Raw genomic sequence first — 262,712 nt, 5'->3', positions numbered from 1 at the left:
GGATTACCTCAGCATGGATGAATCTGGAAAATACAATCTTGAGAAAGCAAGCATCAAAAGGTTAGCATTTCATTCTGCCAATTCTCTTCCATGATACACTGTTTAAGGATAAAAGCCAAGGCAATAAACACCAGAAAGAAGAACAAGGAAATAAATAACAACTTTCAGGGAAAAGGCCTGTAATCCCAGCCCTTGGGAGGAAAGATGAAAAATCAAGGGTTCAAGAACAGCCTCAGCTACGCTGTGAATTTGAGGTCAGCCTGGTCTACATGAGACCGTGTCTCAACCAACAAACATAAATAAATAAATTTCAAGAAAGGACTGCCTGAGAAACAGAGGTTGTCGAAATCTCAGAGGGGCACACAGAGTACCTCTGTACCAGTCATGTGCTACTGCTTACACTGTGCAGTATTGCATATTTATTTCACAATAAAAATTTAGGATAATTGAAAGACAGAAAAACAAATTAAATCAGTACATCTCTATTTGTTAAGTTATTGTGTACTTATAAGCTTTGCTAGTATCACTTAAGACAAAATCAGATTATTTAAGAATTTCCCTAACACCTTGCAAGAAATGACTTCTTTTTTAACAGGGTGTTATACAATTTGTTTTGTAAGAAACCCTTCTAAATGATGAGGAAAGAGTTGTGTAAAATGGGTCAGACATGCAAAAAAGAGATAGCTGAAGCACGGGAGCTCTTTTAACAGGTCACCCAGAATTGACACTGCATATCTCCAGGGCATTGCATGTAGGTCTCTCTCGTTTGTTTCTCCATGCTCGGAGAGCAGAACCCCACAGCATCAGTTATGCTAGTCAAGTGCATTACTACTGAGCTACGTTTTCCGCTCCCTTAGTTTTCTTTCATTTTACTTGTGTATTTTTTATTATTATTATTATTATTATTATTATTATTATTATTATTATTTGGTTTTTCAAGACAGGGTTTCTCTGTGTAGTTTTGGTGCCTGTCCTGGAGCTCGCTTTGTAGACCAGGCTGGCCTTGAACTCACAGAGATCCGCCTGGCTCTGCCTCCCGAGTGCTGGGATTAAAGGCGTGTGCTACCACCGCCCGGCTTTACTTACTTATTTTTAAATTATTTTATTTTATGTGTTTGGTTGTTTTGTCTAAATGCATGTCTGTTCATCATGTGTAATGCCTGATACTCATGGAGGTCAGAAGAGGGCATTAGATTCCCCGGAACTGGAGTTACAAAGGATTGTAAGCCACTATGTATGTGCTGCGAATCAAACCCAGGTCCTTTGGAAGAGTGGTAAATGCTCTTAACCACTGAGCCATCTCTCTAGCTCTACCTATTTGTTTTTGAGATAGGGTTTCCTATGTAGCCCAGGCTGGCCTTGAAGCCACTGTATTGTCCTGGAACTCGATCTTCCTGCCTCAGCCTCTAACTGCTGGATTTAGACCTTGCTTCGCTTGCTTTCTTTTAGAATGATGGTTATAATTCTTTGTCCTGGAAACTTCCACCCTTCTGGTTATTCCATGAGCTTTCTTATTTTCATTGGCATCTTCCACCAGCTCATAAAATTGCAGCCCCCCGGAGACCAATGTGTTAGAACCATTGCTGGCTTGGAAATCTCTACGGCCCGGCCATCTTGTCTAGCTGAATCCCTGGGGGGGCATGTCTGAGGCAATTTACACCATAACCAGCAGTTAGGACTGCTGCCCTATCCAGTAGACAAATCTATCTATGGAAGGCTGAGCTGGAATCTCTCAAAAAACCACTATTCGGAGTACCCACTGCCTCCCACAATTTTCAACTAGCTAGTTTAGAGAAAAAAAAAAAAAAAAAAAACGTGTGCTAGCAATTTTGTCTAAGAAGGATTTGGGCATCAGAGCCGCGGTGACTAATCTGGGCCCTGTTCTAAGTTACTTCATACTACATATAACAGTATCTTTCATGTTGTCCCTTGCCCTGGGTGACTCCATTTTGGGTATAAATGCTGAGGTAGAATGACTCAGCATCTCATTGTGACGCTGCCAGGAACCAGCCACTATCTGCCCAGAATAGACCATTAGGTCCAGACTGATAACTTATTTACATAAATAAAATATTACTGCCAGTGGCTTTATGAAATTAAGTCAGGAAGACATGGATATATGGGCTTATCAGAATCATATCACAAAAGACAGGCCCATAAGCTTATCAAGTGTACCAGAAATAACTCCTTCACCTAGGGCTATAAAAGAAGGAGTACCCCAGAGCTGAGTCATGGCAGCATATTGACCCGTCACCCAGTCACTCATCATAAGTCTTGTCCAGGAAAATTGCTGCAACCAAGGACCTCTGCCTCCGTTCCTGGGCTCCAGCTCAAGTTCAGTTTCCCCTCCTCAAGACATTTAGCCCACTTCATATTGCCTACTACCTGGACGTCACAACCTTGTGCCCTGAACAGTTCTGTGTCTATGGTTCTTCAAGCTTCCTAGCTGGTCCTATTCAGAGGCTTTTCCTTGTGAATGTCATTAATTCATCCCTATAACTAACCACCCCACCCCACCCCACCCCACCCCGCTCTGTGTGTGTATGTGTGTGTGTGTGCGTGCGTGTGTGTGTGTGTGTGTGTGTGTGTGTGTGTGTGAATAGTGTAAATATACTGCTCACTGAAAAAATAATTCAAACTCTGTATTTTTTCAAATGAATTAACTACTTGGTAATATAGATAATATTTAGCCCTTGTTAATAGAAACTGACACTTGCTCATGAGGAGCCCTGTGTGGTTTTTCTGCTCCTTGGCAGTTAAATGTTTGTGTTTACATAATCCAACGATTGATAACAAAAATCATTTTATCAGCTAAAGAGGAATGGGCATTTTGAACCGCACTCACCTCAGAAAGAGTCTGCCCACAGCATGCGTGGAGGCTTCCAGGGATCCAGCTGTAGCGCAGCCATGATTCTGAGGGTGGCTAGAAAACTCTGATACGTGAGTCTTAACTGTCCTGCCCTTCCAGACGGCCTGTATCAGTGGCTAATGTCTTCATTTCTTTTCAAAACAGCTCCTAATTTGAATGGAATGCCTGGGCTGTTGCAAATTGTTTTTAAGAATGTGCTGTGAGAAGATGGACATCTGGTCTCTTAAACTCTCCTTAAGAAACCTCCAGAACCTCCCTTTCCTCCTCCACAGAGCTGAGGTGCACACTGACCAGGAGAGAGGCCGTGTTGTCTCAGGGTTCCTCTTTGGCACTTGAGTGGTTCCCTCGTCTTCTGCCTGCCTCTCCCTCCTCACTTCTGTCTCATGAACATCCTTCTTACCCATGACTCTCCCCTCTCTCTCCCTTATATTTCTCTAAATGGCTTATTAATGTTAGACAGATGTCTCCAGACAGAGGAGGGGCAGAGATGGCTTTGGAGGTGATTTTCTACTCCGTTGGCTTTTACCTCCCTTGCTAAGAGACACTTTTATTGTTACTATCCCCTGGAGTTCACGAGATAACTTTGTAGCCATTTTACAGTCCTGTGTGAGTAGTACCGGATTAGTGAATCTACGGGACACCCCCTGAGCTAATTAATTAGCTGTTCACCACCCACAAACTTTTATGAGGAAAGAGACCACTTTTGAGCCCAGGGATGGCCCACTTGCTTGGTTAGCATTGACATCTAGGCAGAGAATTAGTCCAGATTCGTCCCAGAGAGCTTGGAAAGAAGGACAGGGGCCAGCTGGATGGGGGGGATCCCAAGTGAGTCCTCGTTGAACAGCTGCTGTCCCCAGCTCTGTACCAGCAAACAGCATCTCCCGCTCCCACAGCATCCTCCCCTCCAAGGCTCGGTTCACAAGATATGCAAGCTTTGTTCTTGCCTAGAAAGGAAAAGTACAAACGGGAGGGGCAAGGAGGACCGGGATAAGAAAGCCCAGGCTGGCTGGCTATGAACAAGAAAAAAATATTCTTAGATTTAGGCAGAGGAGGAGGACCTTCCCCAAGGCTGAAGGTATCTCCATCCAATAAGCACCTTCTTTCCCAAACTTTGTGTGTCGAGCATTTTCTTTATATCTCTGGAATTTTTCTGTGATCTGGTGCCAGAAAACACAGCTCTGTCTATCAACAGAAACAGATGAAGCCTGGGAAGGAAGCTTCTGGAACGATCATACAAAAGACTCAGAAGGCCATGTGGAATTTGCAGAGGAAGGGCTCCTCATTTTGTCCTCTGGTTAGAGTCTAAACTTAGGTCCCATATAAACAAGTGTGCAAGGCATGAAAAGCTCTTTGTGCTGGGCCAGCATCTCCTCCCTCCTCCATTTTTAGCGTCCCTGAGGACATTTTCTGTTGCTCCTGTTTGAGGTTTGGAGTAGAGCTCCTGAGCAGACAGGCCCTGCCTTCAGAGTGGCTTGTCAACTTACTCCTGGGTTGTGCTCAGTGAAAACTCCTGATGATGTCTGCTGAAATGGATTTGAAGGCATTTGGGATAAATGATCTAGCGTTAGGAGCCAAGCATTCACACCAACACTTACACTCTCAATGACTGTTAGTCTGCCCTAGTTTGGAACTTCTAGAACAAAAAGTGTTAGCACCATCCATTTGGTACCAAACCTATGTGGATTTTCAATTTCAGTTGTTCTTCCGCATACATGGCTGCTTTATCCAACTTATTTGAAACTTTCTCATGAACCAAAATGTGTCCTTCAATTATTTCCAGCTCTGTATAAGTTTAGGAAATAATGACAACAGTGATTATAAGTGCCTGTCCTTTCTGCTACTGCCTCTGCCACAAATATCTGTTGTATTTCTGGAATGTTGTCAGTCGTGGAAGGGTAACTACTGAGACACACACATACACTACACACATACACTCACATGCACACACACATACACCACATACACACACCACACACATACACCACATACACACCACACACATATGCACACACACACCACACACACACACACACACACACACACACACACACGTATACCAAACTCACACATACACATATACACACACATACACATGCACACACACATACACCACACACACACCACACACATATACCACATACACACCACACACATATGCACACACACTACACCACACACACATATACCACACTCACACATACACATATACACACACCACACACGTATACACACTTATACCACACATACACACACACACACACACACACACACACACACACACACACACACACGTCAGTCTCCACCCTTTTCCCTGTGTGTACCTGACAAACTCAGGGCTAACAGGAGCCTTCCCTGGGCCCTCACTCAGATCTGAAAGATCGTCCCAGCCTGCATATGCTGATTTGTGCTCGGCCTTCAGGCTGCACTGCTTAGAAAGCCTGGCCCTTGCTTATTTTCTCCTACAATCACCACCTCGCCTTGTGGGTCTCTCCTGCAAGGCTGCGCACGTCATTAAGACAGCATCTTGTCTCTTTTGCTCACCACTGTTCCTCCAGCACCCAGTGCAGTATCTGGCATTTACCACTCAGTGAACATTTATTAGTTCAATAACCCAAAACCTAAAATCTCAGTGTGCTTTCACTTCTGAGCTAAAATCAATGCCGATTATACAGAATAAATCAGTAGCTTGTTGCTAAGGGCCTTACGTTTTACAAAAGGACTCAAGACAGGTTTCAAAAATAATGGTTTCCCTTGCAAAGATTTCTTTTGTATCTCAGATGTTGCTCAGGAACATGGCCACAGTATCACCTGAGGTGAAGAACATCTTATTTACACATACAGTATTTAATTTACAGCAACTGATAATGACAACACTATGTCTTCTAAATTGTGGGCACTTCTAATTAAAGCTTTTCTTGTCTCATTTCATTGAAATCAGCCATAAAACGGCAAGGCGGATCAATAAACAGCAGTGGTCTTTCTTGTAAGCCTGGCCTCGAGTCATAAATCACGTTGGGCCTTTAGTCTGCTGTGGTTAGTGGTTGTGCGTCTACATCAGTCTGAAGAAGGAGGCAGGGAAGAGGGAGAGGAACTCATGTACCTGTTCTGGATGGGCTGAGAGCTCATATATGAAAAAGAAAAATGAACTTACTCGGCCTTACATCTGTGTGTGTAGGAGGGCTGGAATGAAGCATTTAGAGGAGACAGAATTAACACCCACAGGAGTATTCACTACTAAGGGGGTAATGGGGTATGGAGGTAATTTCCAACCCACATTTCTCAAGGGGTGGTGTATCTATTACAGAAATGGGAACTATGGAAATCAGCATGAATTCTTTTTAAAAATTTTTAAATTTATTGTTATTTTATGTGCAGTGGTGTTTTGCCTACATGTATGTCTGTGTGAGGGTGTCAGAACCCCTGGAACTGGAGTTACAGACAGTTGTGAGCTGCCATGTGGGTGCTGGGAATTGAACCCAGGTCCTCTGGAAGATCAGCCAGTGCTCTTAACCACTGAGCCATCTCTCCAGCCCTAGCAGGAAGGATTCTTTTGTTTTTTTGTTTTGTTTTGTTTGGGGGGAGGGATTTTTTTTTTTTTTCGAGACAGTGTTTCACTGTGTAGCCCTAGCTGTCCTGGTACTCACTCTGTAGACCAGGCTAGCCTCGAACTCACAGAAATTCACCTGCCTCTGCCTCCTGAGTGATGGGATTAAGGATGTGAGCCACCAATACCAATTGTGAAGGCTTCTTAAGAAAAACAAAACAAAAAAACAAAAACCCCCAAACAAACAAACAAACCAAGAAAGTAAGCTGCCCTAGACCCACCTATATCTCTCCGGGGCATATATATATATATATGTGTGTGTGTGTGTGTGTGTGTGTGTGTGTATGTATATGTGTGTGTGTGTATATATAATATATATATATATATATATATATATATATATATATATATATATCTCCAGTGGTTCCATATTCTACCACAGAGATACTTGCACATTCATTGCTGTTATACTCATAATGGCTAGGGAATGGACCTAGCTTGGATGCTCATCAACAGGTGAATGGGTAATAAAAATGTGTTACATATATGAATGGAGTTGTACTATCTGCAAGAAAAAGGAAAGCACAACATCTGAAAGACAAAGTCCTCATGTTCTCCCATGTATATTTATGTGGGTGGAGCCTAAAGATCGAGACCAAAAGACGGTGAAGAGCGATGCAGAAGAGCTAGGAGAGACGGCTCAGCAGTTAAGAGAACCAGCTGCCCCTCCAGATGACCTGGGTGGGTTTTTTCCCCAGCATCCACATGCGGGCTCAACTGTCTGGAGCTCCGGTCCCAGAGGCTACAGTCCTCTCTTTTAGCCTCATGGGGAACCAGGTATGCACCTGATACCTAAAACATACATGTGGGCAAAACACCCATCCATGTAAAATAAGTTACAAAATAAAATAAAAAGAGAGATGCTGAGGAAGAGGCGGTGGGGGGCGGGGCAGGGGAGGCACAAGGACACAAATGGCCTGAAAGCAGGAAAAAGATGAGGAGAGGATGGGGTTGGGGGGAATGAGATGGGGGAGGGGCAAAGCAGCACCTAAAACAAAACACACTTGAAAATGATGTGATGATACCCAAGACTTTGTATGCTAATAACTTTAAAATACGGGAGTGGAATTAATAGAAGCCCCTAAAAGGAAGAAAGAATAAGTAACATGGAATACTAAAAATAGGAACTACAAAGGTTTCCTTGAAAAGATTTACTTTTATTATTCTAAATCATGTCTCTGTGTGGGCGAGTGCACATGAGTGCAGTGCTGGGGGAAGCCAGAAGCGTTGTATCCTGAGGAGCTTGAGTTACAGGGGGCTATGAGCCATCAGATGTGGGTCCTGGGGAGCTCAGGACATCTGCAAGAGCAGTCTATGCTCTTCACTTCCAAGCCATCTCCCCAGCTGGAACTATGCAATTTAATTAAATTAAAATAGTGGCAATTGGTCCATAAACTCCCAATTAAATAAAAGAGATTGTTGAGGAAGTTTTTCCTAAATATAAAAAAAAACCTGAAATTTTGGAATTGGGGCATATGTCAAAATTTTTATTTTACTTTATAATTCTGATAAGGATAAAATTAATTGATAGTTATAATAATAAATAGTATAGAATTTTCTAGGAATGCAACTAACCCAGGTTAAAAATCCTTATTTGTAAGGTAAACATCTCTTACAGTTTTAGTCTGTAATGTAAGTAAAGTTGTATTTCCGGTTATTTCTCACTCACTCATTAATCTTTATGTTGGATCTGGTTAAGTCACCAGGTTCGTTTCCTTTTGATACCCGCTGATGCAGACAGCAGCAGCTGAGTGTGTGGTATGACTCGTTCAGATTATCCAGTTAACCATGTGGAGCCGGCTGGGAATGGAGCAGAAAGACCTGACTCACTGTTGTCTTTCCAAGTTGTGAAATCTTCCTTCTTCCTGTTGACATGTCTGGCTTACCAGCACATCTTCTGTACCTAGAAGAGTACTAAATATGGCACCAGACTGAAAGAAATACAGCATGGGCTCCTATTAGCTTTCCCCCATAAAACTCATACAGAAGTATGGTCTTACCTGAACACAAGTAAGTTAGACCCTCACCAAAAGGCCATGCCTACTACAAGACCGAAACAGTAACAGTTGTTGGAAGGTGAAGAAGAATTTTCTTTGCTTCTTACAAATGCTGTTTACTAGTAGTATATACCTGCAAGTAACTTAGAAAAGAAATAAATTTTTCTTGTTTGTGTGTGTGTGTGTGTGTGTGTGTGTGTGTGTGCCGTGGTACACATATGTGCGGATGTTTGGACATGTGTACATGAATTGCTGAGCATGTGCATGTGTGTGCAGAGGCTAGAGGTTAGTGTCTGTGTCTTCGTTGACTGATCTCCATCTCATATATTTTTTTTTATTTTTTATTTATTTTTTTAATTTTTATTTTGCAATACAATTCAGTTCTACATATCAGCCACAGATTCCCTTGTTCTCCCCCCTCCTGCCCCCCATATATTGATCCAGGGTCTCTCACTTGAATCCAGAGCCCACCAATGCGACTAACCTGGCTAGCCAGGATCCCCCAGTCTCTGCCTCCCAAGTACCGTGAAGACAGGTGGACCACCACATCTACCTGGCGCTGTGTGGGTGCTGGGGATTTGAATTCTGTATTTAACATCTCACAATACAGTTCTGTAAGAAACGAACTGGCTGAGTGTGGTGGCTCCTGCCTGTAAGGCCAGCACTTGGAAGGCTCAGCAGGAGGCAGTACAAATTCTAGGCCTCTCGGAACTTCAGAATGGGACCTTGTCTAAAAAGCAAATAAATACACAAACTAACAAAAACAAATAAATAAGAAAATTGGCACTCCAAAAAAGAACCCAAAGGAGCTTTCCAAATCTAAATTTAAAATAAGAACTCCCTCCTCCCCAAGAAACATAGATTTTTTTTTTCCCCAAAGGCTAAACACTAATTAGATTACACCTGAGCATCTGTTGCCCCCTGGTGTAAATCAGAAAAGCCAAAGGGGCAATCGGGTCAACTTACGCTGATCACCCCATAGATACACTGTTGTGAACAATCTTTTTATTTCCTTCTTGCTCCTGACCTTTGCTGTCTGAAACCTGCCACTAACTATATTCTTTACGGCATATGCTACCTAAATTATATATAATATATAACTATATTTCCATACAGCCTCGTCTTGATACTTGCTCTTGGATTTCACATCCTTTTTCTCAATCTTTCACTGACTCTGTGCTTCCCTGGCTGAATTTCAGCCATTTGTGACATGTGTCACACCAGCCCCGAAGGGTATGGTCCAAGATGTAAAAAGATCATCTTTCTCGAGAGCTGGCAGTGAGGTGATATTTCTATCAGATTATTTGCTATTTCCGTAGGCAATCAGTTGGGCTCAGCCAGATCAGCATGGCTAGAATTCTGAAATATCCTGCTCCACTAAGATGTCATCCCTACTAGGGATTTTAAATTTGAGCATTAGACCCTTTGATAAAATTAAATGGAGGAGATGGCTCAATTGGTACCCAGCAAACCTAGCGTCATCAGCAAGCTCTGTGAGAGACCCTGATTCAAAAAACTTAAAGTGGAGAGTGACTGAGGAGGACACTTGATGTAAAACTCTGGTCTCCACATATACCTGCACACACACACACACACACACACACACACACACACACACACACACCATATACACACATACAATAAAAATAAAATGTATTTTCAAAGGGTATTAATATCTTTGTTTTGTTTTGTTTTTTGAGATAGGTCCTTACTATGAAGTCCTTGCTGGCCTGAAGACTAGGCTGGCCCCGAACTCACAGAGATATGCTGGCCTCTGCCTCCCGAGTGATGTGATTCGTGGGCCATCACGCCTGCCTGGGATTATTATTTTACACTGGTGACCCACAGCACAGTTTAGAGGTTAGTGAGGTAGCGGAGCTGAGTATAGGACTGTCTAGAGCTGGGGCTGGTTCTTGGGTCAGAAGGGCTGTTATGGCAGACAAGCCCCAAGTGTACCTGAAGTCTATAAAAGCCTACAGGGCCAGAGGTTTGGTCAGCCAGAACCTGCCTCAGGCTAGTGATACCCAGGTGAACCACACTAAAAGACAGTGTGTGATACACAGTGGGAGAAAAATAAAATAACTCCCCTGCTTCATGAACTGCTATGGAGCCAACACTGATTTTATCTTTAGTAGAAGCTATTTGCATTGGAGATACACCAATATTTGTACTTCTCCATGTGCCTCACCATGAAACCCAGATGCACTTTGGTGGTATCAGCTCCAAAGGGTACCTTATTTCCCCCCTGAAGGGCAGGCCCACTGACTTGATTCAAAACTGAGTCTAGCTGGACTATAGAAAGATTTCTGGCAGCTAGCATTGCTCAGAAACTTATGAAATGGGTTCCCTTCTGCCAAAAGGAGTAATTTTCCTTGCCTCTGGCAGAAGAAACATGTTTCTCCATATACCTGTGGTTGCATATAAAAGCCCAGGCTGGCCTCCAGGCTCCTACAGTCCCTATTCACAAATACCTGGTATATTTTTCAAAGCTCTCATGCTAGCATCCTGGCCCTTCTCACTCCTCCTCTACCTTAAACTCCCAGGCTGATCTAGTTCACAGCCTTCTCTCCCCGAAGCTACTCATCTTCCCTATAACCCAAACGATTTTCCCACTCTCCACCTCCCTAGCCCTGGCCACATCCAGTGTGCTTCCTTTTTCTCTCTGCTCTGGACTCTTCCAGATGCTCTGCATGTTCTCTCTGATCCACACCACCCCCCACTGTGGAGCCATCTTGGTGGCTTTTTTACTGCGCCCCTGTACACGGGTTGTTAGGACTCATTAGCTCGTTTGATTGTTACACACTGTATACAGGGAGTGCGTTATTATACGATGTACAAACATCATGTCTCAATTTTAAAAAGAAGCCCAGAGGCAAAGTAAAACTCATGTCACAGAGAGACGCTTCTTACATAAAAGGGATGGAGAAATCCACTGCTTTAATTATCCCAATACTCAGGGTAAATTATGATCCAATATATTTATTTGCCTAAAAACTTCACTTGTCACAACAAGTCAAAATGAAGAAAAAAAAATCAGCCTTGAGAACATATTTTGTACATATCTGCCATCTGTCCTAGTGGACCATGAAAAGCCTGCCTCATCCCTCCCTGCTTTTCATGTGTCTTTTTGGGGCAAAGCCTTCTCCCTTAGTGGGCGACGGTGCCTTCTGAAAGTTAGAAGAGGGTCAGAGGAACCTGAGGTTTTTTTTTTTTAACAAAATACAGGAAGTTCTTAGATGTTGGTTAGAGCGGTTACTCCCTCTACTCATTGTAATCAAGACCTGTGTTTATACCACTCCCTCGTGTGTGTGTGTGTGTGTGTGTGTGTGTGTGTGTGTGTGTGTGTGCATGTCTATATGTTGTGTGCTCTGTGTGTGTGTGTGTGCTGTGTATGTGCATGTCTATGTGTTGTATGCTGTGTGTGTGGTGTGTGTGTGTGTATGCATGTCTATGTGTTGTGTGCTATGTATGTATGTGTGTATATGCATATCTGTGTATTGTATGCTGCATGTGTACTGTGTGTGTATGTGTGTGTGGTGTGTGCATGTGTGTGTAATGTGTGTGTATATGTATATATGCATGTCTATGTGTTGTATGCTCTGTGTGTGCTGTGTGTGTGTGTGTGGTGTGTGTATGTGCATGTCTATGTGTTGTGTGCTCTGTGTGTGTGTGTGGTGTGTGTATATATGTGTGTATGTACATGTCTATATGTTGTGTGCTGTGTGTATGTGTATATATGCATGTCTGTGTTGTATGCTCTGTATGTGCTGTGTGTGTGTTTGTGTGTGTGTGTGTGTGTGTGTGTGTGTGTGTGTGTGTGTGCATGCTTCAACTCAGGATCTCATGCATTGGAGGCAAGCATTCTACTCCTGAGCTACACCCACGGCCTTTGTTTGCTCCCTTACACTTAGAAGAAGCCAGAGTCATCCAATGCAGCGAGGTGCCACCTTCCAGCTCCCTGGCTTCAAAAGCCCAGTACCTCAGTGCAGCTGGAAGAGGAAACAGCTTGTGTGGCGGTGTGGAGAGACATTCCCATCCTCTCTAATGACCGTTGACTCTACTTCCTACAGTCTTCCTTGGTTCATCCACACTCTGTCAATATGGCATGTACAAGAAATGCTGTCCCCACCAGGAAGCATTAAAAACGTGTTTGATTTGACAATAATAAGATAATTGCTGTAAAATTTTGAGGCAATGCAAACTAGTGGAAATGCATAAACTGTGGACCAATAGCTGAGGAGCCTCCATGGAACTGGACTAGGCCCTCTGGATGGGTGAGACAGTCATTTAGCTTGAACTGTTTAAGGGGCCCCCACACAGGGGGATCGGGACTGTCCCTGGTGCATGAGCCGGCTTTTTGGAGACTAGTGCCTATGGTGAGATACTTTGTGCAGCCTTGGTACAGGGAGGAGGGGCTTGGACCTGCCTCAACTGAATGTACCAGGCTCTGCTGACTCCCCATGGAAGACCTTGCCTTGGAGGAGGTAGGAATTGGGGGTGGGTTGAGGGGAGGAAGGCTGGGGGGGCGGGAGGAGGGAGGAAAGGGGAATCTGTGGTAGGTATGTAAAATGAATAGAAAATCTCTTAATAATAATAAAAAAAATTTTAAAAATGGGGGGCAAGGTAAGTAAAAATATTACACAAATATAAATTCCTTATTTCAGATGCTTCGAAAGATTTCTTTGGGGGAACAAAGCTCTCCCTATGTCTTTACTATGTTTTGGTTGCCCTTTGAAAAGGACACCCCCAGAAAGTGAGACAGGAAGTAAAGGGGGGCAAAATGGGAGAGAACCCCCTTACTATTCAACTAAGTCACATGACGCTATTAAGCACATTTTCCTGCTTATTCAAGTTCATTCATTGATTTCTTCCTATATAGACCAGGCTGGCCTGGAATTGACAGTGATCCTCCTGTATCTATTTCCTGAAATGACAAACAAGAGCTGCCATGCTTGCTGAGTGAACTTTTTTTTTTAACCTGACCCATAAAAGCGCAGAAATCTTACATACATTTATGGGATACTATGTGATATTTTGATACATATGTGTATTATATAATGTTTATGTCAGGTTAAGCACACGTTTCTCCTCTGCCTCATTTCTTTACAGTGATAACATTTGAAAGTCTGCCTTCTAATTCTGTTATGCAGGATTGGGCTCTTTTCTGTAGTTACCCTGTTTTGCAATCCCATGCCAGTTCTTTTCTTTTTTAATTTGCACTTATTTGTTTAGTAGATGTGTGTGCGTGCACACACCTGCACATACCACAGCATGTACGTGGAGGTCAGAAGACGACGTGTAGTAGTCAGTTCTTCCCCTTCCACTGTGTGGGTCCCAGGAATCCAGCTGAGGTTGTGAGATGTAATGACCAAGCACCTTTACCTGTCGAGCAATCTCACAGGCCCCAGAACTTCTGTCCGTTACTTGGTAGATGGTGATCACCTTTCTCTAGTCCTCTCTCCCATAGATACTTATACAATGAACAATCTCATTTAATCCTTGCTCAGTCTCCATGAGTGAGAGCCAACAGCGTCCTTACTTCCATTTACAGGCGGCGTAAGGTCAGAAAGAGGTAGCTCAGTGATTCTGCTACTGTACAGTGCTGAAGTTGCTCCCTGACCCACAAAGGAGCATCAGTAACAGAGTCAATAGGGAGCAACGCTGACTCTCACCAAAGAGGTGTTTGTCCCAAATGGCTTTCAAGCATGTGCAATTAGCACAAGATCGAGAACTTTTGATGGGGTGTAGCAAGACTCACAGATAGGCTCAGCTCTGTGATGTGCTTAAGTTTCTGCCTACATTGCCATGTTCAATAAGATAGGAACGTTCTGGTGCAAGAGGCCCGTGGGTCACCTCCTGTCACAGTCAGGAGCTTTGGGTCTGGATCTTTGGTCCAGCCTGGTGACTACTCTGTAAATGATCTTCTGTGCTGATTTTCTCATTTGCAAGCTGGAACCCTTGCACAATAAAAGGGGAAAGCATGGCACTGTTCATTCCTGTTGAAAAGTTCTGTGACATGCCTGGGGTAGAGAGGCCCTCACGTCTGCCCTCACTGCTTTTGCTGTAACTCACCGATTTGCCTGGAGTTGTTCATGTCCCCAAACTAGCCCCTTCACAAAGCCTCCATTGTGTACATGTAGTCAATGAATTCCAGAGTTAACAGATTTCAAAGGTTTGGGGATTAGCAGCAGGTCTGGTCTAGTTTCTGCTTGCTGAATGGGTGAACTGTGCAGATGGGCCACCCACTGACTGCCTGGGGTTGGATTCAGCAGGGGTAAGGTAAGTATTTATTCAAGGTTGTCTGAGCAAGGACTCTGGCCTGTGGAATGTAGCCAAGATCTAAACGGCTACACTAAGCACCCTAGAAAGTCTCAACGAGGACCAGTCTATGAACAGACAGGAAGGAAAATACCAGACCAGGTGCGACTGGGCTGCCCTGTGGTGCTTATCACAAGGCCCACGAAGGTGGGAGGATCAGAGGCTAATATAGCCTCACGGAGGTTGCTCGGGGAACTAGAAAATGGCCAAATCAGATTGCATGATGAAGGCCAGCTGGGGGAGGGAGAGAAAAGGAAGTGAAAAGCAAAGTTTCTATATGCAGAAGACGTTAACCTGATGCACAAACAGGCAAATAAAAAGCCAGACATCTACTGGTCACTCCTCTACGGCCTGGACTAAGGTACCAAAAGTCTGCTTTTCACAGGACACTATGCTAGATGCAAAGAGAAGGGCTTTAATAAACCTAATAAAATAAGCAAAGAAAGTACAGGAAAACAGCACTCCTGCAGGAAATAAACCAAGAGGAAGTCTCTGCCCAGTGTCTCCTCAATTGACCTGACAGCCCACCCTGAGGTAACCTGTCTGCCCTGTGCCTGTCTATTACCCACCAGTAGGTACCATCTGGGTATTTTCTACCTTATGTCATAGTCCCACACCCCCACTACCCTTTTACCCAGATTCCATTTTCCAAGGTTTCAGTAAACAGATAGCCAACAGAGTTCCAAAAGTACTAAATGGAAAATTCCAGAGATAAACAACTTGTAAGTTTTAAATCATTTTTATCCTAGTATATGATTGTATTTTTTTCCTGTTTTACTAGCGGCTACTGTTGTTACTCTCTTAGTGTGTCTACTCTGTAAATTAAATTTCATCATGGCCCTGAATGTATAGAGAAGAACATAACTACGTAGAACTATATCTATATATAGTATAGAGTCTATACTATCTGAGGCCTCAGGCATCCATTGGAGGTGGTCTTAGAACATACTCTCCAAAGATAAGAGGAGGGCTAATGTACTCTGTCCTTCCACCTTAATGAAATGAAGCTACTATGAGTTGGAGCATTGGAAGGGTAATGAGGCATTCGATGTAGGGCTGTTGTTAGGAACTTGGCTGTTCTTCAGTATCTCTTCTCCTCTCTGGCTCCACTGGTGCCTCTGCATGGCCTGGAGCTTTCTGTTGTACCTTTCAGCTAAGCTTTTATACGTGTGAGACTTCCTGAGCCAAGGCCACGTTCTACATTGGGACAGCAGGCTTACAAAAACTGGGTCCCTGGGAATTTCATGGGATTGTGTCACTGTTCCAGGCCTGAAGTACATCTCCACCTTGGAATTGCTATAAAAAGGAAAGTCTGCTTCTGTGTGGTTTAAGCCACTGCCATTTGGAGATTTAAATCCCCAGCGCCTGTGATGGTTAGCTTTACGTGTCAAGTGGACGCAACCCAGAATCATCTGGGAATTGATGTGGGAAGACTCAGCCCACTGTGGTGGCGCCACTCCCCAGACGGGGGTTCTGAACTACGTAAGCGTGGAGGAATGGAGCTGAGCACAAACAGGCAAACAAGTGAGTTTGCACGTATTTCTCTGTTCTTGACCATGGGTGTGATGTGACTTCCTGCTAGCTCTGCCTCTGTGATGCCCCTGCAGGAATGCGGTAAAATGAACCTGTTCTCTTAGTTGCTTTTTGCCAGAATATTTTATCACAGCAACAGATACGAAACTAGAACAGAACCCCAACTTTTTCTAACGAAGACTCAGTTTTATAATATCATTTCTTCTTTCAATTATATTTAAACATAAATATTATAATATGTAAACATATCTATACGGAGGTGTTTCTTTTCCTTGGCTCACCTTCCTGCCTCTCTCAGATTGTGGACACCGTAACAATATGAGCTGGAGAGAGGTTCCTTAGCTGTGCAGACGGCTCCATCTGAAGAACATGAATGGCCAAGTCTGGCACACACTCCTAATGCTCTGGCACAAAGAAGGCAGACAGAGTCTATGGAAGAGGACAGAGAGGTAGAGAAGACCCACAGACTCATCAAGGAAGAAGAGACCTGGGAGGAAGGAACTGTAAGTCATTATGGTAAACATCTGATTGCCAGAGACTCCGGGCTGTGTGAGAACTTCAGAGTAGCTGACAGGAACTCAAAACTCATTTGGATGTTCTCTAGACCAGGTGTGTTCAAGCTGAGTTCCTGCCTAGACTGTGTTATCTCTGGTCATGGGTGAAATCTCTACAGCCTTCCAGATCCTGTGTCTTCCTCTATTGCTCTCCATCTTTTTTTTTTTTTTTTTTTTGAGGCAGGGTCTCTTACTAAATCTGGATGTCTTAGTTTGGGTTTCTGTTGCTGTGAAGAGACACTATGACCATGGCAACTCTTATAAGAAAAACATTTAATTGAGGGGCCTCACTTACAGTTTCAGAGGTTCAGTCCACTATCATCATGGCAGGGAACATGGTGGCATGCAGGCAGATGTGGTGCTGGAGGAGTAGCTGAGAGTCCTACATCCTGCAGGCAACAGAAAGTTGACTGAGACACTGGGCGGTATCCTGAGCATAGAAAACCTCAAAGCCTGCCCCCACAGTGACACACCTACTCCAACAAAGCTATACTTCCTAACAGTGCTACTCCTTTGAGATTATGGGGGCCAATTACATTCAAACTACCACAGCAGAGCTTGCTGATTTAGCTAGACTCGATGGCCACCCAGCCCCCAGGATCTCTGCTCTCCTCAGCACTGGGTTTCAGAAATGTGCCTCTGACTGGATTTTTATATGAGTTGGGGATCAAAACTCAGGTCTTCATGCCTGTACAGCAAGCGCTTGACTCCCCCCAGCCATCTTCCCAGCTGTAACTAATGAAGACTTGAGTAGAATTTTGAGACTGGTTGATGGATACATTTCGCACAGTTAGGAAACAAAATAAAACTGGCGATTTTCCTTGGTGGTGATGTGTACTTAGGCTAGCTAATTCCTGATACCCTTGAACTTTGCATGAATCCTAGGTGGTCCTCAAAGATACGGTCTTCCTGACTGTGCTTCTGGAGTTCTGGGATACAGGCATGCATCATGTCCAGATTTTAAAACAAAACCCCCAACTTAGTAAAGCACAAAGGATCAAAGTAAACTTAAAAAAATGCCATAGTTCCATCCTATAACAGTTATTAATATATCCATGCCTCTTTTGTCCTCTGCATTGATTTATGTACTTGTGAGTTGAAAACAAAGCAAAGGAGACAGGCGTGGTGACATACCTCTGTAATCTCAGCGCTTGGAAGTCCCAGGCCGGAGGATCAGGAGTTCAAGGTCACCCTTAACTACACAGTAAAGCTGAAACCTCATCTCAAAAAAAAAAAACAAAAAAACCAAACCAAACCAAACCAAACAATACCAACAGCAGCAAGGGCAGAGGCCATAACAAAAACAAGCCAAACAATCTTTACTGACTAGGTAAGATCTCAGTCGGTATTCAATGACTGCATTGCGTTTCCCTAGTGGCTTCTTAAGGTTTTCCTTCATGAGCTTCCTATCCCTTACTATCAAAAAAGCCCTTTGTGTGGGGGTGGTGTAATAAAATTGTGATGAGCATACTTATTCAAACATCTTCCGCTGCGTTATACTAAATTGATTAATGTAGAATTTTCTGTGTCAAAAGTAGAGTCGTAAATATTTTTTGATACACATTTCTCTTTTTTTTCTTCCTTTTTACAAGCTTTGTTTTCTTCTACTAGTAGGCTCATTTATTTTTTGAAGAGTCATTATATCAGCTATCCTGCAGACATCTGGATCTGTTTCCTAAGGGAGAGAGTCTAACATTCTTCTAGCAGATTCCTTTGTGTAAGAACAATTCAACAGGAAGTTCCAAAATAGATACATTTGCTTTCTTGGAGGGCTGTGTGCCACAGTAGTCACTACGGAAGTGGAGCGAGTAAAATAGTTAAAATTAGTGGCCAACAGTTAGCCATCCACGTGTATTTGGTTCAAGCAAAATCCATTTTTCTTTGGGCAAACTAAAACTGTTGCTCCATACAGTCTTGGTTCCTTTCGTTCCTCTCTTTCCCTTCTTTGAGACAGGGTCCCACTGTCTACTGCTGACTGACCTAGAACTCATTATGTAGACTATGCTGGTCTTGAACTCACAGAGGTCTGCCTGCCTCTATCTCTCCAGTACTGGGATTACAGGCGTGCCTCCTGTGGTGGTTTGAGTAGGTATGCGCCCCCTCAAAGACTGTGTGTTTGAATGCTTGGCCCATAGGGAGTGCACTGTTAGGAGGTGGGGCCTTGTTAAGAGTTGGTGTGTCCCTGGGGGTGGGCTTTGGGGTCTTTCTTTTCTTCTTTATATTTTTTATTTTTTGTTTTTTTGAGACAGGGTTTCTCTGTGTAACAGCCCTGGCTGTCCCGGAACTCGCTCTACAGTCCAGGCTGGCCTTGAACTCACAGAGATCCACCTGCCTCTGCCTCCTGAATGCTGGTATTAAAGGTATGCGCCACCACTGCCCAGCTAGGGCTTTGAGGTTTCAGATGCTCAAGCCAGGCCCAGTGTCTCTCCCTTCCTGCTGCCTGAGGATTTGGATGTAGAACTCTCAGCTCCTTCTCTAGCACCATGTCTGCCTGCATGCCACCATGCTTCCTGCCATGATGACAATGGACTAAAACTCTAAGCCAGCTCCAATTAAATGTTTTCCTTTATATGAGTTGCCATGGTTGTGGTCTCTTCACAGGAATAAAACCCTAAGACACCACCTCACCAGCTTTATAGAGATTTTAATAGAAAATCACTAGATGGTAAAACAATGTGATTTCAGCCAACCATGCAAAATTACAGGGATCTATTTGGGGTGGTGATGCCTCATTCTTGCCATTTCTTTTAAAACATTTTTTAATATTATGGTCATTATTCTGTGTGGGCACATGCAGAGGTCAGAGGGATCTTGCAGGAGTCAGTTCTCTCCTCCCACATTTGTGTGGTTCTGTCGAAGGAGCTCAGATTGTCAAGTTTTGCAGCAAGCACCTGTACCCATGGTGCCACGTTGCTGGCTCCTGTCTTGCATTTCTGAATCTCATCCTTTGGACTTTTTTGTTGTTGTTGTTGTTGTTGTTGTTTCCTAGACAGTGTTGCCCTTTGTATCCATGGCTGGTCTGGAGCTCAGTATCTAGATCAGGCTGGCCTCAAACTCACAATGATCCTCCTGCCTCCCAAGAGTTGGGATTACAGGTGTGTGCCACCATGTCCTGCTTCATCCTGTAGATTATCACCTATCCTGCAGACACGTACGTAGACGTTAAGGAGGAGATGTCTCTGAAATTTCACACCCAGGTATTCCACACTCTGATCAGGATTATGCTATGTGTGTATCTAGATTAGGCAGAAGTTAGAAGACTCACTGTAAATGTGGGAGGTACCATTCTGCATACTAGAGTCTTGAATTGAATTTAAAAAGGAGAAGGTAAGCTGAGCACAGGGCTTCCTGGCTCTGTTTCCTGACCGTGGATGTAGTGGACAGCCACTTCCTGCTCCTGCTGCCCTGTCTTCCTGTGTGACGGACTGTATTCCCTGGAACTGTAAGCCAAGGTGAACGCTCCCTTCCTTAAGTTGCTCTTGTCGGGCACTTTGCAGCAGCGACACAAGGAAGTAATACCCCCAACCTGGAACTCCGAGGCCCAACACGACACTCACTTCCTTGTGGTCCTCCCCGAATTCGGCGTCCCCATTCTCTCTACGTACTCACCTGCCATGGTCTGTCTTCATCATAATCACACTTGTGCAACCGGATATTTAACAGCTGTGCATACCCCTGCCCAACTGTGTTCAGGCATCTCCTCTGAAACACTGGCTGCAGAACTTCCTAGGAGCCCCACCCCTCCTAGAAACCCTGCTATGTTTCCTGTTCTCTAAGATCCTTATGCCAAACCCTTTCCTCTTTTTAATACCTAAAACAAGTCCTCTATATTCTCTGTGGTCCCTCGCTTTAGACTGATGGCTTAGCCTCATGATTCCCTAAGAAAATGCCTGGTGGGACATGCCTAGAATCTCAGCATTCAGGAGGCTGGGACTGGAGTTCAAGGCCAACCTTGTACCAGTTTGAGTTTGAGGCCAGACTGGGTTACATAGACAGATTCTATCTGAAAAATAAATAAATAAATAAATGCAATTAGCTAGAAGCGTCCTTCTTGTCTCATCGTTAACCACCTGCCTCTCTGTCACGTAAAGGACAGGACGTGGTCCCTGTCCAAGCACAGTGTAGCTGCTGCCTGCTCTCTGACTGTCGCCTTTCCCTGCTGTCTGCTCAGGTTTTTGATCGGCATCTACACTGTCAACACTCAGGCAAGTCTCACTACCGTCTTTCAGTTTATTGTCTATTCCCCTAAAGAAACGCCTCCACCCCCAGTCCCCGGCCCCTCGGCTTCCACCTCATCTCCACTCTCCACGCAGGCTATGAACGGACAATGGTCCCTAACTTTGGATCTCCAGGATTTCAACCTCGATGCTTTAAAGTCCTCACTGAGGCTCCTGTTACAAAAACTAAGTTCAAGGCTAGCTACCATCTCCTGGGACCCAGCTGGCCACTCTGTTTGGGGGTGGGGTGGGCAGACGCAAACATTTTTTCTCTTTGGCCTCCTTGATACTCCTGGCCCTTCTCCTTCCTCCCAGATTGTTTCAGGAGCCTTTGCACCCTCCTCATCTAGAACCCTAAACACCAGTGTGGACTGAGGCTCTCCTCTTGATTCCCTGTTCCCTTCTCTCTACACATGGTCTTTTCTTAAAAGCCTGTAACTCTCCGGAACATCTGTGTTTCAGCGATCTTTTACATTAGTTAACTAACCAATTGTGTGTTAGAGGCAGGCATGCGTGTGCTGTGGTGCATGTGTGGATGTCAAAGGAAAATTTGCAGGAGTCAGTTTCCCCTTTCTACCATGCGGGTTCCAGGGGTTGGGGGTCATCAGGAATGTTGGCAAGCATGCATACCTACTGAGCCCTTGACGACTTTGGGGAAAAATTTGAGACGCGGTCTCACTAGGCCTAGCCTCGAACTTGTGCCCCTCTTGTCTCTGCCTCTGAAGCATGAGATCACAGCAGTGCTCCACAAGGCAGGGTCAATGACTGCTAAAATCTCGCTGTCTCCGATCGCTCTCCTCAACCACAGCTGTGCCCACCTAACTCTTACCCACACGTCTGATAAGCATCTCAAGTTCAACACGCTCAACAGAGAATGTTAGAGTGTCTCCATCCCCGAAATTGTTTCCTCTCTGGTATTTTTTCTATCTCAGGTAGTGGAGCCACCTTCCTTCCAGGGAGCAGATCAAAAGACTTGAAGTTCACAGAGTTCTGCCCTTTTCCCTCACGCCTATATCCAGTGCATCATCAAATCTGTGAGTGGGTGCACACTAGTGTGTGAGGGAGCATGTGGAGGTCTTGGACACTTTTCCTCAGGAGTTGTCCACCTTATCTTTTTGTTTCATGATCCCTCATCACTCTGGATCTCATTAAGCACCCCAGGCTTGCTGGCCAGTGAGCCCCGGGGATCTGCCTGTCTCCACCTTCCCAGAGTTAGGATTACAGGTGAATGCTACTCGGCCTGGCATTTTTCATATGGGTTCTATGGATCAAACTCGGGTTCTCATGCATGCAATGTTAGCACTTTCCTGACTGAATTATCTCCCCAGCCCCGCACTGACAAATCTGTAACCTCAAATTGTATTTCAAATTTGCCTATTTTTTCCATCTCTCTTGCTAACAATAGTCTAAAGTGTCATCAAATCACCTGAATGTTGATGCAGGACCAACTTTACTCTCTTCTCTCTTTCCTTTGAATTCCTTTTCAATCCGGTTTTCTCCACTAAGCACCTGGACTAGAGCCGTGTTCTCTTGGCCCGCTGTTGCTGTGGCTGGTGAAGAAGGAGCCAAGAGGGAGAGCAGGCCATACACCTGCTTCCCACACGAGCTTCGGTGTGCTCTCAAGTGTGCCTTAGCCACACGTGTGGTGCTAACACTTTCTTTCCCCTTTGTTATCCTGCTCATGGAATAGAATCACATTATTTAATAAACAACCCCCTTCTCCTGATTGTGATGTGTGTGTGTGTGTGTGTGTGTATGATGTGTGTGTGTGTATATATATATATATGATGTGTGTGTGTATATGTATATGATGTGTGTGTGTGTATATATGATGTATGTGTGTGTATATATATGATGTGTGTGTTGTATATATATATGATGTGTGTGTGTATATATATATGATGTGTGTGTGTATATATGATGTGTGTGTATATATATATATGATGTGTGTGTGTATATATGATGTGTGTGTATATATATATATGATGTGTGTGTATATATATATATGATGTGTGTGTATATATATATGATGTGTGTGTATATATATATGATGTGTGTGTATATATATGATGTGTGTGTATATATATATGATGTGTGTGTATATATATGATGTGTGTATATATATATATGATGTGTGTGTATATATATGATGTGTGTGTATATATATGATGTGTGTGTATATATATATATGATGTGTGTGTATATATATATATGATGTGTGTGTGTGTATATATGATGTGTGTGTGTATATATATGATGTGTGTGTGTATATATGATGTGTGTGTTGTATATATATATGATGTGTGTGTGTATATATAATATATATATTATATATATATGATGTGTGTGTGTGTATTTAAGGGCATGAAAGAGAGAAGAGAACCACAGAAACACTTTGTTGGCAGAATGTTGCCATGGGGGCTAGAGAGACGGTTCAGCAGTTACGGGCGCTTCATGCTTTTCCAGAGACCCTTACTTTAGTTCCCAGCACCCACGTCAGGTTGTCTCACCACCATCTGTGTCCTAGCTCACTTCTGATCGCTGTGATAAAGATCAGGACCGAAAACAGCCTGGGGGAGGCGAAGGGTTATTTGACTTCCAGGTCACCGTCCATCTTTGAGGGACACCAAGACTGCAACTCCAGGTGGGAAGAAGAAGGCAGCAGCCTCTGAAGCGGAGACCATGGAGGAAAGCTGCTTGCTCAGCCTGCCTCCGCATACACCCCCGGACCGCCTTCCCAGTAGTGGCACCACCTACAGTGGGTTGGGCTCTTCCACATCAATCACTAATCAAGAAAATGCCCCACAGACTTTGCTGCAGGGAAATCTGATGGAGGCATTTTCTCAGCTGACATTCCTTCTTCCCAGGTGGTGGCTTGTGACAAGTTGACAAAAACAAAAGGAACAACACCCCCCCCACACACACACCTCCTCCATCACTACTCCCCATCCCCACCCCCAGACTAAGCAGCATAGCCTGGAACTCCAGCTCCAGGGAACCCAACACCCTCCCCGCACCTCCTCAGACATCTCCATACACGGCATTCATTCACAGATACACATGCATTTTAAAAGAAATGTATCAGAAATCCAGAATATGCATGTGTGAAAATGTCATGAAACCATTAAAATAGCATAATGGCATCGAACATATGCTGATTTAAAAAATTTAAACATAAAATATAATAATTTTGCATCCTTCTTACTCTCTCTCATCTCTGGAATCCTGCTTGAGTTTATATTGGCATGTCTCATTAGTATTATTATTATTGTTGTTTTTGTGTTTTGGAGACATGGTCTCACTGTATGGCTTTGGCTGGCCTGGAACTTGCTATTGAAAGGGAAAAACCAGTAGCCATCTTGAGAGACGCTTCCCCCTCCCCTCCTCCAAAGGTATTTGCTGACCAGCAGTTTTGGAAGTGACCAGAGGTTGAACTTATAAGGCTGGGACAATAAATCTATGTATCCTGGACTTGGGAAAACAAGATATGGGGAGTAATGGGCTCAACTGACCAGAAGTTGAACTTGGAGGAGAGTAGGACTGGAACAATAAATCTGAATGTATATATCCTGGGTTCAACAAAAGCAGGACATAGGGAGTAAAAATTTATGTCTCTGTAGATACCCTGAATCCTGTTAGCCATCAGTAACCTCATGCTTATAGTTCAGTCAGTAACTTCAAAGAACTGCCTCACCCCTAGCCCCCTCGTCCAATCCCAAACTGCTTGTAAACCTTTCCTATAGAAACCCCTTCAACTGAGTGCTCAGGGCTGTCCTCCTCCACCCGCTGTGTTGGATGTTGGACATGGACCAAGCTTGCTTGTTTTGTAATTAAAAACCTCTGTGTGCTTGCATCAGATATTGGCTCTGTGGTGGTCTTGCTTGGAGGTCTTGCGACCTGGGCACAACACTGTATAGAACAGTGCTGGGAGCTGCAGGAAAATGTGATGGAATTCGGTTACTATCACAAAAGCTATTACTTGGAAAGGTCAAGGACTTCCAAACCATGGCTTAAGATATTTTAGCTTTTGTATATATATATTAGCTGATACCTGCAATGATTTTCTTGTATGCTATGTATGCTTCCAGGAACTCATAGCAGTGTATTTTATCTGAAATACCTATCAAACATCCAAGGCCAAATGATCTCCTGAATTAAGCTTGGACCCTCCTTTCTTATACAGCCTTTGTGGTATTTAAACTAACATTATAGACTCCTAACATTTACCTAACCACCTCTAGGAATGTAGTCTGAGCACATAAATTCCCTTTTTCTGATATATTAACCGATTTTTAGCTCTCAGTTGACCTCCTCCTTTACCACTCCCCTTTTGGGTTGTAAAGGAAAGCCTGACGGTCACTGCCTGAGGAAAACTCTTGTCTGCCTTTATGACCTTGTAAGAATTCAAGCCTGGTGACCTTGCTTTACCTAGAACACTGCTATCGCATGGGTATATAACTGTAAACCTCAGAGATTGAGAGAGGATTTTGACTGGAAAACTAGATGGAGACCTAGAAGAATGAGATGGACGATGAGGAAGAGCCAGATGGGGAAGAATGAGATGAGAAAGACCAAGAAGGGGCAGAACTAAGATGAGAGAATTAAGATAGAACTTAGCGGGGACAGCAGATAAATGTAGAGAGAAACCAGACAAGAAAGGAGCTAGGCATGAAAACAGAACTGAAGCTGTGTAGACAGAATTTTATCCCAGAGGAATAAAGTAGACAGATGAAAGAGCTCGGTGTACTTAGATTCTTTTCCCTGAAAATAATTCATGCCGTTAGTAGCTTCTCTTCTGGGCCCCTGGGAAGAAGATTATTAAGGCTGGACCATAATAATTTTCAAGAGACCAGGTTGGCCTCCAACTTATAGAAATCCACCTGCCTCTGCCTCCTGAGTATTGGGATCAAAGGTGTGCACCATCACACCTAGCCTAATAGGTCTCACTTGAAAACATTTATTTTTTTCTTCTGTGTATGGATGTTTTGCCCGCATGTATGTCTGTACACCTTTTGCTTTCCTGGTACTTGAGCAGGACCCAAGAGGACATCAGATCCCCTGGAACTGGAGTTACAGATGGCTATGACTCACCATGTAGGTGCTGGGAATTGAACCTTCTTCCTCTAGAGGAATAGCCAGTGCTATTAGCCTCTAAGCCACTCCAGGTCTGTCGGATGATCTTCTCGGGTTTCCTTTTTTATATATCTAATCTGATTCAAGAGCTATTTCCTCCAATGTACTCTCTAATTCACTAATTAGTTCTCTGGTCAGCTCTCTATTAAGGTTTTCTTTCATTTCAGTAAGTATATTTTTGATGTTCCTTTCCAAATACATTCGTTTGTTTCTATAGCAACTGGTTCCTACCGCACCGGCTCCAATTCTTTGCTCTTTCCGTATTTAAACACAGCACTACCTTAAGAATTCTCTTCTGTTATTTCATTCATTCTTGTTCTTACGGGAAGACTCTCCTCTGGGGTGCTTCCTCATGAGACAGCTTTCCCTGCGTGGTGTCTGAGTTTTCCTTCATGAACTCATCTGTAGATCTTGTTTTCTCTCTATGCCCCACATTCCTTGGGCTGTGTAGGCAAACTTCCAGAACAGGTCCACTTGCTGTGGGGTCTCAGAGCTGGCTGCTTGTCCAGTTAGAATGTCCAAGTTTCTGTGTTACAGAGGAGGTGATTCCTTGTTTTTACATGGATCTCTTCTCATGCAGTGTGTGTGTGTGTGTGTGTGTGTGTGTGTGTGTGTGAGAGAGAGAGAGAGAGAGAGAGAGAGAGAGAGAGAGAGAGAGAGAGAGTCAGAGGACACTTTTGTGGAATCAGTTCTCTCCTTCCCCTTTACATGGGTTTTATTGGGGACCAAAACTGGGTCATCGGGCTTACATGCTGTTGTGTACCAGTTTTCTCCTAAATTGAAACACCCACTCTGACAGGGAAGCTCTTTAAACAGGAAGGTGAACAACTCAAAATATCTTCAGGAAGTCCCTGAAATTGACAAGATTCTCAAGACTCCTCCCTGCCAGAGAAAGCAATAAAAGCTTGGAAGGCTCAGCCCATACCAGTTGCCTGAAAGGAGCAGAAACCAGCCAAGCTACCTGGAAGGTTCGGGCCAACTGAGGCACCTGGAAAGGACACTCTCCAACCTGTTGAGCTGCCTGCAGGCTGTGCAGTGGGCTCTAGGTCCCCAGCTCTGTGAGCTGTAACCCATGCTGGAGTGGGCTTTGGTGATGTAGCCCTCTTTGAGTCATTTCTGCTCTTGTAAGTGACCCCTCACCCATATTCCTATAAGTAATCTCAGTAAAACTCATTGGGCCACCAAGTTGGACTTGGTATCTGTGCTTTGGTCTGCCATGGGTTTCCTGTCCTGTGGTGAGTAGACCTGTATGCTGCAACTCCCCCAGGAAAAGTTCGTGTCACAACGCAAGCCAAGCACTTTTACCCACTGAACCATCCCTCTGGTCTCTACATAAGGTCTTTTAAAGCTAACAGAAATAAATGCATTCTGATTTTGTTCTTCCTATTTCCTTTAAAGGAAGTTCCCAGAGTTTGACTCTTGCCCTGAATGATGTCTTTATAACCAACTTCCTCTGTTGACAAGGAACACAGTGCATTTCCGCAGCTGTGGGTACTGTAGAAGTGAGAAGAGGTTTCAAATGTCTTGTTATTTAAGTTCTTAATGCAATACTTTTAAAGTTCAAGACCCTTAGTTTTACCTTATTTATAGCTCTATAGTAAATAACTATATTACAAAAAACAATATGCAATTATATCCATATACTATCTCCACATAACAAAAAGCACAGCTCTATGTAATAAATACAGAAATAATAATATATACATTTTATATTACATACACTCTACAACATACCACTGTAGAAATTGTTTAACTAATGAGTAGATTTTGTTTATTTTATCTTCTACTCTTTTGTCTTATTTTGCTTTAAAGTACTTATCAGCAAAGGCCTGATCATTTACTGGATAGGTCTGGCCTTTGGATGATGCATTTTCCTAGTTTAGTTTTGAATTAACAGTCAGAGTGGATGGAATGGCCCTGCACCCTGCCTTGCCGGCGAGCCAACTGCTTGTACTTCATAAATGTTGCTTTCTGCTGGCCACTCAGATCCTACCAGATGCCCCAAAATGTCCTTCATAGGCTGAAGTGACCCCTTCCTTGCATGATTGTATTTTAATATGTTTTCATTATCTTTATTTTTAACTTGGGGAGGGGGCACCTGTGTGTGCAAGTACTTCAGAGGCCAGAAGAGGGTGTCAGACCCCCTGGTGTTGGAGTTCCAGACAATTGTGAGCCTCCTGACATGGGTGCTGGGACCTGAACTTGAGTCCTCTGGAAAAGCAGTGAATGCTCTTCTTAACCAATGAGCCATCTCTATAAAATGTCTTGATTCCTCCAGATGAAGTTGCTTATCATTAGAGCCTTGCTTACAGCTTTTCTGACTTTGGACACTTATAGTCAAAGGCATAACCTCTATTAAAACATAGTTTTTAAAAATGCTAATGATCATAATGTGACCTGGACAAGAAACTACCTTAACTGCAATGAACCTCAGGAAATATGACTGCGTGCCTTCAATCCCAGCACTCAGGAGGCAGAGGCAGGTGGATCTCTTGAGTTTGAGGCCAGCCTAGTCTACAGAGTGAGGTCCAGGACAGCCAGAGCTACACAGAGAAACTCTGTGTCAAAAAAAAAAAAAAAAAGAAAAAGAAAGAAAGAAAAACAAAGTAAATATAAAAAATAAGGAACATTCTAATGGAAAAGTGTTTAAATGCAGTAGTCTAGTTCTTTTTTTTTTTTTTTTTTTTTTTTTTTGGTTTTTTGAGACAGGGTTTCTCTGTGTAGCTTTGGAGCCTGTCCTGGAACTCACTCAGTAGCCCAGGCTGGCCTCAAACTCAGAGATCCATCTGCCTCTGTCTCCCGAGTGCTGGGATTAAAGGCATGAGCCACCACCGCCCGGCTGGTCTAGTTCTTTATAGGCATGATGTTTATATGAGCAGGTCATACCTATGTTCTGTCTTCTCTCCCTTTTTTTGGTCGGCTCCCAGAGCTGGACACTCCTGAGGAACCCTGTCCTGACACACTGGAGAGAACAGTTCTTCACCCGTGCACTTCCTTGGCCTCCGGCGGCATGTGTGCAGAGGTCAAAGCCATTAGTAACTTTCCACTTGGACGTGAGTCTTGCTGGCAGTCAGGGGTTTTAAGGGCTGAGGGTTTTCAGCTGTCATGCTGAGGGCTCTTTGAAGACTAGAGCCAACCTACACTGTGAATTCTGCAAATACTTACTAAATATGTGGGTGATGAAGACAGGAGATCTATAATCACACGGCAGAGAGGCAATTGCGTTTTTCTCCAGTTGGGTGGAAATCAAGAGTTGGATTTCACTTGCACCATTGTCTCCCCTTCCTTTTCGTGCTTCAGAAACTCTCAGCCTCTGGAGAGGAGTGTTTCAGCTCTGCTGATTCCGGGGTCTCCCTCTGCAGATAGATTTCTGTTCCGCGAAATAAAATAATGAAACCTCCTCTTGGCATCGTGGCCCTTGGTTTGGGCTGTGTAAAGGGACACTTGCCATGTGACTTTCTGGGAATGGAGCTGTACTGTGTAGGAAGTAAAGGAACGGGAAGTGCCTGTGTTGGCAGGTGTCGGTGAGCGTAGATGCTTCCCAGGTCTGGGGAGCCAGCAGAGAAGGCTAAACCGTGGAGAGCAGGGAGTGGGAGGGCTGCACACATGGGCTACAGGTCTGGGCTGCGGCTGGCATGAAGGGCTGCCTGAAGGAGTTTTCCGTGGGCAGGCTCTGAGCACTGTCTAGATGGCCGCCAACATTAGCCCCAGAGCCTTCAGATAAAGGACACAGAACAATACAAGGGACACAGCTGGCTCTGGAAGGAAGTCCTTGAGTTCTGTTTGTCCAGTGACATGGAACTCTTATTCCTGGCTTATCGTTTTCCAGAGCCGGTCGGTTTTCGTGCTGCTGGGGCTCAAACCCAGGGTCTGGCACACACAGGGCCAATAAATACTCTTCAGTGACATCCCTGGTCCTTTCAAACCTTTAAAAATGTAGTTCTCTCCTCGTCAAAATGCAAATCCCTGCCCTGAGAGGTGAGTCTGGGGACTAGAGAGATGGCTGAGTGGGTAAGAAAAGCACGGGGGCCTGAGTGTGGATTCCTAGCACCCAGGTAAAAGGCCACGCTTGCCTGTGTGCACTAGTAACCCGTCACGGGGTGGGGAAGCAGAGATGGGAGGGTCACTGGGGCTGGCTGTGGGTTCAGTGGCACACCCTGTTTCAAAGGACTAACACAGGAAGTGACAGTGGAGGGCATTCCACACCCTTCTTCTGCCTCCATGTGAATACAGGCATAGACACCCTCACACGTGTGCCTACGCCACACACACACACACACACACATACACACACACACACACACGCACACGCACACGCACACGCACACACACAATGGAGTCTGTATGATCCCTGGGTACCAAGAGCGTATGTGTCAGCAAGTGAGAAACATCACATCGCTTCCTGGCACTAGACTGTGATAGTATTTTTTTAAGGTATTGGAAATTACTTCATTGTTAATGACAGTGAGTGTAGTAATTTTGGAAGCTTTCATGTATGTTTTAGAGATTGAGAGTACAGTATATATATATCTTGACTCATTCATTAGAAGTTATTTCAATAACTTAAACTTTTCTTGTGTGATTTTATCTTCAAAGCATTGAAGTCAAAGTCAAAATGCAAGTACCTGTAGCCGTGATGGTCATTGTGTGTCAGGATACTAACTGTCCCCAGAAGCTGTGTATTTTTAAAAGCCTCACAGGCTGACCTAGGTAGAATATAATGGACACCTTTGAGTCTGTACCAGCTTTGTTAGAAAGCCAAAGATCTCTTCCTCAGATGATCGCAGTAGATACTGGGAAGTAACCAGAACATGCAGTTTGTGCTAATAACAGTGCAGTGTTATTAGTTATTAGCCTGTTCCGCAAATGTCACGTGGTACCTGAAACATTACAATAACTGCTAAAGCAGCATAGAAAATTCCAGATTCACAGCTGGGGAACTTAACTTTTAACACAGCTACTGTTCTAAAACCAAACAATCAAATTAAAAACAAAACAAAAACTTGCCGTGTTATGCGGATTTCATGAGCCATGAACCCACCACAAGGATGAGAGGCTTTGCCCTGGGGATGTACAGTAACAGAATTCAGAGTTCCTGGTGTTTCAACTCACATTTTCTCTGTCTGTTCTTAGACCTCAACCTCAATCATCACGTAAGCACCATCGACCATTGCTTTCCACTCACGTCTCCCATCACCTGCTCTGGCCATTTAGGGCTCTTTATAGGGGTTATCTGCTAAAACTGTAATTCATCTTTTCCATTTTCACATGTGTGCATACGCATGCATGTTTTCATATGTGTAGGCACACACGTGTAACTGCATGTGCCCATGCTCTAGCTAGCTTGCTTTGGAGCTGTCTTGTCTCTGCCTTCTGAGGATGGAATTGCAGACAGGCAGCTACAGCCACATAGCATTCACGTGGGTTCTGGAGATGCAGTCCTCAACCACTTTACTCCTGGCTTAGACACACCAAGGCTTATTAGTTCCAGTCCTCAACCACGGAGCCATCTCGCCAGCCCCAAAGCCACCATTTCTTACTCTGAGTTTTTAGTAAACTTGTTATGTTTGCTGTTATGCTCCATTTCACACTATCTCCCCTTCTGTCTCTAAATGGCCTCTTTTGTTTTAGCTGCAAAACCGTCTATCTACCCAGTTGCTCTCACATACAGGTAGGCGAGTCCTCCTGATCAGTTCTCTGTTTTATCACTCTGCAACCCCCAGCCAAGACTTACTCATTTTATTCCTAATTATCTTTCCAGCCTGGGCATCACCCTCTTCTCCTGGGCCGCCACAGTCAGGCACTGCAGGAGCCTCTGAAGTGGCCTAGCCCAAGATAAAATTGGGGGGTAGAGGGGTGGTAGAGCTGTCTGGGCAGGCCGACATCTTTCCCCATGTGACACCTTTGATGAAACTGTCCCTGAGACTGGAGAAGCCTGGCACTGATACAGGTTGGTAGACTTGTGTGCTGGTGCTCAATGTTGGGCTAGATGAGGCGCACCAGGAGCAGGGGAAGACACAGGAAATGGGAAAATCTGTTCCACCATTAGCCCTGTATTTACATCTCTATCCCTTCTACATGGATCTGAATTCCCACCTGGTGCCCACATCTGCCTCTGTTGGAGGAACTTTAACATTTCCTGCAGCCTGGGTCCGTGGGCAGTAGATTTCTTGGCTTTAGTTTGCCAGAGAAAGTTCATTTTACTGATGAGTATGGCGTGTTGAAAATGTTGCATGTCCTTTTCACAATATAATCTCCGTCCCTCCTCAGACAGCAGGGAAAACAGTCAACTAAGATTCTCTTGATCATCTTTCAGCTGTGCTCCTTCTTATCAACAACTTTCTCATCTAGATTTTTTTAAACAATTTCTTAATTTCTAAAACTTTTGCTTATAAAATTGTAAAATATTTAATTTTAAAAATATGCTTTCTAATTTGTTAACCATTGCCTGTGTAAAAATCCCTTCCTGAATGTAAACAGTAAATGTATGGTTGAAAAAAAAGTCCATTTTACTTTAGTTTTTGTATAATATTTTCAGCAAGTGTGGGTGTATGTGGTGGTTTGAATGAAAATGGTCCCCATAGGCTCATAGGGAGGGGCACTGTTGGGAGGTGTGGCCTTGTTGTTGGAGGAAGTGTGTCACTGGGTGTGGGCTTTGGGGTTTCAGATGCTCAAGCCAGGCCCAGTAGCACCCTCTCTTCCTGCTGCCTGCCAATCTGAATGTAGAATTCTCAGCTGCTTCTCCAGCACCATGTCTGCCTGCATGCCACCATACTTCCCACCATGAAGATAATGGACTGAACCTCTGAACTGTAAGCCAGCCCCAATGAAATGTTTTCCTTTATAACAGTTGCCATGGTCATGGTGTCTCTTCACAGCAATAAAAGCCCTAAATAAGACTCTGTGTGTGTGTAGGGGTGGGGTGGGGGGGTTCCATAGGTGCCCCAGCATGTTTGTGAAGACAATCCATGGGAGTTGGTCCTCTCCTTCCACATTGTGAGTCATGGGGACTGAACTCAGGTCATCAGGCTTGGTGACAAGTGCCTTCACCCCAGTCATGGTACTTTAAAGCTCTAGCTTCACTGTCCCCTGGTTTCTAAAGCCCATAAAGCAGAGTCTTCTGATAGTCTACCTTTGTTCCTCTGGAGTATAATTCGTGGTTTTCTGACTGCTTCAAAGATTTTTATGAGTATTTTTCTTTTGCAAATTCACGATATTTTAGTCTTCCATGTCCTATTGAATGTATTTATTCTTCCCTCCTGTTTCCTGGATGTATGGACGGTGTTCTTTTTGCAGTACTGGGGACTGAATTTAGCTTTCACTTGCTCTACACAAGGGGTAGATGAATGAGCGACATTCTCAGCCCTCCTATTTTTTCATCTTGAGACAAGGTCTCACAAGGCTGCCCAGGCAGACTTTGAATTCATGATCCTCCTGCCACAGCCTCCCTATTAGCTGGTATTACAGGCCAGCTGTAGCCAGTACTATATTTATAATGACTGCTTTAAGTTATTTATTTGCATACTTAACATGTGCTCTGTCGTGAGTTCCATATGCATGTCATTTCCGGGCTTCTTTTTATAACTATTTTTCTTCTACTCATCAGCCATTTCCTTCCTACTTCTTTGCAGGTATACTAATGTGTTATTTGTATTTATTTTGGGTGCTGGAAACTGAATATTGGGCCTGCCCATCATGCTCTCACAGGAGCAACTCCCCCGGTGTACAAGCCTGATAAATTTGGATTGGATACTTGTGACTGTCATTGTTCAGTGCTGTGTTCATCTGAAGTGTGTGCATGTTATCCTGACACACAGTCCCACTCTTACAGAGATTCCATCCTTTTGAAGCTTCCTTACATGTGTGTGTGTGTAGGGGGGGTATATGTATGTGTTGCATGTACACACATGTGTGCCTGTGTGTGTGTCTGTGTGCATGCATACATGTGTGCCTGCATGTGCACATGCAGAGACCAGGAAAAGATGCGAGCTGTCTTTCTCTATTACTTTCTGACTTACTGCACTGAGGCAGGTCTCTCAAGGAACCAGAAGCTCTCTCATTTTGGCAGTGAGCACTCTTGTCTCTGCCCTCCCCGTGAATTATCGGCACCTGAAGCCATAGCTGATTTCTTAGGTGAATGCTGAGGATTTGAACTCATATCCTATGCTTTCAAGGCAAGCACACGTAACCACTGAGCCATCTCTCCACATGCTTGCAGATTCTGTTTTAGCTTTGGGATCTGGAGCAGCTTTCAGTCTGGGACTGTTTGCCTCTAGGCAAACAAAGTGAGAAGCTTCTGGGGAGCCTGCCCAGTGCCCCAGGTATCACACTGTTCGTGTGTGCTGGTGGCAACGAGAACTATTTCCAGCCTGAGTGAGCTTCAAGAATGTTTTGTCTGCTCCCCTCCAGTGGCTCCTTCCAGAACTCATCCCGGCCATCTGCATCACTCCAGCCCTCTGGCCTCTGTGCAGTTCTTCTCTCTAATGAGCTTCCCAGGCAGTCTTGACACCTCAACCTTTTTGAAGTTCCAGCTTCCTCTCTTCAGTTCAGTGAGACTGAACTGTAGCTTGAGCTCTCCATCCAAGCAGGCAGCTGGAGAAGTCACAGCTGTTGCTGTAACTCATGCCCAGCCCCCTTAGGAATCACAGTCCTGTGTGTGTGTGCTAGCCCAGGCCCCAGGCATTTTGTGCTTTATATTTAGCCAGGTTTTCTGGCTGTTCATGCAAGGACAGTCCTCCTAACAGTGATCCTTTGTGGCTAGACACAGACGTCCCTTGTAGTATAGTTTAACATTTGCTTCTATGGACTCCAGGCATTGTTTCCATTTTCAGGGGTGTTCTTGGCTTGGGACTCCTACACCATGCCAAGCTGTAAATGTGGACCCCACATGTAGCCATTATGGACTTGAAAAATCTGTTAATTTTTTTTCTCCCCAGAACCACCTCCAGGCAGATGGCAAGCTCACACGGCTTTTCTGTGTCAGTTGGTATTTTTACTATTACCATTTTTGTTTAGTCTAAGCTGCCTTTGCACAGTCTACCTTGAACAAGTTGAGTCCACATCTCTTGTTCTGGCATTAGTGTTAAACACCAGTCCTTGTTGTGAAGGCCTCTATCTATATAAGATTAGTATTACTGCTTTCTAGAGTCTATATATTTTGTGTGTTTATGTGTGGAAGGGTGTGTGTGTGTGTGTGTGTGTGTGTGTGTGTGTGTGTGTGTGTGGTCAACCTCGGGTGACATTCCTTAGGAGCTGTCTACCTTGCTCTGGCCAGGCTGGCTGCCAGAAAGCCCCAGGATCCTTCAGTCTCTGCCTCTCAGTGCTGGGATTACAAGTGCACCACCACCCCTGACTTCTTATGTGATCAAACGCTGCTCTTCACACCTGCGGCCAGTACTTTACTGACTGAACCGTCTTTCCAGTCCGTACATTTTATTTTTATGGACTTGGAATGTTTTTAGATAATTTAGCCTAGGAGCAGCTTAGGTTTCTGATTCTAAACTTAAAATGTTTGGCTATCATTTTAAATCTATATAACATGAGAACCTTTAAGAGAACTCAAATTTTCCATATTTATATACTTTGTTTAATGGGCAATTAAAGTTAATTTCTTGGTAATGTTTTAAGTCAGATAACAGCAATGATTAAAATGGAAAAAATATCAATTGATAAATATAATTTAACAAATTAAAGAGAATTTTTAATATTATAAAGAATAGCCCTAAGACTATTTTTTAATGACTAAATTTTTGAGACTTTTTAAAATAAAAAAATTTTATGTGCATTGTTGTTTTACTTACATATATGTCTGTGTGAGGATGTTGGATCCCTTGGAACTGGAGTTACAGACAGTTGTGAGCTGCCATGTGAGTGCTGAGATTCAACCAGGGTCCTCTGGAGGAGCAGTCAGTGCTCTTAACCACTGAGCCATCTCTCCAGCCCTCAATGACTAAATTTTAAACAGAAAAAAAAATGTAAGGATGCACTTCAAGGACTTAGAAATGTTTCAGAACTTGTCAGTTGCCCTTAGTATATATTAATTTTATAAGAACAGATTTTTCTGTGTTCTAATAGGACTATACCAATAGCCTACCTGTAGCAGGTCACAGATTCATGAATTATATGTTAGGAGGAAATTTCAGCACTGTTACACAGACATGGCTATGGTTTTAGTTGTGTTTTTCCACTTAGAAATAGATTTAAGGCTGGGCGGTGGTGGCGCACGCCTTTAATTCCAGCACTTGGGAGGCAGAGCCAGGTGGATCTCTGTGAGTTCGAGGCCAGCCTGGTCTACAAAGTGAGTTCCAGGAAAGGCACAAAGCTACACAGAGAAACTCTGTCTTGAAAACAAACAAACAAACAAAAACAACAACAACAAAAACAGATTTAAAAGTTACTGGATTGTGTTGTGGATAGTATAGTTTCGTCACTATGATGGCTGGAATAATTCTTAGAATCAGTTTGTTGAGGAATCTCAGCAAATATTGCCCTGAATATAACATTCCTCTCTCCCTCCCTGCTTCCCTGTCCCATCATGTCCTTCTGTCCCATGGTGGGAGCAACATGTTGGCTTCATGTTCTCATACAATTTCAGAAATCAGAACGTGGTATCTTGATTTTGTTTTCATGTGATTCAACGTGCCTTCTTCTTGAGCCTGGGTAGTCCCAGGGCAGGGTGCTGGGCGCTGCTCCCCCCCCCCCCCACCCTTTGTCCCCTAACACTGGAATTCTGCCTCTGGCTCTTGCTTATGTGTGCTGTATTGTGGGTTCTGTGGAGGGTGCCTGGGAGACTGCCACTGCTGGACTCTCCTTTGTGCTGAGGCAGAATTTAGACTTTGTCTGGACAGCCACCTTCCTCGGGGTTCGCTTGCTTTCCAGAAGCACATCTACCAGCCGTGCTCGAATGTATGTAGTTTTCTGTACTGAAGAACTGGAAGCCTGCTGGCTTTGCAAAGACACGGAATGTCTTTGGTTTAGAAGCAGAGCAGCCAAGACCAGGCCGTCCCGCTGGCTTTGGTGAGGGCCTCATGATGAGAATCCACGTGGAAGTGAGGCCTGCCATCACCGAAGAGGGAGCCAGAGTGAGAGCCAGGAAACACCTCCTTCTCATGAAATGAGCTCCAAGTTACAGCGAGAAGTCGGTACCCTGCTCCTGCCTGTGTCCCGTGCGCAGCAGCAGACACTCGGGTGGGCAGTGAATGTCCAACAATCAGTCAGAGCCAACTTCAGCCCGGAACTTTTTAAAGCTCTATGTGCATAGGAGCCATTTCTCCTGAATAGGGATGTCTCTGCTTCATTCTTTTTTTTTTTTTTTTTTTTTTGGTTTTTTGAATCAGGGTTTCTCTGTGTAGCTGTGCGCTTTTCCTGGAACTCATTCTGTAGTCCAGGCTGGCCTCGAACTCACAGAGATCCTCCTGCCTCTGCCTCCCGAGTGCTGGGATTAAAGGCGTGCACCGCCACCACCGCCCGGCCACTTCATTCTTACCATCACAGTTGGAACGTGCCCCCAATGTTCACAACTAGAAACTTATCTCTGACAGTGTTCAGATGCAGTTAGGGTACACCGTAGATGGTTTAGTCGCCTCTGGAGAGGGTTCCTGGGAAAAGGCTGAGTTTGGATCTAACTCCCTGTCCTCTGAGAGTTCACTCTCTTGCTGTCCCTCCTTCTGTCACCAGATGGGACACAAAAAGGTCCCCGACAAGATTCCAGCCTTTTGATCTTGGACTCTGGAGCCTCTAGAAAATCAAAAAATTAATCTCGCCGGGCGGTGGTGGCGCACACACCTTTAATCCCAGCACTTGGGAGGCAGAGCCAGGCGGATCTTTGTGAGTTTGAGGCCAGCCTGATCTACAGAGCAAGATCCAGGAAAGGCACCAAGCTACACAGAGAAACCCTGTCTCGAAAAAACCAAAAACAACAACAACAAAAAACAGCCCCCCCCAAAAAAAAACCCAGAAAAAATTAATCTCTTTCCATTATAAGTTATTCAGTTTCCGGTGTTCTGTTATAGCAGCATTACATAGACTAAGATACCCACCTTTGACAGGAGAAAGGAGGTGTGAACTCTTCAGCATTTTGCCATCTTGTCATAATTAATTGGCACATTTTAATCAGTGACTATTCCATCTTAATGGTGGAGTGTCGGCTAAGTGATCAGATGTGCAGTGTCGGTGTGATTTTGAACTCTGAGCCTCAGTTGACTGATAGGCCTCCCTCAGGTTTATCTAACTATGTCCAGAAGGTATTGCTTTTGCCCCAAGGCTATAAATCGGGAGATGAGCTACCACAGGTGGGAGAGCCCCACCCAAGCAGCCACGTGGTGAGGATCAGAGACACGAGGGGGAAGAGGAAAGGCAGGAGACTCTTTATTCATACGGAGGGAGGCCACATCATCACGAGGCTGCCGTCAGAAATGCACCATCACTACAGCAGCGGTGACCAGCCGCACTCACGGCCTCAACAGTGTGCTTCTGTTTTCACTGAATGGCAAGTGCAGACACCGCCCCCAAGAACTTACAGGTAAACTTCATCCGCTTCCAACTCTGCCCTGTTTCTTCTGCTCTCACTCAACATCTCTCCAACATTTCCTGGCCTTCTTCCTTCAAACCATTCCTTAAGTGTTTCACCATATAAACTGCAGATACAAATCCTTACAGTGTCACTAATCGGTGCCTCATATGTATGAATAAGAGATCTGATAACTTCCTCACAAGCCAGCAGAAAACGGGGAGACACCAGGAGCACTTCCCCATCTGTAACCCAAATCATTTTCTCAACAGCAGCATGGTGGGTGGGTAGCTCAGCAGGTCCTGGCTCTCCTCAGCTCCAGCCCGTCTCCATTCACTTGGACTTGTGGTTGCCTTTCTGGGGCTCGGAGGCGCCCTTGCGTGCTTCCTCCTCCGGGATGAACACGCTGACCGTGAAGTCGCTGGTCTCTGAGCCGTACTTGTTCTTCACCACCAGCCCGTACTTGCCAGAATCTGCAGTGCTCACCCCCGAGATGGTGAAGAAGGCCGTCTTCCCGGCCTCGAACTTGAGGCTGCAGTGGTCATCGGAGGCCAGTGGCTTCTCATTTTTCAGCCAGGACACCTCAGGGGTTGGGTCGCCCCACACGTTACAAGTGAGATTAAGGGCCTGCAAGACAGGTTCATGGGAAGGAAGGTGATAAAGCTGACCCAACTTCATATAAAGGGTGATTATAAGGCTCCCAGGCCGGGGTTTAAAGCAGTTATGTGCTGGCACCTGTGGTCACACTCTGAGGTAACGTGTGGGTAGCGTCTGTAAGGGCTGGCAGGGCTTTGGGGAGTCTAGAGTGCTCATTGTCAGCGCACTCGGAGGAACCTTCTTCCCGTTCTCCATCTCCACTTGGCTTCAAAAACACCCAGATGCCTTTTGCTCTGGTGTGGCCTCTGGGCTGTATCAGCAGAGAAATCTCACTCCATACTCACCACCGGCTCCCTTCTGCGGTTCATTTGCGTCACCGAGCCCAGCGGTGGAACGGCAGCAGCTGCTCTGCATAATTAACTCATTTTCCCATTCCATCTTGCTCATTTTCTTTAGCTCCCTGAACCCCTGCTGATCTGCGTTGTTCCAAAGGTGCTTGCTTGGCCTCAATGCATCCCCAATAAAACCCTCTTCTAAAACGCTGACATTTAGGCTGCAGCTTTACTTTGCCTTGCTGAGAAAATGGCAAGATTCCCATGCGACTCTCAGAAGCACTACAGAGGCCTGTGTGTAAGACTGTTCTAGTCAATGTGTAACGTTCTGTACGCACAACAGTCGATATGTTTCCATCATCACACGTCCCCTTTGTGCTGTCCTTCAAAGGCTGCATGGCCCACCTCAACTTTTCAACCCTGTTCTTTTTTTTAATTACCTTTTATTTTTTGATATTATAATACAGTTTCTGAGACTATAATTTCATCATTTCCCCCCCTTCTCTTTCCTCCTTCCCAAACCTCCCATATACCCTTCCTTGCTCTCTTTCAAATTCATGGCCTCTTGTTTCATTAATTGTTGTTACATTCATATATGTATATGTGTATATGTATGTATGTATATATTCCTAAATATAACCTGCTCAGTCTGTATAGTGTTCCTTGCATGTGTGTTTTTCAGGGCTGACCATTTGGTATTGAATAACCAATTGATTTTCTCTTCCCTAGGGCAGACTTTTTCTCTGGCTCTCAGCATTCCTTAGCTGCCTGTAGATCTTTGTATAGGGTTGAGGTTTCTTGGTCTCTTTCCCATCCACTTTAGCGTGTCCATTGATGTCGTCCTTGTTCAGCTCATGTTTAGGAAGTCATGTTGGTGAGACTTTATGGGTGTAGCTTCTGATGCTAGTAGGAGACACAGTCTCACAGTGATTCTCTGATCCTCTGGCTCTTACCATCATTCTGCTCCCCACCCCTTCTGCAGTGATTCCCAAGCCTAAGGTGTGGGAGTTGCATTATAGATGTATCCATTGAGACCGTGCTCCATATCTTTGCATTTTGATTGTCAACTCTGTTCTCAGTCTCCAGCAACTGCTACTGATTTTTCCATTTATAAAACATCATTTCAAAAATGTTACATGGACACCATCTACAGTATGCAAACTTTCCATGCTGCTTCTTTGTGTCAGCATGATTCCTTGCTGTCCTTCATGGCTGACTAGTGATGTGCATGTCCCTAACAGTCATATATACCATTTCCAGTTTGGGGCTATTATGAAGAGAGAGTACAGGCTCTTATGTTAACGTTGCCATATCTCTGGGCTAAATGCCCAGGTGCAGTTGCTGGGATGTATGATAAATAGGTGATTCACTTTTCTCCCTAGAAATTGCCAAGCTCTTTTGCTAAGTTGATATGATTTTGGCTGACATCCTACCAACAATGTATAAGTAGTTCAGTTTCCCCACATCTTTGCCTGCATTTGCCACTGTTTGCATTTTTGATGCATGTCACTTACTACTGCAGTTCAGGTAGGTATGTTATATTTCACTGTGTCTTTTGTACCCCTTGCCATAGCTATAGATGCTAAATTACATGATCTTGACTAGGGACAGAGTTGGCATTGCTAGGAAAGGAATGTAGATCTTATGTTATCATTTATAGCCTCTTCTACGGGAGCAAAGTTGGGTAAATCGGGGCTGGAGAGATGGCTCAGAGGTTAAGAACACTGGCTGTTCTTCCAGAGGTCTTGAGTTCAATTCCCAGCAACCACATGGTGGCTCACAACCATCTATAATGAGATCTGGTGCCCTCTTCTGGCCTGCAGGCATACATGCAGACAGAACACTGTATACATAATAAATCTTAAAAAAATAAAAAATAAAAAAATGGGCAAATATTGTAGAATATTATTTAAAAAAAAAGTTGGGTAAATCACAAAGCCTGCTTACACCTCATCATTAGTTAGCAAGTTTTTGAGACAGGCTGTGTAGCTCAGGCTTGACCTGTGATCTTCTTGCCTATATCTCCCAAGTGCTGGGCTTTATAAGCAGGTGCCACCATGCCAGTTTTAATTAACATTTTTACTGAATTACTCTACGGGTACATTTCAGAAAGGAAAGTACAAGCCAGAGAGGTGGCTCAGTGGGTAAAGACACTTGCTGCCAAACCGAGTGGCCCAAGTTCAGTCCCCCAGTGCCACACTGTAGAAGGAGAACACTGATACTAGCAAGTTGTACCCTGACTTCTACATACATGTTATGGCATGTCCTCCAATAAATAAATACATACATGTAATGATTTTTAAATGAGCCTAACCATTGTCATTAAATGTATCTGAACAGACCAAGTAAATACTTTTGGAAATCAGTGATTACTTGGGGTAAAATGTAACTAAATCAAACAGAAATCCCAAACACTGTGAGCACTGTGGAAAACTAGCACCCATCCCTCAGATCTGAGTTGTGGATTCGAGAGCTTTCTCATACTTTCTCTCCTAATTTTTACGGCTGCCCAGTGACTTCAACCTCGTTAAGTGAGGAAAGCAGAAAAGACAGTTTAAGAACAGAAGCTGCTCTCAAAGGCTGAGCTTAAAGTTGACTGTGATATGTTCCACCTACAGAGAAATATGCTGAATGGAATCCACAGCCTTGCTTTGCTACGGTCATCTCCCCACCCCCACCATCGCAGACAGTAATGCCCTTTCAGTGGGAGAAGGTTTTACTTCACTACCGGCCTCTCCGGACTTGTAAGAGTTTTATTAAACTTATTTTTATTGATATGGGGTCTGGCTATGTAGCCAAAGGTGACCTTGAACTCTAAACTCCCCTGCTGAGTTCTTTGATTACAGGCAAGTACCACTCTGCCTGGTTTACAGGTTAGAAATCATGTTCATTTCATCTCAGATTATATGAACCCAGGAAACACCAGTTTAATGCCAAGTGGAGAGAAGTTGGTTTTCATTGGAGATGGAGCTAATAGAAACTTATGAGGCAGAGTGTTCCCTGTAGCCATGAGACTCTTAATAACATAGGCCACCTTCCAGTGTGTGCTGGAATAATTTCTTCTTTTGTTACAGGGTTATGAGCAAATGTTTTCAGGTTCATTTTCATACAACCTAATGGCTGCTGTTGGTTTTTAAATGTGCCTCTGGAGAAATGGCCTAAATATAGCACCACAAGACAGACTTTCATCCTGATGCTGGGCTGACCAGACATCACGACTGGAACGCTGAACTTTTCACCCTGTATCTGGCTATTCTGGTGAAGTGCAGATGCCAGGAAAAAGACACAGGAAGGAGGATACAAAAGAAAAGACCACAGTGTAGCTGTTGGGACCTGTTCCCCAGGTGGAGGCAGGGACAACGGTACCCTCAACTCACCTTGCCTTCCTGGATGGTGACAACATCAGGGAGGCCACCCAAGACTCGGGCCCGATCTGCAAGCACAGGAATTTCTGGTTAAACACTGCAATCAGGAGGGCCAATGATCATACCCTCAAAACCATTTTGTGACACAAATCTCTCAAGTCAGTTCTTCCTGTCCTGATGGTTAGTTCAATACTGCTTTCAACATGCAGAGTAAGAAATGACTCAGTGACCCTGGCTTTAACTCTTCTTTACTCACTTACTGCACACACACACAGGGGCCTGTACCTCAAGCACCAGCTTCGGACTACTGTATCTCTTAGACACCCGCTGTCTAATTCTCATGGCTCTATCCAGCCCCAGCCCTCGTGTAGCTCAGCAGGTCAAAGGTCAAGGGAGCAGAACAAATGGTACTGTAGAGACTCGGAGTTGGGTGTGGCCTCTATGGTTTCTCTGTGACGAGCACCAGTTGGACAGTTGGAGGGCTGTACTCTGGGGGCTCCAGAGGCTTGTGCAGTTGTGGGCTTCCTTTGAGGCTTTCCTTAGATAGCTTCCTTGTCTTGGTGCTGTGCAGGCCTGTCTGTGGCTGAGTATATAGATGAAGGTGATAGGTATGAGAGGTGCTGAAATCTAGGGCTGGTGCTGTTGGCCAGGACGTATGCTCTGGGTCTGACTGTCTGAGCACGTGATGAAGGAGCCCTTCTGCAGCACACCCTGAGGACTCCTGACTGGCATGGGCACTGTGGTTACCAGCCTCACATTCTATGGCCCATTTCACTCAACTTGTGACTCTCCAACCTTGCTTCTATGAATTTACCCAATGTTAAAATGACAGTGTTTCAGACTCCTGTTTCCTTTACTGGGTTTAATTATCTTCTGATACATTGTGCCTACAAGTGACTAATACCTATCACATGGTTGTAACCAAGAGATTTCTTAGGATGGCTTCAGAGGACAAGAGTTAGATGTCATAATTGAGACCTTCCTGCAGACATAAGACTAAAGTGGAAACATATGTAGAGCACCTACAATTTATAAAAGAAAGAAAGAAGAGAAAAAAAAATCCATTTTCTGTTTTGAGATAGGGTCTCACTCTGTAGTCCTGGCTGTCCTGGAACTCCCTATGTAGACCAGGCTGGCCTTGAACTCACAGAGACCCACCTCCCTCTGCCTCCCAAGTGCTGTGATTAAAGGCTTGTGTCACCAAGCCCAACAAGAAAAAAAAACAAAAAACAAAAACCATTATCATCTGTAGATACGCTGGGAAAATGAAGTTTTGACTTTGAGTCTGCCTCTGTGCTAAATGTGAAAGGCAGTTACTTACTTTTTTCCGCAATGGCAGCTTGTCTGTGGTTGAGAGAGACAGAGACAGACAAAAAAAGATTCATTAGTGCCACTTCAAGTAGTGTCTCTCTGTTTCTCTGTCTCTCTGTCCTTCTCTGTCTCTGTCTCTGTCTCTGTCTCTGTCTCTCTCTCTCTCTCTCTCTCACACACACACACACACACACACACACACACACACACACACCCTCAGTGTAGGCTTAGAAAGCTGCTCTCGCAGTTATAAATCTTCTCTGAGTAATACAAAGGACTGCAACAAGCTGGGACTACATTTAACACACGGATTGGGGAGGAAAGTCAGTCCACAGCCCACTTCAGAGCTCTTTGGCAGTTCAGCTAAGTGTCAAGTGGGGCTTTTCCTGTGCTTGCTGAAACAAAACACTCTTTCTGATACTCAGATAGGCAAGTGGTACACAGGGTTCCAGGAACGTAACTGAGTAGAAGCGGTAGTTGCCAGGAAGGGGAACTTACTTTAACCTCTGGAATTCAGCAAAGGCTTCATCAAATGCTTTAAAAGAAAAAGAAAAAAAAGAAAGTTAAAAATTTCTCCGTCAGAATTGATGATATACAGGGCTGATTAAAGTCCCAAGGCTAGGTCACTGCCGACCTTTCCAGGAGACTGCCTATGGCTGCACCTTACAGTGAAATGCTCTCAACAAGACAAGCACCCTCTAGGTAGAAAATATGAGGTGGTAGATTCTAGAAGCTCTCATCTCAGCAAGGGCCCTTCAACTGTAAGCAAAAAAGTTAGCTATCAGTCCCACCCAAGAAAAAAATGGGGATAAAAGTCTTTCAAATAAAGGTGTGTTGTCTAAGCATCCTGAGAAAAAAAGAAGAGAAAAGAAAAGGGAAGAAAAGCTTTTTCTTATTAAGTTATCCCTGGTGGGCTCCTGGGCTAGACAGTTGAACCGTCTTCATGACAGGTTTTTTTGGCCCATTTGGGCAGGAGAACACACTGAGTAGTGGGCATCACACTGATGCTAAGGCTGGCCTGAAGTCCAGTGTGCTGTCCATTACAGAACAGAGCCCTGAGACTGTACTTTTTTTCTTTTTGATTTTTAAATACATTTTTTTGTTAGCATACAAAATAATGGGTTTCGTTATGACATTTCATGATATGAATCATTGGTCTTTGCTCATATTCTCCCGCACCTTCTGTCCCTCCTCTCTCCTCTCACTGGCACAGAGGTGGGGCAAGTGAGATAAGAAGATGAAAATTACACTGTTCTAAAATAATCTTATCCCTGTGACGTCAGGGTAAGACCCGTGACCGAGATCATGAAAAAAGGCAGCTCTGTTTTAAAATCCTTCTATCTCATCTTTCATTTCCTTTGGGGCTCAAGAAATACACACACACACACACACACACGCACGCACGCACGCACGCACGCATGCACACACACAGACACACAGCCTCAACCTAAGTGTCCACAACCTATGTGTGGGTTGAGAGTATGCGTTGGCTTGTGTGGAGGGGTTGGAACACAACTTTCAGGAGTCAGTTCTCGCCAGCTGTGCTCAGTAAGATCGGGTCTCTTGTCTCTGCTGCTGCTCAGCTGGGCTGGCTGGCCTTCGAGTTTCCCGACTCACACCCACATCTCAGGGCAGACATACTGAGATTATAGATGTGTACTATGACATCCAGCTTCTCCTGTGGGTTCTGGGGACTGAACTCAGGCCATCGGACTTCCACAGGGGGTGCTTAAACCCATGATGCCATCTCCCCAGCCAAGACCCATATTTTAAGTCTAAAGAATATTTAGACAATACTAGTCTATATGCATATTTTATATATGGAAGAATAGGCATCAAGTCAACTTCAAGTTGCTGGGTCTTATTTTTCCTCATCTGAAAAATGAGTGAGATTCAGGCTGAACCAGGATGGTAGCACAGAAATCCTCCTGGTCCCTACACTGAACTCAGAAAAAGGAGTGTGGTCAAGCTAACCTGTGATCGGTGGCTATGGCAACCCTGGTGAGAGGATCCACACCCTTTGTCTTAAAGGGGGTTAGAAGTGGGATAGCTGCATAAGCTGTGTGGTTAAAACTAATTTTTGAGATGTTTTAAGCCTCTCCACCCCCTCACTGCTTTCTTCGCTTTCTCCTGTGTTTCCCACAGTCAGATGAACGGTGGGGGAAACCCACAGCGCGGCTGGGACAAGGTGGCTCAGAAGACCCTTGCCTCTTTGCTGCAGTTTCTCCCGTGACTACAAATCCTTCAGTGAGTCTTTCAGGCAAAATAGGTAGCGGTGGCATGAGAGTAGGGTATTCAGACAACACCATGTGTGCATGCCTGTACACACACACACACACACACACACACACACACACACACACACACACGCCTCAGTGCATGCTTGGAAAGTGGTTCTCTACATACATTGTGAATCTATTCTGAGGTTGAAAACCATGAAGAGTTATGATACACTAAGACTGCATCTTAATGCACCAAGGAGTGGAGGAAATCCAGTCTAGCCTCCCTTGGTGACTTTTATCTAGATTTTATTCTTTAGGAAAGCATGGGGGCGGGGGGCAGAGAATATAGTCAGAGGATGGGGAGAAACGGCCTGGTGATTTTAGCTGTTGACTCAACTTTTAAGTTTTAGTCAGTAATTGTGCACCACCTTTGATCTGTGAGGGCTGCAAGTCATTTGTTCGCTTCTCTTGATGCTTTCTTTCCTTCCTCAATGATCTACAGAAACCCCAATCCCTCAACAGATGACTAAGACATCTGGGACCTTCTGACTTAGACCCCCCAGCCTCCTCTGTTCTGCTCAGCATTTTCCTCTGGTTCTTCTCATCCACTGCTCTCTAGCTTTGGACAGAGGAGCCCTGTATGATGGTTATTTTCAGAATCAACTCTTTCCCCTCTGCTCCTGGTCACACCCTCCACCTTCGGGAGCTCCGATAGGTCAGTGAGTCCCCTTTGCAGTCAGTCTTTCTAGTCCCATCAACTGCTTTCTTGGACTGGATGATTTCAGTCCCCACACACAATTACTTTTCACACTTTGCTCTTAAGGAGGTGATCATGAGTCAACGGACCTCTCTTCCTGTGAGAGTTGTGCTTTTCTCTCCAGCTTGCTTTTTATGGTTGTTTGCCCACTAAACTCTTGATAGTTAAGACTATCTTGCCAAAACCATTATTAATAAAATGCAGTGGAGGCTGTTATTTTAGCCTAGTTCCTACACTAGTCCTCAGCCAACCAAATCTAACCAGGATGATGTCATTCATATAAGGTGACACATAATCAAATTGAACCTAAAAACAAGTCAGGTTTCCAAAAACATTGGGACTCAGAGTAACCAATCAGAACAGGTCCACTCAACACAAGTGTCACCAACGCCAACTTCTTTGGCGTCACTGTGTAATAACCTCACTTCCCTCTGGTTCACTCTACAGTGAATTGTAATGAGTACATTTACCTTGTCCAGAAAGATCCACTGTCTTCTGGTGTCCAGTCTTGCCATCAAAGAGCTCCATTACGTACTTCCCTTTGTCATTTGGAGTGGGCTCATTGATCTGCAGCCAGATCTGCTCCCCAGTGACTCCGCTCTTAACTCTGTCTGTGTACTTTATGCCAGTCCCACTGTGAAGGCAAAAGAAAGTGTCATTCCTGATGAGCTTTCCTCTGTTTCTTATCAGGTGATACACCGTAAACCTTCACAGACTCCCAGAAAACAGGAGGCCTGCTTATGCTGTTCTGCTTCAGGGTCATTATGGGCCATGAAGCCCCGCACTTGGATTCCAAGGACCTGGGACTGATAGCCTGAACATCTACTTAACTGACCGCTGTAGCCTGGGCCCCAGGATAGATCTCAAGACCAGTACTTCTCAGTGGCACTTATTATCTTTGGGTTTGCTTGGGTTCATTTCTAGGATTAAGGAGATATTCAAAGGTGAAAGGCCAAACTACATACTGTTTTGCTGCATATTTAGCACAAATGTCCTGTGGCCAAACTGGATAAGTAAAGACACAATGACGGGGACTATCTGGGCATGACATCTGTTGACATGTGTGGCTCCAAAGCTACTTCAAACACATAAATACACACTTGGTAGTAGAGTCAGAAGTGAATACAAAGCAGAGTGGCTGTCAAGACCCGTGCGGCGTGTGCTGTGATCCTGTGTGAGAACAAGTGAGATACAGCCCTTGCCGTTGTGATCCGACTGTGTAGAAACACTACTGTTACAGACCAAAGGAGGCCGCGGCAGAGTGATGTTCTCATATTGTCAAAAGATACTTCATGAAGATTTTGTGAAGCTGTGAGGAAATCTAAAAATGCAGTGTAGGGCCAGTGGATGGAGCAGGGGCTAAAGGTGCTTGTTGTCGAGCTTGGCAACTGGAGTGATTCCCTGAAGCTCACATGTTAGGAAAGAATTGACTCCTGCAAACTGTCCTCTGACCTCCGTGTGTGCTGTGGCATGTGCGCATGTACACACACGAAACAAATGCAATCCATTCTTTAAAAAAGCAGTATGTAAAATTACCATATATACATACAGAGTTATAAAAAATTAGAAAGAAAGTTCTTTAAATGTGCATAAAGGGGCAAACAAAACTGTTGAGGATATCATATTATAAATCTATTTTTTAATATCTATAAATGTATTTTCCAAAAAACCATGTGCAAAGTTTATAGCTTAAATAAAATTTCAAAGCAAACTTATTTTTTCCAAAAAAATTTAGCTTCCAATAAATATTTAATATTTTTCTTATAACACTACATACTATAAGATTATTTATTAATATATCTGTAAATATCCTAGCAATTCAATGCCATAAAACTAAAGTAAAGAAACACGTTTGTCCCCTGCAGGTTTTAGCCTGAATAATAGCAGTCAGACAGGAAGACAGTTAGTTCTCTGCTTTGCATGAGTTATTTAGTCTCTGTCTGGTTCGCACAATGGTGCTTTCTATATGTTAAGTACTTCAGATAGAATGGATTCCATTGTTCTGATTTTACACGAGAAAAATAAAATCCACAGAATAAAGTGACTTGCTAAGGAAGATAAAGACAGAGTCAAGGCTAATGCCCACTTTAAGGTGTGTTTTTTTTCTTCTCACTTTGCCTCAGACTTACGAAAAATAATGGTACAATTCTCGGTCTCTGAACTTCGTGTCGGCAAATAAATATTGGAGAAACTCATGTAGACGAGACCAAAGCTATAGGAAGTTCCGGCCTTGCTATTCCAACAGCAAGTTTCTAAAACTCTATTTTCAATGCTCTCATTTTAAAAAATAATTATGTTTTAAAAAGACTTATTTTTAATTATGTGTATATGTATTGCAGAGGCCAGATACACATGAGTGCAGGTGCCCACAGAGGCCAGAGGAGTCAGATCCTCTGTAGCTGGAGTTAAAGGTGGTTATGAACCACCTGACATGTTGCTAAGAATTGAACTCAGGTCCTCTGGAAGGTAAGTCTGTGCTCTTAACCACTGAGCTCCCTCTCCAGCCCTTGAATAAATGATTCTTTAACAAAGGACACAACTTAAAAATACTGCATTTACCTATTTGATTATTTCTCTCTCTCTCTCTCTCTCTCTCTCTCTCTCTCTCTCTCTCTCTCTCTCTCTGTGTGTGTGTGTGTGTGTGTGTGTGTGTGTGTACGTACATGCTACAGTGCATGTGTGGAGGTCAGAGATCAATTTGTTGGAGTCAGTTAGGTCCTGGGGACAGAACTCAGGCCCAAGTGCCTTTTCCCACGGAGCCATCTCACTGGCTCTAAGACACTAAGACACAGAGTTCTGATTGATGATCCAGCTAATTTTACTCCCTCATTCTTCAGACTGATATAATGTCCTGGGTGTCACAGAGGAATTTCCTAGAACTAAATTTTAATCACTTCCCTGCAACGTTTTCTGAAAAAAGAGAACAAAGGACCAAAAGCCCAAGCATTCCACACTGGCATTTTGCTTCCTACTTTTAGAACTCAGAAAATGCCTAACAGCCCAATCAAATACCAGCCTGTATATGAGTCAACACTAACAAACGCTCTGTGGGACCCAGATCTGGTTACCTGTTCAGCTTACCTTTTTCTCTTTTCTTTTTTTCTTCTTTCTTCTTGGTGGTGCTGGGGATTGAACTCAGGGCCTAGTGCACACTAGGCAAGTGCTTTAACATTGAGCTACACCACTAGCCTTAGGCTCTTTTTTAAATTAATTTTTTTTTAAATTTTTTTTTAAAGATTTATTTATTCATTATGTATACAGAAGAGGGCGCCAAATCTCATTACAGATGGTTGTGAGCCACCATGTGGTTGCTGGGAATTGAACTCAGGACCTCTGGAAGAACAGTCAGTGCTCTTAGCCTCTGAGCTATCTCTCCAGCCCCTTAAATTAATTTTTAACTGATACGTGTTTTAATGGGGTAATGTCAGGTCTGCTGTTTTGGTTTTATTTGCTTGTTTTGAGACAGGTTTCGCTCCATAGCACAAGTTGCTCTCAAATGTTTAATCCTCCTGCCTCTGTAGTACTGGAATTACAGGCATGCATCTATAATCCACCATCCTCGGCATCACGTGACTTTGACATTGTTTTCTGAGGCAAGATCTTGCTATGCAGCCCAGATGGCTGGAAGCTCTCTATGTAGCCCATGTTGCCCTTGAACTTAAAATTCTTCTGCCTCAACTTTCCAAATACCGTTATTATGGCTGTGTGCCACCATCCCTCCTTTCCTTACTCCTCCCCTCCCTTCCTCCCTTCCTTTTATTTTTATGTAGCCCTGACTGGCCTGGAACTCACTATGTAGATCAGTCTGGCCTCAAACTCACAAGGTTCTGCTTTCCTCTGCCTCCAACTATTGGGATTAAAGATGAGCACCACCACACCTGGCCTGATTATAATTTCTTTACGATGAAAGCTTTCAAAATCCTTTCCTAGGGTTCGGGATTTAGCTCAGTGGTAAAGCGCTTGCCTAGCAAGTGCAAGGCCCTAGGTTCAGTCCTCAGCTCCGGGGAAAACAAAAAACCACAAAAACAAAAACAAAATCCTTTCCTATAGCTTTTTGAAATATACAATGAATTATAGCTAGTCACTGCTGAGGGTGGACAAGCAAGATGCAAGATGCTAACACCTGATTATGCCAGCTGCTGTAACCAACAGTGATAAGCCAGGGATCTTCTCAGGATGAGACTTCTATGGGAAACGGCTACGAACACAGATGACAGGATACTTGGGGTCTCCTAGTGCACATTGCTTCAGTTTTGTTTCAGATCACATGAGCTGAGTGAATGTATACAGGGCTGCAAGCACAGCTCTGGATGGTTGGCAGAATGGAGGTAGCTTATACATGGCTGTCTCAGGTGGAGGCTACAGTACAGAGATGTCTATGAATAATGATACTTCTTCTATCACAAGAAAGACATACTGTAGCTGCTATGGAATAATCCTTCTGTGAATAATCACAATGAATACACTGAATATGTAGGTGGCTGCCACTGCAAGGCCATAAGAGTTCATCTGTAGTCGGCAAGGAGGATACAGGATGGAGCCCCTGGGAGATCAGTTTTTTCTGATTGTTAAATGAGAGGATGACTGCTCACAAGGAATCACCAGCCAGTTGGGAACATGTTGGACACACAAAATGAGATAGAGGTAAAAGCCAGGGGCCTCAGGGAAGCACACAGATGAATAGAAATGGGTTAAGTTGTAAGAGCTAGTTAGTAACAAGCCTGAGCTATTGGCCAAGCATTTATAACTAATCTTAAGTCTCCATGTTGTTATTTGGGAGCAGGCGGTTGGGACAGGAAAACTCCACCTACATATGATACCCAAATGTTTGGCCAGAATTTCCACATAAAATCTGATAAAACTTAAAAAAGGGTTCTAGGGCTGGAGAGATGGCTCAGAGGTTAAGAGCACTGACTGCTCTTCCAGAGGTCCTGAGTTCAATTCCCAGCAACCACATGGTGGCTCACGACCACCTGTAATGAGATCTGGTGCCCTCTTCTGGCCTGCAGACTTACAGGCAGACATTACACTGTATACATTAATAAATAAATAAATCTTTAAAAAAAAAAAAAAATTAAAAAAAAAAAAAAAAGGGTTCTAAACATATAAGAATGGAGTCAAGTATGGTTTCTTGGTAGCCAGATTTTCCGACTGGGCTCTGTTGACTGGCAGCGAGCAGAGGCACAGATCCTTTAAGAGCCAGCTTTCTGGCTCACTGCTAGTGGCAAAAACTGCACAGCTCTTTTCAGAGGCCCTTCTACCAAACACTTAAATGGTGTTTCTGAGCAGCAGGTGGCACACTATTCAGTGGTGGCATGGACCCAGAAACTTCCCAGAGTTGGGGCAGTAAAACTAGACTCTCAGGGAACTGAGGGGGAGGAGCCAGCCACCAACACACCATGATTGAAGTTATGCTGCAGTTTTGTTGCTCATGCAGACAGAAAAGATGGAGATATGCAGTGAGGGCAGATTTAGACAAAAAGATCCTCTAAATGGTTTACATGTATTTAAAAATATACATAGGCTTGGGAGAAAGAAAAGAAAGAATATATATAGTCATGGACTAAAAATATAGTTTTAAAATAATAAAATAAAGTCCTTTAAAATAATAAAATAAAGGAGAACAAAGGAATTTAAAAGAAAAAAGTCATGTAAAGATGGAATATACACAGAGAGTCTGCATACTGTATGTTATTGTGTTGTCTGAATTTTTTGACTGCTGAGGAAGGAGTAATAGCTGCTAAGAGACATTTGATTATAAATGCTCCTGGATTAAACCAACCTATATATTTTAAAAATTCTTGACTTCAAAATGGAAGTCAAAAGATACATTACTTTAGAAAAGAGGTTCTGCTTTTATTTCCATAGAAAATAAAATACTATAGATTTGTTCAAAGTTAAAGAAAATCAGATTTGATAGAGGAAGACCCCCCTGAAATCCTGACTACAGATATAAAAAAAAAATAAGCCTAGAAGAACTACAAGACATGTGATATATATTTTACCTGCTTAAACACATAACAAAAAATCATCTTTGGCTGACTTGTGCACAATGCCTAGTCTACACTTGTATTAATGCAGACTTGTATGTTACTTTTAAAAGTTTATGTATTTTTAGAGCAAGGGGACCAGACACCAAGGAAAACAGATGGCCCAGGTGATACAGCATTTTAAAATGCCTCTATGACAGTATCCTCAGAATTCTGCATTCAGAACAGCTTTAGGCTACTGACTGAGATAGTCCAGCCTCACAGAATACTACAGCTAAGACAATTATCCTAAATTTTCTCAGAGTCCCCCAAAGATTACCAGTGCCCCCAGTGAGCAGGAAGTACTCTGGAAAACTATGCCCACATTACCAAAAAAATAAGTTATGGATATTTATTATCATTTAAGGGGGTTGGTTACAAGTTGTTATGGATAATGGTCAGGGAAAGAACTAACCAAAGGAGATTAGAGTCAGGGATCTTGTTCTGAAAAGAAAAAGTGGGGATATAGAAATGATAGGATAAAAGGGTAGATTGTTGAATCTATTCTTTAACCAAAAAAGTAACTATTAGTCTTACATATTTTATATTGGTATAGATTTTTATATATTGATACAAATTTAAAGTTAATTTTGTTATACTGTATGTATGTTTCTATTCTTGTTTAAGGTATCATGTTTATGCAGCTTATTCAAAAATGTAATATATGCCGGGTGGTGGTGGCGCATGCCTTTAATCCCAGCACTCAGGAGGCAGAGCCAGGTGGATCTCTGTGAGTTCGAGGTCAGCCTGGACTACCAAGTGAGTTCCACGAAAGGCACAAAGCTACACAGAGAAACCCTGTCTCAAAAAAAAAATGTAATATATAATTAAGAAATACAGATTAATAGTCATCTATAATAGTCAAACTTATAGTCATGTTAAGTATGTTTTCTAGGTCATAAGCAGATATATTTAGATAGATGGTCTTCAAACACTTCAAAGACCTACAGAATATGTCATTTAATATGTTTAATAACCTAAGGCTTTTCATGACAGTGAGACATGTCTGCTCCTGGCAGCACAAATCTACTTCAGAGAAGATAATGGGCATCAAAGAAACTCCATATGGAGTTTGCTTCCTTTATGGCAAAAGGTAGCCATTTGGGCAAAGAAACTGCCCTTGCCTCAATTACTGACAGTTACTGTCTAAACCAGACCAGCAGGACACAAAAGAAGGAGACTGCAAAACTTTGCCAAGACAAGATAGGACAGTCCTTCAAAATTCCCTGCTTCACAGAAATGTCTGTCAGATATACCAGGCCATAGTTGGATGCTCCAACATTACAGAATCTAGGGTGACTGTCCAGGCAGCCAGATGTCCCTGTCATTAGGTAACATTTCATCCCTCTGGAGTCTTTGATGGAACTGAAGACTAGATAGTCATAGTTACAGTTTTTCTTAGTTATAATAAAAGATAAATTAAATGTGTAACTTTAGACTCACCAAGATAGGATATATAATTGAGTATTTTCTCTAATTTTGTCAAATACAAATGGACTGTATATTGTAACTATAATTCTTTTTTTTTTTTTTTTTTTTTTTTAAGACAGGGTTTCTCTGTGTAGCTTTGGAGCCTATCCTGGAACTCACTCTGTAGATTAGGTTGGCCTTGAACTCATGGAGATCCACCTTCCTCTGCCTCCCAAGTGCTGGGATTAAAGGTGTGTACCACCATGCCCAGAAACTGTAATTCTTAATAACTATTTTTGTTTCATAAAATCTTACTATGATAAAGTTAAAGCCTTCCTTTTTAATTAAACAAAAAGGGGGAAATGCTGGGAATAATCTTTCTGTACACTATGAATATGTATTACTCTTATTGGTTAATAAAAAACTGACAGGTTGATAGCTGGGCAGGAAGTTAGGTGGGAAAGCCAAACAGCATGATGGGAAAAAGGGCAGAGTCAGATGAGGGGCCAGCCAGATGGAGAACAAGTTGGACACACAAAATGGGATAGAGTTAAAAGCCACGAGCTTCAGGGCAGCACACAGATGAATAAAAATGGGTTAAGTTGTAAGAGCTAGTTAGTAACAAGCCTGAGCTATTGGCCAAGCATTTATAAATAATCTTAAGTCTCCATGTTCGTTATTTGGGAGCAGGTGGGTGGGACAGGAAAATTCTGCCTAATGTAGCCATTATTGGTACCTCACTATGCATGCATTGAGGGAAAGGCCTAACCTGAAGTAAGGGAGGGATTATGTCCTGTGCTCCTCAATATGAACCCTCTTACTTGAAAGGGGTTTTTGTTTTCATTCCTATTGGCCAGTGGGGAAATGTCTACCAAGCAAGTCAGTTTGCATTACTTACTTGTGGGACCAGTTAACTTTCAAATCATCCAGGTAGTAAGTGACAAAGGAGTACAGCCGGATGCCCTCCGCTGTGCTCTGGATTTTCAGGTCTGTAGCCGACAAAGCTGAGGAGGAAAACGGCACAGTTCAAGCAGCTGTAAGCTCACCCTGGCAGGAGCATACTCAAGCATGGTCAGGAAATGGTAACTTACCTATCTTCCTGCATACTTCAGTCATTAATTCTTGGAAGGCTGTAGAGAGTCATAGACAAAATGTGAGCATGAACATACTCCGTATAAGGTCAAATTTCAAGCCATTACCTCTCAAAAAGTCCCTGTCTAGTGAAAGTCAATCGACAGCCAGTAAATGTGTTGACCATTGATAATTAGTGTTTTTTTGGTGAAATAACTTAATTTTTATAAGATTTTTTTAAAGTTTCTGCTTGTTTTGACTTATTTTCTTGGATTGTTTGTATGAACAGTCTAGGAAAGGCCTCACTTGGAATTTCCAGGAAGCCTGTTGGCTTTGGAACACTCTTTCTTCTGAAGTCTGGGGAAGCCTGAGTTTGAATAACAGGAGTTTTCTTATCTGTGATATCAGTTTCTAATGAATTTACTGTCTAGCTGCTTGGCCCTCCATGGCCCCAGCTCTTCTGAGAGCTGGAAGGCAAACTCTAAAGCATCTGCTGGTTGACTGCAATCCTGCCCTACTGAGGGAGAGAACTGGAGGTTGGAGGTGGGGTTATAAGTAGCTGCTTATTATCATGATATGTTTGTCCTTAGTAAGTCTGAAAAATGGAAACCGCTGCTTTGCTTTGCTAATAACTGCAAGGCTTCAAATTTCATACTTAAATCTTCCTTACCATCCTTAACAATGGGCTCTTTTTTAGTATGTTCCTCATAGAAGGTTTTGATCCTAGAACATTTTTGTAGAGTTGAGAGAAAAATGATGATATAAATTGGAAACAGACTTCTAGAGGTGTGTGGGCTATAAATTCTCTAAGGATCAAAAGTATACTTTTGATTTCTAGGAAGTCCAAAAGAGAAAATATTTTTGAAAAAGAACAGTAGTTTGCTCTGCTGGAATTTCAATTAAACCCAAATCATTGGACACAAATCAGCATGACTTCCGTGGCTAGCCCAGCCCCAGTCATCATTCTGGTAGCTGTAGAACCCATGAGACAGATCCCAGAAGCTGGGAGAGTCACCTTCATCCACAAGTTTCAGTCTGCTCTTGTCTTTTCCTCGGTCATCTTTCAGGATAACTTCATAAAATCCAGCATCTTTCTTGGAAAACTGAGGAGAAAATGAACATTACAGTTTATCACAGCTCAGATTTGGTTGTTGCATTTGTGTGTATAAGTGTGTCTCTGTGTGTGCATATATGCATGTGTGTGTGAGTGTATATTGTGTGGGTATGCATGGATGTGCATATAAGATGCATGTGCTTAGAGGCCAGAGATCAACCTTGGGTATTACTCTTCAGGAGCCATATACCTTCTTTGTTTGTTTTCAACCTTTTATTTTTATTTTATGTGTATGGGTGTTCTGACAGCCATATGTATGTCTCTACACCATATGTATGTTGGGACTGAGTACAGTGACACAGATTTCTAAAGAAATCAGGCCCAAACTATTTTAGTTGAGAAAGGATTACAATAAAGTGAATAGAAGAGAACATTGGATCCCCTAGGACTGGAGTTACAGGTGGTTATGAGTCACCATGTGCATGCTGGAACTCAGATCCAGGTCCTCTGGAAGAGCAACTAGTACTCTTACCAGCTGAGCCATCTCTCCAGCTCCAACCTTGTTTTCTGAGATAGAGTCTCTTACTAGGACCTGGTGTTCTACAATTTGGCTGGAGTGACCACAAAGCCCCCGGGACCCCCCTGTCTCTTTGTCTCCACCACTGGGATTGTAAGTATGTTCCTATAGCATTCAGATGTAAGCTGTTGTGAGTCCTTTGGGCATGGAATGACTGATGAATCTAGTTTCTGTTGGGAGAATTGTAATCCATAGCCAGCAGCTCTCATGTCTGTAGCCACCCACCTCTGTGATGAGCAGAGTACAAATGCCATCCTTAAAGTCATGCTTCTCATCCACTGATATCTCCCGCTCGTCTTTGTACCACACAATGTGAGTCTCTTTTTTAATATTTGCCACCTGTAAGAAGAATCATAATTGCCCTCCTTGAAAGAAAGAAATGTTATTTTTATGATGGTAAGCAGTTTTTAATACATTGGGATATTAAAGAAAAAACCCTGAACCAGAGTCAGAAGACACAGATTTATAAAGAAATCAGTACCAAACTACTGTAGTAGAGAAAGGGTTACAATAAGGTGAACACCAGTGAACAAACCTAAATCAATAGGATCTCTATTTCCAGTGGGAAAAGTTGACTTAATATCTTATATTTCCAAGACAAATTCAATAATGCTGCATTGGGTAGTGGAACTGCTTTTTGCATGGATATACAGGACCGATTGGAATAGAATGGGAACTATCCCATTGCCAGGCTCATTCTCAAAGCAGTGGAGGGATCAGTAATCAGGACAGCTTGTACAATACCAAATTGCTTCAAAACCAGCATAAAACTGATGCCAAGGAGAAGTACTGTGTACCAATTAAAGCAAGGGATATGCTGTGGGATGTCTTGTATGCTATAAATGTATATTTCTATGATTGATTGATAAATAAAATGCTGGTTGGCCAGTAGCGAGGCAGGAAGGATAGTGTAGGCCGGACAAGGAGGAGGAGAATGCTGGGAGGTGGAAGGCTGAGGCAGGGAGACCTGCCAGGCTCTGTAATGAGAAGAAACATGTTAAGATACCGGTAAGCCAGGAGCCACGTGGCAACTTATAGACTAATAGAAATGGGTTAATTTAAGATAGAAGAACAGTTAGCAAGAAGCCTGAGCCATTAAGCCATACAGTTTGTAAGTAATATAAGTCTCAGTGTGTTTACTTGGGGGACGTGAGTGGGAGAGATTTGTCCTGACCATGGGCCAGGCAGGACCAAGAAAACTTCAGCTACAGGGATATCAAAGAAGGAAAGTACTCTCCAACTTAAATAAAAAGTCATTGGATCAGTGTGGCATAGTGGTATAGTATAATAGTCCCACTGATAATCAGAGGATTCCATGGACCCAAGAGTTTGTAAGCAGCCTGGCTAACTTGTGAGACCCTGCCTCCAGTTCAAAGTTCTTAAGTAGATATGAAAAGAAGGGATGCCATATATACTAACATAAATGCTTAAATAAAAATAAAAATCACAAATCCAAAGAAAGACAATTCCTACAGCATTAAAATAGTCTTCCAGCAGAATGAACAGGATAAACTCCAATATATATCTAAAAATTTATAAAAGAGATAAAGGGAGATTACAAATATACATATAAAGGAAGTAAGGTTTAATAAGTTACTTAGCAATTTTGAGAAGATGCATTTAGATCCTAACCCATACATACATCATAATATAAATCTCAGATGGATAAAACCATTGCATATTCTTAGAGGGATCCTAAGCTTTTTCTACAACATTTTTCACAAAGAAGAATATATTCATGTATTTCTTGAAAATTGAAATTGTATGAAAGAGTAAAGACTTCATACATATCAGGAAAACAAAACAAAAAGTCCTAAAGACCCCACTGGACAACTCATAAGAGGATATATGACTGCAAGAGAAACATGGAGAGATGTGTACTTGTGGTGGTTTGAATGAGGATGACCTCCATGAGCTCATATATTTGAATACTTGGTCCCCAGTTAGTGGAACTGTTAGGGAAGGATTAGGAAGTGTGGCCTTGTTGGTGGAGGTGTGTCAGTGGGGGTGGGCTTTGAGGTTCCAAAGGACTCCATGCCATTCTCAGTGTGCTCTCTCTGTTTTTTGCTTGCAGCTGGACATGTGCACTCTCAGCTGTTTCTATCACCATGCCTTTGCTCTGCCATTATGGACTCTAACCCTCAGGAACCATAAGCTCAATTAAACACTTTCTTTTATAAGATGCCTTGGTCATGGTACTTTATCACAGCAACAGAAAAGTAATTAATATGTTCATTATAAACAAAAGTATGTATGTTTTGCTACATTGAAAGAATTTCAGCTGGGTTGTGGATGTAGCTCAATGGTAGAGTGCAAAGCCCTGCAAAACACACACACACACACACACACACACACACACACACACACACACACACGTTCATTTAGTAAATGAACATAAGAAGCAATATTATTTAAACAATAGTGAAGTTAGTAAACAAAAGGCTATTAACTGGTTTCTAAATTATAGAAATCCATTGTGTTACTAGGAAACATTGATAACAAACTTGAAAAATCTGCATCTGGACTGGGAAAATGAATGCTCTGAACTTGCTGAGTACACCAGTATTTAAAAAAAATTATTTAGATTGTGTGTGTGTATGTGTGTGTGTGTGTGGTCTGCATGTATGTATGTGTACCACATGTGCGTCTTGTGCCCACAGAGCCCAGAAGAGGATGTTGGATCCCTTAGAACTGAGCTACAGACAGTTATGAGCTACCATGTGTGTGCTGGGAACTGAGCCTGGGTCTTCTATAGGAGCAACCACTGCTCCTTTTTTTTTTTTTTTTTTTTTTGAGCAGGGTCTCACTATGTAGCCTTAGCTGGTCTAGACCTCATACAGATCCACTCTGCCTCCAAGTGCTAGGATTAAAGGCATGGGCCATCACACCCACCTTGGCCCGTGCTCAAATCCATTGAGCCATCCCTGCAGCCCCATCTCTCTGGGGTTTCTTGAAGCCAGAGTGCCTCCAGCTCCTGCCCTAGGTGGACTTTGTCTCCTGGGCTGTCACCTTGGGTAGCAATGGGAATATTTGTCTATGTAGACTTCTGTAGTGGACTAGTGTCCAACGTTGTTTTGTGGGCAAGCTGAGGCTCTTCCTCGATTCTTTGGGGTAAAGCACCTGGGGTTCATGTGAGTTTCATGAGTCTAAACGTTTAGCTCACATACTCCATGGACTATAAAGTATACCAGTAAGTTGCTAAATTTGCATAAGTTGCCCCAGTGATGAAACAAAGAGTTATGATAGAAGGTTTGTTCAAATCGGACAGAGATGACTGAGGTGGGCCTTGAAATGAGTTGAAGGCCATTTTGGGCCTTGGAACAGCAGCCCAGATAGGTGATGTGTGAACAGCCATTACTGCTTTTAGGCTCCCTTCGATGTTCAGAACATGGGAAAGGGTCTGGTTCTGGGGATGAAAAGTCATGGAAGAGGACACCAGAGCTCACCTCCTAGAGAGCCACAGGTAGCACAAAAGGAGAAGGACCAGACACATGGCTTCAGGGAAGGTGTGGTTTATAGAGACCCCATGCCGAGGAGATGCTGAGTGAGAGTGTGGCAGGCCAAGTGCTCAGAGGGTGACGGGAAGCTGAAGGTTCTAGCGGCTGCCGAGAATGAGTTTTCCAAGAAGCTTATTCTTTCCCAAGAGGCAGAAACCTAGACTTGATTTTTCTTGCATAGTTCTGCTAGGTTCCTGCTTCTTTGACTTTGTCAGTCCTGGCAGGGGCCAGGTACTTTGGCTCCCTGACTATGCCAGATCCATGGTCCTTGTCTGGAGTCACTAGCAATCATGACCCCACTCTAATTAACCTAACAATTCCTTCTCTAAAATTTCTTTTTAATTAGGGGAAACTTCTTTTCTGAGTTGGGCAGTCTTGCTATACAACCCCTAGGCTGTCCTCTAATTTCTAGTCCTAAATGATCCTCCTGAGTAGAAATGATGCTGCCACCATGCTCACCTTCCCCAAACTCTTAATTCAGGGTTAGGGACTAAATTCAGGGCCTTGTACGTGCTAGACAAGTGCTCTGCCGCTGAGCTACATCCCCAAACCCTCTAAACCTTTCATGATTTTCTCAGCTAAAAATGATACGCTAAGATGTACGACAGCTTAGAATGCTATTTTGAATCCCCTCCTCACCAGTCTTCCCAGTGGCTTTCTTTATAAGACCACTGATGATTCCTCTATTGACTCCAGTCTGTAGTAGAAGATTTTAAGGTGTATTACTTTTGTTTATGTTGCATTTGTTTAACTCTGTGACGCTGTGTTACTGTGCCTGTCTAAAACACCTGATGGTCTAATAAAGAGCTGAACGGCCAATAGTGAGGCAGGAGAAAGGACAGGCGAGGCTGGCATGCAGAGAGGATATATAGAGGGAGAAATCTGGGAGGAGGGATCCAGCAGCCAGAGAAAGAGGAGGACTCCAGGGGCCAGCCACCCAGCTACACAGCAAGCCATAGAGTAAGAGTAAGATTTACAGAGGTAAGAAAACAGGAAAAGCCCAGAGGCAAAAGGTAGATGGGATAAGTTAAGGAAAACTGGCAAGAAACTACGCCAAGCTAAGGCTGGACATTCATAATTAAGAATAAGCCTCTATGAGTGATTTATTTGGGAGCTGGGTGTCAGGCTCCCACCAAAGAGTAAAATACCAATAACACCACCAGTCCCCAAAGGCGGCACAGAGGTGAGACTGAGAAGCACAGCTGGACACACTCTGCTATGTTTCTGTGCAAATCTCATGACTTAGAGAAGTTCACCAAATAAGGCAGGAGTTGGGGTGGGCCAGGAATAGTCTACCCCTTAGAAAGCAGGTTTAGCCTAAAGCAAAAGCAATGTGTGGCATTCTGAGATTGACAGAGGTGGCCATCCCTAACCCAAAGTCCAAACCAAGCACTCCACAATCTACAGGTTTCTGAGCATGTGTGTCTTAGTTAGGGTTTCTATTGCTGTGATGAAACACCATGACCAAGAAGTAAACTGGGGAGGAAAGGGTTTATCTGGCTTACACTTCTACATTGCTTTTCTTCACTGAAGGAAGTCAGGACAGGAACTCAAACAGGGCAGGATACTAGAGGCAGGAGCTGATGTAGAGGTCATGGAGGGGTGCTGCTTACTGGTTTGCTTCCCATGGCTTGTCAGCCTGCTTTCTTATAGAACCCAGGACCAGCAGCCCAGGGATGGCTTAGCCCACTGTGGGTGATGCCCTGTATGAGTGTCGATCACTAATTGAGAAAATGCCTTATAGCTGGATCTCATGGAGGTATTTCCTCAACTGAAGCTCCTTACTCTGCAGTGACTTTAGCTTGTGTCAAGTTGACACATAAAATCAGCCAGTAGAACATGGACCCACAAGTGGAACATCCCACACCACAGAGCCTTGCTTCATGTGCCAAATTATTCTAAATAGTGCATGAAATGCCTTCAGGCTATGTCTAAAATATATGTGAAACATAAATGAATTTTCTATTTGGATTTGAGTTCTCTCAGACATTTCATTATGCAAACAAAATAAAAAATATTCCAAAATCCAAAATAAAACAAAATTTGCGCTAAACCCCAAGTACTTCAGATCCAATTCATTTTGGAGAAGGGACCCTCAAGTTATGGCTTAAAGAGTCCATGTCATTCTGTAGCTCGGGGTGACAACAGGCCAGTCACCCTCCTCATCATATGTTCACGTTATTTTACTCTGTTTCTTACAACTAAAGGTTCCACAACATTAAAGGGTAAAGTACCTGCTGCCCATCACTTTATATTAAATAAAGGAAGTGGGAAAATGGATCCTTGTTCCACATTCAGTTTTATCTTTATTTCTCCTGAATAAAATATTAAAAGTGCATCCATCTCTTACCTTGCATTTCAATAGTACGTTACATTCACCAGTCACTTCCCAGCTCAAATACTCAGCAAAATGTGGGCCTACGGAATTTTAATGACATAAGCAATCTTTTAATCAGCTGCAAACGCAAGATCAAAGCTCATCTTTGAATCTCGAGGCGACGTATGTCTGAAGTCAGATTTTCTTAAAATGATGGATTTAGTTTTTAATTTTTTAATGTCTACATATTTAATAATAGCTATTTAAAAATTTTTTTACCAAGCATTAACATAACCAGTGCTGTTCATTTAAATTTGCTATAGAAATAGCCTTGGAATACTTTTTTACAAAAAAAGAAATCTGTTTTTACCTTGTTTCCTGATCCATTCTTGTCGCTGGAATTCAGCCTCTTTCTGGAGCTTCTTGTAAACTAGAAATTGACAAACAAAGAAGTGTGGAGTTGAGTTGAGCAGCACAAATGCACACGATGCACATGAGGATGAAACACACATGACGGCCACTGTCCTAAGTCGGCTATTTTCATTACTGTGGTACTCAAGATTGTGATGGCCTGCTTGTTCTGATTTTTATAGATAGACAGCCTTTGAAGACTAAATAACTGTGTGTATGTGAGTCTGTGAGTGAGTGTGTGTGTGTGTGTGTGTGTGTGTGTGTGTGTGTGTGCCAGAAGGCCAGAAGGCCAAGACAGGGTCTTACTATGTAGCCTTGACTGTCCTGGAACTTAAGAGCAGGTTGGCCTTGAATTCAGAGAAATCTGCCTGCCTCTGCTTCCCAAGTGCTGAGATTAAAGCCATGTACCACCACACCCAGCTCTCCACCTTATTTTTTAAGACCGGGTTTTTGGGGTGGAGAGATGGCTCAGTGATTAAGAGCATATATTGCTCTTGCATAGGACCTGAGTTCAAGTCCCAGCACCCAAAACTGGGCAGCTGATAACCGCCCATAACTCCAACCTACTTCTCTGCATACCAACACAAAAACACACACATACTTGAAAATAATTTAAAGAAAATCTTTCTAACGAAACCTGGAGCTCACTGATTTGGTGAGACTTGCTGACCAGCAAGCCCCAGGGATTCTCCTGTCTGTTTCCCCAGCACTGGGAGAAGTATATGCTGCTATGCTGGGCTTCTGATGTGGGTCCTGGTGGTCTGAACTCAGGTCTTACTTTTTGCACGGCAGGCACTTTACTGATGAAAGCATCTTCCAGGCCCAAGACTAAATAACTTCTCCAAGGTCATAAAGCTAGGACATGAGGAAACCACACTGGCTGTTACAAATATAGACATCTATCCGTCTTTTGCAGCTTGTGAAGCCCCACTTTTTAAACCATGGTGGTTTTCACAGACGTTTACTACAGCTGACCTCTACTGTCTAGTTATAATATTTGATTGACAGATTTGGCACACATTCTGTACTTTTACATTTTTTTCCCAAAGTTTAATAATTTAGAGCAATCACAGATTGTTAATATATATATATATATATATATATATATATATATATATATATATAGAGAGAGAGAGAGAGAGAGAGAGAGAGAGAGAGAGAGAGAGAGAGAGAGAGAGTGTGAGTGAGTTCTGGCCGTAGTGCAACCTCCTAGGTTGGAGAATTTAGTAATGCATACTTGTTTACAAATGAAACTGTTTAAGTCCAGCCATGTCTGAAAGTCAGGAACAATTTTGGGTGTTCTTTTAAAGTTATGTTCATTTTGAGGCAATGGGATACCATGGAAAATATTGACTAGATTTTGTAATTTGATGCAGGAATTCATTAAACAGTTCCAGACACTAGTCACGGGACCTCTTTTAAGCCATGAGGTATTTGCCCTGAAGTAAGCAGCCAAGTGTCCGTTGAGTGTCCCTCAGAATTCTTACCGTCTCCAATGAGAACAAGAGTAGAATGGCCAGTTGCTTTCCCATCTTGGATCTGGAATGTGTACGTTCCCTCGTCCTCATCCTGCAACTTCTCCATAAACATTTCAATCACGCCAGTGTTTCGGTCAATGTGCATCTTGTATTTCTTCAACGTAAAAAGATAAAAACAGGGAAATCAGAGAGGCGAACATTTGAAGACAATAACCCCGATGAAATCAATACAAACCACAAAGAATCAGAATTTTAATATTTCTAAACAACTAAGGAAATTGTTCAAAGATCTTACTCCTGGAAAAAGGAGCACTATGTGGGTGTATGAATTAAACAGGAATTGACTATGAAGAGACTGAAATCTCAACAATAGGGTCACCCAAACAAGACCTTCACAGTTGATATGCTGTGAAGATGGGGGAAGCCTCACAAGGCCTCATCCCTAAATGAGAGTTGTAGGCAATGGCTGCCAGGAAAGGGAGGAACCGTCCTTTCCTAGGACAAGCCCCATAGGTTACCCAGTCCCAGGCCGTCATCCCTAAACACATATCTATACAAGCCACACTAAAGGGACTCAGCAGGTTGTTTAAGAGGTCATGGATCTAAATGGGAGTAGCAGGGCGTGGAGGAGGTAGAGACCGGGTTAGAGAGGTAGAAATGGTGTCTAAATAGTACAATGGATGAAATTTAAAAAAAAATTAAACTATTAAAAATAAATAAGTATTTTTAATTATAAAAAGTAGGAGGGAAGCCTACCGGCCCTTCAAAAATTTCCTTCTCATTAAATATATAGTTGACTTTGGCATTGCCAGACAGCTTCTCAGCCTGCATCCAAAACCGGACCTGACCTTTCTCCAAAATTTCAACTGCCAACTCTGACTTAGTTGGGACAGCTAGGAAAAATAAAAATAGACATAGTAAGTCATCATACTGGCAAACAACAATATTGATACAGACATTCTAACAAGTGAAAAAGAAAAGTCAATACCAATAGCAATGTAGATCCCTGATTCCTGCAAGACCCAGAGACAGCAAGCTTGTTACAGGGAGACCTCAGAATAAGGGACAGAGGCCTTGGCTATCATCCTTGGGATGTTACCCCTTTTGAATCATAGTTGTCCCAATTGTCAAAACAGGGAAGATGAAGTGGTCTATTGGGGGACGTCTGGTTAATGTCTGTGACTCTTCTGCAGCTTTAGTCAAGGTTACTCAAGGGCATACACAAGGACAAATGAAAAAAGTTCTCAGCTGACCCAGAATGGCGAGCACCTAACCCCAAGTCTGCTAGGAACAAGCTGTGCAGCAGGCAAACTGCAGAGATGTCTTTCTTTGCATTTTCCTCTATCCACTCCACAGAACCAGCTACATTTGCTCTGCTTGGACATTCTGCACTTGGAGAGAGAAGACAGGATCTGGAGCTGAAACATGACCTTGAACAGTTGCTCCCCTCCTTAAGCCTTATGGTCCTCACCTGTCAACACAGACATTGTATGCCTCACTTGGCTATCAGACCGTTAACCATGGTACAACAGGATACATTAAAATTGTAGATAATGATCAGTAATTGGAAGTAAGTTCTCTGTCCCCCACCAAGTTTACTGATGAGAAAGCTGAATGCTAAGTAAGAGTCATGACATCTAGGCCACAGAGCTAAGCCCATGATGATCCCTGTTATCCTGTGCTGTTCTTCGTCCCAGTTCCATTTCTCTGATGAACACTGTGGTTTTCCAGTGTGAATAAACATGAGTGGAGCGATAAAAGACAGTTCCCAAGACCAGAGTCTAACCCTTGCTACAAATAAGTCTTGAGACTAGAAAGCATCTTTTAGAAAAGTCTGGAGATCCCATCATGGAGGTCCTAATACATGGGTGATGTGACTTGGAGTGGCAATGTGAAGGAAGGGATTGCCCTTCTTGAGAGCCTTTGATGCTCTGTCTGCCCTGAGTCACAAGAATATCATCTAGAGGAGAACAGACCCCGATGAACGGCCACTGAGGGCCCAGAGCAAACACGGCATGTGCATACATGGAGGCGGACTCTGGCATGGTTACCGGAACAGCGCTAGAGTCAGCCCCTTGGCTTCATCAGCTATATGCGACTGGTCTAGTTACTAGCTCCCTGGCCTCATGTTCTTAACCTCTAAAATCAAACCACCACAGTACGAACTGTTTCCAGGTCAGTGTGTGTCCCAATGACACATTCTATCTAAACGCCATAGAAAGGGCCTGGCATGTAATAAATGCTCTATGCATGTTGGCTATTAATATTTTGGTATCTGTTTTTTCCTCCAGTTGCTTCAACAATACCCTATAATTACAAAATATAGTGTGTTGACAACTAGGAGACACATAGCACTCTATCTATGTTTATGGATACATGCTTATGTGTGTGTACACAATACATTGTTTGTGTGGGTGGGACACGAGCAAATGTCTACAAATGGAGAGCTGTGAGGCAGGATGTTAATGATACTACATATTCTACCCTCCGACTCACCACACTGCAGTTTCATATTGTTACTGGCAAAGCAGGCCATATTATTTTCAGTTTTTACATCTATACTTTTTACTTATCTTTTCCTTTTCTCAGATCCAAATTACCTTCTCTGGCAGTTTATTTGTTCTAGAAAACATATTATTTGTAGATTGAAGGCATATGCCTAATGGCTTTCAAAGTAGTCTTGAAAATGGCCTTACAGAAGAAAGTTTGCTATATTAAAGGATAAAGGAACAGAATATTTAAAATTTTACATTCAATGAGAAATGAGATACTTAAAACCTTATAACAATAAAAATGACTTAATGTTTTCCTTGACCAGGAGGAAGTGGGTGTGACTTAAGGAATTAGATATGCTGCTTTGACCCTGGTGGCGGATCTCTGAAAATGGCCTTTTAGTGACACATCACTGTGACTGGGGGAAGAAAACACTGGAACTGTCCTATTTAAAACGCGGTTTCAAGGCTCTAAGAAAAGCTTCACTGGACTGGGGACCTGATATTCATACTCAGAGTTTAAGACATGTCCTTGCGCTGGGCTCTCCCTGGGTGCCAACCTTGTTGTCACAGCTGGTCTCTAACAAGGAAGCCAGAGTTTGCTGTCACCCTGTCTCCAAGCAGCAACAATTATGATCTTGGGCTTACACAAGATCAAACATCTCAGTGGAGCTGAGAACAACGTGAGTCGGTTATGACTTCCTTAATTATACTGTCTCCAGGTCTATATGATCGTCAAACCGCAGGAGGCCCAGGTAATGTGAACCTGACAGTGACGCCCTGTCTTGACTTCTTCACCACCATCTTTTAACCTAAATGGAAATGTTGTTGGGGAAACGGTTGCCTGGATACGTGAACAGTGTTTACTAACTAGATTAGTGCTTCTTTCCATTTCTACCAGGCTTGAGTAGAGGATGTAAACATGTACCTTAGAAACAGCTGCTTATTAGGTCCTAAGAACTGTCACAATAGCCAAGCCTAGAAAAAGAAACCAAAGCCTGGGCAAATGGAGATAATTTGCTCAGGGTCACAGAGCAAAGAATGTCCAGGGAGGCCTCCACTGTCCCTATAGTTTTCAAAATTAACTTTTCAAACATCATCCACAATAATATTTTCCAGTTTTATGGCTAATAAACACACAGATGAAATTAATGCCATGCGCTAAGATCTCCTGAAACTCCATAGTTACAAAGGAAAAAATATGTGTAAGCATTGAGGAATCTGTTAGATTCTTAGTTTACAAGAGGGAGCATATCTGACCACTTTTTAACCTGCTTTCTCAAACACTGGAGTGTGTTTCTCTGGAGGCGTCTCTACTTTGGCCAATGGGTAAGAGATCGTTTCAGGCCAGTGAGCTTTTCGGTGTTATTTTCTTTCTCTTCTCTTAGGTGTCAGCTGTGGAGTTTAATCTTTTATATGGAAGGTTCCTTATTTAGGGGCTTGTAAATAGTTCAGAAGGGCTCTTCTTCTGAACGAGGCCCTTTAACCTATTTTCCAAGAGTATAAGAGTCTTTAGATTGCCTTTGTTTAGAGTTTTGAGTATTCTATTACAAGCCAACATTATAGACTTGCCTAAAACATATCAACAAGTATGTTTAGAAGATACAAATGTGAATAATAGAACTACAGACCCTCACACTGCCCTGTAGAATGAAGCAGGAGATGTGTTTCTTTCTCTTCCTTTTCCTTTCTCTTTCCTCCCGTCTTTCTTTGCGCGCTCTCTCTCTCTCTCTCTCTCTCTCTCTCTCTCTCTCTCTCTCTCTCTCTCTCTCTCTCTCTCTCTCTCTCTGTCTCTGCTTTCTTTATAGACAGGGTCCCAGGTAGCTCAGACTGGCCTCTAACTTCCTATTTTTCTGTATAGCCACAGATGTCCTTGAACTTCTGATACTCCTGCTTCTACCTTTCAAGTGTTGGTATAACAGATGTGTGCCACCACATCTGGTTCAAATCCAGGCATCTGTGGGCACTAGGAAAGCACTCTACCAACCACAACCCCATGGAGTATTTTTTTCTATGTTAGTATCTTGGCATTTCTGGAGAAAAATGGCAAAGAAAAGTGCCATTTCTAGAAAGTGCTTCTGTGGATACTGGCTTAAGATGGATATCCTAAGGCCATTCCTTATCTCCCTCTTCACTCCCTTCCTCCTCCCACACCTCCTTTTCCCCCACTTTCCTCTCTTGTAGCTCAGACCAGACCATGAACTCAGGACTCCCCTGCCTCCATCCCCAGCTTCTTTTTTAAACTCTCAGGGTCAAGACAGGGTTCATTGTTAAATTGTCTAGTCTGGCCTTGAACTTGAACTCTGTAGCCCAGGCAGGCTTTGAACTTGCCTTCTTCCTGTCTCCGCCTCCAGAGTGACTAAAATCACAAGACCGTGCCATCAGGGAAGGCTCTGAACTGCTCTTAATCTCCTCTGAGCTGTCACTTGTTCTACTGCTGAAGCTGACCTCTGGGAAAACTGCTAAAACCTGCGACTGTGCTGAGGACACTTACTTGGGAACTTGTGTTCCTGGCTGAGGGCAAGCAGGCGCTTCATTTCTGTGTGGAGAATCAGAAGACAAAGCTTTACCAACTAAAACAAGTGTCACTGGATGATGACTGGAAAATTAAAGCCACATTAGACTTGGCAGTGAACGGGTTTTAAATGGATTTTACCTTCTTCGTCTATCAAGTAGCTTGATGCTATCCCATCGGTGTCTGTCACATCACAAGAATAGGTGCCCAGGTCATCCATCCCGAGGTCTTTGAAGGTCATTTTTGTCCTTCAAAACAAAATACTTTTCTTAGAAATGAGACTGTGCATGGTCTGTGGGACTGTCAACTCATCCTGTCTCTGATCCCCTCCACATGATACTCCCCTCGTGTGGAAGACTCGTCATGTCCCGCCCACCTCCTCACCCCCACTGAGCTAAAGCTTGCTAGCTCTTGGTGTCTTGGGTTGAATGTCATTGCCACTAGGAAGACTTTCTTGACCTCTTGTAGGATGATGGGGCACGGGTAGAATGACTCATCTCCACGCTATGCTGCAGATATATAATACACATCCTACAAAAGGACATTTTCCTGATTAGCTGGCTTTTCTCCTACAGGGCAGACCGCAGGCGACTCTGGGTGTTCCTGTACTTCTGCCATTCCTGTACTTCTCTTTTTGGAACTGACACTACACTGGATTGTCCCGTGTAATGCCTGTGCCTTCAGAGTTAGGCTTCTGTTTGCCTTCTGTTGTGTTCCCGGCACCCAGCACCTTGTCTGGAACACAACATAGGAATTCATGAACAGATCAATACTCTATATTGCTGTGTTTTCTCTCTTAGGCAAGCTCCATTACCAGTCGTGGTACCATCTAAGATCAACTAAACATTTAAATGTTAAGTGAATAAACCAAAAGAAAAGTTGATTGTTTTTTCTTAAACCAAATGTGTCTACTCCAAGAACTGTACATTAGAAAAATCATTTTAAGGCTTAACTGGCTATATAGTTTTATAATGCCATATATAAAATAGTTGTGACTTTATCTTCTCAGTCCAAGGAAGTTAGATAGGGGGCAAGGAGCATATTTCATGTTCTTACAGTGAAAATGGAATGTGTTATTAGATAGAAATATTCCTTACTTATTGCCTTTGCTTTCAACTTCCAATCGTGGAGAGTCTTCAGTAGGTACATAATCTTTGGACCAGACGAATTCTGACTTGGGAGTCATCTGATCACATTCATAGTTCAAGGAAATGACTCCATCATCGTCCACATTTACAACCACCTCTTTGGTACCTAAAAGGTCATAAAGAAGGCATTTGGGACTTGTGGTAGAAACAGTCACAGAAGAATTCTTGTGTCAAGATGACTTCCTTTATTTAACCTTAGACCAAGGCACTGTCTCTGGGCCAGGGATAGGTCCCCAGTGTTCACTGCAATTCATCTTCATACTGTATACATGGAATTAAATGAATATGTCATGTTTCCTATGTAAAGTAAACACCACAGCCCACCTTGTCTGTCCAGAACTGAGGAAAAGTTGATTGAAATGGAGGTCACAGTGAGGGAATGGATTAGATTGTCATTATGAACAAAGTCTTGGGCAAAAGAAAAGTAGATTCATGACTTTTGCTTCAGTAAATCTCCCAAATAAAATAACTCTAAATTATTTTAAAATCCAGAAATCTTGATCCTCATTGTATCTCTTAAACGTTATGTCCATTTAAATTTTAATATGGTTCAGTAATAATCTTCTCTAGCTTGCTGTCATTTCTAATGTAGGGAGACATCTTCAAATTGATGAGGTTGTGGGGTGAGTAGAGAAAGCTCCCACACACATTCTTCCTTTGAAAATAACATAACGTTGGATGAGAGAATGTAGGCAATACTTATTCTTTCTAGTTTCTCCTAGAAATTTCTCTCTAGGTTTTTTTTTTTTTAATGTCTTTCTATCCTTTCCTGGTGACCCACTAGATACAGAATTTATTAAAGCACTGGCATCCAATATACCAACATAGCAATTTAAAGTTTGTACAGCAGCATATCTATTGCCAAATCCAGTTTGAAAGAAGCAAAATGTGCTGAATTTATACAAATGCAGTCATCAGCTCAACTTGGTTTGTTTTAATATATTAGGGAAATTGTATTTAGTCTCAGGAAGATATAGTTTTATTCTTTTGCTTTCTTTCTTTTTTTTTTTTTCAAGACAGGGTTTCGCCGGGCGGTGGTGGTGGTGGTGCACGCCTTTAATCTCAGCACTCGGGAGGCAGAGCCAGGTGGATCTCTGTGAGTTCGAGGCCAGCCTGGGCTACCAAGTGAGTCCCAGGAAAGGCGCAAAGCTACACAGAGAAACCTTGTCTCAAAAAACCAAAAAAAAAAAAAAAAAAAAAAAAAAAAAAAAAGACAGGGTTTCTCTGTGTAGCTTTGGAGCCTGTCCTGGAACTCACTCTGTAGCCCAGGCTGGCCTTGAACTCACAGAGATCCACCTGCCTCTGTCTCCCGAGTGCTGGGATTAAAGGCGTGCGCCACCACCGCCTGGCTTTTTTTTTTTTTTTTCCGTTATTCTTTTTCAAAGTACTAGAAAACTTTCCTATAGATTTGTCTCTAGATACTATCATTAAAGTCTGTCATCCTGGGCACTGTCCAATATAATCATCAGTGTGGGTGGGTGGGGTGTCAAAGTCCTGCTTTGACGTTCAAGAGGAAACTGAGTCCATCCAGACAGTGAGTAACTCAGGATCTTGGATCCTGATTCTGATAGTTCATAGAATTTGTGTTCTTACTGATGGCAATGCACACTTTAACTTCCACATCTGTATAAAGATCCACAAAGTGATGGTTAACACATGTAAAGGGTAGAAAGAACACTAGTTCTAGCAGATTCCTAAAGTCTTATTTTTAACAAATGCTCATCATCATATTTGACTCATAGGTGACCTAAAATAACAATAATTAAATGCTTAATTGTTCCTTAAGTGAAGCATGTGCCATGTGGTCCTTGTAAAGTTGCAGGCCTTGTCTTATTTCCGTTGCTGACAGCACATGACTAATCCTCACACCCATGTTATAAGTCCTGGACCAATGTACGTATCGGAACTTAGGCAAAGGCTGGGGCTGAAGAGTGTTTGGGCCCAGGTAGTATTACAAGAGTTTGCAAGAGTCGCTGTGAGAGTACTAAGTCAACATATTTGTATTTCAGTATTACTATAATGAGGACAGAAATGATGGGCGTTGACTAAATCTGTTTCCCTTTTTGCATAGTGTCTACTTTGGAAGCATTACCAATTATTCATACTAATTATTTTCTTACCTGTAATCCTTTTCCAGAGAAAATAAATCACCCTGCTTACTGTTTATTATAGTAAAGACATGACTTAAGTTTATAAAAGTAGTACTTGGGCTAAAATCTTGATTTATTTTTTTTTCCTAAAGCCCAAATACTAGACTTTTATGCAAAGACATTGCAAAACTGAAAGCACAGAAGGAGTTCCAGTAGCTTCACCTTTCTCTCAGTTCTGTAGATGACCTCTGGACTCTGAGCCTCACCCCAGTGGGAAGCTGGCCCCAAACCAAGAAATAAAAACACACAGCTCTCTAGGAGCCAGTGCTCACGGACCAAAGTCCACTTTTGAGGTTCCTGCTCACACTGGGGAGTTCCAGACTGTCACGTGGAATCTATTTATGCCTCACGAGTGGCAGTTCTGACAAGCCTAACTGGTTACTTACAGGTTAAGCTTAATAAACAGAGGACGCCCCCACTCCTGGCAAGCACGTTAAGAACAGAAAACAACCAAAAGGAAGACAGAAAAAAACAAATACCTTCTTACAGGAAAGATATCACTACATTGCAACTCTGTGCCACAAATAAGGTTGGTACTCATGGCTCTGAGCTGTGTACAAAAAGTAAATAAGGCGCAGTACATTGCATCTGAAAGTATTTGTTGAAACATACAATCTTTTCAAATGGGATTTGATGGTCTTAAAATGGAAATTAAAGAACAGGTGACTTGGCGGTGAACTCTCAGATAAATAGAACAGTTGGGTACTTAAAACCAAACGCTATTTATTTATTTCCTTATTTGGTGGTGCTGAGGATCAAACTCAGGCCAGGTTTAATGGCCAAATTTGGTTCCAAATACAAGTGTCAGGATAAGATGGCCATGCCTAGTTGATGTCCGAATTGCCTCAATAGTGTAGAGAGGAGAAGCCAGAACTAACTCATTGAAGTATGTGGAAATTAATTGTTGTAATGTAACTGGTGACCTTTTATGAAATATGAAGTGAAACAAAAGATGCTGCTTCCCTTTTTATATTTCCTTTCAAATATACTATTTTAAACCTCAAGTGATGTGTTCTTTTTACCTCCCATGTGTGAACCTTACTTCATTACCTTATAACTGATGTCTAACCTAAGAAATATGATGTTTTGTAATTTTGGAAAAGAACACAGTTGTTCTTTGTTTTAAATTTAATTTTAATTAAACAAAACCCTAGTATCTAGGATAGACAGTGATGTAGAAACTAACTGCAGATTCAGCTAGTATCTAAGTATCCTCCTTGTCTGTGAGGCTTTGGTCAATTATGTCAGACTGGCACATGGTAACACTGTAGGAAGTAGAAAAGAGTGGTGTGAACCTTTCTTCAATTTATGCAAATTTATTTATACCTATGATGGATGACGGTAGTAAATTTATTTCAATAAATGGACAAGAACAAGAACAAATAAAAACAGCTGGAACTATTTGGGTCTTAAGGCTTAAAAATAAAAGCTTACTAAGATGACTGTTTATTTAGTTGCATTTTCATTTTTCAAAAAGTTGCTCTGGTTCTTTAATTATTGAGAATAGGGTTAAATTCTATAAAGGTAGAAACTCCATCTTTCATATTTTCTATACATATTTACATGTTCCAGGCACTGGACTGAAAACCCAACTTTAAAAAGCATAGTTTAAAATTGTAGTATACATTTTATTGGAATATGTTATATTAAAGCTTCTGCCTGGCCTCCATATTTTGATACCATCAAGTGAAATACAGGTACTGCCCTAGTGGCCATAGCTTTCCTACTTCATTTTACACTTACAGTCTGAAGCAAGACCCAAGTCTGTATACAGTTCTGCAGTCAAGACAGGACTCCCTGGGAATAGTCTTATCTAGGGAAAGGCCAACCCACTTTCTCACAAAGTTAGTTTGAAAAAGGGAACCAAAGTTTTCAGTGTCTCAGGATCTTTCAGGAGCAATTTGTGAATCTGTTTAAAGACATGAAAATTCACTTGGCACATTTCAGTAGAGAAAATGAAAGATTCTTTTTGCCTGACAGGGTTTTAAAAGTTGTCCTGGGTTGCAGAGATGGCTCAGTGACTACGAGGAGTGTTCTACCCTTATTAGAGGTCCCGAGTTTGGTACCCAGCATCCACAACAGCTCACAACTGTCTGTAACTCCAGCTCCAAGAGATCCACCCCCTTCTCTGGACTTCACAGGCACCTGCACTCATGTGCACATATGCCCCACCCCACCCCCACCCCCACAAACACATACTTAGAAATAAACCTTGAAACAGAAAAGTTGTCCCTAGTCAGTGCCTCAACCTATAAAATTCCTAATGTAGACACAGGGACATCTGATCTCAGAGGTGGTATTGAAATGGTCCTCCAGACATCAGGAACTCCCAGTATGAGAATGAGCTAAGAAGTGATCAGGGATAGCATAAACTACTTGAAATTTAACTGATTCTACTCCACTTTTCTCTTTTCTAAAAATAAATAAGTAAATAGCTGGATAACTCAAAAGATTATATCTCAGTGAGCTGTTTGCTTTGCTGCCCATCTCATAACCAGATATAATTTTCCAGTCTTTTACATGAACACTAATGAGCTTCATTTGTTCTGCTCCGTGTGTATATGTGCACAAGTATGACATATGTGCCTTTAAAAAACTTGAAAGAGGAACAGATAACTCAAATGGAGATGAGTTACTGTGATCAGTGACATGCATCACTGGGCTGTCTTGTTATTTATCACACTTGAGTGACATATCATTTTGGTGCCTACCCTGTGGCCTCCACTGAACCTGCCTTTCCCATCTCATCCTTCACAACCAGGCATGAATTACAAGATGCCAAGGATGGAGGGCACATATTCTGATGCTACGAGAACCACACTGCTCAAAACATGGTGGTTGTTATTGTTTAGATATGAAATGTCCCCCATAGGCTCGTGTGGTGATGCATGGTTGTGGTGGTGCTCGTGGTACTACTTTGGGAAGCCCAGAGCCCTTAGGAGGTGGGGCCCATGGGAAATGGAAGTCACTGGAGATGGTCTCCTGTCTTTTCCTCACTCTCTGCTTCCTGTTATGATGTTAGTTGCTCCATCATGCCCTCCTAGCCACATGAACTCAAATCTCTCAAACATGAGGCGAGTGAATCTTCCCTCCTTTGAAGTTTATGTCAGATAGTTGTCACGGTGACGAGAAAGCGTCACACGGCAGCACCTTGTTTCATCTGATAGACTACCTGCTGTCTAATATAGCAGGCTCTGTGCTAAGCCCTCAGGGTACATGAAGAAAAGATACAACTCATCTTCTGAAGAAGCCTGAGTCTAACACGCAGTCAAGCCTGGTTAGTTTAGTTTTTACCTAATTTCTCTGGGTGGAGTGGGTATCGGTATTTTCAGAGTTCCTGGCAGGACTCTCAAGCACAGTCACCACTGAGAACTGCTATGGTGGGAGTCAGAGGGGCAGTTAGGGAGCAGGTACACGTGCAGTTTCCTGAATTAGCCAGTAAAGCTCATCTTTCAGAATCAGCCAGCCTCCTGCCTCGGAATCCCTTAAGTCTCCACCATGAGGCCCCCTGCCCACATTTGCCTTCTCAACGTCGGACCAGGTCCTGGTCAACCACTTTTTAGACACTAAAACTCCAAGACACACTTGAATGCTAACTGAATCCCAACTCACTGTCCTCTGGGTAAGTGCATTCTCCAAACCTGCACCCTGCCTGTGTCCCACTCCTAGGTGAGGCCCTGCTTGCTGTCGGGGTTCTCCTACCCATCACTTGATGCCCCGACTGCTGCTCTGTTTCTCTGGTAAGAACACCCACAAGCTGCTGTGCCAACCCGCTGACCTCCGGATCACCTCTGGCCAGGTCTCTCTTGTCTCACATCTGATCTGGCTCACCTGGCCTCTACCTCCGTTGTTGGTGGGATGCCATCAACAGCAGATACTGTTTAAAAGGATCAGACATTAGGAAGAAAATGTCTTTGTAGGCACCACCAAATTTACTAAATAGTTCTAACCTGTTCTGTCTGTAGGTGTCTTTAGCTAACAGCCGTCTTGGGAAAGCACCACAGGCACACTTAGGCTGTTGTCTGGGTTCTCATTACCAACACAATTAGACTTTGTAGCCCTGGCTGGGCAGCATCTCCTTGGAGCTTCTTTGACTTCAAAGGGAGGCCAGTGATCCTGCTGAGTCCAGTGGATTAAGTGAACCTTTAACTGAAACCCAATCGCACTCGAAGTATCTTGTTAGGTATATTTGTGGTGTGATGTTGCTTGATAAGCTTTATTTTCTACCCAGGAATTTAATAATGTATCACAAATGAAGGTGTTTTTCTCAAACCAAAAAGGCAAAGAATCTCTGTGATCTGAAGAGAAACCAGAGTATTTTCTGAACTAAGTTTGCAAGTTTAACACCCCAAATCATGAAACTGATAACATTTCTCCCCCTTCTCCCTCCTATTTTTTCTAACATAAAGTGGGCAAAATAATACACTTAAGCGTAGTAAAGGTAACAAATATAGTCAATTTTAGACTATATTTAAGTTTTGTTAGTCAGCAACTTGTAAAACCTTGAGTCCTAGTTTCTAGCCTATTTGGCTGTGCAGATTTTTATGTCTGTCCTAGCTCTCATTCTACCAAGCTGTAAACTCTAGTGTTCCTACATGATCATAAACTAAATGAGCAGTACAGTCCTCCCAGGGCACATACAGGACCTGCCATGTAGGAGCAGCTCGAGAAATTCATGTTGCAAGAGCGAACATGCCTGCTGACTATAAACAAACCCAGAATGTCACAGGGAAGCATTTTGACTTTCTGTGCCCAAGGATTCTTTCTAAGTTGTGAGAAGCTTAAGTGTGTATTCATGTCTACAGCTGTTGACTAGAGTTCTAGTCCAAGAACTGAACGGCCATAGATGCAACTTTTGGTGCTTATTCCAAATCAGTAACACAATACTTTCACACAGGAGGTCAATAGTCAACCCCGCAGAGATGGCTATGCTAATGCTATTTATTCCTGGCACCCTGCCATTCTGAAGGCACTGATTGTGGAAACACGTTGATTTGAGTTTTCTTTAATCAAGTTGGGAACCCTACAGCTTAAAAGGTGCTTTTGATCTTCTAGACAGAGAATTCCCTTATACAGTAATACAAATGCTCTCTGAGGGTCGATGTTACATGTGAGCCCTTACAAATGTCTATTTGGTACCATTGATGGTCACACATTTGACAGCTGAGGGGTTGGATCCCTCTAAAATGCATGTATATGTACACATGTCGTGGTGTCTCTGTATGTCTGTTCCTAGCATTTTTCTGCTTTCTTTGGAATTTTGCAAAGGTTACTCTGAGGTGTGACATTCCCTGCCTCACTTTGTAAAGATCACTTTTGTCAAACACCTGTCTACAAACGAGTTTAGGAGTAGCTGAAAGCAGTCATGAAGAAATGGGATGCAGTGGGCAGACTGTTGATATTTTTCAAGTAATAGGCATTTCAAGGAGAAGTTTCCTATGTTTACATTTTCCTCACAGGAAAATAACTATGACATTATCTACTTGCCCTGTGTTTGTTTCACTTTTGAAAACAGGGGCTCACTAAAACAAAATCCCTTACACTAGAATAAATAAAAACAAAAGGTTACTGGATGACAATTTCTACTCTTTATGTTACTAGTGCTTTCTTTTATGAAACTTCAGTGAACAGAAATAAAAATTTTATAACAGAACAAATTGAACAAGAATGGAAATTATCATCATCATCGTGTAGTGATTAGGAACTAACTAAGCAATGGGCACTGTGAACTTTGTTTTCATAATACAGGTGACACTGTCTTCTGTGGGCCCACCATGACTGTGCTAGCTCAGCCAACCATGCAAACAGGACCATTGTTAGTTTTAATTTAACCCACGGGTCAGCAAACCATGGCTGATGGGCTAAATCTGGCCTGTTGCCTCTTTGTGTATGGCCCACAAAGCAATAATGATTTTCATATTTTCAAATGCAAAATTGGGTGGCACACACCTTTAGTCCCACCACTTGGAAGGCATATCTTTGAGGCCAGCTTGGTCTACATAGCAAGTTTCAGACCAGCCTGGGCTACATAATGAGACCTTGTCTCAAACAAACAAACAAAAACCCAGAAGAAAAAAATAATAGCTGAGAGAACATCAAAAGAAGATTAATATTTCAAGATATGGGACTATAATGTGGAATTCAAATTTTATAGTGTGCATAATGCATGGTATTATTTATATAATGTGCAGAATGCACGATATTATATGATGCATTTATGTAATACACATGAAAAGGTTTTACTGGAGCACAAGTGCTCGTGCACTTGTCTGTGGTTGCCTTCATGCCCTGGCAGGCCAGGTTGTAACAAAAACCATATGGCTGTAAAGCTGAAAATACTGCCTTGCCCTTAAGAAAAAGCATGCTGGCCTCTGTTTTAACTTTGGAGCTAAAATTCTATACGATCTACATCTGTGTATGGGGCATGCCCATGCCCTGGGCTATTGCAGCTCCCTCTGTGACTGGAAAATACCTTATCAGGGCTAAAGGCCAGGTTCTAATAGGAACAGCCTTCTAGGGTGCTTGCTTAGGGTGGGTCCAGGAAGAATACCCTGTGGTTAGGTTCGAGCCACAGTAGCCCATAGACTACTTCAAGCCTGGCTCATCCCTGTTCTGAGGTTCCTGTGAAGGAATACATGATTGTCACATGCTAAGGGTATAGTTATTGATTACTTAGATGGTACCTACTGTTGGCTGAGAGTGAAAAATAGGCATTAAACATTACAGGGACAATGTTCATTTATGTTTTAGTCCTACAATATACTTTTAATTTTGATTTTATTTTATGTGAATGAGTGTTTTACTACATGTATGTCTGTGCACCATGTGTGTGCCTAGTGCCCATGGAGGCCAGAGGAGTGTGTCAGATCCCCTGGAACTGTTACAGACAGTTGAGGGCTGCTATGTGGGTGCTTGGAATTGAACTGGGTTCCACTGGAAGAGCAGATCTTTTCTCCCCTTTGGCACTTGGATTAAACTCTGGCTCCTGTGGATGATAGTTGCTCCACTGCTGAGTGACACCCTACGCTGGGGATGAGTACTAATGAAAAAGTAAAGACCCACCTGGACGTGTTTCTGCCACGACAGGGCCAGCAAGCTCAGAAGGCTTCCCAACGCCCGCCTGGTTGATGGCACGTACACGGAACACGTAGCTGACACCCTCTTTGAGGCCTTGCACCTGGAATAAGCAGGTTTGGAAGTAATGCGTGTCTTACGTCACATAAACAGGTGTGTTCTTCCTCTGCAGGTATCATTAATCACACAACACCAAGGAAATAGGGCTTGTGCCCTAGAGCTGACCTATGTCATTCAGGTGGCTTTGACTTTGGTGTCGCCTCTCTGTGGACCAGCTGTCAAAGTTGCTAAAATCCCTGCCCGCCCTGTCCTTCTCACATTCTCTCTCAAATAATTTAAGCACCTCTGAAATCATGTAACATGTTTCTGAAATGTATGTATACTTTGGATGAGTTAGCTGCCTTCTTCTTTGGTCCAAAAGGTAAAATACAGAGAGTTCAAAATAAGCATTTATGTTACACACCTTGCAGTTATTCCCTTGGCAAAAAGACATTTTGTATTTGCTCAAAAGTACATTACAGATGCTGGAGAGATGGCTCAGAGCACTGGCTGCTCTTCTAGAGGACCCGGGTTCAATTCCAAGCACCCACATAGCAGCCCTCAACTGTCTGTAACAGTTCCAGGGGATCTGACACACTCCATGGGCACTAGGCACACACATGGTGCACATACATACATGCAGTAAAACACTCATTTACATAAAATAAAATTAAAATTAAAAGTATATTACAGGACTAAAACATAAATGAACATTGTCCCTGTAAATTTAATGCCTATTTCTCACTAAATAGACAGGACACTAATATAATTGTGAATTTAAAAAACTTGTGAATAATCAAAGTGTATTAAAATGCTACACTCTCTTAGGGAACCAGCCCATATGTCCATCAACAGTTGAATTGATAAAGGAAATTTGATACATTTATATAATGGAATTTTATTTAGCTGGAAAGAATGAAATTATAAAATTTGTATGAAAATGGGGGTGGAACTGGAGCTCACTGGGCTAATGAAATATGCAAGTCTCAGAAAGACAAGGGCCTTGCTTCATCTCACATGGGACACAAATTTAAATGTTTACATACGGAGAACATAAGAGTAGAAGAGGAACTATGAAGGAGAGGGGAAAACCTCAAGGGAAGGAGAAGGGGAGAAGAGAGGCTAATGGAATTCATGGGATATGAAAGTGGAAGCGGGGACTTCACAGGAAGAGGCAGGAGGCCAGCAATAGGGCACGGGGAGAGAGGAAGCAGAGGGAGCTGGGAGGCTAAGAACAAAGGAGAATGATACATGTGTTTTAAAATGTTACAGTGAAACCCATTACTTTGCATGCTAACAAAAATAATTTAAAATATTCTACATCCGGGCTGGAGCGATGGCTCAGAGGTTAAGAGCACTGGCTGCTCTTCCAAAGGACCCGGGTTCAGTTCCCAGCACCCACATGGTAGTTCACAACTGTCTGTAACTCCAGTTCCAGGGAATCTGGCATTCTCACACAGACATACATGCAGGTAAAAACCCCAATGTACATAATAAGTAAATAAATCTTTAAAAAAAATTCTACATCCTTGATTTTAAAAATTATTTATTATTGTTGTCTATGCACAATGGGGCAGGGATACCGGCCATGCCATGGCACACATGTAGAAGTCAGAGGACAACCTGTGAGTGCCAGCTCCCTCCTTCCACCATGTGGGGTCTGGGGACTGAACTTGGGCTGCCAAGCCTGGCAGCAAGTGCTTTAACTTGCTGAGCTTGGCAAAGTATCAGCCCCAAGACTAAGGGTTTTTTGTTCCTTAGTTCTTAAACTTTTATGTGTGTGAGTATGTCTGTGCACTATATGCTTGCCTGTGAAGGCCAGAAGAGGACACCAGGTCCCTGGGATCTGGAGTTACAAATGGCCAAGAGTGGCCATGTAAATGCTGGGAACTGAACCTGGGTCCCCGGCATGGCAGCGAGTTTCCCCAGCCCTCTCAGTTTTAAATAATCAAGATGGTTGCTAAGAACATGTTTCATAAATGTGTGAGTTGGTTTGGGCTCTGTGCTGTTTTTGTTCCTAGTATTAACAACACTGTTAATATTATTTATCAAAATCTTTTATTTTTAAAACATATAATTTAAAAGAGTTGTTTTAGGCAGGAATTTATTATACCCAGGAGGTGTAATTTCTCCCCTGATGCTGTGGCAGAGACCAGCACTTTAAATTTGATTCAAACCCAACAGTGCTCAGGAATATATGTAGTCAATAAATAAAGCCTTTGTGACTATGAATGTAGACTAGCCATGCTTTTCCTGTGAGGTTTTAAAGCTAACTGTTGGATTGGGTTCTGATGGCAGCAGAATATTATTATATAGTGATAGCTCTCACTGGAGCTAATGAACTTTGCTTCTTCATTTTGTTTATGAAACAAGGTCTTGTATAGACCAGGCTGGCCTGGAACTTACTGCTTAGTGGAGGCTGACCTTGAACTCATGGTTTTCTTGCTTGTCTACCAAGTACTAGGATTACAGGCTTGCCACTACACCTAGTTGAGATAATGAATTTTCAGAAATAATTTCAAAATTGAAATAAGTTCAGACTGTAAGTGAACTTGAACAAGGGCACAGGCTAAATGCAGAGTTCAATATATTTCAAATTCTATATTGAGAAATCATGCCAAGAAAGGGACAGGAACATTTTCTTGTGATAAAAACAGACCAGTCACCAGGTGCCTGTCACATCTGTACCTGGCACGTAGCTGATGAGTGGTTGTGAGTTGGGTTTCTGTGACACAAGGAAGTAACCTACATTCCAGAGTCTAGTCAGTGTTGAGACAGAAATACATCTGCACTCTTCCATTACTCCAGCACAGGGACAACCCCATGACTAACTCATAATCTATGCATACATACCCTTAGACTTCCTTTCCTTTCCTCTAATCTAAACAGGAATTATGTTCTGTCTTCTTCCATCCACTCCTGTCTCACACTCTCTAATTAGCAACACAGTTATGAACTGTTTGCTATGAATGCAGTATGCACATTGAGTGCTTGTGGTTTAGTCACCCTAATAAAGCTACAGGCTACAGAATCATAATCCTTGCCCTGCTACGGATTTAGGGTCTTCAGGCACTCTGTCTGTCCCCACCCCAAGGGAAAACATTCTTTTGTGGCTCCCAGCCAACACAACTGAGAGGACCTGTTGCTTCCAAACAGCATCTGTGTGTCAGCGAGGCCCAGGTTCAGCAAGCACGCGCAGGAAGACTGGAGGCAGTGGTATGGAAAGGGTGAGGTGAAGGTCAAGAGTTGAGTGAACCCATTCCAGTAAGCTCCGAGTGTTCATGCAAGCGCAGGCATGCCTGAGGAAGCCAAGTGAGACAGGGCATGACTCCAGAGAGCCTGCAGTTACAGCAGGTACCAGTGTGGATCTGTGAAAAGAGCACCCTCCAGGAAAAGGCCACTGTCAAAAATGGTTAGAGGAGAATGAGAATCACCTTTGGGGGGTAGCAATGAGCAGTAATGTTGTAAGATTGTGCAGAACAAAAACTGTGAGAGGGAAATGTCAAAGCAAAGAGGGGAAGAAGAGGGAGGAGGGAGCTGGTGGACGCCTTTCAAAGCCAGATTAAGGAATTCAGGTGAAATGTCACCAAACAATTTCAAGCATCAAAAAATTCCCCAGCCTTAATTACTGCCAAGTAGATGGAATCTTACCAGGAGCCCAATCTATGAAGTTGATTCTGATTATGTTTGCTTAGTATTAGTAGTTTTCCTTTTTAGAGAGAAAAGGCATGCTGTAAATCCTAGGGCATCCTCTTACCCTCAGATACGTGTTCCCAAGGGCTGCCTCATTGAGACCTCGCCATTGGTCATCTTTGGCACTGGCTTCCTTCAGGTCCACAAAGTAACCAGTGACTGGAGTCCGCCCTGAGTAGACTGGAGGCTTCCACTGGAGAACCAGGGAGTTCTTCCTGACTTCGCTGAGCTTCAGGCTGTGTGGTGGTCCTGAGTCAGGGAGAGAGAGCAGTAGAAGTCAGTGTGCATGAGGAGACTCACTACGATTACATTCACACCCACATCTAGGGTGTCTCAGCTGACTCGCCTGCTGGTATTCTCTATAGAAATCCACCGGTCTCCTGAAAGCAGGCATGTTGTAGCCACTGCAACTATATCTACAGCTGCTGTGCAACAACTGATTGAGCACAGGTGGTCAAGGCCATGCCCAGATGCTGCTTGGAGCTGGATCGAGCATCCCTCAGGCTGTTCTTGGGTGGACAAGTCATCACTGATGTCAATCCCTCTTAGGGCAGTTAGCAGACAGTCCACAGAAGCCAAATAACTTGATAACGCTATGAAGAAAAGACACTATGATGTGTGCTGTGCCCATGGCTGCATTTCTAAGCAGTCTAAACTATGATGTACCTTTGTGTGGTCACTGGCTGCTATTAAAGTGATATACACATTTTTTTCCCAAATAACAACTTCTGTCTAAATAGCCAATCACAATCACCTGAAGTGACTCACAGTGACTTGACATCAACTGCACACACTGGCGCTGCCATGCTGTGCTTCAGCATTTCACAACTGGTAGTTCAATATTTGCCTCACTATTTACCCAGCTTAGGAATTTCAAATATGCACCATTCTTATTTTTCAATGTCATCTCTGGAAATATACTTAAATATTGGCCTCAAATAGTGTGGTACATTCTGCTTAGCAAAGGTCTTTAGTGACCATGAACTTGGGCATCCAAGCAGGCAGTCCCTCTTTGCAGAGGTGAGCCAAGGTTCTGCTGCCACTCCTTAGGGAAGAGGAAGGCCACATTTCCAGCCCTGAATCTGTCACTTGCTACGCATGTGACTTTCCATGTGACATTTAACTTGTACCTCAGTTTAGTCACCTTCACAATGAAAGGAAGGAAATATATTCTTACTTCTACCTTCTAGAACAGCTTCCCAATGCCTGCTTGGTCAACACTACTCACTAAGTCAAGGATGGATCAAGGTGGTCAGTGGGGTGTTTCTCGTCTGAGCCCACCCTGCAACTCTTTTCTCAGCTTGATCACTTTCTGTGGGTGCCTTTAGTGCAGGCCTGCTCATAATTGCTAAGTCTGTAGACAGTCACATTTTACTTTAAGAACTATGAGAATTTGGAAACAGATCCATGCTGTGGAACAATCTTTTTGTACACTGTGAATATGTGTTGCTCTCATTGTTTTAATAAAGGGCTAAATGGTCAATAGCTCAGCAGGTAGAGGTTAGGTGGGACTTGTGAACAAAAAGGGAGCACAAGGATGAAGAAGGGTGGGGTCACCAGGAGACACAGAGAAAGCAGGAAATGAAAACGCCATACTGAGATAAGGTACCAAGCCACGTGGTAGAACATAGATTAAAAATATGGGTTATAATAATCAAACTTGTAGTCATATTAGGTATGTTTTCAAGGTTAAACAGATATATTTAAATAGATAGATGGTCTTCAAACACTTCAAAATCCTACAAAATACCCTGAGGCTTTTCATGACAGTAAGATATTGTAACTGTAATTCTTACTTGATAACTGTTTTTATTGTATATAACTTTACTATGTTAAAGTTAAAACCTTCCTTTTTAATTAGACAAAAGGAGGAAATGCTGTGGAATAATCCTTTCGTACACTGTAAAGATGTGTTGCTCTCATTGGTTTAATAAGGTTAGGTGGGACAGCCAGACTGAGGGAATGCTGGGAAGGAGGGCAGAGTCACCAGCCAGACACAGGGAGCAGGATGTATAGAAGATGAAGTAACAGGCCATGAGCCACGTAGCAGCACATACATTAATAGAAATGGGTTAATTTAAGTTGTAAAAGCTAGCTAGTAACAAGCCTGAGCTATCAGCTGAGCATTTATAATAAGTCTTTATGTGGTTATTTGGGAGCTGGCTGGTGGGACAGAAACCTCTGCCAATAGGTCCACCTGTATAAAAGTGACAGAAAGAAGTTTTAACACTCAGCTCAAAGGCAGGTGTTTGCCTCTGTGTACCTGCTGATGTTGAGTGAGCATTGAATCTCTTCTGTTTCTTTTGCTAATTTTTTACTCATACTTGGCAGAAGTCAAGCAGAAAGGTATTTGCGGAGTAGGGCAACATGGTGGTTCTTCTGGAGCACAGGGTTTCAGACAGAGGAAGGGGTGGCAGAGTGGGTGGAGTGGGCATGATGGCTGTCCATACAGGGTACCTTTATGTGGTTTGGAGTGTTTATAAAATCTATGATTGTATCATGCCAATTATTAGATATGTTGATTATCAAACCCAGGTGTCGTCTGTCATTCAGAATATTTGGGTCTCAGAAATCAATACCAAAATCAGAAGCAAAATTAAATCATCTACAATGTGCATATTACTAGTTGGGATCTTAATACTTAGTAAGTCTGTTTGTAGTCAGTGTTTATATGTGTTTGGTTTATGGCATTATATGAGGTCTGAGCATGGGTAAGCTCTTCTGCTTACTTCTTTTTTTTTTCTTCCTCATGTACCCAACCACCTCCATGACAACCTCCACAGCAGACTATTTGCAAACCAGATTCCAGGACTCCTGAAGGGAGGGAGTGGAGTATAGATATAAAGATATTAGGGCTTAATAGAGAGAGGCAAGTAGAGAAAAGCGAGGCTCATATCCCAGTCAGGCATGATAAGCCCATGTAGAAGTTAAGGAAGAGCTAGGACAAGGGAGAAGGACATGGAGAAGTCACCATCTCAGCCAGGTCTCCAGAAGGAGATCTGGTGTTGATAGATGAGTACTTCAGAGCAGAACAGCAGTGAAGGATGCAGGAAATGGTTCTGGAAATAAATATGCTGTGGGATATGAACTGATGCTCTCAAGTGGCCTTTAAGAGACAAATGAAAAGTTTAGAAGTCCTTCCAAGTGCTCACTTGGCACTCAAACTGTGTGATTCTGTCAGTCCTCCAAAACAGAGGCTGAGCAATGGCAGCTATGGGTTTTAGTTGAAATAGGAGAATGAGAAATTTATTTTCAAGTTTACATTGCTAACTATCTTTTATCTATTATTTAATCCTATCATAAAATATTTGAGGTAACTATAGTAAGCATGTTCTTGTCTCTTAAATGTCATCCAGGTGGTACTTCAGTTAATTACAACTCATAGATTTTATTGGAGGACAGACACAGTTTGCACTTTACCTGGAACAGCAATGGTCCATTCTTCACACTTGAAACACTCACTCACTGCGGAGGGTGCTCCCAGCCCAGCGATGTTCATGGCTGACACTTGGAACTGGTACACTGTGTTTTCCTTCAAATTGCTAATCTATAACGTTAACATCACAAGCAGTTGTTCAGCATTTTATTTATTTAACTCTGTGTCACAAATATATCCTATGGTGATCTAGTTTTATTACATGTGTTTAACATTGAACTTATTTACTTTTTGTGTTGGCTCTATCCTAGAGTGACCTCCTTAAGTCACACCCTTTTATAATCACATTCCTGTTTGTAGCCTAAAGAACAGCCTTCTGTTACTTCTGTTCCAGGGAATTGGATGCCCTCTCTTGGCCTCCTCTAAGGGTACCTGCATATACATAGCACATATGCAGACAAGCAGGTAATACACACATACACATAAATAAAAATAAACTTCAAAAAACAATAATTGTGCCAGGTATGATGTTGCACAACTTTAATCTCAGCACTTGGGAGGCAGAGATAAGTGGATCTCTGTGAGTTTGAGGCTTTCCTGGGCTAGATAGCAAGTTCCAGGGCAGCTAGGGCTCTATCTCAAAAGACATCACCAACAAAACAAACAAGAAACAAACGAAAGACCCAGGTAATTAATAATATTAAAAAGCAGAAGTCAATAAAATACAGCAGCATATAAACTAGGAAGAGGGTAAAGGGATTAAAATATTTTAAGGTTTTATGTTTCTGAGATGAGGGTAAAACAAAGAGAATAACACCAAATTCTACATTTGTTCATCCACCCATAGGAAATCAACCCCAAATCATAGGATATATCTTTCAAGGCAGAGTAGGAGGAAATGAAATGATTTTTAAACTATATTCAGAGCCAGTATGATATCTTAGTGCATAAAGATGCTGCCAATCCTGATACCCTGAGTTCAATCCCCAGCACCCACAGGATGGGAAAAGACCTAACTCTCGCAAGTGTTCTCTGACCTCCAGATAGGTGGGCATACACAAAATTAAAAAATGTATACAAACATTTTAAACAGTCAAAAGTAGTCAATAAAGAACAGAAAAATGCACATGACGAAAAGATCAAGTAGAACATACATAATTAGGTGATTAGGTTAAAAAATATGTAATAAGGTTAAAATAAGGTTAAATATTCCTAAATGATATAAAATATAAACTGTCAGGCCAAGGGAACTACGTTTTTTTTTTTTTTTTAAGACAGTCTCATTATAGCCCAGGCTGGTCTTTGAACTCCTGATCTTGCTGCCCTCACTTCCAGAGTGCTAGGGCCATAAGTTTAAACCTACTTAATGCTACTTCCAAGAGATACATAAAAAGCATTATAGAAAGATTGATTAAATGTTTAAATGTTAAATTAAATGATGAAAAGTAACGTGCCATGTAAACACCAACTAAAAGAAAATGTATACATTGTCATTAATAATTGCAAACACAGCCTTTAAGGCAAAACTTACCATTAGCACTAAAAACTCACTTTGTATTCATCTAATAAGGTCACCTTAAAAATATATATAGCAATGTTTTAAGTGAGCAGGTTTTCTTGTGAGATGATCCCACAATTTTCCTTTCCTATATACACTGTTCATATTATTCATTGGTGTCAAATTCTAGTTAGTTACAGGATAATCTCATTCATTAACACTGCAGTCTGGGTGATAATTAGCAATAAAATCCAGATATAGATAAAAGTAGTAAAAAGAATGTCAAAGGAATATCGACTGCTTTTAGTCGATTACTTGACTATATTACATTGAAATTAAAGGAGAAATAATGTATGACAACTCTCATTTTTTTAAATAATTTGAATTTACTTTTAATAAACAAGGACTATGTAAAACTCTCCTCCATCTGGTAATACTGGCTACGAAACAACTATAGTAAATATAATGCTGATGTTGGAATGTTTTTATTATAGCGACAAGGACTGGTGCTGGGGTCAGTGATAAGGTGCTCCTCTGGCTTGATTGAGGCCCCGGCTTCCAGCCTTAGCACTTCAAAAACAAAACAAGAAAATACGGTGTGGTACCATGTGGCTATAACCCCAGCAAGGCAATTGTGAGGCAGGAGGATTGCTGCAACCTAGTCCAGTGTTGGTTACATAGTAAGACCTCGTATCAAAAAATAAAACAAACAAACAAACAACCAAAACCCAAAGGATCCTGTCTAGAATGACAACATTACCACATCTACTCAACACTGTGTTAAAGGCCTCGGGTAGAAAGTAATGCAAGAAAATAAAGCATAAAGTATAAAATTTGGATGTGAAGAAGTAAATATATTATTGCATTTGATAGGACTATTTCTAAAGCGATTCCCAAAGGACTTACAAATTAATTTTTAAATTAACAAAAACTAAAACAGCTATATGTAAAATCAGTATATGTTATTTGTATTTTTGACTTCTGTGAGTTGTCCTCTTACCTCCTCAAGTATGACCCTCTCACGACAAAAGTAAATGGAGAAAAATACTAATGCTTGTGGGTTAGAAGAATCAATATATTTAATGTGTCAATTACTCAACTTACTGATAAATTCTATGCACTCTCCATCAGAATTCTAATAAGTTTTATTTTATTATTTTCCTTATACTTTGTCTTGTTTTTTGGCAAAACTTAGTAGAAACATAATTCCATAATTTATATCAAAGCGTCAAGTGCTAAAAATGACCCTGAGCGGTTAATGAAATGGGAGAATGCGGTTGTTTGCTGGAAACAGTAATAACTGGTTAGTGGGACATTAGTTCAGTGTTGGATGAACTGACTAGTGGAACAGAGCACAAGGAGAGACACAAATACAAAGAATCATGGGCAAAGGATGAATTTCATGAAGTGGCTCTGACTCGGCTGTGTCTCCATTGGGAGACAATCAATTCTGACCCTGCGCTCACAACACATACAGACTTCACAGGGGAACTAATGACTGAAATATAAGTGCCTGCAAAACCTCTAGACCTGTGGTTCTCAACCTTCCTAATGCTGCAACCCTTTAATATAGTTCCTCATGTTATGGTGACCCCCAACCATAAAATTATTTCATTGCTACTTCATAACTAATTTTGCTACTGTTGTGAACCATAATGTAAGTATCTGTGTTTTCAGATGGTCTTAGGACCCCTGTGAAAGGGTAGTTTGACCCCAAAGGGGTTCCGACCCACAGGTTGAGAACAGCTGCTCTAGAGCAGAACCAAGTGCAGAACTTCTGTGATCCTGGCATAAAGGAGACCTCTCTTCAAAAAGGCACCAAGATCACTGATTATGTTTACAACAATAAAGGTCGCTGCAAGTCGGTAAGAAAGCCATGAGAAAAATGGACAAAACTATGAGCGGGCATGCTAGAGGAGAGGATATAAAAATGAAGCCTATATACAGGAAAAGACATTCAAATGCATTTGACACTCCAATTATCAAAACTGAGAATGTCTGAATAGCCAAATGTGGGTCAAGACGCAGAGCAGGGACTCCACACATATTGTGTGATGTAGCTGAAAACCGTTAAACAGTCCACACAGCAATCAATGAGGGAATGGGGGGCATATTGTGATACAGTCACATGGTGGAGCACCGTATATAATAAAAATAAAGCTGTACATAGCAACATGGGAGAATTTTAAGGATATAACTTTGTGGTTGGGTGTGGTGGTGCATGCCTGTAATAGCAGTACTTTGGAGGGTGAGGAGTAGGATTAGAAGTTTGAGGTTAGCCTGGGGCACATAATGAAAACTTATGACACAAAACAAAAACACAATGATTTTGCATTAGCATACCTGATCTGTGTGTGATATTTCATAAATTTCAAATGTTAAATAAAAAGAGTGTAGCATTGACTTCAAGGTGAGCTGTTTCCAGTCCTGGTCTGGCCTTGTTCTGGACTTTCACTGTGTGGGTGTCTGTGAGTGCTGGGAGTCGGTACCTGGGCCTAGCAGGTGATGCTCTAACAAAGATCAACAGCTGTGCCAACAGAGAGAGCCGCTGGGGTCTGTGATAGGTTGAGGAGTAGAGGCCTCCCCAACAGGAGACATGTGCTCTCTTTTCTGGCCATAAGAGCCATATTAAAGGGAACACACCACAAGGTGGAGGAGGGCCACGCAAGCGGGCCACACCATCATGATTTTAACTGTGAAATTAAAAAAAAAAAATCCAGAGTTATAGGATCTAGCATTGTCTAAAGCTAGTAACAGAGTTACTGATGTTTTCTAAGTTTGAAAGAAAATACCAGTTTCATAATAAATGCACATTTTGTGGTAAATATTCTAAAAAATCATGCTTACATGTATGAATCAGAAAATGTAAGCCCTGCTTGGGTAGCCATACTAATCTTACCTACCAAGGATATTTTTCACAAAAACTGTCATGCCAGGGTTGACAATGAACACTGACAAAATGACAGAAACCCTTTATCAGGTCCTGGGTGTGTACATGCACGCACAGTCTCATTCACAGGATGCATCACACCACAGAGACACGGGCTGGCCTACCTTGTACGCTGCGTCACTGACGGCCTTGATGTTGGCTTCTCTCCATTTTCCTGGCACCCCACCAATTACCTCACGATAGTTCACATAATAGCCCGTGATCTCTGCCCCTCCAGTTGTGTCTGGTTGCTTCCATCCAAGAACCATTGAGTCCCGAAAACTTTCAAGGCAAGCGATGTCATAGGGTGGAGATGGTGCCGCTGTTGCAATATAAATAGCTCGTAAGAGGGAAATGCATTTATAATTCTGTATACATCCACCATGCTTACCTGGTGCCACATACGAGGGCACTCGATGTCATATACAATGAAAATGTGAGATTGATCTGAAACTTGGCACCTGACTTGGTGTATGAGAAAAAAAATAGACATTGAGAAAGTGTACTTTAATCATTAAACTGAGTTTTAAAAAACTTGTCTGGTAAAATGCTATGTCCTCAGAAAATGATCTTTTTCCCATAGGAAGAAATGTTTCCCTCAAGATCTACACCTTTTTGTGGTTTTGTTTTAATTTGATCTCTAATGGTAACAGAATGTGTACATATCTTGGTTTCCATATCAGTTTGTTTATCTGGCATCTCCATACAGTTCCAAATGGTTTCATATTCATGTACACTTACCCTGGGAGACTTTGTGTATACTCCAGTCAGGAAAATATCCTGGATCTCAGTTAAATACACCTTTAAAAAATATTCTATAGCACAAGGCATGATCTACCATATGACTTTCTCTTGGTAGATACATGTTTATCACAACATTTTAAACTCCTAGGATTTTAAATTCCTAGTGTTAGAATGTTTTATATAGCACAGGATACTATATAGCTGTCACTGCATTTGCTGCTGCCTAGCTAGAAAAAAATTGAAGGATATTTCAAAACTCCTTGTACATTTATATGATTTGCAGGTCCACTTTATGTTTGGCTACTGAAATGATAATTTTTAATGAAGAAAGAAAGGTACAGTCATAACAAGAAGTCTATCTAGATATACAGTACATCAAAGGAATCTCCAAGGATTTGTTTGGATTATAAGAGTTACAGAAATTATCACATTCCTATTCAAAACAACTTTCAGAACAAAGAAAACCTTTAGAATAAAGTCATTTCTCTCTCTCTCTCCACACACACACACACACACACACACACACACACACACACACACATCCATTTTTTCCTCTCTATCTTCTATTTCAGAGCACTTACGAGGATGGACCCTCAAGTGACTATTCCATTTCTTCTTATTTAATGGGATGAATAAGGGTTCAAAACAAAAAGTAGAGGAGGTATGAAAGTTGGGTGGGCTAGAGACCAGGAATGGACAGGAGGCAGTTAAAATTCATCAGCACTTTTATGTGATGCATTGTCTCCTAGAACACACACGTAACCCACAGCACCCAACCAGCTCACGTTTAGCTTTCTAATAAACCATCTTCCACGAGTCCCTTCATAGAATGTAGTTTCTCCATGGAATGCAATTCTCTATGGCTATAATACCATTCTGAACTTTTCACAGCTGCTAAGAACTAGTGATTTGAATGAAATGTGAATGATCACTTAAAAACCTGAGGCTGAACAATGGAAATTAATAACTCTGACCTTGGGACACTGTCACTTAGTCATGAAATACTTTCCTCTACCTGTTCTGAGCATGAGTATGCCAAAGAGCTTGTGTCAAGGTCACTCAGCTTCACACAACCTGATTGATCACGTCCTTCCTACCCTCATGTCTAGGCCTGGGATATCTTCCTGGCTAACTCCTCCTCTCTCAAACAGTCCTGTAAACATTTTGTTATTGCTAAGGCTAAGAAATAATGCATACAAGCCAATCCCACATGGCGACTTTGATAGTGTATTAGATGAAAGCATGCTGAATGGCTAAGAGAAACATAAAATTCAGAACCAACAAATGAGGAATGAACACGGATGAAGCATATGATCTGGACAATGAGAGGTGAGGACACTGATGGAGACAGATGAAGGGCTGGACTTGGCAGTTCTCACCTACTGGGTCCTTCTTCTTTTTCGGGGACTCAGATTTACTTTGCTCCTTGGGAGCTGCCTTCTGTGGTGGCGGGCTGAGTTCCTCCTGAACTGATTCACTTACTTTACTCACTTCTGCCTGGCCCGGGCTGGAAGGGCTACTGGGTGGTGAAGATTTGTTAGGTTTGCTACTGAGCAAAGCATCTTTTTGAGAGGTTGGTGGGGAGGCTCCATTCATGCCCCCCCTGGAGTCTGTTAGTCCAGCAGGCGCATCACTCAGTTGAAGCCACACATCTGGAGACACTCCTCCCCCTACAGTCACCAGACAACAACAGAAACGGTGTGAGCCAGACCCCATACATGTTACTCTTGAGTAATAGAACAAACAGAAGCATTAGGACTGCAAGCAGAGCGAAAAACAATCTTGGTTTAACAGAATTGACGCCAGGGAACATTTCAACTTCTCCATATTTTGGGGGAAAAAGAAGAAACCACAGACAGAACAGGAACCATTTCTATTTGCAGAACCCAAAGGCTTTTAGTTTATACAGGGAAAAAAAACAAAGCAGATCTCAGGCAATTCTTGAGAGGTAATAGGCTCTAATATTCAACATAATAGAGAAAGGACCACAAAGTGCACGGGACACAATATTAAAGATCCTAACTGCATGACAGAATCAGGACTGTTAGTGCAACAGTAAGGACCTGTACTTCCCAAAAGAACATGTCTGCCACTGTCTACCTTAAACTAATGCCAACGAAGACAACTAACGTTAAATCTAGTTTGTGTCCCTGTTGTTCTATTGCTTTGGATTTTGAGGCAGGGTCTTGCTGTGTAGCCCAGGATGACCTTGACTTTCCAGTCCTCCTGCTTCACTTTCCCCAGCTGTTGCAATTATAGGTACGCACCATCGCACCTGCTTAATCTCTTTACAGTGGTGTTGGGGCTTTCCACGTCATAACTGTGTGCCTTATCACTGAGACACATAATCAAAGAGCTCTATTAATATGTTAGCATATTACACATTTTATTTTTGTTTTTCCGAAGTAGCTGGGTCCCTTCCCCCACTCCATCCAAGACTGGGAGGTATAACACACATACACATATAATGACCTTATTGATAGAGTTATTGTTAGTTTGCAAACAGATGAAGTATGTGATTAAGCAGCCACATGTGTCTTGCATGAACTTTAGAGGCGTTTTTAAGAAGCATGGTAATGTGCTGTTAGGAGAAAGAAGCCAAGCTCTGCTGCAGATGAAATGGCTTTTAGGTACAAGATGATAGAGTTATGGCGATGTACCGCTTCACGGAAGGGGGCCGGCCTGCCAGGTCCCGGGATGAACATGGAGTTAGCATGAAGTTTCAGACAAGGGGCAGTGTCTGAGGAGATGGGAATGGTGGAGATGAGAGCGCTCCAGATGGACAGGCGCTGGTAAGTGATGACGATCTGTAAGACGTCAGCTATGGGAGGTTAGTTGTCAACCGGAGCCAAGGAGAAAACGATCATGTAACGGCGGAACCATGGCGTGAAATCAGAGACTTTAAACCATTTATGGAGATGACGGAAAGTCGGAAAAAATTCATTTCTCTCTTCGGCCGAACGACACAAAAGGAGCTTACCGATAGCAGCTTTGACTTCAATGGCTTCCGAATCCTGGGAATAGTCACTAAGTCCAGCGGCGTTCACTGCTCTGACCCGGAAAACGTAGCTCTGACCAGTCGCCAATCCATGGCAAGTAAATCTGAAGAGGAGAGGAAGCGTTCAGAGCCTTTCCGGGAGGATTAGGGAAGATGACTGGCAGCTTAACTGAGTGATCTGAACAGCCTGGCTTTATAAAAAGATTCATTTTTTAAAAATGAGAGCTTCAGGTAACATGTGAACCTTAGATAAGAAGGCAATTTGGGCAATTTTTAAAACCCACTCCATCAAAAAAAAAAGGAGTTCTGGCTTACCCTGAACGTTCATCAGAAAATGTTCAACAGAGAAACAATAATACTACCACATATTGATTCTGCATAAAGATGAGCTATCCAGTATTTAAAATACCAGTAATGGGTCTGAAACAAAGGAGGCACTTAATAAATAATAGGTGTGGTGACAATATCGTGAGTAGCCATGTTAGGTATATACTTAAAGTGTGAGGTACTGATAAATCCTGTCACAGACACCTAACCGCTACATTCTTTGTGCCGGGGAAGGAACCATTACTTGAGAAACTACACTGCAATCTGACACGAAGTGAAAAATAGTTTCCAGAATTACCATTAACTACAGAGATCCAGCAACACTGTGTGAATCCACAGCGGGCTCCCATTTAAATCCACCATCCTCCTTAACAGCTGTTACAACTGTAAGTAGCTGTTCATGAATCAATGTAACATTAAATCGGCCTTGAAGACTGTAGCTTCAAGAAATAATGGGTCTGCTAAGGACTCTATCCCACTCACTTGTTGCATAATTAATAAAGAAAGCCGTGCCTTTCAGTCTAGGGTCAACTGGGCTTGGTGAATATTTACTGAGTACTTTAGAGGTGTAGACATCGGACTAGTTATCACGGGTATGAAGATGAGTAACAACAGTGTCTGCCCTTCACTGACTCCTGCTTTTCTGTAGAAAGTAGATGCTTGGGCTTCTGAATGCCCCAGATAAAGATGGAATCCAGGGGCATTTCCTTTACTCTGTTGGTCTCCAGCCTCTCGGGGTCTGGTTCCACTCATCCTCTGGGAATGTGTGGCCTTTGGAAAGGGCTAGGACAGAAGCTGACCAACAAGTCCATCAGACACTTTCTAGGGACCACTTCTCAAGTCAGTCCTAAATTAAGCAGGCTCAACTGGTTGAGAAAATAATTAAAAGCAAGAAAAAACTGTTCTCCCTACATTGAAAACAGACACAAAGAGATGGCAAACTCTCAGAACATCCTTGTTTTGATGGTATTTTTTCCAGTGGCATTTTCCATTTGCTCAGTCCTGAGTTTAATCATGTTGATGTTCAGAATTTATAATGTGCTGATATTCTGTTTTCTGTTCTCTTAAAAATACCAAGGTATTCATGTTTGGTAGCGCCTCTTAGGTCCTTGGAGTCTAAAATCATTTTGTATGTGAAAGACCACAGAGTAACAATGGAAAATGAAAATCAAGAGAAAGAATCAGAGAAGAACTATAAAATGAAGTTGTAGATGATAGTTTATGTCTCTTTTAATGTTTAACATTACAAGTCTTTTTTTTTTTCAAATATATTACATTAGACATGTTCAGCTTTAAATTCATTTGGCTATTTAAAGTAAATATGTATATGTGTTCTTAAAAAGGTTTTTTAATTATATCTATTATTAATAAAATATCTATATGTGTGTGGGGTTGGGGGGGAGAATGTGCCTGTGTATGAAGGTACCTGGTACATATGTATGTGTGGTGGAGGGGGAGAATGTGCCTGTATATGTTCTTGGGGAGGCCAGAAGAGACTGTCAGACCCTGAAGCTGGAGTTACAGGTGGTTGTGAATCACCCAGTGTGGGAACTGAACTTGGGTCCTCTGCAAGAGCAGTATATACTTGACTGCTCAGCCATCTCTCTAACCCCATGCGGGTTATTCTTCCACTGGATGTATGTACTGCATGTAGCTTGCAGTGATTCTGGAACACACCACACATACACACATACACACATGCACACACACACACACACATGCACACACACACACACACACACACACACGCACACACCACATACACACACATATACACAACACACACACACACACACACACACACACACACACACACACACACCACACCACACACACACACCACACATGAGCACATCTGCGCATTACTTACCGTGAGCCCTTCACAGGGTTGTTGTTGCAGGGCTCCCACTTGCCAGAGCCAACCACACTGGACTCGATGTAGTACCCAACTAGTTCTTTGGCATCTTGGGACTCCTCCCAGGAAACCACCACTGAGGTGTCTGTATTTCTACTCGGGATGATTTTTCCAGGGGCCTTGGGGATGTCTGTGTAGAAAGATAATGGTGATGAAACTCAAGGTCTTTCATATACTTCATTCCCATTGCATATGCACAAGCACACGTACATAAATGTTTACACATCATGTTAAACATACAGCTGCTTTGTTTTATAATGTATTTTGCTCAAAATGTTATTTAGGAAGCATAATAGTAAATGAAATGTCTATGGACATTGAAAACTATACTAGCTGGTAAAACTCATGAAGTTTACTTTGCATAAGCAAAACAACACTATTTTACTCTTGGTTCGGGATCTTCTCTTGACACAATGTAAAGTCGCAGGTGCTCAGTCTGACCCTACACTTACCAAGCTTGTCCCCTACGACCGTCACTTCTGTTGCCTCCGAGGGTTCACCGACTCCTGCTGAATTGGAACAGCGGACGCGGAAGCGGTAAGATTTCCCCTCCACCAAATCGAACAGAGCAAAGCGAGGAGACTTGACCGGGAGTTCTGTGTTGACACGCTGCCAGTTTTCTGTTCCCACGTCACACTGCAGCAGGAACAGTGACGTCACTGGGAGCCCCCAGAGCACACAGGGCACTCACACATTTACCAGCCAACAAACCACCCCTGTTTCTAGAGCTGGACTGGAGAAGGGATGTGGGAAAAGGAGACAGTGGAATGCCGCAGGCTTCTACATCGAGTGTGGCTTTGAGCTGTTGGGTAAACGGTTTTACCACTTTACTTCACTTGTACATAGACATGCTTGTCAATCTACTTATAGAAGTCTTTATTTCAAGGACAGTTATCCTTCCAAGTCTTAGGGTAGGCCATCACTTCAATGAACTGTTTTTCAATACTTAAATGTGTGCGATGTTGCTATGAACTGTGTTACTTTAGCTGAGGGTTATGACTCATGGCATCCTTCAGGCCCACACTCGGCTGCCACCTCCTCAGAAAGGCCTGTGCAGATCAACTCCCTTCACCAGTTTGCAGGAGTTTGTGTCCTTCTCTCATCGCCCTCTTTATTTTGCAGTTCAAGCATTTGTCATTATTTGAAACTTATTTATTTGCTCTCTCCTCTACCAGAAAGTGCATTCCATGAGCTCAGGGGACCTGCTTGCTCACTGTCCTGCCTCAGCCCAGAGGACACTTGAAGTTTCTCCTCTGAACGAACAAATGAATAAGGTTATGGAAATACAAAGATGCTCCTTTGTGAAATTGTGCCTAAATTTTAGAATAAACCATAAAATCTTTCAAAAAAAATGTATAGAGATTGAAAGGTACGGGGTGCATGTCTGCATCTCAGCCCTCAGGAGACTGAAGCAGGAGGAAAGCCATGAGTTTGAAGACATTCTGGGCTGCACAGTGACTTCCAGGCCAGCTGAGATACAGAGCTAGACCCTGTCTCCAAAAAAAATTAAGCAAATGAATGAATAGATAAATTCTATCCTTAAAATGACCTCCAGTGACTTGGATGAAGACACGAATGCACTTGTTGGTAGGAGTTAGTCAGCACCATTAGAAAACAAGTCAAAGACTTTCTCCAGCCCTAGCATCCAGCTCTGCTCGAGGTCAGCAAATGCACAGATTTTGTTGCTCTGGCCTGGGTTTGCTAGAGATAAAAAAATCATTTTCAAAATAATCTTCTGGAAATCTACATTTGAAGACGGACAGACTAGCTGTCAAATACGACACAGATGTTTGTACCACACTATTCAACACGGTCTCTACTGACTTGACTTGGGCTGTATTTAGTAGCACGGCAGAAGGGACCCAAAGGGACTGATCCCTGTTAGTAATGAGCTGGATGACCTTGGAATGTGAGATGGGTGCTCTGGGCTTCATTGCTATCATCTGTTATAAGGCAAATTTAACAAGGTGAAACCCTGGTGTTCCTACCATATATTTCATGATAATGTGTCATCTGTATGTGTGATCTGCCCTATGAGTGATGAAATTTCCCCACATTTTTATGACTTGACATACCTCCTCAGGGAAACACATAAGCAATCATTAATCATTTTTCTTTCATAATAAAAACGATCGCTGCTTGCTCTGCTCTATGGATGTTATACGTCACTGTAACTTTAACCCTCTCAGCTGCACGACCACCTTTCCTGATGTACGCTTTGTGTAACCTGGTGAAGCAGCCCACCGTAATGCAGGTGGAGTATCCCTTATTTCAAATGCTTGGAACTACAAGTGTTTAAGATTTGGGGATTGGGGTGTGTGTGTGTGTGTGTGTGTGTGTGTGTGTAAAATCTACATAGACTTTACGATTTAAGTATCCCCAATTCAAAATCCAAAACAGTTTGAGTGTCTTCTTGGATCATGAATTCGGATTTTCCAATTAGAGATGTCCAACTATAGCTGGATTTATGGATCTGTGCCTAGATAATCTATGTTCAAATCCTACCTGTAACTTGTACCTGCAGTGCAGTCTGGAGCAAATCATGAAACCCATAAATTACTCCGTTTCCTTATCTATAAAATAGGACAATGGAAATAAAAGTATGACCCTAACAGGGTTAAGTAGGTTAACTTACATGTGCAGTACAGTGACGGCCTCTGGCAAACACTACTACTGTCACTCCTACTATCTACAGGAAGCAGTGCCAGCAAGTGACACTGTTTTGTACCTGACATAACAGATTTTTGAAAGAGAAATGAGAGAAAGTACCCAAGACCTGAGATATCTGAGGGAAGAGTTTGGGGCTCAAAAGACACATTAGGACAGGGGAGTTTTAAAGGAAGACCCTGATTCACCTACTTCTTTCATTATTGAGCCCCTCAGTCTCACTCATCGTAGGAATCATAGGCATGGCTTCAATGTCTGACTATAAGCCTGTAACGTGATAGACCAGCTCATAGTTTATGTGCATGCAAATCCCAGGTGAAAGTTCCATCAAGTGAAAGCATGGGACAGCCTAGGAGATAGCACTGTGGCTGTATGAACATTCTAGGTGGGTGAAAAACATGCCATGGGACCAGTAAGTGAACCCTTACAAAAGCCAACACCCATAAATGGCCATCAAAAATAATTAGAATCACAGCAGAATGGCTTGATATTTAGAAAATTCTGTAATTGCATCCTATGCCTCTGAATATGCTCTACATCCTTACTCCTCCAGCATCCTGGATGCTGCAAGAGTGGAATACACCCTGTGTGGCTTCTCCATGCAAGGTCATACTCCTAAATATTATCTTCTCTTCCATCTAACTGAGCAGGCTGGTAGAAAAAATGTTTAATCGTCTAATGATAGGTGATATGTATTTTGATCTGGGGAAGCTACAGACTTTCATGGAAAAATTCAGGTTCATGTGACCAAAGGAAATGGTCATCAGAAGCCAGCGCTAACTCAGCTGAAGAACGTGTCTCAGGGTGGCTTGTTATGAGTCATTATTTCAGCAAAATGGTAACTACTGTCACAGAGTTAATTCAGAGCCTCTTCCTGTAGAGTATGTCAAAGAAATGCAGTGGACATGGGTGTGTGTTAAATATACCAGGAAATATACATTTAGCTGTTACTCTATCATTACTTCTATTAAAATGGAAGATGGCTTAGGATGCTACCAAACTTTTATTTGGGGATAACATTTAGAAAATATGAAACTGTAAGTATAATTTCATATTTCATAAAACCACACCCTTGGAAGATGTTTGTGTTGCATGGGAAAATGGTCATGAACTTATTATTATCTGCAATTTGTTGCAGATTAGAAAGAAGTGAGATGTCCATTTCAAGGACATCAAACGAATGTTCACTGCAAAATATAATTAATAAAGGAATACCACAGATGATAACATGTTACTCTGGTGTAATTCTTAAGAGCCACAAATTTGAAATAAATAAAAGGCTATTAAGATATTTACATATTTTACTAGTGAAATGGCTCAGTCAGTAAAGGCAACTGCTACTAAGCCTAACTATCTAAACTTGATCCTGAGACTCATATGGAGAGAGGAGAAAATCAACTTCCATAGTTTGTTATCTGGCACATGTGCTGCTATGGGCGTGTGTGTGTGTGTGTGTGTGTGTGTCTGTATGTGTGTGTGTGTGTGTGTGTGGTGCGTTTGTATACATAAATATATCTATATATAATTTGCAAACTGAGAGCTCCACACATACTTGGGTTGGTCAACACCTTGTGGAATGGGCAGATCTCATGGGTACTCATTAGTTTATGGTTGGTAGTGAAGGGATGACATTTTCTTCAGTGGAATAATCACTGGTGAGGCACCTATGTTCCTATACACAATCCCTCAACCTTGCTCCTGTAAGCAACCCTAATGAAATCCATTGAGTTACCAAAAACCCAAACAACAATAATAACAAAACCTCTAAAAACCAAATAAGCCATGAAAATAGAAGGGGAAAAAGAGGGGGGTCAGCAGGAGAAGGTATGAGATGCACAAAAAATGCCATAATGGAATTCATGATTACATATAATCAATATATTCTAATAAGCTGTTCATGTTTGTATATTGGCCAGGCCTGGTAGTACAAGCCTGTGATCATAGCTACTCAGGGGGCAGCAATAAGATTACAAAAGGGGGTGTCAGTCAGAGCAGTAGCCTGATGTGTATGAACCCCAGGTTCAGTCTCAGCACCTAAAACACATGATATCTGTACACTGTTTTTATATTGTTTGCACATATCTCCATAAACCTATATTCCCCAGAAATGGACCCTCTCACAGTAACTGTAAGGAAAGGTCATCCAACACTTGTTCTAAAACTGAATAATCAAAAGTGCAATCCAGATGAAAGGGGAAAACTGAGTACTAGATACTTTTGTGAAAAAAAAATCTTTCTATGTAATTTTGCAAAGATGAAATTTTAAAGCATAAACACTAGCCTCATTTTTGTTAACAATAGTGCATTACTCTGAATAGATACATAAATGTTTCTACATATCAGACAAACATACCTTCTCAATTAAATCCTGATCTCATTTTTGTGGCAGTAGGGATTGAACCACGGGTGTCACAAATCTAGGCAAGTGCCCTACCACTGAGTTACGGCCCTTACACCTCAATCAAAACTTGGTTAGCAATGGACTTGATTCTTCATGTTACAAACTCTTCTTAAATATCTTTTCCAAGAGCCATGATCTTGGGAAGGAGGACTTCTGTACCAGGTTGTCTGTGGATTCTCGGGCATTTCTACACTGGCAGTGGAACCACTTTCTTCAATAATGTCTCAGCCAGCTCTTGGCACTTCCCAGTTGCTGCTCTCAAATGCACATCAAACTCCCTTGGATATGGCTGCACGGTTGGCCCCCACATCACCCTCACCCAGTTCGTTTTCTTGTACCGTCCTCTAACGTTCTGATCCCCAGCATGATTATAAGATATTTGGGGGAAAGAATTCTCCAGTATCTCAGACTGTTCCGTCACCCCTAACCCCACTCTCTTGTGTATTTAGAGGGCTGCTTCACACAGTGGTGTGTGAAGGCTTGCTGTCTTCACCTACTGTTTGAAAGTTGTACAACTTCTCTATTCCTCCTGCCGTCTACCCCCATCATGTTTCATCATCATGACAGAAAAACCAGCAACAAACAGCTATGATGAGAGCAAGTGTGACAGAGGACTGCTCTAGAGAACACCGCCATACAGGCAACTCAGGAACAAGAGGGAATCTCAAGGCGCCATGATAAAGTTCTATGGGTTATATATTTTCTCAACAGAGGCAGTTCATAATCTGTAAGAATTTAGAGAGTTTAGATCATTCCTGCTGCCACCCTCCTTCACTGCATTGTGATCAGAAATCAACGTGACTTAAGAAGACCATTAGGAGGTGGCATAGGTGATAATGCTGGGGTCTTACCTTTTCTACAAAGTACATAATGCCCTCGTGACCACGCTGGCCAGGGGGTTTCCAGCTCAGCACTACATAGCTCCGGGTGGCCTCAGTGACAGAGAGGTCTGTGGGGGGTCCAGGAATGACACCCTCTGAAAAAACAAGAAGGTAAAGTGAGGTGCACATATTCAGGGGAGCTGGGGACACATGGAGAGCCACAGTGCCTCTCTTGTCCTGGCTCCACCGTGTAAAGAAACCTTGTCTCTAAGCTCTTCTCTAAAAAATAATAATAACAATAAATCATTCCTTCGATTATTTGGATGTTATTAGCATACAGACAGACCGAGGGGACCTGGGACTGGACTTGTCTTTATATGATTAATAGCTGAACTGATGAAGGGAGAAATTAAACTGTGCAAGGTAGTGTGTGCTTGGTTCCAAAGCATACAAAGTGCAATCTGAAGTCTAGAGGGGGCCATGAGATGTTGGGGTTGATTTCTGGGTCAAGGTCAAAAGTGTGGGAGTCACACGGTATTCACTGGATCTACCTCACAATCACGACATTTCATTAGAAAATGTCTCCCTCCCTTCCTCTCTTTTCCCTCCTCCCCTCCTTCCATCCCCTCCACAACAGTTGAATTCCCTGCCACTTTGGAGATTTGTTTCCTCAAAACAATGCTCAAAGGCATTTCTACAAATTTAAAAATATCCAGCATCCAGCAATATAAACTCAAAATATCTGGTATTAATGAAAAGAAAAAAAAAGTGTGTATGAAAGCAAGAAAATAAAGCCTATATTGACGGGGAGAGAATTAATCATTAGTAACAAACCCAGAAATGCCCCAGGGGACAAAATCAGTATCATCTGTGACTTGCAAAGCAATAATTTGTAGACAAGGACACGCAAGTGGCTACAAATATAAACCATGGTGATAGACATGCCACACATTCAAGAGGATGAGGACTGAGAGGACACAGCACCAGTGAGCTGAGAAACAATTCCAGCTGGCTTCAAGTGGCACATAACTGAAAGTCCTAAAGTAGAGGAGAGAGGAAGGAATACATAAAGAGAAAAGTATTTAAAGTAGAGGAGAGAGGAAGGAATACATAAAGAGAAAAGTATCTAAAGTAGAGGAGAGAGGAAGGAATACATAAAGAGAAAAGTATCTAAAGTAGAGGAGAGAGGAAGGAATACACAAAGAGAAAGTATCTAAAGCAACAATAGTGAAACCTCTTCCAATCAGATGACAGCTATAAACCCACAGACCCGAGAAGCAGGTTGAGCCTAAGCACAATGTATAGGAAGAAAACCACTGATGCACATCATAATCAAAATTCTAAAACCAGTGATAAGGAGAATATCATACAAGCAGAGAAAAAAGATGTACTACAGACCCAGGAACAAAAATCACAGTGACAATAGTTATTGCTACAGATCTGCAGCACAATGAACTAACTCTCTCTCTCTCTCTCTCTCTCTCTCTCTCTCTCTCTCTCTCTCTCTCTCTCTCCCCCCCCTCTCTCCCTCCCCCTCCCCCTCCCTCCTTTCCCCCCCTCTCTCTCTGTGTGTTTCTCTCTGTCTATGTTTTTTCTCTCTCTCTTTCAAATGCTCCATTAAAGAGATGGTAGGATTCCAAGCTTCTTTGTGATACTGCCAATCTTGTCAGGGATGGGACATGAGAATTTATTGACATTTTATTGATTAAAATGAGGAGAATGCAGCTATTACATTTCTTAAAATAATCCAATTGTTATCTAAATATAGGTAACTATGAAAATCATGATAGTCTCATGGATGGTGGCTATTTCCTTAAAATGTTAGGATGTCTTTATTCTATAATGACCCCAAGTGATTTTGATATTTCATTCATCTAGCCATCGAAGACTGACTTAAAGTGTCTTTATAAAAACACAGAGAAATACCATGTCACTAAAAGAAACTACATGATTATTTGTTAGCTGCAGAAATAACTACAGTGTTCTGGGAAACCCTACCTTCTGTGACGGGCTGTCAGAAACTGATTGTTTTTGACCAATTTAATATTTGAATGCCTAAACATCAGTTTAATCTAGTAATTTACTTAAAGTAATTGTGTTTCCCATGGGAAGAAAACTCACCAATTTGTCAAGACATTTCCTTTTCAAATGGCATTGTTAAGACCAAATACGTATGACCAAGAAAGAGGAGAGAATCTGTTACACCTTCCTACGTAAGCATTTACGTCATCGTAGAAGGGTTGATTTTGAGTGAGAGTGAACCATCGTCCCTAAGGCCTTTAACACCAAGCTCTGTAGGTCTCAGCAGCTCTCTCTTCATGGGAAATTAAATTATGAAGCTGCTCTTGGATTCATTCATTTTCAACAAACCAATTCAAGAAAAAAATCTGCATTTCTAGGACCTTTGCCAGAGTTTTAAGTTTAAAGTTAAAATGTGCAAAGACTTGTTTTATTCTACAGGACTCACTGCTTCTGAGTTGGAGCATCACAGCATGGCATATGTTCCAGAAACATTTTCCGGGGGCCAGTTTCGGTGCTTTGTGCTCATGTGTTACCTTGTAGAGCACATTCTGATCAACAGAGGCTGTTCTCACCAGCTCCTCTGCTTTCTTAGGTTAAACGTCACTTCTATTACCTTTCAGTTTTTCATTTATCCTTACTCTGGCTGTTTCTAATGTGCTGGGGTAACTTTTTAAAGCTTGTTGTTCGGTCCATGCAGTGTTTTAAAGAGCTGCAAAATCTCCATACATTGCTGTGACACAAGACCACCCCACAAACCCTGCTGGGACACGAGACCACCCCACAGACACTGCTGTGAGATGAGACCGCCTCACAGACACTGCGGGGACACGAGACCTCCCCACAGACACTGCGGGGACATGAGACCACCCCACAGACACTGCTGTGACACAAGACCGCCCCACAGACACTGCAGGGACACGAGACCACCCCACAGACACTGCTGTGACACAAGACCGCCCCACAGACACTGCTGTGACACGAGACCGCCCCACAGACACTGCGGGGACACGAGACCGCCCCACAGACACTGCGGGGACACGAGACCGCCCCACAGACACTTGGCATCGGATCCACGGCTGCTCAAGCCATTGTCACTGCCCCTCAGCGAGACTAAGTTCTTCAAAGTACTGAGTGAAAACTGTCCAACTAGAATTCTGTATTCAGTGAAGATATATTACAAGAATGAAGGTCAAACAAAGACCTTTTCAGGCACACAAAAGGTAAAACAATTATTGACCAGAAAATCTGCACTAAAAGAAGGTTGAAAGGTGTGCTTCATTTGAAAGACAATCTGATCAAATAGAATTCTGGAATCTATACATAAAAAGAGAAAGAAAAGAAGGGCATGGCGGCTCATGAGTGTGAGATTAAGTATGAAACGGAAGGAAGGAAGGAAGGAAGGAAGGAAGGAAGGAAGGAAGGAAGGAAGGAAGGAAGGAAAAGATAAAAATGTGAGTAAATATAGAAAACTTTTTTTCAGAGGGCTGGAGAGATGGCTCAGTGGTTAAGAACACTGGCTGCTCTTTCAGAGGACCTGGGTTTAGTTCCCAGAATCCACACGGTGGCTCACAACCACACCTAACTCCAGTTCCAGGGAATCCAGTGCCCTCTCTGTCTGGGGGTACCAGGCACACACAAAGCGCACTTACATGTAGTAGGCAAAACACTCATATACATAAAATAAGCATGAATAAATCTTTAAATATTGTTTTTTAAATAAAATTTTTTTCTAGCTTTTAAAATCTCTTTGAAAGATAGATGACTATTTGAGGTCAGCATAATATATTGTACAGTTTATGATCTATACACAAATATAATGTATGACAACAGAGCACTAAGGAAGGGAAAAGGTGGGCTGAGAAAAGATGTATATCATAAATATCAAATATTAAACCCTAAAGCAAAGAATGATAAGTAATGATATAATGTAAATAAAATAGAATAATTAAAAAATGTTCAAGTCCAAAGAAAAAATAAGAAAAAGAGAACTGGTGTAATAAATAAAAATACGACAATAGATTTCAATCCAGTCATGTCAATCCTCACCCAAGGTTCCATGAGATGGCTCAGAAGGTAAAGACACTTGCTGCCATGCCTGATGATCTGAGTTTGATCCCTGGGACCATGCCTGGCTCAAACTGTGGCTTTTTATAAGTAACATATAGTCGGATCTCCTGCTTTTCTGTTCAGTTGGACAGTCTTTGTCTTTTGATTGTTTTGTTTTGTTTAAGACAAAGTATATATCCCTGAGAACTCACTATATAGAACAACCTGGCCTCAAACTCACAGATATCTGTCCACCTCTGTCTCCCAAGTGCTGAGCTTAAAGGCAAAAGCGTACATTACCATACCAGGCTGGTCTTTGACTTTTAATTGAAGTGTTTTAACCATTTGCATTTCATGTTATTGTTTATTTATTTGTTGTTTGTTTGTTTGTGTATGTGGGTATGGGCATGCACGGAATTCACCAATTCATAGAAGGTCAAAAAACACGACCTTGGGAATTTGTTCTCTACTTCTACCATGTGGGTCCTGAGAACTGAACTCAGGTTGCTGGGCTTTGCTGCCATCTCCTGTGCCATCTCACCGATCCTCGATGTGAAGATGTCTAGCTGAAAACCAAATCAATGCAACTTACCAACTTAGCGGAAAAAGATAAAAAATCTCAGTAGATGCAAGAAAAACACTTGACAAACTCTAACATCCATACATGTCTGATATATACTTTAAAAATCAAAACCTAGGACTAGAAGGAAACAGAAGTCTATAGCGGCTGGGGAGACGGTTCAGTGCACAAAGTGCCTGTCAGGCAAGCACTAGGCTGGAGCTTGGAACCTCAGAACCCTTGTAAGAGCTAGGCAGGCACTGAGGCTGCCTGTAATCCCAGCACCTGGGATACAGAGACACCGGACCCCAGGGCAAGAGTGCTAGCTGCACTAGTCGGAATCGGTGAGCTTTGGGTCCAATGAGACCCTGCCTCATTAAACAAAGTAAAGAGCAATCAAGGGAGACACTCGCTGTGAACTCTCCACATACATGTGCACATATGTGCACCTACACACATGCAAACATGCATGAACCACACACACACATAGACATGCACGCATGCGTGTGCGCGCACACACACACACACACACACACACACACACACTATCTCCACAGTAATATTAGATTTGTGGCAAATGTCTAAGCGCTTTTCCCCTGAGATGTTTGATCTCACGGTTCCTTCTCAGTGCTCCTATTGTACCTTGTACTAGAGGTTCTAGCAAAGAATTCATCTTTATTCACAGATGGCACAATTAAAACCCCAAGAATCTTCAATTGAAAATTCTCAGCCAGGGTGGTGGTGGCCCACGCCTTTAATCCCAGCACTTGGGAGGCAGAGCCAGGCGGATCTCTGTGAGTTCGAGGCCAGCCTGGTCTACATAGCGAGATCCAGGACAGGCACCAAAACTACACAGAGAAACCCTGTCTTGAAAAAAAAAAAACAAAAAAAAAACCAAATAAACAAAAATCTCAAATTATTTTGAGAATTAACAAATTAGCAAGGTTTCAGGATATAAGGTCAATATGTAAGTGATAATTGCATTTCTATACACTAGCATAAAAACATTAAAATGCAAAACAATGGATTTTAAAATATCAGACATATAAAATAAGGATAAATCTGACAAAAATGTGCAAGACTCATAAACAGAAATTACTACACTGATTACCTAAGTAAAAGGTGGCATTTGCTTTTTCACAAACTAAAGAACGCAATGTTGTTAAATGTCATCTTAGGCTCAGCAGCTTGGCAGAAACTGATAAGCTGATTCAAATTGACATGAAAAGACAAAGAACTAGGATAGTTACAACTCTGGAGAACAGTGGCACAAGATGAGAGAGCTCAGACTCCCTGACTTATACTGTAGTCAGACTTAGGAACAGAGGAAGACCATAAAAGCCATAGCAATCATGGCAGAGCGATACTGATGTAGAGCAAATAAAACTGGCTGTCGGAGATTCTAGAAGTAGATCCACAGGTGTGTGCTCAGTGGGATTTGACTGTGGTGCCAAGGCCAATTCCACAGGGAAAGATCCACATTTCAATAGACAGTTCCAAACAACGACAGCCACACTCAAGTCACAATACACACTGGGGTCCCCCAAACAATCCAGAAAACATTAATCTAGAGTAGGTCACTGACTCAAATGCAAGAGCAAATGCCATTTCAAGGGGGGAAAAAAAGAAAGGCGAAACACTCGGATTTAACAACAGCAAATGCCAACTGACACAGCGATGGGACATGGAAAGATTTTCGATATTAGGAGAATACGAATCAAAAAGGCAGAAACATCACAACAAGCAGGCTAGAAAGGCTAACTTAGAAAGACTGCTCCTACCAAGGACTAGGGGACCAGGGGTCTCTTGTGGAGTTCTCACACAGTACTGGTGGGAATGTAAAGTGGAACAATCATTTCCGGAAAAACAGCAACCCCTTTGCAAATGAAACAGTCACGTATCCCAGAGCCCATCTATTCCACTCCTAGTGTCCACCCTAGAGAAGTGAATGCACACATCCACACAGACACATCTGGCTTACAGAAACTTTAGCGGGGCATGGATGAATTGTGATTCGTTTCTGTAAAACGTGGACAATACAAACTGTAGTGTCAGAAAGCAGGCCGGAGATGACCTGGAGATGGGGGAGGGGTGAAAGGAGCAACCACTGGCAGAACATGACTGGGTCTCAGACGTGGTGGGCGTGTTTGCTGTTTTGATCATGGCCATGGTGTCACATTGCACACACATGTGCACCGTTCATCCTATGACAACTGTACCACAGTATGTCTTTGGGGCCTGGAGGAACAGCTCAAAGGGTGAAGTATGTCCTTGGCCTGCAGAAGGTCCCAGGCTCAATCCTCAGCTCCACCACCCCCACACGTGAGTCTCTGATGAGTTATTTCAGCTACCATCCCTTTCCAAAGCTTCACAAACAATAACACGTATGTTTTCACAAGCAAAGCTAAATTGCACAGCAAAACATCCGCAGTGGCATCTGGAGAGGTAGAGTTTTTACCTGTGGGTTCCTCTTCAGTGACAATGATCTGTCCAGTCCAGGGTGCTGAAGGACGACCTAGACAGGACAAGTGTAAAAGCTGCATGGTCACAAATGTGCTTTTGACTCTTTGGTAGACCAATACACTGGCTGAGTTAGTCAAACAGGTTCTAGTCCTCTTGCATGTCGTCCTAATGCATCTTTGTCAGCATGTCTATGGTGCTAGGGGAAGCATGGCCCCTGCCAGAATCTAGAGTCTCCCTGGACTGAGTTGAATTTTCTGTAGTTCTACTTATACAAGATAAGTGAGTAGCCTGTGATCATGTAACTGCTCAGTACACAACCCCCCAAACACATAGGCTTTCCCAGGCCTTCTTCAGAGACAACACATGTTTGGGAGAAACATCGAGGACAGTCATAAGCCCAGTAGTTCTCTATGTGTTATCACAAAGGTCAGAGGAGACCAGAGGCAGATAAGGCGGGAGAGCTGAATGGGGCCAAATCTTTCCTGTTGTGTTCTGAAAAGTGCTGTCCGTGGGAAGTCAGCTTAGATCACAAGTAAGGAAGATGGAAGAGAAAGGTGTTTTTTGTTTTGTTTGTTTGTTTTTTTGAGACAGGGTTTCTCTGTGTAGCTTTGCACCTTTCCTGGAACTTACTCTGTAGACCAGGCTGGCCTTAAACTCACAGAGATCCGCCTGCCTCTGCCTCCCGAGTGCTGGGATTAAAGGCGTGTGCCACCACTGCCTGGCAAGAAAGGTGTAATTTAAAAACTCCATCCTGTGGCTCTGAAAGCACGAAAAAGAGAATGGTGGGTGTGAGAGATGGGTCTGCAGGTGAAGGTGCCTGCTGCCAAGTCTGGTGACATGAGTTTGAGAACTGGGACCCACGTAGTAGAAGGAGACACCAACTACTGATACTTGGTTGTCCTCTGGCTTCCATATGAGCACTGTGGCATGCATGCCCACATACACACACATATACCCATATACACATACACACACATATACTCATACACACACACACACACATACACACACACATATATATATATATACCCATATACACATACACATATACCCATACACACACACACACACACACACACACACACACACACACACTCATATAAATAGATAGTTAGGTAGGTAGGTAGGTAGGCAGGCAGAGAGAGAGACAGACAGACAGACAGACAGACAGATATGATAGATTGTTTAGGAAAGAAAAAATGGTTCAATCTTGCTTTACTTGGGGCACTTTTCATCTGTGTCTGTAGGAAACAGGAAGGTAGCAAAGAAGACAATGTGTTTCTCATTCACAAAAATCTGGTTTTTACTGGAATTCATAAAACAGGAGTAGAAGAATGAGATGGAACTGACTAATTTAACAGGGAGGGGAGTCTGAATGCGAGACTATTTTCCTTGGGGGGTTGTGATGACATGAAAAGTAACTGGGGTAAATAATAAAACTGTAAATGCGGAATGGACCTGTAATCCTCCATATGAGTTATCTCCTATTCCCAAGGGTATTTGACAGCATCTGGAAGGTTTTTGGATTAAATAATACCACTGGCAGAGACAAGGGCTATCTGTACGCATCCTACATGATATTCCCTCGGCTAACAACTGCTGGCCTAATGTGTGGATGAGGGCTACTGGGACAGACATGTTACTGTCTAGGACTTCTTATGATGTCATTTTATGGTCCCTTGTTTTGGGGATGCCATACAGGTTCCCATTTAAGGTATAATTATGTACCAAGGCTTTGACATTCAGGCTCGGAAGACAAATAGATGAAATGATTATTATTTTAAAGATTTTTTAGATTATATTTTAATTGTGCGTGAGGGTGGGTGGGTGGGTGTGAACGCCCGCGAGTCTCTGTATGTGTATGTGTGGGTACATGTGACTGCATATAACCACAGAGTACATATCAAGGTCAGAGGAAAGTTACAGGAGTCAGCACCCTCCTTCCATCATATGGGTCCTGGGCACTGAACTCAGATGGGCAGGCTGGGCAGCAGGTACCTTCACCTGCTGAACCATCTGGACCACTGAAGATTTTTTTTATATTACCTACATGGAACCCCAAATTTGGATCAGATGTAAATTTGTTTCTTAATCAACATGGAGAAGCTCACAGGGATGGATAGTAATGCTTGGACAGAGACTCCAGGGTCAAGAAATTCACTTTGAACCATCAATGCAGTTATATTTGGAATACACTAATAATGCGAATTAAAAAATGGTCTTTGGACTATTTGTTCCCATATTTCATTCCATACCTAATATTTAGAACACAGATTAGCAAGATACACTTTTCTGAGTAATTTTTTAAAAGATAAAATAAAATGACGTTTTTAAAAAGCTTTAAAAAATGAATCAAAAGCAAATATTTTTTATGTTCTTGGACTCATCCGAACCACAGGATTTTCTGACCACAAAGAGATGCTGTATGTTTGCCTCCCTCTAGTGGACACAGGAGGAACTGCTTGCGGTGACACCTATCACAGTATTTTTTTTTTTTTAAGATTTATTTATTTATTTACTATGTATACAATGTTCTGCCTGCATGTATACCTGCAGGCCAGAAGAGGGCACCAGATCTTATTACGGATGGCTGTGAGCCACCATGTGGTTGCTGGGAATTGAACTCAGGACCTCTGGAAGAACAGCCAGTGCTCTTAACCGCTGAGCCATCTCTCCAGCCCCGTTGGTGGCGCACGCCTTTAATCCCAGCACTTGGGAGGCAGAGGCAGGCGGATCTGTGAGTTCGAGGCCAGCCTGGGCTACCGTGAGCTCCAGGAAGGGCGCAAAGCTACACAGAGAAACCCTGTCTCGAAAAACCAAAAAACAAAAAAAACAAAACAAAACAAAAAAAAACAAAACTATCACAGTATTTTTTAAAGGCTCATCGTGACGCAGAGACATGAAGAGGGCTTACTTTTAAGTCTAGCTTTCTCAGCTGGATCCAGGGCAGCCACGGGCTCAGAAACTCGAGACGGCAGGCCTATTCCAGTTTTATTCACAGCTCGAACTCGGAATATGTAGGAACGACCTTCTATCAAACCAGTGACTGGAAACCGAGCAAACTTCACGGGTGTGTCGTTACATTGAGACCAGCTGTCTGTGCCCACCTCACACCTGAGGGAAAGAGGGGTTAGCACAAGTTACACTGAGTGTGGCCAAGGCACAAATCCACCTGCAGACCTTCCCTGTGTCAAAACACTCAGCGCCTGCATGGCTTCTTAGGTTTAGACTTCACTTCGTTCCACTCAAGTTCAATGTGTCCTTTAATTTCTTTCTTTTAAAAATTCCAGTTCTGAGAGAGAGAGAAAGGGAGAGAGAGAGAGAGAGAGAGAGAGAGAGAGAGAGAGAGAGAGAGAGAGGAAGTAAAAGGACAACTTGAAGATGTTTCTCTTCTATCATGTGGGGTTATATGGGCATCCACCTTTATTCACTAAGACATCTTATCTGCCAGCAACTTGTCTTTTTTATAGGAAGAATGAATCCTCTGCCCTTCCCTGAACAAGCAGCTGAGGGGTCTTGTGTGTCAAAAAGAGGGGTTAGAGATGGGGGTAAGAAAGTTGTGCAGGTATCCAGAATCTTTTTTGTTTTATTTTTTAATGTGTATGGGTGATTTGCCCACACGTATGTCTGTGTACCTCTTGTGTGCCTGGTAACTGCCAAGGACAGTAGACGTTGTTGGATCGCTTGTAACTGGAGTTACAGACAGTTGTGAGCTGCCATGTGGGTGCGGGGACTTGAACCCGGGTCCTCTGGAAAAGCAGCCAGTGCTTTAACCATGGGGCCATCTCTCCAGAATCTTTATAGAGAGGCTTAGGGGATCCCTCACTCATCTCCCTACTGACACCTTTAATTCCACTGCTGGTGATTTCTTTGCCAACTTCTTTAGACATTTTCTTTTAAAAGCAGAATTAAAAGATAACTGCAGCTGGGAATGGTGGTGCACACCTGTAACCCCAGGATTTGGGAGTCTGAGGCGGAGGATCATGACCTTGAGGCTAGTCTAGGCTATACAGGGAGACTGTCTCCAAAAACTAAAGCAAACGAACAGAACAGAACAGAACAGAAAACTGTTTGTACTGCAGTTTGGGAAACAGCTTGCTGTTTTCTGACTTGATGATCTCTGTGTCTTGTGTGGGTTCAAGGGTCAGGAGGTTATTGTAATATATTTGTTTCTTTTCTTTCTTCATCCTCTGGTCTCTCTCCAAGGTCTTGCTATGTAGCCCAAGCTGGTTTTGAATTCATGACCCTCATGTCTCTACCTCCTAAGTGCTGGGACTGCCTGCCATGCCCAGCCATGCTTGTTTCTTTAACAGTGAGGCTGGTGATTCCCGTGGGGAAATGAAGTGCTTGGAAACTTATTTCTAATTGCCTGCTAATGTAGTTCCTGGCACCCAATAACAGAGTCAGGGAGCTGCTCAAGAGACAAACATGATAGTTCATATGAGGCTACCAGTCAACACAGCTTTAGATTCATTGTTGGAGTGAATTGTGCAGCATTATGATAAAGCAATTCCTTGTTTTTTACCAATAGTACACAAGGCTTTTAGTTTGAAATGCACCCCCTGTACGGCATTATGTTCAAAATGTATAATTTTCAAACAGTTCTCATGGGAGGGCAATTCCAGGAGCCATATAAAATACAGACAGGGGCCTGTGTTCCCTTCTTCGCTCTCATTTTCCATTCTTTGATATGGATGATGATCGTTTTCTTCAACATTATGTAAAGTCCTATCAAATGTATCTGCAGTTCAAGTCTTCTATCCACTTTCCTACATCTCTGCTCTGTAGAGTTTCTGGAGTTGCTGTTTGTGTGTGTGTGTGGGGGGGGGGGGGGGATGGCGGCAGAAAGCTGAGGGACTACAGCAGTTGTCCTAGACCTATCTCCCATGGTTCTGTCTGGACTCTCCCACTTCCCTATTCAGACACTGCCACATTAGAACATGCTTCTTAACCTTCATGTGTGCAGGGGGAAAAAGGTGAAGGATGTCTTCTCTAGAAGCTTCTATAGCATGTTGGAGCAGAAGAGCACTGACCTACAGTCAAGCTGATATCTGAACTCTAGCTCTGAACTTCCTATCCATGTGACCTTAGGTGAGGTAATGTTTCCTTGCTGGCACGTGGCTTGGGCCAGCTCTTTCTTACTTGTAATAGCAAGGCCTGTCGTTTAGAACAGTGTCAGAGCAGATGGTAAATATTAGCCATGGTGTGCTTCCCCGTAAAGACCAAGGCCAGAGAAGAACAGCGTGCGCTGACTGCCTGTAACCTCCGTAAAGTTTGCAACCCCCTTGGCTGTTTGTCAGAGACAACAAAACAGAGCTGACAGTAGGGAAGGAGGAGCTTCTGTAATCCTCCACATTCATCAGAAGTAAGCGGAGCTTCCGTCCACGTCATGTCTACAGTTCAACACTATGAACTGATTACAAGCACCTCTCTGGAAGGTACTGAGCACACGGGGCACGCTTTCACTTACTGTTACGAGTCTGAGTTACAAGTAATACGCTGACATAGATCATCTGCCTCTGATGGTTTCCACACACAAAAGCAAAAAGAATTGGGGCAACTATTAGAAGAGAAACTAAGTCAGGGAATCACAAACTTGGGCCAATAATCTGAATGCGTTGCTTGTATTACCCAAACCTAGTAGATACGAATGTGTAAAATCCACAAATCTCAGGATCCGTAAGTTCTGAAGACTGTAATCAGCAAGGACTCATAGGTAAGAGTGTAGCCTAACACTGAATTTTTGTTACTATTTCTTATATAATATAGATAACTGGAAACCACATCATATGGTATAAGGAATTCATTTGTGCTCCTAAAGTCGGTACTCTTAAATAACCGTCATACTAGGGATATTGATGCTGAGTACATTGAATATCAGCTCTTTCACTTCAACATTGGCCTTTGCTGTTAGGTTTCCAAAGTCCTTACTCTCTTGCCAAGTTAGTGGCATGAGTTGGTTGTCAAATTCAAAGAATTTATGTAAATAAGTAGGTATTAATATGTACTAAGACAGGGAGAGGAGGCAAAAACCAGAAGAGAAAGCATTTCACTTAGAAATAATGGGAAAAATCAAGTACGCGTCTGCCCATCCACAGCAGAACTCGGACTGATGTTAGGCCCAGCACTAACTTATCAATAAAGTATCCAAGGATAGGGCTCCCTCCATCCACAGCGGGCTGCTTCCAAGAGATTATGATGTAATCTTTGTTAGCATCCAAAGACACCACATCCAAGGGTGCTGCGGGGGCTCCTTCGATCTCTGCATCAGCGTCTGTGGAGACAAGGGATCCTGTTAATGGCTCCTCCAGGCTCTGCCAGCTTGGCAGACTGAGGTCATGGTGCACACATTTCCTACAGATCGCCGTAGCTACATATTTGGCTTCATAGAGCAAGCTTCAGATCTTATAATTTGTTTATCAATATAACAGGGTGTGCTTTTCACTTTTGCGGGAAGAACATTATGTTAGATAGTAAAAAGGGCTCTGAAAAGAACCCATGGATTTTGTCTCCTCACCCTTGCTTCCCAGAGTATTCTAAAAATATTAATAAGGAAATGTCAAACAGGTGGCTCGTGCCAGAAAGTCTGTTCTTAAGACATTGGTTGGGCAATGGTACCAAATCTCTGACAGGCTCCCAAAGGGACAGACATTCCCTCGTGTTACCTGAACGCACACACAAGAATAAAAACCATGGAGCTCTGACCACCATTAAGTGGGCGTTGCCCTTTGAAGAAGAAAACATCTGCTACGATCAAATGTGATGGTCTATTTGATTGGATTGAGAGACACGGATGAGATTGCTGAAGCGCATCTGAGTTGTCTGTGAATGTGTTTCCAAGACCATTGGATGATGACAGCTCTGGCCTAATCAATGGTTTAGCCCAGTGATTAACAACTGAATAGATGATTGGTGAGTGGTGGACCGTGGAAGGTAGGGATTCGATGGATGAAGGAGGTCAGTGGACACATGTTCAAAAGGTTTGTCTTGCCCTGGCTCCTTCTTGCTACCACCCCTTCTTCTGAGCTGACACAAGTTGAGCAGGTCTGTTCTACCTGCTCTACCACACATGAGTCTCACCACAGGCCCTGGAATATGGGGCCAGCCTACCATGGGATGAAACATCTGACACTGTCAACTAACCTAAATCCTGTAAGAGAGCCTGGCAAACAGAAGACCAAAACCAAAAACAAACAAAAATCAACACATGTGATGACTGTTCCAGAACTGAAGATACGTAGGGAAAAAGCCCACATTTGAGTTTAGTAAAAGTCTGTGATAAGACAGGAAACAGGACACTGACTGTTTATAAAGTAAGTTCCCCAGACTGTGAGCCCTCCCTAACTCCCCAGAACTTCCAGAAGGAAAGGAAATAAAAATATACCATCAGTAACCCTTTAAGTGAGAATGATCAAAGCCAGCGGTAAGTCTGGGGGAAGGGCCCACACTGCCAGTTCATCCTAGCATGTGAACAGAATTAGTTAGGAGAGCCTGGGACACATGGGAGCCACTTACCCAGGAGAAAACACCCCTGCCAACTGAACAAACAATCTTTTCCTATGATCTATACTCCTGCAACTCTCGTGAGTTACAAAGGTCCTTTAGATGATGGCAGAAACATTTGTAGATCTCTGGGTTTAGTGTTAATAGGTCTGCATTACTTGTGAATGTTCTCTGGGTAAATGTCTTCTGCAGACCCGCTAAAGGAGAATGGCACCAACAAATCAAATGGCCAAGGCTGAATTTAGAATCCTCGCATGCTATGCAACAGAAAACCAGTGCTTTCCTGCAAGCATGTCTCTCTCCTCACGGGTTTTGTGAGCAGGGTAGGGACAGTGATGTTCCTGACGAAGGAAGAGCAGAGCAAGAGCTGATGCTGATGCTGATGTGCGCAGGTACCAGAAGAGGCGCCACCCTCGAGGGGGGACAGCTGGCAACAACACAGACACACCCTTGTGTCAAAGGCCGATGACTCCACGCACTGATGGAGCAATTCCCATGTTGACAGAGCAGAGTCTAGTTAGCTGAACAGCCCCTGTGTTTGGTGTGTGTCACAAAGCAGGGACACACTGTAACAGACCATGGAAGACAACAGCTGTCCAGAGAGCCAAAATCAGTACTTTTTTTTTTTTTTTTCTGAGACAGGGTTTCTCTGTGTAGCTTTGTGCCTTTCCTGAAACTCACTCTGTAGCCCAGGCTGGCCTCGAACTCACAGAGATCCTCTTGCCTCTGCCTCCCGAGTGCTGGGATTAAAGATGTGCACCCAGCACGGTCAGCATTTTTGTAACACAGTTTGCAAGATGTCATTCAGGGGGTGTACTTGATGATCTATTTAGTTATTTAGGCATTCACTCATGCATGCATTCATTCATTCATTCATTCATTCATTCATCTACTCATCGCCACCTCTAGACCACAACCTCTATGTGCTGACCCTGAGGAAACACTTCCCAGAAAATTCTGCCTCAATGATACTGGTCTCTTCTTAATCATAGCTGATTCTCCAGCCCCAGCTGACTGGCATTTGCTGTCCCAGAAAAGCAAAGGGTTCACTTTAGTGGTTCTTAATTCAAAATACCACAAGAACAACCACTAATTTAGCTGTGCCTGTGAAATGGGGGGGGGGGCTCACTCTCTGGGGATTTTACTTCATAAATAATCAATGTCTTCCTGTATTATCTTGGACTCTTACTAAACTTGGGTGTGGGTATTGTGTCAAAGTTGTTTCCCTAAGTTCATTTAATACACTTCTAGGTACGTGTCTGGCTAGTTTTATGTCAGCTTGATACAAGCTGGAGTCATTTGGGAAGAAGGACTATCATTTGAAAAAATGCCTCTACTATATTGGCCAGCAGGCAAGTCTGCCAGGCATTTTCTTAATGGGTGATTTAAAGGGAGGCCCCGCCCATTGTGGGTGGTGCCATCTCTGGACTGGTGGTCCTGGGTTCTATAAGAAAGCGGGCTGAGCAGACCATAGAGAGCAAGCCAGTAAGCAGCACCCCTCCATGGCTCTGCATCAGCTTCTCCCTTCATATTCTGGGCTCAGCTTCCCTCAGCGATGGCTCTGTAAGTTGTAAGATGAAATAAACTCCACATTGCTTTGGGTCATGGTGTTTCATCACAGCAATAGAAACCCTAACTAAAACAGTACTAACACAAAAGTTAAAAATAAGTATTGTTCTTGTTCTCAAGAAGGTGCAATACGCTGTGGGGAGCCAAGTATGCTCGGAATGTCAGCAACACAACTGTGGAGTGTTCTCACTCATGTCTGGTTTCCAGCAGCTGATGCTGTCCTGATCTGGCCCCAGTGCCCACCCAGCCAACATTTACTTCTTCTGAGCGTCTATCCTTCTCTCTCCCAACCTCCAAATAGCTGAACTTTTTGTAGGCTGATAAACTGAGTCAAAGATTAGCCTGCTACTTGTTATAGTTTGGCCTCAGACATAGGCAAGTAATAACCTTTTTCAAAATGTTATCTTTTTGTTTATATTTATTATAAAGGTAGCACATGATTATAAAATAAATGATAATCAAGAAGGTTAAAATCTCCTTTAACTCTGTAACTCAAAATAATGACTATTGACATATTGGCCTAAGCCTTTCTAGATTTGTTTTATTTTTATACTTATAAATAAAGGAGAATTTTTTTTTAGATGTGTCTTAATATATAGCTTAGGCTGGCCTAGAATTGAAAATTCTCCTGCCTTGGTCTGGTAAATGCTAGGATTATAGGTGTGTGCCAACACATCTAACAAAAATGATAATGAATATTACTATTTGTAGCCCAGGCTTGGAACTCACTATGTAGCCCAGGCTGGCCCTGAACTCATGGTGATCTTGCTGCTTCATCCCTCATGTTCAAGGGTTACAGTCATCTGTGACCACATGGCTAAATATGATTATTTTTTAAATAATCTGGGTCATGGTCTTCATGAAAACTGCTTTTTTCTTGATATATTTCAATAAGTATAGGTATATATCATTAGTTTTCATTGCTATGTAGTATTTTGCTGTTTGTGTGGAGCATGAACTTTTTATATTTATTCACATATATTTCTGCCTCCTTATTAAAATATACCTATGTAAAAAGACATTTTATTTTACTTTCTCATTATCAGTGAACATCTGGATTTCTCCAGTTTTCTGTAATATTTGTCTTCACCTTGTCCACTTTGTCCTAGAGCTGGAGAAGTTGGATGGTGTACTTTAAATACATAGTTGCACAACACCCTCAGAAACTCTGAAGCAATTCATGGTCACAGGAGAACCTGTTCCTGTATTTCCCTACCCTGGTAGAATTGTTTTTATTATGTGTGTTGTATGTATGTATGGGTGTGTGCACGTGTATGGGTAGGCACGCATATGTGCACACATGTATGGAGACCAGAATTCAAGGAGTGGTGTCTTCCTCAGTTGCTCTCCATATTGCTTTTGGAGATAGTGTCCCACTAAATCAGGAGTCTATGGAGTCAGCTAGACCGGCTTTCAGGGGTCCACCTGTCTCTGAAGCTACAGTTTCAGGGGTCCACCTGTCTCTGCCTCTGCCCCAGCCCCAAGCCCAAGGCCCTCCAATGCTTAGGTTATAGAAGTCTCCTGCTGCACCTGGCTTTCACATGGGTGTTGGGGGATTAATGTGTATGCAGCAGGCACTGAGCTATTTCCCCAGCCCCCACAAGGGAGTTTTAAAATCTTGTTATCTTTTCGGTTCGGTAGATAAAGCATCACCTGTCTGCTATTTAGGATGCTTTCGTTACTAATAATATTTTCTCCATGTACCTGCATGCCATTTGCATGATGTTTCTGTCTCATCATCTATAACTTTATGATGTGTGTGTGTGTGTGTGTGTGTGCACTTGTGTAGGGAGGGATTAAGGTAGAACAGGGTATGTAACAAGTGTTGACCTTAAGTATTTCTGATAACTTATTAGTGGCTCTTCTCTTTTTATTGTTTGTTTACAACATCTATATTTTACAATATACATATTATCTGTGTAATAAAAACCTGTCCGAATGTGCTCAGCTCTGCAATGTTTCTACAGAATATGGTCTTTTACATGAAGGTGCTGATATAGAAGCTACTCTGTAAGCAGTCAAAATACCAGAACCCCAGAAGAGTGCCTTTTAGTGGCTTTTCACACCACCATGGGAAAAGTTTAAAAACACATAAAGATATCATTTGAAATGCTTTGTGGTTCCGAAAAAGTTAAATATGAATGTGTAGTATGACCCAACAATTCAGCATGTGGGTGTATATATTGAAGAGAAATGAAAAAACTGTCCCATAAATATGAACATGAATATTGATAGTGCTAGCACTCTTAAAAACACTACACGGTAGGGACAATCCTGTCACCCATTAACTAGTGGATGTACAGACAGCATGAGGCACGTCTACACATTGGAATACTAATCTAGCAACAAAAAGGGACAGGCTACCGTATGTATGATGACATAAGTGAACCTCAAAACGCTGAGTGAAGGAAGGCAGACTCAGAAGAACACTGAGGTGCAAAGACATCCTGAAAGAAAACTTGTAGACATGGAAAGTAAATTGTGGCTGCAAAAGCCATGACTGGGCATGGGAGTGACTTGGGGAAGCTCAGAGTGATGGAAATATTGGAGAAGGAAGTTATGGTGGTGACTGTTAACTCTGCAAGTATATTTACAAACGTTCAAGTGTGCAGTTAACGTGGGAGAACTTTGAGTGTGTTTATACCTAAGTAAAGATGTTTTCAAGATTCTGAAATACATCATTTCAAATCAATAAAGTAAAGGATGAAGCTGAGTGGCAGAGGGTTTGCTCTGCACATACAAGTCTCTGAGCTTTACAACAGGGCAATAGTAGTAGTAATATAAAAAATAAACTTTTCTAAAAGTTGTCAAGTTCACAGTATAATTGCTGAACTCTCCCCCCACCCCAGTTAGCTACTCAATCCTTCATATTAACATCTGATAAATTTTAGCATCTTTCCATTTCCTTAATTTGTGGAGTATGAAAACTGGTGTGTAAAATTTAAACGTTGGCCCCTTCTCTGCATCTGCAGCCAGTCATGCGTAGTCTTGTCCAAACCTGGCAGGGACATAGCTGTGGTGGGGCATGAGAAGTGCAGAGCAACCCAGCCAGGCCCAGTTCCCAAAGCAAGGCCACCAAGGATCTCGTCTCTGCCTCTGCGGTTGTTTTGCTAACTAGAGATAGTCTCCGGTTGGTTGAGATAAGACGCGAAGAGGGAAGGAAGACTTGGCATATTCAGCCACTACCTAGCCAAGCTGATTCAGGTTGTTTGGCTAACCTAACTTGCTGATGAGTCTCAGCAAGCCTGTTTCCATAGCAACCTTTATGAAGGTTGCCTCCTCCATTCCCTCAGCAATACCTGACTTTACCCACAATGCTTCTGTGGCGAAGACACTGACATATTTCCCAGATGTTACAGATGTTCATACATCTTTCATCAGTTGCTGGTTCGTGACCAAATCTAGTGATCTTTGGTTATTGTTCAACATGGGTATGACAGAGTATTACGTGTCCCTGGAACGCATTCTTCCTGCTTCCGCTTGGTGTTGTGACCACTAAGTGTTGCCAGGAACATGTGGGCCGTCCTTGGTGAGTGTTGTACACAGAATATACAAAACGTTTGTTCACCAAACAGAAGAGATGTGAGCAGCCCCACCCCCAGCTCCTGGGACAACAGTATGAAGTAGGGGGACCCGGGATACTGCATGATCATCCTGAGCAGAGCCAACAGGGCCACCATCCAACCTCTGAAGTGACGGACTTAGAGCAAAGGCCAGGAAGTGAGGAACCATCATGGACTGACAAGTGAAAGCTCAGTGGTTATCTCATTTCTGCAGCTAGCCAGCACCCTAATCAAAATCTTAGCTGAGGCATCAGAAGACGTGTGTCCTAAACCACTGTCATGGTTTGTGGGCCCTTCTGAGGCCCCTTGTAAGAACAATGCAATGCTTTTTTTAAATTAAATTTTGTGGGGTGTGTGTGTGTGTGTGTGTGTGTGTGTGTGTGTGTGTGTGTGCACATGTTGTATGCATGTGTGCAGGTATGTGTGTGTATTGTATGCATGTGTGCAGGTGTGTACTGACTGTGTGTGTGTGTGTATTATATGCATGTGTGCAAATGTATGCTGATGCATGTATTGTATGCTTGTGGCAGGTGTGTGCTGATGTGTGTATTGTATGCATGTGGCAGGTGTGTGCTGATGCATGTGTAGACCAGAGGCTGATGTTGGGCATCTTCCTTGGTCAATCTCCACCCTACTTTTTGAGACAAGGTCTCTAACTGAACGTGGAGCCAGCAAATTCAGCAAGACTGGCTGGGCAGACACCCCACAGACCCTCTTATTATGTCTCCCCAGCACTGGACATACAGGTGGGAGCCATCACCCGGGTGCTGGGGATCTGAACTCAGGTCCTTGTGCTTACCCGGCCAGCAGTTTACCAACTGAGCTGTCTCCTGAATCCAGTAAGAACAATGCTTTAAAATTTATAAAAGACATGAGATTTCAGAAGAAATCAATTTTTTTTTTTTTGAGACAGGGTTTCTCTGTGTAGTTTTGGTGCCTGTCCTGGATCTCGCTCTGTAGACCAGGCTGGCCTCGAACTCACAGAGATCTGCCTGGCTCTGCCTCCCGAGTGCTGGGATTAAAGGCATGTGACACCATCACCCAGCCAGAATAAATCAATTATATTGATACAAGGTTCTAATTACAGAGCTAGTGGGAGTCTTTGATCTTATTGTTAAGACATCTGGATGGCATCTACAATTCCATCTACATCAAAATGCCTATGAGTCAATTTTTCTATTTAGTACATAAGAGATAACAATTAGTAAATCATCTATATTGTTTATACTTTTAATTGTCTGTGCATTTTGATGTCCTCTACTCTTTCTGGCTGCAGAGAGGCTGCTCCTTCCCAGGCTATCTGAAGCTGAGAGAGGACAACCTCTCTCCACAGGAGGGCTTGGACATGCACACAAGCATCCTGCAAGTGAGTCTCCTCTACCTGGTTCACACTACCCAGGAGGAACATTCTCAATCAGCCTCCCACACCCCTACCTGCCCTCTACCCTTAACTAGGTATGTATAGAGGACCTCCACAGCTCAGAGCCCCCCAAAGTCAATCTAACCACCACACCTACACCTTTCCCTTTCCAGACAACTCCAGTGAAGGCCACAGTCCAAGTTCTCCCAAGTTCCTGACCTTTGGCCTCTGGAGCCATTGACCCTGGTGCTTTCCCACGTGGCCCTGAGGAGCCTCCTGCTTCTGAGACCTGTGAGTAGAATACACTTTGTTTCCTTGAGACTATTCTGTGTCTCCTGAGGCTGTACATGCCTATTACATGAAAAAACATAGAGCACAGGTTGAAAGTGCTAGGATCCCATGGAGAGCAACACGTCGCTGAACATACCCGGCCTGTTCAAGACACTAGTGGGAAAAGAAGGCATAAAACCAACAGCTGCAGTTAGTGTGAGAACCAAGTTCCACGCGTGTTCCCTTCCTCATCAAATCTAAGCCATGAGAAGGAGTCTGGCATGAAATAATACGTTTGCTCTCTGAGGTGCTCATTAAAGAGGAAGTTTCCAAATAATGTTGAGTCTTTCATAGCAGCTTCCATGAACTCAGACAGATTTCCAAACTATGAGAATTTAGAAGCTCCACTTACTGTCCTAGTGACATTAAAGACATTCTCCTCTTGTAAGTGACAGACACGGTCTGGAAACCAGTTACTTTTGTGCCGGTGCCTGTGAGGATCATTTTGTACTCGGCCTAGTCCTGTTCCGGGTTATCAGGAGGACTTTTTAACGACTCTGACCATTACTAAAACACGTCGGACTGACTGTGGACTCAGTGTTGGAGTGTGGCTGTGTGTTCTGCTTTTTGCCAGGTCTTACCTCGAACAAAGACGTAAGCGCTGTACTGTTCATAATACTCTCCCATCCGCACACGGATTGTGTAGAGGCCTTCGTCTTCTTTGTTGAGGTGAGAGAACGTGAGCGTTGCCCGGTCTCCACTCCAGTGCGTTTCCACCCATTTTGACGGAGAAACAGGTGCTCCTAGAAATGTAGAAAACAAGCAGATTCATTGACGTGACCCTCCTTAGTTCCCTCTCTTCCCCACTCCACCCCTCTCCCTCTCTCCTTTCGTCCACGCTGAAGGTCACTTGACTCTTAGAACTCTCTAGATCTTTAAGCCATTCTGGCGTGTTTAATATTAGGAAAAATACTAGACAGAAGTGAGGGACTCCATGGCAGACACATAATTTGTAACATCTGACAAAATTAAAATGTAAAGCTCTGTGTTCAAAGAGCAGAGAAGTTCAAAGTGTTGAGTTTTGCCGCTGTGCTGGCTGGTTTATATCAACTTGATGTGGGCTAGAGTCATATGAAAGGAGGGAACCTCAATTGAGACAATGCCTCCATAAGATCCAGCTGTAGGGCATTTTCTTAATTAGTGATTGATGGGGCAGGGCCCAGTCCATGGCGGGTGGTGCCAACCCTGGACTGGTGGTCCTGGGTTCTATAAGAAAGCAGGCTGGGCAAACCATGATGAACAAGACAGTAAAAGCAGCACCCCTCCATGGCCTCTGCATCAGCTTCTGCCTCCAGGTTCCTACCCTGTTTGAGTTCCTAGCCTAACTTCTTCAGTGATACTGTGATGTGGAAGTGTAGGCCAAATAAACCCTTCCTGTGGTTTTTCATCACAGCAATATTAACCCTAACAAAAACAGCCTCTTTTCATTTAAAAATATCCTGTTACTTATAACAGGGGTCATAGAAACTACAAAAAAAATTTAGTGCCATAATTATGTGCAACAGATAAATATAAATCTTAATATTCTAGAATAGGTGACTGTTGAGGAAGAATTTTTTCTAAAATGACTCAATTGTACAATCATTTTTTGTATTATCTGAACTGAATTTTAAATGTAAATTTATACAATTGTATTTTAAAGTTTATTCTGATATGTCCTTTAACTTTTAGAAGTCGTGATTCATATACAATCTAAAATTCCTGCTTATGCATTCCATCTCTATGTTTTCAGCAAAAGGAAGAACTAATTCTACAACTGTTCCTTTTGTTAATAACTGGCCCACTCAGAAACTTACATGAAAAACATCTTTCCATTGAATGCTACAATCTTTAAATTGCATTTTAAGACTCAGAGCCAAAGGTTCCAAACTCTGAGGAAGACTAACCTCCTCACTCGCTCTCCTTCAGTGTCTATGAGCTCACTGGGATGTGTGGTATTTCACAGATAAGCTTGCTGCAGGCTACTCAGTCCTGTCCCTGTGTGTGTGTGTGGAGGGGAGGTTAGTTTCCACCCACAGCCTCTAGAAATGAGTTCTGGGGTAGGTGGGGGAACTACCTCCTAGTGGGTCCCCCTATTATTTCCTGTAGAGTCTGTTCTGTCTGGGGCCACAGCCATGGTCACCACTTCGCTGCTGCTGCTGGGACCATGACCTTGCTAATTCCAATTGGGTCAGGTCATGGTCCCAACCAGCATGTTGGAACCTTAGGGGCCCCAGATTGCCCCAGGTGTTCACATGTACACCTGATGGTCAGGCCCTCAGCTTAGAGGGCATATTGCCCATGGCCCACCACTAACCCGAGCCTATGATTATCTATATTACCACTCGGCCTGTCTTCTCTGTTCTGTGCACGCTCTGTAGTCCCATAGGGCTTCACATATAAAATGTAAGTTTACAGATAAAATGAGGGGCTTGAGAGATGGCTCAGTGGTTAAGAACACTAGCCGCTTTGCCTGAGGACTTGAGTTCAATTCCCAACAACCACATGGTGGCTTACAACCATGTGTAACTCCAGTTCTGGGGGACCTAATGGCCTCCTCTGTCAGGGCATACACATAATGCACAAACATATATCTAGACAAAACATCCATACACATAAAATTAAATTAAATTTTTTTTAAAAAATAAAATGATATGAATGTCAAGCCAATGGCTACATAGCATTGAACTCAGCTCAGGTAGCCTTCCAGAGCAGTCCTGTGTGATGGCAACATTTACATTCCCCAGCAAACAGGATAATTTTTATTTATTTTGTGTCCATTTTTGTACTAGTTTACATATTTTGTATGAAGAATATATTTACTATAAACTTTTAAGTTATGAAGAGACTATCATATTAGCATAAGATTACCAGTCAGCAGTGGTGGTGCATGCCTTTAATCTCAGCACTCAGGAGACAGATGCAAGTGGATCTCTGAGTTCAAGGCCAGCCTAGTCTACAGAGCAAGTGCCAGGACAGCCAGGGCTACACAAAGAAACCCTGTCTCATAAAACCAAAAAAAGAAAAAAAATTACTACTGTCTGAATTGCTTCTGAAAATTTACTCTGCTGATTAATTAATAATATTAGGACTTATTTCACGAGGTTATATATGTTTTTAAAGTTTTACACAACTCTTATAAATGATATCTATAAGGAAAAATACTTTATCAAGTATCCTAGCTTACAAAGTAAACATACAGGTTTTTGGTAATTTATTATACATATTACTTGGTGACAAGTAAATATTACCTTCAGAAATATATTTTAGCTGGGCATGTTGGCTCAGACCTTTAATCCCAATACTGGGGAGGCAGAGGCAGTCATATCTCTGAGTTTGAAGGCAGCCCGCTCTACATAGTGAGAGTTTCAGGACAGTCAGAGCTACACAGTGAGACCCTGTCTTAGGGAATAAACATTATATATATATATATGTGTGTGTGTGTGTGTGTGTGTGTGTGTGTGTGTGTGTGTGTGTGTTTTAAAATGTATGTTAAAAACTTAGTACAGCAGAGTGTTGTCTTCAGCTTACAGGCCCTGGGAAGCAGATCTGCAACTGGCCCACATGCTTGTTTCATTAAGAAGCAAAGTAAGGACTCAGTCGAAAGACTTACCATTTCTATACCACTGGACCTCCGGCTGGAAGTGTTTAATTTCAGGAGTGATGACTACACGACAGCCCAGACTCATCGTCTCTCCTTCTCTCCCAAAAGACACATCAAACTTGTCATCAAAGTGGATCTCAAACTTGGATGCATAACCATAAGGGGTCACAGCAACTGGGCACAACAGAAACAAATACCAGTGATATGTCTCTCCAAAGGGATGCACAATTTTTAATAAGCATGGGCAGAAAGCAGCAGCAAAAAAATAGACCAAATTATGTGGGCAAAATCAAGTTGTACATAAGAAATACATGTATGCATACATCATATGCGTAAAAACTCTTACATCACTGATCATATAAGCTAAATGTCCATATTATTATTATAGGAACACAATGTAAACGGTCACATGTAATGTCTTAAATCTAAACTAAAACAACATTTAGCCTAGACTTTCTTAGCTATAATATAGGGGCTTTTTAATTTTAGATTTTGAGATAAATCCTACTGCTTACACCCTTGGGATAAAACAGTCCTATTAATTACTCATATGCTTTTCAGAAAGTTACTTCATTTTTTTTATGAACTATATAAAATATTATAAGAAACATCAATAGGAAAATACTAAAAGTTTAAAATAATACAACTTCTCAAAGATTATTCTTAGAAGTATTTATAGATTGAGCAAATGTCTACATCCTGTCAACTCTTCTGGGTTAGGACAGAAATGGCCACATATCGACAGGTTACCTAATATACCAGGCACTTCATACGGGGCACATAGTCTCTTCCTTTAACAACCTGATAGTAAAACTCATTCTGATTATAGAAACTCATGAAGGTAATAGACAGCTAATGCCATGACTTCACAAGCCCATAACTGCCAAAGCCTAGTTCTTGAGTCCTTTCTTGTTATGTTTTGTCTCTTTTCCCAAGGCCTTGAAATATTATCTTGAAAATACAACTTATCCTCTGTTGAGTTCAGTTTTGTCAGATATTCTAATAGCTGTCAGTTCAGATAAGCCCATAATGATTCTATTAGGTAAGTATCATTATGTTCTCCACAGAAGAAACTGTTGTGTGTGACTCCAGAGTAAGGCTAAATGTCTGCCCATATTCACCCATAGAACTTTCTAGAACTTTGGTTTTCAACCAATACATTGAACTTGTGTGTTGCCAGGTAACCATTAGTCAATGAGGAAATAGCTTCTCTTTGAAGAACATCTCCAGTCTGCCTAATTTCTATGTGATAATATTCCAGTGAAACCCAAGAGATTTGACTGGCTCAGATCCTGCAAAACCTTCAGAGGCTAGGTGATTCCAGAGCTGCCCTGGGGGACAGAGGAGAATTATAAGGAAGTTCTTTATCAGCCCCAAGGTCCCAAACCCAAATGGAAATGCACACAGGCTCTAACTTCTCCATATGTGGGATTGAGCTGGACCATCAAGAGAGTGCCTTGGTATTCAGTGGGAAGTCAGTTCTACCAACCAGGAGACAAAGCAGTCCACTGTCACTTTCTGTAGGCCTGTATCACACATGTTTTCCATCTGGGGGAAATGGCAGTGTCTGGGGAAACCTGTGAGCCAAATCCAGACTGCTTCCTGTTTGGTATCATTAAGAATGGGTTTTATTTTTAGATTTTTTTGATAGTTGAAAAAGATAAAAATCTAATATTTATGATGTGTGAAAAGTCATAGGAAATCCAAATTTCAGTGTCCATATTTATGGCTTTACTGGAATCCAGCGATGCACGTTCATCGACCTACGGCTTACAGAGGTGTTTGTGTTTCATATGTTAGGAACAGACGCACTAAGTCAGGAGGCAATCGGAAGACACTCTGGGAGAAACAGAGTCAGGCTGGGCTTTCAGAACCTGGCTTGAAAGAGAAGAAGAAAAGGGGAGAAATTTGGCCACGGGAATGAGCAGGATAAGGTCAGAGAACTGGGAAATGATAAATCAGGCCAATCATGGGGACTCTGAGAGCGACGCCATGATTTCAGAATTACTGATGTGATGGGAAAAGATCCTTTCCATCCACGGGATTGATACCAGGGATTGTAACTTTGAAGTTAGGAGCCATTCATGAAGTCAAGGAATAGGTAATAAACAGACAGCAAACTAGCCATTCATGAAGTCGAGGATTAGGTAATCTACAGATGGCAAACTAGCCAGTTAAGTGGAAGATGAAGCCAGAAGAAAGTATTAGTGTTAAGTATTTTCCGAACCACCATTCATGATTTAATGTGTAGAGAGTAAGTGAGGGCTGGACTGTCCTTTTCATTCTGAGCATACGATCAGTTTAACAAACATACACAGGCTACTTTTAAAATACAAAGAAAAAAACAAACTTGGAAACAGAATAGTAACCAAAGAATTTAAAAACAAACTAACCATGGCTGGATAGTATTATATCCATCCTGGCAAGTACTAATATATCATAGGCATTGTGAATTTATTTCATCATTTTAAAAATCATGTTGCTTCCCTAAACTCAAGGCTTCAGAATATTGTTTGGAATTGGAGCATTACTGTGCTACATCTTACATACAGGTGACATGTAGCAAATGTGCTGTTAAACTTACAGCTGAGAGGCATGGACGCTCCAGCACGGAAGTGAGTCTCATCCAATTCCCCCTTATATCCTAGAGAAGAAAAGAGAACACGCGAGCTGCTTTGTGATTGCCTGACTCTTTAGCATAGGAAGGAGTTTTAAATCCACTTTGAACAAAGCAAGGGCAAACCTACTCTTCACCACAACAGAGGCATATGCCGAGAGCTCTCCCTGAACATTCATCGCTGAGGCCCGGTACTGAGCCGTGTCTTCAAAGTCACATCTGCAGAAACACATGGAAATGAATAACCGTGGTGGTGACTCCTTGTAACTGTTGGTTGTTTTGCCAAGAAAGTCTTTGCTAACATAGCAGATTGCAAATCAGTGGCTGACATGTGCCTCTTTAGGACTCTTGCTGAAGGGACTATCTGTTCCTGTGGGACACTATATAGTCCAAATTATCTACTAATTTTCACAGTGCAGTAGGGCAGGAAGAAAACATCTACTGTGACTCTAACACTGGTTCATTTAAAATGCCAAACAAAAAGCTAACCCAGTACTAAGGCTATAAATTACACAGCAAATAACTGCTTTGTACTACTGAAGGAGAAAACACCCAACCATGCATAGCTTTGTAGCAGGTAATGACCCTGAGTGTGTATACTCCATGCTGTCCTGTCCCAGGAGGTGGGTTTCAGTCCGGTGACATCAGGATGACAGGGAACAGAAAGAAACAACTTCTCATGATAGTTTCCCACAGCCTCCCTGAGGCACAAACCTGAGCAAGGCTGGTCTTGTATACTGTTCTGTGTTCTAGTTTCAAAACACAAATGACTTCATCCTGTGGTTCTACTGGTGTTGGGCTCCACTTGGAGTTCCAGCTCATAGTAGAACACAAGTCAAGTACTATCTGAGTGTTCCTTTAAGTTATAGTATGGAAATTGGAACGTCTTACAAAGACAGAACAAGGGAAAAACACTCTCACAGAGGTCAGGCTGAGATTTCAAAGCAGGCTGTTCTGTGTCTAGTCACACTAGTTCCCATGTTCTTCCTTGTTTCTCGGGGTTTTGTTTAGTTTCATCTATGATACACTTACGTGTTGCAGACATGAAAAGACATTAGACTCCAGGAAGGTAAATATAATCACCTTTCTCAGAGCTGTTTAATTTTAAAAGCAACCACAAGATTCACCGCTGCTTCAGCAGAAGTGATACCATTTCAGATCAGAGCTTGGTGAATGTCAGGGATACCCAGGTTCTGTCTGAAGCCCAGTATCTATCGAGCCAACTCTTCTACTGGAGAGAGAGCTGTCAGTCTTGATGATCAGTGTCAGTTCCCTTTACAGCTCAGCACATGGGCCTTGTTGGAACTGAAATGGTGTGCACTTGTTTGCTCTCTCGTCCACATAATCAAGTTTGCATTTCAAACATTATACATTTTAATGACTTGGAAAATTCAATAGAGCTTCCATTTCAAATTTTGCTTAACCTTGAAACATCCCAATGTCTATCCTTGATTCACCCACACAGATTGATGAGGCACACAAAGTCCCATAGTTTCTGATGAGCTGAAGGAAAGGACATTCTCTCAGTCTATCCAGCTCTCAGTGACACCCATCCCAGCTTCTATGCCTTTTGTCAATTAAAAAATAAAAGAACACAGTACAGTGGGTTTGGAATTGTGATTATACTGACATAGAAATGCCTACTTAGGCAATTACCTTCTTAATAATCTCTATAGGATATGCTCATACATAGAGAAGGATAAATAAAAATATACATATTCATTTTATCATCTTTATGAAATTCAAATGTGAGATCATGTTGGGGGTGCTGTGGGCAGCATGGCAGACTTAGTCATGCATGTTACCTTATAAGCTTTCATCAAGTGAAACACCATTGCACTGAGACCAGGGAAAAGGTAGATTTTGTCTGTGACCTGGAGTGGTAAGGTGCTTCCCTGAGTGACTACTGGGTGGCACACACAAGCGCCGATGTTCTCTTACTTGTTGATCTCAAGAGTGTGCATCCCATACCGGCTTTCAATGATGTACTTTCCCGGGTTTGCATGGACATTTATAGGCACCTGGTTTTTATACCTGAAAGATAATGGAAACAAGACGAATAGATTAAAGAATAATTAACTGCATGCTCGCTCCTCTCTCTCTCTCTCTCTCTCTCTCTCTCTCTCTCTCTCTCTCTCTCACACACACACACACACACACACACACACACACACACACGATCACTGTTCTTGTAGATACACCTCTTAAGTGAAGTTCAACAATACCATCTATTGAAAAAAATGCAAATTACCTAAGCTTTATTAAATTCACTAGCACTACAATAAAACTTCTCAAAGTGCTTTCTCCTCTTCCTTAAAATAGCTATGAAATAGTCAATAGGGTAGTGATTGGTTTATATAAAATAGAAAAACAGAATGAGTCATTGATGCTGCTGGAAATCAGGACAGTGATTTCCTAAGATAGGCATGGGGCACAAAGGAGGTGTCTTGGGTGCTAAATATGCTTGGGCTCCATTTGGGTGCTGTAAACATAGGTGTGTACAGTCCAACAAAAAGTCACCCAAACTCATCCTTTATAGATAACATACATTTCTTTGTATGGACATTATACTTCAACAACAGCCAAAAAAGTTGGTTATTACTAACACGGCAGAATGAAAGCTTTGTGTTAGGGTTTTTCTTGTTGGCCATCTCTGTGGGAGCAAAGCAAAATACTCCTACTAGCATTCTCTCCATGTTATTCTTAAGAACAGTGTCATTGTACTGAAAGGTCATTATACTCAAGTGACTTGTTTTTTGTCATAAGTAAGCATGGCTTTTGCCTTAGAATAACTCCAAACCACGAAAGGAAACTTCCAACTGTTCCATTCCTGTTTACAGCTTGCTTCCCTCGGAAGGTAGCCTATGTAGAAGGGCTTCTCTGTGAGACATTGACTTCCATTCTGTGAGGGATACTGGTCTTCTCAAGTTCTCAATAGCCAGTGCTATGCTGCCACATGAGGCTTATCCACTTAAACTTTTTTTTCCTTAAAAAGAAGAGGAGTGGAAGGAGAAGCAGCAAGGGGTCCCTTGCTTCCCTTTTGGTAACCCACTTCATATGTGCAGGTAAATTTAACATAACTAATAAGCACAGGTAGCAGAGGACTCCCTACTTCGTGTATATACAGCATCAGTAAATCTAGTCCTTACAACCACCAAATAAGATGACACTATTTAACCTCACTTTCCAATGAAGAAACTAGGGCATGGAGAGATCAAGGAACTCACCCTGGTCACAAGGCGGGCCTAGCAGAGCTAGGATTTGAACCAGGGCTGCCTGGCTCCTGGCTTATGTGGCATATTATATTTCCATTTTTTAGTCGTTTTCTGTGTAACTGAACTTCCTTTCTTTTAGACTTTGTGAAATGGATACAAGAAAGGGTGGGAGGAGAAAAGTGGTATAAAGGAAGAGAAAAATACTGGTTTCGGTTAACTCTTTCACCCTAACTTTGTCCTCCTAAGATTCGTGTTTTGGAAGTGGGCCCCCAGTGTTGTACCACTAGGAGGTGGTAAAACCTTTAGTGGGGAGGGCCTGGGATCATTGGGGGCCTTATGGTGTTTGTTAATTCCAAGAAAATAAGTTACCGTAAAACAGCAAGCCCTCTCTGGTTTCTGTATGAAGGTGTGATGCCCCTCGACCCCGGCATGCTCTTACCATGATTCCATTTGCCATGATAAGGCACTGCCAAGAGGTACCCCCATAAGAGTTGGCACCATGCTGTTCGGACTGTTAGATAAATCTACCTTTTTGTAGGTAGCCTTAGGTGTTTTGATATAGAAATGGAGAGCAAATATAATTCCTAAGGCACACTGTTTATTTTCATGTGTATGTGTGCATGATATTAACGAGCATGTCTCGGTGTATTCGCATATTTGTGTTCTGGTGCATGTGAATACAGAAACCAGAAGTTGAAATCAGCAATTTTCCTCAATTAACTCTTCTGCCCTTTTCCTTGGAACAGGGCCTCTCAATGAAAACCCAGAGCTCAACAACATGGCTAGTCTAATAGGCACCTTGCTCTGGGGAGCCCTGTCTCGGCCTTCTGAGGCTGAAATTACAGGCAAGCCACCATGCCCACCTGGTAATTATGTGGGTTCTCGGGGAATCTGAACCCTGGTCCTCTTGCTTGCATGGTAGGCACCATTTCCCAGCCCCTGCACATTTCTATTGATGTTATCATTCTCTTTTTCTACCCAGCAAAGCTGCAACTCAGCTGTCAAGATGCAGGTCAGATGCCAAGTCTTCAACACTGCTCTTTATGAGTCTTCCAAACTATGAACCGTGCTTATCTCTTTGAATCATGGCTACTCTGCTAAATACAACATTTATCAAAATTATTGTTGGGAGCAGTAAGATAGCTCTGTGGGTAAAGGAACTTGCCACCAAGCCTAATGATGACCAGTGTTTGATCCCTAGGACACACATGTTGGAAGGAAAGGAACCAACTCTGAGTTGTCCTCTGACTTCCCCACACACGCCATGGCCTGTACACACACACACACACACACACACACACACACACACACACACAGATCAGAGACAGTTAGCAGCAACCTTCATCTCTGACGCTCCGGTTTTCATGAGCAAAGGGGTATGCTTTCTGACTAGGTCGGCTTGGGCCAACTGAGACTCAGCTGAGCAGCTCCCTCTTGTTTGTTTCTTTGTTTGTTTGTTTCACATGCTGGAGGGTTTTCAGGAGCTCTTCCCAGGACAAGGGGACCAATGTGCCACTAAACACTGTGGCATGTGCTGCCTGACCAAATGACTGAGTGACACTCGGGTTGGCTTCCTCTCAACAATGCTGTCCATATCTCTATAAAGTTCGAGTCAAAGTGGTATTTTGCAGCTCCCACAGTTACATCACGTTTCCTGCCCTCCAGCAATCCTAGACTTAGCACCTTTATCTGTTCCCAGCTAAACATTCACAGCTCTTCTGAAGTGACCCCCCGGCAAAGGAAACCGGTTTAAAATACACAACGCTTGACCATGGAACTCCACAGAACTCCACATGTCAGAGAAAGAAACTCCTAGCTAAAGCAGGACAAAAGGACTGTGCCAGAAAGAGATTCTGTTCTGTTCTGCAGGGAATGTCTGCTATGAGACACTCAAGTTTTGGGTCTCTTGAGCCCGGCTGCCTTCAGTATTAAGTCAGAGTGGAAAAGAAGGGGGTTTGGCCTGCCCCCACACACTTCACAGCTTGTTGCTTCTGGAAAGTGGAATTCCAAACTAGCCAGTCATTAGCTAGCTGTGGAGAGTAATCTACACCCTGGGATTGTTTCCAAAGGCTTGCTTAAATGCTTTGTATGGATAGTGCTTTCCTTACCTGCTCATGTAGTTTATGAAGCACTAATTCATTTTTGTGTGTGTGGTATTTCTGGAATAACACTCTACTGTCCCACAACATTGTCCATTTAATGTATAAAACACACTTCATCCTTACACACAAATGTCAGCCTAGTGCAGAGTTCATGTTGATGATGAAGGGCGGGCGGGAGAGCTCTTTGGAGTGAAATTCAGTGAAACAAGAAGGCTCTGTGATCCTTTCTCTGTCATGATGCCATGCAAATTGAAATGACTTTGAACATGTTAAGTGGCACCACAGATGGGAATGCTCGTGAGAATTGCCTTAAAGAAACAGTACTCCCCCCTGTAAAACCAATTATCTGGGACTACAGAGTTGGCTCAGTAGTTAAGAGCAGAATGCAGTTAAATCTCGCCATTTTAAATAGTCCACAACCAATTTTCTCCTTTCATAAATAACGTTTTTTTTGAAATAGGGTCTCATGTATCCCAGCCTTGCCTTGAACTCCTTATGTAACTGAGGCTGACTCTGAACTTCTGGTCTCCCTGCTTCCATCTCCTGAGTGGTGGGGTTACAGGCATTCGCCATTTGCTCAGTTTAGGCAGCTGTGGGGCTAGAACCCAGTGTTTGTGCATGACAGGTGAGTACTCTACCAACTGAGACACATTCCCATCTGTAAAAAGCATGTGTTGTTGTTGTTGTTGTTTTTTCATTCTCTAGGTCTTATCACTTTATTGGAAATAAGTTGGAAATATGGGTGTCTAAGTGCCAGAGGACATAGGCTGCTCAGTACATAGTGCCTCTGCTCTTTTATCCCACTCCACAGGGTCAATTGCTGTCCTCGGGTTCTAACACAACCTTCCAGAATGTACGCAAATGAAACAACATAAATTCTGCTTTCCCTGCTTAGACCAATAGATGTTAGGCAGGTTATTGTATAAAATAGCCTACTAAACATTAAAATTTCATTTTTTCCCCACCACTGAAATATCTTTTCCTCCATGTCGACAAGGCCCTCTCCATGATGGAGGCTTCACCACCCTAGGTGTTGGCGTTATCTGTAACCACCTTTCCTACTGAATGAAGACACACAAATAGGATTCCTTCTGCTTTCAGGGTGATCTGGGACCTCCGATGTGCTCTGTACCTGGCCTTGCTGAATGTTGCGTTTCTGCTGCACATCGTTCTCTGGGTAACCTCTAAGTTCCACTTAAATAGATGTGGCCCGTAACATGAGCTTGGCCAGGAGAGCAGCTGCTGCCTGCTCACATTTGTTAGACCTAACAGTAGCCAGTGGAAACTTGGAGCCAAACTGCCTTTGGAAAAGGCTGTGAGGGAACCAGACCCCTAGTGCACATGCCTCTCAGAGGCACAGCTGAGGACTTAGCTGCTACCCATGAGGCACTCCGACTGTACCAAGCACCCTCACAAACACTTCCCTTAACCCACCCCATGTTTCTCTCATCTGTACTCGGTGTCAGGACCATGAAGCTGCAGCCAGGCACCAGAGAGGTCAATGATGTGATCACCAGCAGCTTTGGTGATCACACCTCCCTGCTCTGTGAGTAAGAGGGTGCTTATGAAAAGTGTTTGCCTTGCATCCATGTTGTGACATAAATTAGAATTCCAGCTGATGTTTCTTAGAAAAGGCACCATGTCTACGAAGAGGCACAAACCTACAAGGCACCTGTTCCCAGAGCTTGGTTTACCTGGCAGTGAATCGGGCTTAAGTTCCAGGGATCCTCTCTGGCAGAACCTTAAGATTATTAGCCTTATATTCCTTTCTGCAATGTGACCCTCAAGTTCTAGAAGCTTCTTGCTCGACAAGCCTGGATTTGACCCTGTTGTCACCATACCCAGCTGTGACTATGTGCACGCTGATTCTCAACATTTCTACTCACCCATGGCACCTCTTGGTCTAGGAATAGTGCAAGGCACCTTCCTCACTGAGCCAGCTCGCCAGCCCACTCAGATATAGAAGAACGTTTTCTTAGTTGCTCTCGGGTTCTTTTGTTTTTATTTGTATTTCTCATGAACGTGAAAGGGAGGCATTTCTCTAGGCTTTCTGGCTTTTCCCTCCTGGAAGAACTGATGTAAAGAATGAGCCTCAGTATACAGTGCCCTCCTTCAAGTAAAAGGAAGTCACCTCCGCCACCTATGAGAGTAGGACGCTACCGCAGAAGGAGGCCACTCTCCCAGTCCTTCCTGAGACAAATAGAAATAAATATTTCAAAGCCACAGTTATAAGGTTTGGGGTCAATGTACTGTAATTCATCTCTGTTAGTGAGGAGAACTGAAAAATAGACAATATTTCTATTTTTTAAATGTAACTTGAATTTTAAGAGTTGTCTCATACTTTGTATGGGGAGCTTTTATCTGTTTGTTTGTTTGTTTGTTAATTATTTATTCCTTTTCCAGGCCAACAAAGTACACCTAAGGAGTTTAATCACCAAAGCTGAGCCCTGCCTCTGAGAAACCCCATGGCTGGTTTAAAAACACCATCAGGAACATGGTCAGGTTATGTTCTAGCTGCTGCATTTTTAAAAATGCTTAAGAAATTAATACTTTTCTCCTAGACATTACTTTGCATTCTTCTGAAAGTCATTTTTAGTGTTTAAAAACAAAACAAAAAAAGAGCTAAGCAAAGTGGTACACTCCTGCAGTCTGGAAGTCTGAGTCAGTAGGATCATGAGTTCAAGGCTGGCCCTAATCTCAAACAAACAAACAAACAAACAAACAAATAAAAACAGATAACAAAAAAATCTTAAATTAAAAGCAAAAAAGAGAACAAGGAAAATATTCAGCAAACCTTTCTATCTGATTAAGGACTCTAGTCAACATTCATATATTTAGATTTCTGAGAGAAGGATTTTTTTATTTATCAAATAGTATTTATGGGAACTAAGCATTTGCTCATCTTCATGGATTTCCGTAGGAAAGTTTGGATTTTCTTTCTCATTTGGTAAGTGATATTTGTGTGTGGGGGATCTAATTCAGGGAATCACACACACAAGACAGGTGCTCTACCAATGAAGTTCATCTCTAGACCAGTAATTAGACTTTTTTGTTGTTTTATAGTTTTGTTGGTGTATCTTTTGGTCTGGTTTTTGGACAGGGTCTCATTATGTAACTCAGGCTGGTCTTGAACCTGTAATCCTCTTTTTTGAGAATCTTGGAGCTCACTATATATACCAGGTTGGCTCAGACTCATTAAGATCCTCCTGCCTCTTCCTCCTGAGTGCTGGGATTAAAGGTGTGTGTGCGATATCACATCCAGCTATATTTTTCAATTACATTTATCTATCTGTATATCTATCTATCTATCTATCTATCTATCTATCTATCTATCTATCATGTGTGTGTGTGTGTGTGTGTGTGTGTGTGTATGTGTGTAAGAGAGAGAAAATATATGAATGAATATATGTATGGGCATGTTGTAAGAAATGGGTCTCTCCTTCCATCACTGGGTCCTGGGTCTTGAATGTAGGTCATCAGGCTTGGTGGCTAGTGCCTTTACATGCTGAGCCATTTTGAAGGCTCAGTGGTTGGTTGGTTGTTGATTTTTAAAGAGAAAACATTCCTTCAAAGGTTGAATGGTGCAACTTTATAGTCATAAGGAAGTGTGGGGGCAATAGCAATTTTTAATTTACTTTTATATTTCAAAATTTGTAAGTTAAATTTTTAAATATTCACTTTTGTTGAAATATTAGAACTGTTTTGTGACACTTCTCATCTTCGTTTATTATAAATTATTTGCCATAGCAATTCACAGTCATTTTTGGCATTTTGCTGCTGTTGCTTTTGTTTTTGATTTTGAGACAGGAGGGGTAGAGGCAAAGCACTCTGAGTTTTAGATTTTTTTGTGTATAAGCACATATTCATGTGTGCATGTGCACATGTGCAAATGTGCACAAGCGTGTGTGCGTGCCTGTGTGTGTGTGTGTGTGTGTGTGTGTGTGTGTGTGTGTGTGAAGGCTAGGTCAACATCAGGTGTCTTCTTCAGTCATTGTCCACCATACTTTTGAGACAAGGTCTTTCACTGGACCTGGAGTTTCATGATTTGTCTAAACGAGGTGATCAGCAAGCTCCAGGGTTCCTCCTGTCTCCTCCTCTTCGCCACCCAGCTTCCTACACGGGTGCCGGAACCCCAACCCAGATCCTCACGTTAGAACAGCCAGCACTTACCAACAGAGCCATCTCTCGCTCCTTTATGATTATAAAGCTATTAAAATGTATGATCTGTGTATAAGACCACGTGGTCTTCCCATTCATTAAACTGTCTCGACACCTTCACTCTTGAAAACACGTACAAACTTACAGTGTCTTTGCTGACTCTTGCATATTGCTAGTTCAGGGTGTTTCCTCTAGATGTAAACTCAGCTTGCTAATCAATTCTCTCAGCTTCCACAAAGAAAACATACCATGTGAGACGAGGTTCCGGCCAGCCTGCCACGGAGCAATGTAATTTCACATTCTCGTTCTCCCAAACGGTGTGAGAACGAGGTTTAATGATAAACTCGGGAGCGTGGAGTAGATGGTCTTCATTTAGCTTTCCATGATATGCTTGGGTCTCTTCTAACTGAAAAAGCAAGCAAGTAAACAAGCAGGCGTTTCCAAAATACTACCAAGTGAAAGTTACTTCTAGTGCTAAAATAACCAGTAGAAGCCAAAAGTGTGCTTTCCCTTTGTTTTGTTTGAGGTAGATTTTTATGTAGCCCAGGCTGGCCCCCAACTCACTTTATAGTCAAGGATGACTTCAAACTTCTGATCTTCCTGACTCCACGTCTCTCTGGCATCGCCATCATGTCCCACTTTAAGGGGTGGTGGGGATTGAACCTGTGGCTCTATGCATTATGCAAGCAGTATAATCTTACTGCATTCTCAGACCTAATTTTTACATTCTGATCCTTATTTTTACAGTCAGGTAAACCATTTCCTTCCTGATTTTAAAAATTAGTTTGGTTTTTAAAACCCAAAGATTGAGCAACACCCCTATGATGTCCCGCTAAAGTGGCTTCAGAAACTTATTTCATATCTTTCAAATCTGGATTTCCATGAAGTTTAAAATTCCAAAGTTTATCTTTGTTTGACCTGTGCATTTTGACATCTTTTCTCCTCGTTTCCATTAGCTTTGTTTCCTTCTAACCCACATAGTTCAGCCCTTGAAACAACCCCGCCTGGATCTATGCACACATGTGCTCACACACCGCTTCTTAAACACATCTCCATTTTTCTAAGTAGCATGACATTAGCTCTCCTTACTGTTTTCCTCAGCGACAGCTCCTCTGCTTTTTCTCGAATTACCACGTTCCTCGACTTCTTTTCAAATGTTTCTTCTCGTTGAAGGGAGGATGTGGCCTGTTTGGATACTTTGGACTGCTTGGAGGCTGTGGCCTGCTTGGAGGCTGTGATTGCTTCCTCGCTCGCCAGAAGAGTCCTCTGAGCTATGTACGCGGCAGCTTCTTTGATTCTTTCCTCCTCTGTGTCTCTGATCCCACTGATGTGCACTTGGCTGAAACAACGGGGCAGAAGGCAGGAACAGCGTGGGAATGACAAGCCGGCCGAGTTTCACTGAGCTCAGGCCCAGTCCATGCCCTTAGGAAATCTGCCATTAGAAAACCCTGGTGTGGGGCTGGAGAGGTGGCTCAGCAGGACACTTGCAGAGGACCCTGGTTCAGTTCCCAGCTTCCGCATGGCGGCTCACAACCTTCTGGAGCTCCAGTCCCTAGAGATCTGATGCCCTCTTCTGAGCTCCATGAGCAATGCATGAAGGCAGTACACTTGCACACATGCAAGGAAAATATTCATACACATAAAAAATGATCTCTTAAAATATCCTGATAAATCAGAGTCTAACTCTTTATTATAGAAGAAAGTGCCTCCCTTTAACACTAAGAATGACAAGAGCAACGATTCCTATTATGGTTCTAGTGCCTTTCACATATGATATCTCATTCCATCCAAATAAAACCCCACAGGGTAGACACTATCTCTCCTATTTTAGATATACGGTTAACAAGACTTAAAGAAGTTAAGTAAACAGCCCAAGGAGTTTCATTGGCCAACTTGGTGTGCTTAAATATGATTTCATTTACAATAAAAGATGAAGTTATGATTTTTTTCCAGAAAAGACAACAATGTACAATGAAATAGAGATCAAATGTCTGTGACCTGATATGTGACTGTGTGAACTCTGCTGTAGTGCACAGCCAGAAATGCCCAGACATGTAACATGTCCTAATGTCACATAAGACTCTGGTGGGTTTCTTCAGTCCCCCAACATTTTATAGTCTGGGTTTTTAACATACATAATTTTTTAAATTATTATCAGCAGATACTAATTTTGTAAAGTACCAGGCTTTCTTATTGATAGTCTATACATTGATCATACATAATACATTTGATCATATTTGTACCTCCAGTGCCCTTTCCTATCCCTCCTCCTCCCTTTGCCCTTCCATATCTTCACCTACCCTGTTTACTTTACGCTTTAGAGTTTTGAATCTTCCTTTTTACTGGACAAATATTGACTATGAATAGTATTTAATCACTCACATCTAAAGCTCTACTTCCCATGTCAACTGACCATATACAGCATTATGCCCTAATCATTCTCTTTTGCCACGTATCCTATGTATGACAAAAATGTCTGAAAATGAAATACTTTGACTTCAATGAGCCCATCCTTCTCAGTGTGGCTTTCAACCGTCCTAGGTCCTTTTAATACTGACATATAGTGAGTCCTCAAGAAATGGTAGCTACTATTGACTCCTCACTTATAATAATTACACACTGGGAGAGAAAGTACACTCACCGTCCAGAGTAAATAGGCACCATGTAGTTTCCTGGCAGGTTTTCTGTCTCCTCTCCAGACAGAAGGCTCCGCTTGGCTCTCTTTATTTGGGGGCTCAACTTGGATGAATAATCTTCTAATAGCAGACTGGAATCTGTACGTCTGAAAGAAGACCCCTAACATTAGACAGAACACAGAGTGCATTTAAGATGTCCCAAGGGCTGACAAAGTAGAGGGTGAGGGGGTACTACTTAGGGGGATTTCCCTAGAACCTTACGTCTCTAATATTATTGTCTTTTCCCTTCAGAAACAAATTGGAGTTAGAAAGATTGCAGATATGTAAATGTGCTCCAGACAGACACTAAGGAAAAATAGTGATTTCATGGCTTTTTCCCTCTAAAACTTCAAGGGAAAAGAGGAAGATGTTGATATTTTCCTTTTCTTTTTTTCTTTCTTTCTTTCTTTCTTTTTTTTTTTTTTTTTGGTTTTTCAAGACAGGGTTTCTCTGTGTAGTTTTGCGCCTTTCCTGGAACTCACTTTGTAGACCATGCTAGCCTCGAACTCACAGAGATCCGCCTGCCTCTGCCTCCTGAGTGCTGGGATTAAAGCCACATTTTCAAATAGACTTTGTAGTTAAGATAGTTTTTAAAATTTAGTCAGTCTATATAAATGTGTTTCTTTCTTTTTTTTGAAGTGTTGGGAATCAAACCCAAGGCTTATAGACAAACATATAAATGGTTTTGATACATTTTGTATTCAAGTCCTCTTAGACTATAATGGGAAATGGACAATTCTCCACACAGGGATCCAGGGCTACTCTGATGCAGAACCCTAGGTTCTTACTGTGAGACCTCTCCATACTTACTGCAGGCAGATTCCAGCAATCGAGGAAACCCTGAACTCATCAAACAAGTTTTCATTACATGGACATTTGGAGTTGAGTAATACAGTATGATAAAGAACACTGGGGCCAGTTATATTTGACTATGCACACTGAGGCAATGTGTGTAAGGAGGTAGTTCATGTTGGAATGAATGAAAAACTCCATTGGGGAGGTGGAAAACAGTAGGAACCATTAAATAAATAAATAAATAAATAAATAAATAAATAAATAAATAAATAAATAAATAAATAAATAAATATATATAAATATATAAATAATAAATAAATAAAATAACAAAACAAAAATAGCCTTAACCTATGTAGTGGTGGAATTACATAAAATATAGTTTTCACACAATTTCATGAACTCAAGTACATAGACTCCCAGGAACCAATGTGTAGATTGAAGACTGCAAATTCCCTGGTCTCTATGGTGGTGAAGGATGTCAACAATAGGAGACTGTGTGGGAACTCTCTGTACTTAATTTTTCCCTGTAGACTTGAACTACTCAAAAATAAAATAATATTATTAAAGCTCCTAGTCTAGAGAATTCTTAAAAAGGTGAAGCCTGTGAGTTATATCTCTTGGGAAATATCAAGCTACACAATTAAAATTATTCAAGCCTTGATCATTGCGTAATGTTTAAAAAACACTTGGAGACACTTAATGGCTGTGCATTAAGAACACTTACTGCTCTTGCAAAAGACTTGGGTTCAGTTCCCAACACCTAGATGGTGGTGAGCCACCATCTGTAACTCTAGTTCAGGAAATCCCTCTGAGGTCATCTGCATGAATGTGGTGCACATAGATTTATGTGTGTGCACGCGTACACACACACACACACACACACACACAGAATAACCTTTTTTTAACATTTAGAAAAGCAAAGAGAAATTACCTATATCAAAAGCAAAGCCATGGGCCAAACATACACACAGTATAAAATGAGTAATGCAAGAAAGTAAGTAGTACTTTACAAAACAAAGATTTCCAGGATGCACAGAGGCCCAGAGTCTGAGTAGACATTAAGCACACACACATGAATGAGTGTGTGTATATCTTGTCTATTAAAACTGTGCTGCATGTACAGGCTTAGCTGCTATCATTGATCCTCTGGTGTGGTCACATGGAAGCAGCACACTCTGCTACCCAGGACGACAGCTAGCTCATTTCTATGGAACTGTATTGAAGCTAAAGGTTAGAACCTTGAAGTTGAGCTTTTGATTTGCTTACCAACTGGAAGCCAGAGTGAAATTTGTTCCTGGCTGACTCTTCCAGCAAAAGGACTGCATTTTATACCCCAGGTCACAGAGTACAGCCTGTGCTTATACTAGTCTAAGTTTAAAGTGGTATTTACCTCCACCTCTATACTCCATTACTATACAAAATAAACCATGAGATCAAGGATATTCCTGCCTTTTTTATTTTGAGAACAGTGAAATTTTCTTTTTATTCTTTTATTTTACTCTATTTTTTCATTTTTGTTTCTACAATCAAAGTTTTGCAAACTCATTTTTCAATGTTTGATTGCAATAGAAGTTATGATACTCCATTATTTTGTCTGCTCCTTTTTTCCTATAAGAAAAATATTTTAAATAATGAACTTATTACATATCCCAAATGAGATTATCTTGTTTTCACAGGTAAATCATAGCAGCTGAGTTTTAATAGATAAATTAGATGCTAAAGATTTGTTTTAGCCAGCTAGCAATGGCTCCCATTTAATATTTTATCTTGAATAAATACTTTATAAAAAGTACTATGTTGTTATATATTATACAATATTATATAGGAAATACAAAATTGCTACATTTTTATGCTTTCTAAAGCTTATTCAAGTTATTTTTTTCTTTTTTTCAATCTGAGACAAGGTCTCATTATGTAACCCTGCCTGTTCTGGAACTCACTATGTAGGGGCCTTGAACTCACAGAGATCCTCCTGCCTCTGCTTCCCAAATACTGTAATAAAGGCATGTGTCACCACAACTAGCTAAGTTATTGTTCCTTACAGAGTATGTGAAGTAGGTGTCAAATTACTCTAATCTGAACTAATGATATAGTAATGTCAAATCATTTACTGACTGATTGACTGGGATAGGTTGTCCCAGGATCATGGTGGCCCTCCTATTTCTTCCTCTCAAATGCGGCTACTACAGGTGTGTGCAACTATGTCCAGCTTCCAAAATATTTACTGAAGCTAGAAAACAAAATTAAATTAGGAGCACAATGTTTTGAAGAACCATGTAATAATCAGTTTGAATAGAATAGCAGTCTATTTTGTTGTGATCCATGAAACCAACGTCTACTGTTTTATACTATCAAATCTTAGAGGAGTTCAGTAAAATATGTAGACTTTAAATTCCTTTGACTCTAAAAACCTAAATATGAGTTTATTAACTTCTTGCGACTTTAGTTGTATCTAACTTTTGGTAGTAATCCTTCTCTAATCTCTCAGTTTCTGAGTAGATAGTAAAGCCGACATGTATAGTACTGTGTAAATATTCTATCTATTAAAATTGTGTTGGCTGTTCCTTATGTACTAACTTAGATTATGAAATTCCCTGTCCTTGAATTTTAACTGATCAAGTAAGTCATATTAAACGTGAGGCCATGCATCTGTCTGTGGCTATGTCTAGGTTCATCTTTTTGTACTGGCTTATTATGTCATATGCTCTGCTAGTAGGCCTACATTTAGTAGATTTTAAACAAATATCCTGATAAATATATAAATAAATATATAAAATCACATCCATGGCCAGTGGTACCATGGAGAAGGAATGGGGTCAAAGGCCAGACATCACTCTCTGGGAATATTCTAGGAATCCAGATATAGGCTGACATATGCATCTAGTTAAAATACTGAACAGCTAAGAGTGTAGCCTCCACACCAGTGTGCTGGCACACACCTGTAATCTTAGCAGTTGTAGCCTTCACACCAGTGTGCTGGCACACATCTGCAATCCTGGCAGTTGTAGCCTTCACAACAGTGTGCTGGCTCACACATCTGTAATCCTAGCAGTTGTAGCCTTCACACCAGTGTGCTGGCTCACACATCTGTAATCCTAGCAGTTGTAGCCTTCACACCAGTGTGCTGGCTCACACCTGTAATCCTAGCAGTTGTAGCCTTCACACCAGTGTGCTGGCTCACACTTGTAATTCTAGCAGTTGTAGCCTCCACACCAGTGTGCTGGCTCACACATCTGTAATCCTAGCAGTTGTAGCCTTCACACCAGTGTGCTGGCTCACACCTGTAATCCTAGCAGTTGTAGCCTTCACACCAGTGTGCTGGCTCACACATCTGTAATCCTAGCAGTTGTAGCCTTCACACCAGTGTACTGGCTCACACATCTGTAATCCTGGCAGTTGTAGCCTTCACACCAGTGTACTGGCTCACACATCTGTAATCCTGGCAGTTGTAGCCTTCACACCAGTGTGCTAGCTCACACACCTGTAATCCTGGCAGTTGTAGCCTTCACACCAGTGTGCTGGCTCACACATGTGTAATCCTGGCAGTTGTAGCCTCCACACCAGTGTGCTGGCTCACACCTGTAATCCTAGCAGTTGTAGCCTCCACACCAGTGTGCTGGCTCACACCTGTAATCCTAGCAGTTGTAGCCCTCACACCAGATATGTTGACACACATCTGTAATCCCAGCAGATGGGAAGCAGAGGCAGGTGGATTACTGCAGGTTTGAGGTCAGCTTGGTCTACATATTATATAGCTCTAGGATGCAAAGGCTACAGATTGAGACTCTCTCTCAGCAAACAAATGAAAAGTATACTCTCACACTTGGACCGTGACAGAATAATACTTAACAGGAGAAACAAGATGAAAAGTATGCACAGAATTCTAGAGCTACACAGTATCTCAATGACACTTGTTTAATAGGCTCTTCTCATATGCGTAGAAACGAAAGCTTAGAGCCAGTTTTACATGTTCGTACAGCAAGCTGGTGTTTGAACTGGGATTTGTACCTAAGCCTTCTTGATTTTCAGGTCAGTATTATTTCTAGTATGCCACTGGTCTCCAACTTCTGTGACAGTACACTTAATCAAAAAATATTAATTTACACATACTTGTTTACTAATAAATTCTATGTATACACAACTATACTGTCTCAGTTGATAGATTATTATGGAAAATTTAAAGACAAAATTCAATTTAAAAGAGAAAAAGAAGAGGTACTAGTCTCCCTATACCTTTCCAAATGTGGACTCCCCACTGTGGAGACCATAATACCATGCCACATTGCCTAGAATGACTCTGATGTTCATGTTCTGTTATTGAATCACAGCTTGGCATTTTAAAAAATCATTGCTGGCCAGATAGAAATAAAATAATTATTAAACAAATTAAAATGTAGTGACTTAAAATGTTTGTAATCGTCTCATGACTTGTGGAAATTGTTCTGGTTTCCTGAAATGGATAGGTATGGGAATGTTTAATGAGCATGTTACTTTCTCAAAATACCCTGTCAAGCATCACAAAAAATGGGGCAATGTGGGCCTATTCTTGCCACCTTTGCCTCAAACTCGGAGTCATCCACCCTCACGTGCTCCAGGCTACCCTGCATTGCTGGCTTCTCTGTTGTCTTTCCTACTGAAGAGTGGTCTTAGTAGTTACTTTTGGATCCTCAGCACTGCAACCACACTTGACATCCAATAAATGCTTATTGACTGATATGGAATCAAGATTCCTACTCCTGTAATCATATCCTGACTGTGGGTTGAAGAGCTATTACAAATGAGCAATACAGGCACCTGGGTGATGGCTCGGTTGATAAAGTACTTGCCATGCCAGGATGAAGACATGCATTTACTCCCAAAACCCATGTTAAAAAGCTAATTGCAATGGCGTATTTCTAATTCCAGTTCTGGGGAGGTAGAAACAGAGGATCCCTAAGGCTCACTCACCAGTCAGCCTAACTACTTGGCAAATTCCAGGCCAATGAAACATTGTCTCAAAAAACAAGGTGGAGAGCACCTAAGAGCAACACTGGAGACTGACCTCTGGCCTCAACTCACACACACACATGTGTACTTGTGCCCTCCCTTACACACACACACACACACACCCCACACACACCCCCCACATACACACCACACATACACACACACACACACACACCACACACACCCCACACACACCACACACACACACACACACACACACACACCCCACACACACACACACACCAATGCAGAAGCAGGATTCCCAGTACTGAGGTTAGTTTTCCATCCATTCCTCTAGTCAAAAGGCAATGATAAAACACAACATATCATCAAGACTCAACTCTGAAGTCAGACAAAGGAATACATTAAACGGATAAGTGGTTCTTCATTTAAAAAATGAATTTCTTTTTAGAACTTCATACGGTTATTTATTGTGTTATGTGGAGTTAGAATGCTCTTGTGGGATGACTGAAGCAGAAGGATCACAGGTTTAAGGCCTGCTTAGGTAACTTAGTGACCCTGTCTCAAAATAAAAGGTAAAATAAAAGAAGGCTAGGGGATATGCATTGGAGGTAGAAGGTTTGCCTAGAATGAAACAACCCTATTCAATACTGTAATATCTAAATATATATTGTAAGTAGATTAAAATAAGCACCAGAGAAAGGGTGACATGATAAAGATTCAAGAAGAAACAATGAAGTAGGAAACAGAACAGAAATAGATAACATCGGTGAAGACTCCCCAAAAGAAAACTCTGAAAAAAATTTTAGTAGCTTAACCATGAAAAGAAAGAAAGTATAAGTTATTAAAATCAAGAATAAAAGTGGAAACATTATAACCAGCCCCACAAAACTAAGGAGACTCATAGGAAAGTAATGTGAATGCTTCTGTGTCAACTCACTAGACTACTAAGATGTAATGGAACAATTCCTACAAAGACCAAAGTGATCAAAACTATGTCAAGAAAAAATATAAAACTCTGAATGACCAAAGCCAAGCAACTGAAATAATAATCTAAAATATTCTCACAAGGAAAAGCAGACACCTAGGTGGTTTTTACTGATAGATTCTATCAAATATTTAAAGAAGAAATGATAATGATTACTTTCATATTTTTTTAAATTTTTTTAGATTTATTTATTTATTTTATGTATACAAGCTCTATCTGTATGTACACCTTTATGTCAGAAGAAGGTATCAGATCCCACTAGATGGTTGTGAGCCACCATGTGGTTGCTGGGAATTGAACTCAGGACCTCTGGAAAAGTAGTCAGTGCTCTTAACCTCTGAGCCATCTCTCCAGCACCTACTTTCATATTTTTAAAAATATGTTAAAATAGCACTGTCCAATTCACCCTGTAAGGTCAGTATTTTCTGATCAAGATATCGAGATATGGCTATAGCCCTGGATTTTTTTTAAATAAATATAGATGTACAAACACATTCACAAAGCAGTAAAAAAAACTGCAACTGGGGCGGCAATGGTTAAGGGTACTGGGTACTGGGTACTCTTACTGACCCAGGTTCAGTTCCAAGCCCAACATGGTAGCTCATGACCATCTGTAACTCCAGTTCCAGGGAATCCAACATGCTCTTCTGGTTTCCTTGGGTACCAGGCATGCACTTGGTACACATACAGAGAAGCAGTCACACACACATATACAAATAAAAATAATTAAAAAATAAGTCTAATAGGTGCCAGACATGGTGGCACATGCTTGTAATCCCAGATCCCAAGAGGCAGAGACAAGAGGGTCTCTATGAATTCAAAGCCTGGTCTAGTGAGCTCCAGGGCAGCCAAGACTACACAGTGATAGCGTGTCTCAACCTCCAGTCCTTAAAAACTAAGGAGAATAGGATCTAAAACCAGGTGAGGTGAAACGAACCCTGTCATTCAAGATTGATTTACTTCAACAGAATAAAAACGAACCTCACACTATCATCTAAAATAGATGTAAAAAAAAAAAGTTTGGACAAACTGTAGTGCTGTGGGATGTTCTGTATGTCAAGTGTGTTGCTGATTGGTCAGTAAATAAATCACTGATTGGCCATTGGCTAGGCAGGAAGTATAGGCGGGACAAGGAGAAGAATTCTGGGAAGTGAAAGGCTGAGAGGGAGACATTGCCAGCCGCCACAATGACAAGCCACATGTGAAGATCCCGGTAAGCCACGAGCCATGTGGCAAGGTATAGATTTATAGAAATGGATTAATTTAAGCTGTAAGAACAGTTAGCAAGAAGCCTGCCACAGCCATACAGTTTGTAACCAATATAAGTCTCTGTGTTTACTTGGTTGGGTCTGAGTGGCTGTGGGACTGGCGGGTGACAAAGATTTGTCCTGACTGTGGGCCAGGCAGGAAAACTCTAGCTACAATGTAGTGTTCATGTTTTTTTTTTTTAAAAAAAAAAATCTCTCAACAGGGGCTGGAGAGACAGTTCAGTAGCTAAGAACACTTGTCCTTGCAGAGGACCAAGGTTCAGTTCCCAGCACCCATGTGGCAGCTAACAATTGTCTTTTAACTCCTTTCCCAGGGGGGTGGTTTCTCCTCCACAGGCTCCTGCATGCACGCATGTGGTACACATACATTTACTCAAGCACGCATAACAAAAAAAAGTAGATATTTTTAAAAATCTCTCAACAAAATGGAACAAGAAAGGAACTTCCTCAACCTAATGGAAATCTTTGGCTCTATCTACATGAGGAATCTCTAGCTAATATCATACTTAGCTACGGTACTAATATACCATACTTGTATCCTTATGCTTCTCTCCTACTTTTACTTGAGCTCCAAAGATTAAACTTAGGTTCATGGGCTAGCTGTGCAACAGTAAGTAGCTTTAACCACCGAGCATCTCACTGGTCCTTTAACAGTTCTTTTGTTGTTGTTTGTTTGTTTGTTGTTTGGGGTGTGTGTGTGTGTGTGTGTGTGTGTGTGTGTGTGTGTGTGTGTGTGTGTGTTTTGAGATAGGGTTTCTCTGTGTAGTCCTGGCTATCCTGGAACTCACTCTGTAGACCAGGTTGGTCTGGAACTCAGACAGATCCACCTGCCTCTGCCTCCCAAGTGTTGGGACTAAAGGTGTGTGCCACCACACTCAGCAAGAATGGAAGAGCTTGCTCCTTGTTTTCTAGGCAGATGCTTAACTTTAGAATCAAGAGATGCCTTGTTCTGTCAAAAAGCTGTCACTTTTGTGCTGAATTGTTCCATCCTGTACAAGTCACATTGACACATCCCAACTCACAATGTAGATGGTCCTGTAGTTGACGAGATGTGGTATCAGATTTACTTCCTCATTCACAGAGAGTGCTGGGAAAAGGTCAAGCCTGCTGAAACAGTCAGTTCCCATGGGCTTCCCCACTGTCTGGTCAGCAGGAAGGTGCCGACAGACATGACATTTCACCCCAGGCACAAGGATCATACTCAGGTCAACAACAGGCTTGGCAAAAGCACCTTCACCCACTGAGCCCTACTGCTGGCCTTCTTCTAGTATGTAAGTACCAAAACAAAGATGTCATACTACTTCCTGTATAGCTGAAGATCGAAGGAAAATGGAACAAAAGCAGAAAAGCCCGAGTTACAGAACATGGGCTCGGGATGTGGCTCAGCATGTAAAGTGTTTGCTGTAAAAGCATGGGCAGATGAGTTGGATCCCAACACTCACGGAGAAAGCTGAATGTGGTAACACATACCTGTCATTTCAGCACTGGATGGAGAGGAGAGGATCAGAGCTTGCCGTCCAGCTAATCCAGCTGAATTCTCGAGATCTTGGGTCAATGAGAGTGCATGTCTCAAAAACGTGGAGAGTGATAGAGGAAGGCACTGGACATTTACCCTGGCCTCCATCGTGCATGCACACACAATGCATGAAAATGCACACACAGAGCCCTTGCATTCCCCTTTTGATAACAGAGCCTTGTATTTGTTGTTGATACCACTGTTATGTAAAACATCGACCTTGCCATTCTGACAGGGTTTGTGCTGCTTTTAGAGTCTTTTTTTCTCAATGTAACCATGAACTAAAGGTATTTAATGTGTTTTATAACACAGTCAGTAACTAATCTGTGCTACAGCCATACTGACTCCAAGCGAGACTCACTGAGGTCAGCCAAGCCCTGAGCACATATAAATCTCTGAACTTTCCACCTTAACATTGGACATCTAACTACAAAGTAGAGGATAAAAATAGACCTAGCCTAGTGCTTACACACACTGCAGAGAAACGCAGTTCCAACTCAGGGGCCTTTATCAACAATACTGTTCACAATCCAAAGACAAATCTCATTGAGCAGGAAAAATTCTATCATTTTGAATAAACTTAAAAACAACCTGAAGAAATCATAAAGATTCTAAGCCTGCACCTGTTACTCCTAGTTCTAAAAGCAAAAAACTGAAATGCCTCCAAGGTTATGTCAGGCTCCTTCTCTTTTATATTCATAGGAAGAGGAAAAGACAGCACTGGCATTTTCCCTTCCACATGTACTGTTTTTAGCTCATCCTGTTCCCACCAAGAAGCTTGAACTCCATTTTGTTCGAACATAGCAAACCATTAATAAATAGCAACCTACTCCATACACAGTAGGAACAAGGTGTGGTGTGGAACATGGAAAAATGATTATAGTTTGTTTCCTATATAAAGTTTGTCCAAGCCTACATGGCAAGGTCCCCCATGCTCCCAAAGAGCCAGTCCAATTACTAATGTTTGAGATGAGATGTCAAATTATAAATAAAGAAGGATACTGCACAGAGTCCACATAAACCATGTGAAATTAAAGTGGTTCAAGCATGAAAGTTTGCAGTAGAGCTAAAAAAATAAAATCATTTGAAAATATAAATGTAGAACATTCTATCAATTTTTCCATGTTAGAAAAATAAAATAAATGCTCAAGAAATTAGCTAACAACTTCATGATCATAAAAATACCATCTTCTGTAGACCCAGGGCAGACATTCCAGAAGGATGGATATTTAGCGTCTAATCCTCCTGCAAGACAGCTGCTTTCCTAAGTGAGGTTCTTGAACACAACTACGGAACATTCTTCAAGAGGACAGACTGATGCTGTCACACACACACACATGTGGTGTTAATTCCTCCCAACTTTCCTTTGGAAGGAGATTCATTTGAAGTAAGTGCTAAAAGAAATATATTCTCCTCAGCGGCAATATTTCCCTTTCTGCAGCCAACATGAGATCCTTTTGGATATCCCATGGCAGAACATGACCTATGAAAGTGAGATTGATTGCAAAGTGATCCTGTTCCATTCCAGGTGGAATTTCAGAGTGTTACCACCATACATTCCAGGTAAACCCCAGCGGACTCTGGCTCTGGTATAGATCCTGCCAGAAGCTCCCTCGAGGTCATTGTCACTGACAACATGACAGCTGTAGATCAGGGATTTAGGAATTTCTGCCTTTTCCACATCGATTCACACAAGCCACTGCGTTATTCCCCAGTCACCTTTTGTATGCCCTGAAAGTGATACTTTTTCCAGTTGCCTTGACAAATATTTTATACTTAAATTTTGGACAACTTAAATATTTCATTTATTATTAAAAAAAAAAAATGCCACCTAAGCCTGATGCCTTGGAGAAGCGTATTAGAGGCAGCAGGTGGTTACAAGCCACACAGCCCAGAAATGTCTACATTTTAAAGATCAGCAATTTTTTTCTGTAGACTATAAATAGACTTAGCTATAAATTGTGTATATCTTGCATGTGTTTTTTTAGTCCTCATAAAATGTTTTATTCTTAAGAGCAGTAAGATAAAAATTGTCTGAGACTGAAGAAACAAACATCTATCCAACACAGTGGCTAGACAAGCAAACACAGCTAAGCCAACTGCAGAATTATGGGCTGTCTCCCAGGGAAGCTTCCATTGTACAATGTCACGGCAACCTCCTTCTTTGAGTGACGCAGACTCGCTGTAACACTTCTCCTTTGATATCCAAAATGATCAATGAGTTCACTGTTTGGAACACTGAGACCTGCTGAGGTTACTGCTGAGGGTGGAGGAAACAGAGATTGGGTAGTAGAGGAATGTAACTGAAATACCAGCTAAGACCATGTGACCAGTTTCAGAACCAAAGATTATAATTGACATAAGTGTTTCTGTCATACTTTGTTAAGAAAGTGTTTGTACAGATATTTGTGTTTTCTTTCCTCAAGTTCTTTATCATGCTTAAGTACAACATCAACTAAGAAAATTAGTGGTTATCATATTTAGGTTTGAGATACTAAAAGAATATCTTTCAAGGAATATTGTCACCAATTCTAAAATTTTTTTGAAAATTTATAATGCATTTGCAGTTGTTTAAGGGATAGTTACATCATGTTAGGCATAATTATGACCTGGTTAAATGTATAATGTATTTGTAATTGTATGTGGGATAGTTATATCATTTTAAGTATAATTATGACCTAGTTATTGTTTTCATTTGGAAATTAAGCATGACATAGGAGATATAATTGTGTGTCAAGTTGACAAGGGGTGGAACTGTGATGGCTATTCTTGGTTGTCAACTTGACTACATCTGGAATTAACTAAAACCCAAATGGTTGGGTACACCTGTGAAGGATGTTTTCTTAATTAAATCATTTGCAGTGGTAAGATCCACTTTTAATCCAGACCTTTTGAGGTGGGAAGACACACCTTTAATCTGGGCCACACTTTCTGCTGGCAGCCTGTATAAAAAACACGAAAGAACGAAGCTTGCTCTCTTTGCCTGCTTGTTCTCACTCTCACTGGCAAGTCCACTCTTACACTTGCATTAAGGGCTACTTCTTCAGGATTTGGGCATATATTCAAAGCCAGATGAGACATCTAACCTTGTGGACTGAACAACTACTGGATTCTTGGACCTTCCATTGGTAGACAGCCATTGTTGGACTAGCTGGACCACAGCCTGTAAGCCATTCTAATAAATCCCATATCCATGTATATGTGTGTGTGTGTGTGATAGAATGAATCTATACATTGAATATACGATGAATATACATATTCATTCTATCAGTTCTGTTCCTCTAGGGAGCCCTGACTAATACAAATTTTGGTACTGATGAGAATGGAATAACTTGGTGCTGGAGAGTTAGCTTAACAGTTAAGAGCACTAATCCTCTTCAGAGGATTCAGTTTCTGTTCCCAACTATCACATTGTGTGGCTCACAACCACCACCTAAAACTCCAGTACCAGGGGCTCTGACACCCTCTTCTGGGCTCTGTGGGCACCTGCATGCAAGTGGTATACATAAGCTCACGCAGTCACTCTTCCATACACTGAAATAAATTAATAACTTTAAAAGAAGGAAACTTCCCATTCTCACCTGGAAGGCCTCAGTCAGGAAAGCAGCCTTCACTCCCACCCCAGGCAAAGAGATCCAAATTGGAACTTTCTAGACATAACAGTTCACATTTAGGTTAGCTTTATCGTTTCTAAGGAAACGAGATTCTGGGTTTGCTTTGCAGAGCAGACCTTCATCTGCAATTTACTCTTCCTAGCATCCTAACATAACTTTTTTTGTTTGGGAGTAGAGTCTCTCTCATTGTGTTTAGTCAATAATCTAATTTGGCCCAATGCATGCTTATTCCTATTACTCTTAGGCTCGCTGAGAGAAGGTCATGCTTCTGCATAAAATATTCCAGATAAAGAAAATTTATTTGGGGGGGAGGGGAAGACGGGCACTCGGGAGGCAGAGCCAGGCAGATCTCTGTGAGTTCGAGGCCAGCCTGGTCTACAGAGCGAGATCCAGGACAGGCACCAAAACTACACCAGAGAAACCCTGTCTCGAAAAAAACCAAAAGAAAAAAAAAAGAAAGAAAGAAAGAAAGAAAGAAAGAAAGAAAGAAAGAAAGAAAGAAAATATTTGTTGCTTGAATAATAACTCAGAATTCTGAGTATTGGTTTTCAGAAAAATTCCAGTGCATCTCTGCTGTAGATTAGTTCCCTGGCACCCATGAATTTTAAATTCTGTATTGACTTTTAATCTAAGCAGAAGCATTATGGGAGCCAGGAAACCTGCTGGGTGTCAAAATATTTTCTGGCTCTGTTGCTGCCAGAGTAACCAAAACTCGCCTGCTAGGAATATCACCGCAGTGGACGACTCAAGCAAGACTCTCCAGTGAGACTCTAAAACGGTGAATTTCAACCAGACAACAAAAGGGGAAAGGTAAGACACGGTGCTCAGGTCTCCCTCCACACCCAATGTAACAGGGTTGCCATATTTCAGACAGGAAATGTGGCCGGGCGGTGGTGGCGCACGCCTTTAATCCCAGCACTCGGGAGGCAGAGGCAGGCGGATCTCTGTGAGTTCGAGGCCAGCCTGGGCTACCAAGTGAGTTCCAGGAAAGGCGCAAAACTACACAGAGAAACCCTGTCTCGAAAAACCAAAAAAAAAAAAAAAAAAGACAGGAAATGTGATTAATTAGAGCATGTGCCCAAGGTTGGAAGGCTGCTCCTGACATACCCGTGGGAATAGCCATAATCGTATGCCGAGGCTGTCTTCCGGCTGACTTCGGACCCTCGAGAGTACTGGGACGCTCCAAGACTGTAGGGCTGCGCAGCCTGCTGCTGGTGGGAGGCGGCTGCCGCCTGACTAAAGGCCTCCGACTCCTGGCGGTGTGCTGCAGAGGAACGGCCGCTGTAGGCGGTGGAGCCATGGGTGTAGACGGCAGAGCGCTTCTTCTCCTGTTGGTAGTGGCTCATGGTGGTGCGAAGGTCCTTGTTACGGTAACTGAGATCGTAGTGCTGGTGGGACCTCTGATAAAAAGGCAAAGCCATCGTGTGCCCTGGAGGGGAGGAGGCAACCTGCAAGAAAACGATTCCTGATTGCACAATCCCAGAGAACAATTCATCTCAACCAATGCAGAAAAATGCGGACTGCAATCGTTCTGAAGGATGAATGGGAAAGGCTGTAAGTTCAGCTTAACTGGGTACTCACAAACCCCCTCCTCAGTGGCCCACATGTGCACCCGACCCCTGCCATTATGCATTCCTTTCTTTCTTGTCTAGGACAACTGAACAAAGTTTCTTCTCTGGCGAGTGTGCTTTTCTCTCAAACACTCCATCATGATGCCTATTTCTACTTTTCTGACATTCTATTCTGATGCACGCTCATTCATTTAGGAGAATGTGGAATGATGGGAAGTAATGTGGTATTCATTTAAGAAATAACGAGCACCTACTATGAGACTGAGCTATTCCAGCACAACAGGGGTGAAAAACAAAACAAAACAAAAATCCTTCTCCAACTGTCCAATACAGGACGAGTATTCTGTAGGAGATTGACACAGAGAGACTTAATAGTTGGGAGTGTATTAGAACGCATCAAGGGCCACGGAGTAAAGTAAAGCCAGACACAACCTGAAGCCCCCTCAGCAGAGACTGCTTCACAGGAGAGAGACATCAGAGCCAGAGGCTGTCTGGAGTGAATGCTCAGGATGGAACACTCAAGCACAAACACCAGGAAGGAGCAAATGCATCACTCTCCATGCAGAGCTGGGGACAGTGGGGCTGCAGGACTTGAAGAGGGCACAGGGAAGGTACAAATGATGACAGAGGTGAAGAGTGGGTAAGAGAGAAAGGGCAGATCGTACAGGGTCCTAGAGGGGACACTAAGGGCTTGGCCTTTACTCAGAGAGGAGCTGAGATGACACTAACAGTCTCTGAACTGACAAGCCCTTGCTCATGTCTGAAGAACAGGATGTTGAAGGAAAGCTAAGAGCTCGATTAGAGAACTATACTGGGCTGAGTTATGTCCCTTTCCCCAGACTGATATGCCCCAATCCTTCAGATTGAGACTACATTTGAAAACTGGGTCCTTAAAGGAAAAGTTAAACTGAAATAGCTCATTCAGGTGTTAGCCCAACAGGGCTGGTATCCCCAGAATAAAAGAAAATTAAGACAGTGTCTGAACACACGACAGTGACCACCATGTGGAGGACAGTGTCTGAACACATGACAGTGACCATCATGTGGAGGACAGTGTCTGAACACATGACAGTGACCATCATGTGGAGGACAGTGTCTGAACACATGATAGAGTGATCACCATGTGAAAGTACCAGAGAAGTAGTCCATCTACAAGCCGTCAGAAGCCTTATCCTTGTTACCTTATTTTTATTTTGTGTGTCTTGATGTTTGTATCATCAAACGTATGTTATGTTTGTACACCATATGTGTGCTTGGCACATATGATGGACAGAAGATGGTGTCAGATCCTCTGGGGCTGAAGCTACAAATGGCAGTGAGCTGCTGCGTAGGTGTTGGGAATTGAATCTGGGTCTTCTAGATGAATAGCCTTATTTAGCCAAATCTAACAACACTTGACCTTGTATTTCTAGGCTCCAGAACTGTAAGGAAATACATTTCTGTGGCTTAGACCATCGAGTCCTTTACACTCTGTTCTCATGGCTCTAGGAGAGAAATACAATGGTCCGTCCCTTCCAGAGTCCAGGTTGATGATGACAGTGGCCACAGTGGGAGAGTAAGAAGTGCTTGGACTCTGCATATGGTTTGAAGGTACAGCCAATGGTATTCACTGGACGTTCCAAATGAGAACATGAAGGAAAAGGAAATGTCCCCAAGGCTTGTTGCCTGACTAACTAAAAGATTGAAGTTATCATTATCTGAGATGGGGAAGAGAAGAAAGTATCATCTTGGAATGGAAAAATCAAGAGACTGGTCAGAGATGTTCTACATTTGAGGCACTTGCTACCCTCTTCAGCTGATGGGTTAAGTGGGGAGCCAGATGTGTGACTTTAAAGGACAGGGTCGTAGTGTAGGATGGACATCTAAATCTCAGCATCAACAGCATGTAGGTGAAACTGAAAACCAGGAAGATTGCTGGGGTGGTGGCGCACACCTTTAATCCCAGATCTCTGGAAGCAGAGACATGTGGATCTCTGTGAGTTCAAGGCCAGTCTGGTTTCTGCACGTTTCAGATCTGCTAAGACTGCGCACTCACACCCTTTCCGAGGTGAAGGAAGACACATGAGAAGGACTACAGATAGAAAAGCCCCAAAACTAAACCAGGGTCTGGTAATTCTTATGAATACAAGTTCTCCCAAATCTTGCAAACACTTCAAAAAGGCAACTTTTTCAAACCAGAAAAATAATTTATTCCATATAAAAATATGTAGAAGAATTAGGCCTCAGTGTGGCAGCTGACAGGGTGAACTTGGGCTGGTAGTTTAGCTTCAGGAGGGGAGGCTTCACATTGTATTTACTTTTCTTTTTTACATCTGTCTATCAATTAATTTTGTGTGGGGTGCATGTGTGTCAGAGCGTGTACACGGAGGGCAGAGGACAACTTGTTCTTTCCTTCCATCATGTGGGTTCCAGGGATGGAACTCAGGTCATCAGGTTGGCAGGAAGTACCTTTACTCACAGAGCCCACACATTCACTCTTGTAAATAACATGTTCCCCAAAATGAAGACTATCAGCCATGTGGCAAACTAGGGTAAGCCATAATTTTATAGACACTTCCCCCTATGTTTAAAAAAAATACTCTTATGCATAATATTCTAAAATATTATTTTCAAAAATATGTAAGAAAATTGTTTTCAAGTAGTTTTTTTCAAACCTTGTTTTTGTTTAAAAAAATCCTAAGGGAGGATCTAAAAGGACTAAGTAAGTCCTTTTAATTTTTGTCAAATTTAAAACTAAATTTTATTTAAGCTACTTAAAAAGTCAAGATAGAAAGAAAATCCAGAAATATGCATCTTCGGTCCCATGGAAAATACCAGTCTACATGGCATTTCCTAAGAAGAAAAAAACAAAAATAGCCACTAGCAAGCAACTGTTTCAACCCTCAAATAGATTGCTTTTTGTTACTAAATATACAGAATTGTACTTGATGAATAACTATTAGATAATGTTTATAATATAAAGGTTAGGATACATTAATCTAGAGTGATATTAGTGTCCTGAAGTGTTAGAGAAGTCTCTGTAACAACACCATCAGAATGACTTACAAATAATAAAGATCTTTCACTGTGTTACTTTATAAATTAGCACCACTACCCAGATGATTCAAAATGTTATCATTTTCACAAGACAGATTATTTAAATGCCTTGCCATAATTCTATTTTCCACTCTTCATTATCTGCCCCAAGTATATTTATTTTATTACCATTTACTACTTAGTACATAGGGGTCATGTATTACCAGTAAACAGGGCTTGACTTTAAGTCACCAGGGCTGACTGACCTTTGGAACGAAGGTGTAACCACCTCCTTTTCTTAAGTGAGCCAGGTTTAGCCAGAATTTGTTAGAAAGAAAGATGGTTTTGTGGTCTTCTGTGCCTCTGAAACCTAAATTTTCTTCCTAAAAATAATTTGGGAGCTTAAGAAATACTAACTCCGTAATTGTAATCTTGCTGCAGTATACTCTTAATGCTGGCAGCAGAGGCCAAAAGCTATGAAAATTACCTACAGAAGGTAATAGTTTCAGGATCACAGTGCCAGATCTGCCACCTCTCTAGTACCCGACCCTTTTCAGGTCAGAAATAACACACTGCACTTGAGAGTTTATCCACACTGCTCTCTTGGAGCAAAGTCACCAGATCGTGAACTAGTGTCTTTAAAGAGAATCTGTATCCTTCTGTCCTAATTTGCACTCAGGGAGATAGACAGATCTGTAGGCATGCAGAGGAGGGAAACACTTCTCTGCCTCCTGTCCCTCATCCAGTCCAGATTTCAAACAAACGACTGAACCTAGAGAGAGTCCTTGAGTTGAATCTGAGACAATATGATCTTATAGTTCCGGGATTAGCAGCTTCATTTCAAAAGAATACAGTGATAGGGCAAAATAGCCCTCCCCACCCCCGGCCTCAGCAAGCACCCTGCTGCCCTGCTTTCCCTTCCAGGAGCGGTCCCTGTTATTTCCCTGCTGAGCTGAGAAGACACCCGTCAGCTAAGGAGTGCATTTAGGGCCTCTGTGTCACACTTACCAGTCTCTGGGGCAGGGAGGGCAGGGGATGGATGTTGTACTGCTGCAGCCAGCTGAGGAGCAGGAGGAGAGAATGGAGACCCTAGGTGGCCGAATCCCAGAAAAAGTCAAGAGGCAGGGCTAGAGGCAGGATCTGGGGGCCAGTTCAAAAATAATGCATGTGGTCAGGCAGCAGAATGTCAGGGCCCCACAGCCAGCCTTTTATGGCCAAGGAGGCAGATAAATATAGCAGCACATGGGGAGGGGAGTCCCAGACCCAGAAGAGACGCGAGAGTACAGCAGGAAGCTGCACGCGCAGTAGGACTAGGTGGATGGCTCAATGAATGTTGCCGGATTAAACAAAATAGAGCAGTTTCACTGGGTTATACGGGCAGTGTCCAATACAACTTTATCGCTTCATATGTGAATGTGCAATGCAACAAGACAAGCAGCTTGCATTCAGAGCTAAAAACAGGTGTAGCAATCTGATCTCCAAATGGACTCCATGGAATTTCACTGCCAACATATGGCTTTGTGTGTGCTGTTGGTAACCCACGGACCACAGAGTTAAAAGACACAACAGGAAAGGAAGAACTCCAGGCTCACCGAAAGTACTGAGTGGCGGCGTTTTCACTCCATGATGAGCACTCACTGTTCCTCTCGGTTCAGGAAAATTTACAAAATGAATCACAGCTTCAGGTGCAAACATTTAATTCCTCGTTTATTAGCAAAAGCCTCAGGAAAAGGAATTCAATATTGTGTCCTTCCAAACTCAAGAGCAGGGTCAACCTTGTTTCCAACCAATTCTGAGTAGTCCTACAGCAAGATGACAGGAGGGTCACCACGAAGCTGGCGGGCCAGAGGACCTGGAATACTCAGCACAGCTGAACAAGACAAACACCGCCACTAAGTGAAGGAAGAACCAACTCGGAGCAAGTTGTTCCCTGACCTCCACACACTCCCACATACATACACACGGTATATACACTAACAATAAACAGAAAATATGTAACTACAGTCTGCAAACTTCAGAAACCATTTACTTCAAGAATTCTAGTTAGATTTGCCTCACACAGTTCCAAGAGACTTTTCTTAGTAGATATAGTTTATTGTGATCATATTGTCTATAAAAAAATTCTTAAATTCAAGCTGGGTTGTGGTGGCACATGCCTTTAATCCCAGCACTTGGGAGGCAGAGGCAGGTGGATCTCTGAGTGAGTTCCAGGACAGCCAGGACTACACAGAGAAACCTTGTCTTGGAAAAAAAAACATAAACAATAAATAATACTTTAATTCTAAAATTCCAGTCCTCTATATTCAGAGAGAGAGACAGAGAGAGAGAGAGAGAGAGAGAGAGAGAGAGAGAGAATTCTAGCTAGTTTCTTTTCTTAAGAAAATGACTGATTTTTAAGGTAGATATAAATTTTTCTCTTTAAACTAATTGAAGGATATTAACATTTTCTGAGTATGAAATGATGAGTAACTAAAAGACAAAATAAATGTACAAGTTGTAATTAGGCCCTAGCATTCTGCCAGCTCACTTTCATTTTACTGTAGAACATAAAATAATTAATAGCAGATCATTACTCTATGTATGAAGGGAAAAAATGAAGGAAGTATTGTTAAGAAATGAAATGTAAAGAAAACAATTAAGAACCAAATTCCACCTAAAATTAAAAAAGCTTTTTCCTAGGCTGTCAGTTTTAATTCACAACTAAAACTTACATGTAGTTGGAAGTTTTCCTGTGTCCCACCCGGTCCTGCAGCTGCTCAGAGGCTTATATTAATTATAACTGCTCAGCCATTAGCTCAGGCTTATTACTGACTAGCTCTTACACTTAAATTAACCCATAATTCTTATCTATGTTTAGCCACATGGCTTGGTACCTTTTCTCAGTTCTGCCTTGTCATTTTGCTTCCTCTGTGTCTGGCTGGCGACATCTGACTCAGCCTTCCTCTTCCCAGAATTCTCCTTGTTTGCTTATCCCACCTATACTTCCTGCCTGGCTACTGGCCAATCAGCATTTTATTTATCAATCAATCAGAGCAACACACATTCACAGCATACAGAACAACATCCCACAGCACTCATATATCAGCAATATGAAAAAAACAAAGGTCTGCATCTATTCAGTTTAGTTCATAAAGCATTTGTTAAAAGCCTACTGATGAGTCCAGCACTGAGCTACACCCAGCATACTGAGGCACAGCACAGCACATGGTAGCATGGAAAGATTCCTTAGGAATAATTACACCATGATGGGATAGGTGACATGAGGACATAAGGGTACAGAACAGGAGGGAGATACAATTCCTGGTTAGAACTTCCTAAAGCAAAATCTAAAAGAGTCCTTCAACTTTACAAGATGAGAATAAGGGGGGAAATCTAACGTTATCCTAGGAAAGGGAAAGATAGATAACTGATACAGGCACTGTGGTTTAAAGTTTCCAAATTCTAAGCCCTATTTCTCCAATGCAGATCATTTAAACATAAGAAAAATCTTATGCGTGGGGAGAAAAGGAACCAGCCCGGCTGGTGGGGCTGCCACAGCCTTGGTGGTATACATAAACATGTGCAATAACAACTTCCCTTGAGTCAACCTGGAGTCCGCTGCTGCACTCGGTGATTGGTGACCTATGAACTTCAGAATGATGAGGCCAATGAGAAAAAGCCAGCACAGCCAAGGAAATGGCCGACAGCCATGGGGTGCCAGAAAGGAGTATTTAGGCTCTCCCTGTATCTGAAATAAATGAGTCTGCCTTTTGCTTCTCATCTGACTCCCCGTGTCTGCATTGTTGACGCTGTACCTTCTCCCCCCCCCCCTCCTCCAAGAGGTGTTCAGGTGGTTCGGCCCACAACACTTAAGTGAATTGTTCAGTGAGATTTTTGAAGGCTGCAGTTAGAGTAACCTATAATTGTGGATAACTAGCTTATATCCCCACTAAATTTGCCGTGTGTGTGTGTGTGTGTGTGTGTGTGTGTGTGTGTGTGTGTGTGTGTTTGGAGGCAGGGTAAGTCTTGGGTATCTGATGTCTGGTCTTGCTGTTTCCTGAATGACTTCAAGAACCACTCCACACCTCTAAAGCTCTAGAGCTGCATCCCTTCTCAAGTAGTCTCTGGATCGACTTTCTGGGCTGTTAATCTAGAAAGCAACTCTTCTACTCTGTCCTCACTCATAAACTGATCAGCACACCTCATCTGGAACAGTGTGTTCTAAAAAAGGAAACTTCATGGGGTTGACATCTCACCTCTGAAATGCCCTTTCATGGGTGCTGTCTTGTTTTTAATCTCTAACGTCCCTGAAAATAATCCAGAAATGTGTTTGTGTTACCGCTTAAGACTGTGGGTTGCAAACAGGGGAGGGAGTGGGTGAGGAAGAGAGGAGAGTGGAAATCAGCGAGAGAACAGGGCCTAGAACTCTTACCAGAAGCCAAGTTTCACCTAGTTATTAAATGAACCAGTTCTGAACTAGATCTAGAGCTAAAATTAGAGTTAGTTATCTGAGCAGTGGCAAAATGCAGCCAACAGTCTTCACCGGGCCCTGCAGGCTGCAAATGGTCTGAGCAAGCTCCCTCCAAACTAGGCAGAAGGGAAGGATTTCTGGGTCAACGGTCCTGGGAAAGGGCAAACCTGTGATGGAACAGCACTAGCAGATAAGTGACAAGACGGGTCTCACATCCACTCAGATCCTGTCCGCTGCCATGTCCCTGGAGGAAGAGCTCAAACCATTCCACAGAGGCCTTGGTTTTCTGTGGAATGCTACACTCGTGCCTTCAAATATTAATTTCTTTCTGTTCTTTCCTGTTGCCTGTATTTCCTTCTCTCACTTCTTCCCTCCATCACAAGAATCTTTACTCTGCCTATCTAGACTCTGTATTAACTGTTTCTCACTGCTGTGGCAAAACCCCTGAAAATAAGCGGAGTAAGGAAAGAAGGGCTTGTTTGGGCTCACAGCCTGGGGCTGTGGTCCACCCTGGGAGGGAAGGCATAGAGACAGGAGCATGAGGCCACTGGTCACATTATGTTCAGTCGGGAAGCAGAGAGAGATGCATGCTGGTGCTCCGGTGGCTTTCTCCTTTTCACTCAGTCTGGGCCCCCAGACCATGCCATGGTGCCACCCACATTCAAGGTGAGTCTTTGCTGCTCAGTTAAACCTTTCTGGAAATGTCCTTAAAGACACACCCAGAGGCATGTTTCTATGGTGATTCTAATTCCTACCAAGTTGACAACCAAGATTAACTACCACACTCTCCATGTTTGCTTGAGGAGGGAAGCCCTTGGTTGCTAAGTTGAATCTGTTGGTTAAGTCAGCAGAGGCTGATAAAGTATTTCTGCACAAGCAGACAAAGAGTGGGTAGTCAGCGGCACTAATGGGAACTCTTACTGATGCAGAGGTGAAGGAGGGACCTTGGCTTCCACCACCACCCCAGATCCAAACCTCACCCTTGACACTTCTCTTCCTAGACTGACTACATCTTCTGGGGTGAATGAGGGCAGAGTTTATTATGAATGGGGCAGCATCTTTTTTGGTTTTGTTTGTTTGTTTGTTTGTTTTTGTTGGGTGTTTTTTTTTAGACAAGGTGTCTTTGTGTAGCACCCCTGGCGGTCCTGGATCTCACTCTGTAGACCAGGCTAGCCTCAAACTCACAGAGATCTGCCTGCCTCTGTCTCCTAAGTACTGGGATTAAAAGTGTGCCCCACCACCGCCCCGCTTGTGGGGCAGCATCTTAAATGACAAGCAGGTCCCAAGCCCATCTGAGCCGTAACTACCTGTAACATAGTCTAAGATACCCCAATGTCCCCCAAGATAATGAGAACTATACTATCCGTTAACCTTGATCCGTGCCCTGCTCACACCATGCCCCTCTGCTCACCAGTGGAAAATGAAGGGCTCTGTGCATGCTGAGAAGTTCTCCTGAGGCTAAACACTAAGTGAGTCGGGCAGCTGTCTGCTCGGTTTCTCTCCTTTTCCGTTTCTCCCCACCCCATCCTTCTTCCGGGGGTTCTGACAGAATCATTGCTGGACTTGGGCTGCACTGTTTCCCTCTCATTGTCAAGTGATGTGTGTCAGAAAAAAAAAATATGTTTGAATTTCCAGAGACAGCAAATTACACAATGTTGCATTTTGAGAAGAATGATGTCTCTATCATTGTTTCCACACAAAGGCATTAGCAACCAGGACCAAAATTCACCCATGAATCCATTTATTTTCCAGACTATCAGACACATTAAATGTAATTTGTCAGAATTATTGAAAGCTGAGATCCACTCACGCATCAGCACTAAGACACACTGTCAGAAAGAAAGCCTGGGCACTATGAAGAACCATAGCAAACCAGGTCCTAAAGCCAAGGCAGAATCAGGGCTGCAGCTGGGGACGGAGGATGGACAGACAGCTCATTCCAGCTTCTCTCCCTTAGCGCCTCCCTGGGGCCCCTCCTTGCTTTTCCAGCTACCCTCCTTCGCATCGTTTAGGAAATCTTGGCCATGGACCCCACATCCTCCTCTGGCCCCACCCCTCTCTGCTTCCCTAATGCTGCCCCTTAGTTCCAGCCACAGCTCTGGGACTTGAATACCTCAGGCCCCCCGTACCCCACTCCTCTCAGGTTGCCGAGCACGAGCACGCTTCTTTCCATGCTTCACTCCCTGTCACCCCCTTTGGGGAAATGTCCCAATTCCCCTAGGTTGTGAATTTATGGTATGATGTGTAAAAACAATGTCTTTATCTTTCTGTCTTCTGTACTGTGAATTACCTGCAGACAGAAGCTGGTCTTTTTTGCGTAGGACTCCCAGTATCTAGCATATCTCTTGACACATAATGGGCATTTGATAAGGAATCAGGGACTACTTAGAGGTGGGGAAAACAAGACCTATAAGACAGCCGGGCCCAGGACCAACAGATGAGTAACAGATCAGAACAGCTTTCGGTACCATCTACTCTGCATTTGTCTCCAGAGCTGGTGACAGAGCCAGCCAAACCACTATGCCCTGAGCCTGTAAGAGTCAGATTGACGGAGACAGAAAGTGGAATGGGCAGTGGCTAGGGAGGAGGTGGTGTGTTTGATGGGTACAAAATTTTGGTTGGGAGAGGTGAAAAGTTCCAGAGATGAGTCAGGGTAGCGTACTTAAAGCCACAGGATGGCCTATAAAATGGTTAAAGTGGGAAGCAGGGGGTCTGGGGGACTCTTCCTGACTCATAACTGCTCTGTATGGCCAGTTCACCATCTATGAGTCACAGATGCTCAGAGCCCTGCCCTCCAACAGATAGACTTGACTCTCGTAGATCAGAGAAAGGCAAGAAAGAGTTGTGCTCCCCACAAAGGAGGCAACAGCTCCAGCAGGAACAAGTGCTGCTCTGTGTAGGGGGCAGTGTGGACCCCAGACTGTGGTTCTCATCAACCTGATGCATTCATTACCTTTTACCCTGTCCGTAGTCAGGGTAGACTTTTTTTATATTAAGCTGTAATAAACATCCATGTTGCTGAGAACGCCTGTACATTGCATACCATGCCAGTTCTTTGCAAATATTGTGTGTAACTTTTTGATTTTTACCAAATCTCTGAAAGATACTTAATTCCCAAGTATAAATGAGAAAATTAAAGTTCTGAGAGGTTAGGCAGGGCTGCTTCTCTGGCTTTCTGAAGTTACTGGAAGTCACAAAACTAGTAGATAATAGAGCTAAGCTTTAAATCCAGTTCCAGCACGCTCTAAAGGCCCACTCTGTTTGCTCATGACAGATATGCACGCTGTACCTGCTCTGCTTATATCCCTTCCTGAGCACAGCTACCCTGCTTACCACTCCTGCTGGGGTTCTTGCTCGCCAACCACAGATGATGGTTGACTCCAGATCCAAAAGTACCTGGTGTATATCCTGGCCAACAAGCAGCCTACAGAACACAGACTGGCCCAACAAGGTGAATGAAGCTAGATGACATGTTTCTCTTGAGAAACTCAATGTGGAAATACTGCTATCACACTTAGCAGCAGGAACAAAAGTCAAAAAAGCTAACCAAGAGATGCCTTGAGTATATTTAGAATCAGGTAAGCCACAGCAAACTGAGGTTAGGAGGGACCTCAAGGTAAGGGTGGTGGAGGAAGGCAGGGTAAGGTGGTGGAGGGACCTCAAGGTAAGGGTGGTGGAGGAAGGCAGGGTAAGGTGGTGGAGGGACCTCAAGGTAAGGGTGGTGGAGGAAGGCAGGGTAAGGTGGTGGAGGGACCTCATGGTAAGGGTGGTGGAGGAAGGCAGGGTAAGGTGGTGGAGGGACCTCAAGGTAAGGGTGGTGGAGGAAGGCAGGGTAAGGTGGTGGAGGGACCTCAAGGTAAGGGTGGTGGAGGAAGGCAGGGTAAGGTGGTGGAAGGACCTCAAGGTAAGGGTGGTGGAGGAAGGCAGGGTAAGGTGGTGGAGGGACCTCAAGGTAAGGGTGGTGGAGGAAGGCAGGGTAAGGTGGTGGAGGGACCTCAAGGTAAGGGTGGTGGAGGAAGGCAGTTAGCAGAGGGTGAGCAAGAGAGCAGCAGTGCAGTCGGAGAACATCCATCCTGCCCGTGAGACAAAAAGCAAGGGGCCCGTCCCTCAGGTTACCTGTGTGTTCTTCAACTCCCGGGGCCGTGTGGATCCCTAAAGCAGGTGACTTTCTCTTGGACTCTTTGAACTGTGTCTCTATTCCTTTTTGTCAAACAAGTGAAAATGCAGTACTATATTAACCGTCTTATATTCTAGAGATTATGCTTGTATTTGTCCTATCTATCATAGACCATTTCCATTCTATTTTTCCTTATTATAGTCTTTTATTAAAGCAGAACCATAAGTTGTATACTTCCACCAATTCAGGCAAAACTAACCCTATTCATGCAAAGTCTACTAATGTGAAGGACTGGTCGTTGCCTGGGTTTGGGGAAGGGGAGACGTCAGAGAATTAGGAAGATGCCACTGCAAAGGGGCGGGAAGCTCTGAGGAGTGATGTGAACACTCTCTATCTTGGTTGTGGTGATGATTTCACAGGAATATGCACATGTCAAAACTTATCACACTGTATTGCTTAGTTTAAATGTGTTGTTAATCGTATGTTAGAAAATACCTTAAAGCCATTTAAAATTTTGATATTCTCTCCAACAAAAGCACAGGATTCCATTCTGCTTACTATGTTTATGCTTACCTGTGACATGTCTGCAATCGGTCACCATATATATATTATAAGAGATTATTCCTGGGGTTGGTCTCGAACTTGATCTGTAGTCCAGGCAGGACTTGAATTTGCAATTGTCTGTGTTCAGCCTCCTGGGTGCCTGGGGTTCTAAGCCTGCACCACCAGATGTGGCTCTCAGTTTCTGCATTTTATTTTCCAGCTGTATTTCATTTTAAAAAGATGTCTTTCATCATGTTTATGACACTCGGGGAAAAGAGGTGTTGAGCTTCATAGTTTCAAATTTTTACCTTTACAATTTTTCATCCATTGGCCAATTTTCTGTGTTGCAGGAATCTTAATTGGTCTTTTAACAAAACCCAGAGCCAGATATTGGGGTAAATGCTGAAAGATCAGAGGCAACAAGCCACAGCCACTTCTCACCTCACCAACTCCTCAGTCTAAAGGGGATGATCCTGTCTCCAGAATCCTCAGACTGAATGCCCCTGAGTCCTCAGCCAAAAGGACTGAGCTCCTGTCTCCCCCTTATATACCTTACATGCCTTTCTCTGTCCAGCCATATAACTTCCTGTCGCAACCTTCCTAGTTCTGGGATTAATGGTGTGTGTGCTTCCCAAATACTGGGAGCAAAGGTATGAGATCCCGAGTGCTGGGATTAGTGTGTGTGCCACCACTGCCTGGCTCTGTTTCTCCTTTAAACTGGATTAATCTCATGTAGTCCAGGGTTGCTTTGAACTCATGGAGATCCAGACGGATCTCTGCCTCCCAAGTGCTAAGATTAAAAGTTTGTGCTACCACTGCCTGGCCTCTATGTTTAATCTAGTGGCTGCCTCTGTCCTCTGATCTTCAGGCAAATATTATTTGTACAAATAAAATATCACCACATTTCTGTTTTTAAACTTAGTAGCATCTGGTTTGGAGGAATCTTGCTAATTTATAATACTGTAAGGTTATGCTAAGACACGATCTTTCATGAGGCATTTTATATGAAATTATTATAAAACAGAATTACTATAAGAATTAATGTAGTGGTGCTAAGTATTTTCTTTATTGTCCTCTTTTGCCTTGGATAATACTTTTTATTAAGCCTATCTATCCAAACAATAGCTAACCTACCTAAGGCTAATCTGGCCATCTGTGCAGCTGAGGAAATTTCACGTTGGACCTAGGAGACCGAAAGAAATTTGATGGCATTCAATGTGGTGGAGTTTCAAACAGCACTACTCTCATCATTTAACTACTCCCTAAAGTGTCCTGTGTCTTCTCTACTGCTTTTGCCCCACTCTTTCTTAGAGATCGACTTATTTATTTTAAGAATGAGTGCTCTGTCTGCACATACAACTTTATGCCAGAAGAGGGCATCAGATCTCACTACAGATAGCTGTGAGCTAACCATGTGGTTGGTTGCTGGGAACTGAACTCGGGACCTCTGGAAGAACAGCCAGTGCTCTTAACCACTGAGCCATCTCTCTAGCCCTTGCCCCCAATTTTTATAGTGCACAGCCTTAAAGTTTTTATTGTATTCAAATTACACACCTGCTATTCTGAAAGGCACTGGGAATACAAAGGAAGGAACTAAAACCTTCATATGGTTTTCTTCTTCCTCATCCAAGTAATGAGTGTAATGCACAGGTGGACAGTAAAGAATCCTGACCTAGGGAGGCCCTTCAGGTTAACCTCTGGGCCTATGGCTTTCAGGGGCTAGGAAATAGCACCAAGAATAGTGCTTTCCTAACTGGGTGCTCTGTAGCCAACACAAACGGGGGTGTTCTGTGTGAAATACTGACCAGTTACATAGATGAGAAATTTTGTCTGCCATTGCTTCTCTGGGAAATGAGAACTCAGCATAAATCCAGAGCATATCTACAGATGCTTGGCAATGTAGCTGTTTCCTAAAGTACGGATTTCAGTGGGGGTGAGCCTTGCTGGGGAGTTCCACAAGGTTCATACACTCTGTCTCTCTCTCTCTGGGAAAAAGAAAGAAATGAGTAAGTGTTACAGTTTAGATAAGTGTTCCCCAAAGACCCATCTGTTAAAGGCTTGGTCTCCTGGCTCCTCCCACCCCTCTGAAGCCAACCCCCTGCATCTCTATTTGCCTACAGTCACACTGCTGTCTAATTTCCTCGGCCTCCATGTTCTACTCTAAAAAACTCTGTGACACTGGTCCCAATGGGACAATGCAGGATAATCTCCCGAATTTAAGGCCAGCTCATTAGCAACCTTAATTTCATTGTCTACCTTAATTCTCTTTGCAATGTAACCAAACAGATAAAGATTCTAGGAATTTGGATATGGATATCTTTGAGGGACCGTTATTCTGTCTACTAGGCACAGGATGCATTATAGCATTCTTACTGATGGGAATAATCCAATAGAAAAAAGAACTGGATATTGCAGAAGAGGGCAGAACCACTAGTGTGACATAAGCAAGGAAACAGAGAAATGGGCTTTTTAGGATCAAGGATCAATTTCCCCTAGTTATCAACAGAAGGATCCTGGAGCAGATGTTGGGCAGTAGATAATAAAGTGGTTATTTTTTCAGTGACCTACAAGCAAGATCAGCAACTGTGAGTAACAATGGGGCAGAAGTGAAGATGGGCAGAGAATACGGCTCAGTAAGTGCTTACATGGCAAGCATGGGGACTGGAGTTTGATCCCAAGAACCCATGTTTTAAAATAAATAAATAAATAAATAAATAAATAAATAAATAAATAAATAAATAAAGCCAAGCATGGTGGTGAGAGTCAGAAATGGGCAGATCCTTGGGGTTTGGGCTTTGCTGGCCAACCAGCCTAGACTACCTAGAAGATTCCAGGCCAGTAAGACACCTATCTCGGCCGGGCGGTGGTGGCGCACGCCTTTAATCCCAGCACTTGGGAGGCAGAGCCAGGCGGATCTCTATGAGTTCGAGGCCAGCCTGGGCTACCAAGTGAGTCCCAGGAAAGGCGCAAAGCTACACAGAGAAACCCTGTCTCAAAAAAAAAAAAAAAAAAAAAAGACACCTATCTCAAAAATAAAGTACATGAGGAACAATATCTGAGGTTTCCCTCTAGCCTCTACATGTACACACATACATGTGTATGTTTATATGCACACATGTATGCACGCATGCCACACACACACACACACACACACACACACACATACACACACACACACACAGAGGAGATACATTATAAACCTGACACCTAAGAGAAAAGAGCATGACAGTGCTAGAGACACATAAGAAGCATCAAGGACCCACTTGAAGACTGTGATCATTGCCTTAGAATATGATCACTCACTCAATCTATGTCTTCCAGTCAAGCAGACAAAGAAATCTGCCATGTTAATGAGTCAGGGTAAGCTCTATCACTTGAAATTTCGGGCCTCAATACAAACAAAGTTGTGTACTGACAAAGTTGCATGAATTTCTCCCTTAATCCTCACAAAAACTGAAAAATTAGATTACATTAATATTATCCTGGCGTTTTTCAGATAAGGAAACTAAAGGGGTTGCTAAAGTAAGCCTACACTATAGTTCTGGTTTTATGTATTAATTTAAAAGGGAGTTAAAACTCATAGTTGCATCATAAAATCAACTCAATAAATACAATCTGAACAATACATTTATTCATTATCAGTTAGAATCAATTATGTCAAGGTAACATTTTTGAAATAGCTTGTGATAGTAGGAATCTTTCTAACAACTGGGGCGGCCTGTCTTTAACTATTAGAGCTAGGTACAATTATCATGGTAATTGTTACTGTTCTTTTGGTATGTTTCATCTATATTCTGTCTTGCGTATTGCTTAGTATTCTAATTTTTCTAGGCTTTACTTACTTAGTTTTACTACCACAGAGCTAAGGGTTTAGCTCAGTGGTAAAATGCTTACTGAATATGTACAAGGCCCTAGGTTTGAGATCAGAAGTGAAAAAAAAATAGTTAGCATAGAGTAAGTTTATTCAAATATCCTTAATTCAATTCCACATTTCATTTTTTTCTTTCTTTCTTTTTTGGAGACAGTCCTCAAACTAGTAGCTGAAGATGACTGGATAGTCGGGCCTCCTCCTCCCAAGTGCACAGATTACAGGCATACACTGCCACTCTGGGTTTATATAGTGCAGAGGATTAAGCTCAGGGCTTTGTGCTAGCAAGCACTCTACCAACTGTACTACGTGCCCAGCCTGAATCCCACATTGCTTTTACCTTCTTTATCATTCCTCAACTTAAAAATAATTTTGATTAAAATCATTATATGAATGTATGAGAATTTCTAAGATTTAATGAAAATATTACATTGAAAATAATTTTGGGAGCTAGAGAGATGGCTCAGAGATTGGGAGCACCGGCTGCTCTTCCAAAGGTCCTGATTTCAATTCCCAGCAACTACATGGTGGCTCACAACCGTTTACAATGAGATCTGGTGCCCTCTTCTGGCCTGCAGGCATACATGCAGGCAGAACACTGTATACATAATAAATAAATCTTAAACAAAAGAAAATAAGCCGGCGGTGGTAGGGCACGCCTTTAATCCTAGCACTTGGGAGGCAGAGGAAGGCAGATCTATGTGAGTTCAAGGCCAGCCTGGTCTACAAAGTGAATTCCAGGAAAGGTGCAAAGCTATACAGAGAAACCCTGTCTTGAAAAAACAAAACAAAACAAAAACAACAACAACGAAGAAATTATTAAAAAAAAAGAAAATAATTCTTGGGGCTGGAGAGATGACTAAGTAGTTAAGAACACGTGTTGGCCGGGCGGTGGTGGCACACGCCTTTAATCCCAGCACTCGGGAGGCAGAGCCAGGCGGATCTCTGTGAGTTCGAGGCCAGCCTGGACTACCAAGTGAGTTCCAGGAAAGGCGCAAAGCTACACAGAGAAACCCTGTCTCGAAAAACCAAAAAAAAAAAAAAAAAAAAAAAAAAAAAGAACACGTGTTGCTTTTGTAGTGGACCCGGTATCAGTTCCCAGCACCCACATGGTGGCTTACAGTTATCCATAGCTCCAGTTCCAGGGGATCCAATACCCTCTTCTGACCTCCAAGGGCACATGTTACACATAAATACATGCAAGCAAAACACTCATACATAAAATAAACTAAATATATATATATATATATATATATATATATATATATATATATATATTGGTTTTTCAAGACAGGGTTTCTCTGTGTAGCTTTGCACCTTTCCTGGAACTCACTCTGTAGCCCAGGCTGGCCTCAAACTCACAAAGATTCACCTGCCTCTGCCTCCTGAGTGCTGAGATTAAAGGCATGTGCCACCACCACCCGGCTAATATAAAACGTTTTTAAGAAAAAAAAATAATACTGACTAAAATTAGAAACCAGAAATTCTTCATTTCTGTTGACTTTTCTATGCACTTCTAAAGCACGATTTGTAGTCCATTTGTCGCTCTGGTGCTCTAAATTTAATTATCAGACAGACTTATTTAAACATCCTCTTCATTGAAAAGACAAGAGCTCCTCCTGCTGTTTTCCTAGACTAACAGGTTAATGCCCATTGTTTCATCATACAGATCTCACCTGCAAAGAATTAGAATTTATGTTGTTAAAACCAGAAGGACAGAGCTGGAGATGTGGCTGAGTTTGTATCGTGCTGGTCTAGTGTGCATGAAGCCCTCACTAGGATTCCCAGAGTGGGACAGAAACAGGCATATGGCACATGCTGTAACTAACCCCAGCACTTGGGAGGTAGAGGCAGGAGGATGAGGAGTTCAAGGTCATTCTCGGCTACTTACAGAATTTAAATCCAGCCTGGGACTACATGAGACCATATCTCAAAGTACAAACAAACACGAATGTAAGCCCTTATTTCTCAACATTCAATAGTTTCTTACATGCAACAAAAATCAAAAGTGATCAAGCCAATGAGATAGCTAAGTGGGAAACGGTGCTTGCCACGGAGCCCGCCGACTGAAATTTCATCACTGAGACCCACGTGGTAAAAGACGAGACCTGAGTCCCACACGGACACGGACACACACACACACCGTTTTTTACAAAGAAATAGAAAACATGGATTTTTCAATTGCGCTACTAACGAGCTATCTGCACTCAAATTAGTAGCCAATTATCGAAGATCTGCTGGTGTTCACAGTTGGATATTATATGCGGAGAGAGGGATGAATTTGCCTCATGCTTCTTTCTCTCCTACCCCTGGGAAACCAAAGACATAAGTTATACTTTTGGCTTTTGGATGACTATTTGGATAACCTGTGCAAATAACTGAAGTATATTGGATTTCAGTTTATGTGAGAAAAGCAAATGGTAATGCAGGTCCCATGGGTCTCCTTCTTTCTCTTTAGCCCCGACCTCAGAAAAATAAATATCTTACTCTGAGGAAGGAGAAATAAATATTGTCATTTTTGTATTCATAGTACCCCCAAATAATTATTGTAATACTGGGCCCCCCAAATCATTAGTGTAGTGTTTTCTCAATCTTAGCCCTTTAGACAGCAATCTCTGACTTCTACTCCCTACATCCCAGTAGCAGCCCTCTGTTTATGACGATCCCAAATGTCTCCTGATGTTGCCAAGTGTTCCTTTAGAGCACTAGTTCTCAACAAGTGGGTCACAACCTCTCGGGGACTGGAATGGCCCTTTCACGGGGGTTGACTAAGACCATCAGAAAACCCAGATATTTACATTATGATTCATAATAGTAGCCAAATTACAGGTACAAAGTAGCAACTAAAATAATCTTTTGTTGGGGGTCACCACAACATGAGGAACTGTATTAAAGGGTCAAAGCATTAAGAAGGCAAAATCTACACTCCTTAACCCTGGCTGGCTATTGAGAACCACAGCATCAGTGGAAGACAACCTCACATTTTAGTGGGAGGTGAGCACTATTTCGAGAGAGGAACCCTAGGAGATAATAAATATTTAGAGACACCATAGGGTGAGGCCCTAATCAGTCAGTACTCACAGGAAGAGGAGGGAAAACTTCTCCCTGCCATGTAGAATAGGGCAAGGAGGAGGCCGTGTGTAAGCCATAAAGGTCTTCAGCAAGAAGTGAAGCAGTCAGTTCCTTAATCTTGGACTTCTCAGCCTCCACAAAGTAGAAAACAAATTCTTGTTATTTAACAATATAAAAAAAAATATATATATATATATAACAAATTCTTGATATATATATATATATATATATATATATATATATATATATATATATATATGGCAGCCATGTGAATTAATACAGATTTTTAATAGGACATCTTGCAAAACATCACAGATATATATTGCTTAATGATACACATTTCTTTTTAATTTTTATTGAATTTACTTATTTTGTGGGTGTCAATGGACAGTTTTGGAAGTTGGTGTTCACCTGGCACAGCTCTCCCAGCTGAGAAAGTCACATTCCTGCCTCCCCAAACCCTGCTCTCTCAGAGAAACTGCCAAAAGTCGAGGTCTACCCAGTTTGTCCTGTGCCTACGGTTTGCTCCACTCCTCCTCCAAACCCTGTCCTCTCAGAGAAACTGTGGAAAGCCCAGTTCCAGGGCAGTGGCCCCAGACCCCACTAGAAAGCTTACCATAGCACGAACCGGCCTTGGGGCATGTCATCACTCTGTGTCCCTAAGGGGTATTTAAACCACCCCCTTTAGAACGGCCATGTGATTTCTCTCCTGCCCCCCTCCCCCCACTTTCCTGAGAGTCACCCAGGACTGCTTTGCTCAGGTTAGACCTGGTCCTTTACTTTTTAATTGGGCTCAATTTGGCTTACTGCGTTGGTGGAGAGACTTAATATCGGGGCTCGGAAACCTTTCAGTTGTCCTCTCCTTCTGCCATGTAGGTCCCAGGGATTGGATTTAGGTCATCAGACTTGGTGGCAGGCTGAGCCATCTTGCCAGCCCTGGTATAAATTTCCTACTACAAGTTTCAGTTAAAAGTTTGAAAGCCAGCCGGGTGGTGGTGGTGCCTCCACTCTGGAGGCAGAGCCAGGTGGATCTCTGTGAGTTCAAGGCCAGCCTGGTCTAAGATCCAGGACAGGCACCAAAACTACACAGAGAAACCGTGTCTCGAAAAGACAAAAAAACAACAACGAAAAAGTTTGAAAGCCACTAGAAGCAGAGTGGACGGCCCAGTGGGTAAAAGCACTTGCTGTGTGTGCCTGTAACTCCAACACCGAGGGGCAGACACAGGAGGATTCCACGGGCTCACTGGCCAGCCAGCTTAGTAGAAACTGGGAGCTTCTGGTTCAGTGAAAGACAGTGCCAGAATAAGACACCTGAAGAAGACATTTGACATCTTGTTCTGGCTTCCACATGCTCATGCAGGGTGTGTGTACCTACACAATGAGTTATATGCACCACACAGTCACACACACACACACACACACACACACACACACACACACACTTTAAGCCACTCTTCTGTACATAGAAAAATCTTCTTAAGTCATAAGTGAGGGGCTGGAGAGATAGCCCAGCAGTTAAGAATGCTGGCTACTCTTCCAGAAATCCAAAGTTCAATTCCCACCACCCACAGGATAACTGTTGTCCTATGGGATCCGATGCCCTCTTCTGGTGTGCAGATGTACATGCAGACAAAACATCCATATGCACAAAATAAAATCGTCAAGAAAAACAAAATTATAAATGACTTCATTTAATCAGAAAGCCCTGTAAGGCAGGCTGGAGAGAGATTAGAAAAATGAGGTCAACCGAGCGACTTGCTCTCAGAGGTACGCAGCAGCTGCTTGAAGGAAAGATATGGAGCAGAACCCCGATTGTCAAACTTGGAGTGAGAAGGTTCTCACCTGCTGCTTTAGGAAGAGCTCTTCTACGTTCCAAAAGAACAGGGACGTCAAATAGCATCAGAGGCCTTCGGTAGTGGGCCTAATCATTAGAATTTCATATCAGGACATTAGGTAGAGTAGTAAAACTTCAATTAATTTTTCCACATTGACTTGATTCTGTGGAAATGAATAAAGGGTGAACAGAAACCAACTTTCACTCAGCCAGGTTCTTTGCCCCTCCAGACAAACTGGACATCGTTTTCTCCTTTCCTCCACTAACCCCTAGAATCAGTCCAGGTACCCCCTGGGAACATCTTCCACTGGTCCCCAGGTGGGTCTATCTGCTCTTCCGTCCGTCACCTGTTCCATATTTGTTCCCTCTAATTCTCCACCCTTTCTGTTCCATCCCACAACCCCATCCCAGAGGCGGCAACTGTTCGTTTTTAAAACGGGCAAACCACAGCCCCCACCACAGTGTTGAACAGTTTAATAATTGTTGGGCTGATTTGACAGGACACAATGGGAATTCCTCCAGAAGCAACAACGTGCTGTTTTCCAGGTGAAGGGGGAAACTGAACTGCCCATTTCCTCCTCATTATCTCAGGGGTTTTGGTTTTCCCCTGAAGGACAGCCAGCCCAGAATGCCTGAGCTTCCCAGTGTGACAGGCCAGGTGTTAGTGTGCGGCTGCCTTGCAAGTCACACTCCAAGAACCCACCACTGTCTCTGACCCCTCAGCCCTCCTGAGTTTGTCCTGTCCACAGCCTGCCACCAGCTGTGTCCCCAACCTTCCCCAAAAGTCATGTTGGACCCCCTTAAGACCTTGACGTCCCATAACCTGTTCTTGAAGACTTTAATTCAGGGAGCTGGAGACGAATTACCCAATTCTTTGTATTTTTAGTTAGCACTGCAAGTGATTCATATTACCAAAGAAGGGAGGGGAATCTTGTTTGTCACCTATAGGGTTAGGGCAACGTTTTTCTTCAGTGGCTTTACCTCTGAGTTAACTTTAAACCCTATCAATGCGCGTTCCATGAAGGAAAACAGCTGGTCTTAGGGACATTGAACACGTATCATTCAGAACAAGCGCCTTCGTTTTCGTGGGTCAAGGGACAGAGCTTTGAAGATGAAGCTGGAACTCTTAGAACTGCTCTGGTCTCACCAGGATCGTGATCTCGAGATGACCACCAACAATATACAGCCTTCGCCTGATTCCGGAGAGGGCCGAAGGGATCAAGGAGGCTTTTTCCTTTAACAATTGTTGGCAGCTGACTCACCAAGGAGACCTGGGGGGTAAATGGGTCCAGCACTTTAGTCCTATTTCACCAGGTCACCCTGGAGCGATGGGTGGAGCAGGAGTCACCATCAGGGTAAAGGGGACTGACTCTGGTAGGAAGTTCCAGGGAACGTTTCTGGGAGAGGGAGCAATCGAATTCATGAACTCTAAACCGAACCAGGGAGACCCTGGGGCCCTGAACGTTCACTGTTTCCTCCCACGTGGAAAGAGTGAGGTACTCCATAAAAGGCCACTTCGTAACTTTTCAAACCGCTCGCACACGCCCTCCGGCGCTGAGCGGACCCGGAGGTGCTGACCTCGACGCTGATGCACACCAACTTCCTGCACAGGCGCACTCCAGCCGGACGGGGACGCCGGGCGCTCGGGGGCGGAGCCAATGCCAGTCACCGGAGGCCCGCGGCAACTCTCTCCGCGATTTCCCTACATGGAAATTGGGCCCCGGGTCCCCGCCTCTCTCCCAGCTCTGGAATGCGGGCAAAGGAAAGCTACGGGACGGACGCAACCATCTGCTGTAAAGAAAGGGGGGGAAGCAGGATCACAATTCCAGAAGGGACGCAAAAAATGACCAAGAGTCAGTCCTTAGAACAAGAGATCCTCTACACGACCTTTTCTGTTCTAAGTTCCTCGCTCTGGACTCCCCATCGGCGCCCTGCGCGCTCCAACTGCTCGGACATCTTCCCCGAGGTCCCCTCCGGTCAGCGCTGGCCCACGGAGGCGGCGGAGAATGGTGGCTAGGCTTACTTCCGGTTTGCTGGCGGGAGGCCGGAAGTGGCCGTTCTCGGGCGGCTGGAGAGTTGTTAAGTTGGTGGGAGCGGTCGGCGGGGCTTCGCGGAGACACCCTTTCTTCTCGCGGCTGAGCAGGGTGAGTGGGGCTGGCCGCGGGGCGTGTGTGGCCCGTCCTGAGAGGGTGTCCCCCGCGGGGCGGCGGTGAGCGCGGGGCCGCGGGGCGGGGAACGCACCTGGGCAGGTGTGTCTGCGCGATCGCGGGCTGAGAGCCCAGGCTGGCGGCCGTGGGTTCGAAAGCCGCGGGACTGGCTAGGGCGGGCTGGGGCGGCCGGGAAGCAGACTTTGTTCTGTTTGCCAAACTTGGAGCTTGGAAAATAAATGTTGCTTAGTTCGCTGGCGCCGCACGCCTGGGCGACTGCCGGCCCGCGAAACCAGAGCCCTGCAGGAGCTGACGCGGGAACTATGTTGGGTTGCTAACGTCAACTTGCCAGATTGGAGAGAGTTTGCAGATAAAACTGTAGCACAGCCCCCTCTCTGCAGCTGTTGTTGCCGCTGTGCGGCTGCGTGCAGTAGGAAGAACCCATTCAAATTGGCGGCTCAGGGTGCGCTCCTCTAATCAGAACTTTTCAAGTGATCCATGAACAGGGAGGAGATTGGGGTTTTTCATTTGCTTCTCGAGGGGACTAAGTCGACTTTACACAGGAGTGTTTTTAGTTAGAGTCGTTCAGTAGGTGCATAAAATATATTATTGGATCTTTAGAGAGATCGATCTTAAGATTTTTAACTTCTTAAAATGCAAAAGTTGTATCAAAAGGTGAAGAAAGCAAATCTTTACAAAAATTGGTGGTATTTTCTTTTTGTGGATGGCCCTTGATGAGGATTAAATAGAAAAGCATTTTATCTTCAAAAGTGAGGCGTAGTTGACAAGTCATCCTGGCAACTAATTGACTTTTTAAAAGGTGTTCAGAACTCTTGGGTGTGGCTGTCTGGGAGATCTGACTCTCAACCGGAAGTGTGCCTAAGAAATGAAAACTTTCTTGGGACTGAAACACCAACTTGAAAATAACCCTTTCAAAAACTGAATTTGCAGCCCCCCCACACACACATACACAAATCTCATCATGGAAAAAAAATGGCACTGATTAAATGTGACAGATTTGAGCTGAGTTCAAAGCAGGCCAAATACCTAGGTGTTAGCACCCTACGAGGTTCTGAGATGGGAGTTTTCTAAAGGATATATTTCCCAGTTTTAAGAGTTTTTCGTTAGGTGGTATTTCCTAAGTATACTTAGTTTAGATGTTCTGTTAAAGAATTTTTATCTTTTACATGTTTTACCAGTTTAGGAGTGTGAGATTCTACTATTTTAACTTAGGCAGTCTCATGTATAAAGTATGGATTGGTCCTTCTTTATATGTTTCATAGGCTGCTTTGTTGTTATTTTAGATAGAGTTTAATTGTAGCCTATCCTGGCCTAAAACTTGAGACAGTCTTTCCTGCTTCAAGTGCTAGGATTATATTCCCAGTTATGAACCGCCACACCCAGCCTTAGCTTTTTCAAAACTTAAGATACTGTAGTTTCTATAAACTCTACATTTCTAAAGATTCTGAAAATCCCCTTTGCCCTTGGTATGTGTAGAAAGCCTCTCTGAGGATGTTTTTTGTTTTCCCCGGGTCATAGTCTGACATCTTCCTTGAGCGTGAGGCTCCCATCTTAGCAAACTGCTAACACACCAGATTGCTTGGGCTGGGGGTGTGGCTCCGCAGTAGAGTGCTTAGCTAACGAGTGAGGCCCTAGGCTCAATCCCCAGAACTGCAGAACAAACAATCCACACCATCCAAGTCATTGCTGCAGCGCTGTCTCAGCTTAAAACAAGGTTATGCTCTTACATCCCTAAACAGAGAGCATCCTGACCACCTTTGACTGTCCTTCCTTCTCTTCCTGATGCTTTGAAACCCTCATGTGTTTGCCAGAAGGCCAGTCTGCAAATCTTCCTGCTTTCCAAGTTTCACCTCAAAGATCTTTCACAAGGGCTTCCAAAGTGATCTCAGGTGATCCTCCCATGCACCCTTAATAAAAAAATAGTTACAACGATTATAAAATATTTGCAATTTCACTTTGCTCTAACTTTTTAAACTAACATGAGAATTATGCTTTACAGCTTCACTTTTTTGAGATAGTTGAATGGTGTCTTAAAACCACAGCAAAGAGAAATCTACCACTGTCAAACATGATCTCTTTGATATCACAGCATCCTTGTGATCCCTTTACCTAAGTTTATTCCAGCCATGTTTGTAGTTTGGTATGAAGAGATAAACAACTTCTGTTGTTTTGTATAGATGTGTAGCTGACCATCCCACAGCTGTGAAGCTCCAAGTTTCTGTGTTGGGAGATAAACTCTTGAATCCATCTCATCTGCTTGAAAAAGTTGAGGGCCGGGGAGTAACTTACTCAACATTACGTTATCAGATTTGGACAGAATTAACTCTTTGAATTAAGATGAACATCTGACTCTTGGTTGTAAAGATAGTTTAGAATTTCCAAGTGATAATGCATTGGGTTATTTAGTCTCCTCTCCCATCTTGTAGAAATAAGTGAACAATTCTGAACTCTCAGGGTTTGATAATTGTATGCCACCTGATGAGTCGTTTTTCTTTCTTTCTTTCTTCTTTTTTTGGAGACAGGGTCTCACTATGTATCTTTGGCTGTCCTGAAACTCACAGAGATCCATCTGTCTCTGCCTCCTGTTGTTGGGATTAAAGGCATTCACCACCATTCCCAGCTTCATTATGTCATTTTTGTGCATTGTTTTAACTTGAGCGTCATACCTCTGGAATGGGAAGTATGTAGCTCATTTCGTAAGTTGAACTAATCAATGCATTTCTTTATAGTTAGTTGCCTTTCCAACTATATTTTAACTTCTTTAAGATAGGTCAGATATGTGCTTTACATTTTAACTTTTGACTAGTGTTCAATGCTAGTAACATTTGATGTACGTTAATATAATTAGCTGGTCCTAATACAGTCATTTGAATTAAGCATGGGATGGGCTAAAGTTCTGGGTGAAGTTATTGTTAATGCTAAATAAAACACCAAGAAAAAAAAATCTTTTCTCCTGTTTTGTAATGCATTTACTAATTTTTGTTGTGTGTGTGTGTGTGGTTGAAAAAGTCAGTGGACTCTATTGTTTCTGGGGTGTGGGGCTCCGGAACTCTTGGTGGGATGGTCTGGGATGGTCCGTTTCCTCTTCACCACCACAGGCTTCTGGCTTCACAGGATGGCACTGGTCCTGCAGATGGCCACCATGTACAGATCAGGTCCATACTTGTTCTTTCGGATCATGTGCCTGAGACTGTTGATGGTGATCCTTAACTAAGAAGTGGCTGGTTTTCTCTGACCCATCTGCGTTTCATGACCCCTTTGCCTTCCACGGCGGGCTGCACTCCCACAGTATTGTTGGGAATCAGCCTGTTGTAACCGACCTTCAGGTTATTGGGCTTGGTGCTGTACGTCTGCTTATTCCTCTTAATCAGGAAACTGGAGCAGTTCCGAACCACCATCCATTGTAGATGGCAGACGTGGCAGCGCTCCTTTCCCTGTGGTGGCCAGAGACAAAAAGAGTGCATTTATTAATTTTTAAATTCATGGTTTAAATATTAGGAAATATATTCTTAAAAATTACATGTTACTTTTAACATGTTAAGCATTTTTATAAAGGAATTTTAAGAGTACCCCCATCAAATTTAGTTTTACATGAGATTTTTGTAGATTAAAAATTCACCTTTGTCACCCATTTGACCTGTGATTCTCATCAGTTCTTCTGTTCTTAAAATAACTGACATTCCTGTGTCATTGGGGGAAGGGAAACAATGCTGTCATACAAAACAGGCTATTTTTGAAGATGATTTTTGACTTGCAAAGGCATGTTATGCTTAAAATATTGAAGAGATATGAACTAGTAAGTATGTGTCACTCAGTGGTCTCAACTCTCACTGAAGTACTTGAGTGCATTTTAAGAGGCAGTAATAATAGTCTCTATAACACCTTGTCATTAACCATTTAGAGCAGGAGGGAAGAATACAACTGTGTAGTAAATGAGATATACAGCCTCCCAACTATATCAGAGTGAAAATGTGCATTCATGAACGCTTTCAATGGGTTATAAAAGACAGTCTCCTAAAGGATAAATAGAAGTAGGAAAATTGAGAATATATAATGTCTTTCTAAAGGCATTTTGCTGTACTGCCTAATGTGCTGTAGTAGATGAACTGGGTTTGTGACTGACCAGCTTTTTAAGAATTTCCTACTAAAATCTAAAACCAGATTGACATATAAAGTAATGTGAGCAGAGCTTTTCTGATTGTTTCCATAATTGTTTGTACTCTGTTGATGTGGTGTAATCAAGAATGTCAGAAATAGCTGCTTCTTTTTTTTTTTTTTTTTCACTCATAGGAAACATTCTAAGGGTCACTTTGGGTGCTGGAATCTAGGTAGCGGTTCATTCTTTGCAGTCCACAGGCTTATTTTTAGAGCAAGGGCATGGTGCTTTGCGCATCATGGCTAAATGTTGTTTTCAGAACGTAAGCTTTAAAATTGTTATCTTGGTCAGAGTGGAGTCAGTAGTGCCTGTTTTAGCCCTGCCGGGGGACTATAACTCAACAGTGACTTAGTCTTGCTGATCAGGACTTTGCAGGCTGTCATCTCCAACTCACCTCTGAAGAATGGTACGCTAGAATTTTATTATCTGATACCTATGGGGTTTTCCACTTCAAACATTTTATATTGTTTCAAAGTTGCATGTTCACAGGAAAAATATATTTTCATCTTATGTATTAGATGTTCTTTTAAGTTTTACAGGGATAAATTTACCAGAGAGCAAAGATAGTATCTGTGATTTTAAGGTGTTCTTTAAATGAAATTGCTTTACAACTTGTGTTCTGATTTCAAAAGAGAAGTCTTAGTTATATCCAGTGTTGAGTGCAGAACAGGTCTGTATAAAGTACAGTCTGTAAGACTTAACTCCTGGTGAATTAACTTCAGTTTCTATGCTTTTATGTTAGCCTTTCAGCAAAATGTTCTTGAACTACATTGAATCCAGAAATGAGAGTGCAATCTGTAATGTTTTCTGAATGGAAGAACAGCATTTGTCAGTAGAGATTGGGAGGGAGGCCTGTCCATTGGTCATTCTTTCTCTGATGGACTAGAACTACTATTTTAGGGGTGAGCTGCAAAAGGCTAGGCTTTTGAACATGAATTAGTACCTCCTAGCAACCCTGTAGTGCTAATGTATAAGAACTGTTACTGTTTCCCGTGTATCTAAGGTCCCTTCCCCCCCCCCCCCCCCCCCCCCACACACACACTCATAGATACATCCACCTCTCCTTGGTTTTTATTTTTCTTTTGTTGCTAGGTCCCATGGTAGCACTAGGGATATGCAGTCTTGATGTGCTGTGAGCTTTGACATGATGTTGGTTGGAATTGGAAATAAGTGATGGTCTTTTTATAAAAATCTTTCAACTTTAAGAGTAAGTGAACTCAAAACTCAAGACTAGTTTTTCCCTTTTAGTTTGATTGTTGGGGTGATAGTCCTGAATAGCTAGAAGTTTTTACCTGGTTATGTTTACCACTGACTGATATAAAGATGATTCCACTTATCTTTGTTAATCACTGTTATGATTCATACTTAGTAATCTCAGATACTGATTTTATTTCCCTTGAATTCTTTCTTAATTAGGATTTAACCATCACCATGTCGAGCAAAAGGGCAAAGACCAAGACCACCAAGAAGCGCCCTCAGCGCGCAACATCCAATGTGTTTGCCATGTTTGACCAGTCCCAGATCCAAGAGTTCAAAGAGGCCTTCAACATGATCGACCAGAACCGGGATGGCTTCATCGACAAGGAAGACTTGCACGACATGCTTGCTTCAATGGGTAATGTCCACTTACAATGTCGATGTATTGGGTAGAATTTCCTTCACGTTTTTCATGATTCTTAAAGCTCTATGAAGCCATCTAAGTGATTAATTTTGAAACAGTGTTTCCCACTGGGCAGACACCTGTACCTACCTCAGGGTTGGGCTGAAGGACTGTGTGTTCATGCGTGTTTGTGGGTGGGTGTTTGAGAAAGTGAGGGCTAAAGAGATGGCCGAGACTTAAGACTGCATACTGCTCTTGCAGAGGACTTGAGTTTGGTTCCCAGCACCTACATTCAGTAACTCACAACCACCTGTAACTCCATCTGCAGGGGGAGTCCTACTCCTTTGGATTCTGTGGGCACCTGCACGGATTTGCACATACCAGCACGTATATACATACATACATACATACATACACAATGAAAATAAATCCTTAAAAAGAGAAAGTGAAAGATCTTGATTAAAGGCAGTACTAATCCTTCTAGCATCTCACTGGAATATTATATACTTAACTATATGTCTCCAAACTTTCCCATAGTTTTGCTGTCATGAACCCAGATAGCAAACAATACAGCGGTTTCATTTCCTGCCAGAATGTTTACCGGGATTAATAGTTGGTATATTTCCTAATGTGATTACGAATATGGGCTCCTTTTGTTTAGGAAAAAATCCAACTGATGAATACCTGGATGCCATGATGAATGAGGCCCCGGGCCCCATCAACTTCACCATGTTCCTCACCATGTTTGGAGAGAAGTTGAATGGCACAGACCCGGAAGATGTCATCAGAAATGCCTTCGCTTGCTTTGACGAGGAAGCAACGGGTAAGTCAGGGGTAATGTAATCACAGAGTTGGTTTTTAGTTAGGTAACAAAATATACAGTACTTCAAATGTAGTGAATCAGCACTTTTTGAAGATTTTCTTTGCAGCTTGCTTTTGGTGCGCTCATCACTCACCTTACTCCTCCTCCCCTTAAGTATTAGTAGTTTTCAGAGGTTCGTTGGTTCCATTTGCAACATCTTTGGGAAACATATTTACGCTCTTATTTAAAGGTTAATTCCTCCAGGGTCCTGGCTGTCAGTACTGTGTTACATGAGTAACTGACCAGAGGAACCTGGTAAATTGCTACAGACCACAGCACAGCACAGTACTGTCTTGTGTTTGCCTGTCGGGTATCTGTCAACTCCAGAATTGTCTAATGTGTGATAAGCTGTGTAATTCAGGACAGGTTACTTTGGTACGGTTCTCTTTCTGTTTTTGATGAAACTGGCAATAATATGACCTGTCTCAAAGAGCTGTTGTGAGGATGAACTGGGGAAACGACATGGTGTCCTTAATGCCTAGCATGCTGCTTGCGTAGTTGACTGAGGAGAATGAAGTGCTAGGTGTGGTGTTGCAGGACTGGCCTGTAAGCCCAGCACTCAGAAGGCGGAGTCAGGAATCATGGGTTTGGGCTACCCAGTAAGAAGACTATATCCCAAAAAACAAACCATTAAAACAAAAAATGTTAACTATAGGAATGGCTGGTCCTTTGGCAAAAGTAGAAGGACAAGCATATTTTCTAAGGTTTCCACTTCGTGGCTCAGCCAGTATGTGTAGAGAGGGAAGGCACACCTCTGATTTCCTACATTACATAGGCTAGTTTAAATGCTGGTGGTTTTCAGGGCCAGCTGAGGGAAGCATGGTCTCCTCCTCACTCTAGCTTTCAAACTCCCCACAGAATGGCCATCTTCTGATTTTCATGTATGGCCCTCATCCACAAAAGAGGCACACATGAGCACATGTGAGTGTGATTTCGTAGACTTTCTCTTGGCTCCTCAAAAACAGTGAATCTTTCCTTTCCACGCACCAAGTTGTTTACTTGTGCCTGTCTCCTGACACATTCATGGTTGATTTATTTTACTTGTGTTAATTTATGTGCTAATCGAGTGAGTTGGCAGAAGATAATGATTTATTTCTACAAAGCTACACTTCTAAGATTTTAGGGATTTTTTGTTTGTTTGTTTGTTTGTTTGTTTGTTTGTTTTTCCAGACAGGGCTTCTCTGTGTAGCTTTGCGCCTTTCCTGGAACTCACTCTGTAGCCCAAGCTGGCCTCGAACTCACAGAGATCCGCCTGCCTATGCCTCCCGAGTGCTGGGATTAAAGGCGTGCGCCACCACTGCCCTGCTAGGAATCTCTTAAAAATGTAGGATTAAGGTTTCTTTTTTTATTTCTCATTTTGTTTGTTGAGCTCACTTTGTATGAAATACATTCTTAGTGTATTAGTTTCACATGCTAGGAAGTTGTCAGAGTCTTTTCTTTTTTTCTTTATGATTAAACCTGTTTCATTTATTTTCTACCTTAATATATTAAGGGTTCTTAGTCATTATGCATACAAGTTACTTGGGGAGCTCTTTAAAACTCCCAGTCCTAGAAAAGAAATCAGGGCTGAAACAGGGTCCTGCTTCTGTTCTGTAAGTAATTGCATTCTTTTCGGCAGGTGGGTTTTATGAAAATGATGTCAGGTAGCAGGTGATTGCTATTGACTTGTACAATAGGTATAGGCTCTTGCTGAACACCAAAAGGAAGGATGTGGGGTGGGCAGACAGAGCAGAGTAATGCCATTGAGCATCTGTTCGTCTCTGTACTAGGGTTGCCAGGGCTGGTGGAAATACACAGGCTGTGCAGTTGGGTATGGGTGTTCTGATCCTTGGTTCCTTATTCTCCAGGCACCATCCAGGAGGATTACCTGAGGGAGCTGCTGACCACCATGGGCGATCGGTTCACAGATGAGGAAGTGGATGAGCTGTACAGGGAGGCCCCCATTGACAAAAAGGGGAATTTCAACTACATCGAGTTCACACGCATCCTCAAGCACGGAGCAAAAGAAAAGGACGACTGAAGAGCTCCAGATTCCAGCCAAATGTTCCCTGTTGCCACTTGGGGTATTTCTGAGATCTTCCTCCTAGAACCTGTTACATGCCCTAGTTTACCGCTTTTCCCTTTCTTGTTTTGTATTTATATAATCTCAGCCTCTTTGGGCCACATGTACCTTTATAATCAGACTGGAAATGGGACTTTCTGTCATTATCCGACTAGAAAGTAAGGTCATTAACTTACAGGCAGTCTTGTCCCTCCTGTGTATAACTGCAGCCCACACAGAGTCAATATATTTTTTCAGAGAAAGTTATCCACTCAATTTTTTCTGAATGATAATTAAACTTTCTGATAAAATACTTAGTCGTTTAAACTTATTTCCTACGTGACTTTTAGTTTCACTTGCGTCTTTGAAAGCAGGGTAGATGAGGTAAATGTCGTTCCTATCCAGGCTTGCTCGGACCCCCTCCGGTGTTCCTTGTGTTTTTTAAAGCAGTCCCAGTTTCCTCTGCTCCTGTTTATTTCTCCCCTCCTAGGGAAATCAGATTTTAACTGCCCTATTTGGGTTTCCTTGACTTGGTCTTCAGTTTTGGAAATAATTCCTGCAGAATTGTGATCCCTTGAGTAGCTGAAAAGACTGGCGTTTTGACACTCTTGCTTTATCGCTTCCCACTTTTAACTTTGGTACATTACTTCCTGCCACCTAAAATAAGATCAGGCCACTGAATATACCACTTTTCACTTGTTCTGTTTAAAAACTATTTCAGCTTTAAAGGTTCTGTGGAATGCTTTTAACAAAGATTTCTGTGTTATATTTCCAGCTGTTGGAAATACACATAGAATTTTTTTTGTTATGTAGTTTTTCCTTATTATAGCAACCCCTATTGCAAGACCATGTTTGTTTATGCAGAGAGATTCATCATGAGCCCATGTATGAGTTTTAGACATTCCTGACCTACCCACAGTCAGAACAGCTGTGGCTGCATGCCTGGGAAAGTGAGGTCATTGTTTCGATCCTAAAAATAACTTCGGTTATTTGTGATAATTCAGAACTGTTGCTGAGTTAATTGGGGAAAACACTTGTTCTGTTTAGTTTTCTAATGTTTCAAAAATTCCCAAGTTAAAAGGGTTTGAAACATGGGGATTGGAGGGGGCTGCTTCAACAAGACTGTCCTTGAAGGAAACCATTACCTCATTTGATAAACAATTCCGGAATGCCTTTGAGCAGCAGGTTAGAGAGCCAGAGAGGAGAATGAGGGGTGGGGGTGGGGGACTGGTAACAACTGTTCTTTGCTTCATTCAAGATTAGAATCACAGAAATCTGTCCTAATTTTCTGCTTGAATTTCATTCAGCAAAATACCTTTTTCAGCTTATCCACTCGGTGCTAGTCTTGTTGAATTTCCATTTCTACTGAAAACAAAACAAAACCCAAACCTACCATCTCTGCTTTAACATATCTTCAATGAGAAGTAAGTTATTTCCACTATAGGTAAAAATTACTACTAAAATTATCTCTTGCAACAACATTTCCATCTGGGCACCTCTTAAATAGCTGTTAGGAACATTAGGTGGTCAATCCTGAGTGGAATGACTTCTTAATTTGCTAGCAGGATTCTCTTCGTAGTAGTAGCTGGGTTTTGCGTAAGCAAAAATAGCTGCCAGTGAGTAGCTGTAAGAATCTTCCCTAGCAGCGGACTGGACTGCAGAACCAGTCTCTAAAGTTTCCATGATGAGAATGATCTTGAAACCATCCAGCTCAAAAGCCCCAGTAGGGCAACCCATGGGGCAGCTCCCTGCCACCTGCTTAGGGTTATGTCGCCACTGGGACTCCAGTGCCCAAATTGAATTTGATCAGGGAACTTGAGACTTAAGGGCAGGAAGTGAATTTGACTGGGACAAAGGGAGGAGGACCAGAATAAAAGACAGGTGGAGGGCTGGAGAGGTGGCTTAGAGGTTAGGAGTGCTGGCTGCTCTTCCAGAGGTCCTGAGTTCAGTTCCCAGCAACCACATGGTGGCTCACAGCCATCTATAATGACATCTGGTGCCCTCTTCTGGCCTGCAGGCAGAACACTGTATTCATAATAAAAGGTGGAAGCAGATTCTGAGATTCTGAGAAGGGAGCCACTTTCTACAAACCGTGAGGAGAGCAAGGACAAGAAGTTTAAGAATCAAGTAGATACTGACTAGAGGCTTTGAGGGGTGTGGGCCACAGAAACAGTTACAGAAAGCTAGTTCTAGGAGGAACGAGGGTAGTTAGCAAGTCACAGAAAATGTAGGGGAGTTGAAAGGAGCCCATCAGATTTGGCACGCATCAGCCATTAGGTGGTTTTGAATGTAGAAACCATAGTGAAACGGTAGTGTTGACGGAAATGTTGACATTGAGGACTCTGGCAGACCTGCATTTTTAGGTCCTAGTTTGGCTACACCAGGGCTTAGGCAAGCTGCTTAACCTTTGTCCTATTTATTCACTTATAAAATGAACTAACGCTGTTCATACTGACATTTTTTTTTTATTTTTTATTTTTTTTGGTTTTTCGAGACAGGGTTTCTCTGTGTAGCTTTGGAGCCTTTCCTGGAACTCACTTGGTAGCCCAGGTTGGCCTCGAACTCACAGAGATCCGCCTGGCTCTGCCTCCCGAGTGCTGGGATTAAAGGCGTGCGCCGTCGTCGTCGTCGTCGCCGCCGCCGCCGCCGCCGCCGCCGCCGCCGCCCAGCCATACTGGCATTTTTATGATTAAAAGCAACATGTATCTAGAGCTGGGTGTGGCTGAATAAACCCCACCTGTTGCCCAAGTACATTTGTGGTCAGGCTGTCCTTAAATTGCCAGCTTCCTCATCTGAAATAGGAATGCCCCCTTCTCAGTTCGCTACAAAAATTAGAAACGTGAAAAAAAGGATGTGAATGCAGCGGATATTCAAATTGTAGTTATTCTTGTTTTGCTCACTAGTGGGTCCCTGAAAAAAAATCCTGAAGAGAAAACAAGGCTCAAAGGACCTATCTTAGAGATGAGGTCTTGTTTATAGAGGGGAAAGTCTGGCCTGTATTTGAGTGCCGGGAATTCAGTCTTGGGGCCCTCTTGCCTGCATAGCAAGTGCTCTTGCCACTGATCCATCCCTCCAGCCTCACTCTGGTTTTTTGAGAGGGGGTCTTGCTGTGTTAAGTCTGCCTTGAGCTCAAGGCCCTGCTGCTTGCTTCTCTACCACTGGGATGCCAGGATTAAAGGCATGTGCCACCACATCCCACCTAGTAACTGATCGTGCATTGTGTAGGGTGACGGCTCAGGAAGTGGAAATAGACTGGAAGGGTTCTGTGACAAACTTATAATAAACATCATTATTTAAACAATGACGAGTAAGGACAGCATCAAAGGGAAAGAACACTCGGGACCAGACATAGCATCGGCATCACCCGGTGCCTATTAAAAATGGAAATTATTTTCCATCTCTGACCTACTCAATACCAGTGCCAGATTTTCAAGTGCAGATTTAAAACCACCCTCAGTTTATTTGGGGGGTTCTTTTATTTTACATTTTATCTCCGTACTTTGTTTGAAGAGGGAGGGAACTACTCATTCCCTGGTGCCTGCCTGCAGAGCTCAGGACAACTTGCAGGAGTTGGTTCTCTGTGTGGGTCCTGAGCATCTAACTCAGGTAGTCAGGCTTCACCTGCTGACCCATCTTGCTGGCCCCTAACTTGTTTTTGTGTTGCAAGTACTACTCGGTGCTGGGCACATACGGTGTTCCCACCTTCTAGGATTTCTGCTCAGACTTCTAGGATATGAACTCAGAGGGAAGACCTTAATCGTCTCCCCAGCACCTGGCACACGTTTAGACCAAAGAAAAAAGAAAAAAGAAAAGTGCTTAATCAACACTGCTACTAGATTGACTACCCTTCATTATTTTAAAATAGTGCTACTCATCTAGATTATCCCAATATGAGGGGGCTAAAAAACTATCCTCAAGAATACAACCATGAACAGAATCTAGAACAAATCCTGTGCGGTGCGTGCTCTTAATTCTATCCTGTCTTTAAAAATAACTCAAACCTTTTCTTGTGATTGAAAGCTGAATGAACCAGACTTTGGCTGAGCCCTGATAATCTGCAAGTAGGAACTGGGGAGAAAGTAAAGAGCACTGGAGTGCGTTTTCAAATCAGCGAAGGCGTTTCTTGGAGCTCACAGGGGGAGTGCTCAGCCGCCGCCCTCTTCCGTATTGCATTCCTTCTCTAGAAAACTGTTTATCTAAAACTCAGTTCAACCAGGCCAACTGCCCTTTGCTAAATCAAGCAACCTCGGACTGGCCTGGCCGCTACCGGCGCCAGGGGACCCCAAAACCAGGGCGGATCGCGGCCCACCCGGGTCAAATTCCAGCGCTGGCGCTCCGCCCTCGGCCGAGGAATGCGGAAGGGCCGCGGGACCGGCGCTGGAAGTCGGGGAGGCCGGCGGGCCGGGGCGGCTGCGGCTGGGGGATGCCGTGCAGGTGACTTGGGGAACGCGTACTCGTGGACACCCAGGCTGAGTTTGTCGGGCCGCACAACCAGGCTCGTCGCCGCCGGCGTCCGCCGGACCCCGAGTCCCGCGAAACGCTAGCGGGTGCACCCCCCTGCCGCGGTTGGTAGCGCCGCGCTTGCGGGTGCTCCTTCCGCCCCGCCCCCGGGCCGGAAGTGCGGCGCCGCCACGGTCCCTCTGCACCCCTCGGCTGGTCGCAGTAGCTGATCGCAGTAGCTGATCGGGTCCTCTGGTGCGTGCATCCTCGGAGCTGGTGAGTGGCTCTCGGCCCCGCGCGGCACCCCCAGGCCGCGCCTGGAGCCTCCGGGCAGCGGGGCGGTCAGGCTGGCGGAGAGGAGGCGGTTCAGGATGAGGCCCTGGCGCAGGTCCTGGGCTGGCGAATCCTGCCCGAGGCCTCCGGATCTTGTGCACAGGCCCGGCATCCCCTGGGTGATTGACACCTGGTACCCGGCTGCCTGCACCTGCCGCAGCTGCAGGCTTCAGGTCGTAGCCGGGTGTTAGCGCCAACTGCGCGCATCCGTTCGAGAGGCTTTTGGGGGGAGGAGAAGCCCGCTGGTGCACGGTTCCTGCCTAAGGAAGCCGGCAATCTGTACTGGAGTTCGTGGTTAGCAAAGGCTAAAACGGGCCGATTTCCATACATTCTTAACTGTACCCTGTGCCTTGCAAAGATTGAGTTCATTGTAAGAGAAGGACAGTTCAAAGAAAGCTGGAAAGAATTGAGAACTTACCGAGCAAGGGCTCCAAGAGGAAGTACTGGGTGTTTTTTGGCTTGATGTCTGGTAGGAAGTAACGAAAGCAAAAACTCAAAAGGTGGGTATCGTATCATATGTACAGGAAGCACGGGAGACCAGCCCGAATGGAGACGAACAATAATGAATAATAGCTGGGAACGAGGAAGGTAGGTAGGGTAGGGTTCTTGTATAGAAGGCTCTGGGCCTAGAGCCCGTAAAATAAAATAAGGTAGTTAGCTAAGTTAGGCCTTTTTATAGGTGGATTGAAAACTTGAAGAGAAATGAATTATGTAAGAGGCCTTAGGGAGTCACTTGGATTCCTCTAAAAGGATGTTTAGGGCATCGGGTTGACAGGTTTGGTTAAAGATGGCTTTGCTGTAGTCCTGAGTGTTTGGAGAAAAATCCACAGCATTTTCTAATTCAGTAGACCCCTCCAGACCATCTGAAACCCTTTCAGTTTACAATCATGGAAAGTGGTGAGGTCATTTGCCTGGGATCACTTGAGGAATGCATCCGATGCCACCAGTTTTCTCTGTCCTCCCTCTCACTTCACACACACACACACACACACACACACACACACACACACACACGAGTGCACAGCTTTTTGTTTGCTCCTGCTAAGTTAAATAATTCTATGATGGCTGCCTCTATTCGTTTATGCTTCAATGTGGCTGAGTTTACAGAGCAGCAGCCTCTGAAGGACAGATCCCCAGGTGATGGTGGCTAAGCTTAGGAGAGCGAAGAATGGGGCCAGTGTCCCCATTCTCCCAAGGTTGAAAGATACCAGCTGTCTACAGATGAGTTTTATTATACCCTAGTTACCAGCATCTTTGGGCTCTGGCTAGTTCCACACGGCAGGCAAAGCCAATTCCCTTCTACCCTCTGAAGGTTGATCACCGAGTCCACGGTAACTGGCAGTAGCCAGATAACAGGAGGAAAGGTATTCAAAACTTACTCTCTGCAAGAGATTGAGAAAGACAGGAAAAGCAATGAGTCTTAGCAAGCTCATAGCGGGTGAGAGTGGGTGCAGGTTGGCATTTTTAGAGGAAGTAAACTGTCTTGAAAAACAGGATGTAAAGGACAGTTCCTTTGGGCTGTGAGTGTGGTATGAATCTAGATTTGTTTCCAGACAAAGAGAGGTAGCCCTAGCTACTCCATTCTTCCTGGAGGTGCTTCCCATGCTCAGATCCTCCTCAGACTTCGCAAGGGAAAGAGGGTCTGCACGGAGGAGAAGGGAGGCCAGGGAGACCTAAAAGGCGCTTCTTTAATTCAGAGTGCTCAGCATGGCAAACGTCATACTTGACGTTATTTTTATTTTCTGATCCCGGAGGCACACCTTAGCCTTGCCAGTCAGTCACCTCAGCTAAAGTTTTCAAGGTGGGCATGTGGCAGCTGCTGATACAAAGGACACAAGGGGCTGGTGGGACACGTCCTGTGGCCGGATTCCCTAGTGGATTCTACCACTGTCTAGCTTCGTGAGAAATAGCGATAACAACTTAGCCTACGTTATAAGCTATTGTGAGGGTTAAATGTTAATGTGTGTGACATGCTCACTCCAGTGCCTGGTAGCCTGGTGCACCTGTAGCTTGTCCTTTGTTACTATTCCTTCCTAGTACTGAGCAAGGGAGAACTAGTAGAGTTTGTGAAGGATCTCTTGAAAACGAGACTAAGTGCATGCTGACTCTAGAAAAAGCCTTATTTTAGGAGTGCTCAAATCCAACACTTGCCTTCCCACGAACATTTGTGTATGCAATTTGTTTTTGATGGGAAGAAATTAATTATATGTATGTCCTAGTATTTATTTGGCACCTGCCATGTGCAGGCTAGTCTTCTAGACTCTATAATCCCAGCAGAAAGGCAAAAGGCTGTAAAAAGCCTTTGTAAATAAAAAATTAAAAATATTGGTAAGTTGTACCGGCAGTGCAATTCTACTAATTAGTAGGACAGAATAAAGGACTGGTTGTATGGCACTTGCCTAATATGTTTGAGGCCCTGGGTTTGATCCCACACACACCCAAAAACATCTTTTAAAAGAGGAGGAGAGCCGGGCGGTGGTGGCGCACGCCTTTAATCCCAGCACTCGGGAGGCAGAGCCAGGCGGATCTCTGTGAGTTCGAGGCCAGCCTGGGCTACCAAGTGAGTTCCAGGAAAAGGCGCAAAGCTACACAGAGAAACCCTGTCTCGAAAAACCAAAAAAAAAAAAAATAATAAAATAAAATAAAATAAAATAAAAGAGGAGGAGGAGGACCACTCATAAACTCAACACAGTGGGTCAGTCTCAAAAATACTGCATTGAAAGAATCCAGGCTGGGCTGGGGAGATGGCTCAGCAGTTAAGAACACTGACTGTCCTTCCAGAGGACCTGGGTTCAATTCCCAGCACCCACATGGCAGCTCACAACTGTCTGTAACTCCAGTTCCAAGGAATCTGGCATCCTCACACATGCAGGCAGAACACCTATACACATGAAATAAAATCAATAAATAAATCTTTAAAAAAGAAAGAAAGAAGCCGGGCCTACACAAGTATACATTTGTCATTTGATTTAAAAGAAACTCAGACAAGAGCAGGCCAAGGTAGTGATAATCTCTAATAACCTCTAATCCTAGCACCTGGAAGCTGAGGCAGGAGGATTCTGAGGTTGAAGTCAGCCTGGGCAATGTAGTAAGGCTTTGTCTCAAGAAAGAAAAGGAAAAAAAAAACCCAAACAAGATTTGCCTGGGGTGGGGTGGGGTGCACAGTTGACTTCCGGGGAACTTCCTGGAATGCTGTTAACATTTGTAACCCACTTGGGTTGTTACATGAGCGTACACAGTTACAGAAGTGATTAGATTTGTACATTTTAGAAATGATAGGGATATCAGAACAGGGAGCTGACCGCCGGGGACACCCAGAACACTTGTATGTGTATGTGGCGAGTGTGAAAACACACCTATGGGAAAGTTTGCCTGGTGTTAAGAAAAGTTGTAAAAACTGGGTTTGGCTCTTTAAAAAGAAAGATAATTATGGAACTTTAAAGAAAACCTACGTATGTAGCATAAAAACAATTATGTCATTAAGTCTATGAGATTCATTTCGTCAAGTGTTTTAATTTGATTATATACTGAATTCTCTTTCTGATCGCTGGCTTCAGACTATTGTTCCTGTGTCCGGTCATTTGATCCTCGTAATTAGAAAGAACAATAACTAATCATGACAATCCATGTGAAATTTCTAGATTCCGACAGACCTTGGAAAAGATGAAACTGCACTTAAAAAGACCATAGTTTTCACCCTGGAGCCACTCTGTGCTTTTCACTTTCAATTCCTCCGCCTGTGAATCTGCTTACAAACTGTCCTTGCCAAACAAGTCTCCACTCCCTCACTCCACAACCCCCACCTGGGGCGTCTGTCCTGGGTGGCTCAGCTACCATTTTAGCCCAACTGGGCTAAAATGAGAACTCTCTTTTTTTTTGTAAAGATTTATTTTTAATTATGTGTACGGGGTGGGGTATGTACATGGGAATGAGTGAATACAGGTGCCCACAGAGGCCAGAGGCATTGGGTCCCCTGGAGCTGGAGTTACAGGTGCTTGTGATTCCCCACCCCCTTCAAAGTGGGTGCTGAACACCCGTCTGGGACTCCTTTGCCCGCAAAGCCAGTTCCACCCTTTCCTCCCTAACTGACTCACATGGAGTGATAACTTTTATTTTCGATTTTTATGGTTTGTGTTGTTTGGTTCAGTTTTTGAGACAAAAAACCTCATTCTGTAGCCAGGCTGGCCTAGGGCTCACTGTGTAGCTCAGGCTAGCCCCGAGCTGTGGCAATCCTCTTGCCTCGGCCTGGAGAGCGCTGGGATTACAGATGGGAAGCACCACACCCAGCTTGAGTGGTACCTTTGTGATACAAGTTTTTCAACCAGTATTTAACGAGTTTAAGGATAGAACTTGGAAGAAAGCTGCAATTAGAAAACAAGAAAAACCTGCAAAGCAGTAGAGGAGCAGGAAATAGGATGTGGTGACGGAGAGGAGGAGACTTGTGTTTAAGAGGATCTGCCAAACTGGGGCGGAAATTCTATCATAGTCACATCTTTTTTTTTTTTTTTCCCCAAGATAGGGTTTCTCTGTGTAGCTTTGGCGCTTGTCCTGGATCTCGCTCTGTAGACTAGGCTGGCCTCGAACTCACAGAGATCCGCCTGGCTCTGCCTCCCGAGTGCTGGGATTAAAGGCGTGCACCACCACCGCCTGATGGTCACATTTTCTTAACTGGAAATAAGAAAATGCCCTTGTCACCTCCTGGTCCATTTGAACTCTCTAGAATTCTGAGGTTCTAATCTTGAAACAAAGATGTTTCCTCGCCTCACTGTTAAAGAAATCATATAACTAGTGGTGTTGCTGCTCTTCCACTGATACATAACAAATTGCTCTCAATTTTGTTTTGAGCATCTATAAGGCAATACCTGGGGGTGTTTGTTTTTGAGACATGGTCTTTATAGCCCTGGCTGTCCTGGAACTTAACTATGGCTGACCTTGAACTTAAGAGATCTGCCTGCCTGCCTCTGCCTCCAGAGTACTGGGATCGGAGGGGTGTGCCACCACACCTGGCTAATAAATTCCAGTCTTTAAAAGCCAAGAATCCCCAAGCAGTTTAGTGTGGTGTGGTTGTCCTTTATCTGAAGGAGGATTGTCTCCAATGCGGCTGATGCATGTGGCTGGCCAGTTGCTGCTGGCTGTTGGTAGGGGGCCTCAGCTCCCAGCTACCTGCTGCTAGCATCTACATACCAACTCCCAGCAGAGCAAGCAAGAGAGGTAATGTCTGTTGTGACAGTTCACCACCACCATTTCATAATGCTCTGTTGATCACGGGTCACTCTTTTCACATTTGGGTAGCTGGACAATGACAGCTGTGTGAGGGTCATCTTGGAGTCTCACTACCCTGTAGCTGGAGTTATCTCCAGTCCCGCCCTGGCCCCCAGCAACTCAGACCCAAATAAACACACAGAGACTTATATTATTTAAACTGTTTGGCCTAATGGCTCAGGCTTCTTGCTATCCAGTTCCTATATCTTAAATTAACCCATTTCTATTAATCTATAAGTTGCCACATGGCTTGTGGCTTACCGATATTTTTACATCTCACTTCCTCTCTGTCTGGCTGGTGACTCCTGACTCAGCCTTCCACTTCCCAGAATTCTCCTCTCTCCTTATCCCATCTACACTCCCTACACTATACTTCCTGCCTGGCTACTGGCCAATCAGCGTTTCATTTATCAATCAACCAGAGCAACACATTCAGAGCATACAGAAAGACATCCCCAGCACTACCCCCTTGGCAAGAGGGGGAAGGAAGTTCAGTGCCATCAGGAACCATGCAGGTAGCATGAACTTGGAGGGGACAGGGTATAGGGAGGGAGATGCTAGTCTAGTTCATTCTGCAGTCATTCAAGATGTCTGAAATTCAGGTTTTTAAGTAAATGTCACATTTTAAAAAAACATCAGCAAACTAATTTTTGAAGAAGCATTTTTAAAGGCCGTCTTGGAGGGTACTAAACAAACCTTCCTACAGACTGCATGTAATTTGCTGGCTGCCAGTTATTGGATACGAGCTGCCTCTTAGTATGTGTGTGTATGTGCGCATGCATGTGCAGGCCAGAGGACAATCTCTGGTGCCATCCCTAAGGTGTGTTCACCTTTTTAAGACATCATCTCCCACTGGCCTGCATGCGTCACCAGACAGGAATTCTAGGCTCAAACTCAGGTCCCCATGCTCAAAGGGTAAGCGCCCAGCTGAGCCACCTTCCTAGCCCGTGAGCCACCTCCTAGATGGATGCAGAAAATGGGGTCTGGGATAGCTAGACTGGCCAAAAGTCAGACAACCGCTCATGTCCGAACTGGAGTTAGAATCCAGGCCTCCTGTATCTCCATTTACTCGTAATGACCAACTTTGAGAAGCCAGGGGAAGCTGGACATTATACACCCAGAGTGGACTAGATGGTTTCAGCCTTAGCTATAGGTTGGGATCACCTAGTGCATTTATAAAATTTTATTTATTTTATTATCTCATGATTATGAGTGTTTTGCCTGCATGTATATCTGTGCACCATGAGCATGCCTGACCCCTGTGGAAGTCAGAAGAGGGTGTCGGGTCCCCGGGACTGTAGTTGTGAGCCTCCATGTGAGTGCTAGGAATCAAACCCTGGTCCTCTGCAAGAGCAACAAGTGCTCCTAACCAATGAACCATTTCTCCAGCTCCCACCCAGCGCATTTTAAAAACTAAATTCTTGGCCTCCGCTCCCAACATCCTTTTTCTGTTAGGGCTGACTAAGACCCAGGCATCGTTTTTTATAAACTTCAGAGATGACTGATACATGACCTACTGCTGGGAGAGCAGTGTTTATTGTCCATATGGTGATAACAAATACTTGGGAAAGCATCACAGGGGTATTGGAAGCCACAGGCCTCTGCAGCATGTGCTCTGAGCATCTTTCCAAGCCTGGGGAAGCCTTACAGGCAGAATGAGACTTAGATTTCTGCTAGTTAATGATATGTTCTCTTGCTTTGACTTGGATATCAGACATCTGCATCACTTGTGAAGCCAGCTCCCTGCATCCCTGCCCATGGCCAGCTTCCTGCATCCCTGCCCATGGCCAGCTTCCTGCATCCCTGCCCATGGCCAGCTCCCTGCATCCCTGCCCATGGCCAGCTTCCTGCATCCCTGCCCATGGCCAGCTTCCTGCATCCCTGCCCATGGCCAGCCCCCTGTATCGCTGCCCATGGCCAGCCCCCTGCATCCCTGCCCATGGTCAGCTCCCTGCATCCCTGCCCATGGCCAGCTCCCTGCATCCCTGCCCATGGCCAGCTCCCTGCATCCCTGCCCATAGTCAGCTCCCTGCATCCCCTGCCCATGGTCAGCTCCCTGCATCCCTGCCCATGGCCAGCTCCCTGCATCCCTGCCCATGATCAGCTTCCTGCATCCCTGCCCATGGTCAGCTCCCTGCATCCCTGTTCATGGCCAGCTTCCTGCACCCCTGCCCATGGCCAGCTTCCTGCATCCCTGCCCATGGCCAGCTTCCTGCATCCCTGCCCATGGCCAGCCCCCTGTATCGCTGCCCATGGCCAGCCCCCTGCATCCCTGCCCATGATCAGCTTCCTGCATCCCTGCCCATGGTCAGCTCCCTGCATCCCTGTTCATGGTCAGCTCCCTGCATCCCTGCCCATGATCAGCTTCCTGCATCCCTGCCCATAGTCAGCTCCCTGCATCCCTGTTCATGGCCAGCTTCCTGCACCCCTGCCTGTGGTCAGCTCCCTGCATCCCTGCCCATAGTGTGGCCTGAGTTCACTTACCCTTAGTTCACTGCATTAGGAATGTAGAAAAATAGTAAAGTGTTTGAAGAGGAATGTGTTTTGTTTTTATTAAAGGTAATTTACATTCTGGGCTATGTTTTATTGTGAATATTTTCATCTATAACTGTAGTCTAAGGGTAGAGGGTTGGGTTAGGCGGGTCCCCACACACAAAACACTTTGATTGATAATTGAGCATAAAGGTTTCTCTGTTAAATCATGGCTAATAGAAGATATTATTATTATGTATCTGACCTGCTACACTGCGTATCCCAGGGTTTACCTTACGCCTGTCTGTCGCTCACTGTGCAGTCCTACTATCCTTTGGTTCTCTGCTACGGTTTGGATTTATATGAAACGTCTGCTTGTCTGTGATCTGAATGTAGAGAAGAATTGTTGCTCAGAAACCTATGTTTGTCTCTGTTGGCAACTTGGAAAGATTTTAAGTGAGTTAACCAGAAGAGAGGTTAGCACGACATAGGGAGTATTACATGGAAATTACTTCCAATGGGGTTTGAGTATGGCTGATCTCCCAGGTTATTTAATGTCTGGTCTTCAGCTGCATCATTTGGAAGGCAGGCAGTTTCATTTAATGCAGGGCATCTTGAACTTTTTCCACTTGTGACTCCTTTTCTCATAATAATAAAGATATAGATATATATATATATAAAGATATATATAATATATATATTATATATATAACGTATACACAGGGCTGAAGAAATGTCTCAGTGCATAAAGGCTGTTTCTGCCAAGTCTGGCAGCCTGTGTTTGTGTGTTTGATCCCAGAACCCATGTGGCGGGAGGAAACCGGTTCTCAAATCTCAAATGTTGCCTCTGACATCCATCTGCATGTGTGGGCGGGCGCGCATATATATGTATGTGTGTGTGTGTGTGTGTGTGTGTGTGTGTGTGTGCGTGCACATACACACACACACAATGTTTTAAAAAAAAAAAAAAAAAAGCAAAGTATGTAGCACATGCTTGTGATGCCCGCACTGGAGAGGCAGGATCAGGAATGTGAGGTCGCTCTCTCTCAAGCTGGAATTTAGTGTACGTGAATGATGAAGATGGGGCTCTCCGTGGTGACAGAAACAAGGAAGATGAGCACATCTGAGACTATTTAAGAGACCGGAGGGATTTATTGGGGAGGAATTTGTGGAGGATGACTTGGCTTCCTGGCTGGGTGAGTGGGTAGACGGAGAAATCTGAAAGTTGGGAAAGTTGAGAGGGAGGATAATGGACTCGGTTTTCAGCACGTTGACTTTGCGGTGTCTGGGGAATGTCCAAATGGGCGTTTCCTAGGCAGTCAGCTATGAATCTGAAGTTCAAGGTGACGTACTAGCCTGGAGGTGTAGGCCTCGGAGCCAGAACAGTGAGAGTTGAGATCATCCAAGGAAGAACTTTAAGCCATGTAGGGGAATTTTGATGCAGCTAAGAGGCAGAGACTGGCTTGGAGGCTATAAAAATATTCTACATAAGACCCAGGTATGGTGCCATAATTCCAGCACTGGGGAGGCCGGAGCATGGAAAACCCTATACCAGCCTTGGATGGCTAGTGAAACCCTGTCAGAAATGCCAGGACGTGAGAAACCTGCATAAGTGAGTGGAGATCAAAGTAGAAGACAATCCAGGGGGCCAGTCCTGCAAGTAGGAGAACTGAGACCATACAAGCGGACTACAGCATTCCCCAGTCCAGCCTAAACAGTCCAGTCCAGTAGAAAGGCCCTGGAAGACTTCCTGAGGTTGTCAGCTTGAAGCAGCGGCTGTGGCAGAGATGGCCAGCTTGCTGTGGGCTGGAGAGTGAGTAGGAGGTGAGAAAGTCGAGGAAGCCAAGAGAGTTATCTCAGAAAGCAAGGGAAGGGGCTGTTTTCTCCTGGACCAGACCTCTCTTTAGATTGGCGGTTTGGATACCTTTGCTCACTTTTCAGCTGATGTGTATGTTTAGTTTTTATAGGTGCCATATAGTTATACAAATATATGAAATACTTCTGGGGATTGAACCCAGGATCTTGAACATCTAGGCAAGTACTCTACCACTGAATTATATCCCCAGCTAAGAAATCTAAAACTCCCAGCACTTAGGAGACAGAGGCAAGAGGATCATAAATTCAGGGCCAGCCAGGGCTACAACCATAGTCAGACCCTAAACAACATATATGGGGCATGTGTGTGTGTGTGTGTGTGTGTGTGTGTGTGTGTGTATGTGTGTGTGTGTGTGTGTGTGTGTGTGTGAGAGAGAGAGAGAGAGAGAGAGAGAGAGAGAGAGAGAGAGAGAGAGAATGTATGTATGTATGTATAACAAAGTTGGGTTTCTGGTGGTAATGGTTGTTTGAGACAGGGTCTCACTATGTAGCCCTGGCTGTCCTAGAACTCATTCTGTAAACCAGGCTGGCCTCAAACTCATAAAGTTCCACCTGCCTCTGTCTCGAGTGCTAGGATTAAAGGCGTGTGCCACCATGCCACCATGCTTGGCTCAAAGTTGGGTTTCTTGAACAGTTTTAGCACTCAGTAAAGTGCTTGGCCATGCAAGCAGGAGGCCCTGAGTTCAGATCCCTGGCCTCCACGTAAAAAGTGTGCCTAAAATCCTGGTGCTGGGCAGGCAAAGTGGCAGGGATCCCTGAGCTCCTTGGCTAGCTAGTCAGTGAGCTCTCCAGGTGCAGTGAGAGACCCTGCCTCAAAAACTAAAGTAGAAAGCGTTTGAGGAAGACACGTACCCTCAACCTCCGACCTCCACGAACATTTGCGCGGGTGCACAAACACTTTTAATAGTGATTTAAACACAAGCATTAAGGAAGGAATGCTTAGGGAAAAGACAGTACATAACTCAAGACATAAGAGAGTTGTGCCAAAAGGAACTTTGAGAGAAATTAGAGTGCTGTTACAGTCAGCTGCTTGCTCTACCACATGTTTTGATAAAGGCCTCTTAGTAATCGCGTTCTCACCTCTCAGCCTCCTCCTTGCCCTCTTCCTTCATTTGGGGATCAGGCTGCTGCCCCAGCTGAGGCTTGTGGTGCTGCCCCCCCCCCACCTGTTCTTTTTCACTAACCAAGCTCCCTAATCCAATCCTTGCATTTAGCCCTCCCTTGCCTTACCTCCTTGAAGAACTCTAATTAACCTCACAAATGTTTAATGTAGGATATTTTGAGTTAACTTTCAACATGATACAATTGGCAAATTATTTTTTAAATGTTACTCTTTAGTGAGTTTGCGATATGATTGGTTCGTAGAGCTTATCTATGCCTTCAGACTGCTAATATCTATTAAATCTTGAAATAAGACTTTTATCTTATCTAAATTCCTGGCTTCTCTATGGCTAATTCCTGTCAGCTAGTCGCTGGCTCTGCCCTGGATTCAAGGTTAATTTTATTAACAGTCTCTGAGTGTCACAGTGTGATGTAATATCCCACAACAGTCCCTGGGCTCGTTGGCCTGGGTTCTATAAGAAATTGGGCTGAGCAAGTAAGCCAATGAGCAGCACCCCTCCATGGCCTTTGCATCAGCTCCTGCCTCTAGGATCCTGCTCTGTTTGAGTTCCTGCCTTGGCTCCCCTCAGTGGACTGTGTAAGCCAAACAAACCCTTTCCTCCCCAACCTGCTTTTGGTCATGATGTTTTATCACCAAAATTGTAATCCTAACTAAGACAGGGCTGCAGCAGCTGCAGCAGCAGCCAGAAAAATAAAAGAAAGCAAAAAGGAGAAAAGTCAAATACCTTGCTAGTGACTACATTCTCTTTTTCATTTAACTTTGAATGTAACTACAGTCAGATATCAAGCTAAGTTACAGGGAGGAGAAGAAAATTAACATTTATTCAGGACAGACATGTGGGGAAGGCAAGGCGCTGGAATGTTGAGAGTCAGGACCGTGGAACTAGAGTACTTCAAAACTGTACTAAGCCAAACATCAGTACGCTTTGGGAGCGTGTTTTAGATTGACGGAAGAGAATAAATATTATCTTTATAGAAAGTCCAAAGCCCAACCAAGTTCCTTTTGTTGACAACTAACATGGTTAGCGTGCTGGTTGGTTTTTATCAACTTGACACAAACCTAGACATAATCTGGAAAGAGGAAATCTTAATTGAAAATATGTCTCCATCAGATTGGCCTGTAGTCCAGTCTGTGAAGTATTGTTTTGACTAAGGATTAATGTGGGAGGCCCAGCTCACTGTGGGTGGTCCTGGGTTGTATAAGAAAGCAGACTGAGCAAGCTGTAAGGAGCAAGCCAGTCAGCAGCACCACTCCAAGGTCTGGACTTGAGTTCCTGCCCTGACTTCGCTTGGTGATGGAGTATGACCTGAGACTTGTAAGATAAAATAAACCCTTTCCATCTGGGGCTGCCGATGGGAAGTTGTCCCCAATGCTGTCCTCACTGCTCTCACCAGTTATAAGTTCAGGCGTCCCTGGGACCATGTGCAGGTTTGATGATTTGCTGCATCTCACTGAAAGCTGCGGTTCTCCCTGCAGGGCAGCATCCAGGGTTATTCCTAACACAGAGCTTCAGGTGTCTGTCCCAGTGAAGTCAGTGTCACCTCCTCCTAGCAGTGACGGGTCACAGCATGCAGAGACTGCCAATCAGGGACATTAGGACTTACTGTGTAGGTATACTCAGCTCTCCACATGTCTGACCTCAGTGTCCAGCCCTGGTAGAAGTCAAGCTGATACCATATGACCATAATCTCCCATCATAACTCATAGTTAGATCATCCAGTGTGACAGACAGTAAATATCAGGGAGGACATCGCAGGAGCCTAGAGATCACATTCCAGGAGCCAAGAGCAAAGGTTATATATACCTTCCTCTGAACAACCTTGAATTATTTAATACACAGGGACATTGATTTTTTTTTTTTTTTTTAACTTAGGCAGTGCCTATCTCATAGGGTGATTGTAGAGATATAATAAAACATTAGACCAAAGAGTTGCCATGGCAGGTGAGATTACTCAGTGGGTAAAAAGCACTTGTGTGGGCTGAAGACAGAAGAACTTTGGATGACTGTCCAGGCTGCCAGCTGTCTCTGTCTACTCTTACAAGACTCCTGAAAGTTGCTGCATCCTTCTCCCATTTCTCAAGTAGTATTATATCCTTCTGAGGTCTTTGATGTAGTTGAAGACTAGAGATAGTTATAATTTTCCTTAGTTATGATAAAAGATAAGTTAGATATGAAACCTTAGACTCACAAATATAAGATAGGATATCTTCTTTAATTTTGCCAAATAGACTAGTTATTATAAATAGACTAGATATTATAACTGTAATTCTTGCTTGATAATTGTTTTGTTATCTGTAATTTTACTATGTGAAAGTTAAAACCTTCCTTTCTGAAAAAAAGAAAAGGGGAAGTGCTGTGGGATGTTCTGTATGTCAAATGTGTTGCTAATAAAACACTGATTGGCCAGTAGCCAGGCAGGAGGAAGTATAGGCGGGACAAGGAGGAGAAGAATTCTGGGAAGTGGAAGGCTGGGTCAGAGAGACACTGCCAGCCACCGCCATGACAAGGAAGATACCGGTAAGCCACGAGCCACATGGCAAAGTATAGATTAATAGAAATGGGTTAATTTAAGATATAAGAACTAGATAACAAGAAGCCTGAGCCATTAGGCGAAAGAGTTTAAATAATATAAGCGTCTGTGTGTTTATTTTATAAGTGGACTGTCAGACTGCCGGGACTTGGCGGGACCCGGAGAGAAAACTCCAGCTACACACTTGCCATGCCAGCCTAACAACCTGAGTTTGATCCTAGATCCCACAGTGAAAGGAGAGGAAACAGTTCCTGAAAGTTGGCCTCTCCCTTCCACACACTCAACTCCACTTTCAGACACACATCATACTCATTATCATCATCATAATTGGAGCTGAAGAAGTGACTCAGTGGTTAAGAGCACTGACTACTCAAAGAACCCAAATTTGGTTGCCTGTTCCCATGGGGGAGCTCACAACCATATGTAACTCCAGTTCCAGGGGATCTGGCACCCCCTTCGTGCCTCCTTGGGCACTGCACACATGTGGTGTATCAACTACATGCAAGCAAAACACCCATATACATAATTTTAAAATAATAATAATGATGATGATGATGATGATGATGATGTTTTTAAAAGTTGGCCTCAGGGGCTAAAGAGATGGCTTATTGGTTAAGAGCACTGGCTACTCTTCTAGAGAACCTGGATTCAATTCCCAGCAGCACATGGAGCTGCACGTGAATCTGTAACTCCAGTCCAGGAGGACCCAGCACCCTCTTCTGGCCTCCATGGGCACTGCACACATGTGCACAGACTTTACAAGAAGGCAAACACTCTACATATAAAAATAATAAAAGCTCAAAAATATTTCTAAAAAACTGCCCTGATATTTGTGAAGTTATGTATAGCTAGTCATCCGTGACTTAGATTTGAACGTAACTTCTAACTCAAAGCGGAGAGTATTGGGTCTTCTCTGCAGCTGCGCATTGTCTAGTAATGGGGATGCATTCTGAGAATCCCTTTGTTAGGCAGTCTCATTGCTCTGCAAACACCATAGAGTTTACTTACACAAAGCCAGGTAGACTAGCCTGTTGCAGACCAAGACTGTATGGTATATACCATCGTATATGCTGTCCGTCAAATTGACCAAAACATTACCATGCAGGTATTTACATGGTTTTAAATGCAGCCAGGGCCTGTACCGTGCCTGTAATCCCAGCACGCCAGAGACAGGTGGGAGCTCAGGAGTTTGGATCATCCTCAGCTACTTGGTGAGTTCAGTACCAGCCTGAACTACGTGAGACACTGTATTTTTAAAAGATGGAAACTATCCTGTTTGACAGTTAAATTGCTGGTGGCTGTCAGTAGAGTGTTGGAGGGTAACAAACACCAAAGCCGTTTGTGGAAGCCCTAGAGATGATTGGGAAGATGATGAAGTGAGAGCAGTTAACTCTTAACTGATGTTCCGAGTTGTCACATGAGGGAAATGCAGGGATAGCTCGGACACCTGCAAGAGGAAATTGGGTTTGGATGATGTATTTTAAAGGTGAGCACCAGATCAGGCTCTCCTCGTCCTATGCACACTGTCCACTTAGTTCACACTATACATTATAATAGATAGTATGCTTTGATGATGCAAATTGGGGTTCTAAAGATCGTTTCATATGGGTAGTAAAGTGGAAGTAATGAAAGTACTGATCACATTTGGTTGTTGTGAGGGATAAGTGGGAAAATGGAACCTAGCAAGGGAAAGAGGTTTGTGTGAAGGAAACTTGTGCCTTTAGAGACCTGCTTGGCACATAGTACTCAGCTACCTGTTGTTGATAATATTTCTTTTTTTAATGATTTATTTATTTTTATTTTATATGTGTTGGTGTTTGCCTGCATGTCTGGGTTAGGGTGTCGGATCCCCTGGGACTGGAGTTACAGACAGCTGTGAACTGCCATGTGGGTGCTGGGAATTGAACTCCAGTCCTCTGGAATTGTCCTTAACTGCTGAGCCATCTCTCCAGCCCCTGTTTTATATATTTCTATAAACTCCAATGGATAAAAATTAGTCTTGGGAGCTGGATGGTAGTTGCATACACCTTTAATCCCAGCACTTGGGAGGCGGAGGCAGGTAGATCTCCAAGTTGGAGTCCAGCCTGGTCTACATAGTGAGTTCCAGGACAGCCAGAGCTACACAGAGAAACCCTATTTCAAAAAACAAACAAACAAAAATTAGTCTTGGGGCTAGAGATATGGCTCAGTGATTAGGAGCACACACTGCTCCTGCAGGAGACCTGAATTTGGGTCCTGAACTCACATGGGAGCTTTTACAATTGCCTGTAATTGCAACTTCAGTGGCCCAACACCCTTCTCTGGCCTCTGTGGGCACCTGTACTCATGTGCACATATCAACACAGACATGAACACATACATACATAATTTAAAAATAAAAGCCAGCCGGGCGGTGGTGGCTCACGCCTTTAATCCCAGCACTTGGGAGGCAGAACCAGGCGGATCTCTGTGAGTTCGAGGCCAGCCTGGGCTACCAAGTGAGTTCCAGGAAAAGGCGCAAAGCTACACAGAGAAACCCTGTCTCGAAAAACAAAAAAAAAAAAAAAAAAAGGCCACATCTTTAAAAGAACTTGCTGGTCAGTGTTGGTGCACGCCTTTAATCCCAGCATCAGGAGGCAGAGGCAGGCCTGGTCTACAGAGTGAGTTCCAGGACAGCCAGGGCTACACAGAGGTACCCGTACTGTCTCGTAAAAACAAAAAAAGAAAGAAAAAATCTTGTGAGATGTGATGCAAAATACATTGATAAATTCTATTAACCTGTACTTTTTAAATTCACTTCAACTGTCATATTGAAAATAAAGCTTGGATATACTTACTCCTGCCCTATTGAAGTAAATTTCTATATTAAGATACTTTTACTCTAGCTGGGCATAGTGACTCGAAACTTCAATCTCAGCATTTGGGAGTCAGCAACAGGCAGATCTGTGTGAGTTCCAGGCCAGCCAGGTCTACACCGGGAGACTCACAGAGAAAGAAAGAAAAAGAAAGATTTTTATTTACTAACTTTAGGGGGTGATGTTTGTATACCCTTTTTGCTTTCTGTATTATGTAATTTTTTTGTTCAATTAATTCCAGATTTAAACCACCACCATGTCGAGCAAAAAGGCCAAGACCAAAACCACCAAGAAGCGCCCTCAGCGCGCAACATCCAATGTGTTTGCCATGTTTGACCAGTCCCAGATCCAAGAGTTCAAAGAGGCCTTCAACATGATCGACCAGAACCGGGATGGCTTCATCGACAAGGAAGACTTGCACGACATGCTTGCTTCTCTAGGTAGCCTTTTTTGTGCATTGTCCCTGATGATAATCCACCTTGAATCATTTGTTTTGTGATTCATTTCTTGTCCCAAACAGCCTTCAAAAACTTTGAGGTGTGGGAGGGGCCTTTTTGGAACTGGGCCCCATGTAAGGGGCATCAGCTCTAGTGGGGGACCTGGCAGGTACTGTTCCTGTTAGCTAAGTGGATTGTGTCAATGTGAGCCTGAAGGGTGTGTGTGTCTGTGTGTGCGTGCACGTGCACGCTGGTGGCTATGTGCAAAAGATCAGAAGTCATAGTAACAAATGCAGCTAATAATACACTGTGGGTAATACCTATGAGTAGAAGACAGGTCATGAACAAATGAACAGAGGGACACTTCCTAACTAACATGGCTGCCTGGGGAGGAAGGGCAGTGTTACTCAAAAATGGACCCTGGAAAAGAGATTTCCACAGTAATGCTTTTATAATTTAAAAAGAAAGAAAGAAATTGAATTTTTTTTTTCTAAAAACCATAGTGGTGGTGGATGAGATAGTTTAGCAGGTAAAGGTGCATGCTGCCAAGCCTGGTGACTTCAGTGTGAGCCCCAGGATGGAGAGACCTGGCCCTTGGACATTGTCCTCTGCCGTCCACATGTGCTCCAGAGCACTGGTACACACACATGCACACATACACCACCAACAGACACACACACACACACACACACACACACACACACACACACACACACACTTTCTTGTTTCGTTTTTGGTGGTTTTTGTGGTAGTTGTCCAGGAACTCGCTCTATAAACCAGGCCTGCCTCTACTTCCCTAGTGCTAGGATTCAAGGTGCATGCCGTCGCCGCCGCCACCACCCGCTACACACACATTTTTTAAAAGATCCATTTTAGATTCCTATTTCACTCCGAGAAGAACTCTCTTGAATCTTTGGGTCACAGCCATCCCTGCCCTCTACACCCAGAATGCACAAGAGAGTTGGGTTTGATCTGCAAACAGGGAAGTGGGCTTTTACTTTTGCCTGCTCAGAGGCTCCTGTGGTGCAGGTGAGTTAAGTAGGTGTGGTGAGGTAGGGTTGCCATGCAACGGAATAGCCGTCCACGCGCTCCTTAAATTTCACCCCGGCTCTAGACTGGGCTGTCGTCAGCTCTTGGTCTGTTGTAGTTCTGAGATGCTGCCTGAGACCTGCAGATCCAGCCAGCACACTCGTTCTGTGTGTGTCAGCTCTGTGTCTGACGGGACCTTTGAGATCCTGACTTGACCAGTCCCTTTCACAGGTTCAGATTAAAGGAGGCCGTCTGGGCCTGGGTTCCAGTTCTTCCACCTTCTCCAGGCCAGTTGGTGAACCGGGTTTCCAGACCTTTCCTGTGAGGAGAACTGGAGATGTCTGGCCGCCGTCCTAAGAATCGTTTTTTCAGTAGGAGCTGAGATCCAGGTTTCTCTTTACAAACAAGACCGAGCACCCTAGTTCAAGTCTGGTGTGGTGGCTCATCCGTCAGCATGCAAGGGGGATGAGACAGGAGGGTCTCTGAGGATCTGAGGCCAACCTGGTAGAGGACCGCTTCCCTCAAAAAAAAAAAAAGCAAAAGAAGACTCTAGACAACCTCATGCAGAAGAAGCACTTGGGGCTGACCCTGCTTTCTTTAATACTGTTCAAAAGAAGTTCCCAGTCCCAAACTGACCTGATAGTTTTAACCCAAATGATCAGTTTATAAATAATTTTGAAGCATACCAGTTCACATGCAACTGTATCATAATTGGAAATATTAGTGTTGATTTTTTTTTTAAATAGCTGGTATTAAAATAACCACTGATGAACCAATATAGACTCACACAACATATGAGTGTGATGTTTCCTGTCAAAACTTGAGACTTTGTTTTTTTGTGTGTTTTTTTATTTTTAACGAAAAGTGGTAAAGCTGGCAAGAGGACTCAGCATGGAAAGGTGCTTATGTCTTAAGCCTGTGGGGTTTGATCCCTGTAGCCCTTGTGGAAAGAGAGAACCAGCTCCTGAAAGTTGTCCTCAGATTTCCACACATGGGATACGGTGCATACACACACAATGATGCAATAAAAACCTCTTAAAAATATGTTGGGTAGCATAACAATAGCCAGATGATCCAAATGAACTGGGTTTTCTCCTTTGTCCGAATGTACATTCTCACAGGGAAGAATCCCACCGACGCCTACCTGGATGCCATGATGAATGAGGCCCCGGGCCCCATCAACTTCACCATGTTCCTCACCATGTTTGGAGAGAAGTTGAATGGCACAGACCCGGAAGATGTCATCAGAAATGCCTTCGCTTGCTTTGATGAGGAAGCAACAGGTAAATGCTGCTAGCATGTTTGTGTCCAGCTTCATTTTAGGACCTGTTTTTAATGTGCAATACATTTCTTTTAATTAAAACGAAAAGAAAACCCTGTTGTTTTAAAATAGGCAGTACACCAGAAATGTCCTCCTCACATACCTGTTGTAGGTCATAAAACTACAGCTTATCTTGTTCACCTTTGAATTTGGCTTCAGGCTTCCTGGAAACATCATAAGAATTTAGGGTCCATTATAAAATCTTAGAGAATGAAAACTATTCTTTGAGAGAACCTGGTTTCTCTAAAAGGCATAGTTCATAATGTGAGCATTTGAAGTGGTCTGTGTCCCTGGGGTTACCTCAGGGCTTTGCTCTGTTTTGTCTTCATTTTCCTGCCCTTTGGAGAAGTAGGCTTTCTTGTGAAAGCCTTTCAAGTTTCACCTTTCTTCATCGTTTCTCCTTGTCTTCTGCTTGGCCTCTCACGTCCCCTGGAGTCTCCCTTGCTTGTCCCTGACTTCCCCATTCTTCCTGGCCATGCTCTTCTCCCTGAACCACTGGTCTGGGCGACATTGCCTTTTGTTCTGGGCAGCTACCACTTAATTTTTATTTAACTTTATATTTCTATACTGTGGTTTTTAAAAAGATTTATTTTTCTTTTTCGTGTGAGTATTTTGTGTGTATGTGAGTGTGTGTGTTACCAAGTACATGCCTGGTGCCATCAGGGGTCAGAAGAGAACATAAGATCCTTGGAAACTGAAGTCACAGATGATTGTGAGCCACTCTGTGGGGTGCTGGGCATCAAACCCCAGGACCTCTGAAAGAGCAGCCTGTGCTCCTAACCACTGAGCCATCTCCCTGTAGTTTAGTATTAATAAAAACCTTGGAAGAGATTGGGAAGCGGTGGTGCAGTTGGGTGTGCCGTGGCTGTAGTGTGTGGTAGATGAATGTCGACTTTGCTGAAGCATAAGGCTGGTTTGATGTAGAGTCGTGCCATGAAGTGTTTGTGAGTCCGTGTTTTGTTTCTCTCCAGGCACCATCCAGGAGGATTACCTGAGGGAGCTGCTGACCACCATGGGCGATCGGTTCACAGATGAGGAAGTGGATGAGCTGTACAGGGAGGCCCCCATTGACAAAAAGGGGAATTTCAACTACATCGAGTTCACACGCATCCTCAAGCACGGAGCAAAAGACAAAGACGACTGAAGAGCTCCAGCGGAAACTCCTCCTGCGTTACCTTACTCACTCTTCGTTTCTCAGACACTTCTCCCCCTTCATAGGACCTGCTGCATGCCACTGAGTTTCACAGCTTTGCCTCTTTTTTAATGTATTTATTTCCGGCCTTTCTTTCATTTAGCACTTGTATAATCAGACTGGAAATGGGGACAATGTTGTAAATTGTGTTGAAAAATGAGATGCGAATAAAAATCAACAAATGTGAAAGCCCAGGAAAATACATCCGTATTTCCGGTTTTGCTGGATTTTTTACATTTTTCTATAATAAAAATGTTATTTTGAAATAAAGATGATGCTGACTCAAGTGGAGTATAAAACAAATGAGTGATAGTTTGGGGTAGTCCTTCCTTCAGGTTTCCACATTCGTGAAAAGTAGAGAGTGTTGTCTAGAAAAACAGGTATTTCATTAGCTGATGTCGTAAGCGCATGTGTAGTTATGGAGAAGTGCTCTTCCCTGTGTGCAGCATCACACCTCCACGGCCCTCACAGCGTCTTCTCCACAGTCTGATGAGATGGATTATTACTAACTGCACTGGAAGTGGAGGTGGTGGCTGGGGATTGAACCCAGGGCTCTGAGCGTGCTGTACCACAGAACCACACCCTCAGCCCCTTGCCCTCTTTTGTAAGTTGGGGTTGGGAGTGAGGGATAAAATCCGAGAAGCCGAGTGACTGACTCTCAGGTCACTTGGTGAGAGTCATAGTTCTGTCTTACTAACTCCAGTGCTCACAGTTCTAGAGCGAAGGTCTACAGAAAGCCAAAAACACCAACACATTCCCATTTCACTGAATTCAGAATTCAGTCGTCATTGTTGACATTTAAAATCATCTTGCAGTAAGACGATTACTTGGGAAATTTTTCAGAAGATTGATCCTCGGGAGAAAACAGAAGACAAAGACGAACAGGCTGGGGTGTGGGTTGGTGGGAGTCCTGTGCTCAGCATATGCAAGGCCCTGTGTTCAATCCTCGGTGGAAAAATGAGAGGGAAACCATTACAAGCAATTGTAGATGTGCTTGAAGACAGTTGAGGTGGAGACGTAGGGAAGGAAAGAAAGGCAGACTGTTAAAAGTGCTTGAGAGAGGAAGTTTCGTGACAGTGGCACCTATTTTTCCTTCTAAACACGTTCCTCAAAATCCGCATGTGCACTGCTTGGTGAGACACTCTGGTCTGCTTTCCCTGGCTGTCCTTTGACTAGCGGAGTGCTCCTCTCTTCTTGAAATGAGACCGTGTTCGGCTCAGCTGGACGTGAACGTTGTTCTGCGGTCAGATCAGCATTCCCACTCTGCCAAAGGAAAAATGACTACTAACTGCTCCCTGACAGAAGTTGAGAAAAGCCCAAGCTCCCATCCAGAACCATGATGAATCCCGAGCATTCCATTTAGAATCTCAAAGACCCTAGGAAGTGTCACAAAACCAAGGGGATTGTCATGTAGGTAAGGCAAGGCGGAAATCGACACCAGGCCATTTATCCAGTACCTGTTACCCAGCAAGCTCTTGTGTTGCTGACCGAAGGCCAGGATAGGCAGGGAAGACAAGGCCACTGATCTGGCAAGGCTCAGATTCTAGGCAGAGGCATGATGAATAGCAGCACATAAGTACTGTGGTAAAGAACACTGCATGGCAGAACATGGTCAAGCCGGGGTGAGACTCGGGAGACAGCTCTGAAGGCGCAGTGGCAGTACTAGGGGAACACGAAGATGCTCTCAACTCAAGGATGTCATCGATGTAGTCTAGGAGGGGAATCACATGGCTTTAGGTAGGGAAATAACATGGTTTATGTTTGAAAAACTCCTTGCTGTGCATAGAATTGAGTGACAGTGAAGAAGTAAGGCCAGCTAGGGAGCTATAGCCAGCACCCGGAGGAGATGCAGCTACTTGGCTTGGGCCAATGGGGACATGGCTGTCCTTGGCCCCCTGACCTCCAGTCTAGCTGTGCCGTGTTATGACCGTCTGTAAGTTCATTTCGTTACTGCTAAAAAGCAGATTGGAAAGACTGGTGTAGGGTACCAGGAGGTAGCAAAATCAGTGTCCAATAAATAACCCTTGGTGTTGAATCCAACATCATCCTCCCGGGAACTTTTTGTTGATCCTATGGCCATTGGAGTGTGTGTTTTTAAACCTCTTAAATGGCATGGAGGGGCCTGAGGATGTAGCTCATTGGTAGAGGTCTTGCCTAGTATTTACACATGAAGCCTCAGGCTCCATCTCCAACACTGCATAAAAACAAGAGTGTCACCTCAGGCCTGTGATCCCGGTACTGGGGTGATCCCAGCACTGGGAAGGTGAAGGTAGAAGGGTCAGAAGTTCAAGGTCATCTTGGATACATTGTGTTTGAGGCCAACCTGGGCTACATGAGACCCTGCCTCAATAAACAAAATGTACTGAGTATTTTTCGATGGTTACAGGAAAGAATAAAATCTGCCTCAAGCTGGAGACATGCCATTGTTTCCTGTCTTTTTCGTTTTATTAAATCTTTTGTTCATTTTACATATCAATCACAGATCCCCTCTCTTCCCTCCTCCCACCCTTCCAGCCTCCCCCCCCCCAACTCACTCCCCATTCCCTCCTCCCACAAGGTGAGGCCTCCATGGGGAGTCAGCAGAGCCTGGTACATTCAGTTGAGGCAGGTCCAAGCCCCTCCCCCTGCATCAAGGCTGTGCAAGGTGTCCCACCATAGGTGGTGGGCTCCAAAATTTGTCTCCTGTCTTTAAGAGTTAATCGAGCATGCTGGAGAGATGGTTAAGAATGCTTGCTATTCTCATGGAGGAATGGGGTCCCAGCACCCACATCAAGCAGCTCAGAACTGCCTGTAACTCCAGCTTCAGGGGATCTAAAACCCACTTTTGGCTTCCATGGGTATATGTACACACAGACACATAAATTAAAATAAGTCTCAATGAGGAAAAAAGTTAACCCAGAGTCAGTGTGATGTCAAAGGCCTAGTAGGATTACTGGAGTTCCAGTCCAGCCTGGTCTACATAGCCACTTCCAAGCAAGCCTGGGCTATAGTGAGACCCTATCTCAAACAAACAATGGTTAATCCAATGGGCAGGTCAATCACTTGTGCCAGGGCAGGTCCACCCTACTCTATGCTGAAGAGGTAGGAGAATAACCATCCCTTCAATGAGCTACTGTACTCCTGAATCCCCTCCCTCTGCTGCTGCTCCTCAGCTGTGGTGAGGCTCTGTTGGGTCTGCCCACTTTTCTCAGTCCTGACTCTCAGAAAGGCATAACCTTCTTCTCTTCTGTCTTCCTTTTGGGTGCCGACCAGAGCCTACATGTGCTTTTTCTGGGGCTTTGGGCTTCCTTACTCTTTCTCTAAAGCTGCTCTCTCTGCCACGTGGCTGCTAGTCGGACATGGGCTCATCTCTGTGCAGTCTTAACCCACATAGCAGAGCTTCTCTTTCTCTGCTCCACCCTCTTCCAGGCAGCTGCCGGGGTTTACAACTTGTTTCTCTTGGGGTTTTTATTTTAAACCCTAGTAAAGTTGTCCTTAAGCTCCCCTATGAGTCTGTTCTTAAGTCATCTTACTAATGGAACTGAGAACCCCTAGAAGGGACCCGGATTCTTTGATATCACTCTGTCCTAAGTGTGATAAACAACTGCCTCCAGGAGTGGCCCAGGGGATGATCAGAAATGATACCACTAGCTTGTTATCCTTGTACAGAAGTTATAAAAGCCTTAGTCATTGCATTTTGTTCTCAGAACTCTAGGACATGGATAATGCAGGCATTGTTAGCTCATTTTACAGGTAAGAATACTGAACTACAGAAGTTACCTGGTTTGCTCAACTTTACTCACTAGACAGAGTCTAGCTTCTAGACTAGACTTACTGGCTTGCTCATCATGACGTGCTCAGCCTGTTTTCTTATAGAACCCAGGACCACTATCCCAGGGATAGCACCACCCACAGTAGTCTGTGTCCTCCTCCATTAATCACTAATTAAGAAAATGCTCTACAGCCGGATCTTATGAAGGCATTTTCTCAATTGAGATTCCCTTCTTTCAGGTGACTCTAGAGTTGTAGGATATTTGATCATACTGTGGAACTCCAAGACTGTGTTAATAAAATTAACCTTGGATCAGGGGGCAGAGCCAGTGAGTGACTAGTTAACAGGAAGTAGCCATAGAGAGGAGGGAGAAGCCAGGAGTATGGATAGAGAGACGCACAGGAAGGAGGAGGGAGGGACTTAGAGATCACGGTCATTTTAGTTTGTGACAGATGGAAAGATGCTCTCTTCCTGGGTCTCTGGCCAGAAAAGAAGGTCAGCTGGTTGTTTCTCGGCTTCTCTGATTTAGCAAATTTTCACCCCAACATCTGTCTCCTGAGTCTTTATTGGTAAATAGAACAACTTAGATAGAAAACAACACTCTAGCTTGTATGAAGTTGACATAAAACTAGCCAGGACACTGGGCTAGATCAACAATAGGAAACATGTAAAAATCTATCTGCAAGCGCCTTTACAGCCTCACAGACGACTCAAGGCCAGGTGTTTGTCATCTAGTCTGAATAGGGGCTGAGGCTTGGGAGCGAGCAGAGAGGTGCTGACAGGTTTTTGGAAGGCTGCAGGGAAGAAATCTACGGCGATAAAAATTGTCTTGTTATACAGATAAACTCTCCCAGGGAGCAACCTCTAGAGGTCACAGGTCACAGCCTGGGGCAGAAGCTGCTCTGGGCTCAATATGGACCTTTGGTCTCTTTTCCTGGACTCAGATCTTTCCTAGAATGCTTGTTAGGCTTTTTTTTTCCCCCAGAGCAAACCTCAGCTTGCCTCTGCCTTTTCATGATCCACTCCCATTCTTAAGCAGTACACAGCAGGGTATTTATTACTTTTCTGAGCTCTGATATCAATATGCATATTACTCTCTAGACTGATAAGTAATTCTATCAATATTATGCCTTACAGGGGGTGGAGAGATGGCTCAGCAGTTAAGAGCTTTTCTAGCTCTTGCAGAAGATCCGGGTTTGCTTCCTGTACCATACAGAGGCTTATAACCAGTTGGGACTCCAGTTCCAGGGGACCCTACCCCCTCTTCTCACCTCCTTGGGCACCAGATGAACAGATACGTGCAGACAAAACACCCATACGTATAAGTAAAATAATGGTAAATTTTTTATTTAAAAAAAAGTTATGCCCTACCATAGAAGCATAATCGTTGAGATATGAACATAGGAACTGTTGGAAGACCTGGTGTGGAGAGATCCCAGGAGAATGTAACCTGGGAGACTGGTTGAGGAATGTAACCTGGGTGACTGGTTGGTTCAGTTTTGAAGAAAGGGTCCTAGGGTTGAAAAATGGTGACACTCACAGATGACACACATCTCCTTTGTCTAAGTGGCTCACTCTTTTAAAAAGTTGTCAAGTTCAATGGTTTAGAGACAGTAACTGGGAGTGCCACTAGGTGACACTATTGTTCCTGGTACTGGAGTAAACCAAGCCTTCGCCGGATGATGGCTGCAGTCTTCAGAGTCCCAGGCAGAGTTCTTCACAGAGAACAGGAAATGCGTGCATCCATACATTCCAAATTTAAGCGGCAGTTTCTGGGATTCGTTTTTTACAAATACCCATAGCAAGACCCTCCCTCCTTCCCTCCCTCCTTCCAGCCAGCCATCATTAATTCACGTATAAATATTTGTTTAGTGTTTGGAAAGTCCCAGAATATTCAGCTCTGACTCTCTCTCTCTCTCTCTCTCTCTCTCTCTCTCTCTCTCTCTCTCTCTCTCTCTCTCTCTCTCTCCCTCTCCCTCTCTCTCTCTTTTATGGGCTTGCATCAAATTCCTGGCTCAAACTATCCTCTGACCTTACTCTCCCAAGTAGCCGAGGCTTACAGACACCGCCTCACTCAGTTCCACTTCCTTGGTCAAATGAGCATTTGAACAGGACATTATTGCTATTATCGTGTCTGTTTTAGAGACGGGAAGACTAAGGCTGTAGCCAGCCGAGGTGTATAAAATTTACTAAGACAACGCGACTAGCGTATGAGACAGCTTCTTCCTATTGCTATCCCCTCCCCCATCTCCTGGAACTATCATCAGAATAATAGCAGGAAAATGACAAATGAATGGAAGACTCGAAGCGCTTGGCAAAAGGGGGCTAGAAATATTTTATGGGATGCACATGAGTCTATAGGTTTAAATATGAGAAATCGTTTGACATATTTTCAGGAAGCCCCCCTAATCCCTCTGGTCTTGCTTCTGCTGTCTTGGGTTCTTGGGGCACAATGCTTCCACTTCCAAAGGAGCAAGATGAAGTCTATTTCCTCCTGGAATTTGGTAGCTAGCACTGCGAAAATACACCCTGAATGCTTTCCTGCGCTCACTTTTCTAATTGTCTTGGGGCAAACTGACTTTGGCTGTGCTGACTATCCATTCTCAAATTATCTTTTTCCATACTTTGCTTGCCCAGTTCTCACTAATGAAGTTTTTGTTATAGTCAGGTGTTAACTGCAATACAAAAACTGACCCTTCTCTCTGGAAGCAGCATAGCACCGGCCCTTTAGTGTTGGGATGTAGCTCAGTGGTAAAACACTAGGTTAGCATGTCGGGGCCCTGGGTTCAATCACACACACACACACACACACAACTTCTTTGTCTAGTACAGTGTAGTAAATGTCAGCTCTCTTGTTTATTAGCGTGAAAGACAGCTGTTGTTGAGCTACAGTGTGTAACACCCCAGGAGGCTGTCAAAGCTAGTTTTTAAAACCTGCTTGCTGGAGAAGGACTCTTATTTCCTGTGCAATCCCATTGCTGACCTTCATGCTGGTCAGTTACCTCAGCAACACTAAGAACTCAACCAGACTCGTAACAAACGAAAGCCGTAGATCGGATTTCCATCACAGACCCGGTTTTTGAAATGTCTGTGATATTCCTTGTCCACGCAGGGGGGCAGGGTCCATTTGCTAAAGGCATTTTGGGAGAACAACTCCTACTTCTCAGGGTAGAAGACCAACAGTCCAGTGCCCCTATTCTCCCTTGTGACGTCACAGACAGTTGTAGCAGAAGTGTCGCCTGCTCCAGGCTCTTTCTCAGCCCCGTGCTTTCTATCTTCTAAGTCTATCCGGAGGTGGGATTGGCCTGCCCACCCAACTCCAGAACTTGATGATGATGATGATGATGATGATGATGGTGGTGGTGGTGATAGTGGTGATGATGAAGCTATCCTTGAGTTCCACACTTGGGTTGCAAAAAAAAAAAAAAGTGTTTTCACATCTTTTGGGTCTATGTTAATTATTTTTGTGTACCTATAATCAAAGTTTCTGAGAGAACAAATCTAAAGAGAAAGGACATGTTTGGGGCCATGGTTTCAGAGAGCTTGCTCTGTGGTTGCTTGGTCCTATACACGGGATAAGAATAGCATGTGGAGAAAAACGTTCACCACATAGTGGGTAGAAAGCGGAGAGCCCTAAAAAGGGACCAAGTATCACCTTCAATTCCACGTCCCAGTGACATGCTTCCTCAAGATACCGTATTCTAGAGCTTCTAGAACCTTCCAGAATAGCCCCCACCAGCTGGGAACCAAGCCTTCATTGACTATCTGAAAACCATGACAGAACCCAAACCTTGAATGTTAAGAAAAGACAAGAATTTCCAAGCACGGAGACAAATGGGAAACAGTGCCTGCTTTTGTCCGTATAAAGAGAGCAGTCTTAGAAAACCGTTATGCCAGCCAGCTTTAATCAGTGATTCCGAGAAACTCCTCCCAAACCGCAAAGGTTTGTTGTGTCTGACTCTCTCTCCGTCCTCACTCGTGTATGTTAGTTCTTGACTAAAAGAGCACCAGGGGATTGTTTACTTATTTACATTTTTTATTTTGCAACATACTCCTTAAACTGTACCAGATTTGGATTTTTTTTTTTTTTTCATCTTGCTCATGAGTCTGTTAAAAGACAGCAGGGTCTCCAGTCTCGTCTCTCCACAGAACATTAACCCAACAAGAACAAAACCCCTTCCACCTCACGGGCTTGCCGATCAGAGCAGGCAGTGCAGACACACTAGCTGTCTAGAAGCCCGTGCCGTGCTGCTGAGAGGCAGGAAAGGAGGAGAGAAGGAAGGATGAAGGAAGGGAGAGGGAGGGATGCAATCGGGGGTGGGGGGGACAACCCATGGCTAGTCTAAGATGGCTGCCTTGGGAAGACCTACAAATGGAGCCGGCCCCTCAAGGCAGCAGGCTGGGCCAGGGATGAGTGAAGACGAAGACATATGGATGCAATCAAATAGTCACAAAGAGGAAACAGACTGGGCAATTTTAAAGAAACCAGAAATAAGCATTTCTGCACTCTCCACAGTTATGAAGACTAGGAACGCTAGTATCCTTTTCTGATCTCTTCCCATATATATTCATTCTCTTATTATGTAGTGTTGGTTGTGAGTCCTCCCTTTTTACCTCCACATGGCTGTCACCTCCACCACTTGGTTACTTGACCAGAATATAATCAATGGACCTCAATTTTAAAGCTCTTGGTGGCACAGTTTTCTTTGAAAAGATGCTATGGATTTAGAAAATACAAAGACATTGTCCAACTTCCTTCACTGCTGGGCTGAACCCCAGGGATGTAACAAAATGGATTATCTCCCGATGGGTGGCATGCTTCAAGGACGCTCGGTTGTGGGAGCTGGCAGATAACAACTGGGTAGGCTAGGCCAGGCCAAGGGCATCTTCCCTCCTTTGGGCTTCCTGTACTACTGAGATCAGAAATGATAGCGAGATATGGAAACCCGTGGCCACATGTTAAAACAGTCCAGTTAGAGCCCATATGGCACGGGAGGAGCTGCTGTGTACTATGAATGTTCTCCCTCCCTCTCTCTCACTCTGCGTGTGTGTGTGTGTGTGTGTGTGTGTGTGTGTGTGTGTGTGTGTGTGTATGTGTGTGTATGTATATGTGTGCGCGCACCATAGCATGCATGTGGATAAGGGGTAAGTTTTCTTCTATCATATGGGTCCAGGGGATCCAACTCAGGTCATCAGATTTTCAATTTAAAAATTTGCAAGTCATGCTTGCATTTCTCATTTAAAAAAAATTCCATAATCACCCTAACAAAACAACATATTTCACAAGACTAAGTCAGTTTAAAAGATGTTCTCTAGAGGAGTTCATTCCCTTTACATAAAGCAGTGAAATCCCCTTTCTCACTTCAGTTTGAGGGAAGGAAATGGAGTAGGCCCATGCACTATGGTTTTACTACTGTGATGTTGAAGTACAGGTGTCCGTGTATGTGCCAAATAGTTCTGGAACAGCATGGGTTTGGAACTCCTGATTGCAAAGCTTGGGGAAAACACAGTAAGAATTTGGGGGCTGAAAGCCACTTTCCTGACCCTGTCAACAGGACACTTATATGTTTGTAAAAGATGTGGACTAAGGTTGGAGTGGCAGAGTTGAAAATAAACAAGCCACGGGAAGATAATCAAGAAGTAGATGGGCGGTGCACCACCTGGGAGGCACCTCTGCTTACCCTCCTGAGGCAGCCAGAGCAAGGGGGAAGAGGCTTTTTTGTAGCTCACGATTCCAGGCTGTCATCAATTACGGCAGGAACTTGAAGAAGCGAGTCACGTCATACCCACGATCAACAGCAGAGAGCAATAAACACATGCATGCTTAGTGCCTAGCTAGTGTTCGCCACTCATACAGTCCGGGACCCCAAACCAGGGATTGCGCCTCCCACTTCCAGGCTGGGTCTTCCCCCATCAGAGAGTCCAAACAAGACAGTCCTCACAGACATGCCCGCAGGACCACCTGAGGTAGACAAACCATCGCTAAGACTTTCTTCCCGGTGTTTCTAGGTTGTGTCAAGTTGATGGTCAAAACTAATCATCAGACTGAGTAAATTTAAGATTCACAGCAGCAGGAAAAAGAAAGAAACGACACAGGTTATCACCCTGAAGAAAGGATGTGAGCCGATGGGAGAGCCGCACAGTTCCTCCGGATGGTGTGGTCTGCTGTGTGGGGGGGGGGAGGGGTGAGGGGGGGCGGGGTGGGGGTGGGGGGGGCGGGGTGGTCAGAGAGGAGGGTGAGTAAGGAGTCTCAGCGGACTGATCAACACACAAGCTTCCCTTTCAAAGAAACGGAAAGTCAAGTGGCCTGTGTGCCACTGGTACCTCTCAATCACGCTGAGGTCACATGGGACAAGAATAGCTGTCACCAATTGGCGTCTGACTTAGGGATGGCCCAGCTGCCATTTTGTCAGATCTGTGGGGGATCTGTGATTGACTGATGCCTTAGGTTGACTCAGCTCCTTGTCCTTTCTCAACCCTGTTGCTTTGTTTTATTTATGTCAGTCAAACATGCTCATGTGCAATGTTTAACCCAAAGGCTTTCTTCTTTCTATTTTCTTTTCCTTCTTCCTTCTCTCTCTCTCTCTCTCTCTCTCTCTCTCTCTTGTTGTTGTTGTTTTCAAGACATGGTTTCTCTGTGTAGTCCTGGCTGTTCTGGAACTCACTCTGTAGACCAGGCTGGCCTTGAACTCACAGAGATCTGCCTGCCTCTGCCTCCCGAGTGCTGAGATTAAAGGCGTGTGCCACTACACTAGGCTTTTAAAGGTTTCTAATGCAACACCTTTGTCATCATTCTGGAACATATTTTGAGTTTCACCTGGTACTTTAGTTTTTTCTTTCCTTTTTCTTTTGAGATTATAGTATCATTACATCATTTCTTCCTTCCCTTTCCTCCCTCCAAACTGTCCCATATATCCCTCCTTCTTGTCTTTCAAATGTATGGCTTCTTTTGTCATTAGTTGTTGTGACATGCATATATGTATATGTATATACAGATATATTCCTAAATATAACCTGTGCAGTCTGTATACTGTTACTCATATGTGTGTTTACAGGGCTGACCATTGGGTATTGAATAACCAGTTGGCGTGTTCCTTCCTGGGGACTGTTTCTTCCTCTCTCAGCATTGTTTAGTTGCCTGGAGTTCTTTGTGCAGGGTTGAAGCCTTGTGGCTTTCCCCCATCCTCTTTGACATGTCTATTGCTGTCCTTATTCAGCTCACAGTTAGGCAGTCATGTTGGTGTGATATTAATGGGTGGAGCTTCTGACATTCCTAGGAGTTATAGTCTCACAGCAAACTCCTTGATCCTCTTGATCTTACATCTTTCTGCCTCCTCTTCTGCAGTGTTCTGAGCCTTAAGTATGGGAGTGGTTTTTGTATCGTGTGTGTGTGTGTGTGTGTGTGTGTGTGTGTGTGTGTGTGTGTGTTATATGTATATATATATACATACATATATATATATATATATATATATATATATATATATATATTTGAGATAAGGTCTCACTATAAAATCCTTGCTAGCCTGGGATTTGCTATATAGACCAGATGGCCTCAAACTCACAGAGTTCTATCTGCCTCTACCTTCCAAGTGCTGGAATTAAATGTGTATGCCACCAACCCCACCTAGTAAGTATTGGTTTAACATTTACTTCTATTTGTGTCTGTATGCTCGCACACACCAGTGCATGCTTGTGGTAGTCAGAGGACAACTTTTTTTTTTTTTCAAAATAATTTATTTAACTTTATTTTATACACATTGGTGGGAAGGTGTCAGATTTCCTGGAACTGGAGTTACAGACAGTTGTGAGCTGCCGTGTGGGAGCTGGGAATTGATCCCAGGTCCTCTGGAAGAGCAGCCAGTGCTCCTAACCTGAGCCATCTCTCCAGCCCCTCGAGGACAACTTTAAGTGTTGGTTCTCTTCTTCTCCCTTGTGGATCTCAGGGATTAAACTCAGGTCCTCGGGCTTGGTGGTGGCAAGTGTCCCACTGAGCCACCGTGCCAGCCCTTCATTCTGTTAATAAGTATTAAAAGTATTAAAGCAGTTATCTCTAAAAGACAAGGCTCTCTCACTTTTTAAACATAACCACAAACTATTACTTTATTGTAAAAAATTATCAGGAATGGGGATATAGTTCAGTGGGAGAGGCCTTGCCTAGTATGAACAAGGCCCCAAGTTCAATTCCCAGTACTACACAAAAAATTCACTGGGGCTGGAGAGATGGCTTAGTAGCAAAGAGTACTTGCTACTCTTGTGGAAGAACCCAGTTCAGTTCCCAGCACACATATGGGGTGGCTCAAAGATGTCTATAATCCAGATCCAAGGGATTTGATACCCTCTTTGGTCCTCCAAGGACACTTACACATAAATATATTTTTTTTTAAATTAACCGTGACTGTTGTGGGGTGAAGACGTATTGCTGTGATTGGTATAATGAAGAGCTGAATGGCCAATAGCCAGGTATAGGTGGGACTTCTGGGGAGAGAGAGGACTCTGGGAAGAGAAAGATGGAGATACCAGGAGACGCAGAGCAAGCAGGATGTGCAGGAGGAGAGGTAACAGTCACTAATCACATGACATAACATAGACAAATATAAATGGGTAATTTAAGTTTAAAGAGCTAGTTAGGCCGGGCGGTGGTGGCGCACGACTTTAATCCCAGCACTCGGGAGGCAGAGCCAGGCGGATCTCTGTGAGTTCGAGGCCAGCCTGGGCTACAAAGTGAGTTCCAGGAAAGGCGCAAAGCTACACAGAGAAACCCTGTCTCAAAAAACAAAAAAACAAAACAAAAAAAAAGAGCTAGTTAGGAACAAGCTTAGCTATTGGCTAAGCTTCCATAATTAAAAAGAAGTCTCTATGTCATTATTTGGGAGCTGGTGGGACAAAGAAAGACTCTTTACATGTGACTTTATTTATTTATTGGTTTTTTGTTTGGTTGGTTTGGCTTGGTTTTTGGCTTTTGATTTTTTTCAAGACAGAGTTTCTCTGTGTAGACTTAGATGTCCTGGAACTAGCTCTGTAGACCAGACTGGCCTGGAACTCAGAGATTTGCCTGCCTCTGCCTCCTGAGTGCTGGGATTAAAGGCGTGCATCACCACTGCCCAGCTATTTATTGTATTTTTAACTAATTCACAAGACATAAATGTTTATATATATATATATATATATATATATATATATATATCAATCAATGTGGTACCATGTAATTAATGTCTACATGTATAATGTTCTAGTCAGTTTAAGCATATTTTTCCCTCAAACATTTATAACTTCTTTGTGATAAAAGCATTCAGAATCACCCCTTCCAGCTCTTAGAAATGTCCAGCCTGTGATTGTCACTTATGGCTCTCTGAAATGAAGCAACACTCTAGAGCCAATCTCACGGTGGCTTAGATTTCCATTTCCGTAATGACCGGTGATGTTCAACATCTTTGTCCATTTACATTTCATCTTTTGAAAAGTGTCTATTTAGAGTGATAAGATTTTTGTTTGTTTGCTATTGAATATTTGTAGGCCCTTATATATTTCATATATCAACTTTTTTTTCTTTATTTTTTTCCCCAACATAATATACCTATTGATTATTTGGGAATTTCATACAATGCACCCCATCACACCTGCCTCCCATTCCTCCCAGGTCTACCCTCCCACCTTTGTACCCTACCCCCCCCCCAAAAGAAAAAAGGATATATTGAGTCCAATTTGTGTTGTCCATATACTCATTGGGTCATGGTCACATTCCCAGCTGCCAACCCCTTGAAGATAACTGAGTCCTTCCCTACCACACACATCAGAAGTCATCAACTGTGAGAAACTACACTTCAGCATCTTTGTCGCAGTTTTCAAGGACTCTCTTCAATAGCTTTCTGTATGGACTGTTTCTGCTTTTTTCGGGGGGTTGGCGGTTGTCACAGAAGCCTTCGTGTCTCTCATTCTCAGTTACGAGTCTGCCATCATTGACACCACCACAAAAGAAGCTCCCCTGCCCATAAAATCCAGCAGCAGAGTGGATCGTGGACTTCCATATGGTTTCCTCTAGCTGCATGGACCTCGGACCTCAACATGGTTCCCAGTGGCAGCACAGATCATAGCCATCAACATGGCCTCCAACAGGAGAACAGACCCTAGACGTCTATTGTTGGAATTTTAGATGGTCTTTAATAAAAAAAAAAACCCAGAGCCAGATATCAGGGTGAAAGCTGAAAGATCAGAGAAACAGTGCAGCCAGCCACTAGTTCTTACCTCTATGAAATCCTTAGCCTAAAGACAGTGAGTTCCTGTTTTCTCATGTCTTACATACCTTTCTGCGGCCTGCCATCACTTCCCGGGATTAAAGGTGTGTGCCACCACTGTCTGACCTCTATGTCTGATCTAGTGGCTGGCTCTGATCCTCAGGCAAGCTTTGTTGGGGCACACAATATATCACCACAGATGTCAACATGGTCTCAGGCGTCTATATAGACCATGGACATTGTGGTCCCCCAGTGGCAACATAGATCACAGACATCAACATGGCCTCCAGCGGGAGAATGGACCAAAGACACCAATATGGCCTCAGGCAGCAGCGTGGACCATGGAGGTCTTTTGAGGAGGCTTAAGCCAGAAAATTAACCATTCTTCATCTCAGATATCTTGTTGTTGCTCAGAGCCAGGGCGATGGTGTGGCTGAGCCCCACATTCAGGAGCAGAGCATGCTCGAGCTCCCGGCTGCTGCACGCCACCCTACCACCCTTCTCGGCAACCACAGGCTCCTTTGTCTGTCTCAGCCATGCTTCAATACCTGTTGCCACTGCCGCCGCTGCCGCCTCTGCCGCCTCCGCCGAGTGTCTAGTTTTGCTACTCTCCACCACGTGCGATGTGATATCAACTTTTAAAATGAGTTTTTATTAGTTTTTAATTATGTGCACGTGTTAGTCTGCGTGTGGGTATGTGCATGTCAGTGTGGGTGCCTACGGCGCGGTTCAGAAGAGGGTGTCAGAGCCCCTAGAGCTGGAGTTACAGGTGTTTGTGAGCCTCCTGGTGTGAGCGGTGGGAACCGAACTCAGGTCCTCTGCAGGAGCAGTACGTGCTTCTAACTGCTGAGCCATCACTAGCTCCTTAGATAGCAACTGTTCGTTTGCATTGCCAACATTGATGTTTTCTCTGCCCTGCAAGAGCTTGCTTTGTTGCATGTGTGTGGGACAGTGGAATACAGGCATGTGTGTATATGTTTGCATGTGTGTGGGTTCGCATGTATATACAGCTGCAGGTATACATGTGTGAACATGTGTATGGATGGATATGTGAAGCTGATGTTATATGTCTTCCTCCATTGCTCTCCACTTCATTTGTTGAGAGGCAGAGTCTCAATGAACCTGGAGCTCACTGATTCATTCAGCAAGTCTGGCCAGCACTTTGACCCTGTGATTCTCTGTTTCTGCCTCCTGGATGCCTGTGTTACAGGCAGCCACCACACCCGCCTGTATTTTCATGCATTCTGAGCTTAGGAACTCTGACCCTCATGATTGGTCCCCAGAAGCTTTTTGTTAACTGACTTCTTAATAATACATTTGTGTGTGTGTGTGTGTGTGTGTGTGTGTGTGTGTGTGTGGTGTGCACATACACGCAGGCTTTCTCTTGCATGCTCACAGCTATGCCTATGTATCTGCAAGTATACACGCATATGTGGGCATGTTCAAGTGGAGGCCAGAGGACAACCTTAGGAGCTGCCCACCTTTTGTTTTTGAGACAAGGTCTTCCACGGGCCTGAAATTTGTCAAGTAGACTAGGCTGGTTCATCAGTGAACCCCTGGGATTCACTAGTCTCTGACTTCATGGGTTACAAGGGTATGCAACCACACTCTATACCAATTATATTCCATATAGATAATTTTTAGGTCAATGAGAGAATATATCTAGTGTTTGTAACATTAGAAGGCGGGTCAGTATGACCCAGAAGAAGACTTACAGTGGGTAGAAGATGAGAGCAGATGCTGCTATAAGATTTCCTGGGGCTGAAGGAGGAGTCCGTGGGCAGGGGATCGGGACAAGGGAGTGCTGGCTGCTATGTTGGGGGCAGAGACTGTGGAGGTCAACTGTATACAGTAATTCTCCTAGGCCTTCCAAAATTTTCTTCACCAGAATACTTGGCAGGCCTGTGAAAGATTGGGTCCTGCTCTAACCACCTCCTCACCCCCCACCAAAATCAGACTTTCTGGAGAAAACCCTGGACTATGCTTGGCAAATGTTCCTTAGAAGACCTGCTGCAGGATCTCTAGAAACCACTGACTCACATCCATCCCACACAGTGTTCCGGTCCACAGCGCACACTCATACGGGGTGGACACTCGCTCTTCACAAGCATGAGCTCATTTACTGGTGGAGTCATTAACACACCCAGGAGAATGAAACACTCTGGAGGTGTCTGGCCTACGCAGCACCATTCATACTGTGGTTGTGTTACATTTTCAGATGAATGAGAGAAACTCCGAGGCCAAGCTCTGAAGAAATTGGATCTTGAACAAGAAAAATGGAAACAGAATCATAAATGATTTTATAAGGGTCCGTGTTTGGCTTTCAGTCATAAACCCGGGCCAAGGAAGAGGAGGAAGAGGAAGGAGGGTGGGACGGAATGACAGAAGAACGTACGAACCCTGTGAACCCAATGGCCAGAGCTAGGACACCATGCGTGAAGCCAGGGCTTCTGATATCCTAGGCCTGGCTATCTCACGTGGTCAAGCTGTTTGCCCCAAACCACAGCTTGGTTGTGCTTATTATCTTCAGGCAGGCTTTGTTTATTCAGAAAGTACCCATTGCCTTTAAGGAATTAACGGAAGCTTCCTGCTTAGAATTTGGCCTATCTCCCCTTCCCAGCTGCACACGCCCCTTCATACTCCCAGCGTAGACTCCTCCTCAGCTCCAACACTCTTTACTTTCTTCTCATCCAGCCTATTGTGAGTGCCCACCCCAACATGCATGTGGAGGCCAGAGGATAACTTTCAGGAGTTGCTTCTCTTCTCTCCAGTATCAGTTCCAGGATTAAATGTCGGTCATCGGGCTTAGCAGCAAGCATCTTAACGTGCTGAGCCATATCACTGAGCCTTAAAAATTTTGAAGCCTAATTGTTATCCCCAGAAAAATGCAGAAGATATTAGCTCACCTCTCAGAGGGGTCCCCTGGATGGTGGCTGTTGTGACCCATAGCAAATTTGTCACCTCATGTCTGGATCCTTACAGACACTCAAGACTTGCTAGTTCTTTTTCTTCAAGGTATGTTGACAAATATTCTGTCTTGGAACACTTTATATCATTAAATATGAAGTCATTTTTTTATTTTAAAAAATGTGTTGAGGAATAGGACCAAAGTGATAAGAGGAAATGAATTACACAATCAATGAGTTAAATCAACCCTTTCCCTGCCTGTAGATAAGAAACACAGAGCCAAATGCAGAGTTGAAAGCCCAAGAGGTCAGAGCAGTAGCTAAGAGCTGAGACTAAAACCCTTTCTTACCCCTTGATGCTGCCACCGTCCTTCCCCTCAGAAAGAGACCTACTTCCTGTGTATCTGTCTTTTTATTGACTTTCTGTTCTGCCTTCTCATTGGTTGTAAACCCAACCACATGACCTCCTCGCCACTGCCTGTCTATACAGACCTCTAGTTCTCTATGGTTGATATTGAGATTAAAGGCATGTGTCTTCATGCTGGTGGTGTCCTTGAACACACAGACTCTGCCTGTCATGTGATCGGGATTAAGGGCGTGTGCTACCACTGCCAGACTTCTGCTATGGCTTGCTAATAGCTTGCTATTAGCTCTGACCCCCCAGGCAACTTTATTTATTAACATACAAATGAAATCTCATTTTAGCACAAACAAAATATCACCATACCTGCCTTTCCATATTATTTAGACAAATGAGCTTTTTATGTATGACAGGTACAGACTTGGGACACATGGACAGATATTCAAGGACGATCTTGTGGTGGCTGTCCTTGTACCAAAGTGTCACTACCTGATGTAAGAGTTGCCTCATGTAAGAGTTGTCACAAGGACATTTCAGAAGGTCTGCTGCTCTTAATTGCAAGCTTAAAAGGGAAAATACACCGGGATTTAGAGCACAAGCCTTTAATCTCAGCACTCAGGAGAGACAAGTAGATCTCTGTAAATTTGAGGCCAGTCTACATAGCCTACAGAGCAAGTTCCAGGCCAAGCAGCCAGGATTACACAGTGAGACATTGCCCCCCCCCCCCCCCCCCCCCCCCCGCCCTCCAAAAAAAGCCACAATGCACAGGAATAAGTATTTGGTACAGAGCGGCAAGCTTTTGTCTGTTGGCTTGTTTAGTGGCACTGGGGATGGAATCAGAAGGTTTTGTGTCCTACAACTAAGCACCGTCCCCGGCTCCCATGCTGCAAACTTTGTAATTTCATTCAGGGAAGAAGTGTTCTTTGACTTTGTTTTTAAGTAATAAATAGGGCCAGAGATGTGGATCTGTGGGTAGAGTGCTTGCCTAGTGTGGGGAAAGCCCTGGGTTCCATCCCCAGTACAAAGTGTACTGGAAGGGGTAAGTAGGTGGGAGTTTGGGGGTGGGGTAGGTGGGTAAGGGGATGGGGGTGTCTCTAACAGGGTTTGCTGTACACCTTCTCTTTTGTTCACTTAATTTAACAGAATGTTTTTGTGACCTGGCTTTAAAGTGTTTCATCTTATCCTCCTCAAAAATCCCTAAAAATAAACATGGAATGTTAAGTTGGGAGGACAAATTCATGAGAATAACAAAGGCCACGCCCCCTCTTTTTTAAGACGGGATTTTACATAGATTCCTGGCTGGCCTTGAACTCACAGAGACCTACCTGCCCCTGCCTCCTGAGTGCTGTGATTAACGACATGAGACACAACATCCAGCATGAAGAACCTGTATCTTTAGTGCCTCCTGTGTTCTTCTGGTAGAATCTGACATGTGATGAGTCTCAGCTGTCTGATGATGTATATATTTTCTTTGGTGTCTGCTGGGAGGTGGCATGTAGTGAATGTGAGCATGTGTGTGCACATGTGTATGGAGGCTAGAAGCTAGCATCAGATGTTATCTTTGATCACCCTTTACCTTGTTTGTTTGTTCGTTTGTTTTTGAGACTGAGTGTTTCACTGAACCTGAAGATCTTCAATTTGGCTAAGCCAGTTGGCCTATGAGCTTCAGGGAACTACATGCCTCTGCCCCTCAGTGCTGGGGTCTCAGGTGACTGCCATCATGATAAGCTTTTTACTTGGGTTCTGGAGGTGTGAACTCAGGTCTGTATGCTTGTATAGACAGTGCTTTACAGACTGAGCCATCTGGTCAACCTGAGCTAAAAGCTGATTAGTGGTTTTTTACTAAGAAGGGACAGATCTGTTACTGTTGTGCTGTTAGCTATTTCTTAGCTCCTAACTGAGCTCATGCTGTGTGTTTTTCTCCTTAGGCAGCTGTCTCCTAATATATATATTCTAACTGGCCTTTAATAGCAGTCTAGATCATTTGAAAGTCCTGCTTAGCATGAATAATAAATAATAAGAAGTGTTATAAGTGGCATTGATGGAACTTTTCCAATGATAGCCTGACTTGAGTTCCTGTAGAGTGCTACTCCTCCATGCCTCCACTTGCCTCCTCAAATATCATCTTGAGACCAGGCTTTAGGGCCTTCATTCCATGCCTGTTTCCCAGTTCCTTTACTAACTACTGTTGGGTAACAGCCTGAAATGTCACTGACATGGTTGTTTAGTTTCCTGGGATGGCGGGGAGGCTATGTGGATGTGTGTGTGTGTGTGTATGTGTGTGTGTGTGTGTGTGTGTGTGTGTGTTTCAATCCAACTATTGGATATCTAGAGGTAGGCAGGGATTTTGTCAGAAAAATGTGTCATGATATGTGTTAGCATTTGTCTTTTTTTTAATTATTGTTTTAAATTACTTACTATTTATTTACTTACAATCATGTGCTGTGGCTCATATTCGAAGGCCAGAGGATAACTTGCTGGCGTCAGTTCTCTCCTTCCATCGTGTGGGTTCTGAAGATGGGATCCATATTGTTAGTTCTGGCAGCTAGTGCCTTCACCCTCTGAGCAATTGTGCCAGCCATGGCAAGTGGTTCCCGTGTAAAATCCTGCCGTGGTCAAGAGGGGTGAGCTCTGCTCTTTGCTTCACTGTGTCACAGAAACCCCGACTTAAACACGGAATCAGAAATCGTGAGTGTGGCACCGTTGACTGATGTGAGCTTTGCCACGGTCCTCCTTTCTCATGGGAGTCTCCCACTCCTGTGAGCTTCAGAATGGGAGGGGATTCTGCCCCGTGATGGTTCCAGGTCTCTGCAGCTAGGCTGCTTAACATCAGCCTCTTCTCTGCTATTTCTCTCCTCCTGGGTGTCTCTGTTAGGGTTTTATTGCTGTGACCACAGCAACATTTAATTGGGGCTGGCTTACAGTTCAGAGGTTTAGTTCCATTATTGCCGTGGCGGGAAGCATGGAGGCACACAGGCAGACACAGGGCTAGAGAAGGAGCTGAGAGTTCTACGTCTGGATCTGCAGGCAGCAGGACGTGAACTGGCTTGAGCTTCTGAGACTTCAAAGCCCACCCCCTAATGACACACCTCCCCCAACAAGGCCACACCTCCTTATAGTGTCACCAAGTATACAAACACATGAGTCTATGGGGGCCATTCCCATTCAAACCACCACCCTGGGTGACATACCATATTTTGTCATTCTAAGGCAGCGGTTCTTAACCTTCCTAATGTTACGACCCTTTAATACAGCTCCTCACGTTGTGGTGAACTCCCAGGCATAAAATTACTTTTGTTGCTACCCTATAACTATAATTTTGCTACTGTTAGGAATCATAATGTAAATATCTGTGTTTTCCAATGGTCTTAGGTGACCCCTGTGAAAGGGTTATTTGACACCCCCAGAAAGGGTCATGACACTGGTTGAGAACCACTGTTAAGGGTTTACCACTAAGTGGGGTTTGGTTGGACTGTTCCTAGCATGTGTATTCATTGCTAATCAGTCAAGCTATTTGGAGGGGATAGGTTAAAGGACAAGTATGATGTGGTGAGATTGTCAAGACCCTAAGTAAATACTCGCTTTTATTTCTGCTTCTACATTGTGGACATCTGGTGAGGAGCACTAATGTAATGTCACACCCCACCAGACACTGTCTGCTGTGACACTAAATGAAGTTTGTACAGATTGCTTTTGAAGGCTTTGAACCCATGTTCCAACTCTTTGACCATACTGTCAGGTCAGGGCTGCCGTCTGTAGGGGCTGAGCTGTTCTTGCCATTGCCAACTCCAGACTCCTGAAGGCTGCTGCTCGGTGTACCTAAAAGGGATTGGACTGAAATATTCTCATTCCCCACAGACAACAGCAGTGGTAGATGGGGTATCCCCATGAAGTTAGCTCATGGCCAGGCTAGAACCCTGAGCTGGGTGTGCCAGGTTAGAAGCTGTCCTTAAGAACACAGGGACTCTACCCAAATCAGACCTTTGCAAGAAGTCCAGATTTGGGAACCTTTAAGTTGGTACTTTGGCCCTCTACTAATTCCCCTAAATCTAAACAAAATCCATTCAGGACTTGCCTCCCCAGGGTCTCTATGCTCGAACTCTGCAATCTACCTGCACGTACACTTTCTTTTTAAAAAAAATAAGCTTATTTTTATTTTATTTATGTGTATAAAGTGTTCGGTCTGCATGTAGGTCTGTGTACCATGTGTATGCAGTACCCGAAGAGGCCAGGGGAGGGTGTCAGACCCTCTGGAACTGGAGTTACAGGCAGTTGTGAGCCACCATGTGGGTGTTGGGAACTGAAGCCAGGTCTTCTGTCAGAGCAAATGTGCTCTGAAACACTGAACATCTCTCCGACATCTCCCTGCATTTGTTCTTAAATGTCAAATAAGCAGGAATGTTCTGAGACACAAGACACACATTTCCGTGACTTTGCGGAGCTACAGGCCGATGCTGAGGAAAAGGGATGATGACTAGAACAGGAGGGAAAAGCAGAACTTAGACAAAAAGAAAGAAGTCAAAATCCTTCTCTAATTCATTTCCTCGTTCCACCTCGTTAAGTTTTCTCCGATCTCTAGAGCATGCCAAAAGTTCAAGCATACATAAACCATAAAGAGAGAAGCCTTAGAAAAATTCTTCTTTAAAAGAGATGTATTAAATCTAAGATCTTTTGCATAATCGTTTTTAAAAAGAACACGGTGAGCTCGGAAGATAAGAGGTGGTGAGAGGTGTTCTTGAAAGGATAAAATAGATTAAAACACATTTGCCCCCCTTTGCCTAAGCAGCCTTGCTCTGCATGGCTTTCATTTTAACAATAAAAGGGCCCAGGAGATGGCGGGTAAACTTGAGAACCTGAGTTCAATCTAGGATCCACCAGGAGAAAGGGAAGGAGACAGTCCTGGAAGTTGTCCTCTGACTTCCACCTGCACACAACCACATTGACTCTCTCTCTCTCTCTCTCTCTCTCTCTCTCTCTCTCTCTCTCTCTCTCTCTCTCTCTCTCTCGCGCGCGCGCGCGCGCGCGCGCGCGCGCACGCGCACGCGCACACACACACACACACACACACACAGATGAGTAAAAATAGAATAAGAATAAAAAAATAAAGTCATGAAAACAAATTTTTTGTGTTAAAGTCCAGGATAGTAGCTACCTCTGTTGTGTATTTATTCAGAGTGGCACAGGAAGTCTGCTGGGTGCTTGATCTGGGTAGAGGCCAAGGCCTGTTATAAGGTGTTTGCGTGTGTGAAGATTTGAGCTGAACACGGTAATTCAGCACATTACTAAATGCAAAAGTTACACTTCAACAAATAAGACTTGGAAATGAGTGAAGGGTTTACTGACCTCTATTTATGAAGGAGTCCATTTCTAGTTACCCTGGGGCAGTGCTCTAAGCCGCTCAACAGTCCACACTTGTGTTCTGTGAACAAAGTGGTAAGTTGACATGTGGGGACTGCACTTCACAATCACCAATGGACCTGAAGTGTCTGGTCACCAGCAGTGACAGCAGTTTGGACATGGGTATTTGTTCCAATGCATCTGGACCTCTTTAGTGTTAGCAAATGAAACAATGGAATCTAAATTGATTGAAATTTCAGGTATACTTGGAAATAATTATCCAGGTATCACAAGATATAGTAATCAGTTGTTAGGGCTCCTGAGGACTTGACTTCACGTCGGGCAGGGTGGCACATGCCTGTAATCCCAGCACTCAGGAGGCGGAGGCAGGAGGACCATGGGCAGCTTGGGTTACATAATACTGTCTAAAAAAAAAATGAGGACAGGAATATATCTCAGTGTCACAATGCTTGCCCAGGAATTCTAATTCATCCTCAATATATGACAGAGAGAGAGGGAGAGGGAGAGGGAGAGGGAGAGGGAGAGAGAGAGAGAGAGAGAGAGAGAGAGAGAGAGAGAGAGAGAGAGACTTGACTTCCCATCTTCCCATTTTGGCTGTGTTACTAGTTTGCTCAATCATTTGGTCCAAGCCACCTAAATGTTCTAGACATCATTTTTCTTTTTTTTCCTTCCCTTTCCTTTCTTCTCTCTCTCTCTCTCTCTCTCTCTCTCTCTCTCTCTCTCTCTCTCTTTTATTTGAGGGGGCAGTGGTGTGATTTTCAAGACAAGAGTTTCTCTGTGTAGCCCTAGCTGTTCTAGAACTCACTCTGTAGACCAGGCTGGTCTCAAACTCAGAGATCTGCCTGCATTTGCCTCCCAAGAGCTGGGATTAAAGGCATGTACCACCATGCCCAGCTGACTTCAATTTTCTTATGAAGGTCTCAACTTGCACATTATGAGACTCTAACAGTTTGGATTTGATCAATTCATTTGAATGTATCAGACATTTGACTGTGCTCATTGGGTGAGGTAATCTTTTTTTTTTTTTTTTTTTAAGAAAAAACAAGAAATACAGATGGTTGCTGGGCGGTAGTGGTACATGCCTTTAATCCTAGCAGTTGGGAGACAGAGGCAGGCAGATCTCTGTGAGTTCAAGGCCAGCCTCATCTAAAAGTGAGTTCCAAAACAGCCAGGACTACACAGAGAAACCTGCTGTGGGATGTCTTTCTGTATGTTATGAATATATGTTGCTCTGATTGGTTGATAACTAAAGCTGCATTGGCCTATGGCAGGGCAGGATGGAGCCAGGTGGGAAAATCCAACAGAGATGGTGGGAGGAGAAAGGAGAGTAAAGCAGACGCTGCTAGCCGCTGCCAGGAGAAGCAAGATGTAAAGTACCGCTAAGCCACAAGTCATGTGGTATAGCAAGGTATAGATTTACAGAAATGGGTTAATTTAAGATATAAGAGCTAGCTAGCAAGAATCCTGCCATGGCCATAGGTTAAAAATAATATTAGCCTGTGTTTGTTTATTTGGGTCTGAATAGCTGCAGGACTGGGAAGGACACAGAAAAACTTCCAACTACAGAAACTCTGTCTGGGGGAAAAAAAACAGAAAGAAAAAAAAAAGAAAGAAAAAGAAATATAGATGATACAAACAACTCAAGCAGTACAAAAAGATATGGTTATAGTTTGAACTGTCCACCACAGACTTGTGTCTTGTTTCTTGGCTGTTGGCACTATCAGCTAGGTTGTGGAACCTTCAAGAGGTGGAGTTTATCTGGCAGAAGCAGGTCACTGGGTATGGGTCTTACTATGCAGCTCTGGCTGTCATGGAACTCTCTGTAGACCAGGCTGGCCTTGAACTCACAGAGATCCGCCTGCCTCTGCCTCCCAAGTGCTGGGACTAAAGGTGTGTACTGCCATTCTTGACTGGTTATGAAATCTTCAGGAGATGTGGTTTTTCTGACAAAAGTGGGTTGATTTTGGGACTGTCTTGAAGGTTATGGCCAAACCCTACCTGTGGCCTGAGCTCTTTGATTCCTGATTTGCGGAGACATGAGGAAGTCACACCACAATTTATTTGACTGATTCCCAAATAAACATGCTTGGGGTGACTTCTAAGACATTATTATTATTAATGCTTTTTTTTTTCTCTATGTGAGTGCTCTACTTGCATGTATGCCTGCATGACAGAAGAGGGCATTGGATCCCACTATAGATGGTTGTGAGCCACCATGTGGTTGCTGGGAATTGAACTCAGGACCTCTGGAAGAGCAGTCAGTGCTCTTAGCTACTGAGCCATCTCTCCAGCCCTATTATTAATGCTTAATGAACGTCTTTATGCTTACAGTAAGGCATGCTTTTGTAATGACATCCCATTTATAAGTCACAGTAGAACTAGTGGATCAAATAATAAGTACATTTTAAATTTTGGTAGAGTTTGTTTCATTATCCCTCTGTTGTAGTTAGCCTCAAGTGTTGGTGTAATAGAGCCTAGAGTCATCTCAGAAGAAAGCCTCGGTTGAGGGATTGCCCAGCTCAGCTCAGTCTGTGCACATTTCTGTTGGGGACTGTCTTGACTATTAAGTGATGCAGAAGGGTCCAGACCATGTGGGTGGCACCATCCCTCAGCAGGTGGTCCTAGGCTGTCTAAGAAAGCTATGTAAGTATGGGTCTGTGAGTGAGCCAGAGAGTGAGGCAGCAAGCATCATTTCTCTATGGTTCCTGCCTTGAGTTCCTGCTCTGACTTCTCTTGATAATGGGCTGTGACCTGGAAGTGTAAGCCGAGTTGCTTTTGATTAGAGTATTTGATCACAGCAAGGAAAAAGTCAAACTAGAACACATTCCAAAGAGCCTGTCTGTTTATCATCCTACTGATCATGTATCAAAGGGCTTATTCTCTTCTCCTATTGCCAGTGCTGGGCATGATCAATCTTACATTTCTTGTTAATAACAGATAAGTTATTGGTGAGGGGCAAGTCTTAAGATCACAGTTACATGGTGTAAGATTCGGTTCTTGCTGTATCCCCTTGCATTTGGCCTGACAGAGCAGCTCCTCTCTCCCTATCTGTCTAGTGTTTTCACTACTGGTTTATTAGCTTGTTCCATGATAACTTAGATGTTTAACAATTAACCGATTTGCTTCTGCGACTCAAGAAAATCACAACTCACCTTAACATTAGCTTCACATTTTAGTGCTGTGTTTTGTTTAATGACATTTCCCCTAACGGGCACATCCTCTGTGATTGAACTGATGTTAAAGAGAACACAATGCACACTTCATTGAATGTTTGGTTCATGAGAGGATCCCTGAGCGAGTGGGTAAAAGGGAAAAACAGGTCATGCTCTACAGAACGCAAACAGTTTCCTTGGATGATCTCATGGTGGACTTTTCCTCTGATCTGGTTCCATTCATCCTAACAGCAACCCGCTAATCCTTCCAGAAGGGCAGAGTGCATTACCTTTCTTTAAACTGCTTCAGGCAGAAATGTCATAGTTGAATATCAACTAAGTTCTGTTATGTATCCGGCTTCCCCGACTACCATGAGCAGATCATGTAGGAACATGTTTATTTACAGCCATAGGTGATAAATTAAAACCCCCCACATTAGAACATACCTAAAATGCAGTGTCAGACTTTTAAAACTGATCACACAGGTACTGGGAATGTAGCTCAATTGGTAGAAGGCTTACCTAGCATTTGTGACGACTGGACTCCATTCCAAATGCTGCATAAAACTGAATGTTGCATGTATGCCTGCAATCCCAGTACTTGGGAGATGCAAGCAGGAGAATCAGAGGTTCAAGGTCATCCTCAGCTATGTTGCTAGTTTTTTTGGGTTTTTTGTTTGTTTGTTTGTTTGTTTGTTTTTCAGAGCTGAGGACCGAACCCAGGGCCTTGTGCTTGCTAGGCAAGCACTCTACCACTGAGCTAAATCCCCAACCCCAACTATGTTACTAGTTTGAGGTTAACCTGAGCTACATGAAAGCCAGTCTAAATAAACAGATTTAAAAAAAAACAAAAAAACAAAAAACTATACACGACCTATTTCACTATTCCCATCAGGAAACGCTAATGATCACTAGCTGTTTGCAATTGTCGGTTAAGCTATAAAAATCAATATCTATCGCCAGGAATAAATCTCCAGAGTTTGCTTACTTTTGTTATATTTGTTGTATATTGTTGAGTATTTGTTGCTCAAGCCCTCTAAAAAGTAGCGGGGGGGGGGGTTGTCTTAGGGTTTGTATTGCTGTGAAGAGACACCATGACCATAGCAACTCTTATAAAGGAAAACATTTAATTGGGGCTGGCTTATAATTTCAGAAGTTTAATCCATTATCATCATGGCAGGGAGCATGGTGCTGGACAAGTAGCTGAGAGTTCTACATCCATATGCTCAGGGAACAGGAAGAGAGAAACACTGGGCCTGGCTTTGTAGGCCCAGAAACCCAAAGCCAATCCCCAGAGACACACTTCTGTAGTAGAATATTCTAAGGTATGTTACTTTTGTTTATGTTGCATTTGTTTAACTCTGTGAAGCTGTTGTACTGTGCCTGTCTAACATACCTGATGGTCTAATAAAAAGTTGAACAGCCAGTAGTGAGGCAGGAGAAAGGATAGATGGGGCTGGTAGGCAGAGAGAATATATAGAAGGAGAAAACTGGGAGGAGGATCGAGCTAGCAGCCAGAGAAGGAGAACTCCAGGGTCCAGCCACCCAGCTACACAGCAAGCCACAGAGTAAGAGTAAGATTTATAGAAGAAAGGGAACAGGAAAAGCCCAGAGGCAAAAGGTAGATGGGGATAAGTTAAGTAAAGCTAGCAAGAAAGAAGCCAAGCTAAGGCCAGACATTTATAAGTAAGAATAAGCCTCCATGTGTGATTTATTTGGGAGCTGGGTGGCAGGCCCCCCAAAAAAGAGTAAAAAACCACCATCAACACACCTCATCAAACAAGGTCATACCCCCTAATCCCTCTCAAGGAGTACCATTCCAAGCATATTGATGACCAGGCATGCAAATATATGAGCCTATGGGGGCCATTCTTATTCAAACCACCACAGGGAAGAAAGGGTTTATTTGATTTACATGTCCATCATCAATCAAGGAATGCCCGGGCAGGAACCTGGAGGTAGGAACCAAACCAGAGACCATGGAGGAATGCTGCTTACTGGCTTGCCCTCATGGTTTGCTCTCCATGGCTTAGTTGGCCAGCTTTCTTCTACAACCCAGAACCAGCTGCTCAAAGGTGGCACAACTCACGGTGTTCTGGTCCCTTCCACATTAATCGTTTATCAAGAAAATGGCCCACAGACCTGCCCACAGGCAGTACGATGGAGGCATTTTCTCAGCGGGGGTTTCTATCCTTCACAGATGACCTGAGCTTGTGTCACATTGACAAAAACTAAGCAGTGCACGTGCACCTACAATACAGATACTCCTCAGTGTACAGCAAAGTTATGTTCTTATAATTCCATTGTATATTTAAAATACCAGAAATGCATTTACCACCTGAGCATTGTGGAGCAGGCCTGTGATACCAATATTTGGAAGGCTAAAAGCAGGTGAATCATGAGTTCCTGGTTGGCCTGGGCTACACAGGGAGACTATCTCACAAAACAAAACCAGGCCGGGCGGCGGTGGCGCACGCCTTTAATCCCAGCACTTGGGAGGCAGAGGCAGGCGGATCTCTGTGAGTTCGAGGCCAGCCTGGTCTCCAAAGCGAGTTCCAGGATAGGCTCAAAGCTACACAGAGAAACCCTGTCTCAAAAAACCAAAAAAAAAAACCAAACAAACAAACAAAAAAAAAACCAAACAACTTTTTTTTTAAGACACTTCCGCTTCACTGTCCTTTGCATAACATAGGGTGGGGTAGGCATGCGTTTACTACACCTAACTGTTAAATATCATAGCTTAGATTAGCCTACCTTAAACATGTCAGAACACATACAGCAGCTTCCAGGTGGGCACTGCAGTTTTCTGCTGCTTACTGTTAGGCAAGAAAAAGATACAATTCAAAATGCCAAGCACAGCTTCCCTCGAACATCCATTTTTCTTTTCCTTTTATGTATATGGGTGTTTTTACTATGTATATTTCTGTGCATCACTTGTACGCCTGGTGCCAAGGAAGCCAGAAGAGGGAGTTGGGTCCTCTGGAACTCGATTAGCAGATTGTCTGGTGGGAATCGAACTTAGGTCCCCTGGAAGAACAGCCAGTGCTCTAACCACGCCGGGGTCACCTCTCCACCCCCTGTGTATTTTTCTTTTGCGCTATTAAAATGTTGAAAAATAACAAATTAAACTATCACAAATTACTTTACATGCTAAAAACATGGGGGGAAATATATGCTTCATGAAACACTGATGTACTTTTCTTTATCCCTCCCATTAACTACAGTGCTAGTCCCTGAACACAATACATAAGATACAGAGCAAAACTCTGAAATGTAGAGAGAAAAAGCAGGCAGGCAAGGGACCTTGAGATACAGGGAAGAAGACAGTGACTCCCTAGGCTTGCCTCTGCCTCCTCCGGCCAATGCCCTGAGGAAGCCAGCAACCCAGAAGTTCCAACTGACACAGATAAAACAACAGAACCTACTCTCTCTAGACAAGGGCTCCAGGGAAGGGCCACCTAGCCACTGACTCTACCCAAACACCACTCTTATCTGCAAAACCAGATGTGGAGCTTAGCTTTCTCCAACTGTGACAAGAGCCCCAAATACCCGACCTGGTTGTTGTCAGAGAATACCCACTAGGGAGTCAGGACTCTTGTATAAGCAACTCTGTCACCCTCTGTTGTCAGCAGAGGTCCTACTGCAGCATGAGTGAGACACTCACATTCAAGAGGGTGGTTCCAGAGGATATTCTATGGTGCCCCAAAACTCCCTTCACTGTTTAGAAGAAATGAGAAGTCTGACGCCCTCTTCTGGACTTCGTCGGCACCCACATATATATGGCATACATTCAAACAAATATACACATAAGTAAAAAATAAATCATTTAAAAAGAGAGTTTAAGACCAGCCTGGGCTATTTAGCAAGACCTTGTTTCAAAAAAATGAAACAGGTTGGAGAGTTGGCTCAGTGGTGAAGAGCATTTCTTGCTGTTGCAAAGGACCTGGGTTCGATTCCCAGCCCCCACATGGAGGCTCACTACCTCCTTGAGCACCACACATGAATGTGGCACACAGATACATGCAGGCAAAACACTTGTGCACAGATGTACATGCTGGCAAAACACTCATACATATAAAATAGTAAAAATAAATCTAAAAAATAAAACAAAAAACAAACCAAAGAAACAGGGCAGTGGTGGTGCATGCCTTTGATCCCAGCACTCGGGAGGCAGAGGCAAGTGGATCTCTGAGTTTGAGGCCAGCCTGGTCTATAGAGCAAGATCCATGAAAGCCAGGGCTACCCAGAGAAACCATGTCTTGAAAAAAAAACAAAATAAAACCCTGAAATCCTCCAAACACAAAGAAACCCAAGAGAAAGAGAGAGAGAAATGAAGTTTAAAGCAGAAATCAATGAAAAAAACAGAAACAACAAAAAATGGGAAATTAATATAGGAAATCAACCAAAGAAATAGCTGGGTTTCTGAAAATATAAATAAAATCAAGATGTCTCTATTCAGCCTGACTGGGTGGGGCTGGAGGGAGTAAGCAAACGGGGGATCACCCCATGCCATCAAAAGGCTAATTGAGAAACTTCTGTCAGGACTAGAGTGATAGACAGCTCAGTGGTTAAGAGCACTGCCTGTTCCTCCAGGGGGCCTGGGTTTGGTTCTGAGGACCCTCATGGTGGTTCATAACCATCTGTGACTCCAGTTCCAAGGGATCTGACACCCTCTTCTGACTGCCACAGGTACCAGGCACACACGTGACGCACATACATAAAATTAAATTGGAAATAACCCGATTGCTCACACAACATACCCTACCATAATTCACCCAATATAAAACAGCTATGTTGTTTGAATCTTAGATGGTTTTATAATAAAAAAAAAAACTTGGAGCCAGATATTGGGGTGAAAACTGAAAGATCATATAGGGCCCTGGCCCCCCCAATTTGGGTAGCTGTTGCCTTGCTTGCTGACCCTAACCAGATGTCCTCCCTATGCTGATTCCCTGCCAGTTTCCTTCTTACTAAAGCTCACTGGAGGTTCTTTGTTCGTGTATCCTGCATTTGGTGTAAACAGCTTAGATGCAAGAACATAGAACATTCGGCAGCGAACTTCTGCCCTCCAGGGTTCTCCCATTGTGCTGTAAGCCTGTATTTAAGGTTTCCTCCCTCTTTCAATAAACGGCATTCGGCATTCTGCTGAGGTGAATGACCCGCTGTCTCTTGTCTCTGTTTTTTGATCCACAGCCCCTCGCTGGGACATGGTGAACGGGTGGTGGTAGCGCAGGCGTTACCGAAACAAGATCAGAGATGCAGAACAAGCCTCAGCCAACCTATTACCTCACCAACTCCACGAATTCTCTGACTGAAATCCTCTGAGTCGTCACCTGAAAGGGTCTCAGCTGAACTGCTTTAGTTCCTGTTTCCTCACGCCTTATATACCTTTCTTCACCCAGCCATGCCACTTCCTGGGATTAAAGGCATGTGTGCTTCCCAGTATTAGGATTAAAGGTGTGTGCCACCACTGCCTGGCTCTGTTCCCAGTGTGGCCTTGAACTCACAGAGATCCAGATGGATCTCTGCCTCCGAGTGATAGGATTAAAGGTGTGTGCCACCACTGTCCGGCTCCTGTGTCTAATCTAGTGGCTGGCTCTGTCCTCCCATCCCCAAGCAAGTTTATTAGGGTACATAATATATCGCTACACAAGTAACATTGTAAGAGGTTGGTATTGGCTCAGGACCCCCAAGATCAAGTTCCTAGCACAAAGGAGATTTATTTGCCCCAGAGAGACAGAGGGCAGGGAATAAGAGACAAAGACAGGAGATAGAGGATGAGGGAGAAGGGGAGGGGACAAGACAGAGAGGGAGGAATGGGTATTTGTCCTGGAGGGGGACAAAGGACTGCCTCTGGATAGAGAGAGACAGACTTGGCCCATAGGAAAATGGGGTTTATAAAGATAAAAGGGGACCCGCCTCTCCCCTCATCACCACCACCACCTTAGGATGAGGTGTTTCATTTTAATTGGGCATGTTAATTAGGCGAGCCAAAGGGGGCTTTTGATTGCTGGACTTCAATACTTTGATAGCTGGATCTTGGTGGTCTCTAGAGAAGTGGCCAAATAAGGGAATAGGCCTTGGCGGCTAACTTTTGGAATGTAATCTACGAGCTTTTAGCAACGCAGAGGGAATGGAGGAGAATGGCCAGCCATGCCAGAACCGTGCTCACCATGCTGGAGCTGGCTAGAGCTCCTGCACTGAAATTGAATTTGTATTTTAAAACTCTCGAAAAAGGGGATTCATCAGGACCAGATGATTTTACTAAAGAGATTTGCCAAATGTTAAAATAATTAACACTACTTCTACACAGCTTCCAGAAGGTAGAGAAGCACAGTGCTTTAATGTGTAAAGCTGGTGTTGCCTTAATGCTAAAGCCAAAGACAGAAGCCAAGCAAATGCCCACTGACCCATCAGAGAGCCTTCTGATCAGTACTGCTCGTGAACAGAAAAGTGAGAACCTTCCACGAATCATCAGAGAGTGGAATTTAGCAACAGATGCTGAAAACAGAAAAAAAAAGTCTAGGGAAAAGCAATCCATGTTAAACATTCCACAAGGTCAGGTGAGGGACCTCAAGATTACGGAGTGCTAAAATGTTGCAGACCAGTGCCAAACCATCTTGGGCCATTGTTTTCAGTCCCTTGCATTGCCTTCCCATGTCTGACCTAACATCCGGTCACTCTCAAAAATCTTTAAAATGTAACTTATGATATTTTTGAGACAGAGTCCTGCTGTGTAGCCTCAGCTGACTTGGAGCTTTTGATGCAGACCAAGCTGGCCTCCAGCTCACGGAGATGCTGCAGCTAAGAATGTTGTCAGGTGGTAGCTAAAACCCGCAGGTGATGCTCCCCATCTCCCCTCATGCGGCTTTGCTGTGGTGGCCCATCTGAGGCTCCTGCCAATGTGTTTGATAAATGCTTTGATTTATGATTCTCTTCGTTCTGCAACTAATAAAATCTCAGGTAAACTGCTGGGTGTAGTGGTGCACACCTTTAATCCCTCCCTCTCGGGAGGCAGAAGCAGGCAGATCTCTATGAGTTCAAGGCCAGCCTGGTTTACACAGTGAGTTCCAGGACAGCCAGGGATACATAGTGAGACACTGCCCCACCCCCAACAACAACAACAACAAACCAACCGAACAAACGTCTCAGATAACCACTTCCACAGTGGAATATGGAATTTGAGGCAACAGGAATGTATGTTCCTGGATCATGAGCACTCATATTTGACTCTAAAATAAACTATCTTTTATTGCGTTTTTGTATTCAGAATATGAAGAATTGGACGCAAAAGACCAGATACTGTATAATTTTATTTATATGAAAATTTGGAACAAACAAGACTAAACTATATTTTTAAGGATGAACAGTTAGGTAGAAACAGACTGAAGCAGAGCATAGAAGTGGTTTCCATAAAAGTAAAAAAAAAATGGCTATTTCTAGTGTGGGCCAGGGGCATTATAGGTATAGAATATAGTGAGACAGGAATTGGGTGCTGGCAGGATTTTATTTCTTACGGTCATGGGCAGCTTTTGTTATACATTTATATTTGGTGTGCTTTTCTGTATACAATTGCATTTCTTCTTAAACATTTTATTGCATGATATTTATTTATGTATTTATTTACTCTGTGTGTGTGTGTGTGTGTGTGTGTGTGTGTGTGTGTGTGTGTGCGCACGTGTGTACATTCATGTTGAGGAGCATCCCAGAATGCTGGTATGAAGGTCAGAGAGCACTTTGCAGGAGTCAGTCCTTTCCTTCTGCCTGTAGGTCCCAGGAATTGAGCTCAGGTTGTCAGTATGTCAGAAGTTTAGTCCATTATCATCACAGTGGGGAGCATGGCAGCATGCGGGCAGATGTGGTGCTGGAGGAATAGCAGAGAGTCTTGAAGGCAACAGGAAGTCATCTGAAACACTGGGTGGTGTCCTGAGCATAGGAAACCTCAAAGCCCACCCCTACTGTGACACACTTCCTCCAACAAGGCCATACCCACTCCAACAAAGCCACACCTCCAAATAGTGTCACTCCCGGTGAGATTATGGGGGCCAATTACATTTAAACTACCACAGCCAACTATGAAAATTCACTATCACAGATGCAGAAATAAGCTTTGTTCGGGATTTTGAGGTGAGATATAGCTCTTCAGTGAACATTTTCACGTGCTATTCTAAAGCCTAGAGGAAAAGTCTAGGCTGCAGATGAAGATTTGGAAGACATTAGGGTATAAACTGTTGATGTCCATGACTCTTCCCCAGAAGTAGGACTTACCCCTTCAGGCTAATTAAGTATAAGGTCCTCTATGAAGACCCCACTGATACTCACTTTCAACACTAACCAGCCTTTCCCCAGCGATTCTACAGTTGTTTGGAAATAGCTTTTCTATAACCTTTCCATACAATAATGTTATTTATTTACATGCCTGCCTTACCCAGCAAAATGCGAAGTAACCTGAGTTGGGATTGTATCTTACACTTCCTAAGTGTGGGGCTTTGGATGAGAAATGTCCCCTAGAGGCACATGTACCTGAACAGAGTCCCTAGGAAGTGACGCTGTTTAGGGCGGTTATGGAATCTATAAGATCTGAAGCCTGGATGGACAAAGTCAGTCCTGAGGGCGGGGCTCAAGGGCTGACTTCCTGCTTGCTCTCTCTGCTTCCTGTGTATAGTTCAGATGTGATCTCCCAGCCGCCTGCTGCTACATTGTCCCCACCGTTATAGACATCTAGCCCTCTGGAACTGTGAGCCAAAATAAACTAAACCTTCCTTAAGCTGCTTTGGTCACGGTGTTTTATCACAACAACAACTAAAAAGAAAAAGCAAACAAGACCCTAATTCACTCATAAGGAGTGCAGAAACAATAGGAGACTGAATAAACAAATGAGGAAATGAATGACTCATACCTTAGACAGATAAACACAAAAACACCTAAAAACGTGAAAACCACTATGTATTTATGCTAAGATCTTATTGGTAGGATATTTCTTTTAAGTATTTTATTTGAGTTTTAATTATGTGCATGTGCGTTTGGGATGGGGGTATTAAAATTCTGTACATGTGCACCTGAGGGAGCCAGAGGCATCAGATCCATCTAGAGCTGCAGTTACACTGATCTGAACCACCTGATGTCAGTGCTGGGGCCAGAACTCAGGTCCTCTGCAAGAGCAGCATGTGCTGTGACTGCTGAACCATCTGCCCAATTAGACTAAAAATTGAAAACAGTTCAGTATGTGATAAACATAAAACTGAAAAGAATGTTTTCTATAAATATGTTTTCCACCCTTCATCTGGACTTACGTCTGTCTAGAGACTATTTCTAACTGCATAAATTTATCTTCTTTGTGGTATTTGGACCAGGGGAGATTTTGTAAGTTATATTTGGAAGAGGCTCAGTTGTATGGCTTGAGTGGCTAGTAAAAGAAAAAGAAAGGAGCAGACAATGCCTTGAGATCTTGCGACTTACAGAGTTTAATGGATTTTTCTTTTTGACCCACTCAATAAGGGATTGCATATAAATTAGTTAAATAGCTTCAGGCACCTCTTTGACTATCTTAGGAAGTTAAGAAAATCCTCTAAAACCTTTGATTTTTATACCAGTGTACTTTATTTAATCCAATAAAGCGAAATTAATTTATTTAGACTTTAGAAGAGTCAGTGTAAGGACTTAAACACTATGCCCACAGGCTACCCTATAATTTTAGTTTCCCAGCCTTTTGGTGAGTGAAGAAAACAGCTGTGTTTACCCATTTGTGGCTGACAAGATCCATTTGTTGGTACTGTGCTATCAAAGTTGCTTTTACAAATGCAAAATCTGGCAGTAATTTAATTTCAAATTATCCCGTGTGCCTGAATGGATTGTCAGAGGGAACACTGCCAGTTTTGAAGGGCTACTGAAGGTACTAAAATATTCATCAGATGAGAAGACTGCCAAGAGCTTCAGGAGTCCAACCGCTTCCTCTGATTACCCAACAGACAGAAGAGGTGGGGAACGTGCACAAGATGAGAATGTTAGTTGCTTAGATACCTTGGTTGAAATCTGAACTGTTGAAATTAAATGGAGAGTAGCTCGCCCCACCCAAGGTTAGGAGCAGACAGAGTGTTGCACAAACAGAGAGCCTGGTGAGGATTCTAAAGACTGCTTTAAAAGTAACGTCATTTATAAAAGCACTGGGCTCCTGAATCACACATCCACTCAACACACAAAGGTTAAGTGTTGTGGTTGCTAATGTAACTGTTGCCATGGGAGGTCTCTTTAATTAACAACAGAAACAAGGAAGGCTGGGCAGGATTGTTGAAAACTTTCAACTACACTGCACAGTGCTTTACTGTCCATGGTAATACTCATAACTCCTGCCTCTTCCCATCCCAAACTAGTGTCCGCTTTGTGCTCCCTGGTCTTATGATATGCTCTTTAGATTTATTTAAAGTGTATGTGCGCATGTGTACATGCTCACACACACAAAAAACATGTACTTGCACACACATGCTCACACCAATGCACGCGTGCACATGGGCCTGTAGAGGCCAGAAGTGGGCACCTGATCCCTTGGAGCTTGAGTAACAGATGGTTGTGAGCCATCAGACATGAATACTGGGACCAGCCCCCTAGAAAAGCAGCAAGCACTCCTAATGACTGAGTCATCTCTCCAACTGCCCTCCCCATATTCCCTTTTAAATATTTTGAGTCTTAGATCAGTGATTCTCAATTATTTTTTCTCTCTACACAGGGTCTTACTATGCTGTCCTTCAACTTAAATTTTTCCTGCTCACTGTCCTGAGTGGGACTACAAGTATACACCCCCATGTCCATTTCATTGACTTGTAACCCAACTGACTGTTAGACTCCCACATGAGAAGTTTTTAGACCTGCAATGGGAGCCACCCTTAGAGATTCTAACTCAAATCCTCAGGGAGAGGTCCAAGCATGATAAGATGTTTTTAAAAGAAATTCTGCATGTGGATCTATCGTACCAGCATTGCTTGAGATCCCAGCCTCTACGGCAGACCTTGCAGTGTAGACCGCAGATACTAAGGCTGGGAGACATCCAGCATTAGATCTAACTGCTGTGCTGCACTCCCCAAACATCTCTGTAGTCCAGTGTGATACTCTGGGAATAACAATCACTAAAATAGCTCTGCACACAGCACTGCTGCAAGATACTTCTGTAGACCTTTTCTTCCATCCTCATCACAACGGTATTTACCAGACGCTAAAAATACCGTCTTTTCAGTTAAAGAAACTGCTACTAAAGCCCTGTGCGACTACTCCAGATTTGCAGCAATTCTGTAAGAAGTGCAAACTTTCAGGTCAAGGAAGTTGCCCAGAGACACGTGGCTAGAAGCACATGGAGCCCAGCTCTGCTCTCATCTAAATGTTCAGGAAGCATTGTCTATTGGATTTAAATGACATCCTGTGCCAGCGAGATTACGTTGTCTGCAGATGAAGAAGACCACAACTCTGAGCCGTACAGACAATAAAGACGTGCTTTATTTTCCATGCAAGACGTCCAAGGCTAGGGTTGGCTCAGAGGTTAAAGTGTAAAGACTCTGTCTTTCTGAGTGAGTTGGGTCCTCTCACTGGGTGGTCACCGCTCATCACACCCAGACGCAACCGCAGCTCTTTTTCTAGGGGATGAAATGAGAGCTGGAGGCCTGCGGGGATTTGGATGAGAAATGTCCCTCCTAGGTGCACGTATTTGAACATTCGGTTCAGTCGCTGTTTGAGTTGTTGGAGGTGAAGCCTTTTTGGAAGAAGCGCATCATTGGATATGGGCCTTAAAGTTGTATAGCCTGTCTTCCTGTTCTCTTCCTCCGTTTTCTGATTGTGGATGAAAATGTGATCAGCCAGCTTTCCGTTCCAGTCGCCATGCCGTCCCTGCCTGTTGCTGTGTCTTGCCCACTGTGAAGAACTCTATCCATCTGGAACTTTGAGCCAAAATAAACTCATTTCTCTTCTAAGTTTCATGAAAAGCTCACCGCTATTCCCATCCCCCCTGATAAGGGCATGTCTGAGTTCTCAGAATCCTTTCCTGGCAGTTCACCCTTTTAATAGTTTACCCCAGAAATCTATGTGAAACATACGGTGTTGGTTACCCTCACCTATTGTCTGTAGGGAAAAGATTGAATTAGTTAAGTTAATTAATTAAAAATAAAGTTTTTGTGGTGCTAAAGATTCACTCCAAGGCCTTGCATATGCAGGCAAGGAATCTAACACTGAACTATGTCCTCAGCCCTAAAATGTTTTAATTTTACTAATACTTCATATATTAAAGTACAAATCTTACAACTCAATGCCTTCTTAGGCTTTTAAGTTCTGTTTATTAATTCTGTTTTTATAAGCCCAATAGACTCAGCAACTATTTTATGGAGGCCTTTGTTTTAGTTTGTTTTGAGAAAGTTCAACGGGCCTTGAACTTTCAGCCTTCCTGTCCCAGCCTCCTGCATGCTGGGATTGTATGTGTACTCTACCATACCCAGTCTGAAGAGATGCTGGGATTATATGTGTATTCTACCATACCCAGTCTGAAGAGATGCTGGGATTGTATGTGTACTCTACCATACCCAGTCTGAAGAGATGCTGGGATTGTATGTGTACTCTACCATACCCAGTCTGAAGAGATGCTGGGATTGTATGTGTACTCTACCATACCCAGTCTGAAGAGATACTGGGATTATATGTGTATTCTACCATACCCAGTCTGAAGAGAGTGTTGATCAAAGCTTGGTCCTATTTGTAAGCAAAATTAAATATTTTAAGAGCTTTTATATTTTACTTATCAATGTATGTCTGATTTTATTACATAGTGTCATAAATCAAAGCTTCCTGAGCACTAAGTCATTCTAAATCTGATATGTTAAGTCCCACTTACAATAATTTGGACGTGAAGTTCTCTTAAATTCTTCACTCCTGAATATGAACTTGAATATACCTAAATCAATTATCCCCATGCACACTTGCACATTTGCAAAGCACCTATTCTAATATGTCAATCATACTCAAACACACCAATTTTTTAAATTAATTTTTTATCAAGGAATTTTTTATTCATTCAACTAAAGATCCTCCTCTCTTCCCTCCTCCCACCCCTCCAGTTTTCTCTCCCCCAAACCACCCCCCATTCACTCCTCCAACAAGGTATGGCCTCCCATAGGGAGTCAGCAGAGCCTGGCACATTCAGTAGAGGCAGGTCCAAGTCCCCTCCCCTGCATAAAGGCTGTGCAAGGTGTCCCACCATAGGTAGTGGGCTCCAAAAAGCCAGCTCATGCACCAGGGATAGATCCTGATCCTACTGCCAGGGAGCTCCTTAAGCAGATCAAGCTACACAACTGTCTTGATTATGCAGAGGGCCTAGTCCAGTCCCATGGAGACTCCACAGCAGTTGATTTAAAGTTATGAGTTCCCACTAGTTCGGTTTGGTTGTCTCTGTAGGTTTCTCCATCATGATCTTGATGTCCCTTGCTCATAGAATTCCTTTTTTCTCTCATCAGTTGGACTCCTGGAGCTCAGCCTGGTGCTTGACTGTGGATCTCTGCATCTACTTCCATCAGTTACTGGATGAAGGCTCTATGATGACAGGGTATTCGCCGATCTGATTACTGGGGTAAGCCAGTTCCGGCACCCTCTCCACTATTGCTAGTAGTATAAGCTGGGGTCATCCTTGGTGATTCCTGGCAACTTCCCTAGCTCCCAGTTTCTTTCTATCCCCATGATGTCTCCCTCTATCATGGTATCTCTTTCATTGCTTTCCCACTCCATCCCTATTCCAGCTCGACCATCCCATTCCCTTATGTCCTCATCCCCCATCCCCTACCCTCCATTGCCCCCCCCATCCTGAGTTTACTCATGAAGATCTCATCTATTTCTCCTCCCTAGGGTGGTCCATGCATCCCTCTTAGTGTCCTTGTTTCCTAGCTTCTCTGGAGCCATGGGTTGTAGTCTGGTTATCCTTTGCTTTACATCTAGTATCCACTTATGAGTGAGTACATACCATGTTTATCCTTCTGAGTCTGGGTTACCTCACTCAGGATGATATTTTCTAGTTCCATCCATTTGCCTGCAAATTTCATAGTCATTGTTTTTTACTGCTAAATAGTACTCCATTGTGTATACGTACCACATTTTCTTTATCCAGTCTTTGGTTGAGGGGCATCTAGGTTGTTTTCAGGTTCTGGCTATTATAAATAAGGCTGTTATGAACATAGCTGAGCATGTGCCCTTGTGGTATGATTGAGCATTCCTTGGGTATATTCCCAAGAGTGGTATAGCTGGGTCTTGAAGAAGATTGATTCCCAATTTTCTGAGAAACTGCCATTGTTTCTATTGTGTGGAACAATTTGAAGAGTATTGGTATTAGCTCTTCTTTGAAATTCTGGTAGAAGCCGGGCGGTGGTGGCGCACGCCTTTAATCCCAGCACTCGGGAGGCAGAGCCAGGCGGATCTCTGTGAGTTCGAGGCCAGCCTGGACTACCAAGTGAGTTCCAGGAAAGGCGCAAAGCTACACAGAGAAACCCTGTCTCGAAAAACCAAAAAAAAAAATGAAATTCTGGTAGAATTCTATACTGAAACCATCTGATCCTGGGCTTTTTTTTTTTTTTTTTTTTTTTTGGTTGGGAGACTTTTAATGACTCTTTCTATTTCCTTAGGGGTTATAGGTCTGTTTATATTTTTATATTGTTTATCTGGTCTTGATTTAATTTTAGTATGTGGTACCTATCCAGAAAATTGTCCATTTCTTTTACAATTTCCAGTTTTGTGGAGAACAGGTTTTTGAAGTATGACCTGATGATTCTCTGCATTTTCTCATTGTCTGTTGTTATGTCTCCCTTTTCATTTCTGATTTTGTTAATTTGAATGTTCTCTCTATGTCTTTTGGTTAGTTTGGATAAGGGCTTGTCTATCTTGTTGATTTCCTCAAAGAACCAACTCTTTGTTTCATTGATTCTTTGTATTGTTCTCTTTGTTTCTATTTTATTGATTTCAGTCCTCAATTTGATTATTTCCTGGTGTCTATTCCTCCTGGGTGAGTTTGCTTTTTTTTGTTCTAGAGATTTTAGGTGTGCTGTTAAGTCACTAGTGTGAGATTTCTCCAACTTCTTTTTTTTTTTTTTTTTGTTTTTTTGTTTTTTGTTTTTTGTTTTTTGTTTTTTGTTTTTTGAGACAGGGTTTCTCTGTGTAGCTTTGCGCCTGTCCTGGAACTTACTCTGTAGCCCAGGCTGGCCTCGAACTCACAGAGATCCGCCTGCCTCTGCCTACCGAGTGCTGGGATTAAAGGCATGCGCCACCACTGCCCGGCCTTCTCCAACTTCTTTATGTGGGCGTTTAGTGCTATGAATTTTCCTCTTAGCACTGCTTTCATAGTGTCCCATAAGTTTGGGTATGTTGTACATTCATTTCCATTGAATTCTAGGAAGTCTTTAATTTCTTTCTTTATTTGACCCATTGGTGATTCAGTTGACCATTATTTAGTTTCCATGAGATTGTAGGCTTTCTGTAACTTTCGTTGTTATTGAAATCTAACTTTAAGCCATGGTGGTCCGATAAAATACAGGAGGTTATTCCAATTTATTTTGTATCTGTTGAGATTTGCTTTGTGGCCGAGTATGTGGTCAATTTTAGAGAAGGTTCCATGGGGTGCTGAGAAGAAGGTATATTCTTTTGTGTTAGGGTGGAATGTTCTGCAGTTATCTATTAAGTCCATTTGAGTCATAACATCTGTTAGATCCCTTATTTCTCTGTTAAGTTTCTGTCTGGCAGACTTGTTCATTGGTGAGATGGGGTGTATGGGGTTTGAGGTGTGATTTAAGTTTTAGTAACGTTTCTTTTACATATGTGGGTGCCTTTGTATTTGGGACATAAATGTTCAGAATTGAGACTTCACCTTGGTGTATTTTTCCCGTGATGAATATGTAATGTCCTTCTTGATCTCTTTTGATTGATTTTAGCTTAAAGTCTATTTTGCGAACACAGCAATTTTTATAACACAAAGTATTTACAAATTCCTTGACCCCCAAATACAAATGCAATTTGGTTCAGTTCCCTCAGATTGTGTTGAGGTTATAAGTAAGATACTTCCCAGTCATCCTACCAGTCTCCCATGTAATTATGACTTGAGGTTGTACAGCCAGCAAAGGTCCCAGCCAGGATGCTAACTGAAGTCCTTGGTGACTAAGTGAATACCATTTGTAGCTGCCAAGTCAATTCTTCTTAATCGAATGAGGAGGATGTGGTGAGTAACTCAAGACTGAGACCCTTCTGACCCTCCTGCCAAGACTGTTTCTCCTGCATCACTTTGTTGGGCTTTTTGCATTTCTCTGCTGCTGTGGAATAATCTTCTTATACACTGTAAAGATTTACCACTCGAATTGGTTTAATAAAATGCTGATTGGCCAGTAGCCAGGCAGGAAATATAGATGGGGCAACCAAACTAAGGATAATGGGAAGGAGAAGGGTGGAGTCAGAGAAGCAAGATGAGAATGCCATACTGGGAAAAAGTACCAAGCCATGTGGCTAAACACAGATAAGAATTATGGGTCAATTTAAGTGAGAATTAGTAACAAGCCTGAGCTGTCAGCCAAGCATTTATAATTCATAATCAGCCTCTGAGTTGGTTATTTGTGACTGAGCAGTTGGGACAGGAAATGTCTGTCTATACTTCACCTCTTAAAGTACAGAAACAGTAAAGAATTTTGAGGGGCCTGCTAGAGAGCTCAGTGAGTAAAGGTGTTTGATGACACCCAAGTTTGATTCCCATGGTTGAAGGAGAAAACTTTGCCTCTCAACCACAAAAAGGTGTCCTTGACCTTCACTTCCACATGTATATGTATACACGTGCATGCACATGCACATGTGCATACACACACACACACACACACACACACACACACCACACAACACACAACTGAACAAATATCTACTCACCCTAGGTAGGGAACCAATAATAAACCAAAGTATAGATAACACCAAAGTCTACCTTGCTGAATCAATTTGTTTTATTGGTGCTACTTACAGGGAAATGGATGAGGGGCCTACAGGAGTGACAATAACTCAAAGACAGCTACATCATCAAAGCCCACCTCACATGGGTGACAGCTCATGACAGCTGGAAACATGGAGCACACGGCACAGCCTGCAGGAAGCACCACAGGTTGGAGTGTCCGTTCCAAGTAGCTGTCCTGGTCTGAAGCTCTTCCAGGCAGCTCAGCTTGTCTGAGAGTGTCCTTAGCAGTCCTTACTGCTTATGTATGCTGAGGGGAAGGAGGAGTCCTTATGTCTGGTCAGTTTCAGGACTTCCTGAAGCTGTTGAGTTAACTTCCTCTTGTTTCATACACACACACACACACACACACACACACACACACACACACACAAACACCCCCCTTTAAAATTCTAGGTCTTAATAAGCATCCAAGATAGAAGGTTTTGATCACAGAGGAAACTGCTACACAACAGTCAGTATGAGGCAAAGTTGGAATTTATTTAAAAAATAGTTTTAATGGGGCTAAAGAGAGGGCACAGCAGTTAGTAGCACAGAGGACCCCAGTTCAATTCCCAGAACACACATAGCTGCTTACAACTGTCTGTAACTACAATTCCAGGTGATCCGACATCCTCTTATGGCCTCCATGAGCAACAGCCATGCATGTGGTATGTGCATACATTCAAGCAAAACTCCAATAGAATAAATAAACATTTTTTAAAGTTTTAGCATAAATTTGAGTATGAGCATTAATGTATGGAGAAAGATGCTAAGGAAAAAGCTTATAACACCCAAATGTGAGTGTGGACATCCAAGACTCTTGTCTACAGATCTTAACAATAGTCACATAAACAATTTTGATGGCTTCTGAAGTCACACAAAGTGTTGCCAAGGCTCCTCTCAACCCCGCTGAGTGAGATCACAGATGGATCTGAAGGTTGTAGAGATCAAAAGAATCCTCACTATACTGGTCACAAGGGAGTCATGAAGACATATGCTTGAGTGAATGAACTTCATAAATGTGTTTTTGAGATTCTAAAAAAGTTACATTGTTTAGAGTGGGGAAAGAAACAAAGTTAAACTCAAAGATCATGTATGGTTAGGCCTTGAGCATGGTTCATTTCAATGTTAATATTAATTAAGTAATGATACATATGTATGATTATAATATGAAATAATTATATATATATATATATATATATATATATATATATATATATTTCTAATTCACAGACTATGGCAGCATGCACAAGACTTGCACAGGTTCAAGCCAGATGGGGTCCCAACAATGAGAGAGGAAAGTAGACACAAAGTCCCACCCCTAACCAAGAAACTATTTGTAAGAGACTATTGGTCTCCACTGGTAAAGGGAAAATCAGTTATCTCCAAAGGAGTGCTAGTGGGCCTATCAACCACATTCCGGGACAGACCCCAGGCCCAGGAGTAGTTGGCCAACACAAAGCAAACTCAGTGATGTTTTGTGGACACATTTTTGTGTCTTTTGTTTTGCTTTGAGTTTGTTGTATTGGTTTTGGGCTTGTGTGTTTTGATTTTCATTTTTGTAGGGTTTTTTGTTTGCTTGTTTCATGCTTTTTTTTTGTTTCTTGTTGGAGGAGTTTGAAAGAGAGATGGGACGAGAAAGAACACAAAGTTGGGTGAGTAGGGAGGTGAGGAATATCTGGGAGGAGTTGGGAGAGGAGAATATATGATCAAAACATACTGTATAAAATTTTTACTAAAAAAGTAATAAAATAAAATCTCTCTCTCTCAAAACAAAGGTCTTTGTGTAAGGCAGACTTCAGGGCCATTTTAGTTGTGCTGATTCTTGACTCTCGAGTGTGGAGACTTCAGCTAGACTCTGGCGAGGCATTCCTTCTCTATTCCACGTCCCCCAATCTCCGCTGCCTTTCTAGCCTTTCTAGGTGTTTACTACCAAGCTCAGTGACCAGGTTCAAGCCCTGGAACACACATGATGGGAGGAGAGAACCCACTCTTGGAACTTGTCCTCTGAACTCCACATGGGTGCTCTGGTGCATGATCCCTACCCCCATTAAATAACTAAGTAGATAGATAGATAGATAGATAGATAGATAGATAGATAGATAGATAGGTAGATGGATAGATAGATAGAAATAAGTAAATAAATAAATAAATAAATAAATAAATAAATAAATAAATAAATAAATAAATAAATGTTGAAAGAAAGAAAAGCCCAGCAGAAGCTTCCAAGCTAGTTCACTCGAGGCCTGAACTTTTCCCTGCTTTCTGCAGTGGATTTTGTGAAACAAACAATAAGGTTGTTGTTTCTGTAAAGGGTTCCTGTCTACTTGGGCAAGCAGAAAGAGGCTTCTCAGGCAGGCTTAGAAAGAATTTCACAATAAAGTCTCCATTTAGGGGTAGCATCTTGCTGTGGTTTGAATACACACACTAAAATGCATGATGAGCTTTGATTATCATTGTTAGGTATTGAGTGGTAGGGCAGATGGAAACTCTGAGACATGATTGAGGCAAACATAGATTAACCCATTCTTGGTTCCCAATTTTGTGAATTGCTATAGGAGTTCTCCTGCTCCTTGCTGTGTCTCACCATGTTATACTCTGCACGTCATGACTCAGCAGGAAGGTTCTCACTAGATGCCAAATAGATACTGGCATGTGCTCTTAGATGACTAGGACCTTGAACATGGTTCTTTATGAATTATCCAATCTGTGATTCTCCGTTATAGCAATAGGAAATAGATGGAGACCTTTGGTGCTTTTATGAACTGCTCTGAGCATTAAGTCTTCATAAAGTGGCTATTCTCATCATAGCATCACAGATTGGCCAGCCACTGGTCAGACTGGCAGCCATTCTTAGTAAAATCCCAACCTTGTCATGGTACCCAGAGATGAACAGGTATGTGTGGTTTGTTTGGTTTTGTCTTTTTGAGGGAGGGTCTTCTGTGTAGCTGGTTGGCTGGCCTGGAACTCGCTCTGTAGACCAGGCTGGGCTTGAACTCACAGAGATCCACCTGCCTCTGCCTCACACGTGCTGGGATTAAAGGGATGTGCCACTATACCTGGCTTTGTTTTTTTTGTTTTGTTTTGTTTTGTTTTGTTTTACTTTTTAAAATTCTAACTCTTACTATGCATTCATAAGAAATGGATTTGGAAAATGAATCTCTCCGTTCTCTTTGAATGCCTTTGCTCCCCCATTCCTTTCTCCCTCCCTCCCTCCCAATGAGACAGTCTTGCTGTGTAGTTTAGGTGGCCTCAAATCATGATCCTCCCTCTTCAACCTCCAGAGAGTTGAGACTACAGGCAAGTACCAACCACCACGGACCCAGCTTGAGTAGATTATTTTAAATAGTCCACATAGCAGGGTGACAGAGGTTTCTGGAGACCCAGGTGTTAATGTCAGATGGTTTTTGGCCTTGGGCAAGTCCTAGCCTTATTGAAGCTTGGTTTCTTCATCTGGAAATAAATGAATTGTAAAGATGCTTCTCAGGATGTCTTCCAGCTGTGGCATTCTGTAGTTTTCTATATTTGTGCCCTTGAACTGAAAACTCATGGTATTTTGTATGAGTTATACCTCACTAGAGGATTAAAAACCAAAACCAGGGTTACTACAAGAATGTGGATGGTTAGCCGGGCGGTGGTGGCGCACGCCTTTAATCCCAGCACTCGGGAGGCAGAGCCAGGCGGATCTCTGTGAGTTCAAGGCCAGCCTGGGCTACCAAGTGAGTTCCAGGAAAGGCGCAAAGCTACACAGAGAAACCCTGTCTCGAAAAACCAAAAAAAAAAAAATAAATAAATAAAAAATAAAAAAAAGAATGTGGATGGTGATGGGAACAGCAGGAGGAGGAAGAGAGAGGAAAGCTGGACAGGCAACGGCTGGAGGTAGGAACTGAGCTCAGAGATGACAGCCTGTCAGCCCACAGGTAGAGGGACTTCTTGAGCTTCAGAAGCTGTACCTGTCTGGAGTGACTGAATGCTGAAGGCATCGGGTAGAAGAGGGAACCCAGGGTGTGTTGTTTGTGGTTGTTTAAAATTACATTATTTATTTAGTTTGTGGGGGGAGAAGGGAACATATGCTTTCCCTGGTACACCTGTAGAGGTGAGGGCAACTTATAGAAGTTCATTCTCTCCTTCCACTGTATGAGTCCTGGAGATCAAACTCATGTCAGGCTTGGGCAGATGCCTTTACTGGGTAGACCACTTCATTTGCCTTCATTGTCTGTCTTTTATCTGTCTGCTAATCCCTCCTTCCATTGAAATCTCCAGAACACTTGTCAATACAGAGCAGGCACTCAAAGAACATTTAAAAATAAAAAGTGTGGGGCACGTGGTGCAGGAAGGGTGGAAGACACCTGAAAGCCCCCCACCCCTCACAGGTACCACTATGATGAGCAAGTATGTGGTGGAGAGAGGGGAGAGAAAGAGATGTGCATTATGAAGAGAGGCAGAAGTAGAGACACAAGGGTGGTGAGGAACAGTATGATGAGAACAGCCTGCCATTGAGGGCCATGTCTGGGTCGGTGGCCCTGCAGCAGCAGGGGTCTGGGTCAATGTCTGTGGCCCATGTTACCGCCAAAGGCCATGCAGATGTCCCTGGTCTGGGCTATCACCTGGGGTCTTGTTGATGTTTAAGGGCTGTGCAGAGGTGGCCCCACCCCTCACCAGCTGAGGAGCTCAGGAGAGTGGCCATAAGCTTGGGAGAGCTCCCCACCACCACCACCACCACCACCATCCCGCTCCCTCCCCACATAGAGTGGGAGAGCTTGCCCAGGTGGTGCAGGTGTGGGAGAACTGGTCCTGCCCCTGCCAGCTGCAGAACTCTGGAGAGCAGGTCCTGCACCTCACCTGGGCAGCGTGGTAGAGCTGGCCCTGGTGCCTGGGCAAAGTGGGAGAGCTGGCCCTGGTGGTGTGGGTGCACGAGAATGGGCGAGCTGAGCAACTCAGCCACCACCCAGGCCCAGACTCAGGGCTTTGAGTTGGCCCACCCCAACAT

General features: G+C 43.2%; 3 protein-coding genes, 2 long non-coding RNA genes and 1 pseudogene across 7 annotated transcripts; 3 read left to right on the top strand and 3 right to left on the bottom strand.

The window, feature by feature from the left end:
• Nucleotides 1–38,566: 38,566 nt before the first annotated feature.
• Myom1 (myomesin 1) lies at nucleotides 38,567–162,614 on the bottom strand. Of its 2 annotated transcripts, XM_059277910.1 has the most exons (38): nucleotides 162,436–162,614; nucleotides 157,949–158,289; nucleotides 143,680–143,820; nucleotides 142,128–142,377; nucleotides 141,287–141,444; nucleotides 133,505–133,597; nucleotides 131,694–131,782; nucleotides 131,531–131,590; nucleotides 128,956–129,120; nucleotides 125,945–126,106; nucleotides 117,171–117,312; nucleotides 113,953–114,152; nucleotides 111,034–111,090; nucleotides 103,979–104,103; nucleotides 98,512–98,695; nucleotides 98,015–98,189; nucleotides 95,800–95,921; nucleotides 94,199–94,489; nucleotides 92,201–92,397; nucleotides 87,693–87,819; nucleotides 84,337–84,521; nucleotides 80,529–80,643; nucleotides 71,266–71,422; nucleotides 70,310–70,416; nucleotides 70,148–70,192; nucleotides 65,918–66,054; nucleotides 65,171–65,315; nucleotides 63,643–63,702; nucleotides 63,306–63,373; nucleotides 57,684–57,797; nucleotides 56,843–56,930; nucleotides 55,848–55,886; nucleotides 55,655–55,760; nucleotides 47,788–47,951; nucleotides 44,837–44,873; nucleotides 44,349–44,371; nucleotides 43,040–43,095; nucleotides 38,567–39,360 (listed from the first exon to the last, which is right to left on the bottom strand). In XM_059277910.1, exons 2-38 carry the CDS (start codon nucleotides 158,260–158,262, stop codon nucleotides 39,067–39,069), a joined length of 4,992 nt encoding a protein of 1,663 aa, XP_059133893.1. In that variant the 5' UTR covers nucleotides 158,263–158,289; nucleotides 162,436–162,614; the 3' UTR covers nucleotides 38,567–39,066. The 2 variants fall into 2 exon arrangements, with proteins under 2 accessions (XP_059133893.1, XP_059133894.1); XM_059277911.1 differs by lacking the exon at nucleotides 94,199–94,489 and having other exon boundaries at nucleotides 38,574–39,360.
• On the top strand, nucleotides 123,626–129,275 carry LOC131923052 (uncharacterized). 2 transcript variants are annotated; one of them, XR_009382491.1, is made up of 4 exons: nucleotides 123,626–123,639; nucleotides 124,950–125,128; nucleotides 125,207–125,324; nucleotides 128,869–129,275. It is a non-coding gene; the product is annotated as an uncharacterized LOC131923052 (long non-coding RNA). The 2 variants fall into 2 exon arrangements; XR_009382490.1 differs by lacking the exon at nucleotides 123,626–123,639 and adding an exon at nucleotides 123,647–123,830.
• An 8,967-nt stretch (nucleotides 162,615–171,581) lies between the features above and the next one.
• Nucleotides 171,582–181,588, bottom strand: LOC131923286 (uncharacterized). Its single transcript, XR_009382562.1, has 5 exons — nucleotides 180,890–181,588; nucleotides 179,320–179,475; nucleotides 177,487–177,609; nucleotides 172,343–172,522; nucleotides 171,582–171,720 (listed from the first exon to the last, which is right to left on the bottom strand). It is a non-coding gene; the product is annotated as an uncharacterized LOC131923286 (long non-coding RNA).
• On the top strand, nucleotides 181,324–190,449 carry LOC131923285 (myosin regulatory light polypeptide 9). Its single transcript, XM_059278265.1, has 4 exons — nucleotides 181,324–181,455; nucleotides 187,052–187,250; nucleotides 187,897–188,058; nucleotides 189,945–190,449. The coding sequence occupies exons 2-4, from the start codon at nucleotides 187,067–187,069 to the stop codon at nucleotides 190,115–190,117; spliced, it is 519 nt and encodes a 172-aa protein (XP_059134248.1). The 5' UTR covers nucleotides 181,324–181,455; nucleotides 187,052–187,066; the 3' UTR covers nucleotides 190,118–190,449.
• LOC131923649 (large ribosomal subunit protein eL28-like) lies at nucleotides 184,489–187,068 on the bottom strand (annotated as a pseudogene).
• A 4,285-nt stretch (nucleotides 190,450–194,734) lies between the features above and the next one.
• Nucleotides 194,735–215,257, top strand: Myl12b (myosin light chain 12B). Its single transcript, XM_059278342.1, has 4 exons — nucleotides 194,735–194,854; nucleotides 211,250–211,448; nucleotides 213,596–213,757; nucleotides 214,767–215,257. The coding sequence occupies exons 2-4, from the start codon at nucleotides 211,265–211,267 to the stop codon at nucleotides 214,937–214,939; spliced, it is 519 nt and encodes a 172-aa protein (XP_059134325.1). The 5' UTR covers nucleotides 194,735–194,854; nucleotides 211,250–211,264; the 3' UTR covers nucleotides 214,940–215,257.
• Nucleotides 215,258–262,712: the final 47,455 nt, after the last annotated feature.

This window comes from Peromyscus eremicus, chromosome 13 (assembly GCF_949786415.1).
Source record: "Peromyscus eremicus chromosome 13, PerEre_H2_v1, whole genome shotgun sequence".
Classification (NCBI taxonomy): Eukaryota; Metazoa; Chordata; class Mammalia; order Rodentia; family Cricetidae; genus Peromyscus; species Peromyscus eremicus.
This window is presented reverse-complemented; position numbering and strand designations above follow the sequence as displayed.

What these genes read in the sequence shown, in the direction of transcription:
- LOC131923285 (XM_059278265.1), top strand. Translation starts at nt 187,067, where the DNA reads ATGTCGAGCAAAAGGGCAAAGACCAAGACCACCAAGAAGCGCCCTCAG. An exon ending in CGACATGCTTGCTTCAATGG is followed by an intron (nt 187,251 to 187,896) that starts GTAATGTCCACT and finishes CCTTTTGTTTAG; the next exon opens with GAAAAAATCCAACTGATGAA. An exon ending in CTTTGACGAGGAAGCAACGG is followed by an intron (nt 188,059 to 189,944) that starts GTAAGTCAGGGG and finishes CTTATTCTCCAG; the next exon opens with GCACCATCCAGGAGGATTAC.
- Myom1 (XM_059277910.1), bottom strand. Translation starts at nt 158,262, where the DNA reads ATGGCTTTGCCTTTTTATCAGAGGTCCCACCAGCACTACGATCTCAGT. An exon ending in CCGGAACCTCGTCTCACATG is followed by an intron (nt 133,598 to 141,286) that starts GTATGTTTTCTT and finishes ATTATCTTTCAG; the next exon opens with GTATAAAAACCAGGTGCCTA. An exon ending in GGTCGTAGGGGACAAGCTTG is followed by an intron (nt 98,190 to 98,511) that starts GTAAGTGTAGGG and finishes CTTTCTACACAG; the next exon opens with ACATCCCCAAGGCCCCTGGA.
- Myl12b (XM_059278342.1), top strand. Translation starts at nt 211,265, where the DNA reads ATGTCGAGCAAAAAGGCCAAGACCAAAACCACCAAGAAGCGCCCTCAG. An exon ending in CGACATGCTTGCTTCTCTAG is followed by an intron (nt 211,449 to 213,595) that starts GTAGCCTTTTTT and finishes ACATTCTCACAG; the next exon opens with GGAAGAATCCCACCGACGCC. An exon ending in CTTTGATGAGGAAGCAACAG is followed by an intron (nt 213,758 to 214,766) that starts GTAAATGCTGCT and finishes GTTTCTCTCCAG; the next exon opens with GCACCATCCAGGAGGATTAC.